The 254717-nt window shown below is 40.3% G+C and overlaps 18 protein-coding genes, 1 long non-coding RNA gene and 2 pseudogenes across 41 annotated transcripts; 10 read left to right on the top strand and 11 right to left on the bottom strand.

Moving 5' to 3' along the window:
• Positions 1-2714: 2714 nt before the first annotated feature.
• dcaf1 (ddb1 and cul4 associated factor 1) lies at positions 2715-29195 on the bottom strand. Its single transcript, XM_085259258.1, has 25 exons — positions 28915-29195; positions 22500-22620; positions 21510-21586; positions 21347-21420; positions 21135-21248; positions 19783-19920; positions 19016-19612; positions 18395-18496; positions 18146-18304; positions 17707-17886; positions 17343-17552; positions 17061-17230; positions 16820-16944; positions 16227-16462; positions 12455-13539; positions 12152-12350; positions 10956-11038; positions 10443-10527; positions 10127-10360; positions 9589-9682; positions 8987-9091; positions 8734-8807; positions 8547-8642; positions 8143-8440; positions 2715-5563 (listed from the first exon to the last, which is right to left on the bottom strand). The coding sequence occupies exons 2-25, from the start codon at positions 22610-22612 to the stop codon at positions 5508-5510; spliced, it is 4704 nt and encodes a 1567-aa protein (XP_085115384.1). The 5' UTR covers positions 22613-22620; positions 28915-29195; the 3' UTR covers positions 2715-5507.
• A 137-nt stretch (positions 29196-29332) lies between these two features.
• ssuh2rs1 (ssu-2 homolog, related sequence 1) lies at positions 29333-35070 on the bottom strand. Of its 2 annotated transcripts, XM_085259259.1 has the most exons (13): positions 34569-35070; positions 34378-34442; positions 33732-33833; positions 32970-33045; positions 32662-32791; positions 32459-32519; positions 32131-32252; positions 31974-32036; positions 31802-31884; positions 31602-31694; positions 31372-31477; positions 30024-30131; positions 29333-29904 (listed from the first exon to the last, which is right to left on the bottom strand). In XM_085259259.1, the coding sequence occupies exons 1-13, from the start codon at positions 34589-34591 to the stop codon at positions 29764-29766; spliced, it is 1173 nt and encodes a 390-aa protein (XP_085115385.1). In that variant the 5' UTR covers positions 34592-35070; the 3' UTR covers positions 29333-29763. The 2 variants fall into 2 exon arrangements, with proteins under 2 accessions (XP_085115385.1, XP_085115386.1); XM_085259260.1 differs by lacking the exons at positions 34378-34442; positions 34569-35070 and adding an exon at positions 34095-34318.
• Positions 35071-35074: 4 nt separating this feature from the next.
• On the top strand, positions 35075-38288 carry rpl32 (ribosomal protein L32). The gene is made up of 4 exons (XM_085259261.1): positions 35075-35218; positions 35803-35903; positions 36012-36193; positions 38123-38288. Exons 2-4 carry the CDS (start codon positions 35808-35810, stop codon positions 38250-38252), a joined length of 408 nt encoding a protein of 135 aa, XP_085115387.1. The 5' UTR covers positions 35075-35218; positions 35803-35807; the 3' UTR covers positions 38253-38288.
• A 1271-nt stretch (positions 38289-39559) lies between these two features.
• LOC146550913 (glutamate receptor-interacting protein 2-like) lies at positions 39560-72746 on the top strand. 6 transcript variants are annotated; one of them, XM_085259392.1, is made up of 24 exons: positions 39560-40006; positions 45188-45268; positions 45932-46067; positions 47799-47944; positions 48803-48886; positions 48995-49070; positions 49755-49900; positions 52437-52584; positions 52681-52850; positions 55904-56032; positions 56235-56396; positions 56941-57127; positions 62941-63086; positions 63174-63254; positions 63611-63674; positions 64096-64241; positions 65160-65304; positions 65608-65747; positions 66076-66258; positions 66346-66505; positions 67473-67587; positions 67902-68126; positions 69597-69743; positions 70798-72746. In XM_085259392.1, exons 1-24 carry the CDS (start codon positions 39829-39831, stop codon positions 70993-70995), a joined length of 3393 nt encoding a protein of 1130 aa, XP_085115518.1. In that variant the 5' UTR covers positions 39560-39828; the 3' UTR covers positions 70996-72746. The 6 variants fall into 6 exon arrangements, 5 of the variants coding, with proteins under 5 accessions (XP_085115518.1, XP_085115519.1, XP_085115517.1 ...); XM_085259393.1 differs by having other exon boundaries at positions 45929-46067; positions 56271-56396; XM_085259391.1 differs by having other exon boundaries at positions 45929-46067.
• Positions 72747-75202: 2456 nt separating this feature from the next.
• Positions 75203-93422, bottom strand: slc6a6b (solute carrier family 6 member 6b). Of its 2 annotated transcripts, none has more exons than XM_085259397.1 (14): positions 93303-93422; positions 88242-88471; positions 88014-88148; positions 85713-85947; positions 83518-83650; positions 82700-82834; positions 81934-82037; positions 81680-81804; positions 80217-80329; positions 79048-79185; positions 78529-78631; positions 77598-77698; positions 77253-77423; positions 75203-76955 (listed from the first exon to the last, which is right to left on the bottom strand). In XM_085259397.1, exons 2-14 carry the CDS (start codon positions 88468-88470, stop codon positions 76800-76802), a joined length of 1878 nt encoding a protein of 625 aa, XP_085115523.1. In that variant the 5' UTR covers position 88471; positions 93303-93422; the 3' UTR covers positions 75203-76799. The 2 variants fall into 2 exon arrangements, with proteins under 2 accessions (XP_085115523.1, XP_085115522.1); XM_085259396.1 differs by lacking the exon at positions 93303-93422 and adding an exon at positions 90161-90312.
• A 14076-nt stretch (positions 93423-107498) lies between these two features.
• On the bottom strand, positions 107499-115839 carry abtb1 (ankyrin repeat and BTB (POZ) domain containing 1). Its single transcript, XM_085260185.1, has 12 exons — positions 115592-115839; positions 114223-114285; positions 114076-114131; positions 113793-113937; positions 113527-113686; positions 113384-113429; positions 112715-112831; positions 110886-110998; positions 110716-110814; positions 110434-110601; positions 108902-109102; positions 107499-108517 (listed from the first exon to the last, which is right to left on the bottom strand). The coding sequence occupies exons 1-12, from the start codon at positions 115645-115647 to the stop codon at positions 108311-108313; spliced, it is 1431 nt and encodes a 476-aa protein (XP_085116311.1). The 5' UTR covers positions 115648-115839; the 3' UTR covers positions 107499-108310.
• Positions 115840-118743: 2904 nt separating this feature from the next.
• LOC146550910 (deoxyribonuclease-1-like) lies at positions 118744-122122 on the bottom strand (annotated as a pseudogene).
• Positions 122123-122269: 147 nt separating this feature from the next.
• On the top strand, positions 122270-126969 carry LOC146550909 (keratin, type II cytoskeletal 8-like). Of its 2 annotated transcripts, none has more exons than XM_085258664.1 (10): positions 122270-122568; positions 122783-122994; positions 123159-123219; positions 123317-123412; positions 123527-123691; positions 123885-124010; positions 124640-124860; positions 125692-125738; positions 125850-125918; positions 126016-126969. In XM_085258664.1, the coding sequence occupies exons 1-10, from the start codon at positions 122323-122325 to the stop codon at positions 126105-126107; spliced, it is 1335 nt and encodes a 444-aa protein (XP_085114790.1). In that variant the 5' UTR covers positions 122270-122322; the 3' UTR covers positions 126108-126969. The 2 variants fall into 2 exon arrangements, with proteins under 2 accessions (XP_085114790.1, XP_085114789.1); XM_085258663.1 differs by having other exon boundaries at positions 125847-125918.
• A 754-nt stretch (positions 126970-127723) lies between these two features.
• LOC146550908 (NACHT, LRR and PYD domains-containing protein 12) lies at positions 127724-131623 on the top strand. Its single transcript, XM_085258681.1, has 9 exons — positions 127724-127944; positions 128055-129648; positions 129740-129901; positions 129978-130151; positions 130251-130424; positions 130542-130715; positions 130821-130994; positions 131075-131242; positions 131342-131623. Exons 2-9 carry the CDS (start codon positions 128066-128068, stop codon positions 131409-131411), a joined length of 2679 nt encoding a protein of 892 aa, XP_085114807.1. The 5' UTR covers positions 127724-127944; positions 128055-128065; the 3' UTR covers positions 131412-131623.
• Positions 131624-131746: 123 nt separating this feature from the next.
• Positions 131747-139305, bottom strand: LOC146550907 (ceramide synthase 5-like). Of its 2 annotated transcripts, XM_085258687.1 has the most exons (11): positions 139176-139305; positions 138756-138912; positions 136836-136938; positions 136502-136632; positions 135968-136025; positions 135788-135838; positions 135555-135647; positions 133426-133554; positions 133009-133115; positions 132723-132879; positions 131747-132363 (listed from the first exon to the last, which is right to left on the bottom strand). In XM_085258687.1, exons 2-11 carry the CDS (start codon positions 138812-138814, stop codon positions 132226-132228), a joined length of 1026 nt encoding a protein of 341 aa, XP_085114813.1. In that variant the 5' UTR covers positions 138815-138912; positions 139176-139305; the 3' UTR covers positions 131747-132225. The 2 variants fall into 2 exon arrangements, with proteins under 2 accessions (XP_085114813.1, XP_085114812.1); XM_085258686.1 differs by lacking the exon at positions 139176-139305 and having other exon boundaries at positions 138756-139148.
• slmapb (sarcolemma associated protein b) lies at positions 139265-149592 on the top strand. 4 transcript variants are annotated; one of them, XM_085258682.1, is made up of 11 exons: positions 139266-139417; positions 141528-141703; positions 142013-142072; positions 143910-144038; positions 144163-144237; positions 144335-144637; positions 144958-145228; positions 145395-145566; positions 147450-147584; positions 148421-148508; positions 148908-149592. In XM_085258682.1, exons 3-10 carry the CDS (start codon positions 142021-142023, stop codon positions 148502-148504), a joined length of 1221 nt encoding a protein of 406 aa, XP_085114808.1. In that variant the 5' UTR covers positions 139266-139417; positions 141528-141703; positions 142013-142020; the 3' UTR covers positions 148505-148508; positions 148908-149592. The 4 variants fall into 4 exon arrangements, with proteins under 4 accessions (XP_085114811.1, XP_085114808.1, XP_085114810.1 ...); XM_085258685.1 differs by lacking the exon at positions 142013-142072 and having other exon boundaries at positions 139265-139417; XM_085258684.1 differs by lacking the exon at positions 148421-148508.
• Positions 149593-153480: 3888 nt separating this feature from the next.
• abhd6b (abhydrolase domain containing 6, acylglycerol lipase b) lies at positions 153481-159780 on the top strand. The gene is made up of 9 exons (XM_085259276.1): positions 153481-154197; positions 154412-154543; positions 156008-156164; positions 156496-156609; positions 156707-156839; positions 158300-158457; positions 158642-158696; positions 158776-158876; positions 159414-159780. The coding sequence occupies exons 2-9, from the start codon at positions 154419-154421 to the stop codon at positions 159591-159593; spliced, it is 1023 nt and encodes a 340-aa protein (XP_085115402.1). The 5' UTR covers positions 153481-154197; positions 154412-154418; the 3' UTR covers positions 159594-159780.
• Positions 159781-159868: 88 nt separating this feature from the next.
• kctd6b (potassium channel tetramerization domain containing 6b) lies at positions 159869-167926 on the top strand. The gene is made up of 3 exons (XM_085260388.1): positions 159869-160026; positions 163648-163749; positions 166265-167926. The coding sequence occupies exons 2-3, from the start codon at positions 163723-163725 to the stop codon at positions 166949-166951; spliced, it is 714 nt and encodes a 237-aa protein (XP_085116514.1). The 5' UTR covers positions 159869-160026; positions 163648-163722; the 3' UTR covers positions 166952-167926.
• Positions 167927-170101: 2175 nt separating this feature from the next.
• Positions 170102-173739, top strand: uqcc5 (ubiquinol-cytochrome c reductase complex assembly factor 5). The gene is made up of 2 exons (XM_085258899.1): positions 170102-170400; positions 173145-173739. Exons 1-2 carry the CDS (start codon positions 170247-170249, stop codon positions 173234-173236), a joined length of 246 nt encoding a protein of 81 aa, XP_085115025.1. The 5' UTR covers positions 170102-170246; the 3' UTR covers positions 173237-173739.
• Positions 173145-175874, bottom strand: ognb (osteoglycin, paralog b). The gene is made up of 6 exons (XM_085258894.1): positions 175724-175874; positions 175553-175631; positions 175015-175179; positions 174728-174930; positions 174552-174644; positions 173145-174431 (listed from the first exon to the last, which is right to left on the bottom strand). Exons 1-6 carry the CDS (start codon positions 175820-175822, stop codon positions 174261-174263), a joined length of 810 nt encoding a protein of 269 aa, XP_085115020.1. The 5' UTR covers positions 175823-175874; the 3' UTR covers positions 173145-174260.
• A 3053-nt stretch (positions 175875-178927) lies between these two features.
• On the top strand, positions 178928-183537 carry LOC146550901 (14-3-3 protein beta/alpha-like). 4 transcript variants are annotated; one of them, XM_085258897.1, is made up of 7 exons: positions 178928-179078; positions 179999-180058; positions 180150-180451; positions 180546-180669; positions 181152-181315; positions 181475-181570; positions 181659-183537. In XM_085258897.1, the coding sequence occupies exons 3-7, from the start codon at positions 180158-180160 to the stop codon at positions 181713-181715; spliced, it is 735 nt and encodes a 244-aa protein (XP_085115023.1). In that variant the 5' UTR covers positions 178928-179078; positions 179999-180058; positions 180150-180157; the 3' UTR covers positions 181716-183537. The 4 variants fall into 4 exon arrangements, with proteins under 4 accessions (XP_085115023.1, XP_085115024.1, XP_085115022.1 ...); XM_085258898.1 differs by having other exon boundaries at positions 179994-180058; positions 180155-180451; XM_085258896.1 differs by having other exon boundaries at positions 179994-180058.
• A 135-nt stretch (positions 183538-183672) lies between these two features.
• LOC146550899 (embryonic polyadenylate-binding protein-like) lies at positions 183673-198437 on the top strand. Of its 6 annotated transcripts, none has more exons than XM_085258886.1 (17): positions 183673-183908; positions 184687-184891; positions 185845-186038; positions 186346-186461; positions 187669-187755; positions 187998-188137; positions 188232-188326; positions 189750-189887; positions 190860-190955; positions 192535-192795; positions 193003-193090; positions 193481-193600; positions 193685-193821; positions 194243-194351; positions 194460-194590; positions 196604-196679; positions 198263-198437. In XM_085258886.1, the coding sequence occupies exons 2-16, from the start codon at positions 184699-184701 to the stop codon at positions 196664-196666; spliced, it is 1968 nt and encodes a 655-aa protein (XP_085115012.1). In that variant the 5' UTR covers positions 183673-183908; positions 184687-184698; the 3' UTR covers positions 196667-196679; positions 198263-198437. The 6 variants fall into 6 exon arrangements, 4 of the variants coding, with proteins under 4 accessions (XP_085115012.1, XP_085115011.1, XP_085115014.1 ...); XM_085258885.1 differs by having other exon boundaries at positions 187669-187767; XR_014890127.1 differs by lacking the exon at positions 198263-198437 and having other exon boundaries at positions 187669-187767; positions 194243-194362.
• Positions 185470-193713, bottom strand: LOC146550900 (uncharacterized). Its single transcript, XR_014890129.1, has 3 exons — positions 193294-193713; positions 190049-190106; positions 185470-186120 (listed from the first exon to the last, which is right to left on the bottom strand). It is a non-coding gene; the product is annotated as an uncharacterized LOC146550900 (long non-coding RNA).
• Positions 198438-201268: 2831 nt separating the features above from the next.
• Positions 201269-209017, bottom strand: LOC146550898 (RNA-binding protein 39-like). Of its 3 annotated transcripts, XM_085258893.1 has the most exons (17): positions 208798-209017; positions 208212-208269; positions 207870-208039; positions 207088-207137; positions 206591-206642; positions 206296-206487; positions 206047-206100; positions 205301-205418; positions 205062-205214; positions 204578-204715; positions 204424-204489; positions 204139-204343; positions 203115-203201; positions 202931-203027; positions 202154-202259; positions 201965-202043; positions 201269-201809 (listed from the first exon to the last, which is right to left on the bottom strand). In XM_085258893.1, exons 2-17 carry the CDS (start codon positions 208260-208262, stop codon positions 201709-201711), a joined length of 1719 nt encoding a protein of 572 aa, XP_085115019.1. In that variant the 5' UTR covers positions 208263-208269; positions 208798-209017; the 3' UTR covers positions 201269-201708. The 3 variants fall into 3 exon arrangements, with proteins under 3 accessions (XP_085115019.1, XP_085115016.1, XP_085115018.1); XM_085258890.1 differs by lacking the exons at positions 207088-207137; positions 207870-208039 and having other exon boundaries at positions 206591-206640; positions 208798-209016; XM_085258892.1 differs by lacking the exons at positions 207088-207137; positions 207870-208039 and having other exon boundaries at positions 206591-206640; positions 208938-209015.
• A 394-nt stretch (positions 209018-209411) lies between these two features.
• Positions 209412-211446, bottom strand: LOC146550897 (ammonium transporter Rh type B pseudogene; annotated as a pseudogene).
• A 736-nt stretch (positions 211447-212182) lies between these two features.
• Positions 212183-252962, bottom strand: slc12a5b (solute carrier family 12 member 5b). Its single transcript, XM_085258548.1, has 26 exons — positions 252630-252962; positions 230630-230733; positions 230370-230510; positions 229156-229302; positions 227535-227589; positions 227318-227448; positions 225330-225577; positions 225028-225239; positions 224757-224924; positions 224048-224146; positions 223873-223930; positions 223205-223379; positions 222686-222804; positions 222489-222587; positions 221716-221835; positions 221477-221581; positions 221236-221404; positions 220939-221134; positions 220605-220774; positions 220338-220469; positions 220081-220188; positions 219718-219834; positions 219325-219518; positions 217764-217778; positions 217540-217673; positions 212183-216088 (listed from the first exon to the last, which is right to left on the bottom strand). The coding sequence occupies exons 1-26, from the start codon at positions 252682-252684 to the stop codon at positions 215997-215999; spliced, it is 3363 nt and encodes a 1120-aa protein (XP_085114674.1). The 5' UTR covers positions 252685-252962; the 3' UTR covers positions 212183-215996.
• Between the last annotated feature and the right edge of the window lie 1755 nt (positions 252963-254717).

Here is a 254717-nt window from a genome sequence, read left to right as displayed (position 1 = left end):
ATAAATTCCCAGGACTGAATATTAGCAGTTTAAGTGTTCAGTTACATTTTCATTTTCACACCTGGATGTTCAAATTATGTTTCAAAGCTTCCAGGCTGCTGGGAAAAAACTAGTGATCCAGTTCAATTCAGTTCAGTTTTATTTATATAGCACCAAATCACAACAATGGTCGCCTCAAAGTAAAGACCCTACAATAATACAGAGAAAAAGACAACAATCAAATGTTCCAAGTGCAAGCATGTGCTTTGGTGACAGTGGGAATGAAAAACTCCCTTTTAACAGGAAGAAGCCTCTGGCAGAACAAGACTTACAGAGGACCAGCCATCTGTAGTCATTAACGATATATTTGCCCATTAATATCCTCAAGGCTTAAAAAACCCTCACATTTAAATAAGTCAAAGCATGTACGTGTGCAAATAATATAAAATACCCAGGCCACACAGTAATTTTCCTTCAGGTTGCCAAAACCATAGCTCTTTAACAAATGAATGTGATCAACACTCAGCCGTGTAGATTTAAACAGCTTTTAGAGCAAACAGCTCAACTGTAAGCCCATTAATTTGGATTTTAGGGACATGTATATGATGCAGTGAATTTAGCTGAAACACTGGGTGTCACAGTATGACTCACTGCTTTTAAAATGCTGTGTGGGGTAATGAGTAACTCTATGAACATCAGTTTTCTGTGAAACTTCAAGGCCGTGGAGTTTGTTCATGAGGTATAAAAATCCCTGCAACCTAATGCCAGTAAATGCATTCATCCTAGAACTCCATCAATGCTTTTTCTCAAAATATTTGCTTTTCATCCACCGAGCAGACCGACATTGATTGAAATGTTCTCATATATGCAGGAAAATAATACACAACCAGAGAACTGATGTTTGAAATCAGATGAATGTGCAGCGGCGACTCATAAAATTTGTCGTACAGTATCTCAGCCACTGCTCAAATCACATGTGGTCATTTCAGTGCATTAAGCTGTCTTGTCCTATAGACAAGGCAGTCATGACTAGAAAAATAGAGTGATTTGGTGAATATTGAGCGTCCAGTGAGTTTGATGTAGTGTGGGAGGGAGGGCAGCATTCAGCAGGGTAATTTCTCTCCATCATAGCGATGCTGTGACTGACTCCCATCTGTCTATTACTTCAAGTGGAACACTGTGGGCGGTGTTCCAATCACATACATAAAGCTGCAGGAGTGTGGGGCATTTTGTAAGCCAAATATGCATCCCAGCTAATAAACATTTAAGGAAATAAACTCAGCAAAAAACATGTTCAACGGACACTAATTCATGCAAATGGTTAAAAAAAAAAGGACGTTTTATGTAATGCTAGATCTGAGAAATGGCTTAAACACCGTGTTTTACTCTTTCATTTAGGCATTAATATGAAGCTCCTTCAGATGCAGCAGCACTGCGAGGACGAGCCACGGGTCCACTGCAAACGTGGACTGACTGATACGGTGAGAGCTGCTATCTGTTTCAGCACTCCCAAAACCAGCAGACAATAAGAGGCAGCAGAGGAGGTAATAAGAAGCATGTGCTACCATCTCATCCATCATCTGCTTTCACAGCAACACACACATGCACGCACATTTGTATGTCTTTACACTCCTCACAATCATGCACTTTATGCTCCCCGGTACAGCTAATCTGCCTTGGAAGCACATGGAAACGCATGTGCCTGTGCAGGCGCACACACATTTTAGGATACTTATTTGATCCATTGTAATGTGTTTCTGGTGACTATTTTAATGTGTTCTATTATTAGCTGTGGGGGAGGCCACAGGAAAACGTTTAGTGGCAAATTTCTGAATGCACACCAGTGAAGAGCTCTGAGGAAAGTCACCTAATCGAGAAACACTACGAGGGATATCACATAAATAAAGATGTGATTATTCATATGGATCTAATGTACAGCATAGCCATAAATGGATCTGGTGTAGTTTTTTTCCCATCCCACATTAAAACCCAAATCACAATAACTTTGAAGTGGATCTGCAATGGCTTTCCTTATTTCGTGTCATGTACAGTATATACTGCATCACAGCCGGTGTGAGAAGGAATGAGAGGGATAAAGACAAGTCAGGAAAAACAAATGTACTAAGAAAAAAGATCAGTAAATTAAATAAGCAAGTTAGTGTAACATATGTATAAATGAGAGGCAGTGAAAAGAAAAAAGAGCCCTAAGATCGTGGTGCAGCTGAGCTGGTCAGAGTCAGAGTGTGACTGCGGGGAGGAGGGAACTTCTACAGCCAAACTCACTGGGCCCAGGTGTAGCTCATAAGGCTAATTACCCTCCCATTAGCTCCTGCAAGACAAAGCACAGCACAATACAGAACAGACAGACTCAGTACTGTGATCACCTAGGGGTCGTCCAACTGTTCTAAAAGTTGATGCTCATATTAAACTTGGCCAAAGTTTTTAATATTGAGGTCAGCATATGTGAAAATAAACTCACGCTTCAGACTGCCTTAAACGCTGAGTTTTTCGGTTTCTTTTCTACTCTTGGTCTATATGAAGTCAGAGTGGCTGTTCCTAACATGGTAACCTGAGGCGCAAATATTTGGTGGTGAGCACAGTAGGCTGAACCGCTTATTCTTCAAACCTTTTGTTTGTGAAGAGCAACCAATTAGAAAGGAGCTGGCTTTAAAGAAGTGGAGATAAACTTCTCTAGTAAAGTATAGAGCTGGAAATGGAAATCGGTATAATAGATATGTCCAGTTTAACTTTAATGTGGAAGTATTTAATCATTAAATTGTTCTTGTAATCTTTATATGATCTTCTCATTGAGAGCAAGACCTATTCTGCAAAAGAACAGAGTTCAACAGAGGAACCTGAAATAAAATGGCAACATTAGGTCAGTCATAGATGTAAACAAGCCCAAAAACAATTCAGGTGGTCATATTCTTCATGTACTTCTTTCATTTGCTAACCTTAGGGGTCTCCACTAGTGATGTGCGATACCACTGATTTCCTTTCCGATCCAGTAATACTCAGGATATTCATGTATCGCAAACCACGTCTCGGCTGTTTGTGGATGTAAAACACGTCCGCACATAACTCCATTTACGATCAGCCATTGTTGTGAGTGTGCACGCCAAGGGGCTGCGACACATTTATACAGCCATATTTCGCACATGACTATGAAAGGTGGAAGAGGAAGTAGTTCCTTCCAATTGTAGACAATCTGAAGGATATAGGTTATTTCCACTGTGTTCCTGTTAATGATAAACTACAAATTTACCCTAAATTACTAAAATATCGATATTTTAATGCGAGAATCGATTCTAGAACATAAATGACTGGTATCGGAGAAATCGATATTTCAGTATCGATCCGCACATCACTAGTCTCCACGGCAATCTCACTCCATCTTTAGCATCCCCTTCCATCACACCAACCCTATAGAAAGAATTACACTGATCTAATGTCGAAATTCATTCTGTTTACACAATGCAAAGTAATTGTCAGAGTATTTACTCATGTGGTATTAAGAAGTAACAATTCTACAATAGTAGTAGCATGTAGTGCCTTTGTTGCTATTAGGCACAGCACAGGATATATCCATAATATAGTACACATGATTAATGGCACAGTGGTTTTCTCATCTTGAAACACCTTTTTTAAATCTTGAAATTGCAAGCCAGTTGCTTCACAGTAAAAGTATAAAAAGTAAAAACTCTCTTCTTAAAAGATTTGCTCAAAGTTTTCCTTTGTTGGCTCCTTGTTTGAAGAACAATTAAATTTCTACCTTACTGTAAAAGTTCACAGTGTTTAAGATGCCTTTGCTATGCCGGACAGCCATTATCCAAGACGGGGATGTCAAAGTCATTTTACATCGTGGGCCACATACAGCCCACTTCAATCTTATGTGGCCCAGATCAGTGAATTTTTCTCAGTGTGCAGAAATGTAACTACACACTTAATCAATGAGATACTTTAATATAAAAAAAAAAAAGCACAATTTCAATAACAAATCTGTTTTTCTACATGATAAAGAAATGCTGTAAATTAGAGAAATCTATTAGCACGACTCATTGGGCTTAAACTGTAAGAAGTCAATTTGTAAAATGACAGGACTATCATTTAATTACATTGGTTTAGTATGAATGGCCATTGGGCAGCAAAAGCTATAACACTGAAAATACAATTAAAAGTCCGGAATTTATGTCCTCCTTTCCAAAGTCGTCCAACGAGCCAATTGGGGTCTTCGGCGGGCCAATTCTGTCCCCAGGCTTTATGTTTGATGCCTCTGATCTAAGAAAAATCTTTATTTTATTAAAGATATAATTTTTTTCCCCTCATTTCTTTCTTTATTTCTAGTAAAATACTTTAGATACATACAAGTTGTACATAAACTGTCAAGAAACTCAACGTACAAGTTTCCTTTTGGAAACGAAAACAGGTAAAAATTAATAATTACAAGGCAAAAAACAAAAATCATGAAATGTCTGCACTGCACTGAAAGTGTGCATGTGCTTGGCATCAGTTTTCACAAGGCTGACAGTCATAGATCCTGTCTTTCTCTCAGAGAAAACACAAATTTGAAATATTTTTTGCTGAATGTTCCAGGAATTAGCCAGATGTCCATCCTTTAATGAGCCAAAGTCACTGCAATAAATGCAATTTACTGATAATGAATGATTGGACCTGTGATGTTACCACCAGCATGAAACAAAACAAAACCCTGTAATCTTAAGAAGCACCCACTGAATCCAAATCCTTGTGTTGACCCGGTGAAGGGGTGTAATGGTGGAAAGCTGTAGAGGCCTCTTTAATGTCTGTCATGCTGACAGCAAGCAGGTGTACAGTGTCCACACTAGTTAGAGCACCAAGCTGATTTAATTTTCTCTATTTACATATTGAAATCAAGAGGCAACATTCACTAATAGCACTGCTGTGTGTAGTTTGTATGGTGAAAGTAAATCCTGAAGCGGTACTTGAATGCTTTCTGAACCAGTGGCAACATGTTTGTGCATCAGAATAGCTGCCAAATTCAATACTCCAGTACTTTTGGTGATTACTCTAGGCAGCGTGGCTAAGTACAAGCTTGAGAGAGCGTTGTATCCTTAGCTACACAAATGCAGACCCAGAGCCTTGCAAAGTAAGCTGCATCTCCTACAAAGACTAATCTGTGACCAAACAGGCTTAGAAAATCAGTCAATATCAAATGAAGAGGCTCATTTAAAGAACCATTGTGATAAAATATAAAACTTTTCTTTTAACCTATTTTCACACCAGCCATTTTTTTTTAATTTTACAAGCCTTTTTTAAATAAAACTATATCATATACAATCATTTATGCCCAACGTTAAGCCAAGTTGTGCGCATGGATTTTCCCGCTCGATCTCTGTGAGCTCGTTCCTCCTCAGTCTCATCAAAGTGTGCAGACACCTGCCATTTCAAACAGGCCGGGCTCCAAGTTTGACCCACGTTATGCACCAATCGTCCACGGGGCAGAAGTGGACGGGTCATCGGCTTCCTTTATTCCCGATGCAGATGGCTTCTCATTCGTTCAGGGACAAGATGATGTCATCCTCAAGGTCAGAGTTGTCAGAGCTGTCTGTTTGTGTGATAGACAAATACAGATTTAGAAATGGGGAAAGTGAGATTTTGTGCTGAATAGGTCATTGGGTGAAGGATGAAACTGCTAAAACGGCAAAAACAAAGCAGCTTTGGAATAATGTTAAGGAGCTTTAAGTCCACTCTGATTTTTCTTCTGTGCGTCTCAACGTCTGGAATAAACCAAGACAGCATTTTTTTTTTTTTTTTTTTTTAAATTCCACTGGGGGGGGGGGGGGGGGGGAAGGGATGACCAGACAGGCATGAAAACAGAAATTTGACCAAACAGTTGTGCTGCATCATTTACATGACATCAGAGCTGTATTTATTAAAAGATGCTTCTAGGTTACATTCCAATAATTCTCATCTATCTAATAGAGGTGGGAATCACCATACATCCCACGATACGATATTATTGCAATTTTTTTATCTAATATCAAAGTCTCACACTCAGTCTCTCATTTCAGTCAGTTTTATTGTTGACAAACTGAACGGTTTGTATTACAGTCTAGTCCAGCTTAACTGAATGCAAACATCTGGTACAATTATAGCTATTCTGAACTATGAAATTTATGAAAACTATGCAGCCCCTTCAGCAACAGAAGAATTTGAAAGTAAATTAAAACAAAATATAATTTTACATTAAATAAAAAAGTTTTAAACTTAATTAAAATAAAACATGTCTTAAATTAAAATAAGTAAACAGTCATGTTTATTGCTGCCAAAAAAAGTTAAACCCATTTGGACAGTGAAGGAATGTCAGGATTCTTGCTCAGAAAAAGGATCAACATGCTCTCAAGTCAGAGCATGTTCCAGTCCACAAAAACTTTTTTTGTAACAAAGTATCGATTTCTGCTGTCCCTGTATCGATACATTATTAGCAAACAAAATATCACGATACTACACAGTATTGATTTTTTCCCCCACCCCTACTATCTAACCCAGTTGTTTATACAAAGGCACACATTTAGTTTGTTAATGTTATAATTACAAAAATGTGCATGTGAAACTAATCAATATAATGCTGATCATGTGATTGTACTCACAGGCAGGTGTGCTGATTAATGGACAAGCATAATTTATGTGCTTTCTCATATTACACTTTCTAGTGTTTAATACACTTAAAGGCCAATTTGTTACATACACCTACTCAACTGCAAATTAAATGTCTAAATCAAATGGCAGCAATAGAGTTCATTTAGACACATTGTCAAGATAACTTGACAATGTGCCAAAGTTGCCAAATTTCAAACTGAGCATCAGAATGAGGCAAAAAGGTGATTTTAATGGACTTTGAATGTAGCATAGTTGTGGCATGAGTGACTTATTGTAAATATATTTCAGAAATTGTATTTTACTGGCATTTTCCTCACAAAGAGGAAAAATATTCAGCTGCAGTTAACCCTAAAAATCTGGGTGAAAATGCCATGTTGGTGCCAAAGGTCAGAGGACTACTGTGTGCTCAGATAGTAGAGTCAGAATGTGAGCTAAACAACATGAAAACATGGATAATATCCATCCTGACTTCAGTGGTGTAACTGTATGGAGGATATTTTCTTGGGCCCTTTAGTACAGAGTCTTAAACTTCACAGCCTACCTCAGTATTTTTCCTCACGAGCACCAAATGACAAAACAGTTGACTCAAGGTGCTTTATAGTGTTAAGTAAAGGCCCAACAATAACACAGAAATCGTCAACAATCAGACAACACTATATGAGCAAGCACTTGGGGACCATGGGAAGGTAAAATTCCTTTTTAAAATCAGGAAGAAACCTCCAGCTCAAGGAAGGGCAGCCATCTGCTGCCTCTATCTTGGTCCTCTATCTTGGGGACAGTGTACCCATCTTATGATGCCTGCTTCCAGCATGATAACACGCCATGTCTCAAAACTAAAATCATCTTAACTCGATTCTTGAACATGACAATGAATGCATTGTACTCAAATAGCCTCTGCATCCACAAGGTCTCACGCCAAATTAGTGCCTCCCTGATACAGTTTGCAGTCGACAAATGCAACTGCATGATGATGTGTCCACACGGACCAGAATGTTTCCAGTCCATTCCTGAAATTATGTCATGAAGAACTAAGGCAGTACGAGCAAAGTGTACCTAATAAAGTGTCCATGTTCTGTCTATGACTGTCACCTTCACTCTTCAGGAGGAAAAAAACAAACAACACCCCTGCTGACCAACAGCTCAGAAAATAGGCTGTACAAACTACCACTCCCCCAATATAACCCAGTCTTTGATAGGTGGCCAAGTTTCAGAACATAGTGGCAGCAGGTAGTTTGGCACACCAACAGATGTCCCTCCTGTTTATAGACTTAATCAATTTAAAATACACTGTAGTTAAAAGAAAAAGAAAAATGTACTGGCATCACAAATATTTTCTCCATTCATGTTGACTGGAGCAACTGAAATGTTACTATTCAAATGAAAAAACAAAACAAAAAAAACTTCATGCTGCTATAGCTGGACGTGTTTTTTCCTGTTTCTATAAGCAGACAGGTTTGGAGTCAATGAAATGAAGAAAATTGCTATAGCCTGAAGAATAAGGTAAACTGTAGACCCTCTGCTCACCATTATCGCCATCCAGATCGACATCATCATTATCAGAGTCATCCTCGTCATTATCGTCGTCATCCTCATCATCATCGTCATCATCGTCGTCATCATCTGCAGCATCAACATCCTCTTCGAGGAGACGCGCTACTTCTTCATCGGAAGGAGAGAATTCATCGTTACCGTCATCTTCCTCTTCGTCATCTTCATCCTCTCCGCCGTTTTCATTCTCCAGCTCGGCGATGAGGGGATCCGTGTCAACATCGTCGTCCGAATCCTCATCGTCGTCATCATCTTCCTCTTGATCGTCATCCTCCTGCAACACAAACAGAGAAGGTCAGTTGTTAGAAATTTTAGTGTTGCGTAAAGGAACCAAAGAGGTTGCATCCAAAGCAAAACAAACAACAAAAAATAAATAGTACCTGATCCTCCTCGTCTTCCTCCTCTTCCTCTGCCAGTCTCTGCCGACCAACTTCATACAGTCTGCACACTGTGTCAGTGTTGACTGAGTCTTGGTTCTATGGGAGGGGAGGGACAAAACAGCATTTTCATGTATTTTTGGAAAAATGGTCGCAATCTTTATTAAAAATGTAATGAAAAGGAATTTACCTCAATCACGGCTAGGTAGCAGTCTTTTGTATCTGTGCAAAGGTCAAATATATTCCTCTTTACATCAATAGTGGCTGAGAAGAGGGGGGGAAACATGTTTAACGAAAGTATTACAGTGGGTTTAAAAATATATACGTTCATCAATACAGAATATAAAATATAGAATATAAAAAGTGACAGTGATTATTATTAAATGAATAAAACTATAAGGATGAATTTGAAATTTGAGCTAGTTAAATGTAGGAACCCTCACCAATGGGTTTATAGTCTGTGGCATTGAAAGTCCTGAATGATGAACCAAATGGACTTTTCATCTGCATTTCCATCATGTCGTCTTCATCATCAGCTTGCAGCATTGCTACAAAAAACAAAAGCCACAGGGAGAGATGGAGAGTAAATAAAAGGAACCCAGCAAGCTGGTTAGCTTTGGTTCTGGCTCCTCAGTGGTTGAAACGCTCGCTGTACAGACAAAGCCAGTACTGCACGCCCATGGCTCTTCCTGTGAGGTGGCATGAACCAGCTGGTTCTTTCTGTTGCCAGTCCAACACTGAGCTTTCAGTCCATATGGCTCTGACTGACTTTGTGGTATCAAGTAGTTTGCGCGTGAGCATGCACGCGCACACACACACACACACACACACACACACACACACACACACACACACTCTCACTCACTCTACCGCTGCAGGCTCTATTCACACCTTTCACCAAATACACACGTGCTCACTTTACCTCACACTTACCAACCTTCTACCTAAACACACCTTTCACACACTTGTACTGACTGTTAAGTGAGTTGCAGGCTTGATGCCAAATGTGCTACATTACCCATCACGCAGTGAATTCTGCATTTACCTCCATAGATGACAGTGCCGCTGTTGTTGAAGACTATTCTGCACTGGTCCAGAGCAGGAACCGTGTGGAGGAGGTGGAAAGTGCGCAGATCCCACTAAAAGTCTCAGTTAAAGACCACGATACACTCAATTGTATAGAAACAAGAACAATAAATAACCATTCCCAAGACAACCCTAACCCTAATGGAATAAATATTTTATGCTCAGCAGTGAAACGATTCCCAATAGCAGTCACAGTAATTATATTTACAGTGAAAGTCCACTGCTGACAACTATTCCTTGACCTGTAATTATGCATTCACTTTATCTCTCCATTGAAATAGTTCATTAAGAAAGGGTAGCATTTTTGGTTTTCCATCAAACTCATCAAAACAAGAATTTTACCAAATAAATATTTAAATATCCTCATCCTTAAAAACATTCCCCTCACTGTTGGAGAACAACAGTGAGAGGTATAAAATGGTCTAAAGATCAAAATGACAAATTTACTGTAAAAGTTTTAAAACTGCAGTTGTACCAACCCAACAATGAAAGGATACAATTTCTGTGTTGATGATGACTTCAAGGCCGTTTGGATGAAACACTCCACTGATGTTCATGTTGAACTTGTCAAACTTGTGGATGGCCTGAGCCGTGCGCACATCCCACAGCACACCGTCATTCAGCACCAGGTCGTCCGTTGGGTTGAAGGTGGCGCAGTTTCTCTTGTAGTTGTTAGCCAGGTCTGGGTTGTTTAGAGTTAGAGTAACCTGACCAGTCTGGATATCATATATCTGGTGAAGAGAAGTAATGAGAATGAACATTTACCCTCTTGCTGGATGCTTTGTTTTTATGCATTATGGAAAACATACGTACACGTGCTACGTGCTCTTTTGTCCCGATGACATGATCTTGTGAAAGCTTGCTGAACTCCACATAATGGTCGCCCAGAAACGAATGCCTAAAGAAATAGAGAGCATGATTAACATTTAAGCAAAAAACAAAGTCAGCAGAGCACTTTAGTCTCATACTGTTGAGAATCTCGGGGTTAATATTGCATTGGTTAAACTATTCGGATGAATAAAGCCACATGCTTGTTTTCCAGAAAGACTACAGCCCAGAGGCCATTATTGTGCATAGTTAAATCACACTCCCTTTGGCGGCTCCTTTGACAGATTAAAGCTGCTATACCACTGGGCAAAGATCACCACATACATAGAGGCAGTAAGATCTCGACAGACTTAATCAGAAGTCACGTGGCAGCAGTTTCTAATAATTTCATACTCCAAATATTTCAATTATGCATTTTACTTAATGGAATGTGTTTTATGTGCACTTCAAAGTAGCTGGGTAAATATGACTTCAGAGTTTTGTGAATGCATTGCTTACTTCATGATGAACACCGATTTCATGCCCCACAGTGCAGACAGCGGGTAACTCCAAGAGGCCGACGTTAAGAGCAGAGAACCATCCTAAAAAGACACGACGAGATCCTCTTTCAGACACGTTTTCAAACAATACAGTTCTAGAAAAAGCAATTTTCAACAGCCTTGATGTAAAAAAATTATAACTGCATCCCATTCTCCTTTCTAAAATTTTTTTTTTTTTTTTTTTTTTTTAAATACATAATACTTGAAAATGCAAATGCGTTTACTTTCAACACTTAAACACTTGACAGGATGTCTTCTTTAAACATTTAGTCTCACTGTATGAGTGGTAGAGGTTTTGAAGATTTGTCATCACTCTTGTTTAAGGCATCTACACGCTGAGATTTTGTAAGTTTACTGCAAGGCACACTGTCTGACACAGATCTAATCAACCTTGGGTACAACACGAGTATGATGCATGTGGATTGTAAGATGCTGACGCATGGCTGCAATCCCTCAGCAGTTTCTTTCTTTGCTCTGTCCTCCGTGTTGCAGTCACAATAACAGCTGGAGGACACATCATACAAACAAGCCTCCTGCTGACTTTTTTTTTAAAGAAACCTAAACATTGTGTTTTGCACGAACATCTTTATTTTTTTTTTTTAACCTAATTTTGATTCTGAGAAAAATACGATCCACATATGAGGACATTCCCTTTAAATTTTGATAGAACAGTGGCAGTATAACGTAAGTCAGGGGTGGGCAACTGCAGGCCTCGAGGGCCGGTGTCCTGCAGGTTTTAGATCTCACCCTGGGTCAACACACCTGAATTAAATTATTAGTTCATTACCAGGCTTCTGGAAAACTACAAGACATGTTGAGGAGGTAATTTAGCCATTTGAATCAGCTGTGTTGGATCAAGGACACATCTAAAACCTGCAGGACACCGGCCCTCGAGGCCTAGAGTTGCCCACCCCTGTCGTAAGTGGATATCAGGCGCTTGTAGAGCAAAATTTACTATTTTAGTCTAGAAAACCCAAAATGTGATGTCCACATATGTGGACGCCAGGTCCTAGTAGGTTAAACATAATAACATGACACATGTTTCAAGCCCATAATAAATAGCACGCAATTTAATCATAATATGATGATCAGTGTGGATTTTAAATTGTATATATATATTTTTTAATTTATTTACTTGTGGTTCTCTCTACTAACCCGTGATGGCTCCAGGTGAGTGATAGCTGAACTGTGACAGCTGTAGCTGGCTTCCTCCTGGCCTGTAAACACATTGTAGAGTTTGAGCTGCCCCGTACACGTTCCGAGCATCAGGAAACGCTCACGGGCTGAAAAGGCACAACACATGAATCCACTTTCATCCTCGTCTGCCTCCCTGAACACAGAGATGGGACGGAACCTGGACAAAGAAAATATGAGGAATTACATCAGTGGTTGTGAGGGGGCTGACCGATTAACTCGCACTTGAGCCTCAGAAACAGAAAATGAAACAAAGATATTTACCTGCTAAAAATAAGATGCCTGTCAAAGCATCCTCCATCTACACCTCCATATTTTGGATATACGACTCTCCGCGTGTGTCGGGATGTGAAGTTGGTGGGTGCTTGGCGTCTCTGTTTGGGCTCAGGGCACTGATGGGGGGTGAAGAGGGAAAACGGTGGACAGGTTGCGACAGGGTTTTTACAGCGTGCATGCTGTTCCCTCAGGTACTCTGTAATAATGCTGTCTAATGCAGGAGGAGACGGCAGATGCCTGTCAAACTGTTTCTTCATAGCTGGGCTCTGGCTGAAGGCCCCATGGTCAGACTTCTGCCGCAGCACCCGAGGTCTTTTACAACTTACTGTACTGCACCCTGTTTGCCGCTCACGTGAGAAAACAATTCGCCCAATCAGTGGTGAGCCACTGTTACAGTGAGGGACAGATGTTGATGGGAAAGCAGAAGAAGCAGCAGCAGGCATTCCACTGGGCTGTGAAGTTGATGGACGTGTCTGAGGGTGGCTGGATCCTGGAGTGGATGAATGAGAGGGGTTGCTTCCAAGTCTTGATCCAACACCGTTGGCCAGCCGAGGTGTGCGAGGCAGAGTAGCAACAGGAGAGGCAGGAGGGGGAGGGGCAACAGGTGGGTAGGTAGAAGAAGAATGCGAAGAGTGAGACAAACATGCCATCGGGAGATCTGCCTCCTTGGTGAGTGTGGTGGCAGTATCATGCAGGCCTTTGGCCACAAGATGGTTCCTAATAAGCAGCAACAGCTCTTTTTCAGGGAAGGTGATCCTGGACTGAGCAACCACACTGGCCCTTTGCAACCATGCCAGAGACACATCTGTACCAATCAGCAACGGTTTCCCAGAGATTCTTTCGATCAGCTCTGCAGCAAACTTGCAGAACTTGACATGTTCGCTGCGTTTGTCCTGGAGCACAGGCTCCTTCATGAGCTGCTGGATGTGTCCGCTGCTGAACAACGGCAGCTTGCTGATGATTTGTCTGACAGAGCTGGAGCGAGACAGACCCACCAGAGCTTTACAGGCCAGAGCTCGGATCTGATCTGCATCTGTAATGGGCATCTTCACTGTCAGCAGGGATAGCAGAACCTAGAGGACAAACACAAAGTGTAAGTTATAAACAAGGGCTGAGGGCATAAGCGAAAGTGTCTTGATCAGGAAAGCTCCGAACTGAGGAGAATAAAACAATGGTGTCTAAGCAGAGGGCATAAGCAGCAGCAGACTAAAACTGTAAATGTTAATGTAGGTTATTCAGTGCTTTAGCTGATCTCGTTATCATAGTGCTTTAATTGTCATATTTTATGCTTCCTTACATCCTTCCCCAAACTGGAAATCATTCCTCATTTTCTTTTAAGGATTGTTCAATACCTTAAATGCACAAAGAGAGAAGAAGCTTCTGAAGAGGTTTAAAGGGAATCACATTTACAACTTTATATCTCTTCCTTACATTATACCCTCACTGTAGCGCAGCCATAGACCAGGAGAAGAAACATAATGGAAATCCTACTAAAAAGAGAAAACTACCGTCCCACTATTCTTTGCTGAGGAACACCTCATCCAGCTGGCTTTGCTGAACTTGAATTCTGTCTGTGAAGTCAAGGTGACTTTGACAAAATATGTTTGTACAAAAAAGATGTGCTGCTAGCCGCTAGTGCTTCCCCTCAGCCTCCTAACAGATGCATTTATGGTTTAAATGTGAAAATTGAACATCGCCTCATTTTTGGGTTATCGTGCTGGCAGCCTATCCATGGGTGTAACCCGGATTGATCTATGCTATCTTGCCCTATGGTAGCTGGTAGGGCTGGGCCATATTATACCGTTCACGGTAATACCGGTATAATGTTAGGCAACGATAGGAAAATGAAATATCGCGATAGAATGGGAGTAAAACGCGCATGCGCGGTGCCTTTGTTTTCATACGCACATGGCCGATTGTTGAGTGAAACAGATGAACCAGAATTGGTTTGTAAAAACGGTGCAACTTCCGTGATGTGGAACTGGTTTGGTGTTTGTCTGTCAGATACACAACAAAGCACATTTTTTGCAGAACATGCAAGCAGCCGTTGTTATTGTCATATTTGTCGGACTAAGATGCTCTTAAATCTGGGAGTAATCTGGGTCCTAAACTCCGTATGCTTCAGGTCAAACAACACTGCAGCATCACTTAGAGTTAAAAACTGTCTAAATTCTTTCATCTTTAATAAAACGATCAGCATTGCTGCTTTACCAGGTGTAACTATAAAGTTTAACTTCCAGGCATCCATGAAAACAAAAGTTATTACATTTAACGGAGTTAGAAGTTAGCAGGAAGCTAGCGGAAGTTAGCTCGCTAGTTTCGCTAGTTACCTAAGCATGATATTGCATGTTCTGACTGAGAGATTTCTGAAAAAAATCAAACGTACAGCTCTGCTATCACTTCCAACATAAATGAAGACAGGAAACTAAACAGCAGTGATGTTTGTAGGGTTACTGAAGTTGGGCTAGCTGGTATATAATGATGTGCTACGTGATCGCTAGCGACACAGCTATGTTAGCATAACATAAACAGTGAAGCTGGAGGACGAACACTAACACTTTTCCACTTATAAAAGTTAACGTGAAGGTTCTTCATGGTTAGAGACAAATGCAATCGCATGGCAGGATGTTGTAAACGGACCAAACTTCAGTCAGGAGAACAACTGAGATAATCCATCCACAATATGAGGTTAGTCATTAATATACTGCAACAACATGGGAACAGAGCAGCTGCCAGAGAATTCAACATTAATGAATCAATGGTACAGAAGTGGAGGAAGCAAGAAGAATGAGTTTAATAAAGTTTGATTTATCTGACTGCTTTGTTTCGCTTAATGTGCCTTATAATCCTGTGCACCTTATGGTCCGAAAAATGCATACTGCACACTGCAGTTTAATGTTGCAAAGCACCTCTTTTTAACTTCAGTGGATATTATACATGGTTATGCTCAGGATATGTCAGCCCATTTCTACTGGAAATGACTTTTGGTTAAACTTTCAGCAAGGAATTTGCATTTGCACTGTTACATTTTATAAAGCTTTAATGTACATAAAAACCAGCTTCTTGTTTAAGTGAAAATAAATGGAAGGTTGTCTTTTTGCACTAGTAATGTTGTGGAGTTGTATTTTGTCTCGCATCAATTATATCGTCAGTTATATCGTTATCGCAAATTTTCAAATATATATCGTGATAAATATTTTTGGCCATATCGCCCTGCTCTAGTAGCTGGGATAGGCTCCAGCTCCCCCGCGACACTGAATTGGATAAGTGGAAGAAAACAGATGCAGGTTGTGATTTTATACACCATCATTTACATGAGACGATGCCAAATCCTGGACAACCTCAATAGATTTAGCTGCAAACTTAAGCTAAGTTTACAAGAAAACACCACATCTTTCTTGCAGTCTTTGAATTCAAATGTTACAATATTTAGGTAGTTCTGTCTGTAATGTTTCAGCTGCACTGGTACAGGTTTCAGAAGATCCTTAGTGTGTAAGTCAGTGGAGTACATCAGTATATAAATGTGGGTGGTTGTGGGTTTAAGAAGTTCACCCTTTAAGTGTTACCCATTATAAAAGCTATCAAATAAATCAGTTTCATTTGCCACTCCAGCTCCTGTCAGTATATAAGATATACTTTGATCTGCCAGAAGGCCATTTTTGTTAGTGCTTTAAAAAAAAAAAAAGAAAAAAAAAAGCCAATATTATCTTTCTAACATTAAAACCACCCATTTTTTTTGTGTGCTGTGTGTTAATTCTACCTTGATGCCATTGTTCGACTGCACTACATTCCACATCTTAGTGAGCACACTTTCGTTTGCTTTGGTCTGCTGTGGAAGGCGACGACGGGGAGTTCCTGCAATGAACTTGCCAATGCTGGACATGCGTTTATCTGGAGCGCAAACGCAGTTGATGACAACCTGCAGTGCTGACTTCTGAATTTCTGCATCATTCACAAATACCTCTCCTTCCGCGACTGCCAGAACTATGCTCATCCCTGAGAGAACAAAACAAAACAAAAAGATGAAATTAAAAACCTTGTAAAGGAATACCTGGAGTTACGCCATATCTCAAAAGGACTGGGCAAAGGTTCCACAAAATAAACAAATAAAAACAGAGCTGCTCCATGTTATTGCATTCAGTGGGTAGTGATAATAAATTTGATTTTATTGTACAAGAAATTCTCTAATGGCTCTGTGAACAGATGGCCATATAAAAAGCTGTTTGAATGTGTCACCATTTAGTGAATACCACTGATATACAAGTAAAATGAGACTTTTTAATATTAAAAGATAATAATGTAATTGTATTTGATCTTTGATAGATGAATGTCAACTAAAATGGAACAACTTACCAACAGTGGAAACTGTGGATCCTCCCTCATCAAGCACAGCAACAGCCTCGGATAACAGCAGCTGAGTCTTGGGAACAACGGTGAGGATACTCAGGATGTCAAGGGCATAGCGCACAGTGTCACTCCTACAAAGAAAGAACAATAACCATCACTTTGAGTGCACTGATAAAACCTACTGTCTAGAATATGTATGAAAAAATATGTATGAAAGGCATTTTAACAATGACTGCTATGTCAATACCTGCCATAGTAGGTCCTCCAGTCACAGGCAATGGATATAAGCTGCAGGAGGAGCTGAACACATGACAGCTTGTGAAAGACCTCTGCTGGTTCCCAATAGAGTCGCGGTGGACCGTGCTCGATCAGAAACTCCATCATTTCCACAACCTGCTCACGGCTATAGCTGACAGCCTGAAGAATGAGACACCATCACTACAGATTACTTCATCAAAACACATATGCATTACTAAATACAACATAAAATACTTCAAAATGTTTAACAGATAAAAAGTCTTCTGCTTACCTTGTAGTACGGTTGTGAGTGAATGGGGGCACCGCCCTCTGTGCGCTGAAGGGATTGCTTCACCTGCTCCACCTTGATTGCCAAATGGGCCTCAAAGTACCTGCGCAGCGCCATGCAGGTGTGCTTGGCTGTCTGCCTGCTGGAGAAAATCTCATCATCACTCAGCAGCGCCCCCTGATCTTCGGGATTCAGGATCTCCAGTGTGCTAATCTGAAAGCAGTCAGTTCATAGCATAGGAAAGTACACAATTAGGATCTTCTACATTTGAAGAAAGGCAGTCAATGCTGTACCCACATTATGTTATTTTCTATAAATAACATATTTACTTTTACACATTAAAGCGAGGACTGCTGGTTTGTCTCACCAGATTGACGAGACGTCGGAGGCCGTCCTGCCTGTCGAAAAGCTCCAAGACTGCACGGAAGGAAAAGGAGATGGAGAAGAACATGGTGGCGTGGCAACAGCCGGATGCATGTGAACATTCCAGCAGCCACAGCGTGTAGCCAACTACATCTGACAGGATGGAGTGAGGCAACATGCACACCTTGAGAAGAGATAAAGACATGAACATAAACATGAACTGCTACTAGTATTAAACCTAAGTGTAGCTTCTAATCAAAAAATTATATTTGACTGACGGCACAGAATTATGTCATCTTCTACAGATCACTAACATAGTATCATTATGTTAGTCATCTCATTTCAAATTTTTAACAAGTGACTTCATCTTAGTCCACAAAATAAACCTAAAGCAAAATAAGGATACAATAGCCATTGCTGTATATTACTGTGACTCTCCGTACCCTTTCCATGGCATCCTGGTTATAGGCAAGGTAGTAGAGGCACAGTGACACTCCAGTAGCTGCCATTGAAGGCCTGGGGATTTCCAGCAACTTCTGAACTCCTCCATGAGCAACAAACTCCGCAGCAAACTTCTTGTGCAACAGCAGCGAAGCCAGATACTGTGAGGATGAGAAGAAAACAGGAGACTTTTGAGCACCTTGTTGCGCTTCAGGCACCGTGAAAGGTCGACTACATGAAACTTTGCTTACCTTGAGAGCCTCGAAGGTGAGCTGCACATCATTGGTCTGTTTTAAATCCATGTAATGCATCAGCAACTCCCGAGCTCCCTTCTGCATGAACACTGCCAGCAGCTGCAGGTAGGAGAGAGTGGGACAGAATGTACTTTAAAAATTTGTCAATGCCTGGTCTGCCTGCTAGGTTGTTTTTTTTTTTTTAATTCTTAGATGAACCTGAAATGTATAAGGTCACACCTAAAAAAAACAACTAAAAAACAACAACACATTTTTAACATAATCAGAAGAGAAGTTAAAAAAATAATAATTATGAAAGACTGACATCTGCTGGTAAACATGTGCCAACACACAAACGCAGTCAAACACATGAACTACAAATGATTAAAACTCATATTACAAGGGCTGCATTAAAACAATATTATTTAAAACTTGTATAATCCTCAACAGTCTACAAAGAACACTAGTCTAAAATGCCCGATGTTCACTATCATATTACTCCTTAAATTAAAAAAATTAATTGAATTTGGACATTGAAGTCGTTTAAACTAACAGATTATAAAAATATCAATCCATATCAATTATTCAGCTGATCTTTGCAAGTTTAAGCACTCTATAGGCTGATAAAAGTGGACCAACCTCCTGATATTCCCCCAGAGGTGTGAGATACTGCAGGATTAACCTCTGCTCAATCTCTGGGGTCAAAGGGTACAGATGATAGTTGTTACCAATCACCCAGGGGCTCATCTCAGTCCAGCTGCTGTTGGAAAGCTCACTGAAGTTCCTCTCTGGCTCTGGCAAAGAGAAATTTAGCTTCTGTTTTGAGGTCCTGCCACTTTCCCTCTCAGCTCTTCTTTTTAGGTAACTGCTGCCATCAGACATTCCTTGATTTGCCAAAGATCCCGGAGCAGACATGGGTTTCATCATGGTTTTCACAGCCGAGTTGGCACGGCTGCTGGTCTTGTGAGGGGAGTTAAGACGGAACGAAAGCTCGTTTTCAGGCTCCATAGTTGAGAAGGAAATTTCACCATCTTCCGGCTGTCCCGTCCCCTCCTTTTCGGCTCCATTTTTCCCAGGTGTGAATGGCTTCTCTTCAAAGCCTCCGTCAACCGTCTCCTCATCCAGAGGTAACAAAGGCTCGCTCAGTGTCTTCCTGGGGCTGGGCCGCTTGATATCCCTTTTGTTCTCAGCATCTTTATTCTGAAGCTCACGCAACCGATGCAGCATCAAAGGCACCTGTCAAAAGTAAAGAAGAAAAAGCAAGCTGCTTTACACCACCTACTGGTTCTAATCAAACTGCTGGAAAACATTTTTAAATCACCTGTTGTATTTACTTGTCTCATCATTGCATGCCATTACCCTGTTAATGCAACCTGATACATAAGAGAGTAGAAACCTCCACTGACCAAAACAGAGTTCTCCTCTCTGTAGTTTGCTGCAATGTCTTGATTCTCCATGGCACCTGCCAGCAAGCCTGTGGCATAGATTCTGAGGGGCTGCTCGGCCTCCTGAGCCCACTTAAAGAGTCTTTCAACTATGCCCTCCTAAGAAGAGCAAACACAGGAGTGATGAAGCACATGCAGACACAGAGTACCAAATTTCATCAAAAGGTGGCTCTTATTTTTCTTTGCTCAAATAAGAATGCATGACTTTCAAAAAAAAAAAATTCACATGATTTGTACAGATGTAATTTAACTTTTTAACCTGACCAAGGATCCGCACACCAAGGACGTCACTAGTTTTGTACTTTTTTTTTCTTCCCCCCCCCCATAGTGAATGTGGATTCCCTTTTTAAAATAAAGCTTTAAGGTCTTGTGTTTTGAGAAGCAGTATGACATTTATCTTCATGGGTCAAATAATACAGCGCTGCAGTTAAATTTTAACTTGTAGACTGGACTGTGACACAACAAACAAAACTGACTTCTTTAGACAGTGTTTTTAAAAGTGATGGAGTGCTCTGTCAGTCAGTATCACCGCCTCAAAGAAATGAATCTTACTTTGTGACCAAACAGACCAGAAGTAAAAACTACCTGATGTTTGAAACTCAAAAACATCAAAGCATAGTGAAAGAGACATCGCCATTTGGGCCTTCTTTGATTTTTCAGGTTCTGGTTGCAAATTTGCATTGTGAAATGTTTACAGGGAAGTGGAAGGGCAGCAGTCCGTTATCTGATGCTTACAAGATGATCTATGATGCAACAAGTCATAGATCGAAAGCAGCCAAGCAAATAAACAGAGCAGTTCAAAAGAAGAAAGAGCTTTTGGTTTGTTTTGGAATGGCTTAAATAAGCACGCTGAGAGGAAGTGATATTGCCTGATGAGCGCTGTTCAGTCAACGACAGTTGTTTGTGTGTGTGGTGGTACAAGTCCCACAAGCAGCTACAGGAAACATCTGAGGGTGGCTGTTACTGCTGAAGGAGGTTTAAAGAGATCTTAATTTCAGTTGCAGCCTGTACTGTTATTTATTGCTCAATTTGTTTAATATACTACAGTCACGGTGTTTCTTAAATTGGGACTTGATGAATTTAATCAAATAAACACAATAAAATCAAAAGGAAACCACATCTTTTTGTTGGAGTCAATTTACATACCTTTAAACGCTGAAAACACCTGATTAAGACACACATCTTCAAAACTCCAAAAATGTGTTACAGGCTATAACAATAGTTGAAATATTGTGTCTTCCATTTTCTTCCAACCAGAAAACTTGAAGACTAAATCTCACAGTTATCTCATAATGAAGTCAGGAGTAACATACTTTTTCTTGAAACACCACAGCTGTCTCCAATCCAGGCATGATGTTTTGCAGCAGGCGACAAGCTGCGGCATTAAGGGAAAATTCTCTGCTGGTCATCACGTAGCTGTTCACAAGCTACAAAGGGAAATAAAGATTAATTATCTTCTGAGTGAGCTGCTAAAAATGCCCATTATTTTAAAGGTAACGTTCTCAAATCCATCCAATAATCTTACTGCGTTCATAAAGTCATCATTCTTGAACAGGATCTTGAGGAGGTGCCCTAACATGCATTCTGGATCAGCTCTCCCTAATGGCAAAAAGGAAAATGTGAAAACATAAATTACACTTAAAATCAGCAGTAGACTTGCAATTCTATGGTCGCCGTGTTTGTCATACCAGGATGTCGATCATCAAAAGGGTCAGGATCTGCTTTGTGGTACTCCTCTGTCTCCTTCTCAACAAGCTCTGAGATTCTGAAAATTACAGCGCATGAGCACGTTTAACTCTTTTTAACTAACCCTCAAATCATCCTAATTACACTGCATAAAACAGTCCTTTGTGAGGCCAGCTGCTCTTTCTTTGCCATTTCTATCCGTTACAATGGTTGAGATTTCTATTAAACATGGCCAAAGTTTTAAATAAGAGGTCACCATGTAAGTATTCCCTGTGAGTTCTTTCTGCTCTGGGATTTGTATGATGTCAGTGCAATTGACAATATGATGACCTCATGCACACTGCTCTGGGTGTGTGCAATCCTTACTTCTGAAGAAATAAGCTGGCCTAAAGGGAGGATGCTCTTAAACAGTGAGGGTGGCACAAAGTACCAGTATACAATAAATAAGTATTATTTTGTGTCAATCATTCAAAACTAATTCAGTACAACTACACTTGAACTTTGTTGTTTTTTTTAAGAAAATTACAACTTCATGTGAAAAAAGGAGCTTGAATCAAAAATCTAGATACCAAAAACCAAAAAAGTCTAACCATTTAGCCAAAAGCAACAAATAAACAGTTAAAAAGGATAACATTAAGAATAAAGTGAAAGTATAAGGTTTGTTGAACTAGTAAAAAGCTAGCTCAAAGTAAAAATAAATGACTGCAGCTACATGTGGGATAAACAACAGAAGTCTGAGAATGAAGACTAAATTGAGTAAGTATCAGGAGGTAATGGGAAATTACACACAGTCAGTTCTGCCTCTGCATGCTAGTACAAATGTACACAATTTGCCACACTGACTCTTCAATACCACAATGAGGACTTAAAACCTTATCTGAAGTATTTTGAATTAGAATTTAATTTGAGACATCACAGGTGGTTTCAACAAAGGCCTCTGGGATCATTACAAAGGCTGGGTGCCACCAACATAAACAATATGCAAAGCTTACTTGGTGAGGATGTTGACCAGGTCCTGCGTGTTGCCCTGTTGCTCTCTCTCCCATTGTTCAAGTAGAGAAGTCAGCTCTGCCTTGGAGTCCACACTGGCAGATGCCGATGCCATAGCACAGCCTGTTAGCACAGCACAAAAATGCACTTAACATCATGTCTGGATTAGCCTCTTAAGAAGCCACGTGTCATGCTACTTATGTCAGTTTTAACATTTTTCCGACAGCCCAGAAAAAACACAATTTTAGACTTAAAAAGATACGGAAAGAACCTTCTTTTAATCACCTTGTTATTTTTAAAATTCAAAGCTTCCTCAAATTTTGTGGTACCAGCTTCTCAAATCTGAATATTTGATAGTTTTAACAATTTTCTGTCACAAGAAATAGAAAATGTCTTGTTTTGTTTCACCAGCAGTCAAAAGCAAACAAGTGATAAATACACTTCATTTTGCTCACCAGAAGAAAGAAAAAATAAAGGGCATATATTTCTCCATTTCACAAACTTCATATACACAAAAAACTATTGAATGTACCTAGAATGACAATTGTTGGTGAGAGCCTTGCAGTTTTTCTGAAAACATAATATGACATTGGCTGGAGGTTTTACAAGTCAGTTTTTGCACCAACCAGTTATGACAACTTTTCAACAAAATATAAGTTCAAGGCATAAATTTAAAGCTGGACGTCTCTCTCTCGCTCTCTCTCTCTTTTTTTTTTAAACAATTCTAATAAGATTGAAAATCAATATTTTTATGACTCTTTATTCTTCTGCACAGTCTGAACTCTCTTATGCAAGCTTTCCTGTAATTTCTTTAATTGCAAGTCTTCAGGAATATTCTCCAGGCTTCTTTAAAGACATTCAAAGCTCATCTTTGGACGCTGGATGTCTTTTGTTTGCTTCTCTATCAAGACTGATCAGGAAGGCTACATACTGCTTCAGTGATATTGAGGTCCAGGCTCTGTGTAAGCCAACCGATGACTGATAGGGAGAAAGAACAAAACAAAACAACAACAGAAAAACCAACACACACAGGAACACTATCCAGGTATGCTTTTACTGCATTGTTATGCTGAAAAATGAAGCCACTGCCTCACAGGTGCTTTCCAGATTGCATTGCATAGTGGATCATAATCTGAGTAGTTTTTCTGATTTCATAATACAATTAATTTTGATCTCCAACACCACTGACTGAAATGCAGTCTCAAACCATGACAGAGCCTCCACCGTGTTTTACAGATGACTGTAGACACTCACTGTTGTACCCCTCTCCTGACCTCCTCTATAAATACTGATGATGATTTGAACCTTAAATTTCAAATTTAGGGTGCTTCCCACCTGCAGTGTTTAGTCAATTTAGATCTCACACTGGTTTGTTTGTGCAGTAATTGCACATGGGTGCAGGCCGAAACAAAACCACCTACTCCAAAAGGTCTCAGTGCGGTTCCAGATGAACTCTAGAGTGGTTTGTTTAAAGTGTGAACCTGATCCGATCCTAACTACCAGGTGTATGTTGTAAGTAGAGCTGGGCGATAGAACGATAACGATATGTATCGCGATATAACTTTTTCTCGATAGAAAAATTAAACTAGACCTCGCCGCTCTTGTCCTCTTAAAAAGAAAAAGAAAAAAAGAACAGCCAATCCAAATTACGTAGCGCAGAGCCAAACCAATCACCGCCGCAGCGTTACGTCACGTGACTTGTTACGTACAGCACAAGTGCCAAGCCGCACATGTGTATTTGTTTGGGAAGCAGCCAGCCACCCTACCGCCTGGGTAATTAAGGAAAAGAGTCCAAGTCGAGTCCAAGTCACATGACTTGGACTCGAGTCAGACTCGAGTCATTAATTTTATGACTTTAGACTTGACTTGAAAAAATGTTCTAAGACTTGTGACTTGACTTGGACTTGAACCGGTTTACTTGAAAAGACTTGATATTTTACCCCAAATATAAAATTTAACATGCATATTATATAGAGATTGAAAATGTGACGTCATTCACGGGTAGAACCGCAAAGGATTCTGGGAACTCGTGGCAAGCGGTACTAGCGCACGCAGGCTTTCAATTGAAATCACAGCGATAAAAAGAAACACAAAAATGTCAAGAAGCTGTTGTATTATTAACTGCAATAGCCGGTCGCATGACAGCCACGGGAAGCCGACGGGTAAAGAGATCGGTTGTTATCGGATTACGTCGTTGAAGAGAAATTGTTCGAGCCATGTTTCCGAAGTAACAAAGACGCGATGGATGGCCTGGATTGCAGCCATTCAAAGATCAAATATAACGTCCTAGAACACTCCAGCTCACAGGTTAGTCTGCTCCAAGCATTTACACGAAGGTCAGTCTGCTGTTGTAGTTAATGCGTCATTTTTCTTAACATAATTGGTGATATAGGTTACAAGTAAGTCTGGCGCTGAACAGAAATTGTCGCGCTATGCTCCTTTATTTATTGTGCATAAATAGTGAATTGTCCTGACACAATATTGCGTTTCGCTTCTGTTATTATGGTACATTGACAAAAACATATACTTTTATTCACAGGATAAAACAGGTTTTTTGTATCACTAATTGTCCAGTACGATTACAGCATACAATATTATTGTCACTGCTACATTTCTGTGATGCTACCAGAAATTATTTCCACTACTAATTAATTACCGTTGAGCTCAAAGGTCCTATTAATAAACGGTTAATGAATGTGTATTTATGATGACGATTTGTGAGACTGGTAAACTTATGATACGTACGATGGTCTTTACTTTCTACACGGTGCATTTCAAGGTCCTGCACCCATCCGTCGGTAAACTGTACCTGGGCTTGTTGCAGTGACCTGAAGTTACTAAACTTCATGAGTGTATGCACTCACTCCAAGAAGCGTATGATTATAAATATGCATATAAATATGCTAAGATGAGATAGCTGACTTCATCTAACTAGCAAATGTTGTCCAGGCTACGTTGGTGATACAGTTTTTTTTTTAATGTGTATGATATTTTTGTCATGCGGTTTTAAAGCCGGTCCTACAACCGCATCCAAGAATAACATGCAGCTTATCTCAGAACTGTCGGTGAAAATTATTCTTGGAGCTAAGTTTAATTGAGCTGCATTTTAAAGAGGTGCAATTTCACAATTTGTGTATATTTTCTAAGTTCACTATTTTGTCATGTGTTGAGAAAAACACAGATTTTAAAATTACATGGTCTAATATTTACATTTAGCATAACTGCAACATTATTTTTTCGTTTGTTTTTTTTAAAGACTCGAAAGGACTTGAAATTCAAAGTTTCAGACTTGTGACTTGACTCGGACTTTTACACCAGTGACTTGAGACTCGACTCTGACTTGCCTGACATTACTTGAGACTTGACTTGAGACTTGAGGATAAAGACTTGAGACTTGCAAAACAATGACTTGGTCCCACCTCTGGAAAAGAGTGAGCCGACTAGAGAAATCAACCGAGCGTGACCGAAGGTTACCGAAGAGAAAACAGATGATGGTTCCAATGCCGGAGAGATTGTCGAACGGAAGAGCCATAGAAGTTCCGTAGTGTGAAGGTATTTCGGCTATTTCGGCTATTTCAAGTCTGACAAAAAACAGAGTAGCGTGCGCTGTAAATTGTGCCGAAAGCAAGTCTGGAAATACAATAAACTGGTGCATGCGCTACGTCCACACGTACCGGTATTTTTGAAAACGCAGATTTTTCTATGCGTTTGTACCTTTCGTCCACACGTAAACGGCGTTTTTGGTCACTGAAAACGAAGATTTTTAAAAACTCCGTTTTTGCATTTATGTGTGGACTAGAAAAACGGAGAAAACGCAGCGTCAAAGGTGTGCGCATTTTTTGACGTCACACTGTGCGCCACGTTATTGTTTCGGTGAAATGAATTTCTACAATACTGTTACTGTTAATTCTACTCTGCAGTGTTTAAATGCTTACATACACACACAGTTACTGTCCCTCCACACATACGACTCGGTTCTGCTTCTATGCCCCAGCTTTGTTTACTTTTTCCCACCGAGGCTTCTAGACTTCTGATTGGCCAACATTTCTGCACGGTTAGGAATCTAGCTCCACCTGCTGCTTTGGCATGTTCATAGCAGCGTTTTCCTTCATTTCCCCCTTTATGTGTGGACAGGATTATTTTTTAAAACGAAAACGGAAAATCTCAGTTTTCAAAAATACCCGTGTACGTGTGGACGTAGCCTCAGTCTCTGACTGGAAGCGCTAATTCGTCATTTGGCTTTTGTCAGACTAAAGTAACTGTTAAAACTGTTTGAAAAGCTAAGCTATACAAGGAGAGATTGAGAATTTCCTTTTAGTTCTCAGTTTATTTGATATTGACAAACGTTAGTCAATTTTGTCTGTTCTTCTGTAAAACAAACTAAGATTTATTTTTAGAATTAATATTTTGTTTCTAAGTGGAATTGACAATTTAGTCTGTTTTGTTTGTTCTATTTTGAAACTTAAACGCTTTAGCGGCTGCCTTTTCTGTAGTTTGCAATATTTGCCTTTATTTATCTAAAAAAGTCTCATGTTCCTTAAGTACATCTACCCTGTTGAACTTATTATGGGAAATAAATATTTAAATAAAAACAAGCTGCTGATTATTTCACATTTTACTTGTGAGCAACGGCACATTTAAATCTTACAAATATAGTTATTTGGCTTATATCGTGATAGATATCGTTATCGCCTGAAATGAAAAAAACATATCGTGATATGAAAAAATCTTATATCGCCCAGCTCTAGTTGTAAGTCTGCGTTACAGAACTTCTCGTAGTTATGTATACTTTGTTTTCTGAATGCAGCAAGATACTACAGCTGTGCAATGCTCTGTGGGGGTTAGCAACTAGCCATGAAATGAACGCAAATTCTCCATGTTCTCCAATAGCCCAGAATACAACACCTTCTTCCTGCTTTACTTTTGTTGCCCCTCCCCAGACACATCTGGCCAATGAGCAGCCTGAAAATTCGCATGTGGATTGTTGTGATGCATTTTGGTTTGCTTGCTGTGTGAACCCCCCCCCCAAAAAAAAAAAAAAAAAAAAAAATCAGATAACCAAATCACAGGGAAAGCTACAACTTATCAAGACCAGAAAAAGCAACCTATGGTTGTGAAAATGCCCTTCGATTCATAAGACCTGTTGCCACTGATTTTCAGTCCAGTTCTTGTGTATTTTCGCATATCTCAGCCATGTCTTCCCATTTTCCTTAAGCAGAGCTTCTTGAGAGCCACCTTTCTACTCAGACCATTTCTGAAGTATCAGCGAACAGCAGATGCATCGAGCCATCCAGTTTATCCAAGTCTTTGCTTAATCCCCCCCACATTTCTTCAAGGAATGACTTTCAGATATTGTTCGTTTGATGCAAATACTTTTAAACCTCCCACTTCTTTTCTCCTCCAATTGTACTTTTTTGTTGTTGTAATTTTTCTCTCTTAAGGATACGAGATACCAGTTTTCCACTAACAGTCATTTCCTTTTTGGTACAAAAATACTATTTTATGCCTGCCACACTTATCTTTGGTGATCAAAAATTTGACCAAAGACAATGCAACAAATGACAACAGGTTTCCAGTAATAAAGTGGCTAAAGACACAAATTAAAATTGGTTCTTTGTTTAGTAGGGTTTTTTGTTTTGCTTAAATGACTTATAGGTCAGAAGTAGTACAACAAAATTGCAATTTAAGGGATTACGTAGGCAAAATAACATGGTACAAACTTGCGTTGGGGGACCTTAGAGTTTTGGTGCAATTAGGCATTTACCTCATCTGCCCAGTTAATAATTTAGGATCACTGAAAGAATTTATTTATTTGTGCACTTTTTACAGCTTAGCCCACACTCGTGTGCTGCCACTATCCGTAGCTAATAATCGTTTAAAAATAAAAACAACACCACGGCATTATTAAAGGGGAGCATACGAGAACTTCGGTTGGCTTAGTCTGAAGGTTGTTTGGCTCCAGTCGGGAGAACAAAGCACGCTGACTCGCTCCGTTGCTTTTTCACAGCTGAGCGTGCAGCTGCAGCAGTCCTCCAGGGACTGCCGCAACTGTCAAATTTCTGTTTAAGTCAGTGTTTGCTAAAAATATTTTCTGTTCTTTTTGAAACACATTTAAACTCAAATGCTTTCCTTGTTTTCCTACACGCACTTCACCTTAACTGAAACAGACAGCAGCAAACTCACATCTACTGCCTGTTGCGATGTTTGGCTAGCTGTTAAACAAGGAAGCTAATGTACTTAGCACACTAAAGTAGCCACTCTTCTCTTCCAGTACTACAGCTTGCAGTAAGGACGAACTGTCCAGAAATGCAAAACCTGTCATTTTAGATTACGACAACACCTTCCTGCACATGTAACACAGCACTAAGGAAGAAGCTAGACGTGAACCTGGATAGTTAGCTAGCATGCTAACTTTACCTTGTTGTTCCGCTCAGTTCTTGCTCGTTTTTCTCAATTTCACAACGACTCGCATCCACTTGTATTAGTCCAGACTTAAATAGCCGATAACTGCTTATCAATGCATCGATCACTGACTCACAGCCTCAGCTTAATTTGCTTTATTGCAGCCTTGTGTTGGCGGTTTATTATCATTATGGCGAACACGTTCTGCGCGTCATTTTACCAGCGACCGGCGACTAGTAATGACGAAATCAACCACGCAGCAAAACATTACGAAATATTTTTAATCAGAGCTTCATTTTTCAAAACAAATATTACACAATCATACATATTAAAAAAAAAAAAAAAAAACCCATACTTCGGCAACCTGAAATTGATTGTGTTAAAAATATATATTTCTAAATTAACAATGACCCTGCTTTAAGAAATACAAATACACGGTATCATAAATTTGATTTTATTGATAATGGGGGGGAAAAAAATCACTACTATCATGTTGCAAAGAAAATGCAAAAGGATTCAGTTAATATAAACAGTCATATAACATATCATTAGAGTTTACACTGTGAATACATTAAAATTGCATGTAAAACAAAAACATAACAATCGCTATCCCTTACCTTTGACATTACATGCAACACGAAAAATAGACAAGCCTTTTCAGTTCCACTAATATGTGAGATGATACATTCAATGCCTCCTTTAACTCCCTCATTACATCAAACTTTGATAATGTCATCTTTGCCCATATGTCACACAGCTCCCTTTTAAATCACCAAAATAGAACCATAAGTATGTAAATATGATCTCCTTTTTAGTGGTTTAATTAGTAAGAGTAAAAGGCTCTGATATGCCCAGCTATTGTGTTTACATTACAGTGCAGCAACAGGTGGCAGGGTAGTCATCTGCGTCAACTTTGAATTCGTTTCCATAAACAAAGTAGATGTTTGATTTTCCTTTCCAGGTGTATGTGACCTTGGTGATGGGGATCAGCTCTATGATTTGACGCTGCAGACAGAGAAAGAAAATATGAGTAGGGTGCATGCTGCTAAATTATTCTTTAACTAACCAAGTCATTAGATAATAGATAAACAAATGTTTTTTAATATAATATTGACAAAAAATACCTGCTGTAGAATGCGTGATGTCTGCATGTACTTTCCCTGGTGCTCACTGACAAGGCGCTGAGAAGCACTCACCACCGAAGTGTCAGGGAATCCTGAAAGTGGGTATACCTACAAAGGGTGTTCACAGTGAATTTAAGTTAAGCACCGAGTTAATGTGACTATTTAAACTGCACTGACCTATTGTTAAATAGCTCCAGCAGATTAAAAAAAAAAAAAAAAAAACCCCCAAACAAACAGAGTTTAATTTTTACATTACGAGAAATGCAAAGGTATACAGTTATAAGCTCTGATAAGTTGATATGAAAACTGCATAGTTAAAGCAGCAGATAAGCAACTAGTCCTACACAATGGTCTCACAGGATGCGTTTGATGTCATTGTGGTCTCCAATGTTTTCCTAGTTGTAACAACCTAATGTACAGTAAATGGTGTTAGATACAACATGGGCTAAAATAATGATATTGTTTTAACATATCATCTCTTCTTGCAACATTAGTGAGAATAATAATGTGATTAAAGATGCTCCAAATATTCAGTCATGTAAAATGTCAGGACAGGACTGCATAGAGACATGTGAATGTTTTCACATGGCTCTATGCAGTCCTGGGAAAAACTAAGTACAGCCCATGATTCAGTATGTTGCAGAGCAACTCTTAGCAGCAATAACTTGAAGTAGTCGTTTTCTGCTATCAGTCTCTCACTTTGTTGCTTTATAATGTTGCTTCAGTTTATTGAATTTTTTTGGTCATTTGTTTATGCACAGCTCTTTTAAAGTCCTGCCACAGCATATTAGTCAGGTTGAGGTCTGGATATTGACTTTAGCTGTCAGATTGCCTCACATGTGACTGTACTATACAGACGCATCAATGACTGCAAGGTGCCCGGGTCCTATTCCTGTAGAAGAAGCCTAAATTATCAACACTCCACCACAGTGCTTAACAGTTGGTATGAAGTGTTTAAGCTGATATGTTGTGTTTGGTTTTCTCAAAAACTGTGTTGTGCATTACAGTCAAACATCTCTCTTTAGTGTCATCTGCCCAAAGCACATTGTTTCAAAAGTTTTGTGGTTTGCTCATATGCAACTCTGCAAACCTAAGCCGTGCTGCTGCTCTTTTTAGAGAAAAGAGGCTTCCTCCTGGCATCTCTTCCAAACAAGCCATACTTATTCGGTCTTATTCAAATTGTTCTGTCACAAACTTTAAAATAAAATTATAATCAACAGAAAATTTTCTGGGTATTTTTTTTCCTTCTTTAGTTACAAATATATAATGATCTATTTTCAATTATTTTCTTGCGGCGTACCAGGTATCACACCAAATATGGATAGTAATATCATCATAGACAGAATACCATGTATTGGGTGTCTCTGAAGAGCTCCTTGCCAGACACCTTGCTAAGGTTTTCCACCCGAAGTCCACTCAACTGTTCCACAACATAGGCATCAGAGTTGTTAGTCCTGGAAGCAAGAGGAAATTCAGTCTTCTATTATAGCAGCTTTACACCGTATATGACTGAGATTCATCTTATTAAGAGACTATTGCGCTGGCTAAGCTAGTTAAGTAATTTTTATCAATGTGCACCATTTCACAGTGAGCTTGATGTAAACCAGGAGCTGTTGTTTTCCATTGCATATGTCACACTGCCTCGATCCTTGCCCATGACAGGAACTGCAACTGTAAAAGAACAACTATCATTTTGCTTCACAAAAAAGCAAAAATTTGATTCATAATACATGACCCTGTTTGACCCTAAAAATAAGAAATCTGTGGTTTATGCTTACTTTTCTCTTCCTCTGCCACTGCAGTGGGTGCACCTATCATTTCCGTGACGATAACAAGATCCATTACACACCCAGCAAACTTTCTGTCAGGAGAAAAAAAGAAAAAGAAAAGGCTTTTAGGAATTTTATCATTTATCCTTTTTTCTCCTGAGGGCCGTGCAAAAATACTTACGTTACCAGCTCCGGCACAGTCTTTGCATGGTTTTCGGCCAATTCCCAAACAATTATGGCAGGGCTGTGAATGCAATGTTTATCGTGAGATAAAAATAAACAAAACATTTTTTTAAAAAGTAAAAGTAGTTATTTTTAACGTGTTTTCCACAGCTTACCTTCACAGATGATGTGTAGGGAACTTTAATAAATTGTTTGTCATCCAAAAAAAATTGGGGGGTTTTAGCAGGAATATCCCAAGGCCCTGGAGGTTGTTGGGCATAGGCATCCACCGTCTGACCTGGTACAAATAAAATGCATCCTAAATAGCTAGCTGACAGCTGAAAGCTAATGGAATTTTGCTCATTGTAACATGCTGATAAGCAGATCTACATCTTTGACTATTGGACTGTTTGTCTGACATGAAATTCATAATGTTACTTCAGACTTAAGAGTAATTCTATTTTTTAACATTAAAAAAGGACACTTATTTAAACAGCATTGTACCTGTGTATGGTTCGTGACTCCACTCTGTAGATCTGGATTCAGTGAAAGTGTCCAGGCGGTACTAAAAAACATAAATGTTTGTATTGGTTATTGTTAATGATTATTCATGCTCTGTAATGTTAAAAAAAAAAGAAAAAAAAAAAAGAGTTATTTTTGATTGTCATTGTGGCAGGTTTTTCCAAATACAGCCTACTTCATCTTACCCTATATGTATTGAATGCCTCCATGTTAGTGATCACTCCATCCTTTGCTGGTGCAGAACTGTAGCAGCATTTACTCTTTACAAACAGGAGTAAGGCGTCCCGGGCTGTGTTTTCAGATATAGAGGGAATGCTGCCAGTAATAAGGGAAGGTGATATGATATGTCACATTGTCTACCCTTTTAATATGAAGTTTCAGTTGTCTGGGTGCTGAGGCACTGAGATTTTTTTTGCTTCCTAAAATCCGATCATCGAAAATGTTTTGCAATATCATGAGCTAGTATGGTGAAAGAAAGTGGTTTGAGTCTTACTTCCACTGGGGTTGATCCAGTGCAGGCTCAGGCTGCGCTGCTGGGAATGTGGGCATGGGAGGCGGCAGAAATCCACCTTAAAATCAAAACGTTTTTAGATTCATACAATAAAAAAAGACAACAAAAAGACAAGCCTAACGCTAGACCTCAAAGTCTGGCCAGTTGAGTTTTTCTCTGAGTCTGGAACTACAATTAATCATATCTGAAAAACCTGCTGACAACGTCCAGTTTTATTTATAAATATTGATCTGGTATCTTTTATACTGACATTTTCTTGTACTTTGCAAAGATTTACAAAGCTGAGGGCAACTTTTCAACACCGCAGAAAACTCCGACACCCCCAAGAAGTTACAATCTCAAAATATGCATTTGATTGTATTAACACCTCATATTTTCAGTATACCCAAAGTAGAGCATATAGTGTGTATTTGGGAACCTTGCAAAACTAGGTAAATAATGTAAATATTTGTAAAATCTGTAATTATTGATGCATGTTACCTCATCATCATAATTCTTTTGTTATATGATTGTACGCTGTAACATGATGTAAAGTAAATATTAATTTGAGTACTGCATTCATTGTCTTCTTCCCTTTCAGCCATGGAAAATTGTGTTTTAAGTATAAATATAGCATAGCATACAAGGTGTAACATTTTCAGATTTTTTTTTTTTTTTTTTTGTAATGTGTTTTTATTGAACCATTTGAGCCTCCGCATAGGACATTCATAGTGGCGCAAACAAACTATGTCCGGCATACGATACCTCCCCCAGCGACTGTTCCTTCATATCCAGGCATGTTGTCAAACATGCTGGCTGGAGGAGCGGTGGGGCCAATGGACTCAGCAACGGGTGGGGCAAACATTGCTGAAACAAACCAGAAGAACCAGTTCACTCATAGCCACAGACAGACTTTGAAATTGTATAAAATTTCAATCCTGTATTGACATTTTCACGAATCACAGTCAGACCAAAAAGAAAACCGGGAAAAGAAAGCTGGAAAATAAATACATACATAAATAAACTCCATCACTCAGTCTACTCTGAAATCTCCGGGCATTGTCCAAATTACACGTCACTGCTTCACAACATCCTATAAAGCTGTTAGGGTGCAATTATGTGACTTACGTTTGTCCAACTCCATGTTCGTATCCATACTGAGTTGTTTTTCCCGCACCAACTACTTCAGACAGGGGTTGATCTCACTTCCTTAAAACTTCCTTAAATCTCGCTAGACATTACACCCCCAGCAGTCTTATGTTACACTACATACGACTTCTCCAGCGACAGACACCTAACCTGTACGCCGCGATGACGTCACTCCCACAGCCGGAAGATGATAACTATTACTTTTATCACAACAATCTGTATCAATGAGTAAGAAAATAACAAGGAGGGTAAAAGATCTTACCAGGCGTCCCCGCAGCTGCTGGTATATAACCGGGATTATTTATTCCATAATCTCTGCCTGGCTGACTGCAAGTAAGGGGAAACGAAAGTTAAGATAATCAGAGTGGGGGGGCAAAAAAATTAATAAATACAATAAAATGCGAGCTGGGTTAAAGTTTAAAGCAAAGAAATACAGAATAACGCGATCATTACCTCAGAAAAGGCTGTCGCTCCATTCCAAAGCGTTTCACAGCAGCTACGAGAGAAAAGTTACACCGTGCAAAGTCTTCAGATGTGATCTAGAACCATGCACTGTCACTTCATCACAAGACATCAATCATGTGACATAAGACTGATCATTCGCCTTTTATTGCCCCACTCCTGCGTTACGTTCCCAGTTTTTCACAGCTGCCAGCTCTGGTTGCAGCAGTCAAACAGGATTTTTTAAAAAAAAAAGATTTCTGGTTTTCTCAAAACAGGAACTGCCGTGTTTTATTGATAGTTTAGAGAAGTACAGAAAAACCCACCCCAGCACATACACACTCCCCCCAAAAGAGAAAGTATCCGCTCAGGAAGTACGCACCAAGTTTTGGGAGCGTGTTACAAATAATGGTGTATTTACAGCTAAAAGCCTCAGAGCACCATCGGAAGGTATCAAAACACTTTACGAATAATAACAACGACCAGAGTCCAAATATGTAGCTAAAACAGTTTTGACAAAGACAATCCGGTTGAGTCAAAAAGCATGTTGCAGTTTTTTTTTTAGATAGACTACAGCACCCATAATCCTTTGCAATGCTCACGGAAGTCCTTTTTCTTTCCTTCCGCCATCCCCGAAGTCCCTTTTGGATTTACATCGGCGGGTGAGTTGGTACAATCTGAAACAATCCGCTAGATTTTGGGCATTATTCGCCCATCCTGACATGGTTCACGAATCATTGACATTTATTATATATGTACAGGCTACGAGTTATAGTTTTGTCTTGCGAAATGTGCTTAAATTGAGCAAAGTGCTGGTGCTAAAGAGACTTACCGGCTGGCAGCGCCATCGACGTGAAATGGAGTTGTAGTCTTCAGCAAAGGCCTGCTGTACTAAATTTCTCATAGAAATATATTCTGCTCATAAATCTAATACGTGACAGAAAACAAAAGTAGTTGTACGTAATTGTATTTATGTTTAACCTTAAACTCATGTGAAATCCTTACAGTAGAGTAGCATGGCTTGGCTAGCTAGCTAAACATTGAGCCTACCGGAGACGCTAGCTAACGATGGTCTGCACGTTTGCTTTGAGACTCACTTCTCGGAGTAGATGTAGATGTTTTGAGACATAAAGGCTATGCTTGTCTTTTGTTTCAGCTTGTAATTGACAGAATATAGTGCAGCAACGGTGAGGCTTGGCATGTTGAGTTTGTGCTAAACTTGTCTTTTCATGTGGTTTGTCCTCAGTCACCATGGCAGCCCTCAGGCCCCTCACTAAACCCAAGATTGTCAAAAAGAGAACCAAGAAGTTCATCCGCCATCAGTCTGACCGATATGTCAAGATCGCGGTAAGTGTCATGTCATAGATGCCCATCAGTTTTGGACTGTTTACCTGCGGGGACTAACTCATGTCAGTGAGTTATATTACCTACACGTTTATTCACATATCCCTACAGAAAAACTGGCGCAAGCCCAGAGGTATTGACAACAGGGTCCGCAGGAGGTTCAAGGGCCAGATGCTGATGCCCAACATCGGTTATGGTAGCAACAAGAAGACCAAGTTCATGCTGCCAACTGGTTTCAAGAAGTTCCTGGTGCACAATGTCAAGGAGCTTGAAGTCCTTTTGATGAGCAACAAGTAAGTTATGAATGCATATGCATGTAGATTACTGCTGCCGTAGATGTAGAGGACATGGTGCACCAAATGGCTTGTATTGGAATAATGTCATACATAGGTTTTTTCCCCAATGTCTGTGCAAAAGTTTATTATAATTAAAAGTATGCAAACACTATATTAAATTAGACAGCTACAGGGAGACATTAGAGTAATTGTTTTTGTGTAGTTAAAGTATGTTGAAGGATTTTACGGAGTCTTCCTTGTTCAGGTAAAGCCTCTAAGACTGTGACTGTGCATATATGCATGTTGAGATCATGTACCAGTACAGTAAAGAAATAGGTTTAATATAGCAGAAGCCTGTGCATTTTGGTGGTATTTGTCCATAAACACAAGGTGCTGCTTGAGTCAGCGAAACCCCAATAAGTAAAACTTATCATGTTATAGTGCTGATGACTTTTCTGAGATATGTGTGCAAAAGACGATGAGCATTTCATATATTTAAAGTTTGCAGTTGCACTGACTGGTTCAACAGTGAGTGATGTTTCCATTCTCAGTCATCTTGGCATTTTTCTGGTGAAAGTTGCTGCTGGTTTAGTATTACCTCCTAAAGATGTTTTGCTTTTGACAATTTTTGGCCTTCTACCTAAGAAAAATAACAGGGGACTGTAATTTTTAAGCCCCATCTTTACCCTTAGCCTATCTGATCAGTCGCCACTCAAAGACTTTTAAAATGACATTTTTGCCTCCAGTATGTTGAAGTAGCTGCATACTTTTGTCCCATGTCTCAAACCTCAACAAGTGAGACCAAACGCTGGAAGGATTGAGCCACTATATGAGCCCCAAATTTGTTTTTTGTTGTTGTTGTTTTTTGTTTGTTTGTTTGCAGAAGCGAATGGATGTTTGTTTGTTTTGTTTTTTTAGGATATTTAATTTTGTAACTGTAGGCCATGGCCAGAAAAGACACCACTCATCCCCTGATAATATTTTTTAAAGGTGGTTTTAGTTCATGAGACTAATATAATAACCTAACAGTCTGATAACCAGAAATACAGATGTCATTTAAAAAAAAAAAAGAAAGATCTTGTATGAGGAAGTTGACTGTCAATGTACCTCCACAATAACTGAATTCCCAACATCCTATTAATAGATGTTTTGTTGTCAAAGTTTATTTGGTCACTGTTTCAAAGTAGAGCGGAGGGTTCAGTGTTTAGAGGAAAGAAGTTTGTAACACTTAAACACCTACATTGAAATGCTAGGAGTTCTCCCATGGTCAGACACAGCGGGAATTTCACTTCTTATTGTACGTGTACACAGTTTCTGGTTATCAAAAAGATTTTAAACCTATAATAAAGCCACTTAGCTTGTTTTCAGAGACTTGATCTTTTTTGAGATTACTCAGTGTTTCGGCAGTTAGTTTGATTCAGAAGGCATATAATTGATCCCATAGGACAGGTCGTGTTGAGAACCCTAATAGTGCTCAGACTGTTTGCTACGGGAGGATGTGGACCCCAGTTTCTCAGCTGTATTGGACAGACAAACTTTAGGCATATGGTTTGTGGTTCAAGGGAGCAGTTTGATTCTTCTCATTCACGTCTTCTTTTTAAAAATAACTTATTTTTTGAAGCAGGTGTAAGCATAAGTCCACAGAGATGATAGTCTGGTCAGTAAAGATGAGGGTCAGATCAGCTGCATAGTTTTCACGTAATTTGTGGCACAACTTTCAGAGGATTGTCTTTGCCAGAACATGGACTGAATCCTGATGTTTGACATTTTGACATCTTGCTAATGTCCATAAAGTTGTGATTGAATTTGTGCTTATTGAAATTGTGACAGACTAAACTCTTTATAATTATTTTATTTGGGATAAATACAAAAATGTCACATGTCAGTTGCTTATATTTCCTTGAAGACACCTTTTCACTAACCGAATGTGATTCTGTGCCTCTGTAGGACTCACTGTGCCGAGATTGCCCACAATGTCTCCTCCAAGAACAGGAAGCTGATTGTGGAGAGGGCAGCTCAGCTGGCAATTAAGGTCACGAACCCCAACGCCAGGCTCAGGAGTGAGGAGAACGAATAAACTGGTTATTCACAATAAAGACTTAAAAATGGAAAATGGCTTCTGGATCTTTTTTTTTTCCACTTATGAACTTAATTGGCTGTTTTTAAAAAGACTCGTGTGAATATATGAAACCGATTTATTACTCTTATTACATTGTGAAATAACCCAAACTGCAGTTACCTGTGGTACCATGTTTGTTTTAAGACCACCTCCTCTTAAAGACATCCTGAATTTATAAACTCGTAAACCATTAAAAATCATAAATATTATGTTTTTGACACAGGGAGATTAGACAGGTGATTCTTGTGTTAAGGTGTCCAAAGATTTAGATGATCTGAATATATGTACAAGTAATCTTATGACCGCAAAGAGCAGACTTTTTCAGACTAATTCAGGCATTTTTTTTATGCTGAGCATAATGTAAATGAGAACGGATGCCCTTTACATGGTCAACTCTTGCTGTTCAACCTTCTGTTTGTGAGGGATAACCAATCAAATGAGATTCCAGCTGAAGGGAAAGAAGCCAATATGGATTTTTCAGACAGTGGATGAACTCAAGTCCAGTGTAACACAAATAAGGAGTACTTAAAAACCTTCTCTAATACAGATGTAAAAGTGAACCTAATGGTTTGTTTAATAAGGTTTGTTTTTTTACAATTTGATATTATTTAGAACTTGAACAAAAGTCATGTCAGTGTAGTTTAAATGGTACCCTAAACATTTTGTATTGCTATTTAGTTTTATCGTGAGGTGTACTCATAGGCTTTTGGGGATTTCTGTTGCTATATATAAGTAAAAGAAGCACACATAATTTGTTAAACCTGCTACAGCAAGTTCATAACAAGCCTTTCTGTAAAGATTCATATGTGTTGCCTAATCCAAAATTAAGCTTGATGACATTATCTCTGACTAAAAGCTCTCTCAGCCATAAAGGACATTTTTCAAGCCTTCTGTATAGAAAGGAAGCCAACAGTTACCACCTGACTTGTATTGGCTGACTGGTTTTGGACCAGTTAACTTGGAGCTTAGAGTCAGTTTGGCAACGTGGATGAATATGTTCTGATAAAGCCTCGGCTGACACACTCATGTAATTACTTAAGTTGTGTCAATAGAGCAACGACAATGTAATCAAAAGGCATTGCTTGAATTGGCCTGCTCAGATTGTGTACTGCTTGATGATGTTGAGAGCCGGATCCCTGCAGAGAAAGTTTCCATTGCGTTCTGGCAGACAAGCTGTGCCCCACAGCCCTGAGCCCTCTGCCATCTGTTCCCGTAAAACTGACATTGCCAGAGAAGCAAAAACACAACATTTATTTGGCCAGTCAGCTTGTGGCTGTTAGGATGTGGAAGTAAGTTACCAATTATGGTTGGAAAAAACAAGCAGAATCTTGGATCTGAAGCTTTCCTCGTTCCGAAACCAGCACCTGTTTGTGGAGTGTCCTGGAAGACTCACCTTAGAGGACTGGATGTTCTCCAGAGAGAAAGAGAGGAGAACATGAGAACAGCAGGGCAGGCAGACACTGCAACGTCTGAGAGATGGTGAGAGTGTCAGGAAGAGGACAGAACCTATTTTTTCCCTTTCACTGCTCAGAAAATGAACATGTCAGCAAGGGTCACGTTTGGAAAAGGGCGCCTCACTTCCAAACAGCTCTTCTTCGCCTTCCCTCAGACAGATTCCCTGAGGAAAGGCAGCCGGTCTGCAGGAGGAAAGAGAAGGATGTTCTCCTTTTCTCTCAGATGTCGACTGGGTGTCATCAGAGGAAGGACAAAAGGTAAAATCTGACATTTAATATTTAACAAGATACCCAAGACTTCTATGGAGTATCCAGAATTTATCTTGTAATCCCAACAAAATACTTACGCAAGTTTACCTCTGTATATAACCTTCAACACTCTTTAATTCATGTACATTATGCTGCAGGCCTGTCAAACATAAATGTGTGAGCATGCTTGAGACCTGTGAAACTGAACATTCGCTTGAAGAAAATCTTGGATGATGATTCTTAGAGGTGAACAGGAACGCAGGCGTGTGATGTGTGGGACACGCGTTTCCTCTGGCTCCTTTTCTTCACACTGATATGTGCTGGCTGACAAGTGATTTAGTCATTTCGCTCCTCACACTTTCACTTGCAGCTGAAGCTGATAACCATAAGATGGCAGTGTGGTCAGTTTGATCGATGTTGAGGTTAAGCTCCACGGCCTCCTGTCTGGAATATGGTCATGTGAAGTAAATGTAGGCACTTTCGTGAGGGTTTCTCTACGTAAATGGAGATGGATCAGCATCGAACAGCGAAACCAGTCACACACCAATGTCTGTTGAGATCACGAAATATTTTGCACCAGTTTCTTTTCTTTTTTTCAAATATTGAATATCACACATCTTTGTTTTTATGCCAAGGTCACAACAAAAAAAAAAAAAAAAAGGGCACTCTTATACTAATCAATACCTTGTCAGTAATGCTACAGCAATTATGTTGATTTATCGTCTAGAGCAAATGTAAAAGAGTCCATTTTTATAACATTGCCAGTCGGTTCCCAGAGGTTTTTATCAGTCCAACAGACTGCTCCATCTCCCAATTCTCTTTATTCTGGTGGAAATTAATTAGTCTCGCTCTGAAAGACTACACTCGCTCACACTGTAAATGGGGTATTAAGGACAAAAGTCTCAGAGGAAATCATCTACACCAAAGAGTATTGTGTCCACTGGAACAGCTGACTAATTAGGCTCCACGCAACAGCGGATAGAAACATGGAAATGTTTGTTTGTAATCACTTTACACATGTGGGCAAAAGGCCGCTTTGGAACAAAGGGTCTAATGTTTTTTATGAGCTTCTGAATTTTATGTATTTTGGTTTTATCCCTTTTTTTTAATCTGCCTCTAAAGTGATGACAAAAACGATCTGCACTGAACCAAAAACAGAGGCTGATGAGGTTTCCAGGAGCTGCCAGTGATGCTGAAGGAGGGGTTTGTTTTGATAGTGGTTGCAGCGCAGGTCAGGAAGTGGCAGGCGCCGAGGTTTTTGTGCGTGACAAATGCCCAGACAGGTGCAGTGATGGGCCCTTCGTGTTTGGGTGGAGGGCCCCTGAAGGATTAGCAAAGGGTCCTTTAACCCCTCAGAGGGTGAAACATGAGATGTCAGGCCTCAGAGGAAACAGATTTCACAGTTTCATTAAGCTGCTCAGATTTAACGTGTTCCTATTTTACTGCCGTTTGAATATATTTCACTTATTATCACGATTGCAGTTTGAATGTCGACTGTGCTGCATAATATTTAGAAGCAGCAACAACTGCAAGATGTACAGGCAGCTGTTCTTCACAGGAATTTAACATATGCTTCCTCCAATATGCTGCGTGTGCACGTGTGCGTGCATGAGAGAAAAAGAGAGAAGATAAGAGCACTGTGTAGGCACAAGCTCTGTAAAACGGTTTTGTCTCCATGTGAGAAAAACGTGACACTGTCTGACAATGAATGTGCAGGTGGTGTTAATTGTTCCGAGAGTTGAGTGTGTGGGGTGTGCGCAGTTTTGTCGTGTCTAATCTGAACGTGTGTACTCTATGTGTGTGCTGAGAATGTGTTTGACTTGGTGGGAAGTGGATAAAGAGTCTGTCTATGTGTGTGTGGGGGTTGGCAAAGGGGAGGGAGTGACTATCGTGTGTGCCTGCTTCACTGAACCCCTCTGGCAGAGAGGGAGACAGAGAGAGGGGAGAGCAAACGCTGTAGCTCTGTATGAGAGGGCTGTGTGTGAGCTCATGTGAGTGTATGAAGAGGGCATGATAAATCCTCTGGAAAAAAGACGAGCGATTAGTAAGAATAGCGCAAAAAAACGGGACAACAGCGAAATGGCAAGAAAAGGACACGAACCATTTCTCTCCCTGCTTTGGATTTTATAGAAGGAGCACAGCTTGGCAGATAGTAGTTTTAGATGTATGTGAGCATTGAGAATAATCATTTAGGAAGGTAGTGAGGATCAAAATTTGCCCTTTGGAGCTCCAGACCTTCCTGGATAGTGTCAAAATTTAAGGACATGCTGGAGTTGATGCACAGGAATGAAGGAAGAAAGATGTTTTTTCTAAGCAGCTGAGATCTGGTCTCTTGGGTCGCCTACTTTCACCACAGCTCTCTGCCCACTACTAAAGATCAGCAAGGTTACTTCCAGAGGGTGGCTCCGCTGATTTAACTCCAGCCATGCTCTGTGGTCTGAGGAGAGACACCAAGAACAGCATTGGTAAGAGGAACATATTCTGACATTCATAGTCAAAGGGTACAGATTTTGTGTGGCCTTAGAAGATTTAAGACAGTCACTTCTGAGAGGTGCCTACGTCCCTGCGGTCTTAAATCTGTTCAGCTTTAATGCAAATGAATTTGATGGTGGAATCATTACAGTGCGTGCAATGCAGCAGTAATAGATTGCGAGAGATTTAAATGTCAGTGGACTCAGCCACCAGCTCTGCATATCATCCTGTCATGTGTAATTAGGGCAGATATAGCAGCATAAACTGGGTCTGGAAGGGCCCAGTTTATAAATAAAGTTTCACCTCTGAAAATAGCAATATGATTTCATTGTCAGTCAGTACCGCCCACATATTTAACCTACATTCTAGGATAGTAAAAAGTGCCCTTAATTGATTCGGAAGTTAATCAACTCCCTAAATATTTATGCAGGAAGAATCTTATTTGTAGTCACCAGGTCTTTCAGATGGAGGAGTAGTCATACCCGTAAAAAAAGAGTTTCCTCTAAAGAAACAGAACTGAGAGGATTCATAGTTGTAATCAACACCATCCCAATCTTAATTTTGGCTCTTGATTTGGGTGCTGGTTTTTCAAAGCTGAAGCAGGATGCCTGGAGGATGGCTTGATGGTACAGTAGCATTCAGTCACGTGCGGTGTGTTGGGTCTGTGTAACCCAGAGCCAGTGTTGCCTTTTGACAGCAATGACAGCTGTTGGACCGTCAGGGCCCCCAGGAGTCCATGTGGTTACGAGGCTTTTGCCTTGCCTGACATGTTTGCGATGTGTCACTCACTTTGTGTGCTTTGTGCCTCAAAGCTACTGGACACAGGACTTGTGCAGGGACGTGAGGTAAATTAATGACAATGTTATGCTTGTGCATATTCTCCAAATCGCCATAACGTGCAAGACGGAGATTTGTCTAGTTAAGCTTTGACTCATGCGGATGTGTCCACGCGAAGGCTGGATTTTCTTCTCGTATCCCGTGGCTGCCTGAAGGTTTCAGGTCAGTAAAGGTATGACAAAGGATCTATGCCTCTCAGCTGTCCGAAGGCTTCAGCTTCAGTTGGACAGATGTGGTGACTCGGTGTGGACAGAGATAAAGCGGTTGGTTTGATGCCCTTCAAGCACTTCAGTCTTTGCAAATCAGTGCAGATAACAAAAAAGACATGTCAGACTAAATGAAATGACATTCTTCATGTCAAACCAATATATTGTCAGTAGATCATTGTCAAACTGATATAATCTGAAGCCTGAAAGCTTACTTACTTCTTTCATTTCTGACCTAGAGCAAATGAGAGGAGATCATACATGAATATTTGATTCTCATAGGCATTCTCATATATGGACATACAGTACATATATGTAGTTCAACTTGATTTATTTTTTGTCTATTATTATCCTCTGTCTCACTTGCATTTTGTACATTGTCACGTTTCAGTGAGCCCTGAAGTTGGCTACAACTTGAAATCTGCTTTTCTTGTGACTGTTTACATCTGGCACCATTAAAAAGCATGCATAATGAGTGTCGTTTGCAGTGTGTTTATGGATTTCGCGAAAACCACGGCTTCATTACATTTAATACTGAGGAAAATGTACATTTATGATGATTCCCCAGCAGAGTACCACGGTTTGCCTTCTCAATGATGTGTAGACAGATTTATGGATGTTTGTTCAGATGAATATTGTAATTATTGTGACACTCTCACACAGTGTAAATCACCCTAAATCTAAAAACATGTATGGCACCTCAGTTCCCTTCAAGAGTTCTGGGGCTGCGCGTTGCCAAAACTATGTACCAATCAAAAATACTTAACTTCACCGTCCAGCGGTTTGAAAAGCTTGTGCAGTTAATGTGTTAGGACTGATTCTTACCAGTGTCTCCACTCTGCAGTACTAACGCAGTCATCATTCCAGACTCTTGCTTGTGAGTACTTCAGTTTGATGCACGTCATATGAAAAGCAGCAACATGCTCTCCTCCACTCATCTCATCCAAGTGTGGACCTGGCACAGCTATTTTTCAAGTTTGTAATGTGATGTTCAATCGCTGTGCTGGACAGCTGAAAAAGCTAATCCGCAATGAACAGGATTAGCGAAATGCCAAGTCAGTTTCCTCATCACTACGACTGCTGACATGGATGCATGGCTGCTTTCAGGTTCAGATGGCTGGGCAGTTGCTCCACTAATCTGAGGACGGTCCAGTGCTGAGTCCCACTGTGGGTTAAGAATAAAAACTACCTTGCTCTGCAGAGCACATTCCCTAGCTTTATCTGACAGCTGCTATAAATGACATGAAATGATGATTTCCTCTCTATGCATGAACAGACCATTAACTGCATGCTGTTCTTTCAGGAAGGCTCCCATGCTGTAGTAGCTGCTTGTTGCAAATGTATCCTTGTGTTAAATTAAAGGTCTTTAAAGGTCCTTGCTGGAGACAGGGGCTAGCTATTTTAATTCCTTGACCCTTTAATATGATTGTTAGGGAAACAAAGTGGTGTGACCTTTCAAGGTCCTGAGTTTGAGGTGACCATTCTAGCTCAGATAGTCCTGACAGAAGTATTTTTGGCTGTAGTGTTTCCCTGCAAAAGCTCCTCAATGACAGAGGGTGAAGTTCAAACCCCTTACTGTGGGCTGCTGTCACGATGTGCATTGGGGCAGTCGTTTTCATTTAGTCTTCTGCTGCAGCATTTCCCTACATATCCTATCACCACACTGTCTCTTCAGATGAAGGACCATACTCAAAGGGAAGCAAAGAGTCCGGGGCAACTGACCAATCACATTCGTCTCGGAGGCGCAGCCTTTCAGGTACAATACACTCAAACCTGATGTTACATCATTTACTTTGTTTGTTGTCTGATTCATGCTACTATGCTCAATTCACCTGAGTCCCCAAGAAGAGGAAGCATCCCTCCATGTTTGATTGAGACGCTTGTCTGTAGAGCCGTTTACGTCCTGCGGTTTGCTTGAAGTTGCACTGTTTTGAATGCTTGGATAAGGTAAAATATTTGCTTGTGTTGCAAACCTGTCATTGGTAGTAAAACCACACATTGCAGACTGATTTAAAAGCACAGCACAATGTGGAGCGCAAGACAGAATGAGTTCTCCGTTGACACATAAGCACATATCCATCAATTGTTGACAGGCCAGATAATTTCCAGCTTGTTCTTTATTATGAATTCGATGCATTTCTTTTCTCAATCCTTATGTAGAGTCGTTTGAATAAAACCAGTTTTATTCTCCACATCCTCCTTCTGAACTCTTCACAAAGATTAACTGAGACAGAGAGATCTGAAGGAACAAGGAGAAGACAGGAGGCTGAGAAAATAAAGTAGGAGGTCTTATGTCAGAGAGCATTTCTGTGAAAGATTCAGGGAAAGAGTCTTTCGTTGCCCCTCAGACAGGGTGATTCTGTCAAGCAGAAGCTAATGCTGACTGCAGATCTGTGCCTGCGTCTGTATCTGTCAGCAGAAGAGTATCGAGGAGTGACCACCGTGGATCTGATGAAAAGGGAAGGCAGCAGCCTTGGCCTCACCATCTCCGGAGGGTCTGATAAGGATGGCAAGCCCAGAGTGTCAAACCTACGGCCAGGTGGGCTAGCTGCCAGGTGAGATCTCTGCTCCGTGATGCATTTAAAACCTGGCAACCACACCAAGCTGCCCGGACTTATTATTCTGCCCCCTGACAACGTGCGCATGTTGCAAAGCTGCACCGTCTCACTAACTGCAGGGCTGTAGGCAATGTGTTAGATCAGCTTGACCCAGAGTGACACCCCAACAGGATCAATGGAGCTATGTCCAAGAGCAGATTTAAATTTTATCTCTATTTCTGATCAGTTCATGCTTGATTTGCTGTACTGTGGTGATAACTCAATATAAATGTTTTGTGAGCGTGCTTTTTGTGCTCAAAGATTGTTTAATTAAGATAAAGCTAATTTTCCCCAACATCAGCCATGTGATAAGAAAATTCATTGGTATACTCACATTTCATGATGATTAAGCAGCATGTGACCACAGTGAAACACACACACACAGAGATTTGTGAGAATGACACAGCCCCTCTGAAAATGTCTTGGCCAAATATGCCATCACTCGTCAAATCCAAGGAGGTTTTAAACGCAGACACAGTGCTAATTCTTCCGAGCAGCTTGTTTTCCATCAGCCGAGTTCATGCTTGTGTGGAAGTGCTAGTTAATTTACTTGGTGGAGAGACACACAGGCAGACAGGAGAGCGACAGGCAAAGACATAGTGTGACGAGACTGGACCAGGCGACAGGCCGTTCAGCTCTGCCGGTTGAGACATCTCTCTTACTGCTGTCAGTGCTGATTGTCAGTAGCCTAAAGGTGAGAAGGGCAAGCAGGGCAGAACATCTATTTAATTAATTAGCTCTCTGATGAGCCTCGTGTTGACTCAGAATGTCACATGTCAGACACCATGTACAATCATCTCTGTCAGTGTGTGAAGACGTGAGGCTTTCAGCCAACCTGCTCCAGCATCCACTCTCCTTTTTGCACAGGTGGCTCACTATGTTAGTCGGCTTACTGCTGATGCACGTCGGATCCAATTATCATAACCGTTTCAACAAAAACAGAAAACCAACTATGATTATTTCTGTGAAGTTTATTTCTCACTTTTATTTGTTTGTTTTTCACAAAGGGATGATGCACTGAAAGCCACTCAGAATGGTAAATGGCCTGTATTTATATAGCGCTTTACTAGTCCCTAAGGACCCCAAAGCGCTTTACATATCCAGTCATCCACCCATTCACACACACATTCACACACTGGTGATGGCAAGCTACATTGTAGCCACAGGCGCCCTGGGGCGCACTGACAGAGGCGAGGCTGCCGGACACTGGCGCCACCGGGCCCTCTGACCACCACCAGTAGGCAACGGGTGAAGTGTCTTGCCCAAGGACACAACGACCGAGACTGTCCAAGCCGGGGCTTGAACCGGCAACCTTCCAATTACAAGGCGAACTCCCAACTCTTGAGCCACAATCGCCCCAAGAACCTTATTTCACCTCGCTGATTACAAATCGCTCAGGGTGAGGGCTGTAGTGAGTTATAAATCCAAAGCAATGAGCTCCCCCCAATATTCTGATAATTCTCATTTTGAAGCTTTCACAGCTTTCTCTTACATTAAACATATTTGTACCTTTCACCTCACGTATTAAGTAACACAGTAATGCAGCCAAAAGCTGATATTGCACATTAGTGGTGCAAATTTTTAAACTTTGGTAACAAACGTGGATTGACTCAGAACAGCTGCCTGCTTTGTCCACTTAGTAACTGAATGCCGATCCTAATCGTATGTCTTGTCTATGACTTTCCACAGGAGTGACCAGCTGAATGTAGGAGACTACATCAAGTCAGTGAATGGCATCAATCTGTCAAAGCTTCGTCACGATGAGATTATCAGCCTGCTGAAGAACATTGGGGAGCGAGTTGTGCTGGAAGTGGAGTATGAACTGCCTCCATTTGGTAGGTGGTGTGTCTGATTCACAGTTTTAGCAGATGGAAAGAGTTGTGTGAGATGACAGTATGAAAATGCTTATCATTAATGCAAATTATTTTTATTTTCAAATATTTGGTCTGCAGCCAAAAATCTAAAATGCAAGAACAGGAGAAAAATGTAGTTGCCTTTCAAAAGCATTCTTTATCCTGCTTATTATGAGTAAAACAGAGTATTTAGGTCAACACACAAAAACACGAAGAAGGTTTAAATTCAAAGGCTAGTTTGACAAGTTTTTAAATTCCTGAAAGGAAGGAAATGAATGATAATTGGCAAAAGTAAAGGAGAAAGATCTCTGGACATCCAAATGATGCAGGTCATGATGAGGACACTGCACTGCCAGAGGGCTCAGCCCTCACTTCCACACTCATCTGCACTGTGGCCTTTCTACATGTTTGGATCCAGACATCCTGACATCTTTTTAAAAGCAACCCACCAAATCAGCGCTTACTGAGAAAAAGTATTTCTGAACAGATGTTTAATGCTGATGCACGCGTGAAGCACAGCTGCTCTTAATGAATATTTCTGCTATATTAAAAGAACAGCCGTAACCTAAAACCTATCTGCCAAATCAGGCTCGGTTTGAACTTTCAGGATGAAAATCATCAAATCAATGCTTACTATGTTTCTACGGGAAGCTGACCTGGTCCTCAGGCAGTGCTCTGTTTGCAAACCAGAAGGTCAAACACATAAAGTTATTCACCTATTACCAAGTAATCAACTTTCTAAATTCAACATTTCAGGTTATACTGGAATCAAACTTTTGACAAACCTTTTGTACTGCTAGTATTTATTTAATCATTTTGTCAATTCTGCTTTACTCTTAGTCCAGAACCCCTCAGGAGTCATAACCAAAAGCATCGAGGTGTGTTTACACAAGGAGGGCAACAGTTTTGGTTTTGTCATGAGAGGTGGGTGCCTAGAATGTTTTTCTCTGTTTTTCCAGTCCTTTAATACATATAGTTTTCCATTGATCTGTGTGCTCTGATTTTCTTTTCTTCCTTTCTGATTTGGGTCAGGAGGCTTCCATGAAGACTGGCGCAGATCTCGTCCTCTGGTGGTGACCAGCGTCAGGCCTGGAGGTCCGGCTGATAGGTAAGGATAAGGACACAGATATGGACAAAGATAGATGTCTACTGGAAACAGTGTTTATATCTTTAGGCTATATGCATTACAAGTGTAGCCATTCATGTTTCTTGCCTGCATTTTATGTCTTGAGAATGCATGAGTGAGCTTTTCACATTACTCTACGAATGCATGAATGCATATATCTGTACTGTGTATGTGTCTTTCCTAATAGATGTGTTTTAATAATTTACTATTAAAACATTTGCTGTTCAGGTAGAATTTGATTTTTAGGCCTTAGAATAATGCACCTAAAATAATGTTGAAACGATTTTGTATGTGTGCGGCAGACTTTTTTGTTTCTTCCTCATTACCATATATTCAAGCCACTCTGTGAAACTGTGGCTTTGACACATACAGAGTATGTTATCTTCAAAGCAGAAAGGCCAGCGCTCATCCTGAGGCTAATGTAACATTGCACTTTTTTCCCACATGAAAACTGCGAGCACTAAACACTGGAGTGAACATAATTCACCGTCAAAGACTTAACGGTTGTTTATCTCATTTATCCTTCATCTCACCTGGGAGGAAACATTCATGTGGAACTGCTTAATCATCTACTGTGACTGGTGCACGATTGCTTGTAAAAGCATCTTATGCTGGTTGTTTATGTTTTGTTTTTTGTTCTTTGTTTATCCATCTGTGCTTCTCCAGAGAGGGCACTATTAAGGCTGGAGACCGTGTATTGAGCATAGATGGGATGCCTCTGAGCCGGGAGAGGCACGCTGACGCTTTGACCATGTTAATGCAGAGCGGCCAGGAAGCTCTGTTCCTGATTGAGTATGACGTCTCTGTCATGGGTGAGCACACACAAACACACACACAAACAGACACACACACACACAGGGAATATGTGGAGGCATATAGGGCAGCATTGCTCTGAGGGTAAATCATGTGGCCGTTTGGCTGTGTGGATCTGAGTGACTGTGTTGGAGACGGCCCGAGAGCACACTGGGAAAGGGGACACGATTGTTTCATGAAAATGTGTTTGTCTGTTCCCGAACAATGACTGCTAAAAAAAAAAAAATTTAAAACATGTTGCTTTTTTGTACCATTTTCTTTCTAAATAAAAGTTGGAGCAAAAGGGAGATATTATATTGCATGTCCCCTAATCCTTGGTGATGCTATTTAAGGAGAAAAGATGGGAAGTTTTCAAAGCAGTGTATTGATTATATTGATTGTACTGATAGTATCAGTCTGTCCCAGTTATGTCCCTCTGCTATCCAACAACCCCAGTACCCTTAATAATCTGTTCACCTGCCCAAATGATATCAAATGCTGATATCAAAGCACACACTAAAAGCTGTTATAGCACAATGTTTCCCCCATAAAATAATCATTATTAGTTATTACTTTTTGTCTTTTGTGTGTTTTAAACAAGGTTAATAAGCACTTCTGTGATTTAGTGTTTCTATTGAGTTGGAGTGTTCATAATGACAGCTTACATAAATAAGTTGAAGCAGCAGATATCAGGATATCCTGACAAAAAATCCTGGATTCTACATTTCCCACAATGCACGTCTTTCACTCTTGGTCACATGCCACAGTTAGTAATGGGTTTTAGTTGAGTCACCTTTATTACACCAGGATTATTTTTCTCAGACTTGCAAAAATGGAGCTTGTTCAAAGCCTGCGTACAGCCTGTGGTCGTGTTCATACGCTGACTTTAGTGTGTTCCCTCATGATATTGTGTCTTTAAGTGAGTTATGGTTGGACTATAATGCAATAAATGGTACATACCACCATTATTTTTAGAAGTTTGGAATTGCAGTTTTATTTTGTTAAGCTCAGTTTAAAACAATAATGGAGTTAAAAAGGAAAACAAACAACAAAAAAACACCAAACATAAGTCAGCCTGAGGACACAAAAAGAATCCAGCACAACTGATATTCTACCAAACATCCTCTTTGTTGGGTAAAAAGTAGAAAGCTATATCTCTAAGTTCAGTAACACACTGCATGACTACAAACCTAATTATAACCTCAATGTGATCATAGTGACTAATTCTCAAGATTGCACACTCTGAACTGCTCTATGCAAAACAGGGCAGGTCACCAAGGACAGCTGACACATATTCACACATATCCTGTGTGTGGAATCTAAGGATTCAGACCTGCTGGCTCCAGATTCGACCAGCCACAGGATTCACAATTACAAGAAAAATACATTTAGGAAACGAATAAAACACTAAGATCTAGAATACACTGGTTGTGCTTTTTAAAATTCATTAAAGTTCCTTATTTGAAACATTGCTTAACTTTAATTATGAGCAATAAGTGTCACAACATTTGTCCTGCAAAGAAGATGTCACTCAAGATATTTAACTTCTCTGTGTGGTTATCATCAAGACATGTGGAATAGAACTTGCCAAACAATATTAATGTCTAAATGCTTTGTTAACTAACAATAATGTCAATGTAAATTTTATTAATATTATTACAAGTGACCTCAGTGTGCTTCCCATATAAGGTAAAAACATTAAAAAATATATGGATCTCTACAATGTCTTAAGGTAAAAAGAACACAATTAAACTTTACAAGGAAAAACAGAACAAAACGCACAAACAGACACATGGTTATTAACTGTAAGCCTGTGACAACACAAAGATTTTGAGTCTGTTTTTGGATGTAGACACAGTTGTAATTGACCTCAGGTCAGTGGGCAACATGTTCCAGGAACTGGACCACAGCGACTGAAAGCACCCTCAGCACACTTAGATCTAATTCTGGGAACAGTTAAGAGATCTGCACCTGATGACCTGAGAGCTCTAGTTGGGTTATTTACACTGAGCAAGTCAGAGAGGTAGTAAAAGGCCAAAGCATTGGGAGCTTTTATGAACTAACAGAAGGACTTTAAAGGGAAGAATGTGTTAAACTGGCATCCGAGGAAGTGACTTCAATACTGGAGTTATATGTTCAAATGCTGCATTTTGGACAAGCAGAAGTTGCCACACTGATGATTTGGATAATCCGGCAAATACAGCACTGCAGTAGTCTAACCTGCTTGATATGGATGCATCCACCAATTTCTCAGAGTCCTGGTGACCTTATTAATATGATTATAAAAACTGAGGGAAAAAATATATTATTTCCAGCTTTTATCCTGTTTATAAACCTCTGCTTTTTAGAGGACAGCCAAAATCCTAGTGACTGAATGACAACAACAAAGAAAATAATGTGTGTATTTATAAAATGAACAAGTATGCCACAGCGACTAACATCTGTAAGACTAAAAAACTAAGCACAGTGAGTTCATCCATTACTGAGTCAGGTTCTTTAGATGCATTCATTAACTTGGTTGATATTTCTCATATCTGTCTATATGAATGGTTTCAGAGGCAGTGCAGCAAGCCTCAGGCCCTCTGCTGGTGGAGATAGTGAAAGGCCCCTCTGCCAGCCTGGGGATCAGCCTCGCCACGGCAGTCTACAGGAACAAACAAGTTATTATTATCGACAAGATAAAAGCAGCCAGTGTGGTGGAAAGGTGAAACTCACTTTTTAAACAAATAATAGTACTGAACAGACAGCTTCCTGATAGAAAACTTCCTCACACCATCCGCCTCTGTCTCACTTCTTTCAGGTGTGGAGCGCTGCATGTAAGTGACATCCTCCTGTCCATAGACGGGACCAGCACAGAGCACTGCTCTCTGATGGAAGCAGCACAGCTACTCGCCAGCACTTCTGACATTGTCAAACTGGAGATTCTTCCAGCAAGCCAGAGCAGACTTCCCATCAGGCCGTATGACACAGGTACATCCTGCAGGTGGCACGAAAAAAGCAGAGGAAGGCTCTTAAAGGTTATGGAGGAAAAGAGGACAGTAGTGACAGAGGAAGCTGTCTCAGATTAAAACAGGAGACAGGTTTTCTATGTCAGGACTGCAACAGGTGATGGACAGTGTTTCTTTTTAACGTATAAGTGCATTAGTTGCTTAGATCTATATCAAACAAGGCCAAAAACTTAGAAGATATTGAATTTTACAAAGAGGAAAATATTGAATCTCGACATCTAAAACAATAAAATCAGAATAAGCTTTTAAAGAAATTTCCAGCTGGCACACTTTAAGTTTCTGTGATCAAAAGAATTTATCACATGATTACTGTGGCTAAAGTCAGGCATGGTTTGCTCTTAGACTTCTAATGACTTTGATTAGAGCCCAGTCAATGAAACCCAGACAGGGAGATAAAGGTCAGCTTTAAGGTAATGTATGAAAATGAAACTTTCTAGGCCGGCAGACACAACTATTAAGTACCAGGAAGACAGGCAACTGATAAAGAAGAGGCAAGAACTTGTTTGGCAAAAGATCGAAAATAATCTTAGCGGCTGGTAAAAAAATCTGTGGTAAAAAGTGGACATGTAGCAACTGTGATGTTTCTAAATACAGTTTGAAGCCTTGAGTTTGGCATTTTGGCCATTGATAAAGTTGTTTTTTAATTTTTTGTTTTTACCTTGACTCTTTGGAAGTGAGCTAAAGATAAAACTAGATAAATGTGTTATATACCAGGTTGTAAATTTTTGCTGTATTTCTGCTGTAAAGCTGGGCTTTTTAAACATAAGAGTCTAAGGTAAGCAACAACAAAAAAGGAGCCAGACCAATGCCAAAACTACTCAAACAGCCACCGAGGCCTGGCTTAAAAAGCAGGCCATTCTCCGTAAGACTTAGTGGATGTGGATGAGTAGTGCATCAGTGCAATGCAATAAAAATGTTCAGTGCACATCAGTGCAAATGATTCACACAGAGAAATCTCAAATAAGCGACCTGTCCCTTAATCACCACAGCACTGTGTGGAAATCCAGTGGATCCAGGATGCAGTCCTCACCATTTGTATTCTGCGTATTCCCGACAGCTCTAAAGAGCCTCACTGCTTCCCTGCTTACTTCCTCCATCCACTCTGAATTAGTCCGTGTGTTTGTGTGTGCATACGGCCACAATCCCTCTGGCTTTGGGTACACACTCTGCCTCTTTGCATACCAACAAGCCTCACACAAATATACACACACACACACACACCCTTTCTCTGTCAGAGATCATGTTGCCACGTTCTGCAGGCTTATTTCTGGGTCAGCAGCTGCAGGGACTCCTTAACATGTAGCCATTGGAAGAATCACAAAGCAACAAAAGGGAAATGAGCCACAGTTATTTCACTTCTTTCTCTTCTTTTGCTTGGTCTGGTCTGCAGTGCTTTTCTTATATATATATTTTTTGGTTTCTTCTAATATGTTTTGAAAATATTTAATCGTCTAAACAGAGGAAAGAATTTGGATATTTTACTTTAAAGATACCTATGTCACACTGAAATGATTGAATTGATGAAAATGATTATATATTCTGCTTTATTCTACATATGAGATTATGTATGTATTCCATATCGTAATAAAGTGCAGAGTAAATGTAGCTTATCTTGCCACCACTAATGTTTATCACTACGGCGCAAATACATGTGACATGGATGAATACTGTCAAGGCTGAAATCCTTGAACTGTAATCAATACAGCATCTCAACTCAAATCACAGCAGGCTATCGCTTCCCTATAAATTTACGGACACATCTTATTAAATTTCAGTTCACTCATTTATCTGGTTTTGAAGGAGGCGTTGTGGTGTTACGATAGCACGCAGCTTTTTCACAGCTTCTTCCCCCTCCAGGATAAGACGTGATTATAAGATGCAATTTGTCTAATCTGCTCTGGGGATTTAAGAAGACTGATACGGCCACTAAGAAATTAGGCGTTAATGTTTCTTTCCACCAGTGTGGAATGAAAGCACCATCTCTTGGAGAGATTCCCCTAGGTGAGCTTAATATAAGCCAGCCGAGCCAGAGCTTTTCAGCTCTTTTGATTGAGTCAGATAGAAAGTAGTTTCCTGAAAAGGGCCAGAGGTTTTCCTTCATGTATTGTTCAACCAAATTCTCAGAGTATGGCAACATCTGAAGCGCAACTGTACTCATCCATGTTTCTAGCAAATCCTCATCTATGAGAGCAAGTCGTCAGAGATTAGACGCCTCCAGACGAAGCAGCAAAGATTACTGTCACGTGTAGCATTTTTTTGACACATTTAGCTGAGTTAATCTGTTTAAATAAAGTTAATTATTGAGGTGTGTGTCACACAGCAGGTCATCTGCTTCCCTTTGAATGCCTCATGAACACAGCTTGATTGACTACTCGGTGTTACATAGGCTCTGGCATCAGGGATAAGATGACTTTCAGCGTAAACAACAAGCTTAATTTCTTAACAGAAACACCCAAAAAAAGAGAAAAGAATTACAGCAGACCATATAGACTGACAATCAGATGCAGAGACAGGCACTCTACATTTACACCAATCAAGCTTTCAGCTGCACTCAATCAAGGTCAAGCCACATGCTTCCACAGCTAGCGTCACTTCCTTGCCATGTCCAGCAGTAGTCCGATTTCTCTTTTTGCACCTTTGGACTTTTTTGAAAATGAATGTAGAAGAATGATCTTCAACTTGAAATCATCCCTTTGGAAGCTTGCTACTAAGAGTAAGGATTTCATTTTAGATTGTAGATTGCTTCTCATAGAGCGGTGTGTTTCGAACTGATTTTCAGATGCTCAACAAAATACATTAAACCACAGGATTTAATCTAGCGTGCCATGACGAACACATTAAATATCAATTACTCTGCTCTGAATGATCCTTCCAGGCTCTGTGTGGTATGGTATAAATTTAGACATGGGAATGAAAGTGTGATTTCATGGGCAGAATTTTTAAAAATGTGGAAAACGGAGACGCGCCGCTGCTTCATTCATTCTGTCGGTGTGTTTTTCTCCTTGCTGCTTGCAGTAAAAGTGCAGAAAAGCAACCATCATCACTGGGACCAAAGCGGCAACTACTACCATCCCCCACATGCCAGCCACAGCAAGACATGGAGCAGCCCAAGCCACCCACACAACCAGCAGGACCACTGCAAATGTAAGTTATCACTTGTGACAGCACTGCTGCTGGCAAGACACCACAGCAGGAGCCCTTTCTTCAGCATGATTGTTAAATCTTTTTTCCAAGAGGTTTACCCCAACACTGGTTTCTTTCTTTTGTTGCATGTTCCAATGGTGCTGCTGTGGATGATGAATTTAGAGCTTACTGTACCAGCCTTTTGATACGTGTTTCCTTTCAGCTCTGGTGAGTGGTGGCTTCTCCCCTTCCTCCACAGCCACCTCAGGCTTCAGCAGCCAGGGTAGCAACACGCTACCCTGCCCCATCCTTCCCATCACTCCCACCAGCCCTCGGAGCTCCACCGGCAAGAGGAGGAACAGAAAGAAGGACCACAAGAGCTCATGTATAGCAAACCACCTTCTTTTTCCTCTTTCCCCTCCAAATTAAAGGCTTGGTTCAGTTCAAGTATTTTCTTATTTAAAACTGTTTTAATCAGGTTGTGCAGCTTTTTTTGGTTCCAGAAGCGCAAGATATACACCTTACCAATGAATTGGGTACAACTAAGCTAGTAATTTGTTGCAGGACTCTTAGATTACAGGGAGGGGGTTGTTGATTCAGCTCTATGGTCATTTGGGGGCAGCTGCTTGCTGTAAAGTGTCAAAATTAGTGTTTTGTTATTTGAGTGAACTGAGCTTTTAATATGCAAGCCACCTTTTTACTGTTTCACCCTGTTTGTGTGTGTGTGTGAACAGATTTGACTGATTGCTGACGTAAGCATGACTGACATAAACTCTGATTAAGTGACTCATTCCCTTCCCATTCCCATGTCATCTCTGTGGGCGCACGTCTTTTCCCCTTAACCTCCTCCCTGTCTCCCACAATCCCTTTCTTGCACTATTTGTCTGCCTCTGATGTGTCCCCTCCTTCCCTCCCTCCTCCTCCCACAGTATCTTTGGCATCGAGCTCTGTCGGCCCGGGGGGACAGGTTTTTCATGTGGAAACGAGCGAGGTCATCCTGAGGGGGGATCCACTCACAGGTTTTGGGATCCAGCTGCAGGGAGGTGTCTTTGCCACAGAAACCCTATCCGCTCCCCCGGTCATCCGCTTTATTGAGCCCGACAGCCCAGCTGAGAGGTAACGCAATGAGACGCCTAACAAGTAAACACACATCATGTAGGCAGTCACCTTGAACTAGAGTGCCTTATTGTTAATTATTCACAATGACCTGCCATTTGTGGGGGGAAGAAAGCCTGATATCTAAATGACAAAGAAATCACCCCTAAATTCTCCTATTCAATTTCTATACAGGATGCGTTGAGATTTTATATACTTCCCATCACTGACAGGATCAACAACAACTATGTGAATAGTTGGCAAACACCAAAAGCTGAGGCACAGGTTTCCATGGTCAATCGGCTCCTGTACTTTTGCCCATATAGTGTAATTTACAAGACAGATATTTGAGTTTTGAGCATCTTCTTGGCAAGGTTTGAAGTTACCAACAAGGTCATGTTGGAAGTATTACATGTCAGATTAAGTTTGCACATTTTTGGTTGGTTTGTTGGTTTTTTGTGTGAGATGTTTTGGAGATATTGCTGCATGCATTTCGCCCTTCCCTTGAATATAAAGGTAGTAACTGATCATTCCTGTGGTACTCTATCAGCAGCAATGTCTATTTCCAGAAGTCAAACCCACTCAAGTGAAAAATCCCATAAATCTCCACTTAAAAAAAGAGGCGTGTGGCCGGCCAAGATTACAGCGCTGCTGAGGGTTCAACCATTAATATTTACATTACATTACAGCTGTGTTCTGTATTGACCAAGACTCTGTGTTGCAGTCTAATTAACACGCAGCTCAGATGTGGCCAACTTGTAGTAGGCCTATCTATTGTTGTTGTGGTGCAAGATTAATGATGGTGTCTGCTGGCGGTGCAGGGCTGCCTCCCCTGGGTGTTGTAACATGATTAGTCCAGCAGCAGTTGGACAGGAGTGACTCAAGTACAGCATCTGACTGTGATGCTGTTGTCTCAACCTCCCCACAAGGTTAATGAGCAGCGGTGGTTAGTGAATTAATATTAGCTGACAGGGCCTCTGCGTTTGAACTCACAATTTAAATGTGTTATATTTTTTTACATTTTTTTTTCTCCTTCATACATTTTTGCGTGCGGAGGTAGTTTTAAAGTTCACAAAAGGGCAGTTTTGTGAATGTGTTCATGTCGAGCCTCGGGCCTGCATTTCATGTTATGGATGGCATTTTAAACATTCACACTATTTGACATGTGGTGTTAAAGTACATGACACAGTGTGGCTCATCAGAGTTTCAAACGTGCCTTGCTTATGTTAAATGGATGCTTCCGATTGCTTTAGATTTTGGTGTGTGTGGTGACGTGTTTGGGATTCATTGTTACCTCCACTCAGTGGAGACAACATGGTAAAAATTAGGGGTGCAACAATACTCGTATCGATATTGAACCGTTCGATACAGTGCTTTCGGTTCGGTACGCATATGTATCGAACAATACAAAATTTGTAATTTTATCAACTTTCCTTCTGACGATGCTGTCTGTATTGAGCGCTCAGTGAATCTGCGTTCGACTACTCCGCCTAGGCTGCACTGTCGAGCGCAGATCCACTGAGAGCTCAACACAGACAGCATCTCAGAAGGAAGAGTGCAGGGCAAGCTAGCAAGACAGAAGTTAAGCTCTCCTTGCAACATGGCAAATTGAACCTCCCCCACCCTCATTCAGATCTGGCGTTTGGAATTATTTTGGTTTTCATGTGACGTATGACCCTGAAGGTAAGCGCGTCATGGACTAAAGTAAAACAGTATGTTGGATGTGCCATGCAATGCTCAATTACATGGGTGGGAACTAGTGTGTTAGCGCAGTTAGCTCGTTAACGTGTTGGCCGTCTAGCCCCACGCACAGGGCGATCAGGGGTAGCTGTTAACGGAGATTTGCAGTGTTGTGGCGTTAACGTCATTTCAACGAGATTAACGCTGACAGCACTAGTGGGAACACAACGAATATGACTGCACATTTACCGCGACATCATCCTAGTGCAAAGACAAGTGGAAGCAGACAAAAACAACAAGCATGTATGCTACAAACTTTACCCGAGTCATTTAGACAGCCGTTAGCACATGATTCTCCTTATGGGGACCTGATATGTTTAATATTGTGGCGAGCTCAGACAAGGTGGAGACGGAGGTGTCGTTTGGTCTTGCTTCCCGTGAGCTAGCCAGGGAGCACAGCCGTTTATTGACATCTGCAGAAGAACACTGCCGCTAGCTAACTACTCAGCACAGCAACCGCATAGCAACAACAACAACACACAGGGCGCCCTCTGACCCCGGAAGGACACACCGTCGCAGCGAGAGGGCGTCACCCGTCACTATGGCAACATAAACAAAAGATAACTGTACAAACAGAACCCCGAACAGCCCTGACCCGCTAAGGGGTCAGTCGTCCCCGACGACCCCATTACCCCACACAAAGTCCTGCAAATGTCCAGGTGCCTTCTTTTGGCGCACCGGCCGGTCACGACCGGCGGGGGAAAAGTCACTCGGGTCAGAACATGGGGTGCCACCATCATCCCACTTCTGACACCAATGTGGCGAGCTCAGACAAGGAGGAGACGGAGGTGTCGTTTGGTCTTGCTTCCCGTGAGCTAGCCAGGGAGCACAGCCGTTTATTGACATCTGCAGAAGAACACTGCCGCTAGCTAACTACTCAGCACAGCAACCGCATAGCAACAACAACAACACACAGGGCGCCCTCTGACCCCGGAAGGACACACCGTCGCAGCGAGAGGGCGTCACCCGTCACTATGGCAACATAAACAAAACATAACTGTACAAACAGAACCCCGAACAGCCCTGACCCGCTACAATATGCTGCTGGGAATATAGCCCAGAAGAAGCGTATAGTATAGCTTTTATTTGGGAAAGAGCCATTTCTCTGTAATAAACTCTCTTTTTCAAAGATGAGTGATTCCTCAATCAGATACAGGGCTCAAAATCGCTAGCCCGACGTCCTGGGGCTAGCGATTTTTTTCAGTCGGGCTACCAAAATCTATCTCTGCCCTGCCCGTCGGGCTTTTGTAGGAAGGAAAAATATATGTCAATGCTTTTGCATTCTTTCGGAAATGTAGCTGGGTAATTATGTCATTGGCATCGGTGAGCCACTGTCAATATGTGACATATTGAAATCGCGTTTGAATTTGCGCTTGTTTTTTTGCTTTCACTTTGCAATCCCACGAACTGTGTGTAGAGAGCGACAGCACTGATCTGTAAGTGATGATAATTTGTGCACCAATTTCTCTGACATCGTCTTATTAATTGTTAGCTTACTATGCAAACATGACAAGTGAAATCTCCCGCAGCAAGCTTAAACATGTGAGAGGTTGATCGCACAGAGAATCGCTGACAGTTATGTGTGGGTGTGTGTGTAAAAGCAGCAGGATATATATTTTAGTTCTGCTGAGCCAAATAAGACAGGTCAGGGTGAAGAAGTGACAGCCGAAGAAAAGCTTACCACAAAACGGAGAAGTTATGACAAATCAGACTATAAGGCAAAAAGAGAGTGCAACTTTATGGTTTCATGGACAAAAGAATTTCTGTGGCTGCAATATGACGAGCTATATGACTGCGGCTGCACATAAGTGGTCCGCAGGTGCGCATTCGCTGTCAAAAAAAACCCAATAAAAAACGCGCACAAGATATGAAGTTGCAACGCGTGTTTGCATACATAAGATTTTCTGGAGGAGGACAGACATTTGTTTAGAACTCTTAAAGATGTCGAAGAAGCTCCTTTAAGCAATTACTTTGGTGTTCCTCCACCTCTAAACAAATGTCAGAAGGAGTCCGAACCACAAAAGCAGCACGTATTCTCGGAAAAGTGGTTGCAGGAGGTGAGCTGGCTTCAAACAAATGATGAACGCACAGAGATGTGGTGCGGAATGTGCCGTGAAAATCCCACTCTAGTGGACAAAAACAGTGCTTTTTATATGGACGCAAACGCGCGTTGCGACCTCTTATCTGGTGCGCGTCTTTTATTTTGACAGCGAATGCGCACATGCGGACCACTTATGTGCACCCGTATAAATAACATGATGTTCTGCCAGGTGTATTGTTGGTTTTCTCTCGATTTCTGAGTCGACAAGCGCCTTTGTTACTGGGACCAGTCATTTTAAGAAAGGCCCCATTAGAACCCATGAGAAATGCAAGAAATACATTATTGCTCAGTCTGCAATATCTTTCCCAGAACAAACACAGATTGCAAATAACATACTAAAAATAAACCTGAAAAATCTGTTTAGAACAGCGTACTATGTTGCAAAGAGTGAACTACCACTGGCAACATTTAGCCGTCTTTGCAAACTTCAAAAAGCAAATGGCCTAGATCTTGGTTCCACTTGTCTCTTACCCGTGACTTCAGTGGAAATTTCAAATTCAGGATCTGACACAGACTGATTCATGTCCTACACAGTTCTTACAAGTTCATAGAAATTTCTGTTCAATTAGAACCAAGTATTTGAGTTGATGATTGTAATTTTTATACAATGTTGTAATTTGTTTTTCAACAATTTTTGATTAATGTTTTATTTCCTTTACAATATTATACATTAAAGTATAATATTGTAAAGGAAACAAAACATCAATCAAAAAATTGCTCTTTTTTTTATTCTGGCTGCTTAAATTTATTTTGGGCTACCAAAAACTGAAGAGTCCCTGCCCGAAGGGCTACCAGGGATTTTGAAATTTTGAGAGCCCTGAGATATATTTATTTTTTTAATTACTTTTGTTTCAGCAACATTAAATTTAAAAACTGTACTTTTGCCTTAAAATATATATTTATAATTTTAATAAATGACAAATTAAAAAGGCATGAACATTTTTTTTGTATCGAAAAAATATCGAACCGTGACACCAAAGTATTGAACCGAACCGTGAATTTTGTGTATCGTTGCACCCCTAGTAAAAATGATACCCGATGAATATAAACTTGAATCAATATCTGTAATAATTTTATAAGACAATAAAACAAAGATTTTAACTTTTATTTATATTTTTTAAGCTGCTTTTTGAAAGAGACTACCAAGTCTACTGATTTCACTCTCAGAGATCCTGCGTCTGGAGGCAAAAACTCTTCTTTACGTCTCAACCATATATGCTGCACAGCCAGCATGCTGTGATCACATGACCTCAGGCACCTCCTGGGGATGTATGATTGGTGCTTCTCCATGCAGAGCTCTAAAAGTAAAAACCAGAATATTAAAGTGAACACTGACGTTAAGGGGGATCCGCTGGACCTCAATTAGGAGACTTGGTTATAAACCTGCTGAAATGACACATTTTAAGACAAACAATGATTTGATGAGTGTGACACGATGAAGCTCAACATGGCAACAGATTTGAAGTTATTTAAAATCAGGAGCAAACCTGAAACTGAATGTGAGCATCCAGAGTGAAAGCTAAGTCAAAGGTTACCCAAAGGTTAGGTTTCACATAGGTTTGGCAGATATGGCAACAGGACCTAGATTGCCCGTGACCTTTGGGACAAATCTGACAGGGCCAGAAACAGACTTGTTTTTCCCTTCACTGAGGTGAAGAAAATTGTCAGCCATGTCTAAGCAACATCTGTAGATTTGTCCTGTTTAAAATAACGTTAGCTCCTGTTTCCCCCTGGAAATAAAAAAGAACATTTAAGATTGTCATAAAGGGAGGATTTATTTCAGGACGGTTGTATTAGTTTGAACTAAAAAGCTGATATTTTGTCATTTGTTCTCAGGTTTCTCTGGTTTTAAAAACAAAACTATCACACTCTTGAGAACACGACAACCTTTTCTTTTTCTTCATTAAAAAAAAAACACATTTTCAAACAGTTATGGGCAGAAAGTGAAATTAAAATCTGTTCTTTTCATATTTGTGTGTTTTGCTGCGTGAAGGTGTGGGCTGCTGCAGGTTGGCGACAGATTGTTGTTCATTAATGGGATCCCAACTGAAGATGGCACTTTGGAGGAAGCTCATCAGCTGCTCAGAGACTCTGCTCTGGCTAACAAGGTCACACTGGAGATTGAGTTCGATGTTGCAGGTATTGCACAGGAACAGTAACTTCATATTGTGAAATCGTATAAGCTTTTCCATTTTCCCTTTTAACATTGTTCTAAATCTCAATCAGAGTCGGTGGTTCCCAGCAGCGGCACTTTCCATGTTAAACTCCCCAAACGGCGAGGGATGGAGCTGGGCATCACCATCAGTGGTGGGTTTGTTGAATGCGAGACACCCAGAAGGGGGCAGTGTTGCTCAAAATGTTTGCATATTGAAACTCTCCCGTGAATCAATGTTCTGTGATCCATAAAAAGGAGAGAGGGGAAAAAAGGCATGAAGCTCATACCTCATTACCTCTGAATAATACTGGCCTGTACCAACAGTCATCATTACCCTGTCTACTCTAACCATCTTTAAACAAAAAAAGACACAAGCAGGAAGCCGACATTGACAGGGCAACAAAACGAAAAGGAAACTAAGAGACTAAAGTGCTTAGTTAGTTAAACTGGTTTAATCGTCATATCTTGCTGCCTGAAATGTCAAAAAAATGTATTCTGTTTTTAACAGCGAGTAAAAAACCTGGCAAGCCCCTCATCATCTCTGACATCAGAAAAGGAAGCATTGCGCACAGGTATGTACTGTCATCATGTTGAGCTCATAATGTTGAATGATTTATTAGTCCAGCTTTTTCAGGGCTGGGTCATACTGATATTATTATTTTTTTTTAATAGAAGTCAAACTTCTAAGACTTCTCAACACTTCAGGGTGATCTAGGTTTTCTGGGGCTAGGTGGGATTATTAATTACAAAATTACATTTTGTCTATCCACTATATAACAAAAGCCTAATTGGATTGAGGTTTAAAAACTGGATCAGTAGGCCACAGCAATTTCATTTCAGAAGGGCTCAGTGTTGAGTAGGCTGAGGGTGAGGTTACGGTCACCCCCAAGGATCCCACTGAGACATGAAGCTAATAGGATTCTGACAGTGAGTCGGGAGGAGTGGCCGGTCCCAGTTTAACAGTTGTGATCTTCTTGCTCTTGGGTCCTGCAGAACAGGCACTCTGGAGCCCGGAGACCGGCTGCTGGCCATCGACTCGGTGCGTCTGGAAAACTGCACAATGGAAGACGCGATGCATGTCTTGGAACAAGCAGAAGATATGGTCAAACTCCGAATCCAGAAAGATGAGGACAACATTGGTACACAAACCATTTAAAATACATTGCACTGTCGGAGATTAAACCAGATTATCCCATTAGTTGTTTGGTTTGATAGGGGTCCTGGTTTGATGTCAGATATTTGTCAGTTGGTCGCCCTCTAAACCTCTCGGGTGGTTTCATTTAATAATAATAAAAATAAAAAAAAATTACAAGTGCTCCAGTTTATAAGAAAGTGAACCTGAAGAATAAAGGTCTCGACCCACTGTGTGAACCAGCGCATGACCACAGAGACTAACTGTTACCCTTATCTAGATCAGGAAACTCTTTGGTGCATGCAGGCAACCTCTCAAAGATTTGTGGTCACTTTGAAATGTCATTGCTTTGAAATGAAAAGCAGTTTGTTTCTGTTATCTGTGACAATAATATTGACCACACAGGAAATGACAATGAGTCTTGTCAGCAGTGAAGAGGTGACTCGGTGACGATTATGGCCTTCAAGGCAAGCAAAAAGGATAAAAAGGCAATTTGTCATTCTCCGCCAGTTATCTTAATCTTTTTACTTTATTGGCCAGTGTCAACATTTCTCTCAAACTCATGTTCCACATTTTCATGGATCATTAGTTGTTGCTCATGAAATACTTGATCGGTTTTATGCTAGATTTACAAAAGCAAACAAACATAAAAATGTGGTTTCATTTCATAAACAACAGCTGAGTGACCTCAAACTCTTCTGTGGTGCATTTCTGGAAAAAAGAAGCTCGTGTCTCACATACCCAGAGCCCGTGCTGGCTGACTGGTTCTTACACTGGAAAAGTTCCAGTTCTAATATTGTACGGTTTAATTTTTAATGTGAATACTTCCTATTATCAGTCGTTCTTTTGATAATTTGTTTTAAACAATTTATTGTAAGTCTTCATATCTTGAGTGTACATTATCCTCTGTCCTTGCATGCTGTAGATGAGTTGGAAATGTCAGGCTCCATAATCTACACAGTGGAGTTGAAGAGATATAACGGACCACTGGGCATCACTATTTCTGGCACAGAGGAGCCCTTTGATCCCATCGTCATTTCTGGCCTCACTAAGAAAGGCCTGGCTGAGAGGTGAGTGAAGGGCAGGGCGTGACATGTGGAGCTGCAGGGGGGGTTCAAGGTAGTAGTACAAGAAAATGGTGCTGCATTGACCTTAAGCCAGGTCATCTCTTGAGTTGCCTCTTTCTTCTTTTTTTTTCTTTCCTAATAAATGAGACAGTAAACAATGGCTGGCTAGTTTTTTTTTTCTCCTGTAACAAGACGCCTCTTTGTTTCTGTCTGGGTCAGCATGCTGGCAGCCTGACAGCTCTCCTGACCATCTCTGTTGGTACTGTCTGGTAGATCTCTGCTTCATCTGCTCTTCTAAATCTGCAGGACTGGAGCCATCCATATAGGGGACCGAGTCCTAGCCATCAATGGTGTCAGCCTGAAAGGAAAGCCACTGAGTGAGGCCATTCATCTCCTGCAGATGGCCGGGGAGTCAGTCACCCTCAAGATCAAGAAACAAGCTGATCGTATATATTTTTTTCGTTTGTTTTTCATTGTTAGGGGAAGAGAATGAACCAAATTTTACTTTAATTGTTTTATGGATCTGAGACATTATTCCTAAGTAGATCCTTTATTTTTAAAAAAAAATATTCTGGGGCTTTTAAAGTCCCTCTTTGCGTGAAGCAAATTCTTTTCAAATCTTTACAAAACACCTTGTTGTCAAAGGAATTAAGAGATGAGGGACACAAAAGGCAGAAAATAAATGCTTCTGCTGTGGAAGTGTTGCAGTGTTTTACTCAGGTGGTGTGAAAAAGTGCACATCTTGTTTCATGCCAGCTCACTGTCCATTCCCAGAGTCTGACGGCCGGCGGCCTTTAGAAAGAGAAGCTGCGTTTTTGAGCGACACAGAGGATGATCTGACAGACTCCCAGAAGACCAGTAAACACTCAGAGCTCTACTCTGCCACTATACCCAGTATAGACTCTGCCATGAGCTCCTGGGATAGCTCGGGGTTTGATGCAGGCTACAGTAGCCAAGGTGAAATCTAATGTTCACGAGCAGTCTTCAGATAAACCACATTCTCCTGCACATCTAATGAGATTTTTCTTTCTTCTCTTCATTTAGGGACATATCTTCACAAAGGATCCGATATACTGCTCAACCCAAATGAGTGGAGGCGCACAAAGCACAGGAGCCAAACCACTTCCAGTTCTGCAGGCCTAGTCCACCACACCTCATTGTATGATGGGAGATTCACAGAGGATGAGTGGGACAAGATACCTGGGTAAGTACAGAGGCCCTGAGGTCCATCCCAGACATTTAGTTTGGTGAATGTCTGAGGGTGGGTGATGCTGGTGCAGTTGAACAGGGACAGCATTAAACACAGTATTGGCAAATAAAATTTAAAAATCAGTATTTTTAACTGGATGAATCTGTCAGGACTGGCTTTGTGTGTGTGCAATGTGTCAGGTTGCAGCTCAAATATCCTTATTCAGTAACATGACAACACCCAAACCCACCTCATCTGTCAAACATGTGCAGTTGTTTTTGCTCTTGTGCACCTTGGTGGCTTCTTGTTTCCGACATCTTTGTCAGTTTAGCTTTAAGTGGTTTTCTTAATTCAATAATATGTTGTATAAGCAAACTCTCCTGTGATGTTTCCTTTCCCTGATCGTTAAGGTCACTCACAAAAGTGCATTCTGGATTATTTTGTCATTTTGTGTTGTATGCCTTCATGTTTTTGTGCTTTTTCCAAACTGTCCTTTTCTCTTCTTTCTCAGGTATTCTCTCTCTCATCTGCTTTACTAACTGCCCACAAGCTCTTTGGTGTTTCACATGTGTACATCTTTTTCTGTCACCCCTGTCCGTATACAAAAAAAACAGTTTCCTCAGAAAAACATCCAAAGAGCCCAAGGATCAGCCTTATCTGTCTCGTCACACTTCTTCTTTTTTTTTCTTTTTCCCCCTGAACTTTTATGTCATGTGCTTTAGATTTCCTGCTTTTTTGGGGGGTGACGTCACTTTGTGAATTTGAAGTCTTTATCTTATTCTAATGGACTCCTGCGGCTTTTGAGCTGTTACAAGAGAAAGATTTTACATTAAACCCTCACTGTGGTCCTGAGAGATTCTCAGAAGGACTCTTCAGCTTTGCAGCCCCAAAAAAAACTGCATTTCCCATGCTGCCTTTGTATGCAGCGCCAACATCCAGACTGCAGGACTGCTCTCATGCTTTGGTTCCTGCATTGTCATAGATTTGTCAGCCCCCCTCGTTGCCATGGCACCCTGAACCAGGAAGACAGCTTCTGGTCCCAGGCTCTGCAGGACCTCGAGACCTGCGGCCAGTCAGAGATTCTCAGGGAGCTGGAGGTAGGCCCGCCTGTTATCTCCATCCCCCTTCTGTTTCAGTTTCCTCTCTAGCTTTGTCCTACTTGTGTACTCTCAGACTTGCATTGGCCTAAATGAACATGCCAGATGAAGCATTACGATAACCATCATCGCTATAATCTGTTATTAAATCTGACAAGGCAAGCTGGGCACCTGCTGCCATGCTGACTGCAGAAGGCTTTTGCACAATGCCTTGGCCTCTAATCTATGTGTGTGAATCTAAATAAGTCTTTGTTCCTTTTAAATCATTTATTTTTTAAAACAAATGTTCTAATAATCCCTCTCTTGTCTTTCAGGCATCCATGACGGGTAGCGCTCTTAGTCTGTACCTAGATGAGACCAAAACAAATGAAGACTCAGTGTTTCCCTCTGAAATAAGTCCAATCAAGAGGGAAGGAAGCCATGGAGAAACTATAAACAAAAGCAAACTGAACATGTCAACTGGAGCCGGAGATGTTTCATCCAGGGTCAAAGGCGACAACTCTGAAAATTTGCTCCCTACAGCTCTGGCACTGCACAAGGTGACAAAAAGGGTCATGAAATAATTATTTAATTTGAAGAAAAAAAAGTTATTCTTAACGCTGTACAGTAATTACAGGCTGCGCGTGTGTGTGTGCGCCTCGTGTCGTTGTCGTCGTTGTTTTCGTCCCAGCCTTTCTTGCCCCATAGAAAGTTTTGACACTTGTTGTTGCCATCATATTAAAAATTTGCTGTTTTTTGTGAAATTGTAAAATGTTTAAACATTAGAAATGTTTTGTATCCTCTACTGTGAATAAAATACAGGCTTGTGAGATTTGCAAATCATTGCATTCTGCTTTTATTTGCATTTCACACAGCATCCCAAAATTTGTGGAGTTTGGGTTGTATGTGAGAGATCAGCTACTCTAACTTTGGATATCTCCTCACACGTTCTGGTACATGAGACAATTTTTCACGAAAACCAAAGTTTAAATACAGTATCTCAAAGACTTTGCATTTACAAAATTAATACCTACATTGGTATCTTGCGTGTTATCCGATTTGCAGGTTTTAAACTTGAGCTGTAGTAATAGGCCTGCCAGTGCACGCACACTTGATGAACATGGAACAGCATGTTCTGTAAAAATCGGTGTGTAATGCGTGTTTATCTCTTCTACGTGACTTACCTCGTCAGGACTGGCACATGAGACAAATTCATGTGATGCTTTATCTGTGAAACTTGTGACTACACGCCCACTGAGAAGTCTGTTTGGCGTCATATGTGCATCGCACCATGACTGGGAGTAATAGAGGGCATCAGTCCTGCAGTGTGGAAATTAACAATATTTTTAGTTGACACAACCTATATGCTATCATGGAAAAATCACCAAGTACAAGCTTAAACCTGCTTTATTTGGTTATGGTTAAAGCTGCCGACCTTGTTTTAGGGAACATGGAAATTGAGAAACAAAGAGCCATGTGGCTGTGGGCATTGTAATTGTTTAGTCTTTACACAGGGAGTGGACACAATAAAAGACACAATGTACAGTCCAGAGCCAGGTCAGCTGTTTAAACTAGTTTCCATTCTTAAGTTATTGTCGGGTGTCCGGTTGCTTAGTTTAGCATTATGTACAAACAGAAAATGATCTCATCTAACTCTTTGAAAGGCAGTGCTTAATGCCAAGTACCAAAATATCTTGCAAAACGTTTTCCAGAGAAGTGATCACCAAGAAACAATAGCTTTTCCGTGTCTCATTCAGACACTCTACTTTGACGTTTCCCTTTTCAAGAAAATGTTTAATGTCAAAGTCGCCTTATGACTCAACCGTCAATGTCAGACCTGAGTTGTTTGGTTGGGGGTGGGGGGGTTGTTACCTCTGCTTCACCTAAAGGCATACAAATATTTCTGTAGTGTTTTATTTTTCTTCACAAAAATCTATAGCTGGAGTACATCTTTCAAAGCCAATGAGGAAAAAGGTTCCAAATGCTGAAGAATGTTTTATCTATGACTGCAATTTGCCCTCTGTTTATAGGTGACTATAAGAAAGGATCGCGAAAGCCGTGACTTTGGTTTCAGTGTGTCAGACGGGCTGCTGGAAAAGGGTGTCTACGTGAATATGATCCGGCCTGATGGCCCAGCTGACCAAGCAGGGTTGAAACCTTTTGACCGCATTCTTCAGGTACTGTTTGCCTTTACAAAAAGGAAAGGGGGGGAAAAAAAGTTTCACATGCTGGAAAATGCATTTGTTTTTTTGGGTTTTTTGCAGCAAGTTGGGTGAGAACACTGAGACGTTTCATTTACACTCACCAGCTGCGTTGTTAGATACACCTTGATTATTCAGTCCTGCACCCCACTCTGCAACTTCTCTCTTCCAGTGATGCCCCCAAAACCCTCCATAGTGACCATGTCTGCTTCCAGACCATCAAAAAATAAACCAAAAATCTGCAAATAATGTTTTAAGCATAAAAATTCACAAACGACAAATTCGCAGCAAGGTGAATATGCTTAAGTGAATCACTATCGAATCAAAGCACAGCCCACAGAGGAGTGGCAGCAATTTTTCATTCCAGCTTATTGACTAGCCAAAGACACACAGTCATAATTCATCGGAAAGCAACACTCTTGGGATTAGAAACATGACGTGGCATTACCTTGACCTCCAGTAAGACTGTGAGGAATCCTGAAGTTGTTTTTGATGAGGATATGCTGTTCAAGGCTAATATTTTAAAAAAGGAAAAAAAAAAAACAGGAAAAAAAAGCTTGTCTTCATATTAAATTCAGAATTAAACTTATAATCTTTCTCCACGTGCAAGGTCACAAATACTCCCATTTTATCCTAAAGATCTCCTAGTGTTATGTCACAGCAAAACAGTGCTTATAGTTGCTGGGGTATTTAAAAGTAGAATGGGAGGCAGAGCCTTCAGCTTTCAGGCCTCTCTTCTGTGGAACCAGCTTCCAGTTTGGAGTTTGGGAGACAGGGAAACCACTTTACTTTAAGCATTAGGGGTGGATGAGGTCACCCTGAAACCTCCCTCAGTTACACTGCAAAAGACTTAGGCTCCTAAGGGATCCCACTGAGTGTTTCCTCTTTACTCTGTTGCTACTGTTTATACACCACTTTGCATTTCATCATTAGTTGTTTTTATGAAATAATAGCTCTCGTCCACCAAATGACTCTTTCAGGGAAAAGAAGTGTGTACTGAATAGTAAAAGAACTGGTTGTCATTTCCCAGGTGAACCGTGTAAGGACCAGGGACTTGGACTGTTGTCTAACTGTGCCCTTAATTATGGAGGCCGGAGACAGCCTGGAATTGGTCATTAGCAGGAATCCACTGGCAGCAGCAGACGCAGAGCTGCCAAACGACTGTGACGACCCCTCAAACTCACTGTTCTGCTTCCCCAACCACGGGAACAACATAGTTGCCCTCTGACCACAAAGAGAGATTCTAACTCTGCAGTATAGGGGACCTCTCTTGAACACACACACATCACGTGGTTAAGCCCGTCACATTGTACCTCTCAGACACACCTTCACACTCATTTTCAGCACTCAGCGCACATCCACAGACTCAACCACTTTCTTCCCCTGAAAGCATCGCTCTCTGTCTCACAAAGTCACAAGTGCATGTGTTCACAATTGCCAGTTTTAGTCACTGTGTTCACATGATGCAGTTCAGGGGAGGCTCTGGCTTAAGGGCAGACTCCCCCACCCATTCCACCTCCACAGGCAAAGCCACATGCAGGCTTATATAACAGGGGAGTCATAGTGTCTGACGGAGCCAGGATGTCAAATACACAAGCCTCGGTTCTAGAGAGGCTCGAATGCTCATTGCATTCACTGCACAAGTTACCGTTTTCTTTAATAGGTTTTCTCATTCAAGGACCAAAAACCTAGCTCTGTTTTTCATTTACACATTTGCAAATAGAAGCCCCAAATGCAGTATTTCATGTGCATGTAAAACGGTCATACAGAGACACAAAGGTGCGAGTAGGCTCGAGATTCAAGGAATGTTGCACCTATTTGAGTTATTTCACCCATGACTTGGCTCACTGCCCTCGTTTCCAGTCTCTACTCCACACTGCCTGCCCTAGAGATGGGACAGTGCCTCCAAATAGACAAATGCTGTCTGATACTTGTGAGTATCATTAGCCACATTTTAAATTCCCTTATGTTAATGTCACAAATTCATAGAAAGGCACTTAATTCTTAGTTTTTAGTAATTTCATTGCTTCCGAATCACCCTAGATATCATGCTTTATTTATTTATTTTTCTGTTGACAGATTTTCAGTTTCACAACATTTGCATTTTTCTTTTTTTATTTGTGGCACCACATTTGCACCATTCCACTTTTAAGAGTTCCTATGTTCACATTTTTCACATTACTGTATGACTTTGCATGTGGCATTGCACCAGAATGACTTGGGCACTGATGCTTCCTCAAGTGAATTACACCTTTTCCAAAAAGGAGGATGAAAAGTGTTTCATTCATCTCACTCAGCTGGCTATCAGGTTATTTTTCTCTGAAGTTCCTACCAATATGTGTAAGCATGTTAAGCATGCATATGACTTGTTCGGTGAGTAAGTCACTCCATAATACGTATTGGAGTGTTATCAGTTTCCTTCAGCAGGATCATGAGCGCTTATCAACATGACACTGTTTTTATAAAAGCCTCTGAAGGAAATGTGACCTGCTGATTAAGCAGACTGCCTGGAAACAAGCATTTGTTTCACTGGGTGTGTTTGGCTCATGTGAACGTGTTTTGAGTTGGTCTGTAGGTTTCTCATAACGGGAAATTGCATCAGAGTCATCTGTGAGGCTGTAACCTCTTAATTTAAATTAAATGTCATATTTTTACAGTGGCCTGTTTTTAAGGTTTTACAGTAATTTATGCGTTGCCCCTTTTATTATAGCGTAAAATGTCATGTATGCAGTGCTTTATTTTTATTGACATGCACATCGCATGGTGTCTTGATGTAAGCTGTGATGCTGAATGTGATTTTTTTTTTTTATTATTATTATTATTTTTTTTTTTTTATAAAACATCTACATCCTCCCCAAATATGTCAGGTATCATTTCACAAGAACTTGAAAAATGTATTGGATATTTTATTTTTGTTTAATTTATTAAGTAAGAAATGTATTTCTTTTTATGACAATAAAGTTATGAGATTACAGTTGACTGATTTCTGGTTTGTGGTCGTTAATTTGATTGTCCCCGTGTGTTTGCATTAAAGCAATGAGTTACCATGACCTGGTTAACACTTGTACTTCAAGATGATTCAGGTTAATTCCTTGACACAGTGGGGACAACAATAAAATGACTGAGAAAATCCAAGTCTCTCCTGATGTTGCTCTTACTGCTAAATTACAAATATTGGAATGCTAACCATGAGTTCAGATGTTGAACATGGAAAACTTATGTTAGTATTTAATTTATGTAGACGATGCAGTTTCTCAATCCAGAAGCTAACATAGTGTCTGAAACTTGCATTCTTTTTAATGGCTACTAGGGGCTAATAGCAAAAAGAGTTCTCATCCTATTGAGGGTTTGCAGACATGTGACCACTATGTAATGTTAACTTACTGATGTGTATTACTGAGTATTGTTATGGTTACAATTTTCAGTTTTTCTGTGAAAACTGAAAATTGTAAAGCAAACCACAAATGGAGCCGGTTTGCCTGAAAAGTTTGCACTGTGCCTCCGTGATTCAGCCAACATGTTTCAAAAGGCGAAGTTCCATTTGCAGTTACGACCCCTAGGCTAGTTAGCAAGTATTTGCAGGTAAACATTAAAACCTTTGCCACAGTTGCCAATTGGTTAGCAACTGGAGGATTTTTGGTGAAGTACCTTCTTTTCAACCAATTTCATCCAACAAGAGCCACCAACTTCCAGGAACCACTACCAGCCAGTCAGGGAATACACGTTTCCCGAGCATCCAGTGGTTGCATCACTTCCAAGATGGTGGACAATTCTTGAGCAATACGAAAGACGTCAAATCAGAGACCTCAAGAGAAGTCCTATAGAAATCCAATGTTTGATTATATCACTTTTTTTTTTTTTTCTTTTTTAAATCTCAAACGTACTCTGTTTAAGAAGAGAGGATTATCTGGAGTATACAAACCACCTGTGATTGACAAGTATCACATGTCGGTTGCACATTCATCTATTTTCTCCTGCTTATCCAATCAAGGTCACAGTAGGACTGGAGTCTATCCCATTTCCCAAGGCAAATGTCCAGGATACACCCTGGACAGTTCGCCAGCCCATTGCAGGGCTATCCTGTGACGGTCACGGCTACACCAATTGTTGAATTGGCAATTAATCTAACAAGCATATCTTAGGACTGTGGGAGGAAGCCGTGGAACACGAAGGGAACCGTGCAGGCTTCACACTGCTAGCCGGGTTCAAACCCAGGACCCCCCTTGCTGTGAGGCAATAGTGTTAAGCACTGGGCCAAACCTGAAAATGTAAAATGAATTCTAGTCATTTCCATTTATGGAGAATTTGACTATGAGCCAATAAACGTGCAAATACTCAGCAACCGCTGGAGTAAGAATCTTTTTGACTTTTTGCAATTAAGTGAGCAAAATTAATACTTTTATTAAGGATATTTTTTACAGTTCATATAAATATGTTACTAAGATTAAGTGCTAAAAAAAAATATGCAGCAAATAAAAAAGATTTGTTTTTACTGTTCTGTTGAAATTTAAAAGAAGAGTGAACAGAAAAAGAGGGAAAGAAAAGAAGAAGATGAAATCAATATACAGGGAGGCCTGGGCCTGGGCCTGGGCCCCTACAGTAGTCTTTTGGCATATGGGTTGCCTCTTCAACTCAATGATTTATACTGGCGCCCTCATGCTATGCCTTTTTCTAAGCGAGTAAACATCCTATTGCTTAAGGTGATTAAATTCAATGTGAAAAATGAGCCTTGCACTTCACTCTTGACTTAAATCGATCTGCAAACCTGATTTCACAAAGGGCTCTCCCAGTTCCCTGGAATCCTTTTACACCCCTGCTTCCTCCTGCACTCAGACACTTCTTTAGAGAATCAGTGCTCCAAGGGTTTGAATGATGACACACCAGAGACCTGCCCAAATAAGTCAGCCCTGCATTTGTGTGTGCGATGTCAGAGCTGTTCCCACCTGCTACTACCAGTGAACAGTAGATTAATGGAGGGACAGACATCCTGAAAAAACTTTAGAACAGAGGTCAATGAGCCATCGCAGGGAGAGGGGAGTCAGGGTGACATTGGTGGCCTTCACCAGAGGGCGTCTAAATAAATATAGATGGCTATTTTAGGAATGGAATCACTATGCATTATGATTTGGGCAAGGAGCAAACCTCGGAACAGAAAATGGTTAAAGTGGGAGGCAGTCCCATGAGCTTATTTTCTGCACACAGGTCAAAAACATTGGTGCAACAACCCAAATTGTCCCCGTTCTGAAAGTTAAGAGCTACAAATGATACGTAGCTCAGTGTCACTCCTGGATTGGATAAGTGGAAGAAAATGAATGGTTGGGCGAACACCTAATAAAGTGTATATAAAGCATAAACTGTGAGATCTAATGATAGAAGTAAGTAGGCATAAACACAAAGAAACTCTCATAGCTTCAGAAATATCAAATACACACAAATCCAAAGAAAAATATGTTTATTTAATCTATATAGAAATGATGCAATGTGCATCTCAAAGGGAAAAACTGTGAGACAAAAATACTTTGGTACATTTAAATTTCCACATTGCAATTTTTTAAAAGGAGAAAGCAGCAGGGTACGGTGGTGTGGCGGCTCCTACACATGCTTCAGGAAAACAATCCTCAAGAAGTTGTACTGAACTATTGCAAGTTGTTTCTTTGTTATGCATTACGTATGATTAGACTACGCCACCGCTTCACTGAATATTGCACCCTGAATGTGCAAATCCGGGCTCACGATAACTGACATGTAGCGAAACACATTGGTGAGCTTTGATTAAAATAATGAATCAGTGATGGTGTTCAGATGATGTGCAGTATAAAATTGATACAAAAAGGCATATGTGATTTACAAACAATTAAAATTCTACAAATAGTCTCTCAAATACAATTGAATTAAAAGCCAGACTCCAGTGGTCGTTCTGCAGAGCGCACCTGCTACTGAAAGCACAACGGAGAGAGCTGTCAGGCGGTTTAGTAAAAACTAACGCTTCTGAGAGATGTTCCCACAGATCCCACTAACAATGAGAAATCTGAATATCTGATGGCAAGTTTCTACTTTCTATTCTGTCATCTGTCAAGAGACAACTACATACCTCATATCAAAGTTTACAATTTCAAAAAGTTAGAAGCTAAAAATATTTCTCCTGAAACATGTTGCAAATGTAGCTGCGATACTCTGCAACAATAAAAACACACTACAATAAAGGTGAAACAACATATAAAGTGCAAAGAGAGGTTTCAATAAATGCACTGGTACTGACTATAGTAGTCACACAGGCAGTGTACAAATACTCTAAAAATGCCACTTCCCTTGTTTCCCCCCCCTTTTTTTTAAATTTCCTACCTGTCGTTTTCTCTTATTTTATCTCAACTGCTTTCAGGATGGATCGTCTTAAAAAGGCATTTCTCACAGTATTTGGCCAAGACCAACTTGTAACTTAAAAGTTGTCAAGCAAGAGATTACTCTATACACTGCATATTGCTGCTTAAAATGTCATGGATATGTTCTCTGAGAGATGTAGGTGAGTGGCTTCCGCCGCAAGCGGAGGTACATTCATTTCATTGTGGCATAAAATGACATAAAAATTAGAAGTCAGTACAACAAGACCGTCACAATCACGTGAAACCTTCCACCTTTTTTTGCAGTTAATTACTCATTTAGTTTATTTAACAACATGAAAAGTGAGAATTTACTCTTTTCTTCTATAGCACTGGCAAAAAAAAAGCAAATTCCTCATCTTTCCGGAATCAACAGAAAGGTAGTAAACATTTAAAATGTTTTATCTCGAAATACTGCCCAAACTGAGATCAGTGCCAACTACAGCAACAACAACTGTAACAACAACAATATCAATATTGTAAAAAATGAAAAAAAAAATCACAAGAAAAATAAAATACAATAATAAAACCCTCTTCATAGAAATCAAACCAGACTATCTCTAACGTGAATATACCGGACAACGTAAACCTACTAAAGTTAGCAAATATGATACCACAGAAAGCACATCAATCGTATTCCTCTCACAGAGAGCGCTCACATCATTGTTTCTACAATGGTGTGGGTGGGCTTGATTAAGCCATTGTTCCCATTTGGGTCCAGGGGCTGTGTCAGCTCACTGCCCTTCAAGTTGTATTCTTTCGGGCGGGAGCTCACGCCTGACTTCGCTGGGGCTGCCACTGCTTTGATCCTCTAAAGGGAAGAAGATGAGACATTATGATCGTCAGAAACTGGGGTGGTTTAGGGCTTGAAATGACAGTTATCAAGAAAATAAACAAGGGCGGTTGATTAAGGGCAGTTTATGTGATTATTAATTATTGTGTACTTTCTTTTTAAGTAAAATGCTGAAACAAATGAACCAAAAATACATGCAAATTGCTGACTGGACTTTTCTGCTTTTGCAAAGAGCCGGGAAGTCTGTTTCCTCTTGACTTTGGATTGATTTCCCACATTTAAATCTCTTCAGGAAAGCTCCCGTTAAAAGCTCACCTCAATCAGAGGTCCCTCAGACTGCAAGATCTTGATGACCATCACCATTGGGATGCAGATCATGGAGGACAGAGCCAAAATCCAGCCCAGACCGATGGCCCAGTCAGGGTACTCATACACCTTGTTATAGGTCAATGGCTTGTACTTCACCAGTGAGAAGACAAAACAGCCCTACAGGGAGCAAACACACACACACACACACACACACACACACACACACACACACACACACACGCACACGCACACTGCATTTAGCACAAGCTGCGCCCCTTACATGTGACCTTCAGCAATCAACATTTGTCACGCCAGTTCCTCCAACACAGTGAAGTGCCACTGATCTCTCACCATGCAGAGGACAGGAGTGATTATGGACCAGCTCCATTTCATCCACGGGTTTGGTCTGTAGCCAATCATATCTTCAACTGCATCGTAGAAGTTATCGACTCCTGTTCAACACAAAACAGAATAAACAATAAGCCGAGTCTATTTGTTTCTGCAAAGTTTGCTAAAATGGTGAATAGTGCACATTAGATACCAGCGACTCTATAATCTACACGTGTTGTTGTTTCCAATGATAGAATGACCTTGGACTGCATTGGAGTTTCACTGGGTCATGGCTATCTAGTATCAATAATCTTAGCTCTGTCTTTTACATCTTAAAAGACCATTAATGGTCTTTACTGGCTGGCTATAGATTGCTGTGTGTTTAGTGCAACTGTGCTGTAGTCCACTGGTTTGTGCAAGACATTAGCTGTTGATGTGAATATTAATTCTGTTTATTCTGTTTTTACTCTTTTCCTCTTTTTTGCTGATGAATAGACAAATAACTACTATAACAGCATCAGTTCAGCACAAAAGCCCCCAGCTTCACAAATTAAATGTTGTCCGGGAACTACTTTTCTGGACCACAGAGCCTCCACCAATAAAAGGGGTGCCATTAAAGCACATGGGCATTAGCAGGGAAGGTGCAGCTTTACTTCCATTCCATTTAAGGTTTTTCTCTTCTGGCTAAATGTCGCTTTGTTAATATTGGTAGGGTACAATCTGGTGGGAGGCAACTCTCAGTGGCCAATGACAATCTAGCAGGGGACTAACTCCATCCTCACCTCCCCTCAACCTCAAAGCAAGCCCACAGTTAAAGTTATTTACTCCTGACGTCTGAAAACCTCACAAGGCCACCTTTGTTTTACACCCCAGAGATCATTAAGACCTCTTTTACGAAACTTTTTGATGGACACAACAGAAATCTATCACATCTAGAGTCACTTCCACTTACCATAAACCCAGGCTACAGCAATGCATTCAAAGAACGCAACCCACAAAAGGCACACACCACTGGCTGCATAGTAGTCAAAGAGCTGGAACACATACATGCCACCCTGGAAAAAGAGGAGACGGAAAGCTGCATTAATTATCTGTGTGTACATGTGTGTGTGTGGTGAAAAAACGGACCCCACAGAGATAGAAGGGGGTATTAAATAAGGGTGGGCGAGGGTGCTGAAAGCAGGACACAAGAATCCTGGCACCCTACCCGTAGAGTTCAACAGGTGCTAAGACGTCATTGAAGCACGGTTAAATGCTGAATGGAAAACAGCATTCCAAATTGTTCCATTCTGACATACCGGATGTGTGTGTGGTAGTGTGCTAGGAAGCCATATTTGGCTATGACAATACAGCAGCAGAGAGGCATGTAGAAAATGTGCGGGGTTATCGCTGTTGTTCATCTGTTCCTTTTCCTTATCTTAACAGGACAGCCATCAGAAGTATGTGCGCTAGTGACTGCTGATGGACTTACTTTTGTCACCATGGCGAGTCCCAGGAGATAGCTCATGAAACACATCACAGCTATGAAGATCTCTCGCCGATAACCTTTCCTCAGGACGGCTGGATACAGATCCACAATAGAGGTGATCTGACCTTCCACTTCAACAAACTGTGGGGACAAAAGCAAAAAAAGTTCTCAGAGAATTTAAAAAAGAAAAAAACATTTAAAAATGTGCATATCTTTCTGCGTGTGCGCAGCTCTTGTTTTGCCTCCACAAACGAGTGATTAGAGAATGAGGGCCGTCTTTGTTGGGCAGTAATGAGAATTTAAACAAGGCTCCTCTCTGCAACACTGGCTTGTTGCTACCAAGACACAAGAGCAACAAAACAGTGAATCACTGTCTCTGTCTGCTTGTCTGTGTAACACTCTCGCTCCCCTGTGTCTCCTCATTGCCTCATAAGCAACAATATGTTTCAAGAAAACTATAAATTTCCTCACAGAGAACACGCTCCTTTGTTGCACAATAACAAAGAAAAAAACCCTTACACAACTGTGGCATGTATGTGTGAGCGAGGTTAACAATATATAGCATTCAGGAGTACAAATGTGCATATAATTTACGGCCAAATAAATGCACCCACACACACTGGCATTAGTTCTCTCATGGAAATAGCAGCACTTGCATGAGCTTTTACATGTACTCAAATTTAGAGTGCTGGCCTGATCTTGCAGCTGACTGAGATGAGGAGCTTGCCATGTGCAGGAGTAGAATTACACTTGAAGGCAGGAAATGTGATATAGCTGGAGAATCCCTTGGGAGTACACTTGTGTTTTGTCTACTTAGATTATCTTGTCTTAATCAGAGCTCTGCCTCGTATGAAAGCTAGGCTGCTTGCGTACAAACTATTATCCTTACTTTTATTAACTAAATGTTTGGACATCCACCAACTTCCACAAAGGAACTGTGATCCTTAAGGAATCAAATGTGGTAGTAAAATGCCTTTGTTTAAACCGGTTTCTTGTCTGTCAGTCATCTGATAACTTAGAGAGGTTAGAAACAGAAAGGAGAGACACTAAATGTGTTTTACGTATTCGGTCAATGATCTCACAGACTCTTGGAGGTGTCCGTCTCAAATTAACGGGCACAAGACCAAACAACTGTTCTGAGGATAGCTTTACACTACAGCAAAAACACTGACCTGGCTGTCAAGGCCCAGAAGCAGCAGCATGATGAAGAAGAGAATGGCCCACAGGGTTGGCAGTGGCATCATGGATACAGCTTTAGGGTAGGCAATGAAGGCCAAGCCGGGACCTGGAAGGAGAACAGAGAGGGGATGGGGAGAAGGGAGAGAGGACAGAATTAACATTTCTATCTAATTTTGGCTTGGCCGATACAGTGTGAGGGAATGGTAAAATAAAGTAGCAAAGAGCAAAGGAAATACTGCGTTATGGCCAACAAGACATGGAATAGCTCTAACTGTGTGAAATGGTTCCTTTTTTTTTGCTGGCCATATATTAAAACCATCTTTAGATTGGTTTTTAATCTAATTTATCCTCTGTAGCACAAGCAACAAAAATCAACAAAAATACATACTTATGTATACAATGTAAGTATACATACTTCACACGTAACATATTACATAACTGCCGACTGTTACTCAGTGTATATTGCCTTTCTTACTGTACAAATCACAGCTGCCTGACAGAATATTTACAGCTCATTCATTCTGAACATGAGTTTATCAGGATGCATTTCGATAAGCACTCAGTATCTGTGACATGCTGGTTTATTATCACTGCATCAAGGTGTGCAGTGATAATAAACTTAATTTAAACAAAGCAGACATGGATTTTAGCAAAGCAATGAACCAGTTCAGTGAGATATTATAAGAGCATCAGAAAGAGACTCCATCAATTGAACAGCTGAGAAAAATGTAGGTCAAAATATTTGAAAAAACATATACATATAGATATATAGATATATTTTGGTTTCCATATATGATGGAAGCAGCATAGAATTAGTGTTCATTTGATTACTTTATTATATTCCAGATAGCAAAACTTCTAACTTAAACTGAGCAGAGAAAGCATGCTTAAAGAAGACACCTCCCCTTCAAAGTCAACATAAGAAATAGAGGAAGACAGATCCAGAACCAGTGGCGTCCATCTCAGGAGATCCACAGCTTGTTAGCAGAACTGGGCTTACAACATACAGTTACATACATACAGTAAAGGGCCAGTCTTCTTAGCAATGGTCCAAAAGATAAAGTTACTGAATGGCATGAGGAGGATGACTGTGGGACAGACTGGTGCCACTGAACAGCTGTAGTAATGATGACAGCACAGTGCAGGAGCTCTTTAACGCCGCAGTTCATTGTGTAGCTAAAACACACAGCATCTCACCAATGCCATGAAATCTGTCCTTAGAAAACGTGGATCACACTTTGTAGAAATAAACCTGTTTCTTTGAGGCTTTTGTTCAAGGAGTGCGCAGTTGCCGATACCTCTACGTTGCTAGATTTCGAGACTTACATAAGCTACTTCTTTTAAATTGAATTGAATTTTCAATTTTTCCAATTGTCTTTTTTTTTTCTTTTCTTTTCTTTTTTTTCCGGGCAGCAGCACCCACCATCACTGCTGCCATCACCTTGGACCCTCGTACCTGACTCTGCCACATCGGCAATGTCCACCCCTTGTTCTTGTGCCATGAAGCCCAGGACGGAAAATATTGCGAAGCCAGACACAAAACTGGTACCGCTGTTGAGGCCTCCCAGCAGCAAACAGTCCCTATGTCACACATATGTCATGGAGGTTGTTAATGAACACAGGTGGAACCGAAGTTCCCATTTTCTTTTCACGCAACCGAGTTGCTGTCACTACTAGACTCCCACTCGCCCTAGTGGAAACACAGCTCACCTGTAGCAGTTGTATTTGTACTTGTTGTAGCTCCCCAGTGACGTCATGGCGCCCAGGCAAATGGCATAGGAGAAGAAAATCTGGGTTCCTGCATCAATCCACACCTGAGAAGTAGGATGTGATTGCTGATTTTTCAAGATTTCAAAAGATTGCCTTAACTCTACAATCACTGATACATGCTTAGGGGTAGTAAAAATAAGGTTAAGTACTCCATCATCATCATCCTATCATCTTGTTCTATTATATCCAAAACACAGAAAGCTGTGACCAGTAAAATTCAAACAATGAACTGAAAATTGCTCGAAAGCTAAAAATCGTGACCATGTTGTTTGACTTGGAGAAGGAGCATGTGCATGATGTGAAGGTGCAGTAAAGCCATAAACAGCAGCAGTGGAATATCTTAGTTTAGCAAAAAGTCTGGGAACAAAAGGAAACAGACGGCCTCTGACTCTTTCCAAAGGTAATAAAATCCACCAGCAAAATCCAGAGATCACTTCGTCTTTTTAAAAATATATGGTCAGAGTCATGCCTGTAATGTAAGCATATTCACTTGCTATTGCAACTGTATCCTATTAAACTGCTTCATTGCTGCCTTGTTTAATCTTTTGGTTTAATGGACTAAAGTTATATTCTCTTGATTTGTGAGCTATGCAGGTGCTGTTTGGGATCTTTATGTGTGAACGGCTTCCTTTATATAATTTTATATGGCCCAGAGACTATTGTAGGAAGCTTTAACAGATCAAATAAAAAAGGTTTTCATTCTTACCTCTGGATCTTGTAGGCGGGTTACGTTAGGGTAAAGGTAAAATTTGATCCCTTCTCTGGCTCCAGGAAGCGTCACCCCACGCACCAGCAGTACAATCAGCATGACAAATGGGAAAGTTGCTGTTATATACACCACCTAGACCGGACAAAGGATTTATTAGCTAAAAACAATGAACAACATTTACATGGTTATGACTCATCACTGTTGAGATATAGTGCGATAAACGCTTCTTCATTTTTTAAGTTTCATTTCCACTCATATTTGTCCAGCTCCAGCTCAAAGGAAACATTGTTCTTATTGGGTGATAACAATTTCCCCCAACGAATAGCTGAGTGGAGGGCCTAGATACACTTCTTCTATAAGAAAAGTCATGCATGACACAGTATAACGTGGCATTCGTGCAATCTGCATACAATAAATCCTGAATTGTTAGCTGATTAAAGGTTAAATCATTTTAAGACAAGTTTGTCACAAAAATAGGGAAATACGCACACCTCCAGTTCCTAATAGAGTTATCCATTTTCAAAGACTTTCAAAGCCTTTTGCCTCTAACCCATTTTCGGGTCTGCTAACAGAAACAAAGACAGGACTAAGGAGCGCCAGTCAAGTGTTTACAGCAGACAGTGTGTCTAGCCAAGGACTGACTTCCAGGACAACGTGGAGGTCTGTGTCTCTTAATCATCTTTATTAACCTTGTTTCCAAGCATGTGGGCTTTCTCTGAGCAGCAGTGTTTTGTCACTGACTTGTTAGGGAAAAACTAAAAAACTGCATCCAAGCAACCCAAAAAGTACAGGGTGTGTTGATGAGTCACACTCACTTTCCCTGTGGACTTGACTCCCTTCCAGATGCAGAAAAAGCAGATGACCCACACTGCCAGGAGACACAGTGCTAAGTCCCACTTCAGGGGCCCTATGTCTTCAATTCCAGTGGAGATGCTTAGGACGTTGCGTCTGCAGAGAAAACGTATGTAAGTGCCTAACTAACAATTCACAAATTGCGATTAGATCCAAACACATTACAAAGCAAATGTGCATGGAAAAAAACCCAAACTTTTCTTCAATTTAATTTCACAGTTACGGTCTAACTTTGAGGATGAACTAGCATAATGCAGTGCAAACCAAGTTTATATTAAACTAGTGGAGAACTAGTGCTTTCTAAAAGTAAACACTCCCCTTGCAAGAATGTTGCTGTTCAAACACATTTACACAAGCAAGATAAAGAAGCACTGTTACTTTGGTATACTGAAGAGCAGAGGTGTGGACTCGAGTCACATGACTTGGACTCGAGTCAGACTCGAGTCATTAATTTTATGACTTTAGACTTGACTTGAAAAAATGTTCTAAGACTTGTGACTTGACTTGGACTTTTACACCAATGACTTGGGACTTGAATTGGACTTGAACCGGTTTACTTGAAAAGACTTGATATTTTACCCCAAATATAAAATTTAACATGCATATTATATAGAGATTGAAAATGTGACGTCATTCACGGGTAGAACCGCAAAGGATTCTGGGAACTCGTGGCAAGCGGTACTAGCGCACGCAGGCTTTCAATTGAAATCAGTCACACAGCGATAAAAAGAAACACAAAAATGTCAAGAAGCTGTTGTATTATTAACTGCAATAGCCGGTCGCATGACAGCCACGGGAAGCCGACGAGTAAAGAGATCGGTTGTTATCGGATTATGTCGTTGAAGAGAAATTGTTCGAGCCATGTTTCCAAAGTAACAAAGACGCGACGGATGGTCTGGATTGCAGCCATTCAAAGATCAAATATAACGTCCCAGAACACTCCAGCTCACAGGTTAGTCTGCTCCAAGCATTTACACAAAGGTCAGTGTCTTTTAGTACTTAATACGTCATTTTCATAACATAATTGGTGATATAGGTTACAAGCAAGTCTGGCGCTGAACAGAAATTGTCGCGCTATGCTCCTTTATTTATTGTGCATAAATAGTGAATTGTCCTGACACAATATTGCGTTTCGCTTCTGTTATTATGGTACACTGACAAAAACACATACTTTTATTCACAGGATAAAACAGGTTTTTTGTATCACTAATTGCCCAGTACGATTACAGCATACAGTATTATTGTCACTGCTACATTTCTGTGATGCTACCAGAAATTATTTCCACTACTAATTAATTACCGTTGAGCTCAAAGGTCCTATTAATAAACGGTTAACGAATGTGTATTTATGACGACGATTTGTGAGACTGGTAAACTTATGATACGTACGATGGTCTTTCGTTCTACACGGTGCATTTCAAGGTCCTGCACCCATCCATCGGTAAACTGTACCTGGGCTTGTTGCAGTGACCTGAAGTTACTAAACTTCATGAGTGTGTGCACTCACTCCAAGAACCGTATAATTATAAATATGCATATAAATATGCTAAGATGAGATAGCTGACTTCATCTAACTAGCAAATGTTTTCCAGGCTACGTTGGTGATACAGTTTTTTTTAATATGTATGATATTTTTGTCATGCGATTTTAAAGCCGGTCCTACAACCGCATCCAAGAATAACATGCAGCTTATCTCAGAACTGTCGGTGAAAATTATTCTTGGAGCTAGGTTTAATTGAGCTGCATTTTAAAGAGGTGCAATTTCACAATTTGTGTATATTTTCTACGTTCACTATTTTGTCATGTGTTGAGAAAAACACAGATTTTAAAATTACATGGTCTAATATTTACATTTAGCATAACTGCAACATTATTTTTTCGTTTTTTTTTTTTAAAGACTCGAAAGGACTTGAAATTCAAAGTTTCAGACTTGTGACTTGACTCGGACTTTTACACCAGTGACTTGAGACTCGACTCTGACTTGCCTGACATTACTTGAGACTTGACTTGAGACTTGAGGATAAAGACTTGAGACTTACTTGAGACTTGCAAAACAATGACTTGGTCCCACCTCTGCTGAAGAGTGGATATGTGGGTGTGTGTGTGTGTGTGTGTGTGTGTGTGTGTGTGTGTGTGTGTGTGTGTGTGTGCCACTCACTCCCAGAACTCGGTGACGGGGGAGGTAAAGTTGGTAGCATTGGCTGCCAGCCAAAGGGTCTTGTTCTTGCGCACTGTGTCCTCTACACAGTGCTCTGTGTTCCAAGGCTGCTTGCATTTTGCCCAGGGGAGCTCGGGCTGAAAGCACTGAAACAGGTAGTAGAGTCCCCAGGCCAAGATCACAATGTAGTAGATGTTTAGTAGAGACACGATCACGATAGAGGCATAGCCAATACCTGGAGACACAATAAGAGGGCGGGCAGATTTGAATTTTAAGGTAAAACTTTCTTTTAACATTCGAATCAGGCTTTGTGTCGGCTTCGTTTAAAGCTGCAGTAACAGATTTGTGACCACTTGGGGGCAGAAAAATTGCTGTGAACACAACATTGACAAAACACGTGATTCAGTTCTCCTTTTTTGTTCAGCTGCTCACCTACCCTATCGGTTTTTTGTTTTTATTACTGCCTATTGTGAGAGCTCAGTCAGAGTGAACCAAAACAGGAAATTAAAACAATGCAAAGTATACAAAACGGCACACATAATTTACTGCAGAGATGGGTTAAAATTCCATGCGTGTTCATCAAAACAAGCTGATGGGAAATTAGTCATGTGAGCCTCTGTTTATTTCAAAATAATGATAATTGCCACTTTAAAAGAACATGAAAATATTGTGAAGTTACAGCAGCGACACGGAGTGTGGTCAAAGGTGAACAAGAAGACTTTATTCGAACTCGAACACAGAGGAACACAGCCCAGGCTTCACTTGACTATCTACTGTTATAATGTCCTTAGTGTTTTTAAGTTATTTTTAGATGACTTTGCTGGGAACCTGGACACAAACACCCCGGTACTCTTCCATTGCTTTGGAGTATTTTTAAACTTATCATCTCTTTCACTCCCACCTCCCCCTTCCTACATTCCAAATGCAAACTGATAGACGACGCACGCGGTCCACATGAGTAAAGTCGCATATTCCCTGTGCGATAAAAACACATTAAGGTATGCTGAACAGCACAGAGAGCTGTGATTGGTCAATTCCACAGCAAACTGGGGACTTTCTCTATAACAGCAGGTGGGCAGACATCAGCTTCGGCATTCTTTGGATAACAGGGACCGTTGACAGCTGCTGGAGATCCGGGAGCCATGCAGTTTCCTCTTGCGTGATGTCCCACGTGTGAACATGAGTAAGAGTGTCAAAGCAGCTGCCACGGGTGTGGTGCGTCAGTGCTTGTCTACAGCTGTCATTCAAATGTAAAGGGATGCATATAAGCGGTCCGGCAAGAGCTCAAGTAAAGAAATCAGGTGACAAAAGAGCAACTGAGGCAGTGCTGTCCCGCAGTACTCACAGTTTTGATTATATCTCATAATCCAAAACAAAACAAGCAGGCACGCTGCAGCTCCATGGCAACAAAATGATCAGAGTCTCATGCAGCAGGTTTGCACGAGACTCTGATCATTGCTAGGCAACTTTTCCCCCCTCACAGTCTGTTTCTATGGCAACCAAGAACTCATCAGTCGATTTCAGCAGGCGCATTTTGGGGGAGAGACGCGACACTTATTAAGAACAGACATCTATGAGAGAAAACTTGCTGTCCTCTCCCACCCAGCAAAGAACCATTTATGTGCTAGATACTAAACAAATAAGCTATTCGTGTTGTTGTGCTGAAGCACGCACAAAGCGGAAGTTCACAGCAGTTCCAGCTGTTTGGTGGCTGGCACATGTGCTCCTGCTTGTAGGAAAAATTTAGGTAAGTGTGTGTGTTGTTCTTTTTTTCTTTGCTTTCTGTATGAATAATATAAGCTTGCATTATGTTCAAGAGTTAGAATAAGCTGGGGACATGTGATCTTGTCTGCATGAGGACTGAGCATTGTGCATGTGTAGTAGAGCTATAACTGGGTTTTTAATGTTTTCTTTTTTAAAAAGAGGGGGAAATAAACCTAATATATAAACATGGGTATCCTCCAGCCGAAGCTCCAAACCTCGATATTCAGGAATTTTAATTCTTAGCTTCTGCATTTCTGCATTCTTTGTGATGTAACCTTCACAACACAAAGCAGACTAATGGGGTAAGACTGGTCTAATTGTACTGGCAGAGAGAAGAGGACAACTCGGCAGAACACGCTGTCCAAAAGATGAATACTGGACTGACACAGGAGGAAAATGAGGGCAGAAACCTCGCTCAGACAAATGAGGCTTTTACTCAGTGTTAAATATTAAACGAACAAGGTGGGGAACATTTGTGCAGAGGTTTTATCCTTCTTTCTGTGGGTGAGAAGTTTGTGTTTGTGTGTTTGAACTGACCAGTGAAGATGGGGCAGAGCTTAGCCCAGCAGGTGATCCCTCCCTCAGAGGTGTACTGGCCCAGTGCGACTTCCAGGAAAAACACCGGCAGACCACCCCCGAAAAGGAAGATGAAGTAAGGGATAAGAAATGCACCTGAGGGAATTCAAGCACGATTGAGTTCAGATATTTTGTGACCTTAATCTTGATCTTTTTTTTTATTCTATCTGTTGTGCATCTATTACGTACCGCCACCATTTTTATAACAAAGGTAAGGGAAGCGCCAGACGTTTCCTAATCCGACAAAGCCTCCGGCCACGGACAGGACAAAGTCGAGCTTACTGGCCCACTTCTCCCTCTGAGGAGCTTTGCCTTCTGCCTCATCCTCAGGTCTCGTACCTGGGCTCTTCCCTGGTGAAGGTTTCAGAGTGTCCTTGTGAAAGTCCTTCAGACATTGAAGCTTCTCTTTTTGTGCCATGCTGCAGGCAAAGAAAAAAAAAGACACAGTGATACAAACAAAAGGAGAGAGGTGAGCGGGAGACGCATTAGGGAGATAATGCTATCTCCTGACTGTGTTTCGGGTTGCTTTGCGAGCGCATAATATACACGACAATGCTGCTAATCTTGCTAATCTGAGCAACTCATGCCTGGAGGTCATTCAGACTATAGAAATGGTTGGTGAGCAGATTTGCCTTTGACAAGAGAGCAGATCCAGTATGGAATACGTTTTAGGCAAGAAGAGTCAAAATGCAAATTCTACAATTTTACCAAGAGACATCAAAACATCAGCGCTACAGATTGCAACAGAATACACTGGTGCAATCACACAGTGAAGAAACCCACTGTCCTTCTTACTCTGTCGCAATAACCCACAGATGAAGAAAATCATTTGGTTTTAAACACATGCTGTAAACCACAGTTAAATTACACTGTTGTAATTCAGATGAGTGTTTTTTTACAATGCAATGAAAGACTTTATGAACCCGAGTTAACCTGAAGGATCTCTGTTTTTTTTTTTTACCACATCAGTAGCGACTCAGTTCAACAGGATCCAAATTTAGAGAGGACGATATCCTTGTACATTTCCCGTAGTGCTGGCTACTCTCAAGAAGCTACAACAGCCTAAGTTAACTCGAGTGTTTACAGTGTAAACCATCTTTCCACGAAAGAAAGGATTTGTTAATACGGGTCGAGGTATCCTATTGCGCTGCATGAGCCAAAAAGAAAAAAGCAACCCTAATAGGGTAGGAATAACTGTGTAACGCATGGCAAAGCTGAATATAATTTAAGTTCCCGGCCAGCGGGTGTTTTAGAAAGAACAAAGGAGCCATAATGACAAAGCCATAATTAATTAATAAGATATGAGATTGAATCTGATGCTACTGAGAATGAGTTGGCACAGAAAAATCAGATACTTCCTCTTAACAAAGATCAGGTGATGAAAAGCATGTGCAGAAACTAACTAATCTAAGTTCAGTTCCTCTTGACACCTAGTCAAGAGAACTTTTTTATAGAGACAGTTAAAAAAAAAGAGGCAATTGAATTTACAATCACACTTTCATCTCTCAGGAAATGGACTTTAACCAACAACAACATTGGGGAAAAGATTCTCTGAGAGCTCTCACATGTCTCCTCACTAAATTGGTGCACACTGTGAGCCATCTTATTCTGAGTTTTCTCTCTTCCTGTTATGCATGACAAGTTCACTTGAATTGCTTGCCATTCTCAGGCTTGCTTACATAACTGGATCAGTTCTGTTTCTCATCCTGTTTCTCTCTCGCTCTCTCTTTATCCCTTTTACTCCCCTCCTTTTACTCTCGTCCACTCAGCGTAAGCTTTCACTTGCCTGCCTCGTGTTAGGAAGCTATAGATTTAAGCGAACAGTCCTTTGGGCTGGCCCCAGATATAGCTCACAAAAAAATCCCTAAGCCTTTAAGAACGAAAATAGTGGACTTGTTGAGAATCCTCAGTGATGAATGTAAAATTACTGCCTTTCTTCTTCATGTCAATTTGCATCACAAAAACAACAACAACAACAACAACAACAACAAAGCCTATTCACAGTTCTTTCACACTGTATTTAATCTGACAAAGCTGTGACTTCACACACACAAGCTGTACCCGGTAAAATCAAATCTCCCCTCAGAAAAACAATACAAAAAACTTACATTTCCTTCATGGCTGCGACTATGTATAGTGTTCCTCTCTCTCAGCTGTCACCATTCCTCTGTACTGAATGTCTTTATGCTGCCAGGGTCAGAAGAAGTGAAGCTGACAGCAGAGCCCGCCCCTTGGCTAAAGACAATTAAACCCAAAGTAGAGATTGGACACAGCTTTCCTCTGACAGACAACTCAGGTACCAACGTGGGAGACTGTAAATTTCCACTTACAAGTCTCTGCCCACAAACATACAAACTGCCAAGTGGTGGGGGGTGAGTGTGTGTCACACAAGCAATGCATACACATACTATTTATTCATGTTGTAGACACAGAGGACATTTCAGAGGAAGCGACTGAGAGTCCTTGACTGGTTTATGATCTGCTACAAAGTGACCAACTGAATGAAGCATTGAGAGGTTGTTTGTTTATTTGTTTGTTTGTTTGTTTTAGACACTTAAACAGAACTGAAAAATGAATTTCACTTCCACAACCGCACTTCCTTTTAAGAGAGATCCTCATGTGAAAACTAATTTAATTTAAGACCATGTCGAGATGTCCTCTGTCCTTTCATGACACGTGGCGTTTAATCTGGGAAATGTAAACAAGTACAGTATCAACTAATAACAATGCCAAATAAGGTAATGTGTCTCCTCTGCTTGTTAATGGTCTATTGGGATGCAGTTCATTGCTTCAGTGGCTCACAATGGCTGGCATGGAAAAGTCTGTTTAAACTCCACTGGAGGATTTACACAGTTAAATGAGGGACATGAACCGGCTGGTGACAAGCTGCTGGTTAAATACATCTTTGGCACCTCTTGGATTCATTATCCATACAGTATGTTCCTCAGTGTCATGCTCTATATACTATTTGGGTTATGCCAAGTTAGGTCACACAATTTGGCTAATAATTAGCCATGGATTCTTCATAACGCATCCTGCCATTCCCACCAGCAGTTACATCATCAATAATCACTTTGACCTGATTTTAATGACAACCATACACGCCCATGTCATAACACTACCTCCACCATGTTTGACAGATGATGTGGCATACTTCTTATCATGAGCTCTTTCTCTCCGTCTCCATACTTTTCTCTTCCCATCATTCTGGTTAATACTTCAAGTTAATACTTGTAAATTCAACACTCTGAATCAGCTTCAGATATGTCTGCTTCATCTGAAATAAAAAGGAAACACGCCTCACCTGGAAATTTAACTGCTTGTCAGTCAACTGTCCAATTAGCTTTAGCCTCTGAAAATGGGACTAAGCAATGAAAAATGGGTGTAATTCCTAAAATGTTAATGCATTTTAACTCCTAAATTAAACATCCAAGCCTGTATTTCAATCACATATTGACTGCTCGTCTTAAAATCCTCTCAGGCCATACTCTAAAAATGGTGTCTCTGTCTAACAAATTATGAACTTAACTATAACAATGTCAAACTGGATGGGTAATGCAAATCGTGAATATACTTTGTTCTTTCACCTACTACTTCTTTTTTCCCTTTAAGAATTGCGTTTTTGTTTTTCTTACAGGCTTTCACATCTTGTCTTCTGCAATTTGGCTAAAGTGTCGGGTTTAAAACTGATGCTCACTTTGAGATGATCAGGTCTGTGTGCAGTCTGAACAACACATGTAAATTCACTTATATAGTACATGTTATTAAGCTTTAATTCAATGTTCTTTGCATAAATAAACAACCGAATATGCATGCTGTTGGACTGTGGGAAGGAATATGGAGGAACTGGAGGGAAGCTATGCAGGTGCAGGGACAAAATGCAAATGCTACACATAAAGGATCCAACTGGTGAGAAGCTTCAAAGCCAGACCTTTTTGAAACGGGAGTTCTAACAACCACACCACTGCACCATCAGCAATAAAGGAATAAAAATGTAAAACATATCACATATATGACACAAGTGGACTTGATGTTCATTAGATTGACCACACAGCAGCCTTTTATTAAAAAAAAAAGTAAGTAAAGAAACAGAAGCTGTTGTGATGGGTATCTAATCAGAAGGCAGTTTAGAAAGGAGGATCACAGTAACTGAAGGTCCCCTTGCCAAAGTTGGATGGGGTACAGTTTAAAGACCTTTCATTTTGAAGGGGATTCTGTGTTGTATCAGCAGTCAGCTAATATATTAAAATGTTTGTGTTTTGTGTTGTTGTATTTGAAATGAAGAATTGCAGTAATCCAGGAAAACACTAACCATCAAAGAAAATCAAACAGCATCGCCTCCTAATTTAGCGAAGAATCCCAATTTATTTTCAGGTTTACAAGGAGTTTCACAGTAATATATGAAACTACTACACATGTCACAAGTTCACAAACAAAAACACTTTTTTAAGTCAGCCTTCAAGAAACCTTGTGAGCACCTCACACCCTCCGAAGGGCCAATTCGGGGACTTTATTTTCAGCACCAATGCCAAAAGAGGTACAGCGACCCCTGAGGTTTCATCTGCTGAGAGGGCGGACTGGTGTTACTAAAGGACACACGCCAATCAATCATACACTGGCTGAGGCGGAGACAGAAGAAGTAGGTTAAGTATGTGTCACTAATATATAAGCTAGTAAACGTCTTAGTTCATCACACCTACTTCAGCATTCACTCAGCTAATGATTTGTGGCTGAGGAAAGCGAAGGTGCACCTTCACATTTTCCTCATCCTCATCACATATCACTGTGAACGCACCGCCCCTGAACGCACCACAGCAGCTCAGCAAATACGACCAAACTGAAACTGGAAACGCTGTCTTATCAGACACGATGAACAGGCAAAAGAGGATTCAAAGACCAGAACTTCGCTCCTTTCCCTCCCTTTTTTTCAGTATATGACCAAAACATGCCCTAATTTAGTCACGTCGTTTGTATGGCAGGGCTGAAACAGTGTTGCTTCTCTGTAACGGATAAGCGCACAGCATCATGTGAAAGAAAAAGAGGAAATGTTTTCAGCTTTTTATGAGCGAATAAAAAGGATCAGCAAGCTTACTTTCCGCATCAGAACACTAAATATTAAACAAACAACAACTTACATTTGGATTAATTAGGGTTTCTCCTATCACACATTTTCTCCTATTAAAACATAGTCTATTAACCTCATGCACTCAATGATATATTAAGAATATATAGGATTACCCGTCCTCTTACTTTTACTAAGCAGCCTGTTGTTCCTTGTTTGGTAGCCTGTGTTTAACGACGAGTCATACAATGTAATCTACTTTTTTTCTCCCCCCAAGATCGCTGATTCAATGAGCGTGTGTGCGTTTAATATCAGTTTGAGTGGAAAATCACTAGCTTCTCCATGCAACTCTTAAAGTGGCAGTCTCCCTGCATCCGCCCTTTTACCTGATTCTCTTGACAGCTTCTGACTGACAGACCGATAACGACCGGCAAACGTTATAAACCATCATGCGGCATTGATCAGGGATTTGCAAAAGTGCAGACGATGAACATTTATAGGGCTAAATTTAATTTAACGTGACAGTGAAAAGCACCATAGGAAATAAACCAGAATTACGCAAGTGAATTCGGTATGACTTAATGGCTTTATTGGTGGTTTATAAATGATTGACTATGTGCAGTATCGATCAATTATTATCCAATACTGACATACAAGTGGAAAATTACAGCGGGAAGCTATCTATCATTTCTAGTAATGTTGATGTTATGGCAATCAATTAATAAACTGTTGCTTTCTGATAAGGTGGTTCACCTCTCATTAAAACCTAGAGTGGTTCCCAGGGGATGAATATCCTACTATCTCGTTGTCTAGCACCACCATAAGGCTCATATTTTCTAGTCAAATGGTGTAAAATTAGATTTGATTTTTCACAGGATGAAGACATTTTGAACAGGTGATATAAGCAAAAGCACAGGAGTAGCCTAATGTCATTAACAATGACTGTGCTCCTTGTAGGTATATAAGTAAACCGTGGCATTGTGCCATGAGACCAATCGAAGGACCCTTAACCAACCACACCTGATGGAAAGAAGCCATTTTTACCCATTTTGAATGTCTGGCCTATGTATATGGGTGTGATTGCAACTGCGACGGGGAGGGGGAGGTCGCCGAGATGTCCCAGCTGCGTCCTCGCCGACCGACCAACCGCTGCTACCGGTGCGATGAGCCTGGCCACGTGGCGCGTGACTGCCCAGCACCAGCCCCGAAGACCAGAACTACGCAGCCTCAGGGAAACGAGGAGGAAGCGGTGTAGCAAGGGGACCACCGCTCCAGCTTCCTGCCCCCCTCCAAGGACGATGCACAGTGGTGGGCCGAGTTGGGCACCTCAAGGGACTCTACCTGAGCTGCTGTGTTGAGGACCAGCCATGCCAGGCCCTGGTGGACACAGGGTCTACCATTTCCCTGATACGACCTGGCGTGCTCCCTGGAACATCCGGGCCACTGGTGAAGGGTTGGTTGCCCACAGACACCCAGCTGATGACAGTGACGGGGGAGAAAACTGTTATGCGGGGGAAGAAACCGTTGCGGATCCAAGTGAAGGATCTAGAGCTGGTGCACGACTTCTGGCTCGCCGACATTCAAGACCAGTGCATCATTGGCCTGGATCTGCTGAGCCGCTGGGGGGCCTGCGTCGACACCGCGAAGCTGGCTATCACTCTTGGCGCAGAGACTTTTGCTCTCCAGCGCAGCCAAAAGCAGGGAACGGGGACCAGACGAGACAGGTGTCGGGCAGCTGCCGCTCAGCAGATTTCGGATGCCGGTGGCTCCGGGTCATCTCCACTCGCCTCAGCCTCAGCCTCAGCCTCTCAGCCTGACAAACCCTCCTTCGACTGAGACCATCGAGGCTGTTGATGACCTTTGGCAGCGCAGCAGCGTAGGCCTCAACGTCGACCAGCGCCAGCGGTTGAGGTGCCTCCTGGACGAGAATGTGGACATTGACATTGAGAATGCCGCCAGTGACAAAGACTGTAGGCAGACGAGTCTGGTCCAGCACACCATCGACACCGGCTCTGCTCGGCCCATCCGTCTGCGCCCACACCGGCTGCCCCTCTCGAAACGGCAGGTAGCGGAAGAGAAGATCTGTGAGATGGCTGCGGCTGGGGTGATCGAGCCGTCCAATAGCCCATGGGCGGCACCCGTGGTTCTGGTGGGGAAGAAGGATGGCAGCCCGAGGTTCTGCGTGGTCTTTCGCCGTCTCAATGCAGTCACCAAGAAGGACTCGTACCCGCTGCCGCGGATTGACGAGGCCCTAGATTACGTTACTGGCTCCAGTTGGTTCAGCTCCCTCGACCTACGCAGCGGTTACTGGCAGGTGGAGTTAGCCCCCGACGCAAGGTCTAAGACTGCATTCACCATTGGACAGGGGCTGTGGCAGTTCAGGGTCATGCCATTTGGGCTCTGCAATGCGCCAGCGATGTTTGAGAGGCTGATGGAGAGGGTGCTTGTGGATATCCCTCATAGCCGCTGCGTTGTGTACCTGGATGACCTGTTGGTGCACGGTGGCGACTTCGACAGTGCACTGTCTCACCCGCGAAATGCCGGCTGTTGGCGAGAGAGACCACGTTCTTGGGCCATGTGATCAGCGCTCGAGGTGTCGCCACTGACCCTGCAAAAGTGGCTGCGGTCCGGGACTGGCTGACTCCCTCGAACGTCCAAGAACTGCGGAGCTTCCTGGGCCTAGCATCCTACTACCGTCGGTTCATCAAAGGGTTCGCGACAATGGCCAGCCCCCTCCAACGCCTGACTGACAAGGGACAGCTGTTTGGCTGGGGGGATGCCTGTGCAGCGGCTTTTGCACAGCTGAAGGAGGCCCTCACCAGAGCCCCAGTCCTGGCCTTCCCCGACACCCGGCAACCTTTCATTGTGGACACTGATGCTAGCAGGCTCCTCCTGTCGCAGGCCTGCGACAGGAGAAGCGGGCCCAGGAGGTGCTGGGGGTGGCTACTGCTCAGGCCACAGCCGGCGGAGGGGGGTGGCTCCCATTGACAACGCAGCAGCTGAAGCGGGAGCAGGAGGCCGACGTGACGTGAGCTGGTCCACGGCTCGGTGGAGGCAGGACACTATGGGAACGCCAAAACTCTCCGCCGCCTCAGGGGACGGTTCTACTGGCCTGGCTGTCGACGGGATGTGGAACTTCATGTGCACTGCTGTGACACCTGTACGGTACAGAAGGGCCCAACTCAACGCTCCACTGCCCCCCTTCAGCAGCACCTGGTGGGGGCCCCAATGGAAAGAGTGGGAGTGGACGTCCTAGGGCCTTTCCCCGTCACAGAGTCAGGGAACCAGTATGTGTTGGTGGCTATGGACTATTTCACGAAGTGGCCAGAGGCCTACGCGGTGCCGGACCAGAGAGCAACGACGACGGCCGAGAACCTGGTGGAGGAGATGTTCACCCGTTTTGGGGTCCCGGCTGAGCTCCACAGTGACCAGGGGCGTAACTTCAAATCGAAGGTCTTTGGGGAGATCTGCCGGCGACTGGGGGTGGGAAAGACGAGAACCACACCGCACCACCCACAAAGCGATGGCTTGGTTGAGCGCTTCAACCGCACGCTGGCCACCCAGCTCGCCATTCTCACCAGCCGCCACCAGCGGGATTGGGACCGACATCTGCCCCTGGTCCTTTGGTCGTATCGGACTGCGGTGCAGGAGTCCAGCCAGTGCACACCTGCCGCTCTGATGTTTGGACGGGAGCTCCGGACGCCTGTGGATCTGGTGTTCGGGTCCCCCCCTGAGCTGGAGATTGATGGTGGGCCAGAGATGGACTACTACAGGAGGCTGAGGAAGCGGCTGCAGGTGGTTCATGACTACACCCGCCAGGCCCAGGCCAGCGCCGGAGTACGACAGAAAAGAGCCTACGACACCAAGTGCCGAGGGGGGGTTTTCATGCCTGGCGACAAGGTTTGGGTGTACTTCCCAGTTCGCAAGAGAGGAGTGTCCCCCAAACTCTGCAGTCACTGGCAAGGGCTGGCGGAGGTCATGGAGCGGCTAACAGACGTGGTGTACCGTATCCGCATGCCGGGCCCGGAGCACATGGTGGTGTTGCACCGGGACAGGCTCTCACCGTATCGACCGCTTGCTCCGGCAGATGCCGGGGCAGGGGACATCGGGGTTCTGTTTGTACAGTTATGTTTTGTGTATGTTGCCATGGTGACGGGTGACGCCCTCTCGCTGCGACGGTGTGTCCTTCCGGGGTCAGAGGGCGCCCTGTGTGTTGTTGTTGTTGTTGTTGTTGCCGCGCTGAGCAGTTAGCTAGCGGCAGTGTGTTCTTCTGCAAATGTTAATAAACGACTGTGCTCCCTGGCTAGCTCATGGGAAGCAAGACCAAACGATACCTCTGTCTCCTCCTTGTCTGAGCTCGCCAAAGTATGCTAACAAGCTAAGCTAATATGAGTAACACTGTAAGTACACCTGACTAGGGATGGGTACCGGTGTCCGGTGCCATGATGGCACCGGTTCTGACATAAACGGTAGTAACCAGACCGAAAAGCAGCGCACATTTCGGTGCTTTTTTTTTCCTGACCTGTGATACACTTCTAGCCAATCATTTTACGTTTCCAAGGATAGTAGGCGGGTCCAGGTACCTACGTTCTTTTAGAGCAGAGCTACAGATCAAAAATGCCCAAGGCGAAGCAGTCAAAAGTCTGGCTGTACTTCACAGCAAAATATGCAAACTCAGCAGCCTGCAACAAGTGCTTTAAGCTGATACTGTGATACTGTCAAAGGAGGTAACACCTCGAATCCGATGAAACACCTGGCGACGCATAGCGGTCTTTTTTTAAAAGCCGAGAAACGCGCCGTATTTGATAGCTTGCTGCGAGACCTCACACCGAGCTCATCCACTGTGGGTGTGGTGGCTGTTATCGGACCCGGATTTAGCAACATCCCCCAAAAACCCGAAGAGGAGAGTCCTGGCCCCTAGCCCTGCCAGTGTAGCAGAAATGATGACGGATGATGATGGCAGCAGCAGCCGTTCTTCTCTGCGTGAGTAGCTTAATGTCGTTCGTGTGTAATTTACGTTGAGTAGGCTAACCACGTTATTACTGTCATGGTCCTGGGCCATGTGGGCCCAGTATTCTTAGTTTTCATGTATTTTTGTATTTTGTTCTTTATTTAGGCCATGCTTCCTGGGTTGATCTGTTACGTTGTTCCTTATGTGTTTTCCCTTCGTGACTCTCACCCCCTGTGTGCCCCTCTGTGTATTTATGAGCCCTCGTCTCTCTTTGTGTTTTACTCTATGTTTTCCCCAGCCCGTTATGTCTGCGTTCTCCCCGTGTTCTCTCCCCTCCTGTTTGAACCTCTGTGTACTTCCTGTTTTACTTTGCCCATCTCCCATCAGTGTTACGTTCACTCCTGCCGTGTCTTGTTATGATTATCAGTGTCACCTGTGTTCCCCGTGTGCATCCACTTCCCCTGATCATCCCTCATGTTGTGTGTGTTCCTCCCTGTGTTTCTAGGCGAGCTTTGTATTTAGTTTTCCCAGTTTAGTTTCGTATTTCCTACGTTCTGCCTCTCCAGCATTAAAGCTGTAATTTTTGAGTTCATCCCCGTGTCTGTGAGTTTTGCATTTTGGGTCCTCCTCCTGCCTGCCACACAGCGATCCATGACAATTACATTAATGCATGTAAGGTGAACTAGCAAACATCATCATAGCTACATGCAGCTGTCTTCTTGTTTGATGGCAGATACTCCCTTCACCCTGGACAAAAAGGCTAAAATGACCAAAGAAAAAGAGGGAAGCAGCTAAACATGAGAGGTTTTTGGACAAAGTTTGTGTTCTTTCCATTGTTTAAGCACTGCTTCCAGCCAAGAGTGATACCATATATGCCCCATAGCTGCAGAAAAGGCTAACATTGTTGTCTTTTTACAAAAAACCAGCTGAACATGAGAGGTTTTTGGACCAATTTTGTGTTCTCCATTCTTTAAGCACCGGTTTGAGCACCGTTTGAGCACCGGCACAGTTTCAAAAGTACCGATTTGGCACCGGTATTGGATAAAACCTAAACGATACCCATCCCTACACCTGACACTTTATCAGTATTTTCAGCTAGCATCAAAGTCTCAAAGATCGCTGCTAGGATGGCTGTCTGAAGTTGTCCCAGATGTCACGGCCACAAACTACAGACCAATCCATTGAGCCAGCCATTTTCCTCCATCTATTGACCGATAACTTCTTCTTCTTTCAGCAGCTCCCTTTAGAGGTCGCCATAATCATCTCCTTACTGCGGTCAGGGGCCTGGTCTGTGACCCAGCATTTTAAGTTAATATTGTATTTTTGTTTTTCTTATGTTAGATTGCATTCATCTTAAGTTGTGTTATTTAGTTAGGGTTTAGCTGAGTGATTTATTCTAGTATATGTTTCATCCATGTCTCCATGTTTATGAGTCTTTTCCTGTCTTCTGTGTAAGTCTGTCTTCTCCTCTATGTTTAGCATTTAGTTATGCCTGTGCTTTCGCTCCCTTATCTGTTCCCATGCGTCTCTGCTTGTGTTCTGTCTCCCCAGTCTGCTGTGTGTGCATGTCTGCATGTTCTATTGTCAAGCTTATGTTGTAATGTCTGCGTTCCATTATGTTTCCTGTTTTATTTTGAAAGTCTTGTTTCCATGTTAGGTGTGTTTAGTTTGGCTTCCCCTGTGGCATCCCGTTCATTTGTGTCAGCTGTGTTTCCCCAGGTTTTTCCACTTCCCTCATTACCCTTCTGTGTATTTAAGTCCACCGTCTTCCTCTGTTCAGCATCAAGTTATAGCTGGTCATAGTGTTTTTCCTCACTACTGCTCAGGTTCATGTTCAGTTTTCATGTTGTCTTGCATAATTGTTTGCATAGTTAGTTTAGTTCTATCCTAGTTTAGGTTTTAGTTTAGTTTTGCCCTTGTTTTTCTGTTTTTGCTATTCAGCCAAATAAGCGGCTCACTTTTTGTTAAACTTCAGTTTTTCTCTCCCGTGTCTGCATTTGGGTTCGCTCCACTAACACACCAGCCATCCCGGCCGTAACAGGTGCATCCCTATCTGTCACGCTAACTCTCTGCACATCCTCCTTCACTACATCCATGAATCTTCACTGAGATTTCCTCTTTTCTTCTTGTCTGATGCCTCAATCTTCAACATCCTTTGTCTAATTTAGCCACTATCCAGTGCATACCTCCACTTCTCTGGGCTTTGAAACATGATTGATGAAATATTTCAGGCCTGATCCCTGAAGTGAAGCAGCTAAGGTTAGGTCAATTCTTTGGCATGTAGCTCACTGCACTGTAGTTTTGTCTTAATCTGGAGCATCAAACAGATGGCACGGCCACGTGTTTGTATGTCATGCATTGACGGTAGGGACACATGCACTGTCTCTCTGAGACGGTGCCCACTGAACAGAACCACAGTGTGTATGCTGGAAGGTTATCTGTGAATCTATGGCATCAGTGTCAAAACACATTTTTAACGGAGCACATGGATTAGATGAAGTTTATATACAGGGTTTGAAAAACAGGAAGTGAAAGTTGACTCATGGTTTCATTTACCAAAATATGATTAGTTTTTAACCTGGAATGAACCCAAGAAATTCATTGTGCAATTTAATAATAATAATAAAAATGCTCTCAAATCAAATCAGATGAAAAACAGATTATTCGGTTCCCTATTTTTACCCTGTGCATGCATTTCCTTGCATGTTTCATTATTTGCCTTGGAAGCAACATCTCGTGACTCTCTTGTGGCCTAAAGCAAAGCGTCCTTTAAAGCCTTCCTGTGCCTCTGGGTTTCAGTGAAGGTTTCACTCTGCAGAGAACAAAAGCTCTGTCAGTGGGACAGACTGACTTCTGATGCCTGAGGATAGAATAGCAAGGAAACCGGAAAGGGACCGGGGTGAAAAACACACAAGTTTGGCTGCTCACTGTTTGTAACAAAAACCAACCCTGAATCTAAATTAGCCAAACACACACAGAGGAGGGGGGAGCTTTATCTAACTTAAGAATGGGAGGCATGCCTACAGAGTAAACATCCCAGACATGGAATGACAAAAAAATATATTTTAAAGTTGAAATAAGTTATAAGAAAAAAAACTTGCAACCCTAGTGAATCAGTGAGATTTATTCTTTTAATGTTTGTATTTTAATGTCAGTGTTTCTCTTTGAGCTGAAAGGAGCTAAATTTCTGCTTAGTCTTCCGTTTTGAAACCTAAAAGCTGATCATTTATACGGATTATTATAAATGATTATATATTTGATTTGAATGTCTTTCAACTTTTAGCTACCATGCTAGTTTAAAAACTTAGTGTTTGTAGCTCATTTGCTTTTACTTGTCAGTGTGCATTGCCTTAAACTTGGAGGTCCTTAGAAATCATTTAGCCATTATGTGCTTTTTATACTTGTGTCTCAGAGCCAAGAGCTGAACAGACCTAAAAACAATTAAACTATAAAGACTGGTTGCAGGCAGTTCCTCCTCTTGATAGCAGTCATAATGTGGAATGATGTCCCTGGGCTTGTTGTCACTCTTAGCAGTCACGAGGAAAATGCTTGAAAACTAAAAATAAATGTTGGGATCCAGGCTCACACCAGTGTATGCAGCACAGACAGATGAGTGACTTTAACTCTGAATAAATTAATAGATGTGAAAATTCTGGTTTATCAATAATAATCTGATGCTGAATAAGTAACAAAGGCACACAAACCTGAAACCTAAATTTAAGAGATTGGGGTTTGATGGTTGTTCTTTTTTTAATATTAGAAGCAAAAAAAGAGGAAATGCAAACTATAAGAGAAAAAAGGATGTTGCACATTCTCTGTTTTACTGTTTTCATCTGCATGAAAAAAAAGGTTTTTGAGTTGCATCAGCGCTTCATATACATCTGTGGAAACTCTTTGTTTTAACCAAACAAAGCAGAACTAGCATGAACCTCTCCTCTTCGCAGGTTACACTTCATAACTCGACGCGTTTGTCAGGTTCGAAGCGTATATTCGCAGATATTCCACCTGTGTGTTTACATTTGAAGAGTTCAGGGCCAAAGGTTGTTGTCCTCAACGGATTTAGCCCGTCTTTCGTTAGAGGTCTGTCTAAGGGCAAAACAGTCACATGGTGACAGTGTAATCCCGTCTCACATGCAGAGACTGTATCACTCTGCAGAGATGGCTGTGTTAGCTGCTGGCAACCTTGTGACTCACCTCAGGATGAACATGATGTTGTACTGTACACAAACAAGTAAATGTAGAAATAATGGAGCATAAAGTGAACACATATCTGACCAATAGCACATCGGACAGACCCGACCGCGAAGAACGACCTTTACTGCAGTTTAGATTTGTTTCTGTGATTAGCAGATTGCCGGATATATTTACTCAGCGTTCTCAGAGAGCTCCCTGTCTTCGACAAAGCTGACTAATACGACCACTGCTCGCTGTCTGTCCCCAAACTGCTAATGCTTAAAGGGAGCGTGTAAGGCTTAATCCCATATTACCGTGGCTATGTTAAGTGTAAGCATCTGACTGTAACACTTCTAAGCAGAGCCTCCACGCAGGGCACGGAGATAAACAGAATTCCTATTTGATAAGCTCAAGCTGCAATCGGTCTTTATGAAAGTTTATAAGAGTTCTTATTGCCTGGTGTTTGAATTTGACACAACAGTGGAAATGTGGGGGAAATGAGTGTCTGCTGAAACCCTCTCATATCAAGGCAATCCAATAAAGAGATCTTCCAGGCGGGAACCTGTCGTTCAGTTAAGTGTGTTTAGGCCTGATGATGCCATTTCTTACACAATGGCTGGCTGGGACTACACTACGCCGGCGAAAGTCCCAAGTCTTTCTAACAATATGTAAGCACAGGCTTTTTCTGTTGCCAAACAAGGACTGTAACTACAGTGCAAGGAAGAAAATTGTGCAAATTTTATATTGTGTGCGTCAGAAGCACCTGCATCTTTTTAAATGCTTATTTCTCCAGAAAATTATAAAAGTGGGATGTAAGCTACAGCAAAGACATGAAAGAGACAAAGCCTTTCAGGTCAGTCACTGGATAAGTATGGGCTTACCACTCTCCCCCTCTCTGTCTCTCACTAAGGTGGTAATCTCCAACTAATAGCAAATTAGGATATTGGCAGTGACAGCAGCTGTGAGTTATGTCTGACACCTGCAAGGACATGTCAATACTCAGAGACAAGGTCACAAATGTGCAGGTCTGTCAGTCACAGAACATGGTTACAGATGATACCTTTAACATCATGGTTAAACTTGATGTTATAATGATGGAATCATGTAAAATATCACAGAAATACAAGACGTGGTAAAGATAGAGGTATAAAAGATCCTTTACTGGAACAAAAAACAAACAAACAGCTTTTCTCTTGTATTCTCCCTTACTGTTATTCTTTTATTATTTCATTGTGCCTTTCTTTTTTCTTGTTTAAATGACTGACAAAACCATACAAAATGATCTCTGCAAACGCTACATCTATTTTGAGGCAAATATATTTTATTTAATTTAATACTTTATGATTGTTCTCCACCACAGCTGAACGATGTGACAGCTGCTGTCGATATTCAGCAGCTTGTGATTTTATTTGTTGTCCATCCCTTCATGACAATCATGTACACATTTTCCGGTGGCTACTTTCAACAGGATAGTGCATGATGTCAGAAAGCTCAAATCATCCCAATCTGGTTTCTTGAAGATCACAGTGAGGAACAGGTGATAAAGTATATATCATGGATGTGCAACCAACAAATCTGCACCAACTGTGTGGTGCTGTCATGTAAATATGGACGAGAATCTCTGAGGAACGTTTCCAGCACCTTGCAGAATCTAAGCCTTAAAAGACAATTCTGAAAACAAAAGGCAGTCCAACATCAAAACTAGAAAGCCATATCTAATAAAGTAGCTGGTGGGTATAAATCCCCACTATATTGTATATATTTGTTCAGATCAATTATGCTTTTGCAAACTTTGAATAAAGGACTTATTATAGCTGTTTTTTTGTTAAACTTAAGTGAAATATATTTCTGCAAAGTAACTACATATCAAATACATATGACAGAGTAATACATATTATATTTACCACTGAAAAGTAATAAAATAGAGAATAATAAAGTAATAAAGTAAAGAAGGAGTGGCCTACTTTACACACACACATCTTATTTGCTCATCTTATCGGCCATCTTATCGGCCACCTGCAACCTCTTCCATCTGCTCCACTATATAAATTAATCCAAACATGTTAGCTACATGTGCAGCAGGAGAACACCGAGAGGAGCTTGTTGGAAAGGCGGGCAGACAGATGGTGTGAATGACACAACTCTGCATGTTCTGTACACGTCATCCATGTAGCACCTGAAGTGGCATTTTATAATGAAACAGCGAAACCAAGTTGGGAGATAATGCCAAAATAAAATGTGGCGGTCTCTTGAGATTTTTGGTGCATGGTTAAGCTGATGTGCTTTAAACCATAACTATACTCTGCCTGGTTCTCACCAACTTGTCATTGATTGATTAACACCCGCCTCTAGCCAATACCTTGTACTGATGTTGTGCAAAGGCCAGAAAGTGCAGCCATTTCTCCCTTTGCCTCGTTGATTTCTGCCTTTCCAGATGGCTCCAGTTGTCACACTGAAGTCTCGATGAGTCACAAGGTGGCATGACTACAGAGCTGAGAGATTTCATCCCCTCATCCTCCCTTCAAGGTTTTTTTTAAAGGTTTGTACTGGACACATGACAGATATATGAGTCATAACTTGGATATGGAAAAAAAAACAATAAAAACAATAACTGTTTTGGTACAGGTCAGTGTGCTCCGTAAAGGAGGAGTAGCCATTTGATGTGCTAGCATTCCAGTGCGGTGAAGTGGATTTGAAATGGAAATTATTATTAAAATTGCAGTTAGAAGTGTTTGATGCATGCCATATCAAAACATGTTACAGAGAAACTTCCTAATGTCACATTGACATTTGATTTTTTATTTATTTTTTTTACCTCTGGTGCTGCTAATGAGCTGCATAGAGGTGCATATTGTGCACCACCATTAGACTCCTGAATCAGAAAACCCGATTCATGCTAGGTGTGAATGAGATCCACTGATAGTAAAGTCCATTTGCAAACTACTCCAAATGATACTGTGACAAAGGGCAAAGGGAGAATCTGATAAATTGCTCAACAGGCTACAAAGAATGTTTTTGCTGCTGCGCTTACCACAACATTTGGGTGCGGCTCAAGTTAGCTGAAAAAAGCTAAGGGTTGTGTAATCCCTGAGAAACCCTAATCAGCACCAAGTCAGAGAGCTGTGAGTTATCCATCTGTTACTGGCCGTAAAGGTGACTTCCTCAACCAAAGTAATGCCCGATTTCAAAACTTCAAAGGTAACCTCCATGGTTAAACTACAGTAACAATCAGGGGATTGCCAAAGTCATTAGGATTCATTCTCCATACATAGGGCTCTGCGGGCTTGTCCGCTGGCTAATTTTTTAATGAAATGAGTGAAAAGTAAGTGAAAACTTTCCACTACTGGTTTCTCTGAAAGAAAAGTTCTTCAATCTCACCGCATCAAAGAACAATTCACTGAATAGCCGTTTAATTATTTTGATAAAAACCAAAATGTTGAAGATTTTTATTTACACCTGGGTCAGCAGATACCCAGCACCTTAACCCACTTATCCCTCCAGTCAAAAGTCAGATTTAGCTAGTACCAGGAAGTCTCAATCAGAGTTCACGGTTTTCAGGCACTGGCTTGTTGAGGTTTGCTGACTGTGGAGATAAATGAACATGTGAACGTGTGAAGTTCCAGTGCTGAACAGTGAGGATAGTTCTTTGAACATATATATATTCTTGTTGGGCCCTGAGTACACATCCATTGTTTGACATTGTAGGATTGTACTGAATGTATTTTTCCATTCAAGACTAAGAACAAGTTGCTTAGGAACAACACGTAAACCTTTACAAAGGGCGCTGCTGGCTTAATATCTGCTTGTATTGTGTATTCTAGTCTTTTTCAGCAAACTAAGCCTTTAAGATACTGGCTGGAAGCCAAGGGCTTTGTTTTCTAAAGGATGCCCCTTAGCCTTTGGTGTGAACGGCACTTTAATGTGTCCTAACACGTCTTCAGTAAGTTGACGCAGAGTTTTGTCTTCAGTTCTTGGAAAAGAAGCTTAATGCCCCCACCGGGATGTGAATTGTAAACTATAGAACAAGTACAGTAACTGACGTACACACATATCTAAATCACAGCTAGCACAGTCATGTCTAAGTTGTTTACAGCCCTTCTTGGCACTGTTGAGAACTCGTGATAATGAAGCCATTTGGAAAAACAGTAAAACAGTGCCATTAAGAAAAGGTTCCCATGAGTTTGAAGACCCCGATGAAGGAATTATTTGTTTCCCACAAATAAAAGGGTCGGTGAAACATCAATTCTGTGGTGAAACTCACAGCAACGGACCCAGTTTAGTGGTAATCTTGAGAAATGGCGCCATCACCAGGTGCCTTAGGTGTCTTAAATTGCTCCTCTAATCAAACAAATGTACAATGACATTTTTTGTTAATGAACGAATGAAACAAGTGGAAAGGAAAGAGTGTGTTTCCCTCTTTTATTTAAGGCTGGATCTAAAACCCAGCAAACCTCTTCTTAGCAGTAATACTATCTATCCCATGTTATTATAGAGTAAAAAAATGTTTTGTCTTATTTTTTTTCTAAGGAAAAGAAGAATACATCAGGTCACATTCACCCCAACAGCTCTGTGAGGCTGTCCTGCAAAGCAATGCTGAAATAGACTCGACTGTAACTTGCTTGGCCAAATAAGTCACCACCCAGATTTAACTAAGCAAATCTAAATCATGACAGCAGCACAGTGGTGTTGTGGTTGCCTCATAGCAAGAAGATCCTAGGTTCAAATTTCTGTCTGTAGTTTGCATGTCCTCGCCCTGTCCGCATTGGTTCTCTCAGTGAGCTGCAGCATCCTCCCAGAGTCCAAAGGCATCCATGGTGATAGGTTAACTGGTCATTCTAAACTGAATGTGAGTGTGAATGGTTAGCCCTGCTGTAAGCTGGTGGCCTGCTATAGCTGTGCCCCGCCTTCCATCCTTTCACAGCTGGGATAGGCTCCAGCTCTCCACCACGACCCCGTACTGGATAAATGGAAGAAAACGGATGGGTGGGAATATTATTGATGACACTTGAATGTTCTCTGTATTAGCTTAAAACTGTGTGATTTATTCGGTGCTGAGTGGAGCTGGCAGGAATGGCACTAGATAAAATTTAGAAGCAGATGAAAGGTCAGAGAACTCAAATTTAGTGGTTGCTGCTCACCTACTAAACAACAAATTTAATTTGAAATCCATCCTGTTGGTTATTGATAATCTCCAGACCACAAAAAAGGGAAAAAAATCACAATGTGTTGAAGAAACTGAAGAAAACACTACTCTTGCGTGCAATATTGTTTTATTGGTAAAATTCAGAGCAGTTATTTTCTGGTACACACACTAGGCAACAGATTTCTCATTTTAGGTTAAAATAAAGTGCATTACTGTGTTAGAAGGGGTAAGTATTCATGCTGGAGAAATGTCACTGTTCAAACAGCGAGGCAAACTACAGCAGCGTAATACAACTAAATATGTTAATATTTAGGTGCGTCTGCACATTAAATATGGCATAAAGCAATATTTTACGTTACACCAAACAAAGGGATCAGAAGAAGATTCAATTATCTTCTGGATAAAGCGAACATAAACTTTTTTTTGCCAATATTTCTCGAGTGTGAAAGTATCAATTTAACCAGCTGCCTTTTTTAAAACGTAAAAATTATATTTAATGAAGTTCAGTAAACTTGTTTATCATTTTTTTAAACATTCAAATTCTTGCACACGACTTCCATCTAAATTAAACACACATGTTCGCAGTGCAAAGACATTTTGTAGTCTGTTGTAAATATATTACACATGATCTCTTCAGAACCCATTTTGCAAAATATGTTTTGTCACAGTTGGTATGTCTCTCAAAGAAACGTTAAACAGCCACAACGAACAGCTCTCTGTACATCTGCACCAAACATAACCAGCTCTTTTCAAATATATATTCTATGCAATATGCTGAAAATAAAATAAAAACTGCAAACATACAAATGCATGTGTTTTTTTTCACTTTTGTTTTACTAGACGTGCTTGTTACCTCCTTGCAAAGTATCCACCATTAAAAAAAAAGCCCTCAACTTTCACTGAAGCTGCATCACAAACCTGCAGACCTCTCAGCAGTCAATATTAATCCTCGCCAGCAGCTCCTCCAAGGCTTCCAGTTTCTGGTTAGCCTCCTCGATTGCACTGTACGTCTGCACGTTGCTGGCGATGTGGTAGCGGATGTCGTCCACCAAGGGGACCGAGTCCGTCTCTTGGCGCTTCTCTAAAGACGCGGCGTCCTCCTTGACCATCTCGGCAAACTCTGCTTGCTCCACCAGCTGTGATGGGACGAATGCAAGAGGTAGACAGTTGTGAATTCTTCCTAATGGAGAACTCGGGGGATGCTGACACACTTTTAAGGAAAAATAAGCTCTGTAGTTCTGAAACAGCAACAAAAATATTATAAAATGGTCTCAGAGATCAAAACATCATTAATGATTGGCATTTGGGCATTTTCGACTGGTTGTTAACACAAACATCTAATTAGCCAATCAAACTCCAACAACTCAATGCATTTAGGTACCTATAATCTGGGAAATAATTATTTGATCCCCAGCTGAATTTGTGAGTTTGACTAGAATATAATATGAGCATGAACAATAGCACAGATACAATGAAGAACTACGACCCACTGACAATGGGACACCATCACTGCCACGCACCCGCTCGATGATCTTGGCCATGAACTCTGTGCACTGATCTTCTAGCCGAGAGAGACGGAAGAGCTTGGCCGTCTTCCACATGTGCAGAACGTTTTCCTCGCATATCGTCTTAGCCAGCGTCTTTCCACACAGGCGCTTAAGCCCCGGCAGCAGATACATGTCAGCCACACACAGCACATCAAACACGTTTTCCGTCATTAGCTGGACATGCAGAGAAACCAGCAGGGAGAATATTATTATCACGAGAATTCAAAACAGCAATCCTCCCTCTGGATGCCTTGTACATATAAATCAATATCTTTAGTGACACTTATTTAAGTGTCAAAACTTACGATTAAGGTACAGGGAAGGTTGTCAAACGAGTTAAGAAATTTCAAGATGACAGTGTGAGATCACTGGTGAGCATTTTTTCAGAATTTGTCTGCTTCTGAGACAAAATGTGCCGTCACTTGTGGATTTTAATGCTCTAATTCCAAATATGACAATTAAAATAGCTAATTAGTGCCCAGTTCCGTGTCTCCTATTTTAATCATAAATTCTAAGCTTATAGCAGCTTTATGTAATAATAAAAAAACTGGCCCAGATGTGTGGAAATGAGCTGTTGTGACACAGAGAAAGTCTAACTAATCAACCCAGATCTCTTTTGCCTAGGATATTACAACATGTAAATATATCTGCTTTATTACTTGGCTGCATGTCTGTTTATGGATGCCTCCACAAAAAAACCACAGTGAATTATTTAACAACGGAGGGCACCAGCAGAGGAAATGCAAATGCTGTATGCATTTCACTGATACAAGTTCTGTGAATTACGTGTCTTTCAACAGCATACTGGAAGAAAATGTGAAAAATGCTACTAATAGGACTTTTTTACATTAGAGATCTTCTTTTAGCTGCTCCCTCTAGGGGTCACCACAGCAGATGATCTGCCTCTATTTCACACCAACCTTCATCTACCTCCTCCACGGTCTTCATCTTTGTCTCCTGATTGGCAGCTCTATTGTCAACATCCTTTTTTGCCCACGAGGCAATTATGATTTTATGAATTGTAGTTCACATCAGGCCAAATTAATCAAAAATTTAATTTAAGAAGATGAAAGTAAAAATTAGGACCTACCCCTATTTTAACCAAAATTGTACTCATTTCTGGTTTCAATAAAGATTTTTTTTAGTTTTGGAGTCAAAAACTAGAGCCAACCAACAGTTTTACGCATCACATTCAGTTTCACCGACCCAAAAATCTGTCTAGTTTGACAATATTTATTTCATAAGCACTTTCGCCGTAAGCCTCTGTATCCACTATGGCTCTGATGTTGCCATATCAATACAGGAAAGCTTCTCTTACAATATGATGAGAAATCCTCACCAGGATCACAATTGTTCAGGTATTTAACAATTAAGCTTTGCTACACAGGTTTGTCTGTGTTTATAATCGATGTTTGTTTTCAAAGATCCTTTTTTTCCTAAATAAAAAAGTGCGGAATGATTTATTAGGGATGCAAACATCACAGAAAGAAAAAATGTGCACAAACCTCAGTGTCATCTGTGTAGATGTAATACATGATGTGGATAAAGATTTCATGTGAGATGTTGTGTAAAGTAATCACTGGGGTGCTGGGCTGAGACTGGAGCTGCTCTCCCTCACTGAAGTGGTCCTCCAGGAGGGCTTTAAAATAATCACTACGTCCACAGAAAAATGCCTGGAGAGAGACGCACAACTGCACTTCAGTCATTCACATTCATGTTTATGCTGCGGTGGTGTGGGAGTCTGCACTGTAACTGAGAAGACACTGTGAGGATTTTCTCATCCGTACCTTATGGCACAAGAAATCGTAACCATCGACTCTGAAGCAGATGTCGGGATAAGTAGGGAAGCGGTCGACTCTGTTAAAGGGAAGCTCACCAAATCCAACCTAAAGAGAATCAACAGGAATGAATGCGGTGTTCAGCTAAAATACTTATTTTACTGCCATGATGTCCTCACCCTTAATTCAGTGGGCAGGGCACAGTCTGCTAACTGAGCCATCTCATCCTGAAGTTGACAGCTGTGAGGCTCGAGGGTGAGAACTTTGACACAGATTCCCGGTTTATTGGACACTTTGATATGAGGACAGAAAGAAAACAAGACAAGATGGAAAACTCATCATTAGTGGGCGAAAAAAACAACAGCTCTAGGCTACGTCCACACTAGCCCGGATAGATTTGAAAATGGCGCTTTCGTCTGAAAACGCTCCGCATCCACACTATCATTATCAGTCGTTTTCACAGAGTTGCGCGTCCACATTGAAACGGCTGGAAACGCTTGCGTTCCAGTCCTGCGCATGCGTGAAACGCAAGAAGATTCGACCCTGCCTCATTTCTGTCTGCCGTTTATTTACTTTCCAGCTCTTTGAAACGTCCCAGCTAAATGTTGAGGAAAAGCACAGAGTTTTTTAAATGGACTAACGATGAGGTGGAGTTGTTGCTGCGAATAACACAAAGGTACAAATTTGCAAAAGCGAGTGAAGTAAAGAATCTGAAGAAAAGCTATCTGGAGCATGTACAAACTGATGTTAATGGTAAATGGCCTGTATTTGTATAGCACTTTCAGTCATCACATTCAGTCATCCACCCATTCACACACACATTCACACACTGGTGATGGCAAGCTACATTGTAGCCACAGCCGCCCTGGGGCGCACTGACAGAGGCGAGGCTGCCGGACACTGGCGCCACCGGGCCCTCTGACCACCACCAGTAGGCAACGGGTGAAGTGTCTTGCCCAAGGACACAACGACCGAGACTGTCCGAGCCGGGGCTCGAACCGGCAACCTTCCGATTACAAGACGAACTGCCAACTCTTGAGCCACGATCGCCCATAATCTTTAATAGGGCTGTCAAAATTGAGAGCAAACAAAACAACTGCTGTATAATACAATCTGCTATCTTAGTTTAATAGGTCACATGATTGCATCACATGACTAAAATGTGTCATCGTTTTCGAAAAGGCTTCGGGTTCGCTGTCCACAGTGCGATGCAAAAACGGCGTTTTCAAATGTATCCGCTTTGGAGAGCGTTTTCAAAATGCTGCGTTTTCCTTGACCGAAAACGCCGTCTCAATGTGGACAAAAGGCCCGAATGGAGAGAAAAAGATGCGTTTTCAAATGAAAACGTATTAGTGTGGACATGGTCCTAGATAAAAACATATGGGATTAAAAGGTGGTCTGGTATTTTGAGGCTAAGTGGAAAAACTGCATTACATCAGGAATATGCAATCTTGAGCCACTCCTTTTTTATATATTTTTCTAACGAAAGCAGAAATAGGTCCAGAGATTTATTGAAGCATGTGCAAACATGCAATGGAAATACAGTATTTAAGGCGAACAGAGCTGGAACGAGCTTAAAAGTCAACATTTAGTATGACTACCTTCAACAGCATGAAGTCTCTTAGGCAGCTTTCTTGTAATCTCTTTGTCTTCAGGAATAGTTCTCCAGGCTTCTTGAAAGACAAAGCTGTTCTTTGGATGCTTCTGCCTTTTGTTCAGTTCTCTGTCAAGATGATCCCACACTGCTTTAATAATGTTCTGGTCCGGGCTCTGGGAGAGCTCCACTGTGTTTTATCATCCAGGTATGCTTTTACTACGCTGGCAGAGTTTTTTGGGCTCATTGTCATGATCCCAAAAAAACTGAGAAAGACTTTAAGAAAGCCTGAAGAACTATTGCTTAAAACCTCTTTAAAAATTACAATAAAAGAGAAATGAGAGGTATCTTAAGACTGGCTTAAAGTTGTACGTGCATTACTCAAGTAAATATAAATCAAGAGTTCTGCCTTACCAAATTCATACACTTGTTTGCATTTATTCTCCAGCTCTTCTATGAGATCTGCCATTTTGCACTGTTTAGCCAGTCGTCTACTGTCCTCCACAAGACTTATATCAATATCCATCCGTCCTGAAACAGAGATAAAGAAACAACATTTTCTTACTAAGATTTTTGCATGTTATAAAAATATTACATTAAATACAATCCAACTATCATCCAAGCATGCTTTCTACAACATTTCATTAAAGAGTAGCGTGTGCAATTTCTTCTTAAAGATCAAATTATTTTACCATTATTTATTTATATCCCAAAAGCAGATTCGATAACTCACCACTTCATGCATAATGCACCTTCTATGTGTATGGACGTGTGCAGGTATATGTATACAGATGTATGTACATGTGTGTGTGCGTGTACATGTCTATAATTATAGATATCTGTTACTTACATAGGAATAGTAGTGGTAGAATAGTTAAATTTATGTCCTGCATATTTCCACAACCATAGCCATAATCACATACTGTGTATGCTACCGTTGTATATAGTGTATTATCGTACTTATTTTATATTCGTTTGTATTTTATTTGTATCTTTTGCATTTTCCTTCTTTCCTTCCTGCCCAACAACACCGGTTTCTCCTGTACGATACATGGAAGATCAGCTGGTATATTTTTCACCCACCTGTGTAGAAATATTGTAGAATTGCTCCAAAGGCAGCAGGATTGATCTGAAATCAAAACAGCCTTTATCCATACAGTATAACTAAAAATTGTGAATTACACATGGTGATATAACAGGACACTAATGAAAACATATAGACTTACCAAAGGGTGCTTGAGGTTGATCAAGTTCTTCCCTTTCCATTTGGTCTCAAACATTTCCGTGAAGTACTCTGAGCGAGCACTGAGAACACATCGGTGTGCTAGAAACGTTTGTCCGTGAACCAGGAATTTGACGTCACTATACTGACCCTGCTCTAGCAACCTAAAGAAAAAACCCAGAAATGTCTGGATTAGACAAACGTACTATAACATCCTGTTATTGCTCTTATTTTCTTGTTTCTTTTCAACATAAAAATCATGACCCTTACATGTGCAGAAAGTAGTTGAAATCATCCCGCTGCATGGCGCGGATGCTTACACACTTGTAGTCTTTGAGCAGGCGTCGAACAGAGTCGCTCAGGGAGCCATACATGCATCTCTCGCCATCAAACGTGTTGGCTTCACACTTGGCACCTAAAAAAAAACAAATGAATAAATGAAATCAAAAATTTCAAAGCCTAGAATGATACAACAGAATATGTCAGAGCAGTTCTAAAGCACAGCACATCAGTTTAATACTGTGTTATTTGATTATAACTGATTGTAACTTACCACTAGCCAACAGGTACTGGACCAGCTCCTCGTGACCACAGAGACAAGCATAATACCTGAAGCACACAAGTGTTTATATTAAAAGCAGTTATGATTATGATGCGGCGTTGATGGGAGAATTACATCAGCTGCCTATACTGTACTTACAATGGAGTGCTGTCCCATTTATCTTTTACATTGAGGTCAACATCTCTTTGTTCAACAAGGTATCTAGGCAAAGAGCAGAGAGGTTACAGTGATGCGCTTCGATAAACACAGACACGACTCACCATACAAAACGCCAAGATTTAAATAAAAATAAACAGATACATACGTCACACAGGATGAGGAGGGTATATACAAATGATTTTATTTTATAGAATTATTGAATTCTGTTTGATTAATTAATCCCCTTATTCATTCTAATCAATTTGAAAAAGCAGCTTCTCAGCATGAGATTGAACCGCTTTCATGACTATGACATCATTCTTTTACAAAATCATTTGCATTCATTTATTACAGTACTAATAAGTAAAACTTGGAGGCATGCAGTTCTGATGGCTTGGATAATTAGGCTGGCTCATATTTGACTCTGGCATACTTTGGTATACAGAGTATTTTATGTTCGACTTGATGATTGCATTGTTGCAAGAAGCCCAGGTCCTGTGGCTGCAAAACAAATCCAAATCATCACCCCTTTATCCCAGTGCTTGACAACTAGTATGAGGTGTTTGTTGTTTTTGATTTTCTGCTGTACATTATGGTCTAAATATGGTCATCTGTCTAAAGTACATGGCTCTAGAAGTCTTATTGATTGTGCAATGTTTGTTTCTGTAAGCACTACACAGTCTGAACCTATGATAAATTTGCTGGACATTCTGTTAACACACGTGAATGCTCCAGACCAGCAAACTGCTAAAACCTCTAAAATCTTCATAGAGCTCCTCACACTTGCTGGTGATCAAATTATTAAGTGCACTCAATTACTAGTGCCAGCCTGGTTGCTATTTGGCCTCTTAATTCCTATGGAAACACAGGACTGCAATGAATCCCATGAAAACTTTCTAGTACACATGACTGTACAGACACGCCCCCTTTATTGGACTCTGCAACAATTGGTTTATGTATACATTGTAACCACTGATGATTCCTTCGATCAGCTAAGCATAGTTTTGCTGTCCTGTCAAGCTCTTTCCTCGTAATTCTCGGGGTAACTCTGTCCTATAGCAGGAGACTAGATATCCGGTTGAGCATCCGACACTGATACCTAGTGCGATCATTACGTCTGGACACCGAGGAGCTGACCTACACAATTAGCTACAGTTACAAACTGGCTCATCGTGGCTCCTGTTAGCAACACTGCCTTCTGTGGTTAACTCGCGTTTATTTGCATAAAACCGAAGTTAAACTGCAAGACTGCATTGTAGAAAAAGCTAGCCCAATCTATGCTAGAACTCTCACCGGCAAACACAGTAAAGTAAAATAAGTTATCATCGAGCACACAAGCCATAATAAGCTCAGCAGAGCTGATGGTTACCTGACTCTACAAATGTCGCCCTTTCTGCAACTACTAAACAAATCGTACACATCCATAATCGCCGCGGTGTTTTCGGTCCTCTGTAATGCATTGAGACGGCCTGTCTACCGGACAGGTGAGTGATGGTTTGCTGTAGCTTCAGAGTTTTGCTCGGTGAACGCTGAGAAAGTTGTCACCGTTGTTTTTTGTTGACAAGCTGTGCGAGGTCCTCGGTGTTTTGGTCGAAGAGGTCCAGCAGTCACGTGACATCAGCGTACACTTCACAAACGTAAGGGAATAACTGCAAAAACGGCAGCTATATGCTATTCTTTATCCGCACTACTAAATCCTTTTTTTTTACTTGTGAGCCACATGAATAGAAATCTTTTAAAAGTTTTACAATGAGCTGATAATTCTAACCGCAGAGGCATAACTTGAACAAGTAGCAACCCGTGCTCAATATATAAAAGCTGAATTTCCGAGCTTACGCCGTTAACTTGAACGGTACACGTCATGCCGTCACGTCGTTCGTTTATGTGTGATTTGAACAAGTGGTAAAAATGCAATTAAATAGCGCCTTTCGCTCTTGTTAAAGTACATTCTTTTCATCGGATTAAGCAGCTGTCAGAAGATGTTTCATTCCGCTATTTGACCAAAGAACTACGAGACAAACCTTGCCCTATTTTCTTGCTCTTAACTAGGCCAAGCCAAGGCATACAAGGCCAGAGTGCTGTGTCATGCAGTTCAGTAACAGACAGAGGCAATACTTGCATTACACCCATATTTACTTATTTTGTATTGTACTGTATGTCACAATATTTATTCAGAATCCTAAAAAGAAAAAAAAAGCTTAACTTGGTTAAGCTTGGTTATTTGGGAGGAGAAAAAACACAATAAACACACTTTAACAGAAAAGTGTGTGTGTGTGTGTGTGGTAGATTGATGGTTCTGAGTTACTTTCTCACTTCCTGTTTTCACTCTTAATAAAAGTAAGATGCAAATTACTGTAAAGTTGTTTACTTTTAACAACATTGGACAAATGCGCTTTGCAAAGCCTGATAAGAAAGCTGGCTAACTGTGCAAGTGAACAGACTCAACCCTATCTTTAAGACAGGAGAATCTGAAGGATTATAATCAAATATCCTGAAGATAAATATGAAAACTGCATTCAAAATTACTCTCTATGCAAATTGAATGGAAAGTCAGCAAATACAATCAGGTTATCTGTTTTAAGATTGTGTGCTGAGGCTTATCAAACAATAAAACTGTAAAATTGTTCATAGTCAGAAAAAAAATATCTAAGAATAAAGTTGCCTCTTTTCTTTCTAATCATCAGGGAAACACGAAGACATTACACGCTACTGCAAAACTTTAACGCTCCTACTGTTCACACACAGATTTCTGAGGGATTTTCCAGGAATGGCAATGCTTTTTCAGAGAATCGATTTCCGATCAGAAATCGCTGATTTCCTACTCGCTGATCTCTAATCTGGAACATAATCTGCTCTGGAGCAGGTTATGTTACTATGGCAATTTACAGAGATAACAAGTGAACCGCCTTCACACTAACCCACACAAACCCAGGGTTAACCCTGAGGTTACCTGGAAAAGACTAAATCCAGTTCTGTAATACAGTGTGTGGTCCGTGTAACCAGTTTGTTTTTGATCACAGATCAAAAGGTTGTTGAGATATTAACTCAACTCCAATTTTAATTTGCTGTGACAAAACTTAGAAACACTAAGACCCAGTTTATAGATCATGTGCACCAGTTTTGGTAAAGATTGTTGCTCAGACAGTTCAAATTAATTTCAAACATCACAGTTGGTCCAGCTATAGACCAGTCTGTAAATACAAGTTAAGCTTTATTAGGTAAAATAAACAAAAAACAAAAGCTCTATGACTCATAGCTGAACTCGGGCTTTGGACCAAAAGATTCTAAGTGTTAGTAAAATCAGTTCATTATTGCTGTTATTTATATACAATAAGAAAAGTGAAAATGTCCCAAAGCCCCATCCTTTTAAACTTGGATGTAAGATTTCATGACCTTTTATCACCCCAAATGTATAGAGTAGTTACAAAATCTTTAAAGCAGATGTATGTGAGAAACCACTGAATTCATGACACACTCGGTTCAAAAATGAAAACTGAATTCAAAAATGACACTCCCAAATTCCTTCATAGAGGCTACACTGCACTAAAACATCAAAAGAAGAATAACATCTAATCACAACAAATGAGAGGCGTAATTTTAAATTCCAACTGCAATTTGCAAATTACCTTTGGCCTGTATTGCACTGAGAATGTTTCGTCACACAGATATGACTGATTCTGATACATGCAACAATGCAAATATTGGGTCAGGCGAGTATATGTCACTATTCTTTATTATATCCACTCTTTTTCACAATGCTAAATGACATTTAAGGGTCAAAAACACCAAGAGAGCCAGTGATTCAGTTGTTTTCATTCTTCCTGCAAACATACCTTCTCTATTGAATAGAAGTGTTGACGGGAGGCAGGCAGGTGCACACGCCATGCCTTTTACGCAGCCATGCCTTTGTGATTCATGCAAAACGCAGTTTGCATGAAGGGAGTACGTTGGTAGTTTGCTCCAAAATCCCGGATTGCTTTTCAGTGTACTGGTAAAACTTTGAATTATTTTACACACCCTAAGTAGCGAACAGTCCAAAACACTTCCTGTTCTTTCATTAAGGAGCACTGTTTTAAGAGACTTCACAGTTTTTCTCATGTTTTATCAGCGTGCTGACCTCAGCAGTTTGGTGTATCAGCTTGTCAGCTTGCTTGTCACGTGCTTCATGATGTTGTGATGTGGACATTTCTGTGCTCTTTGTGCAGAGGAGGTTTTTTTGTTTTCTGTTCTCATGCTGTCCCCCCATAGGAGCCCAGCATGAGTAGAGGTCTCTTTTTTCCCCCTCCTCGTCTTGCCCATTGTAGTGTACATTTCAGTGTTTTTCCATAATACTACCGGTCTCTGACCTGTCTCCCCATGTGATGTCTGTGTTGTGTATGTAAGGTCAGGGAGGGTCCCATTTTGCTGCAGGGGAACTTGCATGTGACAAATAAAGGCTTTCTTGACTCGACTTGACTCTTGAAATACAAGTTAAAATGCATTTGGAAATCACTGCTTTCTTCCTTTATGTGAATTTTCCATCTAGTTTTCTGAGCTGGGTTGTATCCCAGCTTTTTCCACATCTATCAGGAACAAGATAAAGTATATTAGTGTTTTGCTCTTTACCTGTCACAGCTCTCCTGAATCCTTGCTGGGTGTCAACAACTGCACATCTGTTGTTGCTCTTTTTCACCCAAAAGGGAATAGCAATTCCACCTCAATGGGGTAGTGATCGCTCACCCTAAGGGCCTGTGGGAGGATTTGTGTATAAAATGAAAAATAGAAAAGCAAAATAGCCATTCAAGTGCATATCAAGAAGAGGGATAGATCAGATAGCTCACCATTTCTTCTGTCATTTGAAACTCTTTGTGAAAGTTAAATGGTTTAGCTGAGTTTGGCACAATGGCTGCCAGCATATCTTCTCCATACACAACTATCCTGTGGAAGATGTGCATTCATTCAATTCATGAATTCACATAACAACATATGCAGTTGTGGTTAGACATTTACATACAGTCATCATGGGTATAAATGTTATGATAATTCTGGGCTTTCAATAATTTCTTTGAACTGTTCATTTTCCAGGGTGCAATGATTGTGCAGCTTAAATCTTGGAGAAACTACCAGTTGTAGTTGATTGTGACCACTAAAGAAATAAATTCAAACGTATGCATCCAATTCTTCTTTCTTTTTTTTAAATCATTAAAGATGTATGCTGTATAATTATTCCATCCTGGAAAAAAACACTTCAAATAAATCAATAAAAGCCAAACATTACATTGACATTCATGCCCTCAACGAGGGCAAATAAACTTCTGACCACAATTGTATATCTTGCCACAAATCTTTCTAACAAACCTGTCATAAGCATGATGATCACTTGTTTTTGCCCTGGTGTCCACGTTATCACCAATCAGCCAGTAAGAGTTCTTGTCACTGCGAATGTGGATCTCCTCCCTTTCCTTGGATGAGAGATACCAGCCATCTGCCCTGAAGTCTCCCAGGATCATTACATTCTAAAGGAAATTAAGAAAACAAAAAACAAAAACGCAGCTTTTCAGGCTAATACAACTTTAAATATCCCTAAAGAAAATATGAGGACACTGAGTGATAATTTACAGGTTGTGCAATAGATGAGATTCCTCTGACCTGATATCTCTGTCTCTATATATCTTTATCTATGTGTATCACAACTCAAAAAATGCATCGGGATCGGAACTATATCCCTCAGCACTGCAACAGAAACAGTTGACTTGACTCCAATAACATCCTCTGTAGTTACATACTGTAAGTTAAACATATTTCCCTGCTCACACAAGACACTAAACTTGATAAACCTGCTGCAGTCTGCTGTAATTAGCATGTCACGCTGCATCAGACTCATTCAACAAACAGATCCACGGTTAAAAATGACTCGTACATACTGCTGATGTCCCAGCAACTGACTAACATGTACACACACAGACCTAACTCCTTGTTCTGACTGAACCAGGTACCATAAGCTTCAGTAGGGGCAAAGATTGACCTGTGTTATGAGTTTTAAAGTAGAGAATATAGGGCTCTCTTTTAAATGCATCCACATCATCGACCTGGTCATCCTTATACTGATAGCAATCGATAAGGTCGACCACATCGTCCCTTCCAGCAGGACAAAAAAATTATTCTATAGAGCTGTTCAGCTTTACAGTATGTGGGATTATTTGAGCTTGCCTGTACAGAAACAGGAACTGTTCCTTGTATCTGCTCCTTCCCAGACGGGTACTGAGCTGCTGAGCATAGTGATGGGTGATGCTGACCCTGAGATGTGGACAACAGTAAAAGTAAGCATACTTATAGGAAGAGACAGTTTTACTTTAGTCAGAAAATCTTTTTTTTTTTTTAAGTAAATTCACCCGTTCAGCTCTTCCACTAACACTCTAACAGAATCTCCAGTCACATTCACCACCTCCAGAATAACTATGATGTCATATCAAGACACAATCTACAACAAATAAGCTTTGTTAATAAAAGAAGTGCAAACAGTGTTATTGTTTTGTTTTTGTTTGTTTGTTGTTGTTTTGGGGTTGTTTTGAATCAATGATAATGAAAGCAGAAGAAATGAGAAGCGATTTTCTTTTTTACTAACCCTGATAATGCACCTGGCTACTTCCCAGTTTTCATTTTCACACTTGATAATGACTGTTTCCCAACACTCATGAGTGAGTGACATTGACAACAAATTTCCAAAGAAGAAATGCATTACACATGTTTTGTGATGTGTTGACTCTGTACACGGCGTCCTCATTTAAAGAGTTCATATCAGCCATTTCATTCTTTGGTTTGCCTCGCTAACGCCAAGGAGAAATGTTTTACCTTAACCAGGCTTGTCAGGACCGCTGGATCTGAGACCTTAGTCTCAGATCCAGCATTGATCTGAGACTAATGAATGAATTGAATGAAGCAATCTTCATTTCTGTCAAAGGAAGACCCGAAGGAAATATTCAGTGTCATGCAAAAAGCATTTTAAGTATACGCATGACGCTCACTCTGTTCTCTTGACTTTATTCAGCTCTGATGAAATGTTGAGCGGGTGGCACAGATTCAGTGTCATACAAACAAACCCTTATAAATCTGGTTATGTGAGAACATTTTTCCTTTGTACAGTAGTTGTTTGCTTAAAGGAAAGCGATGATTGGATAATTGGACGCGCAGGGAGAGAGGGAGGGTTTGAAAAACAAACAAGAGAACAGACAGGTTTCCTTTTTTTTAGTACAACTGGTTTCTATTAACATTAGTGAAAACACATTTAATTTAAGTGTGGTAAATTTTTAAATCAAACTATTTTCCTCTTTTGTTCCATAGGATAATAATGTGTACTTTATTGATCCCAGTGGGGAAATTACATTTGACCCATTCACTCAGTGAAGCAGCGGGCAGCCACACCGGGGAGCAGTGTGTAGGGACGGTACCTTGCTCAGGGGTACCTCAGGGTAGCCATTCGGTGAATTCGAACCCCCGACCCTGCCCCATGGTTGATAATTTGTAATCATAACTGTCATAACTGTGTCAAATTTATCACAGCACAGAGGCAGCAGCAGTGGAGATCAATCAAAGATAGAAATAAAGAAATACTTTAGTCCATAATAACCAAGTAAGGAGCTTCCTGTTAATGAGTGGAGTGTGTGAGGTTATGAGGGCGTAGTTAGTTGGTAAGGCCTACTGAAAGAATTTTCTGCATATACTGACTTAAATTTACATTAAAAACTTGTGGCTCTGCAGTTCATTATGTTAAATAAAATCTTTCTTTATTCATAACAGGGAATGTTTTATTTTTCTTGATGACTTCTTGATTTACTGAGTTTTCAGACTGTGTGAGTGCAGACTTTTAGTTTGTTACGGAACTCACCTGAAGCTGTGGAGCAGGAATAGTTTCCTGTTGCATCTTTAAAGTGAGGGGTAGGTGGGAGAGCACGAGGTATGTGTCAAACTGGTTTACCCACATTCAATCACTTCACTATCACAACACGCCCAGTTCTGCCTTATAAAGCAGCCAAAAAGATAAAACGTGCACAACAGAGCTATACCACCACTTCTACCAGCTGAGCTCCCCATCCTTTCCAGCAGTGCAAACTCAACAGCACCATGAGTCTGAGGAGCAAGCGGAAGAGCCTGCTGAACTCACCTTCAGGGCGATTCAGCAGTAGTTCCATGGGATCCAACTCCATCCGCCAAATCAGCACCGCTACCGATATCAAACCAGTAACAATCGACAGGAGCCTGCTTGCCCCACTAAACTTAGAAGTTGATCCCACCGTCCAAACTATACGCACCATGGAGAAAAATCAGCTGAAGACTCTTAACAACAAGTTTGCATCCTACATCGAAAAGGTAAGAGGAAATTTTACTGTCACATTTAAAATCTTTTTATTATAAACCATTAAAGTGTCCTTGGGTGACTTGAAAGGCACTCATAAATAAAATGTATTATTATTATTATTATTATTATTATTATTCCAAGTTAACTCGGTGGCATTTGAAGCTTCTTTTAAAACCTAAAGTGGGACTGTGTTGGAATTTGTTCGTATCCCTTCTCGTGTGTCAGGTCAGACAGCTGGAGCAGCAGAACAAAGTGCTGGAAACCAAGTGGAAGCTCCTGAATCAGCAAAGCGCCCCCTCCTCTGATGATGCGGAGTCCATTATTAAGACGTTCATTTCCAACCTGGAAAAACAGCTGGAGCTTTGCAGACACGATAAAGTGAGGCTTGAAAATGAGTGCACAGCCATGGTCGAGACTGTGGAAGACTACAAGACTAAGTAAGGTATCCTGGTGGAAGAAATCAAACCACTGCAGGAGCTCAGCTTTGATATATGATAATAAAGTGGACAGTGATAAGAACTCTGTGTGTGTGTGTGTGTGTGGGGGGGGGGGGGGGGGGGGTGTCTGTCTGTGTGTAATTTGATATTTGTGGGTGTTTCAGGTATGAGGAAGAGATCAACTGCAGGGCCACTTCAGAGAATGATTTTGTACTGCTCAAAAAGGTGCAGTATGCAATGACACTAATACTTTTATTTGTGAGTAATAAAAAAAAAAATAGCAGTGAAAAGAAAAGTTGTTTATTTATTCTGTTGCTTCCAGGATGTGGATGAAGAAATTATGAGAAAGGTGGATTTGGAAAGCCAGTTGACAGCTATTCAGGATGAAATCTTGTTCCTCAAAGAAGTGTATCAGATGGTAAACAAGCTTACATTAAAAACCTTTTCAGAATTTAAATCAGTGAATTAAATTAGGTGTCATATTCTGGATTTTTTCCTCTTAACTTTCGCTGTATGTGTTGTTTTAAATAAGGAGCTGTATGACATGCAGCAGCGTGTGAAGGACACCTCTGTGGTGGTGCAGATGGACAACTCCCGCAACCTGAACATGGACCACATTATAGCTGATGTTAAGGCTCAGTATGAAGAAATTGCTGCTTACAGCCGTGAAGAAGTTGAAAAGTGGTACAAGAGCAAGGTGAAGGTCTAAGATGAATTCTTGCTCATTACTGTTGATGTAATAAACCAACTAGGAAAATGGGCATAGAGACATGAAAAGGGCTCAGAAGTTACCGCTCATAAATCTACTACAACGTCAAAACGGCATTTGTTAACCCAATAATTACTGTGTTTATATCCTTGTCTCGCTGTTTGATATTTTTCCACACCAGTTTGATCAGATGAAAGTGCAGGTCCAGCAACATAACAGCGAGCTGCAAAACACTAAGGCCGAAATAGCTGAGCTTAAGCGAATGATTCTTCGTCGGCAGACTGAGATTGATGTTATGAAGGAACAGGTGAGTGAAGGGCTTTAAGACTACCTCATAGTCTGTTTGATCTTAAACTGGATTTTAACAAGTATCAAGAGGAACAACAGGTTTAGCTCCTGTTCTCATAAAAAGAAAGGAAACTGAAAACAAATCAAAGGAAACATTTTTTCATCTTGAACTGACAGCTAATTGCATACATTTAGTTATTGTTAGCTGCTCTGAAAAAGCAGTTTGGTTTTCCTGTTACCATAACCCACACAAAAACCCCCAATTTTTACAAAATCGGGGCGACCGTGGCTCAGGGGGTTGGGAAGCGCATCTGTAACCAGAAGGTTACCGGTTCGATCCCCGGGCTCTCTGTCCTGGTCGTTGTGTCCTTGGGCAAGACACTTTACCCTCCCACCTACTGGTGTTGGCCAGAGGGGCCGATGGCGCGATATGGCAGCCTCGCTTCTGTCAGTCTGCCCCAGGGCAGCTGTGGCTACAACTGTAGCTGCCTCCACCAGTGTGTGAATGTGAGAGTGATTGAATAGTGGCATTGTAAAGTGCTTTGGGTGCCTTGAAAAGCGCTATATAAATCCAATCCATTATTATTATTAAAATCATCAGGAATCACTGTGAAGCTCAGATTTAAATAAAGCTTTTCTCTTTGTCAGTATTCCCACAATGAGGTAAGCATATCTGATATGGAAGAGCGAGGGGAAGAGGCTGTAATAGATGCAAAAAGCCGCATTAAGGACCTTGAGGCGGCTCTGAGGAAGGACAAGCATAACATGGCCAAGCAGCTCAGAGACTACCAAGACCTCATGAATGTCAAGCTGACCCTGGATATCGAGATCTCCACCTACAGGAAACTCCTGGAGGGAGAGGAAGAAAGGTAAGCCAGCAGAACTTAGGAGGTTGCTGGCAACAATGTGTTAAGGAAGAAAATGGATGGATGGATGGATGAATGGATGGATGGATGGATGGATGGATGACCATTGATGTAAGGTTTCAGCTTGGAAACTGTCTACAGTGATTCAGAAAATGATTAAAACATATTAATCATTACTGATATTTTTGGTTGTATGAGCTACTGTACGTGCATACCATCTGTCATCCGACAGTTTAGATGGAAATTGGGTGTGGTATAGAAAAACAAAAAAACACCACCTTGAGCAAAAGCCTCAGTCAGAAACAAGAAGTTATTTGTTTGGTTTGGTTGTTTTTAATAGTTTCACAACCACATATTTGTCTCACTATTCAAATAGTTCACCTCGGTGTGTTGCATTAAACAATAAAGAACTGAGCCCAGGGGTGGAATGCAAACACCCACAGGTATTTGACAACTGGTGGTAACTGCAGTCGTAGAGCAGAGCGGCCTTTCAGGTGCAAGTTTGAAAGACAAATCTACATCCAATCTGCAAAGCCCAATCCACATCCAGAACCAGAACCAGACTTTGACAAGTAACACATAGATGAGATTTATGGTTTATTGGAAGTCTGTCTTCCAGTTTTATGGCAGGAAAAAAACAAAATGGTAAAACAATTACTTTGGGTAATTTGGTTTATCACTTGTCTTTCTTTGCTGGATCTTAAACATGAGACAGGTTTATTGCACAGCTCCCTCTAGAGCCACAAAGGGCTTTGCAACCTTCACTTGAACAACCGTGTGAATAACTTTACCAGTACATGCCCTATAATGTATTTCCTGCTTTCACCCTGACAGACTTGGTAAAGACTCTGTTATCAGCATCCAAACAGTGCCCAACAAAAGTAAGTACAGTACTGTATTTTACAAATAAAGATGAGATCATCTTAATGGCCTTCATCTCGGGGATCAGAGTGACACCCTCTTCTCTCTTTTTTCTGTCTTCTTTTCAGCAGCTGTTGCCAGTAACGACTGTGTTGATGGCACTGAAAGAGTGTTCAGTGTCCAAACAGTGCCCAACCGAAGTAAGTACAGCACTGTATTTTACAAATAAAGATGAGATCATAACAATAGCCTTCATCTCAGAGATCTAAGCGACGCCCTTTTCCGACTTCTCCACAGCTGTGCCCGTTACCATGCAGAGACAAAGGTCAGGTCCTGTTCTCATCAAGACAGTGGAGACCATGGACACGACATACACCGAAGGCAAATAAAACGCAGCAGTGCTCTGAACTGACCGATTGCTACTTAAAACTACCCTTAAATTAATCTGTTTTCAAACTGTTGTAACCTCACTGTATCAAAAGGCCATGTGTATCTGTGTCTCTGTTTTTCGTTTCCTTGTGATTCTGTCACATTAAATTACAAATTGTACTCAGCAACTGTAAGACGTTTGTTAGTTTGCTCTATAGATGTTCCTAATAACTATTAAAAACTATTCTTTTTATTGTTAGATCTTGCTGCACAGCTGTTGTTCTGATGTGTCTCTTATAAAGCATAAGGAGAAAATAGCTTCAAAGCTTTTACATTTTTTTTAATATGCACTAGACGGACCCAAAGATATTGGGTCACAACTTTAAATCTCTAAACTGAGGTGTTTTCAGTGTCATTGCCACAGGTATAGTCCAAGTCGTTTTAAGGAGCTCACTTCAGCTGTGTTACTGTAACAGGATGACACTGTTGCAACAGGTCGGTTTGTTAAAGTTTGTACCTATTACGCAATCAACTGAAAGAGCTTATTGCAAAGGGGAAGTCTAATTTCAACACAGTTTTTTTTTTAACTACAGCTCAGTGCAGCTGGTGCATTTCACATAAGTCTCAGACCGCTTTGAGTGGACTCGAGTGCCACAAGCTGGATGGACTGTGTTTGAGTAGCCAGCTAAAAATACAGTGCAGGGAAAAAAGAATTTGGGCCCTTTAGTTTTGTTTGGGGTTTTTTGTTTTTTGTTGCACTTTTATGCTTCACATCATGTATTAAGAGAGAAAGCTATCCAAACCTACCTGCCTCTAAAAATGAAGCAAACTTGAACTTCAGGACCTTGATGGCTAATTGGAAATTTGAATTCTGCTCTCTATCAGAAAATCCTGGAGTTGACTGTCCACCCATCAGTTAATGCACTGAAGCTCAAGCACACACACCCATACACACCAGTGTAATTCTAACACCCATAATACTATATTGTATATTTATATATTTTTTTCCAAACATATGTAGGTTTTGTTTTGATATGTGAATTTGAAAAGCATGCTAACAAAAATAAAGAGGGGAAAACCTTTGTTTTTTAAAAGTAAACATACATTAGCTATTAAGCAGCACAAAATACATACGGTAAACTAAAAAACACAAGTAGGTAAATGTTTTGAAGAGTTGGTCAAGCTCTGCCATCTGTAAGACACAGATGCATTTTGAAATCCCACGGCGCTTTTCCTACTTTCAGCTAACCGCTATTTAACTGCGATCATGGCAGCCCTCCTGTTATTTTGCGTTATTTTTTATACTGGGTATTACGGTAAGAGAACCCGAGATATGATTTCAAAATAAAAGCAATCTTCCGGTGAATGTGATTCCAAAGAAAGTAATAAAAGTTCTTAACTTGACACTGATTTACACCGTGAGGGTGTACGGTTCATAAAGAGAAATTAGTATTTGGAAACATCGAGTTTACTTGTTACGGCTTTACAAGTCTTTAGAAATCTTCATTTTTAAATGTTTGTATAATTAAGAATTAATATAGTAGTAAATTTGTTATATTTAAAAATTTATTTATTTAAAATTATTGTTAAAATGTATTTATTTTGAAATCGCGTCTCAGTTTCTCTTACCGTAATGTCTCGTATATACAACCCAAAACAACGTAAGAGGACTGGCTTGAGGGATTAGTTAGGGTGTGACTTCTTCTTTCCTTTTTTTTTTCTACCAGTATACCACAGAAGAGCCACTGCGCTCGTGTGTTTTGGTTTGTTTTCCAAAAGCACCGTATCCAAGGCAACTATTTCTAGTTGTGTTTATTGTACTTTTCTGTAAACACGTGAGCTGAGTTGTCACAGCTGGTAAGTAGTTTAACACACTGGAAATTATTAGTGGACACGGATGATATGTTGCCTGTTCTTGCACGCTTTAACCAAATTGTTTAATTCTGTCTTCTGGTTTATACATACAGAGATTAACGCAATGGACAAAGACTCCGTGCTAATTCATATCCTGAAGTCAAAGGGCACTCCTACGCTCCTTGGTGGAGACCTGCCTTTCAGAGTCATAAACGACAATAAGTACATATCCCCACTCTCTGCAGAAGGCGAAGTGAGAGAGGAAAACTTGCCCACCGTGGATCAAGCCATCCACACAGCCCTGAGTGGTGAGAACAAAACTGTTATCCTGATAGGCTCAGAAGGATCAGGTAAAACCACTACTGTGGAGAAGCTCGTTGTGGACTGGGCAAAGGGTGTACATCTACAGAACTTTGAATATGTCTTCCATTTCCGTTTCAAGGACTTAAATGCTTGTGAAGATGCACTCTCTTTAGAAACCTTAATCCAACGCTGTCACCACTATTTCCCTCCTCAGTCCATGCATCTGGTTCTGCAGAAGCCCGAGGATGTGCTGGTTGTTTTTGATGGTCTGAATGAGTGTAAGTACAGCCTGGACCCCTCTGTGCTCACCCTCTGCTCTCACCCGACCCAGGCAGTTTCAGTGGACTGTTTAGTGGCCAGTCTGCTTCACAGATCTCTGCTGAAAGGAGCTGCAGTTGTGTTGGCCACCAGGCCAACGGCGAATCTGAAGTTTCTTAGCGGTTCTCAGGTGAAAGTGTTAGGGTTTCTGAAGCCCCAAAGAAAAGCTTTCGGAAACTGCTTCTTTACAGATGCTGCTGCTGCCAACAAAGCACTTATGCACATGGAGAGGTCTCTGGGCTTTTATGATTTCTGTACATCTCCAAGATTTTGTTGGACAGTTTGCTCTGTTTACAAGCCTCTTATTGATTCTGGAGGAAAACTTCCCGAGACTTTATCTCAGCTGTTTGTAGATATCCTGGTTGGCTTGATCCAGACGCTCTCGCTGAGTCAAGCAGAGGGCACAGAGCTGGTGTTGGCCCTCGGCAGGATGGCTTCTCATTGCTCTGTTGAGCAGCATTTGAGCTGCACCAAAGCGCAAATGTATTCCTTTGGCTTTCAACAGTTTCTCACCTCAGTTGATACTTTCCTGCGAATAGATGGTGAAATGGAGTCTGATACATGTGTGCTCTCGTTCCACTCGCAGCTGATCCAGGAGTTCATCCTGGCATTGTCTTTCTTTTTGGGCAAGATGACGTATACGAGTGCTGAGAAGATGCTGAAGAAGCACGAAGATGGTACAAAGTTTCTAGATGTTTTCCTTTCAGGGCTTTCTGAACCAACTCAGCGCAGACCACTGGAGAACTTCCTGGGAGAGTTCAACCCTGATCGGGTCAAAGATTTCAAGCAGTGGTTTAAAAGCAGCTCAGAGGAATCACTGCAGGGATATAATGCAGACGAGCACTATAGATGCTTCCGCCTGCTTCATCAAGCTCAAAATGAGAGCTTGGTTAAGGAGATCATCAACTCCTCAGCACGAATAGGCCTCAGCTATGGCAGCCTGACCCTTCAAGACTGTGTACCTTGGAGTTATGTGGTTACATGCCTTGGTGGGACGAAGTCGTTGAATCTGTACAATACAAAGAATCTAACAGAAGAGATGGCAGAAGTCCTGGCTCCAGCTATGAGTCTATCACTCAAGATAGTGTAAGACAGGTTTAGATAAAATTGACATCATTTGATTCATATGTTCAAAGTGCATTGATTGTTGCTTTAAACTGTGCTGTCCACCCGCCAGCTTGCAAAGAAGCTTTTTGAGTACTGGGGCTGTTCCTCATCTCGCTTCAGCTCTCAACAGAGGAATTACCACGGAGCTGGATCTCTCTTACTCCCGCCTTGGTGACGAAAAGTTCAAAATCCTCTGCACTGGACTCAGAGACTGCAAGATACAAGAATTATGGTAAGAATTGCCCTTTTTTTTTAAGCAATCTTTGTTTTTAAAATTGGAAGAATGATTTACCTGCTTTGGGTTTTAGTCTTCAAAGTTGCAATCTGACAGAGGAAAGCTGTGAAGACCTGGTTTCTGTGCTGACCTCAGGCACCTCTCAGCTATGCTTGTTAGTAATGTCATTCAATAAGATTGAGGACCAGGGATTTGCAAAACTGTGCGACGCACTGCATAGCCCTCACTGCAAACTTCAAGAACTCAAGTATGTACTTCAATAGTGTAGTTTTCATTAAAACTTTTGTATCCTGTCTGCTTTTATTTAAATCACTGACATACACACATAATTATTGTTTATTGAAAGGCTTGACAGATGTGATCTGACTGAAGCGTCCATGAAGGTTTTTTCTGCAGCTTTGCGTTCTGGACAATCAGAGCTGAAAAAAGTGATACTGGCACGAAACACGATGGATGACAGCGGAGTGGAGGCTTTGTGCGTATCCCTGCAACATCCACTCTGTAAACTACAGAGCCTCAAGTAAGACTGTTTAAATAAAACTGCATCTGTAGATTTAAAAAAAAAAAAAAAAGTAAAATATAAGAACACAAAAATCACACCACTACATATTTTTCTGCCTTTTAACTTTTCTTTTAGTCTCTATACGTGCCAGCTGACAGGCGCATGCTGCTCTCATCTGAAGGAGGCCTTAATGTCGGAGTACTGTACTCTATCAGAGCTGGAGCTGTCAGTGAATGAGTTAGGCCAGGAGGGGGCGCTGTTGCTCTGCCAAGCCCTGAGACGGCCTGGTTGCCCTTTAGAAAAACTTGGGTAGACTCATTTGTATTAACTTTTTAGTGACAGAGCAACACCTTTCTCAAATATTTAGTGAATTTCAGATAACAGCATTATTGTGTGCTTTGCCCCACCCTACAGTTTGACACGATGTGAGTTAACTCGACCAGTCTTTGAGGAACTGGGCTCAGTGCTGAAAAGTGGGACTTCTCAACTGAAGTCCCTGAGCGTGGGTTTAAATAAAGTAGGAGACCAAGGGGTTAAACATCTCTGGGATGCTGTTGCACACCCAAGCTGCCTGTTGGAAGAGCTGGAGTGAGTTGAAAAAAATGATGTGATCATAATCACCACATTATAGTCCACTACATTTAAATGTTGGTCTGTTTGTTTTGTAGTGTTGAAATGACCCAGCTGACCAATGCCTGCGTTGAAGACTTGTGCACTGCAATAAGAGCCAGTAAGACACTGAAGAAGCTGGAAATGAGAAACAACTCACTGACCGATGCTTCCATCCCAGCACTTGTCCAAGTCATGCAGGACAGCCACGGGATGCAGGAGATGAAGTAAGCGCGATTCACTTTAGTTAATAACGCTTAAGCCAGAGTGTGTACACGAAAGAAAATTAAGTGTCTAACCACTGCTGTTGTTTCTAACTCTTTCAGCCTGAAGTACAATGATTTCAGCGAAGACCTTTTTGAGATGTTGGAGAAGTGCACGAAAATAATATACTGAAGAAGCTTGACTCAGATTGCTTAAAAATTACTTTAAGTTTTGTTTTCTAAGTATTATTGTTGATTATTATAAATGTTACTCATGGAGATTTTTGCTTGCTACAGCAGTGAGGACAGGAAGGTTGTAACGCGTACGCATGTTTATACGATGAATCCCAACAGTTCCAAAATGTTCCTACCATTTACTCTTCCAATAAAATATATTTAAATTATTATGGTTATGCTTTCATCATATGAAATAAGGCAATGTGTGAAGACAGTTTTCACAGTCAAGACAGTAGTTTTCGTTCTACACTCATTACAGTATAAAGAATGAAAGAAAATCACCACTGGATTTGATGCAAATGTTTTATTACGAAATCTTTGGTTTTTTTGAATCAGGACATCTTTGGCATTTGGAATTGTATTCTAAAGCCTAACTCAGTAAGGCAAATAACGTGATTTCTTCTTTCATTAGTCAAACATTTTACCAAGTTTCAAAATAGAAATTATTGACATGTACATATGCAGCAGTAGCCGTGTGAGCAGTCATCCATTTGGTGCTGTTTAGTGTAACTTTAAGAACACACACACACACACACACAAACACACGTTGCTGTCCACTCCTGTAAGCAACAGCAGATGTAAACTTCACACTATAAAAGTCTGTATGCCAAAACTGGAGTTCCTCTGTTCAGGTCCTCCCTCTGTTTGAAAAACACATTTTTCTGAGTGGGCAACAGTTCTTCTCAGAAGGTCACAGTGACACGGTGGGTTTCACAGGCACGCTGGTGAATGAAGGCCACACTTGAAATAAAATATCCCCTCTTTGGTACTCAGTGGTCATGAGCTTCTCCATTAAGGTTACTGGTGCGACTGTTTCCCTTGAGGGTTTGGTTCCGGCTTGGGTCTGTACTGCTACAAATCTCCTCTTCTGAGCTGCTCTCTACGTCACTGCGATCGTCTTTCGCCACCTGTAAAAGAAGTATTAGTTTAACTACTAGTTATGAATCATGGCTTAAAAACTGAACCTTATGCTAGCTCCAATGTGAGACTATAAGTACCCTAATGAATTTGAGCTGATGTTAAGCGAGTAATGTTTACCATGGTCACATCATTGCTAATGTTATCTGATTAGCATGATAGAAAAACTGAGATACTGAGGGATCTTGGTGCTAGATTAAATGTGGCTGTATTACAAACAATAGCACAGTTTAGCCTTAGTATCATATACTGAAATTGACAAAATGTGACAGGATACAAGAGGGGAGGGAAACCCAGCTGCCTTGGTTAAATGTGAAAATCAATTTCCACAACCGATCCCAAAACTAACCTTTCCCCTGAAAATGGCTTTGATGGCAATGCCCATGATGAGGTAGAACCAGATAATGTGAAGGCACTGCAGGACCAGCAGCAACCCATTCAACAGCCACCAGGCCCGATAAGGCCCGGCAATCTCCCAGCTCTCAACCAGAACACTGTGAATAATCCTACAACAAAAACATGCAGATTTTTAGCAGATGTATCTGTATATAACAGTTAAGAAAATAGTAATAAACAGGTGAGAAGATAAGAGTTTTACAATAAATATAAGGAAGAAAGCTCTTGTTTTTCCTCACCAGAAGGGAAAGATGACAAGTCGACAGATGAAAAAGCTTATGCTGAAGAAGACAAAGAGGCCATCACATAGCCTCTGGTACTTGGCATAGTTTGCCATCTTGGCTGCCTTAGGAATAAATAATACATTAGGGATTAATAACAATAACAATAACAATAATAATAATAACAACAATAAGAATGATAAGAATAAAACCCACTGTTGTAATATACACCAGTGTCACACTGTTACTGTAATGTCAATGCGTTGTTTCTCTGTAAAACTGGTAGTACAAGTATCTCACATCACAGCTTCTGTGTTCCTAGCTGTGTTTACATACATGTTGGATACCTACACGGGCAGCCTTGCTGAGTTAAGCCAAGAGCCCTCTTTACCAGGATCATGTCTAACATCTAAAAATCTAAAAGATTTACTTTACCTCGAGGAAGATGTCAGATGCATCATGCACACACATGACCATACTGCCAGCTCTTATCATGTTGTTACCATAGGAGAAAGTGATGAGAAGTATGGTAGCCAGATGGTGGACAAGCATAATCACGAAATCCTGCCATCAGAAAAACAAATGTAGGTAACAAAAGAAAGGTAATGAGGTAGAGAAGACGTTCATGTTACTGGCACATTAAATAATAGCATATTAACTTGATATTATGGACGCAAGAATGCAGTTTATCATACAAAGTGAAAATACTGGAATGGCAGCGTAGGGCGTAGAGTTACATGTATTTGAACAGTCATGTGTATTTGAACCTGAAGTTTTGATGAAACTGATGGTTCAAAAAGCCAACATTTGGCCCACTTTTAAACAGTGCAGAGAATCAGAAGTGAAACATGAGTTCACACGATGGTGTAAAAGCAAATCACTATGTGAATCTGAGGATGAATTAGCTTGTAATTCAAGTTGTTTAGCTTTTCTGTTGAGTTCTCACTCTGCTCATGTAGGCATTACTATTGTCCATTTTTAGTGTTATGTGCACACATCTGTAGCTAATGAGAATATATGCAGAGTCTATAAAGTTCAGTTTGTCATTTTTAGTTTGTTTTTACATAACGATAGATGTTAAACTTCCACCTACTCCCTATCAGGCTTAAAACATTTGTTTAGACTGTCACAAATTTGTGTTTGTCTGATACCAACCTCACTGATGTAGCTCATTTTTGTACTTTATTTTGAACAAAAACAAATTAAATAAACCATTCATCTATTTAACACACTCCAGCTATTCATACAACCAAGCATGTCTTTGGACAGTGGAAGGAAATCGTGTACGTACAGTATTGTAAATCCATGCATGTGTTCTCTGTGCCTGCAAACTCCACACATAAAGGCCCTAACTGGCTAGCAAGGTCCAAGCCCAGAACCATATTGCTTTGAGGCACCATGCCTAATCCAATTATTTCTTCTTCTTCTGTCAGTCACTACAGTGGATCATCTCTCATCCTTTCCCATCTTGCCCTTTCCTTTGTACCGCCTGTCACACCAACCCTCTCCTTCTCTACATTCATAAGCCTTCTCTGTGATCGCTCCCTATTTCTATTCCCTGGCAGCTCCATTTTTAATATCCTTTGTCTAATATAACTGTTATCCCTAACCTGCAACTGCAACCAATTTCAAAATTTAGCAATGCCACACAACTACATTTACCACTTTAAATCCATAAAGTGGGAACACATGTTCCAGATTTGTTGATTAGAACCTGCTTAGGTGGTAACAGGAGGAATCTCTTATTTAAACCTCTTATTTAAACCTTTGACATCTAGAATCTTGTGTTCTTTAATTATTCACTTTTAGTGTGCGGTCTTACCATGCCATGATCTAAAAAGCGTTCTTAAAAAGTTTTCACTACAAAGGCTGGATTCCTTCAAGTCTGACAAAGGAAGAGCTCCAAATCATTTGGCATAAAGCAATCACCTGTAAGGAAAATCCTTTACAAGTGGCACAGAATAAAAACAGCTTTTAGCATATGAAGCTCATCCCAAATCTAAAGCGTGGCACTGGAAGTATTATAGTACTACAGCTTTGCAGTTATTAATTGCTCTTTAAATTCTGCATCATATTGTGCTTAAAGAAAATGGAAATGCCCACGAGCTGAGGTGGACCTGGAAGGTGCCCTTTTAAAGGGCAAAAGGATCCTCAGCACACAAATGCATCAAATGGGTAGTTTACAAAGAAGAAATAGAGGGTTATGGAACGGCCCACAGTCAGGAAGAAAAATGAAGCTCCCTGAAATGTTGCAGGCAAATTTGAAATAGGCTGTAATTTTCTTTGTGGTTGTGTTCAAGCGTTTACATCTGTAGACACAGTTTAAAACAAGATCAAATGGTGGCCTGCCCAAACACATGAAAAACAAGCCAATTTCCATGTGATCTACTTATTTTTGAATGTATACTTTATTGCCCTTTTAGCCAGAGCACATAATCAAGATACAATCCTACACGCTTCCTTTAAGAAGAAAAAAAAAAAAAGGATTTGGCTTTGATACAAAAGGCAATGTGCATTTATTGAGGCAATTAATAGTTAGTTAGGCCGGTTGTTGTTGGACTCACCTTTCTTTTAATGTCTATGAACTGGGAAAACATCAGAGACCAATAAAAAGCCAGCTCTACAAGATAGTAGCTGTGCTGTTCAGGACTCAGTGGCTTTGGGAGAGAGTGAAAGAAACACACCTTTGATAAATATGTAGCAATACCAACTGACCTGTTAACATTATGGTGGTAAACAGAGTCTCCTTATAATAAAAGTAATCAAATATAATGCGTAAGCAGAAAAAAATATTAACCTGAAAAGGGTAGTTCTGCCAACACTCTCTGGTATCCCACATCCACGATGTCTGAAGGAAACAGATTACAAAAACATGCATTATACTGTTGCAGGTTCACCTATTACGAGCCAACGATAAGAAACGCTTCCGTGAACCGTAATAGTATTGCAGAGGGAAAAAAGTACATTTTAAACTTACCGACCACAGATGGTTGATGCCATAAATAAAAATCGCCAGGTAAAAAGTGAAACGCCACCTGAAAGGAAAGAGAAGAATAGAAAGACGAATTTAGCATACACCGGAGGCACTTACATACATAAGCACACTCCCAGTGATCATTTTAACATTTACTAAGTAGCACTTAGACTGGCATCTGTAAGGTTTCAAAACCAAAATACTTGGCCTATTTACATTTTTACTTGATGAGTGTATCAAAAGTGATCACCAAGATGGTTAAAATACATTTTTAAGAGATATTTTCACTAAATATTATGGCAACCCATCTAGAAAATTCTTGTGAACAACTACTGTCTGCAAAGTATTAAGCTAAGTCCTCAAGCAGATGCTGACAGGCACATTGGATTAATTCTCTGGGGACCGTGGATGCCTGCGCAGCATTTCAAAACAATTTATATGACAGGAGCTTATATGCACGTGCATGGGCTAGCGCTGTTAAATCCCCTCAATTGTTTGTACATTACAAAGCAGAAACCCCTGTAGAAACCTACGTACATGCTCTCACAGAACTTTTTCTGTGTGCTGGGCCTGTCCTGGTTCCGACGGACGCGAAACCATCTCTGTATTTTCCGTACATCCCAGTCCAGCTGCTTGGAGAGTCCTTCCAGTTGCCTTTCATCTGGACTCTAAAGAGGACAAACATAAAATAACTCTCCACTCCTTGTAAAACCACAAAACCAATAGGTATGCCTGTCACATGACAATAGGTATTGACTGAATATATCATTATGACTGTGGCGGTGTGTTCCAGTGCAATAACATCATGTTGCTGCTGCAGTGTGTACAGGGACGTGTAATAGACTACAGAACAAACACGGGCTTTATGTACCGCTTTGGACTGATACAGCCTCTCCAGGATAGCATTGGGCTGAGCTTGCCGAGGCACTCCCGCCTGAATCTGAAGTATGTGGGCACAGGGCTTGGCCACTAGCCTGTATACACACAGACAGAGGGGCAAAAAGAAGAGGGTGGGGAAGCAGAAGTGTATGGTATTAGAAGAGAAATTCACACAGGGAGAGACTTAGAGAGAGTTGTTTAGTGTCTCCAAGAAAAGCAAAACAAAACAGAGGGTTATCCAACATTTGCTAGGAGATTCCACCATTTACATGAGCTGTGGAGCTTTCACAGTTTGCCCACAGAGTTACGCCTTGCATACATTTGTTTAAGACGAAGGAAGCATAACAGAAGCTATAGGGGGAGACACAAGGAAATGCTGAAATGAAGGGATCCTGAGGAATGTTGCACCTAGCCTAAACAAAGTTCGTCATGTGAGAGTATGGGACGCAGAGTATGGGAATGATACTCTGCCTACCAAAATGCTAATTTGTGTCACGGGATCATCTGGTTGACTCGACCGGTGTTTATTAAATTCATCACACATCAGCCTAAAAACACCCAACATATCTAGAACAGTTTTCACAACACGGAAAAAAGAAGAAAAAAAAACTCTGAATGAATAGCAGGACAGAGTAGACAGGGCTGTCCCTGAATGCTCAATTTCAGACAGTTTCCATGAACCAAAACTAAGCTGAAAAACATGACTTTTAGTGCAGTCGTGAGGTTTGGACAGAGGAAAACCTTGTTTAAAAATCACATAACGTGCAATGCCATTCCCTTAAATGTAATTCTCTCATTCCAGAGTATGCCAGAGGAGTCATTTTAATATACCTCCTACGTAAAGACGTCCTTACCTGCACAGATTCTTTAATTAACCAGATTCTCTCATCGGAAATGTTACTTGAAAGATTGTAGTTAGCCAGAAAATCAGGTTTTTTTTGCTCAGTTTGAAAATCCCGTTTGTCAAGGAGGGTGACTCATGTAAGGCTTCTCTAACTGGCTCAAATGTAATTGGGGCCATAAACTGCAGCTTCCAGGACTGAACAGTGACGCCAGTGCATGAGTGCTTTGAAAAACGGGCAAAGTTCATCGGAGTGCACCGCACAAAAACTCTAAAACTAAAGTGTCAAAAAATGCTTCACGAAGCAACAAGTAGCATCAGTGTGTGTACCTTCATCTTTTATATACAGTCTATGAATGAGATTGAAGGTATAATTAATATTAAGGTACCATACCAGCTCCAGCTCTTCAGCTTTGTTATGCAAAAGCAATAAACCAGATCTAGATTAGGAACCAGTATGAGGAGTGATTTGGTTGGAAAGGCGTATCTGTTTTGACTGCCTGGATCAGGACTGGAAGTAGTGACTCAGAATCACAGAGCTACTGAAGAGAACCACTGTTTATTGGCATAATATTGGTACAGAATAGTGTCCATCGCTAGACATTTTATTCAAACAGGAAAACAGGAAGTGAAAGAGCTAGTGAGCAAATCAGAAAGAATGTATGATCTGCATCCCCCTCCCTCCAAAAAAACAAAAAAAAAAAAAAAAACTTGTTTCTGTTTCTCATCAGCAGTGTCATCACCTCACAACAAAGCAAACAGAGTAAAATATAAAACTGCCACAGAAGCCAATAAAAATTCTTGCATTCTTACGTATTCTTGTTAAAAAAAAAGAGATCTATAATTATCTGTCACAAGAAAAGCCACGTGACAGGATTTTTGTTAACATAGTAGGTCCACAGAGAGTTGCTAGTCTCCAGAGAGAGTGACTCATATATTAAAGTTCATGTAGCAACATTTGTATGGTGCCGTTTGGTGTAATCTTTTCTTTGTAAGTAAAAGTTCTCGAAGCCCAATCATACCGGTGCAGAACAAACTAGCGCTACACAGACACACAAAAATCTATTTTACCTTTCAAACAGCAGTCTCAGAAAGTAAACTACGGCAGCCAGAGGGAAGGCATACAGCATGTTCCAGAGTCTGGGGTACTCCACGCCAGGTGGTGGATGCTCCAAGTCCGCCCAAGTGACATTTTCAGGAAGCCAAAACCTTTCACTCCAAATCCAGGCTGAGATAAAGGAAGTCATCGGGGAGAAGCAAAACACAGCAGATCAGCAGCAGCAAATGAGGTAACTGAGAGAAAAAACTGCCGTACATGTAGTAGTAGCTCAGGCTAGCTAAAGAAAAACTTAGCAGTCATTCCTCCCTCCTTCTTCCTCTCCCTGCTGTTGTAATAGCAGAACTAAGTTATCTAAGCATCTCTTCTGGTTCACTCCTATGACTAAACTCCACAGACACGTAACAACTATGACTCTCCGAGGTAACACCCACCTCAATTATTATTCACAAAAGTGCTTCCACTGGTTCCGTGCTGCTCGCCGTAACGTCGTGCCTATTGTAGGAGGAGTCAAAGGCAGCTGACGCTAACACGGAGTCGGTTACGCCTCCAATTAGCGGCAAACGTTATTCATTAGCTAATGCTAGGTTAACCATTAAAACTAACTTACTTAGTAGGTTAAAACTAACTTACTAACAGTGGTTAAACGTTCTTACATGGTGGAGTGATTATGTTGGTAAGTTGTAGCAGTTAAAAGGGTTTTTAGCCACATTTAATGCCTCAATTTTAAGTAAACGGGGATAAATGATAGCCGTTTGTAATGCTATCTAAATAACCTAGCTAGAGAGAGAGATGTGCATGCATACACACACACATATATATATATATATATATATATATGTGTATATATATATATATATATATATATGTGTGTATGTGTGTGTGTGTTTATGTATATATATATGTGTGTGTTTATGTATATATATATGTGTGTGTGTGTATTTATGTATATATATATGTGTGTGTGTGTATTTATGTATATATATGTGTGTGTGTGTATTTATGTATATATATATGTATGTATGTGTATATATGTATATATATATGTGTGTGTGTGTGTATTTATGTATATATATATGTATGTATGTGTATATTTATGTATATATATATGTATGTATGTGTATATATGTATGTATCTATGTATGTATGTATGTATGTATATATATATAAAGGTAAGGTAAGGTAAGGTAACTTACACCGCAAGTCTGAACTTAATGTTTGACTTTTTTTTTTTTTTTTCTAAATGACATCAGAAACAGCAGTATGCGACATTACGTGATGGCAGAGCTTCAGTTCATCCTTTGTCATTTTTTTTTTTTTAATAAATAGGACAGGGGGAATGAATGAGAGAAAGAGGGGGAGAGAAAGAAAGAAAACCAAAGGGGAGAAGAGACGGTGAGAAGGGGGGGGAAGAGAGAGAGAAAAAAAAAAAAGAACTCCTGGGTCACCTGTATGGAGAAAAAAACAAACAAACAAAAAAAAACAAACAGAGGAGACAGCAAACAACAAAGAGCAACATAATAATAGAGAAAACAAAGCACCATCACAATAAACTAGCTAGTCATAGATATCAATATTTACTAAATAATAAACGATATTGTGCAGCACGCAAGATAGACAGCGCACAGTGTGCTTTGAGGCAGCAGCCAAGAAAGCTTTAGTCCGCGTCTGTGAATACCCATGTGTGCATACCTGTGTGGATCAGCATGCTTGCATTCCAAAGGTTTCTCCATGTAATGATCTGCTAGTTTGACTTAATGTTTGACATGCTGGTTGAAGTTGAGACATTGATCTAAGATGATGACAACATTTCTAGCAAATTCTTTTGGGTCATTTGTTAGTTTCTCAAGATGGGAAGTGACGCTGTTAGAAAGATGATGAGGACCAAAATGAGACCTACAACTGTTAGTTATCAGCATGGCCAAGGGATAACAAATCTACCCTAGTCAAAAACATATTTCGCCTTTTCCTGCATAAATGGATTAAGTTGGTGTTGAATTTGCTAACTAATTCTCAGTAAAACATTAAGCTTGCATTGATCTTGGAAACCTGTTGCATTATGTTGTTACTGGAACAAGGCTTGTACAGCCTCAAAGAAGAAGATGAGCTGATGTGTGAAAGATTAGTCAAATAAGGTCTTCGTACCCTGTCTGTGTTACTTTATGTTTAAATGGAAACAAACACCCTTCACCCTTTTATACCTCCCACTGTAACCCCTCCTATTTCTGTCTTGGGATTGTTTTGATTGTTTTTACCTCTCTCACCATAATTTTAAAGCCTACTGAAGAGGCTAACACACAGTCCAATAAAGTAAGAAATCACTATAAGATACATAAATTATCCCTAAAGATTATACATGTAAAATTACACCTTTAGAGTCCGGTGTATATCTAACCCTAAAAGCCAGTAATTGGTATAAAGTGAAAACCCAGTGAAATACAGGACAAAACAAGAGAGGAAGTGAATGCAAGAAACACACTCCTACGCTGGCAGTCCCTATTCACTGCCATCCTGTAGGTTTTTACATCAGTACCAACCAGCCAGAGAGCAGCTCAGCCCCCTGAACAAAACCTCTCTGTGTCAGTATGCAGCTGCAGCTTCCGAGATGCCCTACTTGGATACATGACCCAGTGTGGAGGGGCTGAGGACCTGAGCCACAAAAGAGGGGGGGATCAAATTTTTAAGGACGCCCATCTGACGCGTCTCTAGTGTAGCATTAGGATCATATTTAAGCTACTTTACTGTTTACTTTACCCTGTTTAATTTTTCCCCCTCACTGGCTTCAGCCCACCAATAGCAGGAAGGTCTGGTACAAAGTGTCTGTCATCACTGTCCACCCCCCTCAAGTTTGGACTGGTCCGTTTCGCATCTGAACAAACCTCATAGTTGGAGAAGAGTTCTTCATGTCAGGGACTGCTGTAGCCTCAGCACACTGATTACCGCAGCTCCTGGATAATCTAAGGTAATATTTTCCTGTTAAGTTTTATTCTTAACCCCTTCATTAATTATTTTACTGTAACATACTCCTAAAATCCTTCTTCCCTAGCAGCTCTCTGCACCTGTCTCTTCCAGTAGTATTTGTGTGTTCAAACATTTTTGTGTTTAAAATTAAAAACATCTCAAATCTAACAGTGAGAAAAAGAACAAAAGATTTTGTCAGGTCTGTTTGGGGTCTTTTTAAGCAATATTAATTTCATTTAAAGCTTTCTTTCTTTATCTGTGCATGTGATATGTCTTGTTTTTTTTTTGTTTTTTTGTTATGTTGTTATAGATAAGAAAATGGATGAGAAAGAGCTGAGTGATCCCTTGAATAACGTATCTGTGATTAAAGGTAAATATAGACACCACTGATTTGAAGTGAATGACTTTGCATTGTTTTGCTCCTCTAATGGCTCCTACCTGACACAGCACATCTCGCTAACTGAGTGTGGAAAGGGGGGTGGAAAACCCTGAGTCACACTTAAAATGAGTGTCTGGCCCTGTAAGGACAGCTGGATGGCTTTTAGAGCTTACAGTGCTGTAGATGGCCTTGTTTTAGAGGCTAGTGTCTCCTGTGTCAACAGCTTATTAGAAGATGGAGTCTCTTTGCACAGAGGGCATGTCAGCTGACTGATGTGTGTTAGCTATGACATTTAGGGTGACTAATAAGAATAGAATGCAAAGGACAGCGCAATGATGGCGCAATATAGCGAATATGAAAATCGACGGGGACATTCATAGGAAAAAGTGCAAGTACGTTGGTGACTGAATAAATTTTGCATGATGAATGAATTTGTAATGCTTCACTGCACAATATATAGGGAGCACAAAGCAAACAGTGTCCTCACAACAATAGTGTACCTCAGTAATTCAGAGAGATGAAGATATTTGAGATTCAGCTGCATAAAGAATATTTGTTAGCTGTAAAATGATCTCCCTTTATGATCAGCAGTTTAAAAGGAATACTGTAGACTTTCCGTGCGAGTGGTGCTAACCCCCTGATTCAGTTAAAGAATGCTGTCACATTCAATGAGAAGGAAACAGACAGCAGGCGAAGATGGGCCACGATGGGTCTAGCCTTCAGCACCGGAGCTAAAAAAAGACTTTCTCCTCAATTTTTTTCTTTCCTGTCGTCACTTGAGGCAGTGTGATGCTCAATATTCCCAACTAGTCTGCAAGGTATTTTTACACACAGACTAATTCCATTACTATGCTGTCAGGTGTCATTCTGTGACACTAAGACATTTTTGCCGTAATAACTAATCTCGCTAAAGATAACATGTTGCACCCTCATTTGAAATACCCTTTATTCCCTGTGCTGTCTTTGTAGGGCATTCATCTTTCACAGAAAGTGAATACAGATTGCATACTCACAGGGTGCCCACTCACTCGCATATGAAGGAACACACAATCACACTGTCCCCTCATGCTTTGTCTGGCACACAGCGGGGTGGTCATGTGCTCGAGTCAGAGGGTGTCACCAGCTCTCAGCCTTTGTTTCACACCGCTTCATTTTAGGGACACTTATCAATACCGCCTGCTAACATTTTTACAATCATGTGGATTTTCGTGTGATTATGTAGCCATGTTTGATGGATGTAGACACAGTTTTCACAATAAATATTGGATTTCAGGGCAGTTCAGGTTCTGGTGCGTCTCCATTTATGGTGCACATGCTTGACCTGTCCCCTGCCAAATGTTCGTTCTGGGATGAGGTCATCTCTTTTCCTAGCTGTGGTAGATTAGGGGCTCAAGATATTCACTAGGCATTTGCAAAGCACAAGTATTTGTGGAGCCTGTTTCCACCTCCAGGAAACACAACAGACCCTTGACAACGCTGGCAAGCCTATTACCTTTGTGCATTGTTTAGGTACTATTAATGAGTGATGTAGAATCGCTACAGACTCATATGTGACTGGGGTAATGGATAATTTGGAATGAAAAAAGTGTAGATAAGACACTTGTTTCTATTTCTGGGTTAGCAATTATTTTATGTAATAGGCCCATTTTGAATATCTTGGGAAATCATCTAGTATGTCAGTCCTGGTTAAATATTTGGGACTGCAGTAAAAGTAAAACTGTCAAACATTTCATTATTTTTGTAGTTTTATGGCAAATGTATGGAGCCTGTCCATGTTAAGATCATGATTCTTCTAACTGGGATCCTCATTTTTTTTCTTCTTCATTAGATGATCTGACCAAGGCAAAGATGGGCTCCTCTGGTGACTCTGAAAAAATCATTCAGCGCTTGACTGATGAACTTCGAGAGGCCAAGGACCTAGCTAACACAGAGAAACATAAATGCATGGAGCTACAAGGTGACACGCCACATCTCCAATGTTAAATAGGACCATCCACTCCATTTTCTATTGCATTCACACATGTGTGCATGCACCCAACACCAAATAAATGACATGACTTGTACAATTAAATGCTGTGTAGGTATCCTGGAGGAAGAGACAAAGGAGAAGAAAAAACAAGCTGATGATTCTGCCAAACAGATAAAACTTCTTGAAGGTACATCTATTTGTGGATTAGAAGCATATGCATAATATTAATCTTTTTTTTAAATTGACACTGTCTCTAATTCAAACACTGACTCCGGTTTGGACAGGTCAGCTGCGGCAGCTCCATGATGAGATGGCTGTTCTCAGAGAGCAGATAGACGTCTCCTCCAGCTCACACGATGAGCTACAAAGCGCACGTGATGAAGTGAAGTCGCTGAAACGTGCCCTGGAGGCAGCAGCTGCCGAGCGGGACCGTGACGTTGCTGCCGTCCAGTCTAACCTGGCGACTGTCTCCAATGATCTGGACAAATGGCGTCAAACGGCCAACAAGTACGAGCGTGAGATTGACAACCTGCAGCGTGACCTTCAGCAGCAGAGCAAGCAGTGGCAGAAAACTGCAGAAATACAAGGTACTACACGGTGCCCCTGGTAGTTATAAACGCATGAAATGGAGCATTTGCACTGAAAATAATTCTTACATGGAAATGAACTGTGTATTAATAAATCAAATAATATTACCATTCCTTGTCCAAGACATGAGGCCTACTCGCTCTCTATGTATTTTGTTTCTAACAAGCAGACTTCTCTTCATACTTGTACACTGGTGAATCAAAGTATAATTAAAAACATGTTTTTTGGTAGTTTTTGCTTTATCTGTAGGCAAATCAAGGACATACAATCTGTTAAAAAACAGCATTGTTACATAAACCTTGCTCGTTTCTTTTTACAGCCAGTGAACTTCAGTCCATGCAGGTGGAGTGTAATGGCCTTCACAAAGAATGTTCTGTTCTTCGATCTGAGAAACAGGATATCGTAAATAAGCACCAGAAGGAAAAAAGCAGTCTGCAGAGTGAATGTGCTTCCCTCAGGGCTGAGAATGAGGAACTCCTGAAGACTCACCAGAAAGACAAAAGCAACCTGCAGAGTGAATGTGCAGCACTGCGCACTGAGAAGGAGGCAGCCCTGCAGAAACAGCAGCAGCTGGAGAAGGACCTTGCCAGGTCGGTGCACTGATCTACATTACTGGGAGCTCTTACCCCCACCTTCGTGCTCCCTCTGTCTCATCTGTTTTAATCAGCACCCACGTGTTTTGATTTACACGATACTACATAATTTTTTTCTCTCATCTTTTACATATTGAACTCAGTTTTGTTTTGCTTCTGGTAGTTTGCGTGCCCAGAACACTGAGCTGAAAAATAGCCTTGGATCCCTTGAACAGACCTGGCAGGAGATGGAAAAGAGCCAGGTAGCCCTGCAGCTCCAGCACCAGCAGGATAGCACCACACTGCAAACCCAACTGGATGAGGCAGACAGCCGCAGCAAGGCTCTGCAAAGAGAGGTACGCCCCTCAAAAGTTGAGACATCAACCTTAGGTGTCCAGTATCTTAGTGGGTGTCATGCAGATGAATACTTCTATCTCAAATGTGAAAAGTGAACCCTCTCTGACCTGGATGGCTTTTAATACAGTCCTGCAACTGACAGGCCTTATAAGCACACACATGTTTTACTCATTAATGCTGTCCAAATTTGATTTGGACTTCAGTCCTGTTAGTTTTCACTTGAATTTTTGCATTTTAGTTTTTCTAGCTAAATGGTAGTGGTTCTGAATGTATATCTGTGGCAGAACTGATCCAGTTTAGAGGCTATTGGAAGACTGTAGCTGCTGCCAGTGTGCTGCTGACCGTGCTGCTTTAGAGGGCCAATGCTGACAAGCTGTTGCAGTATTTATGAAATTACTTTGGGACACTGTGGGAAAGGGGAGGTTTTGAAAGAAAGTCAAATTACACTCTTATTACAATAAATGGCAAGTTACCACAAAGCCTAGGAGAATTAGAAATACAAGGACAACGTATTATCAGGATAGTGGAATATAACTTTAGCAATATTACTTATTACATTTTAGATTTACATTTAACTTTTTTAGGCAATGTAAAGTCATAATTTCTGGAAAATTCCCAGTTCTCCCATTTTTTCAGTGATTTAAGTTTAAATATGAACACATCCTGGCTATGATAACACATTAGTCAAAACTTTTTATGTTGTTGCTTCGGTTTCATGGTCAAACTGCCATTTGACTAAAAATCAAGACTCAAGAACATGTACTTGTAATTGGTGCTCTGATATGATGCGCTTCTCAGTTTTGTGTGATTTAAAGTGAGCAAATTAAAATCACTTGATTTGTTTTTGGCATTATTAGCAGTTGCAATATCCAACAGAGTTACAAGAATCTGGTTTTTACTCAAATTATTAATGCAGGACAGTAAAATCAATGTGGAACTCAAATAACTTTGAGCAAACTAAGACTGAAGTGTCTTGAAGAAACCTTTTAATGCTTTCATTTTATTTAATCTCATGTAACATAATTTAAAGAAATTTGCTGTTAACAACCAATTTACAAAAGAAGTACTGCAAATTGTTGCCATTCAGGACATTTACAGCTGTATGAGACGGGCAGCTGTTCTCAAAGTCGTCTACTCAAGGTACTTTATTGTATTTCTTCTCATCATCTAAGATTGCGCAGAAATACCTCATGATGGGATGATGAGGACAACTGCACTATTTTAGAAAACTCACATTCTCCCATGACTAAAAGTGTCTCTGAGTGATCATTGCTGAGAATTTAGAGCTTTCTATTTTGAGACGATGTTGGCGTCATCTAGGTCAGAACAAAGTCACATCCACCACAGTTGAATGGTGAAGCCATCACGGAGCCTTAATGACTTTCTCTGAAGCCTTTAAGACACTTGTGTCAATAAATCTATGACTCTTACTGACATTATAAAGAAAGTCCATGCTTCTTCCCAAAAAAACAACAACAACGAAAAAAGATCCCACCCAGATAGTTCACAGGTTGCTGCGTGCTGTCCAGGGGCAATACCTACTCTAGGTTTGTATGGGGATCACTGGCTGCTGTCAGTTAATGAGGAGTGGCAGTGCTAAGTAGTAGAAAGCATAGTTGGGTCATCTTTGACACAATGAATGAATGAGGGGGGGAAGGAGGGAATAATGTTGTCCCTTATATAAGGACTGCACCTCACCCTAATTAGCTCATGTATAGAAAATTCAGCAGTTAAGTACTGCAGGAAAGACTGGTTTATCTTGTAAATGGCAACAGAAACTGTTCCTCAAAAGCATTACACAATACCGTCAAACTAAAAACTTTAAATTAATCTAAACTGATGAGTGTATATTTGAATTAAATGTTTAATTTGCTTCGTGCAGTACGAGGAGGCTAGGACGGAGCTGTCAGACCTCAAGGAAAAATACGAGAAGGTTGAGCAGGAAAAACAATTGGTTACAGATGAACTCGAGGCATGCAGAGCCAACATGGAGGAACTGCAAGGAAAAGGGACAAAGGTGAGTACTCATCTATCAAACGCACAGCAAAAACAGGAAGGCATTTTACCCTAATATATGAATGGCATCGTGTATAATGATATATAACAGGTTTAAAAAATAATATATTGAGTGTGGAAACAATCATCTGCACTTTTATTTTCAGGGGCAATAACTTCTTTAGCAGTTTCTGTTTTGGGGGGGGCATGGGCTTCATTTCCAATGTTCCCCTTTTGTTCAGCATCTGTTTGCGCAGCATCTCCAGATATAAAAGATGAATCTTATTGTAAGATTCACAAATATTATCTCTTTTTTTATTTTAGCACATATGCTCCCCTCTAGTCATCCAGTGTCTATTAGTGTTGCTTTTATGGGCCATTCACACATATGGATTCAAAAAGCTGTGCCAGACGGCTGCTATTTGGTAGCTAAGCTGAGGTGAGAGCACCATGCAACTGTATCACTTCCATTTCAGATAATGGACTTAAATGCCAGGCATACCTGACAGCTTAAATCTTCAGCAAATACAAAAAGGTGGGAAAAAAACTCAGCAAACTATGCTGTACAACAGGAGATAAACATGACCGTGTATAGTAACACTGATATGTAGGATGTCAACTCTGTACTAAACACAACACACACCGGACACACAACTACGGATTTATGAGGCCATAAAGGTCCAGCTCCTTTGTATCTGTATGTGTGAACTAACAATGACACACTGACAGCCGTGTGTGACTGAGATTTGTATAAATACTAGTTACAGGCTTAGAGAACTGACTGAGGGATCTAATAATAAACCAACCAAAGTATGTCCCATTGCAGTTGATTACTATAATATCCCTTCCCTTCTGTAGACATCCCTATTGCTGCCTGTTCAAGCCATAGTCATCGGCCTTATCCTGGCTTTGCTGTATTGGTGCTTCGGCGCATTGTGGTAGCAAGGTACACATTACTCCTGTCAAGTTGGCCTACATCTTTTCATCCTCATCAGTGTCTCTTAGACCATTGCATGATTTAATCAGGTTTTCCTCATTCCCGAGAATGCCTTCCTCAGGGGAAAATCCCCCAGGAAAAAAAAAAAATTCTTCAGAAATCTAACCTCTCTAATCATACAGCTTCAACATCTGACATCTGTTTGTCCTGCCTGGATGGCTAATGCTTAACAACTGTTTCTCACAGTTGGTGTTTGATAATGCTTATCTTTATCTGCAAGCGCTGTTTGTATTTGTGCACTGCCTTGATCTCAGTGGCTCCCTCTGTCAAAGCTTTGGTGATCCAAAATGGGTGCATGTTTATTCGCTGTTGCTCAACTTTCTATTTCTGTGTTGCCACTTATTCCAGAAACTGTGGATGATCTGGGGGCCTGTGGTTGCTGTGGCTCTGACAGCTGTGACTGCTGCCGTGCTCTTCAGGACCTGAGGGCGACTCATTCATGCATACACACGCACCCACCCACCCACCCACGCACACACACAAGGGAATCCATATTTGTCTTCAGGTGTCAGAACTTGCCCTCCTTATCATATCTGCACTATTAACTCGGAGGGCTCATATTTAACTGTTTAATTTTTAAGATGCTCTATTTTAGATGGCAGAGAAGTTAATAAAAGAATGTGATTTTTGTGTGCAAAGTAAGTTTGTACGTCCGTTATTTACAGGAAGTCTAGTCAAGTTTACAGTTTTGATTGGGAATATGGATGAATGTAAAAAATAAATAAATATGCCACAAACTCAACTAATTATTAGTATTTATGATAATGTTTTAGGTGGATCACTTGAGCTCTAAATGTAGCACTTCTATGTAATTGTCATAATAATGGAGATTGTCACAATAACACCCCCTAATGGAGTGTGTAATGAAAGCCATAGATGGGTAACTGCATTAGTAATGGGAACTGCAAAGAGTTGGTGTAACTGTTATCTATGTGAAAATAGATAGCGTTTCAGACAGAATTGAGCTGAGCAGGAGTTTATCTTGTTTGTTTTTTCTCAACAGAGAACCATTAAAGAAAATTGCAGAAACATACATTTAGATCCATTTTCTTCATTTATGTGGCCGTTGTCTAGACTGCAGTTGTACTTATCTGTACTTATCTGTATTTAGTTTCTGCTTTGCTTTTTTCTGTTTTTGTTTGTTTGTTTTGTTTAACTTTTCATTTCAGTTTTATGATCATGAATGCTAAATTAACTTAAGGGGCAGGGTTGCTGAAATTATTGCATGCATGGGGAAACCTAAAATGTATAATTAAACACATAGAGTCATTTCATTAGGCACACCTGTTCACCTGCTCGCTAACACAGTTATATCATTAGCCAATCATGTGGCAGCAGCTCAGTGTGTTTAGGCAAGTAGGCATAGTTAAGATTACACGCTCAATTTCAAACCAAGCATATGAATGGCACAAAATGAGCTGCAGAGAAAATGCCTTGTTGAAGTCAGAGGGTAAGAGGGCAACCAGCTGTTACATCTAAGGTATGCAGAAGAACATCTTTGAATACACAACATGGTAAAAAAAAAAAAAAAAAAAAAAGGTAAATGGCCTGTATTTGTACAGCGCTTTACACATCCAGTCATCCACCCATTCACACACTGGTGATGGCAAGCTACATTGTAGCCACCCTGGGGCGCACTGACAGAGGCGAAGCTGCTGGACACTGGTGCCACTGGGCCCTCTGACCACCACAAGTAGGCAACAGGTGAAGTGTCTTGCCCAAGGACACAACGACCGACACTGTCCAAGCCAGGGCTCGAACCAGCAACCTTCCGATTACAAGGCGAACTCCCAACTCTTGAGCCACAATTGCCCATATCAAACTTTGAAAAAGAGGAAATGCTACTGTTAAGAAACAGTAAATTTGAGGTCATCCTGATCATTCCTGCAGTTGCACTAATGGGTGTGTGTTTGTTATTACAAATTGGAGTCTGTTGTATATTTATGATTTAAACCGCTCCAGCACCGTTAACATCTAAAGCATCCTCTAATCTCTCAATTCACATGGGTCCATCAAAACTGAACAGAAGAAAATTGGAAGAAGTCTATTCAGACATGAGGTCAGAATTGACATAACTAACGTGAATGGATGGATGGACAGAGATGAAAGCATCAATCCACCGTGTCTTGTACAAGTAGTTGAGATTGGTGGTAGTGGTGTAATAGCTCATTATTTAAACTACAAACTACCTGAATATTGTTGTTGGCCACCACTTGATTACCACACTGTACCCATCTTCTGATGGTTGCCTGTAGCAAGGTAACATGCCATGTCACAAAGCTCAGATCATGTCAAACTTGTTTCTTGAACATTGCGATGAGTTCACTGTACTCAATTTTGTACTCAAATATGGACCATAATCTCTGACAAATATTTACAGAACCTTGTTGAATCTATGCAACAGGGAATTCATTCTGAAGACAGTAGAGGGTGGCTTCTGTTTCTCCTAAATAACCATTATCTTCATCCATCCGTTCATTCATCCATTGTCTTCATGTAGACAAATTGCCGGAGGTCATATCTTTTCTGTAGCATTTTAGAATATTGATATCGCTCCTGTCATCCAGGAAGGGTTAAGTTTGGTCTCATATCTGCTGTTTTTCCCTCCCTTTTCTATCACACTATGTGTTGCAGTTGACATTTAAAGAAAATGGTTAATGCTGAGAGTAATGTTTTGTTAGGTAAAAGGTGTGTATCACCTGAAAAGCATGTGCTGTTGTAAAGTCAACATGTAGACAGGCATCAGCCTGCAATTTACCTTCTATTTGCATAGAGGCGTAGAGTGGCAGACGAGACTGATCAGCTTGAACGTCATCCTGTTTTTCAACAAGCAAAGCAAAAGCTGGTATCAATGTGGGAATTAAGACAAAAATCCTTGTACATAGGTCATCTCATTTATAACTAGTCCTGCATTGTATAGGCTGTCATGATCATAGGATTAAATGGATTAGACAATCCTGGAAAACAGGACAAACTATGCCTGATTCTCCCAGAGCTAATAGATTTCACTTTTTTCACTTCTTTTTTTGAAAAACATTTTTGTTTTTGTTTGTTTTTTTCTTTTAAATTAGAGTTTCAGCTTATTCGCCACTTTTTGGCAAAATATACCTGGTGATGTCAACAGGATTATCTCTGCTTCAACTGAACACTACATAGCTGCAACACAGGTTGTGTCATAAACTGTATTTAAAGGGTTAATCCTTTACGGCGAAGGGCATTTCCAAACATATAGTCAGTTTGCTCTGATATGAATCAGATGCAGAGTGGGGGAACTTGTTGTATTTCTCATCAGTTTCATTTCCTTTGAAAGAGGGAGGGGGAAATGTAAGCCAAAGTACATGTAAGAAAACCGCGGGAGAACCTTCACTCTGCTCTTTAGTTAGATGTGTCTATCGTAGAAATGATAAACACAGAAGGCTCAAATGAAGGTGTGATGCTAGTCCAGGTGAGACCATTGATTCTGTTGAGTTTAATTCCTCCACATCCTAGAATGCAAAGTTGGAGCACATCAGGGTTAAACAAGGTTGCCACCACAAACAAACTGTTCCAGAAATTGTGACCAGATGGACCCTCAGCATCAGAGTACAGACCTTGCAGTCTCTGCTGCTTTGATTTTGACTTTTTCTTTTTTTTCCCCCTCCAACTTTATTGAATTGTATCATGGAAGCGTGACACAAAACCATACAAGCAGAAAATGTACGCAAAAGATACTCTTCTAAAATAGTCAGACAACCCCATTAGTTATTTTCTTCCAATGAATAATTTTACGATTTCTAGTAGTTGTTTATTTTCCATGAAGAAATGTTACTGATCACTTCTGAACTGAGGCTCAAATGAAGGGATTCTTGGTCTTTTAAGCTCCTTCACTAATCGATCCATGCCTGTGTGGTTGTCTTTCTGCTGGGAGACAAACACTCACTGCAGCAACTCCCTTAAAGCAACCCAAACACTCACAGTTACTCTTTAAGGATGAGGCCGAGTGTTTCTCAACACGATCCTATTGGCAAATTTAAAATTTCACAATGAGGTCGTTGTTCCCAGCAAAACAGCTGACCTGTGTGAATGTGTCATCGTGACACGTTTTTGTGTCGCTACATTGCTTTTCTTTTTTTTTGTTCTGCCAGCTTTGCTCCACCAAGTATTCCTCTCAGGACATAATACGACGGCTAACGTGATGTAGTCAAAGCGAGCAGACTGGGAGCATCCCCTCCATCCTATATACACTCAAATATGAGAATCATTCCCATGCAAGGCGAGCCCCTCTGCAGCATTGCCGTGTCCATTTGTTCTGCTCTACTTTGCATGTAGGTCATCTGTAGTGGACCAGAGATGCAGCAGAGTGGCATCTGTGAACTTCAGCCTTTTTACTCTGTAATCCTTGTTTTGTATTGGGTTCAGTTTAAATTTTGACATCGTTTGTGAATAACCACAATGATTAAACCAGTTTACTAAAATCACAGTATAATGAACAGCTCGGGCGTTTTTAGCAGATCTCAGAAGCTGAACGTCACTTTCCCAACAGCAGTTATCAGCTGTTTATTTAACAGTTGTCAGTACTGTGTGCTTTACAGACCTTTAGACTCTGATTGGACTGATGCACACAAGGTGATAAACAGAAAAACACTGCTGATTAATTCTAAATCAGAATCACACCCAGTGTTACTTTGCAAAGTTTAGTTGAGCAGATTTAATCTAGTTGAAAATAACTGGAAAATGTAGTTTTAATTTTTAGGGTTATGATTTATTTTTCTGCTTCATGTTTTTATCTGTATATATTTTTGACACATCTCTATGCATTGGATAAATATAGAAAAATAAATATAGAAATGTACACAGCACTGGGGGAAGTCTGATGAGTCAGCATCAATGCAGTAGGGCAGCATGTCTGCAAAGATGTGATATTCTGTCGCTCACATCTGCAAATGAAATCTGTATCCAATTCCCTAAAAGCCTCAATCCCCACTGAACTGGAAGTGACGACATCTTAAAGTTAGGTCCTCACGACACCCTGTGCAAAGGACCCTTGAAACTTTACCACACACTGCAGGAAACAGTCTGCCTCTATAATGACACCCAGTGGTTAGTTTTAGCCTTAAGCTTCAGCTTGTAATTTGATGTGGCTGTTTGGACTGGCCTTCCTCAGCCTCCACTCTCAGACTAACCGTGTCAGTAAAAAATAGTGAGCGCCACTGCATCTGACCAAACGAGGCACCTTTTATGAAAGTGCACATTTATTTCTGGGATTCGTCCCAGATGGAAGTAAGACAGGTCTGTCATACACACTAAAAAAATTTTTTTTCAGTATTTAAAGTCTGATTCAGAACCCCAATTTATCTTGTCTGCACAAAGCTTGGCCTGTGTTCACTTTAAATGATCGACCCAATGATGGAGTGGCCTATTTTACCCCGACGATGAGAATCAATGAGTTTATTCAGAGCAGGCATAATCTGAAACGAATAACTGCCCTCTGCAACAGGCGCTTTTCATTTTAGAAATATTAGTTAACCACTGATACTTTCTGCACATAAAAATAGCAGAAATAAATGCTGTAGAGTGTGCATGCTGTGCACCTATTTAACAAAATCACTTTTGATGCTCCCGCCTGAGATAGAAGAAAGGAGGGGAAATCATCTCAAAGGTAAGTTTTTACAGTTTTTTTTAGCATGTGTGTTTTGTTATAGAAGCGCGCTTTAGTTATTTTACAGCTTGTATCATGTTATTTTGTGCACATGCACATCCTAAAGACATCCCTTTATTTATAGTCTTAACTAAATATGGAAATTATGTGGAATTTATTTAACAGATTTCTCCCCAGAAGGACAATGCGTGAGTTTGTGTTCATTTATTTTCAGTTGAGCCATGGCAGCTGATCTGGATGTGGTGAACCTGTGTATTATTGCTGGAGGAACACTGGCTATTCCCATCCTGGCCTTTCTGGCTTCCTTTCTTCTCTGGCCCTCTGCATTAATTAAAGTGTATTACTGGTAATGTAGATGACTTTCTTGTGCTGTGCTTCAATTTATATTTTATACTATTCTATGATATATTTTTATGTGTCAGTCAGAATGTTTGGTTTGGAATGCTAACTTAATCCAGGATGAGGTTTAATCACATTATTGATGTTTCTATCTGATTGAATCTATGATTTACACTCAACAGCCACTGTTGAGTACAGTAGGTACAGTAGGTACACCTTGCTAGTACTGGGCTGGACCCCCTTTTTGCCTTTAGAACTGCCTTGATTCTTTGTGGCATAGATTTAACATGATGCTGGAAACATCCTTGAAAGATTTTGGTCCATATTGACATGATGGCATCACATAGTTACAGCAGATTTGCTGGCTTCCATTACCCCACTCACTGGGGCTCTATTGGACTGGGATGTGGGGACTGAGTCATTTGAGTATAGTGAACTCATTGTAATTGGAGCCTGATTCTAGCTTAGTGACATGGTGCATTATATTGAAGCTATAAGAAGATGAGTACACTGTGGCCATAAAGGGATAGTCATGGCAACAATACTCAAATAGGTAGCAATATTTAGAACAATGCTCAACTGGTACCCAGTGTGCCAAGAAAATATTCCCCACACCACTGCACAACTAGCAGCCTGAACTATTAGTACAAGGCAGGATGGATCCATGCTTTCATCTTGTTTATGCCAAATTCTGACCATACACTCTGAATGTCACATCAGAAATGGAGACTCATCAAAGTGGGCAATTTTCTATTGTCCAGTTTTGGTGAGCTTGTGTGATTTTTCTGTCCTTAGCTGACAGAAATGGCACTCAATGGGATCTTCTGCTGTTGTAGCCCATTTGCTTCAAGGTTTGGCCTGCTGAATGTTCAAAGATACTCTGGTTGAAACAAGTGGTTATTTTAGGGTTGTTGTTTGTTTTTTTTTGCCTTCCTATTAGTTCAAAGCTGTCTGGCCATTCTCCTCTGACATCAACAGGAAATTTCCACCCAGACAAATGCTGCTCATTGGATAGTTTCTCTTACTGACCATTCTCTCAAAGTCACTTAATCACCGTTCTGCTCCATTCTGATGTACGGTTTGAGCTTTCGCATCTCACCCTGTGATGGCTGATTAGATATTTGTGTTAATAAGCAGTTATACAAGTGTGCCTAACAAAGTGGTGTATGTACATATTGTATAGTGTACCTGGATTTTCTTTGCCCTTTCTTGTCATGCGCTTTGTGGTTTCTAATTTGGAAAGGTGCTCTAAAGATTATATTCATTTATCAATGACATTGTTGAAAACTGTGGCATTGGTTACCTAGCATACTTTGTTTAATGATATTTCTTGTGTCTTAGTTGCTGTGACTATCCAAGAAAAAGAATCTGCCTCATCATTAATCCTTTAAAGCATTTCAGCGAAGAAAGCCCAGATTTGAATTTGCATGTAAGTCTTTGTAGCTCAGATATGGTACCTGCTTGTTTTCAGGTACTGGAGGAGGACTCTGGGCCTGCAGGTGGGCTATGCGGATTGTGGTGGTTATCGCTTTTGTTACTCCTACAGAGGAAAGCCTGGAATGAGACCTTCGATCTTAATGCTGCATGGCTTCTCTGCTCACAAAGACACATGGCTCACTGTTGTCAAGGTTTGGCTGACACTAGACATCACATTTTACTTCCCAATAGCTCATGGGGCTAACACTCAGCTTAAAACTAGCTAACACTCAAACTTTTTGTCAAAGAAAGGCTGAATGTATGCTTTTAGTCAGACATCTATCCAGTGGAGTTATGCTCCATCAGTCACACGATCCAAGAGAAAGACTGGAATTTATTTCAATTTAAACATTAATTAGAAATGATTTCATAAATACATATTGTGCTGTTTATGAAATTCTTCTTAAAACACCCTTTCTTGGCTTGAATGCATTTCTCATATTAATGACATTAAGCGTTCTTTTTTGTCTTCTGCTGCTCCAGTATCTGCCAAAACATCTGCACATTATGTGTGTGGACATGCCTGGCCATGAGGGGACAACACGCACCAACATAGATGATTATTCCATTCAGGGGCAGGTCAAAAGAATCCATCAGGTACACCCAATAGATAGTTTTTAAAATATGTTGGTGTGTTTGTCAGGTGCCTAAATCATTCCAGTAAAACTCTGTTTTTGTCTTTTGTTCTTCTCAGTTTGTGGAAACCATCCGCTTAAACAGGAAACAGTTCCATCTGGTTGGAACCGGCATGGGGGGAAATGTAGCCGGGGTTTACGCAGCCTGCTATCCCTCAGAAATCTGTAGCATGACTCTCATCTGTCCAGATGGTCAGTCAGTGTGTTTGTGTGTCTGTGTATGCGTGAGCCCAATCGTACTATGCTGTGATGAAATCTGTCTGCTGTCAAGGTCACTTTGTGGGGTTCAGTTCTAATATGGTGAGAAAAAGGGAGTACGTTTTAGAGGGAAGACTTGTTTCGGCAATCAGTGCTTAGAGTTGTGGTAATTCTTTAGGAAATGAAAGTCAGTACACTGTCCTCTGAAGTCATGGAAACACACTTTTGTGTGTTCCTGTGTAAACCATCATCAATGAGCCCTTTGTGCTTTGTCCAAAGAGAGGCTGGATGCAGGAAAGAGTGAATATTTTAACTTTAAACAGGCACTCACATTTCTTAATAGACAGATAGAAAGAAATGAAGGAACTTACCAAAAAAACAGAAAAAGAAGTTAGATGTAGGAAGAGCTCCAACTAAGGACTTCACCTCTGTGATCAAATGGAAATAGAGTAGGGTCCTAAGATGTATAAGATGTAGAAACAGAAAATCCAAAGTTTTTAGAATCAGTTGGTTAACAAAATACAGTTAGTTTTATTCATTTTCTTGTTCAAAATAGAGGTAGTGTAATACCATACTATATTTTAAAAGTTTGACAAAATGGCTAATAAAATTAACATAATTCAACATCATAAAGACACATCCTGACATGCCAGATATATGTGGATTTAACTTAATGCTGTTTTCACAATTACTCAACACAAGTGAGTATGAACTTTAATGTAAGTTTATTTATTAAACACATTTCACTGTTAGCCGAATATGAACAATGCAATGTATGAAAATGTATGAAAAACCAAGATATTGACAACGTCAGTGTATTTACATGAGGGAGACTATTTAAAATGTACAAAGTGTTTCTTTTATGGTGGTTTTCCGTTTATCCTAAGGAGGAACGTGTGTGTGTGTGTGTGTGTGTGTGTGTGTGTGTGTGTGTGTGGGAAGGTGGGGGGGGGGGGGGGGGGGGGTGGATATGGGTCAGGCTAACCAGTAGTGCCACTGAGAAATGCTGTTCAACTGGTTGGCCAAGTGAGCACTCATTCTGCAGCATATGGGCTCTGAAAGTGTGAAGGTTGCTTAGTTTGTTACTTTTTTTTTCATGACAAAAAAATATGTTCAGCTAGACATAATATTTAATTACTAATATAAACCCTACATTCCACCTAAGACTGGATCTGTAATTGGACCCATTATGCAATTAATTTTCCCAGGGCGCAACATTAAATGATTGGGACTGGGTTTATTTTATGCCAAGACACGATAAAGACACTGTTTAGCAAAATATAAATCACATTATTGAACAGAGTAAAGGATAAGGTGCAGGAAAGCCACAATTTATTGTCCCCATATGAGGACGGGGGCTCTCTGGAGATTAAATAGTGCCTTTTTAATAGCAAACCGATTAATACAGAGCATGAAATTAACTTTGTGTCCAAAATCATCATTTTATTCTGCAGGAATAAGACATCCATGTGAGACCAAGTTTGACAATCATGTGCAGGACCTGGAACACAGCAATTACACCCTGAACATCCCGCTGATCCCCACTACACCCGAGGAGATGGAGGATATGTTCAAACTGTGCTCCCATGTTCGCTTTAAAATTCCTCAGCAGGTCAGGCCTTAATTTCAAGTATACATTTTTTTTGTTTTGTTTTATGCGCTAATAATTTGCAATCATGATGTAGACTATAAAAATAACAAATACAGAGTAGTAATCGTCTTACTGAATTGCTTTGTTATTCGAAGCTTGGCTTATTTTGTGAACTTTTTGTTAAAGCTACTTTTTCGCTGATTAGATCCTTCAAGGCCTGGTAGATGTCCGAGAGCCTCACAACACATTTTACCAAGAGGGTCAGTTCACTTTGTATTGAAATATTTCAGTATTTTCCAGTTTAGTGGAAAAATTCCAGTAAATTCTCTTTTTCTTTAGTTTTTATGGAGATTGTAGGTGAGAAATCAAGATACGCCTTACAGGACCACTTGCATCTAATAACCACACCTTTACAAGTGATATGGGGCAAACAAGACCAGGTAAACTAACACAATGACTCCAAGTACATAAATGATTACACAGCAGGTTTTGCGTCTAAACTAATCTGAAGATTCATATTCCAGGTGCACACGTGCTGTACACTGAAAGTGGTGGCTCAGGCTTTCTATTAAAGAGAAACTTTATAGAGCAGGGGTGTCAAACATAAAGCTCGGGTACCAGATTTGGGCTGAGAAAGACTTCAGTCTGGCCCACTGGACGGCTTTGGGAAATATGAAGGTCGTAAATTGAATTGCATTTTTATACGTTTTACAGCTTTGGCTACTGATAAAGACTTCCCCCATGGCCATTTATACTTCACCAAAGTAAATAGGTAACAAATTTAAAAAAATGAAATAACAGAGAAGTTCCTTTTTCCCACTATTTTTCCTCTTCGATTAAATTCATAGATAAACTTCTTTACACTGACAAAAAGAAGAGTTTCACTGGTCCACACCACTTAAGATCAAAGTGAGCAGTGCAAAGTTAGTTTGGCATCCCTGTCATAGACATACTGGTAATCATCTGCATTTGCTCAGGTGGTGGATGTCTCTGGAGCGGCAGTGATTGCAGAGACCTTGTCTGAATGCAGAGTGGATCTGCTGGAGAACTGCGGACACTCTGTGGTGATGGAGAGGCCTTCTCGGACAGCCAGACTCATTCTGGAGTTCATCATCTTGCAGCAAAATGCCAGAAGTGGCACAAAGAAAGCCACCTGACCTAAAGACTTTTCATCGTTTCATGTTATTCTAATGCTCCAAGTGCTCCTGCTTTTGTATAGAAGATGCAGACACCTCACAAAAATGTACAATTAAGATAGTAAGAAATTATTGAAGGCTTCCTGCATTTCTTCAGTGTGAATGAATCACATTTCTGTTATAACACAAGCTGCATGACGATAATAAAACGACCATGCGTTTATGTGTGAGCGTGATTCACTGAGAGGCGCCTGCAGCTGCACCAGGACCTCCCTCCTTCTCTTCCTTGATCCTCCTTGTGTGCGCAGTCTTGGTTTAGCCCGGAGCCGAGCACAGTTACCCAGTGCGACCAGCGGTAAACATCAGTGACTCTCAAGCTGCACCGTTAGACACCAACCACAGGCTTCTGTCGCTGAATAAAAACAAACACACAAGTACGCACGAAAGAGAGCAGGTAAGGCATGGTTTTAGCTCATGTGTCACTCACTGCTCGGTCCTACTAAGACCCTGGCGTTAACCTTAGCAGTAGGAGCAGCTAATGGGATGCTAGCTGCGTTAGCTTGCTAACCAGAAGCTAGCAATTAGCTAGATTAGCGGGTTGTATGTTAACTTGTATGCTTTCATTGTGTTTCACGCCACACAGCTCTGTGTATCCGAGCTGGGTTTGTGATGTAGTAACGGTACTGAACTTAAAAATGCACTTCGGGGCTTGCTGTAGCAGCTTGTTAGCCAGTTGGCAGCAAATACTGCAAAGGCACTGTCGACTGGATATTTTAAAGAAACATTGGTTAGCTGGCTTCACTAGCATGCAGTGAACCAATACACCTTAGTTAAATGTTGTAAGTAAAACAGGTCTGTGTGGGCAGTTTTATATAGGGTGCTTATCTGCGCCAGGTTTAAGTTTCAAGTTGAGTGCTTTTGTGGTTTCTGCTATTTAGTCCCGACTTTCATGCTTTGAAAGTGAAATGTTAAGTTTATATTTAAACAGGGAAGCAGCAATTGATAGAACCATGCCTTGTATTTGCTGCTCTGCAACCAGCCACATTATAGTAGCATAACAAATGAGATGGAGAGTACTAAGGGTTGCTTAAAGGAAATTAAGAATGAGGACTGTACCGCGTACGTTATTTGCCTATAGATGAAAGCTCAGATCATAAAACCAAATTCTGCGAGTATAATTTACATCAGTTACTCTCTTACTTAGAACATTGGCTTACTTATACTTGCTTTATTACTTTAAGTATACAGAAATATGCAGATACTCTAAGTGTCTCCTTGTGGTACACAAGTTGGGAAAGTGGATAGTAGTGCTTTATTATTTAAATTGGCAGTTTCCTTTAAATTAACACGCACACATACATACATACATACTAGGGGTGCAACGATATTCGTATCGATATCGAACCGTTCGATACAGTGCTTTCGGTTCGGTACGCATATGTATCGAACAATACAAAATTTGTAATTTATTTTATCAACTTTCCTTCTGACGATGCTGTCTGTGTTGAGCGCTCAGTGAATCTGCGTTCGACTACTCCGCCTAGGGTCGACAGTGCAGCCTAGGCGGAGTAGTCGAACGCAGATTCACTGAGCGCTCAACACAGACAGCATCGTCAGAAGGAAGAGCGCAGGGCAAGCTAGCGAGACAGAAGTTAAGCTCCCCTTACAACATGGACCTCCCCCATGGACCACCCTCATTCAGATCTGGCCTTTGGAATTATTTTGGTTTTCATGTGACGTATGACCCTGAAGGTAAGCGAGTCATGGACTAAAGTAAAACAGTATGTTGGATGTGCCATGCAATGCTCAATTACATGGGTGGGAACTAGTGTGTTAGCGCAGTTAGCTCGTTAACGTGTTGGCCGTCTAGCCCCATGCACGGGGCGATCGGCGGTAGCTCGTTAACGGAGATTTGCCGTGCTGTGGCGTTAAGGTCATTTCAACGAGATTAACCTGAAAGCACTAGTGGGAACACAACGAATATGACTGCACATTTACGCCGACATCATCCTAGTGCAAAGACAAGTGGAAGCAGAAAAAAAACAAGCAAGCATGCTACTAACTTTAGCCGAGTCATTTAGACAGCTGTTTAATATGCTGCTGAGAATATAGCCCAGAAGAAGCGGATAGTATAGCTTTTATTTTGGAAAGAGACATTTCTCTGTAATAAACTCTCTTTTCCAAAGATGAGTGATTCCTCAATCAGATACAGGGCTTGCAATATCGCTAGCCCGACGTCCTGGGGCTAGCGATTTTTTTCAGTCGGGGTACCAAAATCTATCTCTGCCCTGCCCGTCGGGCTTTTGTAGGAAGGAAAAATATATGTCAATGCTTTTGCATTCTTTCGGAAATGTAGCTGGGTAATTATGTCATTGGCATCGATGAGCCACTGTCAATATGTGACATATTGAAATTGCGTTTGAATTTGCGCTTGTTTTTTTGCTTTCACTTTGCAATCGTGCGAACTGTGTATAGAGAGCGACAGCACTGATCTGTGAGTGATGATAATTTGTGCACCAATTCCTCTGACATTGTCTTATTAATCGTTAGCTTACAACGCAAACATGACAAGTGAAATCTCCCGCAGCTTAAACATGTGAGAGGTTGATCGCGCAGAGAATCGCTGAGCTTATGTGAGTGCGTGTGTAAAAGCAGCAGGATATATATTTGACTACGATGACCTGGATGACTGAGAACCTTCACAGACAGATATATATTTTAGTTCTGCTGAGCCAAATAAGACAGGTCAGGGTGAAGAAGTGACAGCCAAAGAAAAGCTTACCACAAAACGGAGAAGTTATGACAAATCAGACTATAAGGCAAAAAGAAAGTGCAGCTTTATGGTTTCATGGACAAAAGAATTTCTGTGGCTGCAATATGATGAGCTAAATAACCAGGGCTGCACATAAGTGGTCCGCAGGTGCGTATTCGCTGTCAAAATAAAAAACACGCACAAGGGTTAGGGTTAAATTTAAAAACTGTACTTTTGAGTTAAAATATATATTTATAATTTTAATAAATGACAAATTAAAAAGGCATGAACATTTTTTTTGTATCGAAAAAATATCGAACCGTGACACCAAAGTATCGAACCGAACCGTGAATTTTGTGTATCGTTGCACCCCTAATACATACATACATACATACATATACACACACATATACACACACATACATATATATGTGTGTGTGTGTGTGTGTGCGTGTTTGTGTGTGTTTATAAGCACTTCCTTTTTTGGCTCCTCCCTTGGAGGTTGCCACAGCAGGTCATCTTCCTCCATATCACCCTGCTGCACCCTAACATCCTCCTCTGTCGCAGCAGTGCAAATTGTTTTACTACACTCAGTGAATATCAATGAAATACTGTATAGTGACATCTGGTAACATTGTTATTGTCATTTGTATTTCTTTAATCCCCAGTTGATCTTGTTACTTTAATGATGGTTTAAGGACATTACTGTTTTTATAGCGTATTCTTATATTCCCTTTTCTGTTATTCTTGACCCTGATTGGGTACAGCTGGAGAACTATGTAAAAAAGAATAATGTCAGAATTTCCAAAAGAACAGCCAGATTAGTAAGGTTTATGACAACTATCATGAGTAAGTGTGGAGGCTAAAACAAAAGCCTGTCATCTCGTGTTTATGCAGAGTGGCTTTTGAGATTATTTTCTTTAAATTAAATAAAATCCATACTTAGAAATTCAGACTTGTGCTGAGCACACAAAGCACTTCAATGCCATGTTGGCTTTGGGATTAAGGTTCAGAGCTTCAGCTCCACCTGTTCCTGAATGCAAATTTAATAAAATCTTATCACAAGAGTCCCAGCATCTACTAACATCCCAGGCTGCTGACTTCACAGTAAGAGGGTAAAGTCACATTGAAAATAACACCACTCAAATCTTTTGCACAGTCTGTTTATTTACGCTTACCCTTACTCAAATAATTCAAGGCATGCACACAGATGCTTAAGTCTGTACTGAAAAACCTCATTTAACCTAGAACAAGACTGTGTCCGTCTTGTTCTGCATATGAAGTCTTGTTACAGCTGATGTTAATATCACTGTTTTCTCACAGGTGAAATCAAAGTGAGCTGATCCTCATTCGTTCCCTCTCTATTTTGGTTCTGGCCAAGCTGCTATTCTTCTACAAATGGATAATGGAGACTGGGGCCATAGGGTAAGAGACACCTAAGAAACCTGACATGTGTCTGACAATGGATCACATAATCACATAAACTTGCTCTGTTGCCACTTTAGCTGAAACTAGTTTAGTCTAATAAAGCAAATCCTGCATTAACCCTTTAAAGCCAGTCGGAGCAGGCACGCTCTGTTTTGCGTAACTATTTTTAAATCCCGGTAGCACTGCAACCATGTAAGCTAGCGCAATAATTTTTTTTGCATATGAAACCGGAGGCGTTGTACTTACATCTTATGCCATCAGCTTGTCCTAAGTCAAAGTTTCCTTCCACATATAGTGTAACAGGTATTACAATTAAACAACATGAGATATGCATTAAATTATTGTCTCGACGACTTTGGACCAGTATCAGAAAGTTCTAGGTAAGACTATGGAGCCTTGAAAGGATCAGCAGAGAAGGAACCACACAATGATAGATAAGATGTGATTTGAATAGAAACTGTATTGAAAGTTGTAAAGTTTACAAACCCTGCCTGTCTAAAGCCGGCTTCCTACAGTGCACAAACGCACATTAAAGGGCCCAAAAATAAAATCAAAACAACATCCTCTTTAAGGAAATTCTCCAAAGAGTTTCAATTAAAGAGCTTCCGCTCCCGTTGCTCAGTCCACTTCTCTTTAGAAAGAGAAATTAGAGTTCCTTGTGTGTGTGTTTCTGTCCATTGGTTCTAACACTACCCGGGTAGATTTTTAAAGTGTTAGTCTTATCTGTATCAAGGAAGGTAGTAATAGTCCTGAGGTTCGCTGAAGATGGATCCCACGGCTGGCCACACCGCACTCGGGTCCGTCGACAGTCACTCTCTTGGGATTGGCTCGCCACTGAACCCACAGGGTTCAGATCTCAAATGATCCAGTCCTGGTCAAAAACCAATCTATGCACACAGTGCAGAGTGCATACATTACTATTTTATCTATGCCTTTTCCATCACTCATCTTTCAGTCAAGTATTGCTCAAGTATAACAAATTATTTTAGTTATACAATGTCTCAACCATCATAAAATAACTTGAGTTACATCACACAAGGTCTTAGTGCAACAGAAAATATACCTTATATTTACCCTTTTGGGAATAAATAAACTTATAAGATTCACTCTCCCATATTTATCCTTTTAACAGCTTGCTTTTAACTGTTCTTCTTTTTAAGATATTTCAACTTGAATTATTTCTCAGAAAAATATATCAACTTCTTTAAACATTAACACATTCAACAGAGTAATGAGATCCCTCACATTTTATAATCACATTTTATGAACTTTTTGCATCTTCATCAAATGAATTAACTTCTAAGTCAACAAAACTGAAAGGGTGCATTTAAGCACTACATGACAATATTACTGCTTCTCCAACGTTTTGGAAAGCTAACAAACTCAGATGAATCACAGTAATGTTAGAACACAGAGATCGCTAAGCAGTAGCTTAATACTAGCGGTTAGCTGGGCACATTCTAATGTATACTTTAGCACTTAAAATTAAACATCTGCACATCAGTGATCTTACAGTACTTTAAACATAAATATCACAACTCCGACTGGTTTTGTTTTTTAAAGCAGAAAATATATTAACAGCAGTCAACTACATGTCTTTATGGTGCTAACATTCATGTAGCATCCCTTACCGGAGCTCGTGGTGAGATAGCTCGTCCAGCTGACGCAGCTTCCCACGGCCGTATTTCACAGATCTCAGATCCAGGATCTTTCAGCTAATTTGGCGGTTGCCTCGTGAGTAGCGGTTGCCTCGTGAGTAACGGCTTCCACAACAGGAAATGTTGACTAACAGAAAGTCATCTCAAGGCATACTCGCCTCCTAGCGGCGGGGAGGGAAAATTACACCTCCAACCTTATGCAGCAGCACAACCCACAAATCTGATGTGGGTTACAATAGCTTTGCAAAAACTGCATTAAAAAGCACTTGCAGCAACAAAAACATAATATTCCAGAAACACGCTTTGCCAATCCGATCAGCTATTTGTAACACTTCCTATGTCCATCAGCGTGAACTATCCATGTCCTCCATGTCCTGCCCGAAACCGGAAGTGATGTCATTTTGCGGAAATGTAGTTTTTTACCATCAGGGCCTTATGAGCCTATACTGGTGTTTTTAAAAGTTATGTTTGACTTTATGACTTTGTGTCGTTTCTGGGATGCTTAGGACTCATATTGCACTGCTGGAAATAGTTTATTTTGATGCATATGCTGTTTTTTTTTGCAAATTTGCATTATAATATTTATTTTCGTTTTTCCTGCAGTATATAAAAATTGGTGTATTTCAAAAATAAAACTATGAAGATACTTAAAATAAATTTCGTGTGGTGGGAAACTATTTTGTGCAACTTTGATGTTTAAAAGGTTTTTGATTTATTTTTTTTTTGGGGAGGGGGCTCTAGATTCAGTGACTTGTATTGTGTCCACTCATGTTTTACCATATTTTTTTCATTGTAATTTTTTTTTTTATATAGTTCCAATAGCATGAGCTTGACAGGTTTTTCTTTTCTTTTAGATGACTACTCCTGTTACCTTGAACGTGGGAGGCCACCTATACACCACCAGTTTATCCACGCTGCAGCGCTATCCGGACTCCATGCTGGGAGCCATGTTCCGAGGAGATTTCCCTACAACCCGCGATTCCCAAGGGAATTACTTCATCGACCGGGATGGAACACTTTTCCGGTACATCCTGAACTTCCTGCGGACATCTGAGCTTACCCTTCCTTTGGACTTCACAGAGACGGACCTCCTGAGGAAAGAGGCGGACTTCTACCAGATCGAACCTTTGATCCAGTGCCTCAACGATCCAAAGCCGCTGTACCCTCCTGACATCTTTGAGCAGGTCGTGGAGCTTTCCAGCACTCGGAAACTGTCAAAGTACTCAAACCCTGTTGCTGTTATCATCACGCAGCTAACCATAACTACTAAGGTTCATGCCCTGCTAGAAGGTATTTCTAACAACTTCACCAAGTGGAACAAACACATGATGGACACCAGAGACTGCCAAGTGTCATTCACCTTTGGACCATGTGACTATCACCAAGAGGTGTCCCTAAGGGTTCACCTGATGGACTACATAATGAAACAGGGCTTCACCATTCGGAACACACGCGTGCATCACATGAGTGAGCGTGCCAATGAGAACACGGTGGAGCATCACTGGACTTTCTGCAGACCCGCTCATAAAGTTGAAGACTGAGTTTACGTAGCACAATTGTTATAGGTGACACTACTGCTGGATTTGTCTTTTATATTACGCAAATCATGATTTTAAAAAAGGAAAATCCAGAAAGCAAAAATCAAAGAAGATGTGAATTTGGATTTATTCACCTGTTCGGGGCTACAACTTTTCCTGTGCTATCCCTACACATGTTTATTAGAGTGCAAGGCCTACCATAGAAACATGGGATTTTATACATATAGGGACATTGAATCGTCCCTATACTAAAATAGTGTGGGTAAATTATTATTATAGGAATAACGGTGGCTTTAAAAAGAAAAAAGTCTTTAGAAATGAGGTCATAAAGAAGGTATGATTTGAGTCTGCCTATGCCGAGTACCTTAATAGTAAAAAAAAAAAAAAATGCATTCATACGAAGTTAAGCCACAATTTGTAGAAAAAAATAGAACTGTAGAAGTTAATTTAAAATTATTATTGACTCCAGACACATCACTAAATGTTTTTGTAAGATGTCAGGAGTATACTTTTTATAATACTAATAATATGAATAATAACTTATTTAGCTCAGTAGCTTCTTGGTCAGTTTCTAGTAGATTTTGAAATTAGTCTCTTAGGTCTAGCCCCTTGTATGGTACTATTTCTGAAGCCCCCAGTAGTTGTTGCATGTGTCTGACTGTTTTGTGTATGTATATTGTACATATGTCCTGTGCGCGGTTTAAAATACACCATACTGTTACTGTTCATATCACCAGTAATGTTTCCAGCCATTGCAGCCAAAATAAACCCATCTGTGTATTTCATTTCATTAAATTTGCATAGTTTCTCATTTTAACTCTGATGTTTAGATCTGATGTAATTTGTCAGTTCTAACATCAAGGCTCCGTGCAGTCGTGTACAAAGTCACTATAGCTGTTATTTGGAGGAAATACAGTAGAACATCTATGAAACACAATGATTCATCTGAATAATAAAGCGTGTATATGTTTAACATTAGGTGCAATAGTTTTGCAAAAATATTTTTTAAAACTGATTTTCTTCACAAAACAAGCCATCTTGATTTAATTGTATATTCTTTTTATGTACATTGTAAAACCAAATACTCAAAGTACTTAAATTAAGTAATGTAACTCTTTCACAAGAACCTGCTACTTAGTAAAATTAAATTATATTATTTTAATTTATTTTAATTTAATTGGCAGACCTCTTTGGAAGGGTTTGATTTCTGGGGTTGATTTGACCCCAAACATAAATGACATTAGTCTTTAGTGTGATATAACAGCTGGATTGGTTTAGATTCTGAGAAAGACAATGGAGTAAAAGTAAAATGTCTGTCTTTCATCAGTTGCTCTTCCTGCACTAACATTATGCAAGGTTTAACAAATAAATTTTTATTTTTGGTTATATGTATTTTTTTTTTAAATGCACTCAGTGATCCACCTTCAAAGGGGTTCAAACAGAGCATGCCCAACACATTCTACGCCAGACTTGACAGCAGTCTTATTGGACCGATGATTTTTTTCCCCAAATACTATACAGGTAAGTTTTGGCGGAAATTTTTAAAATTCACAAATGAAAGAGCTTTATCATGAACATCAAACTGAGATTTTGAATTCTAGCATTAGCCCACGTTGTCGTAAGTTTTTGCTTTCCACTTTCTTTTCTCCTGCCTTAGAACTCAATCTTCAAGATCCACTATCCCACCTCTGCACATATCCAAACCATCCCTCTCTATTTGTCACTTGGGTTGATTTGCTAAGTATTTTTTAATTTAATTATTAAACATTTTACTTTTATTTTAGTTAAATGTAATCAAAATATTGGAGGTGTGATAAGCTTCAACTTTTAAGTTCTACTAACTTCTTTTGGTTTGCAGTGTACAATTTCCTTAAAAACATGAAAAACTAGGTCTTTCTCACCAGTCTGATGTACATTTTCAGGTCCAAAATATAAGGAGATATAATCATAAAATTAAGTTTTGTGTTTATTTTATTTTTTGCCTACACCAGGTGGCATTTTGTTGTTGCTGTTGTTGTTGTTTTTACTTCTCTCCACTGGCTCCCTGTGGTTTTGACCAAAAACTAGATTACTATGAATATACAATGAGAACTTCATTAACCTGGAGGGAAGTTCTTGTGCCTTTTGCATCCTCAATGCAATAGGGATAGAAACAGGAAGAGAAACAGAAACAATGTGTGCAGACTTGCAGTAAAAAAACAAGATACAGTTGAGAACTATCAGTATGTGCATTAGTGCAAACAGGCAGAAAAGGACAGAGTGTTAATGAGTGATAAGAGAATAAATAACAAGTGATACTTTCATAGTAGTAATAATAATCATCATCCCATCTGGTAAAGCACAGATGGGATGATGTAAGTGTATGGTATGATAGAGTGTCAATGAACATTTGTAGAAAAGAACAGTTTTTTAAATAATATTTTTAATTTATCATTGCGTGAATTGTAAAAATGTGTAGCCTATACACAGATTTTTTAAAAAGAGGTTTTAATATTTTATTAACTAAACGTGTGTCATAGCCTGCACCTCTTAAATTATATTTTGCCTACACCGTCCTCAGTCCCCTTAGCTATAGATTTCAAATCCAAAAAAGTGAAAGACGTGAATGAAAATAGAGACTGTAGCAGTGCCTGGATAGTGATGGATATGTTTTGGGGGCTTTTTGCCATTAACAGACAGCTGAATATTTGAATTTAGGCATTAATTCTCAATGTTTGTGAGACCAAAAGCTTTAGTACAAAAAGGCGATGTAATTTTGTACAGGTGTAACTGCATCTTTTCTTTGTTACAAATACAAGACTGATTCATTTCCTGCCTTGTATTTATTCAGATTCAACATCAAACTTAAAAAAATAGTCCATTTTCATTCTCAGGTATGAATCGGAGGTCGTTTTCAAAAGTTTCAGAGAATGCGTAAAAAGCAATGGAAACAATAATATATAGTTAGATATTACACCCATTGTGTATTTTTCTGTCATGTTATGCATAAAGGAGCAGAATATCACCACTTGACATACACCGATACCACCCGGATGTTACGACTCTTCTTGGGTGCGTTGGTTTTCCTTCAAATCCTCGAGCTGCTCTCAGTTAGTCTGTAGATCCTTGAGTGTTCCGCCCGTTTTGTATAAGCCAGTGTACAAAATTAACGCACCCAACTTAGCACGTCCGTTGCTCTCATAACATTTGCTAAGGACGTGCTGCTCGTATTTACCCACGCTGTTTCTTAACAGTTCACCTTCAGAGTTTCTCTGGGGCGCCGTGGAAGTGTTTGTTAGGACACAGTTTGTGTGTCAGGATGTTTCACAGGAGTAAAAACATTAAAGACTTACTGAACATTGTCCCGGGGAAACGTCGCCTCGGTGCGTACAGGTTCCTTCCAATCTTTTTCTGTATCGGGGGAATCATGGAGTGGATCATGATCAACGTGAGGATAGGACAAGAGACTTTCTGTAAGTGTAAGCCATGGGTTCACTCAGCTAGTCTAACCGACACGTTGAGTATCTATTTAATAGATAAGTTAGCTAGTTTTAATAAGTTAGGCTAGCTGTGTTAGCTGACCTAGCAAATGTTAAAGGACAAATAAAAGGCGCCAGTGTGCTCTTCTTTTGGTTATATGCTAGCTACCGGTTTGGGAAATTACTCCAATGCTTGTGGTCAGTGCTTTCATACACGTGTTTACCTCGAGTTTACAGTGATCTTGACACACTTGAGAGTGCCTACAGTCAGTAGTTACTAGATAGTTGTAGGTACCTACGGTGTGTACCAACACTTTTGTCGACCCTTCCAAACGGGTCTAAAAGCAGTCTAATCAGAGAAGAGTTCCCATGTAATCCCATCAGAATCAGATGATTTTTTATCAATGTTATTATATGTTAACAGTATGAAAACTGTGAGTTACAGGTCCTTCCAATGGGAGGCATTTTTGAGCTTTCATGAATTCAGAAGGAGGAGAAGAGGCCAACATTACATTTTCAGAGCTGAAAAACAAACACACGTTTTATTATGGAATAATTATCCCAAATTACTGGAGATAACTATGTCGTAGAACAAATGGCACCAATTTAATGCGTGTGACACAGAATACGCTAAAGATCAAGTGTTTTTAAGCAAACTTTAAAAGGGTTTGGTCACCCTGTTGGATAGATGGCTATTCAAACCAAATTAGGCCATTTGCGGGGCCTATCTTCTACTGGGATTCCTACTGGGCCAAATCCATCCAGGTTGCCAGTCTTTTGCAGGGCTTACACACACAGAGACAGAGCGGCTCACATTAACACCACCACCAGTTAACCTAATGTGAATGTCTTTGGACTGTGGGAGGAGGTCAGAGTTGCCAGAGGAAACACACAGGCACCACACTACAGACTCCACACTGAAAGGCCCCAGTTGGCCGGTTGATTGGAACCTTTATGTTTACAGTCATATAATCAAGAAATCCTCATGTTTTGGAGGCTTGAGCTGACCTCCTAAAGAAATTAAGCAATTGTGAAAATATTCATTTTCTTTTAAGGGCAATGTGGTTAGCTCTGTTGTCGCAGCAAGGAGGTACTGTGCTTGAATCTAACCTGGGGCCTTGTTCTGTGCAGTTTCTGTGTCTGCATTGTTTTCCCTGTGTGTACCTCAGTTTCCTCCCGCAGTCCAAAGACATGTGTGTTAGGTTAAATGGTGATTCTACATTAGCTGTAGGTGTTAACAATTGTCTGTCTGTATGTGTTAGATCTGCAACAGATTGGCGACCTGTCCAGGGTGTACTCCGCCTCGTGCCTTATGACAACTGGGACAGGCTCCAGTAATTATTGTAACCATAAGATATTAATGTAGAAACAGTGTTGTAATGTTATATCTGGGAGCTTTTTTAAACCACTATCTGCTATAAAGCAGTAGTATATAAACAACTTATTTTTAAAAAAAATAAATAACTTTGTTTGTGAAATATTAATCTTTAAATAACTAGTAACCATCCATTAAATGCATGTAATACTCTGTGTGTCCCTTTGAAATGTGGTAATGTTGTAGGTGGTCCAGTTAAGTACTTGAGTACAGTGGTTAACTAACAAATGCACTTGAAAGAACTATGGTGTCAGAATCACTGGAAAAACAAGTTTCCACCTAATTATACGAACACCCACTCAAGTTGGAAAAACAGGTTAAAGACTAAAGAAATGCTGATGCACATGTTGCTGTGTTATTGATATATATACACAAAACATGGAAGTTGTCAGTAAATGTCCGGGTGAGTGCAAAAATGTTATAATCTAATGGTGCAAACTGGTTTTTTTTTCTTTTCCTGCTAACATTTAATTTATAATATGTCCAGGTAGAGTTACGTAGGTTAGTTAGTTATGGGGGGAACTATTTTCTAGCTGAAGAAAATGGACCATCCAGTGAATGCATGAAAGCAGGGAACATTTGTCACAATGCTAGAGATAGAGTGAGCGGGGTCACTCAAAGACTGAAAAGAAAAAGGACTCCAGTGTGTTTTTACTCTCACTAAACCCATTTCTCATTATTCCAGATGTGCTGTCAGAACTAAAAAGGGCTCAAATCCTCTTGTGTTTAAAAAAAAAAAAAAATCCACCCTGCACATATTATCCTGTGATATTGAGAGGCCATTTGGGGACAAAAGAAGTGTTTTTCTCTACTGAGGAGAAAAAACTATTCCCTGTGCTGTTTGTCAGCTTGGCAGTCATTTTGTTATAGATATTAGATATTGCCCAGATTGCTTAGAAATTCTGCTGGATAATAAAAACAGACATTTTCACTTGCAGTAGCAGAGGGAAAAAGGAAACACCAACTTTTTCCACCTGCCTCTGCAAGTGAAAATGTCTGTTTTTATTATCCAGCAGTGGAAAAAAAAAAGGGTGTTTTTTCCTTTTTTTTTTGAGGGGGGGGGATTTTTTTTAATATCCGGAACCCTGGAACTGCCCCACCTGAGTGGTATGCACTCATTACTAATGTTATGCGGTTACATGTGTCTTTCTTTCCTTCTTCAGCAAGCCAAAATATCTGCTGTGCATGCTCACTTTGACACTGACAGTTTAGTAGCATAAACCAGTGTGTTTCTTACCGTGACACATAAACTGATAGTTGGCACATTTTCAGTTAGACATCAGTGTCAAGTATCCAGAATGCTTTCTCTGTGCAGTTTTTACTGGAGACACATTTCAGTCTTTTGAATCTGTTTTCTTTCCAGATGATGTCTACAGAAGAAAACAGTCAGAACGAGAGTACCAGCAAAAGATAGCAGATGGATTGATAGTTCTCAATCAGTCTCCAGCCAAGTGAAAGATGATGATTGGATTAAATAAGGACTTGACACGTCATCTAAAGACAGTGTGGGACACCCATGCAATTATGAATGCTGCTAAAGAAACGAGTGAAAAGCTGATGGTGCAATGACTTCCAACATGCAGGTTTTATTATTTGTATAGTGTTCATTTGCAGCACTGCAGTATAAAGCAACAGGGTAGAAGAATCCGTTTCAGAAAGATGAAAATAATAACGACAAAGGCATTATTTGTTTGTGGAAACCATATTGAGATCTCATCGTTGTAATGCCTCATATTTTAAAAAAAAAACAAACATTGCATAGCACCAGCTAGAGAAACCATCTTCGCCATGTACCAACTAAAAAAACGACTAAAGGTGTTTTTATTTTGGATATTGCTTTTAAACAAAAAACACACTGTTTCATTTGTTGATCAAATCTTTTTGTTATAAAAGATTTCTAATTGTGTAAGTTTTCAACTGTGCGATATATGTATCACTATAAAAATGTCGCTTAAGAACTTTATTTTTCATTATTTATATTTTTTTCTGTGCACTAACTGTGCATCTTAATCCCACTCTCCTTCACTTTACCAAGAACTCACTAGAGCCCGACCGATATATCGGCCAGCTGATATTATCAGCCGATATTGGCTATCTGCCAATACGTGCATAGCGACACATTTCATTAACAAGTAAAGAAGAGGCATTATGTTGTTGCATAGCTTGGCCATCAGAGGACACACCCCAACTTTCCTGTTGGCAGCATATGTTCGAAATGTGATGAACACAACAGCCAGCTGATTTGAGCAGAGTCGGGCAGAATGTAAATCCACAACTTTGTCACATTAGTAAGGACTCATGAATAACTAGAAATAAGAAATGCCAGGGAAATCTTTGTTTTGTCTGCCCAAAAGGAAAAAAAATATCGGCAGATATATCAGATTTTTAAATATCCAATTATTGGTATCAGTTTTAAAAATCCTATATTGGTCGGGCTCTAGAACTGACTCACAAAGTCTGCCTCAGTTTCTTTTGTGTTTCACTTGTACCAGCCAATAGGGAGAGACTGCAGACAGATGAAGCTGTTAGGGTGCTCCGACAGCTTCAGGGGGTTCCCATCCAGTCTCACCTCGTACATGTTGGTCCGAATGTAGTGGCTTGTGTTTCCTTTGCAGAACGTCTCATCTGTTATTGTTGAGATGTTGTTGTTCTGCAGGAGATCAATTCAAGAACACAACCTTGGCTACAACTTCCAGACAGAAAACAAATTTCATTTCTTCTGCAGTTTTTTTTTGTTTGTTTTTTCAAAATAAATAACAGATGAACTTACATGCAGATGAACAACGTAAAGAGACTCTGGAAGATGGGGGACGGCTGTCAGTTCATTGTCTCCGAGATAAAGGTATGCCAGTCTCGTGAGTTTCTGCAACAACACAAGGCCACTATTTAACATGCGATGATGATTTCTGCAGGGGTTTAACATTAGGCATTTACTTGCCAACTTACTTTAAAAGCATTTGCCTTTACACCCTGGTTTTTAAGCCTGTTGAAATTGGCATTAAAAGTTACTAGCTTGGATGGCAGCATGGGAAGTTTGGTCAGTCTGTTTTCTGCGAGTTTGAGCTCCTCAAGATTGGGAAGTTTTGAGAAAGATCCGTCTTCTATCTCAGAGATGAGATTCCCAGACAAGTCAATTCTTCTTAAAGTAGCTGAAAAATGCAAATAATGGAAGTAAAAACTTAAGAGGAGAAGAATACTTCAAAGGATTTTTAAAATTATTAGTATTGTTTTACCTGTGTCTGCAAAGTCTTCCCTGTGTATTTTTGTGATTTTGTTGAAGCGAGCATAGAGATACGCCGTTTCTTTTGGCAGGGTTGGCACGGCTGACATGTCAGGGGACACGTCCTCGCAGTAAACTGATCCACTCAGACAAACGCACAGTAGACATGTTGGCAAAACTGAAATGATCACACATCTTTTCATCATATGGCATCATTTATATACACTTCTCAAAACAACCCCCCCCCCCCCCCCAAAAAAAAAAAAACAACAACCCCAAAACAAAAGAAAACAAAGATCCAGCAAAACAAAAATAAATGTGGTGTACACACAGGTCCTTTAATTAGCTGCAACTAAACTAGAAACAGTTGTGTATGCACTTGAAAATGCACTGCACCTAGTTTAGCCGAGGACACTTGATCAGTCCCATTATTACGTAACATGAGCTTTAGCTCCATTCACAAAAATGTGGAAGAATGCCTTTGCAAGTGTTGCATAATCAGCTTTGAAAGAGTTGTGGAAAACTTTTTTTTTTTTTTTAATAAACCTTACCTTCTGCTTTTGGAAGTACTCCACCATCAGTATCTGTGTCTTGCAGGACGCCATAGTCCGACGCACGTACCGTAGCTTTCTGCAAAAAGAAGAAATCATCTCAGTTAGCTCTCACTTTTGTGCATATCGTCCTTGAAGATAGTTTTGAACCTCCCCCCAAAGCTTTCTTACTGCAGGTGTTCTTGCTTCCATGTATTCACCCTTTGCTGCAGAAGACACTATCCATGGGAGCATTACATATGTGAAAATTAAAATCCTTAATGGTATCATTGTGCCTCAGTGGCTGGAGAGAGGAGGACAGAGCTGTCTGCTAGGCTGAGATCTGGGGTACATCTGAGAAGGAAAATTTTCCATCCACTTTTATTAAGCTGCCAGCATACTGCTGAGTAAGAAAAGGAAACTAGTTTTAACTCAATACACGCTGTATTTGTGTCACATCGACTGGTCCGGGTCACTCTTTAAGATTGTGTCGCCTTATTTCTGTCCAACAGATGAGCATTTAAAGCTCGATGGGGATGTAAGTGATGAAAACTTTGGATCATAAGAAAACCATTGAGTAAACCCAATGCATGAAACAGTTAAATTCTGTGGGTGTCACTGCTGTTACTGGGGGAACAGCTTGGTACTGGATGAAGGTATTACATTTGAAAAACTGATTGATTTACCAGCAGTGAAGCAGAGAGAGCAAACTGTTGAGTATCTTTTTACTTGGATTGTTTTCCATCCATTTGGACTGCTTCTTTATCAGAAGTGACTCTCTTTCTGAATAACTGCTGTGGTTGAGGTTATTGTCCTGTGCCTGTCCACTAAAACATGTCCCGATCAGTTCTATTGATTGTTTGATCACAACAGCTTGCCTTAACTACAGCCTCGACCTTTCACATAGTTTGATAGTTACTGTTCCATCATTTACTAACTTAACTTCCAATAGATCAGACTCTCCAAATTATTCTAAGCATACATCAGATCAGTCCGTTGCAGAAGCTGCTCCTAAAACCATGAACAGCCAGGTTCTTCAAATCAGAACCTAATCTCCCCCCCCAAAAAACATTACTTCTTTGTTTTTTAAATAAATCTAAGTTTAAATCTAAGTTCATAATGATTAGAAAAAATGGGATTAATTAATTCCTTTTTTTTCATTGAGCAAAGATTTGTAAATTTTAATTTGACACGTAAAATGAGATTGCTGTAGACACACACACACATGCACACAAGTACGCAATGGAGTCAAAGGAGCTTGCAAAGAAAAGCGTCTGGACTTCTTTAAGTTGCTTGAAGACGTTTCACCTCTCATCCGAGAAGCTTCTTCAGTTCTAAGGTCAAATGGTGCAGAGTGCCAGATATAAACCTAGTGGGAGTATCCCCCCACAGAGGGACAAAAGAACCCCCTGATGATCCTCTAATCGCCTGAGCCAAGGTGTGAAACTGGGTGTGGGTCCCAATCAGCCAGAGTTTCGGGTGAGTTCATTGTGAAACCTGGCCCCACCTTATCATGCGAATTCCTGAGATCAGATGGCCCAGGATGTGAGTGGGCGTTAAGGCGTCTGGGAAGGGATCTCAAAACTGGATTATAGATGGCAGGAGAGTTGGTGTCGTAAACCCCCGCCTCTGTTCAAAGATGGTCGCTCACAGTGGACATAGATGGCTTCTTTCACTCCTCTTTCAAACCATCTGTCCTCTCTGTCCAAAATGTGGACATTGGCATCCTCGAAAGAGTGTCCTTTATCCTTAAGATGCAGATGGACTGCTGAGTCTTGTCCTGTGGAGGTGGCTCTTCTGTGTTGTGCCATGCACTTGTGAAGTGGCTGTTTGGTCTCTCCAATGTAGAGGTCTGGGCATCTGGAGAGACCAAACAGCCACTTCACAAGCGCATGGCACAACACAGAAGAGCCACCTCCACAGGACAAGACTCAGCAGTCCATCTGCATCTTAAGGATAAAGGACACTCTTTCGAGGATGCCAATGTTCACATTTTGGACAGAGAGGACAGATGGTTTGAAAGAGGAGTGAAAGAAGCCATCTATGTCCACTGTGAGCGACCATCTTTGAACAGAGGCGGTGGTTTACGACACCAACCCTCTGCCATCTATAATCCAGTTTTGAGATCCCTTCCCAGACGCCTTAACGCCCACTCACATCCTGGGCCATCTGATCTCAGGAATTCGCATGATAAGGTGGGGCCAGGTTTCACAATGAACTCACCCGAAACTCTGGCTGATTGGGACCCACACCCAGTTTCACACCTTGGCTCAGGCGATTAGAGGATCATCAGGGGGTCCTTTTGTCCCTCTGTGGGGGGATACTCCCACTAGGTTTATATCTGGGACTCTGCACCATTTGACCTTAGAACTGAAGAAGCTTCTCGGATGAGAGGTGAAACGTCTTCAAGTAACTTAAAGAAGTCCAGACGCTTTTCTTTGCAAGCTCCTTTGACTACGATGACCTGGATGACTGAGAACCTTCACAGACATACGCAATGGAGTGACAGGCCTTAGTACAGTAGTTGTAGAACATCAGTTATTAGGAAAAAAATAGGTTACAGATGTAATTATCTGCATAATGATTTAATAGAAAAAGTATTATTAAACTTGCAATTTTAAGTGCACTTATGCAACACAGCCTGACCTCAGTTTCTACTGGAGTTGGGACAAAAATGATCTTATATGACTTAAGAAGGGTGGAGATGTGCACACAGAGCCATTGAAGGTGGAGTGTGAGCAAATAGAGGAAACAGGAGTGCAACTAAGAATAATAAATACTATTTTGCTGTGAAAATAACAAGACTGGTTATACTGTTGTGTTGACATTTACTTTATTAACACAAACAATTGCTTTAAAAATATGTAGAAGATGAATAATTTTTTACATATATAGAAAATTTACATTTATATTTATATCTGCTGCTATTAACCTCAGTCGTCAGTTTGGTTATCAGGTTCAAGCAAGCGCCTGCACTCATTAAAATCTTGACTTGCTCAAGTGCCCTTGAGAAAAACGCTGACCTTGACCTTTGATCATCAATATGGAAAGTATTATTTTGTTTCTTTGTTTTAATTTAAACCCACATGACCCTCCAATTATCTGATCATACATGTCTATAGTCTTGTAACCCATTTAAATGGTAAAGAGGGCTCCTCTCGTGCGGATAATGTTTATTTTGGCTGAGTACTAAATCACAAAATCATCCAGTTGGCGACTTTCACATATACATTTAGCTTGTATACATATATAAGCTGAATGCATATATATGTCAATACTGTAGCAATGTAATGCAAGAGTATCAAACAGTTGAATTAATTCTGAATAAAGAAATACGCTTGGATCCATTGATTGCCTTTACCGTGTGAGCAGAGGCTGCATTACGTAAGGCAGATGTGCGGTGAGAAAAGAGGAAACAGAAGTGCCCGTGTAGCGGAAGTGGTACTGCCCTGAACGATACGCTAAGTGAGACGGAGGACGGAGGCTGAATCGTCCACAGAGCGAGCGAGAAGAAGAAAAAACAGTAGGATTAAAAGTCACCGCAATCGTAAGTGCAATAACCTCGAATGTATGAATATCGCATGCTAACACTAGGTTTTCATTGGTAGCTCGTTGTTCGAAAGCCTGTTCTATCGTGTTCGTTCGAATCCCACTGAGAAGCGAAACATAACGGCTAGCTCGGTTGGTGAAAGGCTAAGCTAGCGTTAGCTGCTAGCTTGCTAGCGGACGGTGAGATTCCGTGACACTTTGTTCTGACAGGCTCGGCAGCCAGGGCGGGCCCTGCTACAGCTACTTAAAACGAAATCAAAGCGAAAGTAATACGGTGCAGTTCAGTATTCCCCTTCGTAATAACTACTTAAAATAACAAATATTAACTGCCATCACCCAAACCGCGTATTTTTACATAAAAATTCGCGGTTGCTTTCGCTGGCCTAGCCGTGACTGTTAGCGGCGATGCTAGCGAACTGTTAGCTACTACATTCGTTTTTTCCTACTTTGGTTATCGCGCATACGATAGTTTAGCGGCTATAAATATGAACGAAAAATATGAAGTCTTCTAATATACACTGTCGTATTTGTTAAGCCAGTTTAGCCGCGATTTAGAAAATCTACTATCCTCGCTAGCCTTGCTAGCAACATTGTGGGAGGGCATTAAACATGACCCGGGAAGGCTTCCGCTGGTACAGCAAGTGTCGGTCGAAAGAACGTCAAGCGAGCCAAAAAGGCAGCAGAGCAAATAATTATACACGGTTTGACATATTTAGATATGCGAAGAGTTCTGATTCAACTCGTGAATATGAAATTGGGTTGGGACGGTAAGGGCGAAGCAGGGTTAGCTAATAACTTGGCTAGCGGCTAACCATAGCAAGAGATGAGTGTGGTTGACCCACTTGCCAAAGAGCCCAGTTCACAAAGCATACCCTGTGAATTGTCATTGAATTAAGTGTTTTCATCTGTTAAGACCAGGTGTGCCACGGCAAGGTGAAGCAAGTTCGTGTGAACTAAGATAACGCACACACCACACAGGTGTGAATGGCTAATGTGCCTGAAACATTCTTTCTTGTGTTTTGGTGAATTGCAACTGTAGCTGTTTCTAATATTGTCTTGTTTTCCCCAGTCTAGAAAATGGATAAGAGCGACCTGGTACAGAAGGCCAAGCTTGCTGAGCAGGCTGAGCGCTATGATGACATGGCTTCAGCCATGAAGGCAGTGACAGAGCAAGACTCTGAGCTGTCAAATGAGGAGCGCAACCTTCTCTCTGTTGCCTACAAGAATGTTGTAGGAGCGCGCCGCTCATCCTGGCGCGTTATCTCCAGCATTGAGCAGAAGACTGAGGGCAATGACAAAAAACAGGAGATGGCACGTGAATACCGGGAGAAGATAGAAGCTGAGCTGCAAGAAATCTGCAACGATGTGCTTGTAAGGATTTCTCATTATTCAGTCCCAATTTAGATTCTAGTGAAAGTGGTACGTGTTATTGTGAATCTGAACAAACCTTTACTGCTGTTTTCAGGAGCTACTGGACAAATTTCTCATTGCCAAAGCATCTAATCCTGAAAGCAAGGTGTTCTATCTGAAAATGAAAGGCGACTATTATAGATACCTGTCTGAGGTTGCGTCTGGGGATAATAAGAAGAGTAAGTGAAAACACAGTTTACATCATAACTTTGTTTTACTGCAGTGTCCTTTTAAAGAGTGGTGAAAGAAACTTTAAGTTAATCAATAATGTGTAATCTGAAATCCCTAAATGTGTTGATTTAAAAGAGCAGAATCATGATGCTTTTTATCTGATTTTTTTTTTTTTTAAATTATTGTTCTGTCAACAGCTTTGTTTTCAGCAACAGCTGATTGCACTTTTTAGCAATAAAAAAACCCTCCAAATAAGAAACCTATGTAGTTGAACCTGACATACTTGAAGACAAGCTGAAAAGGCCAGAAAATTTTGTGGCCGGTCTACAGTAAATGCAGAGATGGCACCATGTGGAATAAGAAAATTTTGCCATATTAATGAATGTTACAATACAGTTTGAGATTATTCATAGTCTAATTTTTCTGCTTTTAAGTTGCTGAAAATTGGTTCATTATAGTTTTATTTATTTTTTTCCTTATGCTTTCACAGCTACAGTGGATAATTCCCAGAAGGCGTACCAGGAAGCTTTTGACATTAGCAAGAGTGAGATGCAGCCAACACACCCCATTAGGCTTGGCCTGGCCCTCAACTTCTCAGTCTTCTATTATGAAATCCTAAACAACCCGGACAAGGCCTGTACCCTGGCTAAAACAGTATGTACTCTGGCTTACATGCATAGCTTTAAAATGTCTTGGAGCTTTTTAACAAATGAATTGGGGGGGATGGGGAGAAAAAAACCTAAAATATATATTTTTTGGTGCATATTTAATTTATTACTTATGGTGTAAATCACAACAAATGACTCTTTTCAGGCATTTGATGAAGCCATTGCTGAACTTGACACTTTGAACGAGGATTCCTACAAAGACAGTACCCTGATAATGCAACTACTAAGGGACAACCTGACTGTGAGTTTTAAGTTACACTGTTTGGTTTCAGATTGATGCGGGCATATCTGTCACAAGGCACTCTAACATTTGTCCTCTGTGTTTCCAGCTGTGGACATCAGAAAACACGGCAGATGAGGGAGAGACCGAAGGAGGGGAAAACTAATGGAATTGCACTGTTAATCCACCTACACTCTTTATCTTAAACACAGACAGCTTATATACATCCCCCTCCACTCCATCAGCCCCTCCCACTTCTGTATGACAAGCAGCCTGAATTGCTTCCGACCAACTAGTTTACCCCTCTCAGTTCACTGTGAGGTGACAGGGTAATTTTTTCAGTTGTTAGCAGATTCAGTCACTCTGTGGAAAATGTGTTGATTAGCAAGTTCACATTGCTGTTTTTTTTTTTTTTTTTTTGTTTTGTTTTGTTTTGTTTTTTTTTTGGTTCTTTGTCAGCTTTGTGCAAGTCTGCGTGTGGCAAGCGTGAGTGGATGTGAGAGGTTGTGCGTATGGTCTGTGGTGGGGAGGGGGGGTATTGTGAAATCTAATCGTCCTTCCAAAGTCCTTGGTCCCCTGCTAGTTGTGCATTTTTCATCCCCCCACCCATTATTTTTTTTTCTTTTTGTTACGTTTATTATTTGTGATTCCTTGTGATATTTACAGGTTTTATTGTATGGTAATTAAACTGGCAGTTGATTTCCACCAAACACTGTGATGGTAGGCATTCCATTTGCTTCACAAGCCCCCCTCCCAAAAAACGTTTTTTTGTTCAAATTCTCAGACATACAATCCTGTATTCAACTAACTGCAATTCTGCTGTGGGCTCATACAGAAAGGAGGCAGGCTGTATTGTGACACTGACATTTTGGTGTAATGCTCCTTGATCATGTTCACAAAATTCAGTTTAAGCTCTGAGGGACCCCTTAAATTTGTCATGTTCAATTTAAGACATTCCACATTATTAGGCTTTTTGGAAAGGCAGTGCTTTTTTTTTCATTTTGAACTAGGTATGGGTTGTCATTGTAGTTTTACTCACTGTTCAGGTGCTGCTTGACCTCAGTACAATGGAAATTGTATGTGCGTAAATGTGGTTCCATGTATTTTGCAAGATTGACTATCATCTGTATGTAAAACCTACAGTAACCTTTTATTGATGTTAATTGAAAATGTCTTACCACACTGTATCAACCCTGCTTGCAAAATATTCCTCTTAAAGCGGTTGTTTTCTCCAAAAAATGTTTTTGTGCCTGGCTTTCTCTTGCAGCTTTTTTTTTTCTTTTTCTTTTTTCTCCCCCATTTAGACAGCAGCATCTGCTTGTTGATGAAATCTCACAGAGAAAGAGTTAAACCATTTATTAAAAGGAAATAGTTAAATATTTATTAGTCTTCGCCCAGGTTCATCAATCTGCTGTTTAAAGGTAGCTGATGTTAACGGATTATCTAAAATCAGGTCTCCTTAAAAGTGTTTAGAAGGCCATTTCATGACTTTTGAAAAGAAACTCAGTGTCACAATACCATGTTATCACCACTACATTCCACACTCTTGTAGTTGAAGACACCATTCCACATTATAGCTGACAGTCTGTTTACTCTGGCAGTGCTCCAATGAATTGATATAATTTGTTGGGGGAAAAAAAAATTCATGTCAGTTTATTATTATGCTTGATGAAAATGCAGTTAGTGAATGTGGAACGAAGCCTGTCTGTATATCAGGTATCTACTTGCTTTGTTTTTACTGACAAGTCTTAATGGCTAAAATTTGCTTCTGTAACAGTCTTATTACCCAGTGCACACACGTGGTTGTGAAAATTTAGATTAGCTATTAAAAAAAACGAGAAAAGCAGTGACGAAATGGAGATAAACAATGGTTGGTGTAATTCTAGCTTTGTGTTTATGTATCTTAAAACCATTCTAGTTTCACTCTACATGTAAGAAATAGGAACGTGTCAAAACCATCCAGTGAAATAAAGTTTCGTTTAAGATAACAGGCAAATTACGTCTTCATTTTTGTTCACCAGGTATATTTAAAAATTAAAACGTAAAACAAAAGCCTAAAAAAAACTCAGAAATTGAGCAAAAAGGTACGTGAGGGTTATAATTGCCCTCTTGTCCACAAGCAAAGGGCAAGCTAAATTAGATTAGCGCTTGATATGCTAATGAGAACTACTTTGCATCGCGGAGAGTGACGTGTATTTAATGTTTGTACCCCTCACAGCTTAATTGAAACTATTGCGCGGAGAGGAGGTGCAGGTGTTCAACGGCGCTAATTAAATCAAAACAAGCTCCCGCCCATGTGGAAAGTGTACCGACGAGCTGCTTAACGGGAATTCTCCAGTACGACGCAGTAGCTTGAAATGTAAGTTTATTTAGTCGAAGTCACACGGTTCCTCATCTTAGCTAACTTTGATGAATAGTTCAGAAACAAAGGACACAGGCGTCAGCTAATTTTACCGCTTAGCTTTGAATCATGTGCTACGTGTTAAAGTTTCATCACTTAAATGTTTACCATGTTAGGCATTTTTAGATTCCAAATTGTCCACATTCCACAGCTTTCTGTCTTGAAGTTGTCTTTGTATTAACTTTCGGATACACTTCAATATTTTTATGTTGGAGTACTTTATCCACTCAGACACGGAGTTAACAATTTACGTGCTTAATGCAAACCTAATTCAGTCAGGCCTGGAGCAGGGCCTGCAGATTCTTTCGTGTTTTGATTCACGTGTTGACATTTTGGAAGCTGTGTAGTTTGTGACACTGTTAAACTGCATCATGCAGATCTGTTTTTGTTATTCCTCCCACCCCTGTTTGAAATAAATGGTTTGAACACACGTAGATGACATTGAAAACACATTAAAATTAATTTCTTTGACACTAAATCTCATGGAAATTAGATAAAACACAGTTAAAGGTATTGATTTAATAACATAACACATTTAACATAATTTCTTCTACTTTTGAGTACTAAATAAAAACTTCTCAAACGTGATGTATTAACAAAGAAAACATTTCTGCCAATGCAGATCAGTACAATGAAGTGCATCTAATTTTAGCAGCACATTAGAAATGACTATAACAAGAAAAGAAACAAAACAAAAACAAGTCTAAATCACTCATAACTGTTTTTCTCCAAGCAGCTATTACCCAAAATGAACAGCAGTGGACCAGCATATCCTCTTGCTTCTCTGTATGTTGGAGACCTGCACCCTGATGTCACAGAGGCAATGCTTTACCAGAAGTTTTCTCCCGCTGGGCCAATCATGTCGATCCGTGTGTGCCGGGACATCATCACCCGCAGATCTCTGGGATATGCCTATGTAAACTTCCAGCAACCTGCTGATGGTACAGTACCAGTGTGGTTGATTTGTGACCTTTTGCTGCTCAGTGAATGCTATAAAATGTTAAGACTTGTTTCAGTCTAATGAGAGCAAACTTTTGAGGTGATTCTAAAGATCACTGTCTTCAGAGCTGAATTTAAAAGTAGGAAGGACACTACACCTTAAAAACGATCAGCAAATTCATGATAGTTGGGGTATTTGTGATGAGAGGTTAGTCTATAAAATGGCAGGAAAATCAAAGAAATGTCAAAAATTTCATAACTTTTCCTGAAAGAAGTCAGGAAAAATATCATGATTGAATAAACTAAATTAAGTAAACTAAATTATTAACCACATTTTAAACCTAAAGTACTGCAGAGTGGAATGAATTTACCACTTAAATTAGAGCATAAGCTTAATTCTCCATAGTGACACATGCAATGGAAACATAGTGAATATATGCTCCACTTTATTAGGTACATACTCCACTCCTTGTGGCAGGATGGATTTTAATGTTGTTTATTCCGAATTCTGACATTACAATCTGTCGTAGCGGAAGTCAAGGCTCATCAGAGCACGCAGTCTTCTGTTGTCCAGTGTTGGTGAGCCTGTGTGATTTGTAGCCTCAGTTTTCTGCTCTTAGTTGACAGGAGAGGCCCCTAGTTAACATGGTGTTTTCGCCCAGCTGTTGCTAACTGGATGGTTAGAGATGACTGTGTGGGGAAATTCCAGCAGATCACCAGTTACTTAAATCACATTTGTTTCACATTCTGATGCTCAGTTTGAACTTCGGCAGGACATCTTGCCCAAGTCTACATGCCTCCCTGCACTGAGTTTCTGCCATGTGATTGGCTAATTGAATGTTTACCTCAAGGAGCAGTTGAACAGGTGTACCTAACAAGACAGGGGACTGTATACAATATATATTATTATACATTTTTGTAAGTAATTTCTTTTCATTTTTCTGCTTTGTTTTAGCGGAGTGTGCCCTGGATACGATGAACTACGATGTCATCAAAGGTCGGCCAATCAGAATAATGTGGTCTCAACGCGACCCAGGACTCAGGAAATCTGGTGTGGGTAACATCTTTATCAAGAACATGGATGAGTCTATTGACAACAAAGCACTGTATGACACCTTCTCAGCCTTTGGAAATATTTTGTCCTGTAAGGTAAGTGACCTGGGCCGTCTCTCAGAGCTGAAGCAGCTGAAGTTGATGGTTACTGTGACTGACTAGAGTCTTCCTCCAAACACTGAGAGGGTAGAAATGGTAGATTTCAGAATCATGGACTTGTGTAATTTCAAAGTGCAGCACATATCACTTAAGTTATTAAAACCCATTTCCAAATTTTACTCCTCACATTCAGTTTGGTTAAAAGCAATTGTTTACATTGTGTTTGTAACATAGTACAGATGAATTTAGCGGGCACTTTTCAAAAGCTTTGTAATTTGCACCGATTATAATGTTTGTCTTGTAGGTTGTTTGTGATGAAAAAGGATCCAAAGGCTATGGATTTGTTCATTTTGAGACTCAAGAAGCTGCAAACCGGGCCATTGAAACAATGAATGGGATGCTACTGAATGATAGGAAAGTGTGAGTGAACTAAATACTCAATTGTTTACCACTGTTGTTTCCAGTCAGTGGTTAAATGTAGCCTACAAAAATAAGCTCAGGCAAAGATTAGAGCAGAATATGTACAAGGATCAGCCACAACATTAAACCACTGATACATCAAATTGTCTGCGGTTATGTGCTCCCTTTTTTATTTTCCTTTTTTTTTTCTTCATTTTGAGCTCATTTCAGTTTAAGGCTGAAATGAGCTGTTTTACATTATACATGATATAATGTGATCTGACATTTACACGCGCCAATGGATTTAATCAGAACTGTGTGACATCTGTAAAAACAATGACTAATTCACACATTTACAATCCTCTGTGGCTATCCTTTGTGGCTTTTCCGTGACTTTCGGTTCAGCAAAAAAGATTAACATGTACAAAACCAGTGCCTGATGGCCAAACGGCTCTCTGGAGACGAGTTTTACAATTCCAGAGTACATTGAATTTCCTTCATAAAACAGGCCCCAGTAGTTGCTGTAATTATGTGTTGCTCCTAACGTTTTTAAATGTGGGTGTTCACATTACTTGGTGGGGAAAAAGCAAGTCATTTTCAGTAGACGAAGCGATGTGACATTTCACATTGACACCAGACACTTGTTTCTGTGTGCTATGCTACAGATCAAACTTTAACTGTCATCAACTCTTTGTGTTTTTGTGTAGCCTGCAATGGTTGGTGAATTTATTTATTTATTTATTTATTTATTTTTGGAGGAGGTGTTCTTACCTTTAAACCACTACTGCAATATATAAAAACATTTTTCAGATGATTTAAGCCTGTTTATTTGGATCGAGGTCTTTTTATATGGAGCATTCCTATTCATTCTGATCTAAGGCTCCATGTAAACTGCCAAAAACCTGAAGTGGCACTCAGTGGCCCGGAGGACACACCGGCGTTCCTCAAACTTCCTATGTCTCAGTTCAATTGAGCACTCACAATCTGTGGCAAACATGGCTCCTTCCATGGAAGACACACTCAGGGATAGGTCTCATGATTATGTCCCAATGGGCCAGTTGTTTTGGCAGCATAAAGGTGACATACACAATATTAATCAGATGGTTTTAATGTTGTGGGTGATTTTTAAATATATTTTAACTATTTAAATTGTTAAATACTACTGAAGACTCCACATGTTTTGCAGATGATTTTTCCATGTGTTGTTGTTTTGTTTTTGTTTGCTCAGTCAAAAGGCGGGTAAACGGTTGGGATATGGCATTGTCAGCTCAAAGGCCCGTTTCCTGGGAGAAAAGTGTCAGTTGTATCTCCTTAGGTCAGTGAATAGGTAGGATATCTGTCTAGGTTTGTCTTTATCTGTATTATAAAATTATTTTAGGGCTAAGCAGGTAACAGTATTCATCACAAACGAACAAAGCTGTTTGTTTGCGATGTTCTTGATCTGTCCTAATCATTTGTCTTGTAGCCAAAGATAATTTAACACACTGTAATTAATTTCCTTTTATTTGTTCCTCGAAATGCTGTCTCTCTGGTTAACATTTTAAATGACATCTACAGATTTGTTGGCCACTTTAAGTCACGCAAGGAAAGAGAGGTGGAGTTTGGCAGTAAGGCTATGAAGTTCACCAATGTCTACATCAAGAATTTTGGTGAAGACTTCACTGATGAGAAACTAAAGGAAGTTTTCTCTGCATTTGGTAAGATAAAAATATTGTGAGCTTTTATTTTATTTTTTGTTCCTTTAGTTTATTTTTGATCACTTTGCATCTCGTGGTCTGGTTTTGGTCTCAGGGAGAACTCTCAGTGTACGGGTCATGAAGGATGAGAAGGGTCGTTCAAGAGGATTTGGATTTGTAAACTATGCTCATCATGAAGATGCCCAGAAGGTAGTGTAGACCAAGTTTCTGTGTGCACACAGATCTTACTTCTCCCAACAAAAGATCACATGGATCATAATGCAGTCACTGTACACCTTGAATGAATCCTGTTCAGGAGTGTTTGAGTTAAGTAGGTAGAAAAGGATGGCCTTTTTTTGAATTGGAAAATATAATGTTGGTAAAAAAAAAAAAGAAAAGTGTAACCTTAAATTCTTTGAGTATCATAGTTTTTGAATTTCTCTTGAAAAGGTACATTGCTTCTGAAATGTATTCACAGCATTTCACTTGATCCACATTTTTGTCATTTTATAGCCTTATTCCCTGTTTTGCAAAAAGTTTAGTTCTTTCAAATTTATTAAAAACAAGAAAAAAATATAAAAAGTACATAAATATTAAAAGCCTTTGCTCATTACTTTGTTGAAGCACCTTAGGTAGAAATTGCAGCCTCAGGTTTTTCTGAGTATGCTGCAGTCTTGGCACACCTATTTTTGGACAATAAGAACTTTTCAGTGGACGACTGTGGTAACCGGAAGGTTGCCGGTTCGATCCCCCAGCTCTGTCTGTCCTGGTCGTTGTGTCCTTGGGCAAGACACTTTACCCTACCGCCTACTGGTGTTGGCCAGAGGGGCCGATGGCGCGATATGGCAGCCTCGCTTCTGTCAGTCTGCCCCAGGGCAGCTGTGACTACAACTGTGGTTTGCCTGCACCAGTGTGTGAATGTGAGCGTGAATGAATAGTGTAATTGTAAAGCGCTTTGGGTGCCTAGAAAAGCGCTATATAAATGCAATCCATTTTGGGGTAGTTTCTCCCATTTTTCTTTGCAGAACCATTCAAGCTCCATCATGTTCAATGGAGAGCATCAGTGCACAGTCATTTTCAGAACTCTTCAGAGATGTCAAGTCAAGGACAGTCGCTAAGTAATACTGAAGCCACAGTTACGTTGACTGTAGGCTTAGGGTTGTGGTGCTATTAGAGGATGAACCTTTACCCCAGTCCAAGGTCCAGAGTGCTGTGAAGCAGGTGGTCATCAGAGATCTGGCATCTAGTCTTCTTGTTCCTGTTGTTGAAAACCATCCCCATAGCAGGTGAAGGGCGGTACTTGGTTTTCTCCAGACATGATGCTCGGCATTCAGGCCTGTCTTGGAGGTCTACAGAAAATTCCTTGGACTTCACGGCTTGGCTTGTGGTCTGACACGTGCCTTTCCAAATCATGTCCAGTCAACTGAATTTACTAGGGGTGGACTTAAGTCAAGGTGTAGAAAGATCTGACGGGCGATCATGCCAGGAATTTCACGAAATTTCATGAAAAATGAATCAGTTTTGAAATAGCAAAATATTGAACAAGTGAAGCACTTTGAATACTTTCCAGTTGCGCTTATACTGTACGTAACACTGTATGTTTATGATCCCTATGCTATTTATTTTTTCCCAGGCTGTTAATGAAATGAATGGAAAGGAGATCAATGGGAAAATCCTCTATGTAGGGCGGGCTCAGAAGCGTCTTGAGCGCCAGGGAGAGCTCAAACGCAAGTTTGACCAAATAAAACAGGACCGCATCCAGCGCTATCAGGTGCTGCTGTTGTGCATGAAACTATAATATGAATACTACTTAATGGTTCTTACTGTTGATCATTTTGAATTAATTATTAGGTGATTATAGTGCAATGTTTTTTTAATATTTTAAAGTCTTAGTGGTGCTTGTAATCCATTCATTCATTTTCTCTTGCTTACCTGGGTCTGGGTCATCAGGAGTCAGCTGTGGAGCAGACTCTGTCTCCTCCTTGCATTCCTAAATAGTACATTATCTGATATTAATTTACAGTCTTGATGTTGTCATAGTAAAGTCAAACATTTTCTTGAAAATCATTCCAAATGAAAGTGGAAAAGTTGTCATTTATCCAAACAGTATATGTGGGTGTTCAGCATGAGGCTCAAGTTATGTTGTTTTTTCCACCATTGTTTTTCAGTATTGAGTATTGGGTGTTTTATTATTTTGCTGACATTGCCAAATGGTTAGAATCAGAAATGCTCTTTTGTTAGATTGATTTATGTGTGTCATGAACCGGATAGGAGGCAGACCTGTCCATTGGGCCATCCCAACTAGAAAACACAGGCATTGTTTTATAAATAATCAAGTTTGTAATAGCAACAAAATGGAATCTAAAGCAATCTAACCATTTTGGTAGTGCTTTCTCTTAAAGTCAGATGGGAATGTTTAATCTAGATATGAAGGAGTGCTTAACTACATAACTGAATAACTGCAAGCATGATGAAATAGCTTAGCAGCATTTAGCCCACAAAGAAAGAATTTCAGAGCTGATTGGATTTCATGGGTGAGAAGGAAATTCCTTTGAAATGTTTTTAGCCAGATAGGCTTTAACTTGTGACGTTGATCCATTGAGTGTATGGGCATTTTACTGTTGATGGAAAGGCTGAACAAAACATTACTCAAAACTAAAATGGTATTTTGATCATCTTTTAGGTTTGTGTTTTTACATTGTTGAGCTTGAGAAGACAGGAACGTAACTCTTTGTAATTCCAGGGGGTGAATCTGTATGTGAAGAACTTGGACGACAGCATCGACGATGAGAGACTTCGGAAGGAGTTTGCTCCTTATGGCACCATCACCAGTGCAAAGGTGAGGTAACAGGATAATGTCCCACTAAAGTAATGAAGTTCTTTGTACACAAATCCATGAATGCCCAAACCTTTTTTCCTTCTGGAAGGTTCCTGTTAAAATCTAATAGCTTTTATGGCGAGGGAATGATTTTTGAACTGGGTGGTGTGTTCACAGTAGCTGCGATGCTCTTCTGTGTTAGCAACACAGGTGGGCGTGTTACTGTAATCAGATTACTTTTTCAGGTAACGAGTAAAGTAAGGGATTACTATTGCAAAAAAGGTAATTAGATTACTGGTACTTTCCCATAAGCACGCTGCGTTACTAAAACAGATTTTTTTGTGAGAGTGTCTCATGACAATGACGTAAGCGAGTGCGACATTCATGGCAACAGCTGTGTGCAGATCAACAATGGATCATATATGGAGTGCGGGAGAGAGTATGAGCGTGCAGCGTTTAAAGCGCGGAAGTACTGACCTTACTTTGAGTTTGATTCCGTAAAAAGTGACAAAAACATTAGTGTTCGCTGTTCACTGCGTGGGAAGAAAACTTCTTTTTACAGCGAAAAAACCGTTAACTTCCAAACAAGCACAGAGTGTGCTACCAGTGAATGGGAAATTCACACAGAAACTCGCGGATTCTTCCACTGGCCACCGCGGCACAACTGCACCAGGGCAAACATCCGCCTGCTATACAGGTGAAAATAGAGCAGCAGGATTGATTTTATTTATTTTCTGCTGTGTTTCACTTGCATTTATTTGAAATAGTGAGTGTAAACACAAAAAATATTTTATTTTATGTGCTGGAATGTGCAGAAAATAGGTTTAAATCTTAAACAAATTTCTTCCAGTCAGAGAATGTGGCATATAATTTAATGTTTGCTTGATGCATAAAGTTAAAAGATTAAAACTAATAAAACAAGTTTTAAAAAGACTTTTCCATTTGATTACATTTTATGATGGATTTTGCAGAAAAAGTAGAATTGGGCTGAAAGATCTATCGCTTTATTGCCTATTCAGGTTGTAAATCGTGTTTTTAAAAAGTAACTAAGTAATTTTGAAAATAAGTAATCAGTAAAGTAACAGGATTACTTTTTTGGGGAAGTAATTAGTTACTAATTACTTTTTTCAAGTAACTTGACCAACACTGGTTAGCAGTAAGAAAATTTTGTGCCAAAATAATGTTTGTAAAATTATTATTTTCCACAAAGGTGCTTTACAACATTTCAATAATGGATTTATGCAGATTGCTGACATGAATTCATTTCTGATCATCTCGTGAAAGCACTGTGGCTCAGGAGGTAAAGCGGGTTATTCATTAACTTGAGAATTGGTGGTTCAATCCCTAAGTTTTTATAGTGATATCAAGTTGTTGACATGTAGATATTCCTAAAGACATATGTGAAAAGGGTGTTCCTGAATGTGAACTGTAAATTGTCTTGTTGAGGAGGGGGGGTTGTTGTCCCCTCCCCATACAGGATGTATTGAGTGCCATTAAAGATTCTTTATATAATGTCTCTGGTTTTACCTTTTGTTTTCTTTTGTGCTTTAGTGTTAGGAACCTTAAAGATTTCTGACTGTGAACGTTTTGTTTCCTGTAGGTGATGACAGATGGCTCCCAAAGCAAAGGCTTTGGTTTTGTCTGTTTCTCTTCCCCTGAGGAGGCAACAAAAGCAGTGACTGAAATGAATGGGAGAATTGTTGCAACCAAGCCACTGTATGTGGCTCTGGCTCAGCGGAGAGAGGAGCGTAAAGCAATTCTAACAAATAAGTACATGCAAAGACTTGCTACCTTGAGAACCATGGCCAGCCCGCTAATCGACTCATACCATCAGTCTGGATATTATGTCACATTACCACAGGTAGGGCTCTTTAAACGGTGACATTGGGAACAAAATAGGCCATTTTATTAATGCAGCAAAATGTGTCATCAAAATGTTAGGGGAAAAAAAAGAACTGATAAAGTCTGGGCTTTATCAGTTGTTTAAGTCTGGGCAAATTTGCATCAGCTCCCAACGTTCTGACATTTTGAAGTTGCACCAGTGCTAATATTTGCATTATATCTGCAGCCTCCCACGCGCTCCTTTTACAACCACACTGCTGTCAGCAATGTGAGACCAGTCCCTCGCTGGACAGGACAGCCACCAAGACCACAGGGTGAGGGAATATCTGTTACACTTGTGTAGCGGTTTAAAAAAAAAAAAAAAAAAAAAAAAAAAAAAATATATACACACACACACACACACACACACACAAATGTATTGATCTGTAAAAGTTGTAGCGAAGAGTAATTCCTCTAGGATTAATTTTTCAGCTTGACAATGATCCCAGAACACACTGGCAGTGCAGTAAAAGCATACCTGGATAGAAAAACACATGGTGGAACAATACCAGTCAGATTGGCATCCGCAGAGCCCGGACCTCAACATTATTGAAGCAGTGTGGGATCATCTTGACAGGAAACAGAACAAAGACCAAAAGGCAGCTAATGGTGACTCAAGAGTTTTGCACAGTACTGTATGATATAATTGTTCTCTACATGCTTAGGCCCCTACACCACTCAGCTGGTTTCTGGCTCTGTCCCCCGACGTGGATCGAGCCCCATCGCTACAGTCAGACAGGCTTCCACCCAGGCGCCACGCATCGTAACCTCAACACAAAAGACAAGTGAGCTCCTGATCTATGGCAGCAGACAAGCAGTCTCCTTTTGAAATGTCCCATTCACGTGGATGGTGCTGACTGTGTCTTTAGATGACATTGGAACCCAGACTGTAGGAGGGCGCACTGACATTGCCAATGTGGCCAGAAGCAGCCAGTACAAGTATGCGTTAGCAGTGAGGAACCCTCAGCAGGTTGTTACTGTGCCTGCACCCATGCCTAGACTACAGGTAGTGTTTGCACTGTGATCATTTCTATTTTTAATACTTGGCGAAGATCAAGAAAAATGTGTGAAACCCAGACAGTAAGTTGGAGCACTGAGGGTGCACAATGACTTGCAGTGTAGTTAGTTACTTAGGTTGAGGTTAAATGACAACCTTATTTTAGATTGTTGCTGAATATAGGCTTAGCTTCACTTAACAAATGGGCATTAATAGTCATTGGAAAATGTAAAACGCAGCTAAGGAAAACAACCCTTCTTCTACTTCATTTTGACATGAATTAACCAGTGATATACAAGCTGAAAATGAGAGAAATCTGTGGGATTGTTTTGTTCTGTGAGTGGGTGTGGGTATCTGTGTGGGTGGTGTTTACAGCTATAATATGTTTAAGACAAAAAAATTTAGGCGATTAGCATCTGGATGTCTTCAGGTTGTTGCTGCGCCGGTGATGGAGCCACCAGTACACATTCAAGGCCCAGAGCTGCTTACCGCCTCAGTGCTGGCTGCAGCCCCACCAATGGATCAGAAACAGCTCCTTGGTCTGTCATCAGTCAGTTCTGCCTGTTTTTTTTTTTTTTCCTGCTATGCAGATTGAAACAGCTTGTGTATATTTGTCTTCATTCCATTGTCTCTGCTGTGACACACAGGGGAGCGACTGTACCCACTGATTCACACTCTGCATCCAAACCTGGCTGGTAAAATCACTGGGATGTTGCTGGAGATCGACAACTCTGAGCTGCTGCATATGCTGGAGTCGCCCGAGTCCCTGCACGCTAAGGTACATTAATGTTCATGTTTTTCTGTGAGCTGGTCTGCACTCTAGACTGTATATAAAGATGGATGATAAGCCACAACTTCCTTCCCCTGTACAACAGTGAAACCAAAATAGCTCGAAAATAGGTGGTGCTGGTTTGTTCTAGTGACAGCATTTGCACATTGGTGGCGGCAGGATGTCGGAGTCATATCTGTAAACCTTCGGTTTAACGTCTAAACCTCAAGTGGGAGAAGCATTTCTTCCTTTTCTTCTTTTTGACACCCCATGCTGAAATTTTTTTTTAAATACTTTTGAATTCTGTTTGCCCATCGCTGTCATTATTCCCTTTGAAGTAGTTTGAGCAAAAGGGAAGTCAAGGTCCACCTGTTTACCTCCACATCTTCATCCTTCCTCATGTTATAGGAAAAAGATTTATTTTAGTTAATGTGCCACACGTGGTCCAGTTTGATCTCAGAATATTCTCTGGCCACTTTATTAGGTACAATTTAGTTGTTAAACAAATATCTAATCAGTCGATTGCAGTCAGTCAGCCTGATGCATATAGGTATCAGAATTTGGTATCAACAATTTGACCATTGTGCCTTATATCAGCAGTTCAGGCTCCTGGTGCTGGTGTAATGGTGTGTGGGACATATCCTTGACAAACCAACTGAGTATTGGTTAAAAAAATGCCTACCTAAGTGACCATAGTGTACATATCTTCTGATGGCTGGTTCCAGCAGATTAATGTGTCATGTCACAAAGCTCAGATTATCTCATATTGGTTTCTTGAACCTGTCAATGAGGCTACTGCTGTCCAGCAATTATTTTACTAGGGGTGGGGGGGGATGACCCAATCTGGTCTTTAAGTGATGACATGATGAATCCTGCTTCCGGACCCAAACTACCCTGCATTTAACATGTTTTAATGCTTTGTATCTTGTTCTATTTAATCTCAAAACCCCCCAAAAACAGTAAGTGATCACTGTCTGTCTCTCTGTTTTTAATACCGCTATTCATTTTAAAGCTCAGTTTTTAAAAGCTTACAATGTAACTACAGCTCAGCCCATGCAGCAGTATATTAATGACTAACGTCGTATTGTGGATGGATTATCTCAGTTGTTCTCCTGGCTGAAGTTTGGTCCATTTACAGCATCCTGCCATGTGATTGCATTTGTCCCGAACCATCGGGAACCCTCACGTTAACTTTTACAGAGTAGAAAAAAGTTAGCGTTCATCCTCCAGCTTCAGTGTTTATAATATGCTAACATAGCTGTGTCGCTAGCGATCATGTAGCACATCATTATATACCAGCTAGCCAATTTTCAGTAACCCTACAAACGTCACTGCTGTTTACTTTCCTGTCTTCATTTATGTCGGAAATGATAGCAGAGCTGTACGTTTTAATTAGTCTCAGAAGTCTCTCAGTCAGAACATGGTATATTATATTCAGACGGAAACTAGCAAGCTAACTCCCTGCTAACTTCTAACTCTGTTAAATTTAATAAATTCTGTTTTCATGGATGCCTGGATGTTAAACGTAATTGTTACATCTGGTAGAGCAGCAACACTGATCATTTTATTACATACGAAAGAATTTAGACAGTTTTTTAACTCTTAGTGATGCCACAGTGATCATTTGACTTTGGGACCTGCAGCGGAGTTTGGGCCCAGACACGACTCATGACGTCATACTTAAAGACTGGATAGCTTTCTCAGTCATCTGGAATGTCACTACATTCCCAGTTGGGTAAATTAGATAGGTCTGAGTCTGATTTGTAATTTTCTCCACTTTTTGGATTTTTATGTATTTATTGGAGAGAAGGTCGGTGCTTGGTAAGCCTTAGTTACGGTAAATTGATTTTTATCGCATAAAGAAGACTGCCAAGCAAGATATTTTTGCATTTCCAGTCTTTGTCCTAGTATAACACTTCTCTGGCTGTTGCCTGCCATTTATGAAAGAGGTCTGTTGTTTCAGTTTGTTTTTTTGTTTTTTTTCTCCCCTTTTTTTAAAAATCTTTCCACTGTTTGGGTCAGGTGGATGAGGCGATTGCAGTCTTGCAGGCTCACCAGGCGAAGGAACATTCTCCTAAGCAGTGAAGAGTCCTTAAAGGTCAGCAACGACGTCTTTTGTTTCTCTGCACCATTATATTTATAATAGGGCTGCCACAAACGATTATTTTGATAGTCGAATAGTCACCGATTATTTTTACGATTAGCCGACTAATCAGATCATGCATCCATTGGATGTAAAACGTACAGCTTATTGCACCAGCATGCATCTGCTCTTATATAACTATCATTAGCTTACAGCCTTAAGTGTTTAAGGTATGTGCTAACTAAAAATAAAGACAAGATGAAAGTTTATTAAATTTTAATGAAATTTGCAGATTGTTTCGGTGAAGTTTAATAATCTCAGCCGTCTGCTCCTTGCTATCTAAAATATAACAGGACACTGGAGTATATTCTTGAGCATCTCACACTTCTGATAATCAGTTGTCTGCTTGAGGTTTATTCAGCTGTGTAAAAACTGTAACTTTAATCTCAGCCAAACCGATTTACTCAGGAACAAATAAAATACTGAAAAAATCCAAACAATAACATTTTTAAGTTATCCAAGTGACTTGTATATCATTGTTAACCTGAGTAGCGAAAGACGGCGGTGGGTTTGAAAACGATTTGCTGGGAGACCGGTGTTCTCACCGGCTCTAGTGAGCCTTGAACCCCGGCTAGCTATCGAACTGGTGGGTAACAGACGTCTCCAAAAACGTCGGAGCGCTTTTGAAAATATGTGGTGTCTTGATAAACTGAGCAGATATTTGAAGTTTACACAGCTACATTCTCGCCTGAAAATATGTTAAACGTTTATTTTGTGACCCAGAAAGAATAATAAGAGTAATATTAAAACTAACTAGCTTCTGCCATTGTTGGAAACTGAGCAGGGCCACGCTATGAATTCTGGGATAGGTTGGGTCACGAAGTATATACCCGACCCATCCTTCAAATCTGGGGAAATGAATGGCGCTTTTGTCGGAGTCTTCAAATTTGGACAGTCTTCATCGTGTCGCTGTAACGTAATCGGCTTACAAATGTGGGTGCAGAAGGATGCAGTTCCTGAATTTGGACACAGCTACTATACCAGACACTGCTTCTTCACCGGACACTGCTTCTTCTTCTGGGTTTAACGGCAGCTGGCATCTTTGTACATGCAGTGCTGCCATCTTCTGTTTCAGTCCGTTATTACACTCTTAAATCCTACTACTTCTGCATCTTTTGGGATCTTACAAAGCTTTAAATGACACGTCGACTATTAAATTAGTCGCCGATGATTTTGATAGTCGACGTAATCGTGACTAGTTGACTAATCATGGCAGCCGTAATTTACAACATACAGCGTTCAGGTTTACACTAGCAAGTATTTCTCTTCAGTGACAGTATAAATCTATCAGTTGATGCTGCTTTTCAGAAATGAACCTGCCATAAATTGTAGGTGTTGTTTGATGATACAAACCTATGCTAAATTCCTTGATCCCAAGTGATACGAACGCCTTCTTCAGTTTACGGAATTTCTCAAGTAAAGTTTGTGAAAGAAATGTCAGAGGCTGGCTGTGTTTTAGTGAGAATGAACTGGAGGATAAATTGTCTTGCTCACATTTTTTTTTTTTTTTTTTTTTTTTTTTTTTTTTTTTTTTTCAGATATCAACAATTCTCTGGAGGAGGGGAAATTATAAAATGAGCACACTTTGGGGGGAAAAGGGAAAGAAAAAGTTCTATGAAGATTAAACCAATGATGTAAAGAGACAGAAGATGAAGCTGTTTTGTTGTTGCAATACTTTTGTTAGATGATAAAGTTTCCAATATATGCATTAAATCTGTGTTGTGTCATTTGTCCTTTTAAAAAAGAGTGTATTATTATTATTATTATTATTACAATGGGATTTAAGTGTACTGAGCACCTTTGCCCTGCCTTTAACACAGTCCTGCACACTCCACAAGCGGCCTGCTCTGTAGAAGTAGCAGAGCAGCTTACAAGATAACATTTCTTAAGAATTAAGCTGCATCCACAGAAGAAGTGACGACCAGAGAACCCAGGAAGTCAATAACATTCCGCGACTTGATGGACTTATGGATGGAAAAAAAAAAGCTCTTGTGATGTGAAGTGGACAGGTCCTGAGACTACTGGGGAGAGTGCAGAATACCACCAAATGACATATAACCTGTTGGTAAATACAGTGGTGTGCGAAATTCTTGACTCACTACTCATTTCTACATATTTTGATAGGAAAATGGGAAGTATGACTTCCTGTGTGGGTGCTGCATCATAAATCTCATCTGTTGCTAGAAAGAGGAAGCTTTCCTGTTGTAGCATACCCAAAGAAGCATTGGATTCTTTAAAGTACCATTGAAAGCAAAAGGTGTGGTATGTGTCACAAGGTTGGCAAACATACACAGCAATAGTGAAATAAGCAAATGGCAAAACTACGGTGAGGCTAAATAAAAATAAGTATTTATGTATCATTAAATATGATCTTGATCTTGGGCAAGGTGTGCCAAATATATGGCTGGGGAATACATAAATTTCAGTCCTAAATGTTTGCATCACATTTTGTCTTTTTTAGTAGTAAATTGGTGGTGTAAGTAAGTTTATTTATTTTTTTACTTCTGGGACCAGGTCTGAGTAACGGGCTTTTTCTGTAATTTTGTGTAAATTGAACTTATTTACACTACAATAAAAAGTGCCTTGAAGGCAATATTTTGTGGTCCATCCCACTTACGGTTTGACTGGCCATGTATGGCCCAGAGTAATGTTGCGGCTCATCATCATCATCGTTTATTTGTATAGCACTTTACGAACACACCAGGCAGACCAAAGTGCTGAACAACACAGATCAAAACAACAACCAAATTAAAAATACCATAAAATCATTACATACAATAAAATAAATAAGGTGTCAGTTTCCTACAGAGTTAAAAGCCAGGGAATAAAAATAGGTTTTGAATCTGGACTTAAAGTTGGTTGTTGAGCCAACGGCTCAACCAGCCAACGGCTCAACCAACCAACGGCCGCGGCAGGCTAAACATGAGGACACAGATGACGAACATGGACAAAATATGTCAAAGTCCAACGTGTTTACGTGTTTTGCTAGGTGCAAAGTTTTCATTTTGGGATTCTACTCGCGTTGCTTTACATAATTTAGAGTTCAGAATTACTATTGTATATTTCACTGGAGGCCTTCTACTAAGCCGCATTTGTCCTATCCAGGTAACGTTGACGTTAACCCGGAGTTTAACGTACTGGGATGTTTTCTTACCGGGTTACAGCGCCATGGTGACGGCCTACTGACCAATCAAGGCTCCGGAAAATAGCGTCACCATTTCTGGAAGATTCTGGAAGGGCCTCTACAGGGAGAGTAGGAGGGACTAAAGGTTTACAGTTACGTCAAGTGTCTTTGCGTTTCCTTGATAATCAGTAGTAAGTACTGAATCGTAGACGCAACTGTGTTGTTTTATTCGTTTTTCTTTTATCGGCAAACAAGTACTGTGTAGTTGCTGACAAATTTGTACATAGACTAACCTTTACTCTTGAACACCTGAACAGCACAGACTCTCCGGTGTAAAAAAAAACAAAAAAACTGGAACTGTCGGGAGTAGGTTGTGTTCAGAGGTTCGGTTTAAAATCAGCTGTTTCCGCATTTTCACAGATTATTATATGTGCCTAACTAAAACCACTGAATGAAGCTCAAACTATACAGGAACTGTCACGGGAATGCGCGTGTATTCATTTGTTAATTTTGAAAATGTATAAAAATTTTCTATGGTTGATTCTCTTTACATTATTGGAATTGTAGGTTAGCTGTTAAATCAATTTTACTTTAATCTTCAGAGAATTGATCTGAAGGTCGTCTACTTTATTAGGTTGTGGGACAGTAAGATTTCATGTTTAAATAGATCCAGTTTAAAGTTAGAGAGCTCAAACTTGAAACTGCTGTGTGATGAATCACTGGATCAATAAGTTTCTGCAATTCAGTTTTATTTATTTAGTGCCAATTCATGACACTAATCACCTCAAGGCACTTTATAATTGAAAAAATACCCTGCACTTATGTGGAGAAAACCCGAACAATCAAACAACCCCCTATGAGAAGGAACTTGGCCACAGTGGGAAGAAAAAAAACCTCCCTCTTAACAGGAAGAAACCCCAGGGCAGCTACCTGTCATTGGAGGGGGTGAAGGAAGACGGGACAATTTGTCTTATTTGCAACAGTGTTGCATTTTTCTGTTCTTTATAGATTTTCAGTCATCATTTTACCATTATCTGATAATGTCTCTCAGAGTAGGTGGCAGTCATATGGATCATTTTCTGTGGAAGATTCATCATATGACCTGTGAAACACTCCATTTAGATTTGATAGTGCTAATATCACACTGGTTATCAACTTGCTAAATTAACCCAAATTCACATGACCAGTTTTCTGATTGCCCATCCAAGAGGGAATTCCCTAGGTATGTTTAATTTTGTTTAGGTGGTAGAGTGCCTTGTCTAAAGACGTATCCCTCATCCATGTGTGGGTTTTTGGGACATGTATATAGCAGGGAATGAGTAAAAACATTGGTCCAATACTGTAATTAGGACTTTAATCACAGAGGCATTAACCTGGCATTGAAAACTCCCCAAAATGGTAACAAAAAGAAAATGAACCATCAAATTTGCCAAGTTTATTGGGAGCCTTCATACAAAAATGAAATTATGGCTGTATAAAGTTACAAAGGATTATTGTCGATGTACTTTTGGCATTTAAGGCCCATCATCCCAACACTTTTTTTTTTCTAACTCTGCACTTTTATTTGAAATCTAAAAGTTCTGAATTTAAACAAGCAGATATGACAGTAATATTTAAAAACATGTAGACCAATAGATATCTGCAGATTACTTCTCAGTGGTAGTTTACAACACAAGCCCACAAAAAATTTGAAAAGCAACTAAACAAAAAGAAAAAGAAAAAAAATTCCCCCAAAATGGTGAACGTGAACTTGAGGCCACTTTTATTACACACAGCCAACTAATTTCAATGCAAATGTTTCAATGACATTTTCATGAATGCAAACAAATGTATTTACAGACTTCAGAAGCTTGTCTCTGACTATCGGCGTGACGGCATTAGAAGCTGCTTTGCTGTTACTGAATCAGGGAAAAGGTTGTGGTAGGTTGGTAAAGGAACATAGGCAGCTGTTATCATTTTACCTGTGAAAGAAAGACAAATGTAAACATTAGAACCTACAGTTTGATCGAGAATATTTAAAAAGAAAAAAAGAAAATAAATTTTACTTGAATTAGAACTAAGATATTTGCAGCTTAAAAACTAGTTAATAGCTGCCATCTTCAGCAGTGCTGCATACCTGCAAACCAGCGTCCATGAAGTGCATTTACAGTTGCCATGGCTGCTGGTATCGAGGGACACTTCACATACACATTACCCTATGTGAGCAAGAGAGATATCAACTTTACTGCTTGTGCATTTCAAAAAAAAAATGTTGCAAAACAAGCTCAGTGATGTTAAAACTATCTCGTTTTAATCTTCGACTTACTTGAGGAGAGTTCTTGTCGACATAAATGTGAACGATTCCACCGTGTTTGTTGCATTCCTCAATCACATCATCTTGGATTTCAGCTGCCCAGCTGGGATCATTTTCCCTGCAAAAATAATCAGCAATATTAGAAATCCAGTAAAATGTTCCGCTTGACTCAAAAAGCTTGATTTTTAACTTAATGAGTTTCACAAATTTAAAACCAGCTGAATGCACATCTTTTGTTTTCAGGTTGAAACAAAATTCAGAATTAGCCTGAAAAATAACGCACAGTTGGATTTTTCCCCATTACTTTTCTGTTAAGTCATTTCAAAAGAGATTTCTTCACTGACAGGAGGAACTGAGACCACACAGACTTGTCAAGCTCGCACACTGCAGAGCTCAAGCATGTGACCAGTTTATTATTTCGTTGTTGGCTTGTTTTCGGTTCAGCACTTGCCTTGTGTATATTTTCTGTCTCAAACTTTTGAACAGAAATCGATCTACGGATAAGAGAGAGGTATTTTGAATACACGAAAGTGTTTAGAGTAGAGAAAAATTATGAATTAAAGGATTGATGACTTAAGAATCACTGGACACTGATGTTAAAAACTCAGACCTCTACTAAATTGGTTCCAACACAAATGAATTACATTAAATGCCTCATTTAAAACAGTCAGATTCTTCTTTGATAGTGAAAACTTGAACAAGCCATCTGACAATATGCTTTGCTCTCAGTCCAGGGATGCAAAGGCTTAAGACAAACTTAAAGTGAACTTATTTGAAGGATGTCCTTACGCTTGTGGGTTGAACAGGTTGGACAGCTGAAGGCAGTGTGTGGCCAGTGGCTGAGATGGGAGGTTCAAAGCTTGGCTTGGAGCTGGGGTTGGAACAGCTGGAAGAAAGAAAAAAAAAAGTTGTCACTAAACCTGTGGCAAGAAAACATATCAAATACTAAATATCTTCCATCATCTAGGCTCACCTGCTGGAGCGCCAATGCCCCCAAAGGGTATGGAGCCAGTCATCTGTAGAGCCTGCTGAGCAGCAGGTGGGATCTTCAGACCAGTCCCTGTTGAGAGAAAGAAATTGTTTTGCATAGGGTTAATTTTAGACACTTAAAGGCAGCAGAAGCATGACATGTAGTGTGGCCTGATGAGGACAGAGAAACAATCACTTTCATTCACATGGTCATTTCCCTCTACCAAAGACATGTAGTTGGTGGGGGAAAAACAAACAAAAACAGGTTTCACAGCCATGTGGTGACTCAAGTTGTGTCCTTCTTTCCAGGCTTAAAGCTTGAGTTACACATCTGTAGGAAATCTACATCCTAACTGATATTGTAACTGGAAACTCCTTTTATCCCTGCACCATGCCATTCAAATCATCGTGGTATGGGCAGACCTAACAGGTAGTTACATTTCTTGGAGGTGCATGTCAGGTTACATAGAACGTTGCAGTGAAAATTGGTTCCAGTTATGGTGCGAGTTATGGCACACCATAATTCACGTGTTAAAATAAATAAATAAATAAATCGGACTTCTCAGTGTTAACGTTTCTGGAAAGCAAACAATGTGGAATCATGGCAGGACATTAAAATATATTTAATAATGTTTAAATAATTGTAGTTATACAGTACTTTAACATTGGGGTAGTAGAGAAAAAAGGCAAAGAAGATGAGGAGGCTAAAGCTCCCGCCTAAAATGGTCTACTAGTGCCCCCTGCTTTCTGTCCATATGCTAATACAGTAAGTAGGATTAATGTTATTTTGGAGATTTACATTTATAAAAATTGTGTTTGAAAAACCAAATTTAGGTCAGTGTAAAGTAAAAATACTTAACCACTCATTCTGGCTTATTCCAGTATAATAAATGACCCTGACACTGTTACATATTACATGTATGCCTGTGGTCTGACTCATTACTTTGCTAATAAGCTGTTCCTTCCTCTTTTATTACGACCAGAAATTTTTCCAGGTATGGATATGCCTGCCAAGTGCCATTACAAACCTTCTGCTAGTCGAGCCATCAGCTGTAGACGCCCCGTAGTCCCTAGGTCAATACCAGTCCTCTCTAGTTCGTCATTATCCAGGAACGAGCTGGCTGTTGAAGAGTCTGAGCGCTCTGTAACATGCCCCACCTTCATTGGCCGTCCGGCTAGCTCAAAGCCGTTCAGCTGCTCCAATGCCTTTTTTGCACATTCCGCATCTGCAAACTTCAGAAAGTTAAAAGGTTACAAAGTGAACCCAGCAGCAAACAAAAAGCTACCAAAGACATACAAAAGGCTTTGTTTACCGATATGAAGCCATATCCTTTGGATCGGCCAGTCTCGCTGTCCATCATAAGCTGGATTCCTTCAATCTATGAAGAAGAAACACACGTACAGATGATTATACTACATTCACTTAAATAGATTAAAACAAATTAATATTTGCAGAGTTCTCCTGACCTTTCCAAAGGGCTCAAAAATCCCTCGAAGCATTTCTTCAGTAATGTTGAAGTGCAGTGAGCCCACATACAGGCGCATCGGACCTGAACTGCCCTTCTGCAGATTATTGGCAGCAGCTGCTGCTCTATTTTTCTCTGCCTGTAATTAGAAATAGAGATGACATGATTGAAGAATTTTAGTGTAATTACATTAAGTAATGTCAAAATGATAATGGACCTTAGTGCAGAATCAGCATTTGCTTTAATGCAATCTGAATTACTTAAGTTCTGTTAATATTTTAAGTTATTTTCCACTTTCTGGTCTGTTTTTTTTTTTTTTTTTTTTTTAATCGATAGAAATGGGGTTTTTTTTCTTCTTTTTCCCCCTCAAAGTTCTTGGTATGGAGTTCGCAACACGGCAGCTGACTATTAATATGTCTGGTCAAAGTGAGTAGAACTAATCGACTTGTTCTATATTCAAGTCCACAAAAAGAAACGACACTAACCTGAGATGCCTGGACGATGATGGGCACTCCTAAAAGCCTCTGGCCAGTCAATCCAATTGCCAGAGGTACAGAGGAGGACTCCACAAACTCTATGTATGCAATCCCCTTCGATCTCCTGGAGTTTCTGTCAGAGATTATTCTCACATCTCTAACCTATAGCGAGAGAACAGTCACATTTTCAGAGCCAAATTCCTGGATGGCATTCATTTGGAATTTACACAAACTGAAAGTCAACTGACTTTTCCAACGGCTGAGAAGAAATCCTCCAGGTCCCGAGCTCTGATTCTTGCAGCAAGCTGCATACAGAAAACAGTGCGGGCATCTCTCTCCTCTGGTGTTAGATTGTCAATTGGTGCCCTTAGGAGGAAAAGGACAAAAACCAAATGTGCATGTTAATCACAAACCAATAACAAATGCTTAAAAATATTTTAAAACTTTAAAGCTGTGATAGTATAGAAACCTAAAACTAAAACCATAACTTGAAGATTTGGAGAACACATGTTTTTTTTGTTCTGGTACCCCTCGAGATGACAGACTGTAAAGATGACCACTTCTGGCCACTAATATTGCTGCTGCTGCTGATGTGGGAAACTGATGCTGAACTGGGAGGACTTTTAACTCAAACACTCAGGGACAGGTAAGGTTTAACTTGAGCGGTATGGCAGCTTTGCTTGCTAGGCCTGTCAAGGTAGGCAACTGAAGAGCCGACAGACAATACTTATACCAATGTAAGTCACTGAAGGACCTCATAAGAGTGTTCTTTTTGGTGTTTTTAACAGTCCGTCTTTGACTATTCAAAGCCTGTCGTTAAGGAAGATGCATTTGCAGCACTGTGCTACCTGCTCCTTTGCTTGTATGCTATGCATGTCTTTCTAGCTGAGTGTAACAGTATTTAGAATTTTCAAATGTTTGGTGAGTCAAGGCCTACGAAAAATCAGGACATGTGTGCATACATAAAACCACTCACGTGACTGTTTTATCTTACCTAATGGGGCTCTTTTCTTTTTTGAAGGGGCTCCGACTTCTGGAACGTTTGCGACTAAAAAACAAATAAGAATTATTTTACATTTGGGGGGGGGGATCATGTTCTTTTCACATAAACAAGCAACCAACTTAAGATTACAAAAATAAATTAAGTACAACAACATTAAAAAGACCTAAAATCATACAATTTCAGTACCCAATAAAGTTAATGTAATATTTTTCTGACTAGCAAGCGTAAAAGGTCACATACATCGGACTCCTGCGTGCTCTGTACCGCCCAGCTCGATCTTTGCTTCGGGAGCGGCTGCGATGGCGCTCTCTGCTGCGGCTTCTTTTTCTTTCCCGGCTCTTGCTCCTCTTCTTAGTCTTCTTTCTGTCTTTGCTTTTGCTTCTGCTCCTCTTCTTTTTGGAGCCCGGGCTTCGGCTCCGACTCCTCCTTTTCCTGTAAAGTGTTACAACAGTTCTGTTGTTGTACACACACTTTAAAGCAGAACTTTGTCTGATTAAGCACTATTTAGGTAACATGATGGATAACCAAAACTTACTTCTTGCTCTGGTCATCGTGTCCATTTGCATGAGAGGACTTGTTCTCATCCTAAGCAAGGTCGATAGAAGAACATCATGAGGACGTAGATGAAACATTTCATGTCGTCAAGGTAAAGGGGATGGGGTGGGACAAGAGAAAATGCAGAATATATTCAATTAATAAAAATACAAACTTCCTACAGTCATGTCTGGACAGTGTCCTTCCACCACCCCAATAGCTTCCCATCCCACTCCATCCTTTGTTCCCCCCCCCCCCCCCTCCCCTCTTTTACTAAGCTGCTCAATAGTTAATGCAACAAAGCAAAGATAAGGGAGAGTTTCCAACATATTAGCTCAGTTCAGGAAGCTGACAATAGTCAGGTCATCTCCACCAATACCCTTCTAATAGGTCGTACCAATGCCACTATTTGTGCCTAAACATGTGACCACGCATGGCCCATGGCCACTAAAAGAGATCCTGTGTGGTTGGTGTCAGTCCAGAGATCTTCACCCATTTTCGTTCTTGGACTGTAAGAGCTCGATGCCACCTCTGTCACACATCTTGCCCTGAAGCAAACAGGGATTCACACTTCTTAGTAATATTGACGCCCAAGCAAATAAATAAATAAAGATTAATTCATCCACGTGTTACACTACCATCATCTTCAGTTTACAGTAATACTTACAACCTTTTGACTTAAGGAATTATTAACTACTGAAAGTAAATCATCTTATACAATAAAAGGCAGATGTAGCTATTTTACAGTTATTCTAGAAATATATCAATATCTGTGGTGTTCTGTAGCATGCAAAAATCAAGATGCTGATTCACATTACAGTTGGCTAAGGCAAAGAGGCAGTATTCATATTTACCAGCGAGAGAAAAATAACTTGTCACCGATAATTCTGCTGTAGAACTATGACAAAAATGCAATCGCTGGATTTTCAAGAATTTTGCTGCATTATAACTTCAGGAATTACGCCACTCACAGATTGACACAGACACAACTACATACAAATACAACTGCCTGAGGAAATTATACTTTAGCACAACTTTATATACTGATTCTTGCTAAAGACTAGACTTGTTAATGCTATATAACAGAAAAATAATGTTGAAATCACACACACACACACGGAGGAGATTTTTAACAATACAAAACAGTTTTCCATTTAAAAAGGCTCTTATTGAAAAAACCCTGCACATTCATAAACAGCGACAACATACAGATTGTAAATCTGAATACTGCCTCCTTTGCTGGACAAGTAAAGATGGGCTTATCAACCATTGGCATTCACCTTGTAGCAACCGAATAGGGATTGGATGTTCTGGGTTGAATCTCTTTTAGTCCTAAAGTGAACCACAGTACATCAGTATATGCGCAATAACTACCTTCCTTTTTTTCACAGTTCACAGTGGAATCAAAGATGAATTCATGGGAGTAGAGGTGAGATATCATTAGGGAAGTCTATAAAGAGAGATAGATGTGGATTTATTTATAATTCTGTATTGCGTCTTAAATACTCATTCACACCACACAACATTCAAGTTAACTTTGTCACAGTAGCAAATATAAAAGGTCTAAAAATAAAAAGGCCGAACAGCAACACAGGCCTCACTTCTCCGACTTTTAAACCCACCTTTCTGTATGGAGCCTCCAGCATGGCCTCAACGTCAAAGTCATCAGCCATATTGATCCTGCAATAAGAAAGAAAAAGGAAGAAAAACATTTCAGTGATCCGTTTGCGCACGAGAAACTGTAATACCCAGAGTAAACGCTACAAATACACACAGCGTGGTAACGATGAGTCCTAGATTTTCTTATTAGTATCACATGCTCAACATACAATCCGTTACATGATCGATTGATACGGACAACATAAGAAAAACATATTTAATTGTACCCGAAGAACAACAAAGCTTTCTAAAATCTCAACGTTGCGCACGCGTCTACCCGAAACGTAGCTAATGCTAACTAGCCACCACGGCCGTGCTTTCAAAGGCCCGCACTGAATCTATGCTGACCATTTTGATAATATGAATAATAGCAGGCTTGTAGATATGCAAACCTATAATCAACCAACCACCATTTTGACGTATTTTACACGATTCCAGATAATATTTATGGTGGAAACCAAAAAGAAACGCTTAGGTTCGAATACGGCTAAAAAGCTAACCGCGCTTCCGCGGTAGCGAGCGAGCTTCATTAGCAAACATTGACGTTACCGTGTGAAACTGAAGGAAATGTTGTGCCAAAGTGAAAATATCGCGGAAAACGTTCTGGTGTAGAGAATCCTCTTCGACGCCTTTCTCTTTGTAGATTACACAAAGCCAAGATGAAGTCACAATTTCGGAAGTTATATAACCTCGTTTAAGGAAGTCCCCGTTGCAGGTCGTGGCCTGGTACCTCGCCGATCTCCTTCCTTCTTCTTCGTGTTCTTCCTCTGCTATGGGCATTTACTGCAGCGGTAACGTTTGGTGCTGCGTTGCTGCCACCTACTGGAACCGAGAGGCCCTGTTTGAATAGTACTGTATATATAATATTTTCTACCAATTCTGTTGCTTATGTTCAGTTCTCTAAACTGAACATGTCAAAAGTCCGTCCCGGTGACCAATCACGGCCCTTGGTCAGCTCTTATACAGCCTCTCGCTCCTTTGTTAAAATGTATTCTTTATGGCCTGTCATCACAAACAGAATTAATAAAGTGTTATTTTAATTTGTACCTAATAGTGGCAGCACCATGCAGTGCAGCCAATGAATGTATAAAGTTTTATACGCTCAGACAATACACAGAATAGTGAGTCTCTTTTAAATTTAGCCTGAGATACTGAAATTAAGCAGCTTCACTGAAGTTTTAGTTATTCCAGACAGCTTGATCTTCTTATTTTCTCTCCATATGTGAATGAAAAGTAGATTTATTTTGTCAAGGCTTAAACACACATGATCACAGTAATGAGAACTCTTCTGTTATTGAAAAAAGCACAATATTTATGTTTCAAAAAGGCAAGAAGAAATGTTGGCCCCCAGGTGAGTTTCTGTTAATAAATATAGACACTGCTGCTCTAAGCTGTTTGTCTTGTTCCCCCGTAGACCATTAATTAGTAATATTACAAAGGTTACAAAGGTTTGTAGAAAAAACAACAATGTCTAATTTGCTCTTTAACACACAGTTTCTCAAATGTTTACATACATGGAAACGAATAACATAATGACCATCAATATAAGGCTGTGCTGGACCGTATCATCACTGTGATCACTAGTGAAATATCATTTACAATGAAATTAATATAAAAAAAAGAATAAAAAATTACTATAACACATATTTCCATCATTGCAATAATTTTCTTTACTCTCAAACAATAACATAGCCTCATTTATATATATTTCCTGTATCATGCCAGTTAAATGCACTGACAGTCCTTGGCTGCTGAGCATCACACAGTAGAGTCTTCTACACTATTTGTGTTGCTGTGTTTAAGTCTGACTGGTGAATCATAGTCAGGAGGAACTTCAAAAAATGGCTTGTCATCAAAACAGAAATCGTCAGACGGAGATGCAAAATATGGCAGCCTCAAGAGAAAGCCTGTGAGTATGCCTCCCAGCGCTGACAGTCCTATGGTGGAGAATATAGCTGCAACCTGGAAGAGAGCCTGTTTTTGGGCAGTCCTCCCCAAACCTGCCTTTAAACCGGGAATCACCATCCGTAGCTCTTGTAGCTTGGGGTCCCCTTCCACTGGTGCTCTGTGGGCAAAGATCTCATAGAAACTAGGGCCGTAAACCTCCTCACTAGCTGTCAGTATGGCACATATCCCTGCAGTGCAGGATATAAGTCCGGTTAGTCCATGCAAGTTGTGAATGCCACACTGATCTTGGATCCTCAAACGTCGCGCCAAGATGGGGCTCAAATACTTGTAGCCCAACATGCATGCAATACACCCTATTACACCCAGAGCGTATGCAGCTACAGGTGATATCATCATATCCACAGATGCCCCAACTGTCACACCTCCAGCCAGGGTCACGTTCTGAATATCAGCCATGGTAAGCTTGCCATTTTTATTCAGCATAGCAGAGAGTGCAAAGGCTGTAAGTGTAGAGGCACTTAGTCCAATGAAAGTGTGGAGGATAGCCCTGTGCTGATCGTCTCCTTTCAGGACTAAAGCTGAGTTAAAGGAGGGCCAGAACACCCAGAGGAACAAGGTCCCCATTAGACACAGGATGTCAGAATGGTAACTTGTGTTCTCCTTTGCGTGGCCTTCATTTAGACTAGGCCTGTACAGCACAAAAGTGACACCCAAGCCAAAATAGCAGGCAAAGAGATGGATGAGAATGGAGCCTCCTGCATCATTGATCTTCAGATACTTAAGCACAACCCATTCTGTGACGGCAAACACAGGAACCTCCAGCAGAGCCATTACCAGTATCTGCAAAGGACTGGTCTTCCCCAGCACTGCCCCATACGATATCAGCACCACAGCACAGGCAAACTCTGCATTTATGAGATTGATCACTCCGAGGTGGATCTTACCATCATGGCTAAACTGGAAGTAGCCCTGCACCAGAATGGCCCACTGGATGGCAAAAGTAGCTGTGAGGAAGTTGAAAACCATCCCCCCAAAACCATAGAATCGGAAAAATGCCAGCAGGCACCCGAAACCCACGAATATCATGAAGTGTATGTCTATAAAGAAAGGGTAGTTCCTGTACACTGCATTGTGCATAGGGTTGGTCTGATTAGTCTGAAATTTGGCATCAGCCTCTTCATCATATGTAACAAATGCTGAATACAAGGCAACAATAATCACCTCTGCGATGAACACAAACACAGGTAACCGCACTCGAAGACTGGTCGATTGTTTCTTCATGCTGACAGCTCTTTAGAGCGAGTGACAGTCATTTGTTTTGCACCCTGGTTTAACTCTGTTTAGATAAGGAAGGTCAAAGGCACTGGTAAACCCACTGAAACACATCAATATTCTCCTCCCCGGGAAATGCCACTATGTGGACTTTGCTCATGTTATTAAGACATGCAAAGTCAGCATTCTCTTTTCTTCTGTGTGTTGAAAACCCTCTGTTTTCCCACAGCTTTCATGTACCCTGTAACAGATGAAAAAAAAAAATCTATTTGAAAGTCCCATTTCTGAAAAAAAGTGAGTCTCGGTGTTACGGGTGTAACACACAGAATGTTTAACTTCTAGTCACACTCTGTAAATTAAATATTCTTTTAAGTAATTAAATTTTCATGCCCTCCAGGATTAAAGGATAATTCTGCTTGCATGATCCAGCTGATGGACAACAGCTGGTGCACGGCCAAAATGTTCCAGATGTGACTCATGTTCTGCAATTTTTTGTTCCAGGAGTCTGAGTGCATCCACATAAATTTATAGATATACATTAAATCTTGCCTTTGATATGTGCCCTCCTCATTATTAATTAAAAAGACCGAAAATAAACATTTTCAAACAATGAAAACTAAACTGAAAATGAACCGAAACTGAACTGAATTAAAAACAAAAAAGTCAAAATGCAATTGGATTAAAAACTATGTAGAAAATCCCAAATTATAAGAACTCTGGCCAAAAGGAGATGCACTAGAAAAGATGACAAATATTTCAACTGTTTTACTAAAATTACTTTAATCTTGTGCCAACATTTGATTTTGTTTTTACATACAAAATTTTTTCTTTAAACCACGATATGATTGTGCACATGGTAGATAAAACGAAGTGTCTTAAACCTATAAATCTATAAAACCTGTACTGAGACACATGACAGTTGTTATCCCTACAACTAAAATCACAGATGTGTATTACAAATGTCCCGTCATGTCGCTGTGTCACACTTCAACATGCTCTACACACAAACACAGGTGTCAAACACACACACAGCTACACACTCTCTCTATCCATGAAACTTCTAAAAATGTAACTCTAAATTCCTGCATACTGTAGTCACCCACAATGCCCTGCAACCGTAATATGTCTCAAAAATAATTTCCGTTTTTGTTGTTTTTGCTAGTTATTATATAGTTTTGCACTCACGCTTTTCAGTTTTGGAAACATTGAGGGCTGTACTACAGAGCCCCTGAAGCTGAAACCTTTCTTTTTTTAAATCTTGTGTACACTAGACTAAGATGCACACAGCCACCATATAATGGAGAGAAACTAATCAAGTTTAAGTTTCACCTCAAAATATCTTCAATGAATATACTGCTGCTTTTGCACAGAGAGAGGACAGAGAGAATCAAGTTAAGTTTCAAAGATTCTCAGAAATGTAATTATTAAATGCTAAGTTATTTAGGGAGTTAAACATTATAGGTGTCAGGAAAGTTAAGCATTAATCATCCCTTGAAATTTGGATAGTTAGATATTTACTCCAAAATATCTGATGTTCAGTCTTAGTCAGCAGGAATAGAGTGCAATTTTATCCATGGTGGAAATGGAAATATGCACCCTTAGATTTTTAGCACTGCATCTTGACACAGTCAACAACAACAACAACCAATAATCAAATCACAAGCTGATTTTCATCTTAAAGGCTGATAAAAGGGCGGACTGTCTGGATCCTGTTCACTTCCAAGTTTTCGTTGAGCCAAAAAGCACTGCTATAACACAGTGAAAACAACCACTAGCTAAATCAAAGATAAATGAAAAAGTTATCATGGAGAAAATGCAGCTATTGAAGTTTAGGCTTAACCTCAGACTGGCTACAATGTATTGCTGCTCTTACACACAGAGAGGATTGTCATCAGCAAGAATCACTGGCTGTGCAGCATGCAGTCCTCAGCAAGAATTTCCTATTATGGTATTCCTCAGGGAAACTAAACTGAATTAGATGAGTGGTCTTCATTATGTGCTGGCTCTGGGCATGTTAAGTTGTAACTGATCAGTTGCACTAAAGTAAAACTGGGACATCACCCATTTGGTTGCTTGATGCCCAGTGATTGCATTGAATTTTTACTTTCAGCGACTGATTGCAAATAGTTGCAGTGACCAAGTGGCTGCGTATAGGTTGAACTTGCAAAACCCTCAACTTCTGGGTGGTCACTGTCACTTTTGATTACAAGATTGCACAGGCCTGTCTCTAAGCAATCACTTTCAAACTTTAATTGACTTTATTAGTGTCATACTGCATCAATATTAACCAAACAGAAAGTAATTACGAGGTTTTATGGATGTGCTACAGAATCAATAACATATTTACAATAAATCAGAGGAGAACTAAAACAACTTTTTGAAACCCTTAGGCTAATTTTCTTTATGTCTTTGTGTATAAATTTCTGTACAAAACCATTAGGTCAAGAGGAAAAACTCAACTAATATCAAATTCTCTGTGTACTGTATAGCCTACATACATACTTGGAGAAAAGAACTATCATTGCTGAAAACACTGTTTCAATACTGACATTATAAACTATGCACATTCTGGGGAAATGGCCCTATCTTACTAAAGTTTTACAAAATTGTTTGAGTTTAACAAGTCAAAAGCTCTACCAAAAACTTCATGTCTATGCCATTAAATAATTAAAATGACTAAAGCATACTCAAAGAGATTTAAATATATTTTATATACATGGCCACACACAAAATGCCCATCTTCTGATAGTCAGGATATTTAATGCCTAAGTCATACTAAAAGTTTAACATGTACCTTCTCCAATTCTTCAATATATCTTCTATTTGTCACTCTAGATTTTCTGCCTTTTTAATATAACAGCTATTTCCTTCACATTTTCATTTGGCCTGCATAAGCACAATAGCAAATTTAATTGATAAACATATGTTTAACATTTTGGGAGCTGCTCTTATTTTTTGTCTCTTGCTGAGATCTATACAAGAAGATCAATGCTGTTCTCCTGTCTGTCAGGTAATTATTAAAGCCAACAGAGAGTTAGTCTGCTGGCTTGGTTGTCTGGTAAATACTAGCAAACAGCCTTCTGTGAATGTAACAATTCTTTGTGGCATAAATGTAGCATGGCACCGGGAACGTTCCTCAAAGATTTTGAATGTTCTGCTCCAGCAAATCCCAAATGTGTTCTGAGATTTGGTGATGGTGAGGAGATTCTGAATGCAGTGAGCTCACTGTCATATTCAAGAATCCAGTTTAAGATGATCTAAACTTCCCGTTGGAAGCAGCCACCAGAGGATGGGTACCCTGTGATCATAATGGGATGGACATGGTCAGCAACAATACTCAGGTAGGCTGTGGGGTTCAATGATATTAAGGGCCCTAAATGTATAACAGCACCACCAGCTGCCTGAACCATTAAGACAAGGCAGGATGAAACCATTCCTTCTTGTTGTTTATCAGAATCAGAATCAGAATCAGAATACTTTATTGATCCCTGGGGGAAATTATTTTTTGTTACAGTGCTCCATTTTAAACCAACATTAAGACAAGACAGACAATACACTAACTAAGAATAGTACAATATATACATATATATACATACATACATACATAAGTCACTCATAAATAAATAGTTGGAAAAGAAATATGCCAAATTTTGACTCTACCACTTGAACGTTGAAACAGAAATTGAGATTCATCAGAACATGATTTTTTTTCAAGTATTGTCCAATTTTTGTGACCCTGTATAAATTGTTGCCTCAGTGTCCTATTCTTAGCTGCCAGGAGTGGTCTGCTACTGCCTTCAAGGTTTGATGTGGTGTGCATTTAGAGATGCTCTTTTTAAATATATGTCTTCTCTAAAATCTTTACATTTTCTTTAAAAATCTTTTTTCCCTCAAACACACAATGAAAAAAAACCTGAAATAAAAATGTATAAAATGTTGATTTATTTAATAATCTATTTTAGTGCTTCTAATGTCACAAAACAAAGGATAACACAGATAACACACTATTTTAGGAGTCCATACCTGTCACAAATCAATTTGATCCCACTGTTTTTTTTAAATATTTATAACCACACTAGGAACAAAAACAGAAAAAAAACAGAAAAAACACAACTTGTCATGTGAATAAATATATAAATAACATCAATACTACATGACAGAAAATAAATAGAAGTGGTAAAGCAATGACATAAAGCCAAATGGAAAGCACTTAGACTACAAAGCTGATTTTAATATTTGGCAAACTTCTACTTTATCAGGAAAACTTACAGTTGTCTCTTGTGTTTGTAATTAAAATCTCTAAAACTGTTGAACTGTTCTTGACCTGATGAGTCGAGAACAATGACCTGGGTGATAACAACTATGTACTCAAGTTAATCACTGGAGTGCACGATTCTGTGTACTATGTACTCTACAGGTTACCTGGAACCTCATTCAGCTGAGTCTACATAGTATTTCACCTGAAAACTCTGAGTACAACGTGTGGTGGCAGGTGACAGAATGGATGTGTGAGAAGGGAGGAGAGGGCAGAGTCCATGTATGTGCTGTTGTGAGCTCACGAAGGCAGTTCAAGAGTAGATGGTGATGACTTCGCGTCCACCTCCACGCACCAGGAGGACCCGATTGAGACCTTCAGTGAGCACCTCAAGAAACTCCATGTCTGGGAAACAATCGCAGTCAAGGAGTTTTTTTCTTTCCATATTCTTCTGGTCATTCGCTAACTTTATGTGACGCAAAGGTCCATTTTCATCTTAGTGAAGTGAAAGGACTACCGTACATATTTAAGGAACGTGCAGCAGCTTACATCATGCTCAGACTACATGGACTCAGACTACAATTTTCACCAATGCTGTGCAAAAACAAAATTCTTCAAGTTAACTTGATGTTTTACCCCACTTACCCTTTTACTACCCTTTTACTTCATGCTAACAGAAAAATGCTTTCTTTCCATTTTATAATTATGACAGCCTGTACAATAACTACCAGAACTTTTTCTGTAATTTTTACAGTAATATATTTATTTCTACTAGTTTGAGTCCAAAGATTCATGCTTTCGTTCGTTCTTTCGTTCATTTATTACAACATAATTTGTTTATCATGCAGATGCCTTGTCAAAGGGTCACATAGATGGGAGAAAGATGATGATTCGATGATGCGAGCAGCATGACTCCTATTTCAAGTGAGAAATAATTAAAATAAGCAGTATGTCCTCATTCCCAGGGTACCATATACTGAATTTTTGTTGCTTGAGTGTCAGAGATGCCTAAGTGTCCTTTGATACTGGGACCTCAACAGACACACAGTATAGACCCTTTATCAGTACCAATCAGCATCACTGACTGGACAGACTGAGCTCCTAAGCGTCAATTCTTATAGTGCAGGGCAAAATCTTTCCTTTAATCCAAACCACGATCTTTAAAAAAATCTTGACAAGTAGTTTTAATACCAAACATTAACCAAACACTGACTGAAAGCAAACCTAAACAAAGAGCAAAACACTAAGACAAAAGCTGTGGTCTCCTGAGGGGTGCACTATGAAATGAGATTAATGGATTAGCGAGGTAATCCTAGAGCTTTCAGTGTAACAAATATGGTTCTCTTTGTACGCAGATCACAGGAAACAGAGGGCTGAAATAGGCAGAAAAGACTTTATTCAGAATACTGGAAGGGGACCTAGTTTTCCTGGGATAAACTGCCATGCAGCAAATCCCTTACTTCCAGAGTTGTAGCTTACCCGTTACTTCTTTTCCATAATGGACTTCAGACATTGTCATTTTGCCCTTACCTAGGATCATTGAAAGCTGGTATGTCCTGCTCTGAGCTTTGGCCTTCCTGATCTATAGTCTGCACCTCCTCCACCTTATCTCCTGACAGCACCAAATATTACTCTCCTTCTACAGTTCTAAGTAACGATGTTTGTGCCTCTTTCAACCCTCTGCTTAAAGAAAAGTCAACGAGTGAGCCTGAAGCAGAAAGCCCGGCCCATTATAATTTCCTTTTACTATAAAGCACTTTCTTTGAAACTGCAAGATGAATAATTTATCCTTAAGTAAAATGATGATGTGAACTGAACTAAGACATATGACGAACAGTATGTGAGATGTAGGATACAGTTTTCTTCGCCCACACGGTTCTTTGGTGGTCCCGGCATGTTGAGCAGGACAAGTTTTGCCTCCTTGGACTTCTTCGTGATGACCTCATTGAGCCTCATTGCTGTATGCATACGCCTCACGTCCGTCTGGTTCCTGAGGCAGGAAACATTGGGTCACAGCAGGTTTCATTTTTAAATCGATCGCTCAGCTCAACTCACGGTGTCTAAAAATGAAAATACTTACAAGTTCTCCCATTCCCTGGAGCATGTGTAGAAGGAAACAATATATGGTCACACAGAAGGCTACATTTATTGGTGGTTAAATCTTTTATATTGACTGAGCATCTTTAGAAGTGAACAGAAGACTGTAGTAGTTTTTAATGTCCTAATATGGATATACACTGTGATTTTGAGCATGTAACACCTATAAACACCTGTTGCAACTTTTAATATCAAGGTGACTGGATGGGATATCACATCATTTATAAATACAGACAGATTGTCAGTCTGAGTCTGTGAGATGAGCAGATGAGTGCCACTCATCTACAATATGTCCCTTTGCAATAAGGGACTCGACACAACTAGTTGCATTATGGTTATACTCTTATATGGTAACTAAATGGTAAATGGCCTGTATTTATATAGCGCTTTACTAGTCCCTAAGGACCCCAAAGCGCTTTACATATCCAGTCATCCACCCATTCACACACTGGTGATGGCAAGCTACATTGTAGCCACAGCCACCCTGGGGCGCATAAATGCAAAGTTTCTGCGTGCATGTCACTGCAGATTATAGCCACTATTTGTGGATACATTTATGTAGGCTTCCAACACAACATGCTTTCTGGACTCTGATGTAAGTAATGTGAATTTCTGTGTATGTAGCCAACATCACAGTTCATTGTTGTATTACCATAAAACATATTGCATGTATTTCCAAATTTGAACCCTGTCAACTGCAAACTGATAGCAGGCTGACTCATTCTTATTGCCGTTTTATCAGTGAGGCCCTGAAGTTACGAGTGATTGCCACATCTGGTGCTCTTCTTCAAAGCAACTGTTTCAAAGGCAACAAGATAGCAATTTCATTGTACCCTCTCACAGTAAGATTACCCCTATTTTCCCTAGTGTGACTGAGCATTGCTGAAGGAATATGCCTCACAATATAAAGCACCTTAGGCTAACGGTGATGTTGTCAACTGACACTGTATAAATTAAATTTAACTGAACTACAAATACACAAAACATGACAGTAATTTGGTGTGCAATTATGAATTAGATGAAATGAAAGAAATGCTCTCACACCACGATTGACGATCATGTGACAGAAGACGAATAAACTGCAGAACTAATTCTTTTTCATGTCACTGTTAAGTTCAAAGTTTTGTTTGCCACAGTGTTGCTTTAAGTCCTGTGACATGGGTCGATACGCACAAATATTTACAAATGACTGTGTGGGTCATTTGGATTAGCTACAACATTACAGTCACTGGTAACGTGACTCATACTGGCGTTAACTCTTCCAAACTCGATCCTATTAAACATTCAGAGGATGTGCCAGAACAAGCCTGTTGCACAGAAACACCACACCACAACCAACAAGACCCAGAGGGCCCAACATCCTGCTGCCAGACATCCCAGAGGCCACACATCCATGCCCTGATGGATCACAGCTGTTTTTCTCAGCATGTTTGCACAAGTTTAGACGGCCACTTTTAAAACTCTGGCTGATCTTACTATCCTGGGTGCGATGCCCGTTTCCTGTGCAGGATTGCTGAGCTAAAATAAGCTGACAGATCACTCACGGCTTCATGTTGAAGAAGTCTTTGCCCGCTTCCGAGGTCGCTGTTAGGAGGCTCTTCTCCTTTTCCGCACCCTTGTTGTCGGGCCAGACGACAGCACGACCTGCAGGTGCAGCAGGGGACGTGGGGCTGGTTGGTGTGGAGACATTCTTGCTGTGGCTCAGTTGTACCTGTTTTGGGTTGGAGACGGCCCCAGGCTGACAGACAAACACCATCACATGAGCGGGTGATACAGAGAAAAGAGACGCTTGTCAGAAAAGGTGGATTTTTGATCAGTGAACTGTAAGGAATAATTGAGCAGCAACTAGAAAAACTAAAACCTGGCATAAAATGCAACAGGTGTTTGAAGGAAGTGAGGACAGAAGTACTGTACATTACACACTGGATCAGCTTTACCTCCTCTTCTAGTTTTTCTGCTGCACCAGCTCCCTCCTCAGCGCTTCGCTGTGACCGCAAGGCAGATGGATTTTTACGCCGTATGGACCCACGGGATGAATCTGTAATGCTCTGGATCTGTGAGAAAAACAAACAAACAAAAAACATCATCTGATTCCTATATTCCCACTGGAGTTCATTTTTTTCTATCTGCAAATCAGTCTAAACATGTACAGACACAGATACCTCATCATGAAGCAGTTCCTTTCCCCAGAGCGGATATTTAATGCCCATAGTGATAATGAAACAGTGCTTTGGCTGTCAACGTAGCTAAAATTAAATTTGTTTTTCCGGTTACAGATAGTATGAAGGTTCCTGGCTTACCTCTCTCTCCATTTCATTCTTGGTCAGATGCATTTGTTTGAGGATCTGTGATCGCTGCTCCATTATCAGTGTCTTCTCATAGGTATAGGCTGAGATGTCACCGTCATGCTGTAAAGGAAAAACACACGTCACATGAAATCCATGTGTTACTTTGGAATAACGGCAAAAAAAGGGATCCTTCGAGAAACTGTTCTTTTAGGCCGCTCCTGGCAGGATTTGTTTGTGAGCACAGAATATGTGCCAGACAAATCTCTCACCATCTCAACCACTTCCACTACGGCGTCAATGCGCAGGTGATAGAGGAAGGTGATGAGGTCTTTCTTCATCTGGATGCTGTTGTCATCCATCTGAGCTACAGTGAAAATACGCATCTTGCACTTCCTCCACACCTATAGCAAGAAAAAAAACGACAACGACGTAACCAATGTGCCTCGAAGACAGTGTTTTTTTTTCCAAACACACTACTATCACACTTAACTTGTGCTCATTTAAGTGAAAAGAATCCACAGTTTCTTGTTCCTCACCTTATGCTGGCGCAAGAGGAAAGGCAGAAGCATTAGCATGCCTCCATCGTGGACAACCCACCACACGTCAATGTGGCCTTCAGTGAAACGCTCTCCATTGGATGGATAGCTGGAAATATTCTTAGGAACCAACAAGGCTATACTGGCTATAGTTGTCTCTCTAACCACCTCTACAGAGGAACAGGAGAAAAGTAACCCGATGGGGGGCAGAGCAAAGGATTACCTATCTTTTTTACCAAACTTTTTCAATGCCCCTGATTTGGTATTTGGTATAATATTTGATGCTGATGTTTATTAACAACTAAGAGAGCTTCTATTTCACTTGATAACTTACCAATGAAGTTCCTAAATTCCTGGTGGCACTCAGGCTGTTTCCAGTTACGGGGCCAGCTGACCATCACCGTGTTGTGCTTCAGACCTCCAAGTCCTCCAACCTGAATCAAGTGGGATGTTCCATCTCTGAGGTTGGAGGAGATGACGACCTGAGTGAAGCCCTTTACTTTCTCTGTCTCCATCAACTTACGCAACGACTGCAGGGACACAGATAGAGGGCAGGCGCAGCTGTTAGAGAAAGTGGCGATTCTTCTGTGCATGTGTCAGAAGTTTAAGTGTGTGTTAAAGAGTAACAGACCTCATCTGCCTTATGAGCTTCAGTGTAATTGTCAAGGAAGGTTCCTTGAACACAGGTGCCAACAATAGTCAGACCCTTCCCAGCTTTTAGCTGATTGGTCAGAGATAGAAGACGAGGCTGCTCGATGTTTTGCTCAGCGTCCATGCTCACTAGGACCAGGATCTGAGGCCTAATAACAAACAAAATCAGTCAGTGATAATCACAGGCAAAAGCCAACCAGCTCTATTAAAGATGAGCTGACCTCCAGTTCTTTGTGTGTGGTGGTCCCTCCTCCAGCCTCATCAGAGCAAAGCGAGCAGCGCTGAGCGAGATCCCACGTATCCCATCACCCCACTCCTTCTCAGCTCTGTCTCAAAGCACATTAAATTATTAGCTCTGGTCATACCTACAGCATCCAGATACATAAAAAATAGACTACTCTGTGACTTTTATCAAAGAATCCTTTCTCAAATGATCATTGAACAAATTATTATTTCTTACCCACAGAACTCAATGTATTTGTAGATGCAGGTGGCGATGCCCATAGCCACAATTGCATAATACCAGGAACACATGAACATGAGTGATAAGCACAAGCTCATACCCAGGAAAGACAGAGCCCTGCAGGGGACATGACGTCATGTTTAGTCAAACCCAGAGTTCTGCCAGCTTCACACAACTGGCTGATTAATGGAAACAAGAAATTTTTAAGCTCATCGTGGAAGACAAACACACAAACTTCAGGTCTTTTTATGGAGATTCTCACAGGGGTGGTTTCTTTACATCAAATCCAGAATCTGTCTTTAAGCAGAGCTTAAATCCTCGCACCATATGTGATGAATATCTATGATATCTTTGGGATAGTTAAAGAATTTTATGCATGTTTGAATCACATCTACTGCAAGTATAAACACATTATGTGATACACATCTCTGTCAGTGTTTTCAGTGTTAAAATGATCAACAGGCAATATCAATATGCAAAGAAAAGCAGCAATGTGTCAGCAACAGCACCGAGGAAAAAGACTGCAAACTTAAATATGACTGCAAATGATCCAGTATTTAAAATACATTTTAAAAAAGGATGTGCAAAGCTTTAAATAATAATATATTTTGATATAAATACATAAATTTATATTTGCTACACACAATGAACACCAACATGCATTTTGGTGTGGAAACTCAAAGTACATGTCAAAGTAAATGTAAATTTCAGATTATAAAACACATGCAAGAGTTTTTAGAAAGCTTTCATACTCTGACCCACAAACTCACCAGTGGTAGAACTTAAATCTGGGTCTCCAGTTTGGGGTCCTCAGCAACGTCTGCAGGGCGCAGGCGAGATTGACGAACATGTAGCACATCAAGAAGAACCTAAAGAAACAGATGAAGGGAAAGAGAGAAAACAGTAAGAACAGAAACCACAAAAAAGAATCTTTGCTTTAGTTGTTGTGTTTATCGGTGAGCAATACATGGAGAGGATTGGTGCGACTGAATCCAGAGAGGCTATGATGATGCCAATCTCACAGATGCTAGCTGTCAGTAGAAGTGCCCACGTGGGTTCCCCGTTGGCTTTACCGTGCCCAAAGATCTGCAACAACACAAGTGACATACAAATAAATAATGTCATATTTACCAATTATTAATAATTGTGTCTTCAGTTTTAGTTTGAGTTTAGTTTCTTTTAGATTAAGTCTTAGTTTTAGTTGTTATAAATTATTGTTGTATGGAGGATATGTTTCGGTTTCAATAAATATGTCTAGTTGTCAGTTTTCACAAGTTCACAAAATAGTGTCAGTTAGTTTTATTTTTTTTAATTTTAGTTAACTAAAATGTTTTTCACATCTAGTTTCAGTTTTTTGTTTAGTTTTAGTCAACTATAACAGCCTAAAGTGGGGACAAGAATATCTTCAAGTCCCCACAACATTTCTGGCTCAGTTGGAAGCTCTGAGAGGTCTGTATTTAAGACAGAGATAGATTTCTGTACTCACTCTAAGGAAGGGGATGATGCCATCCCTTGAGATGGCCTGGAGGAGACGGGGAGCTCCTGTCAGACTCTGAAGTCCCGCTCCGCAGGTGGAGAAGAAGGAGCCAAATACAATAACCCACGGGGACGGCCATGCCAGCGTACCTATTACAAGGTTGCCACTGACCCCTTCGCCAAACCTGCAGGAACATGAAGACAGAGCTCCTGCGTTAACACAGTGAATGCAAATGTTCGACCAACCTGTGCTCAGTCAGGTACAAACAGTGAACAGCTGAGTTCTGCTAACAGATGACTGAGAGCATCGTTTTAGACTCAGCTGTGATTCAGTGTTTCTGATTTTTACTGAAAATAACTCCTCAGATAAACACAACTGCAAGCAGTCTGAAGCTGTGCTAAATGTTTAATTTTGTAAAGTGTAATGTACTCACTTATTGCTGCACATAGTGAAATGCACTATTATTAAACTGAAGCTACACATTTGTTAAAATTGTTAGCAACCTGTGCAGGTCTGTATTCCCTACATTCTTCCTTTCTGACTTTTTATTGGGCCTGTCAAACATTTTGCTGTCACACATGTGCCCAGTTTACAATAATATTAAGGCACAAACCTCAAACTACAAACATTTTCGGAGTATAACGGTCCAAAATTTAATTTAATAGAAGTAGAATTACTTGTCTCTTAGGACGACTCCTTCTATACAAGCACCAAACAGCACCACACAGGACATGTCTGGGTAAAAAAAGCTGATAAGGACCACACGACCGAAAAGGTAGAAAAGGTAACAATAACTTGTGAAAAGTTATATTAATGTTTATTTTTAACCGGCCTTGGTTCACTGAAGGATACACACAGTTGACGTGGTGCTAATGGCTGCGATGGTGCCGATAGGGATTGACTTCTGAGCGTCACGCAGATCTCCGGAGCGGTTGGAGCCAGCCATGATACCTTTGAGCAGAAGGTTAAATAATCGGGAGAGTTGTGACTTGATAATATTATAATAATCAGACTCAGGTTTTCAGAGGATATAAAGGGTAATTACTAACTTCCACCTTTATGGAATACTAAGCACTTTACTGACTTCAGTCATGTTAAAGGTGCTGTTTTCTTTGGCCACTGGAGGGCAGCAAAAACAAACTGTGAACTCGAGACTGACAGGTCACCAAAAAACAACAACAAACTGGCACGGAGAACTTGTAAGCAAATATTTTCCCATTTATACATCCGGCGAGCATAAAAAAAAACCCCATTAACATTTATTTGCAACCATCATCTCTCACACCTGAAAACAAAGTAAACTGTCTAAGTAGAAACTGCTGTCTGCTAAGCAGGAAAGTGGTTAAAGTGGTTAGACAAAGCCAAAACAATTTCTAACATTTCCGAGCAGGCATTAAGAGAACTGCAGGGTCTGGTGCATATTACATGCAGTTATTTGACCCGAGTTAGAGGAGTTTTCCAGACACCTATGATAAAAAAAAAAACACACACAAACAAACAAAACAACAAACAAAAAAACAAAGCATAATGGACCTCTTTAGTGTGCCTTCCTGGGACTAACCTGTGACAGATGGGAAATAAATTCCCACCAGCAGAGTGAAGAAGCTGGTGATATCTGCAAGAACGTAGCGGTTTGAGCTCGTTGTGGGACTGTCTGGATCCACGTCGGATACAAGTCCACGCTTTTCCAGAATCATCCCTTTCTCCAGATAGTTACCAAACAGGTTCTCTGAGAGAAAGAGAGACCAAGTTTAGGAATTTAATCTTTAATACATACTGAACTGTGGTTGGCCAAGAACCCAACAGAAGGTGGTTTACACTGAAAAATGTACCTGCCAGGATGCCACTAGTGACCCCTGGAATACCTTGTATCTCTGTAACATTGTTATTGTTGAAGTATTCGTCACAAGTGGCATTGAGGTACTCCGAATCACAAAAGCTCCTCCACAGTTTGGTGGTGACAGTCTCGTTGTCTATCTCAATGACCTTTGCGCAGACATCATATCCTTTAGAAAGAAGAGTTCGATTTCCCAGCAGACAGACGCTGCAAAGACAACCAGCCCAGGGCATACCTGTCACGTAGGATAATTCGACATCATTATGGATTTGTACCAGTGAATAAAGAGTCACTTACGGAAACACAGGGGGGTCAATGGCAGTCTTGATGACTCCAGCATAGACAGACAGAATAGAAAGTATGACACAGGCCAGGAAGACCAGTGCCAACTTATTGACATATTTGACCCCCACAAACACCACCAGTGCCATCAAGCTCAGCACAATAGTGCCGTACACTCGCATGTTGTTGAGCAATGCTGCTTCTGCCTCGGGGCCCTCCAGGCCCTCAATCTTAAAGATGGCTGCCTGGGGAACAATATAAATCTGAAAGAGACAAATTAGTGGAGGAAGACAGGGTTAGAGTGGGTGAGAAGAATAAGACAAAGTTTGCAGAAGTATTGTAGAGAATCTACATATAAATATGTTTATGCAAATTATTTTTTTGTTAATAAAAAAACAACGTCATGCGATATATAAAAACACATTTTATTATTTATCCTTTTAGTTCTAAAAAAGCAAAACATTATCATTATAATGTTATAAATACTTGATTACGTACACCTGGTGACTGTGTATTAACACGAATATGTTATCAGCCAATCACATGACAGTAGCTCAGTGCATTGAGACATGTAGGTATGGCCAAGATGGGCTGCTGAAGCTCAAACTAAGCATCGGAATGGGGACATATGGTGATTTAAGTGACTTTTGAACTGCTTCACAACAGGTGTCTCTTCTCCTCCTGTCGGCTAAGAACAGGAAACTGAAAACTTGGACAATACTGGAAAAACACTACTTGGTCTGATGAGTCTTGATTTATTCTGCAACATTGAGATCTTAGGGTCAGAATTGGGCAACATGAAAGCAACATGCAAACATCAATCCAACCTGCCCTGTATTAAAGTTCAGGCTGCTGCTGCCGCTGCTGGCGGTGCTGTAATAGTGCAAGTATTTTTTGACACACTTTAGTAAATGAATGGACCGTGTCACATCATAAATGATGATAGTGTTTCCATTTTCTGATTGCTGTGTCCAGCAGGATCTCAGAAGACTTAAATCTCAAACTGTTTGGACTCTTTGCGATGTGGTGGAACGGATTTGGATCCTGGATGTGCAGCTAAGAAATCAGCAGCAACTGTGCGATGCTGTGATATCAATATGGACCAAAATCTCAAAGAAATGTTCACAGCATCTTGTTAAATCCTTGCCATGAGGCTAGTCGGTGTTTATAGGTTTATGTTTTTTTTCCTGAGAAACCACATCATCTGTCAGTTTGGCAAAACGTCAGTCAGCTACTATGCAGAAACAGGAAAATGTCACCAAATCTCCTCAATTGCATTATTTTTTCAATAATGCAATTTACCTCGCCAAAGCACATTTGTATCATTTTCATAATAATGGAAATAAAGAAAAGAAAACACACTAAAGCAATGAGAATAAAATAAATTAACACATTAAAAAAAAGTTCACTGGGTTAAAAATTACTGTACTATGTGAATGTGAGTTATTTAGTTTAAAGTGGGAGAGTAACCTTGCTTTCCCCCCCCTGTCCCCTTCTTGCCTGCTATCCTTTCATTATCATTTATTGGAACATGCTGTACGCTAATGATTCCTGTTTTACAGCCAATGTTTGAAGACAATTTAGCCGGAAGATCACAGGTGTAAACAACCAAATAACAACATGTGGGGTACAGATAGAGTTCAGTGGGTTGAGCGGGCAGCTCATATGCTGAAACGCTTCTGCAGGGGCCCAGATTTCCCACTGAACAATTTCCTGGATGTCATTTCCTCTGTTCTCTTTCCTGCTTTACCTGTCTGCTCTCATGTCCTGTCATAAAAATAATAAAGGCCAAAATACATCTATAAAAAATAATAATGGATCTCTTTCACTTAACTAACACATTAACTACAAGACCGAACCAGTAACAGGACCCCAAAACTAACATAACTGGAATTCAGCCTTTATTATCTCCAGATGTGCTTTTCCTGTTATTATATTGAAGGCATATAAGAAAAACATGAAAAGCAATATAAACCTGTCATTTAAAAATTCAATCGACTTACCAGCAGAATTTCAATACAGCCGAGAATGTACATAGCACCTGCAAAAGTGGTGCCCAAGTAGAAGCAGATTCCGACAGCACCGCCAAACTCGGGCCCCAGAGAGCGAGAGATCATGTAATACGAACCTCCAGCTGTGAGTCGCAAACACACACAGGGCTCAGCGCACCGCTCTGTTGCACACAAACATACTAATGCATGCCCTCTGATATCCACTCACCTGGTACGACTCCATTTGTCGCAATGGCACTCATGGAGATGGCTGTGAGCATGGTCTGAAAACAGCAGCAGACAACAGGGGGGGATTACAGGATTCTGAAAGGCAGCAGGTGGGCAAGTCAAATTAAGGAAGGCTGACAGGGAGGCACTGATGAAATGAGGGGATGGTAGAGAAAACATCCAGCAGCACAAAAGTCTGACTCATCTGGTCATGTCGAACCATTCCTCACAGGAATGACTGGTTAGGCACATGCTGTCACTTCAGCTACAGTCTGTTACAGCAGAGCACGGTAGTTAGATACACTTTTACGGTACTTGTCTGTAGTTTAACTCTTTAATATTTGAGTTTAACAGCATACTACTACAGCAACTAGTAGTCCGAGGTTATACTTATAAAGCCCAGACATGATCTATTAGTGATGTCAGTGTGGGTGAAATCCAGTGAAATCCAGACATGTCCTTTTAACGCCCCTGAAACTTCCAACAAAGTGCTGGCAAAAATCAGACAAGCTATCTATTTAGGTTTGTTAAACCTTATTTTTAGACACAAACTAATTATAGTAAGATTCCAACGGTCAGTGTCTTCCCTTACTTAAAAGACTTGTTTCCCTTTTTCTTTCTCTAATTTTTTGAAAAACATTTCATGTAATACATTTTAAGCCCCTTTGTTGATTAAGCCCACATACAGGGAGAAATATGGTGCTGAAAGCCTGTTAGTGGGTTTACTGGCAGAATGCCGTTTATCAGGATTTACTATGTCACCTTCAGCAGCTGCACAATGGAAATCACATTCACACAGCCTGTTGTACACTGATCAGAAACAATATTAAAGCCACCTGCCTAATATTTTGCTAGCTCCCCCCTGGACATAGACATGGCATCTGCTTGGTCTGCACAAGTAGCAGAATCTCCGCCTGAAAGACCAGAATCTGCAGTTCCAGTATTGGCCACTTGAGGCTGGGTCCCAGTCAGTTCTCACAGACTTACATATTAAAAAATGTTTAAAACTTTGTTTTAAACATTTAAACATTGTTTTGGGCCTCCAAACATTGTTTCCCTCCTTATAATGACTGAATTATTATATAAAATATCTGACTAGTGTGATTTTTCAGTTGTAGCCATCAACTTTTGTGGTGTTAGTGCCTTCTAGAGCTTTTTGAGTGGAACTATTTTACGGCTAATATTGCTTTCTCTTTGGTACAGACACTGCACTAAACTTTTGGTGAGTTGAATTCTGCTATTTGTAGTTTGTTACTGTTACTAATTAGCTTGGCTCCAAACAAACAGTATGATAACAACCGGCGGTGGCTGCATTCATCTTTTCTATACCATCTATAGGTCTGCCACAATGTTTAGGTAGGTTGCATGTGACAAATATCCACATGAATAGTTCCCAACAGTTGGATTCACAGTAAGGAGGTATTCGGTATTTTCCTGTCATTGATGTTAGAGTTGTGATATCTCAGTGATCAGTTGTAAATGTTTGCAAAACCACTCTTTTTCCAGATTGATAGGCTGAGTGCCTTTAGTTGACTGATTAATCTTGAACGCTGAACAGCCAGCAGTCAGATCGGCGAGGCTCAGGGCGCCCCCACAGTAGGAAATCCTGCAGTTTTACTCACTGTAGAACAACACATGAAGACGATTATAAACGAGCCAAAGACGCCTCCAATCCCAACCATCCATGTCATCCGCAGGAAGAGGATTACCCCAAAAATATTCTGGATACACGGCAAGTACACTCCCATTAGAGTGCCCAGCTGAGGTGCCTGGAAAATACACAAAACAAAATAACAAATTAAAAACTTTATGATACAAAGTGCACTAACTCCTTTTTTTCTGGCTAATAAGTCAGTTATTACTTTGTTGTTCAGTCATTCTGTTATTGCATTTATTGTAAGAAAAACAGATTTTGAAAAAAGTAACACTCCATAATTCATCCCACACCTGTAATTATATCTACCTACAAATATTTGAACTTACACCACAATAGAGGGCAACAAGTCAGGTTTAAACAGGAAACAAATAATTATAATGTAAGTAAATTTAAGTATTGCATAAGTGATTTTAAGAAAAACAAACAATGTTTCCCTGACTTATATTGTAAGTGTACGTTTTGGCCCATATGATCTTAGGAAGAGAAGACACTCCTTTCCTGTATACTTCTTTTGAAAGTTAGGTTTAAACGGTGATTGTGAAATAAATAAATATGAACGTAGACTTCGCTACATCATTGTAATGTCACATAGACCTGCAAAGTTTAATGGCATTTATTTTTCCTTATAAGGAGAACAGTCCTTATCAAATTTATGCAAGTACAATAAAAGGACAATCGACTAACAACTGCAGCATAATGAATATTAGATAAAGATGTAAAAAGGCAAGGTTAATCGACTCCGTAATATGGTTCTAAAAAGTGCAGCATTTTTAAAAGATGAGGAAATACTGTTTGTGTCTTTGCAAAATTGCTATGAAATTACACACTAACTAAACATTCTCTAAACATTTTTATTTTTAAATTTTTTATGTTTTTACATTTTTAAATTTGGACAACCTGAAAAAACAGGTGTGGTCATAATAAAAATATCCTTTATTATGTCCTATATTATAGGATTTGGATTTTTTAATATAAAATTATTAGATACATTTGATTTGACATATATTAATTATTTTCAAATTACATGTAGGGAGTTTGACATTATAGGTATAAATAGTAAAGAATTCCCTGTTTTATGATATTTTCTAATCATATTATATGATAGTATTTTGACACTTTTACACCTGTTTTTGTTGTTTTGAGTGAGGTTAAATGGGTCACATATATAACATACTGTACCTTGACAGGTTTTTTAGATGGACGTGACCCCTCCTCATTATTCTCAGCCTCTTCGTGCTCTTTGCTGCCCGTTGGCAGGTTGGAGTAGTTAGCCAGAGTGCTGAGCAGAGAGGAAACCATGGGACTGGTATCCATCTCTTCCTGCAGTGCAGTACAAATATAGGCAAAGTTCAACTTAAAAGCATATACAGTCACATTTCCTTAATAATAACAATTAAGGACAGCAACCTATATTACAGGGCAGTGAAGAGTGTGCCCACCTCAAACAGAGCCATGTTATTGCCATCATACTGCTGGCTCTTATCCATGTTAGTGGCTGCACTGCTGTTGATGAAAGGACTGCTCTCTTTAGGGTTCCCATCTCCTGAAACACAGAAAAACCAACTGGCACAGTCAAAGTCGAATCTTAAGTCATGTTAATAGCACCACTGTGGGTTTTGACGTGGTGATGTTTTGAACTGAGGCCTCGGGTTAAAGCGTCAGATCCTCATTTATAAAAAAGCTTAGTTACTCTCAAGAGCATTCCCTGATGGTGTGCTTTGCTTAATTCATAAAAGATGCTACACGTAAAAATCCTTGATTAGTCAAACTGTATGTTGTAACTTATACACCTGTGACCAATAAATGTCAGATTAGTTTAAGCTGACACCACCTGCTTTGTGTTTTCTCCTTATTAATGGCAGCACAAACGTGACCACCTGCATTGATGCTAATTAGCTAAGACAGAAGGGCACAGGAAAGATAAAGAGAAAGGCTGACAACTTCATGAGAGATGGGAGTGATTTTTTTAAACAGGACCAAAGAGGCTTGAGACAGTGAAGAGAAAAAGAAAGCTAAACGACTGATAGGAAATGTGCAATCACAGCAAAATATCCAAATCTCAGCCAAATCTCCAAAAAATACAGATGCGATGCCAAGATTCACAGCAGCAGATTAAATCCCAGTTTGGCAAGGACTTATTTATTCATTTGTTTTCAATGTTTTAATGTGCAGCCAATGTTCTGCCAAACCACTAGGCAGAGTTGTACATGCAAGCCACATCGCCAAAACAAGTTTTGGTCTTAAATGTTTTATTTGAATTTCCCACACTGCCTTTGAGTTGTCACTTTCAGAGCTGTAAAACAAACACTGTGAGGCTCAGAAATATATTCAAGAATAAATTAAAAGATTCATTATTTAGGTTTTATATCTGGATTTATTTAGTTTAATCAACTGAATCACATTACTATAATTTTTGTTTTTACTTCGGTGCAGAATGTGAGCTTTATGTGGACCAACCTAAGTGTTGTAGAACATGCATTTTATATTTAATAATAATAATAATAATAATAAAATTTGTGATTCTTATCTAGAGTGGATCTCAGGAAAACTGAGTGTTACCAATGAAGTAGACTTTAGCTAGGAATAGTAATGGATCAAAAGAGCAAAAGCAAACAAAGTCCATCTCTGAAATCTCACTTTGTATCAAACCAGTTTTCCATGTCTTCCCATAATATAAGAACAGACATGGTTACTTTTTTAATAATTTTAAATAATTCCTTCAATCCTTTCTTTAATTCAGAACACATTGAATCTGGGAAGTACTTTAATTGAATCATCAAATTATAATAATGATCATGCAAAGTTCCCTTCAGGCTTGGGTGCATATGTACCCCAAACAGCAATATAATTTATAAATAGAAGGAAAATGACTTACAACATGTATAGGTTTTTCTTAATGTTATAAAAATAATTTTAAAACTCAATTTTAAATTCCCAAGCTTGAAAATTTGCAAGCAAACTGTACCAACATACCACTTCCTGAAAAGAAATTACTAAATTCTTTAAATGCGAATAAAAGAAGAAGAGATAATAAAAAAGGATGACAATGCGGTACACCTGCTCAACTGCTTGTTAATGCAAATATTTAATCAACACATCTGATGGCAGCAACTCGGTTCACTTAGGCATGCAGATGCAGCCAAGATGACCTACTGAAGTTTAAACTGGGCATCAGAAGGGTGAAGAGTGATTTTAGTGGGCTTGAGCTGTTTTGAGCTGATAGGAAGGCAACGAATAACTTTAATAACACTAACAACATCTAAGCATGAAACAGATCAAAACTTAGGCTACATTGTGTATTGTTTCACAAATTTGGAAAACAGAAGAACGGAAAAACATTATCTGGCCAAGTGAGTCTTGATATCTGCTCCAATACTTGAAATGACAGGACCAGGAAAGAATGCTGGTAGCACAGTTACAACAACCTACCTGAGTATTGTTGCTGACCGTGCCCATTTCTTTATGACCACAGTCTTCTGATGACTCTTTTCAACAGGATACATCATGTCACAAAGCTCAAATCATCTCAAATACGACAGTGACTTCACTGGACTCAAACAGCCCCAGTCACCAAATCTTAATCTAACAGAGCACCTTTTGGATGTGGTGAAGGAGGAGATTTGCATGATGGATGTGCAGCTGAGAAATCTGCACATCACTGATGCTAGTTAGCTAAGAGATTTTAGTCTATGTTTTAATATGGATCAAAATCTTAGAGGCATGTTTCCAGCTTCCAGAATTAAATCAGTTCTTGAGGCAAAAGGAGTTCCAACCGGTGTGTTTACAGCGTTTACATAATGAAGTGGCTGGCACACACACACACACACACACACACACACACACACACACACACACACACACACACACACACACACACACACACACACACACACACACACCCCTCTAATATCTGCTTTTGTCCACTGAGCTCTTTGTTGGAGTCCTTGGCCTGTTTGTTTTCCACTGAGTCACAGATTTTGATGATTTGTGTCTGATCCTTGGAGTTGTTATGCTGCCGGTCATGCAGCTTCAAGGCCAGTTAATATTGTGTCATTTTGTAGCAGCGGAGATTGGCTGAGCCTGCTTTTGCCCCACGAGTCCCAGGAGAGACATTCTTCGAGTGATAGCAGAGGAACACTGACAAGTCACTTCATTACACAAGTAACACGCTAAAAAGTCATATCATTATGGGTCTTTTTTGTTATTTCTAACTCCAGCGGTTATGTTAGCATTCTGAAACAATATTAATAATGAGATGAAAAACACATCTTCCGTTCAACATGTGCACGTTGTATTTTCCACAGAAGGTTAGAAGAACACATCAACTAAAATGCCAGCAGCATGAGTGCCCTGTTAATCCCACGAGACCTCTCTACAGATGGACAGGGTTAGAGTGTACACTGATATCACAAGTCAGTACGATACATGTTTGTGCAAGTAGAAATGTAATGCATGAATGCATTCCAGCTGATATTATTAATTTTTTTATTCACAGCAGGTTAGATTTAGAAATGAATCACAATTTGGGGCAACTGTTTCCCATGACAGAAAATCCTTATTGGAACTTGCATTTAGTCATTTTTATAAAGTTGGATATAATTAGAAAAAAACCTTCCAATGCAGTGGAGACTTCATCTTATGGAGTATGATGAATGGGCAGGAAAACATTTGCATATTTGGATTCAAAAACTGCTTTGTCTATGAATGGTGCTGAGTAAGTGGTGTGCAGTATTTTTGTCTGTTGCTGTTTTTAACAGCCTTTTCATTGGAAAGAGCTTCCTGTGCCTGGAAGTAACCAGCGCTGAGCTCTGAGAATGAACCACAGAATTAAAATTGGAGGCTGTAAAAACCAAATCAAAGAGGCTATAAATTTTGGTAACACTAAGAGGAACTTCAGTGTTGGCTGTTAATTCCTTTGTGTCTGCCTATATTTGTGATTAATTTAACAATGAGTAATAGTCATCAAAAACACTATGAAAAAAACAAACTAAAAGCCCTTAAGCACGGGACTTTTAATAGTTGTTATTTCATTACCATATAATCATGGCTATAAGCCTCTGAAGGTACAGTCAGATCTTTTACAAAACCTCCCCTTGATAGTCACAAAGAAGGACATAAGTGACCTTTGGAACAAACTTAAATTTACGCTTAAATTTTGGTTTTTTGCACACGCTTTTCGCTACTCCAGAATCCCACACCTCCTGCATAACAAGTCATATGTTTCACATAATGCCTGTTGATGGCATTTTAAGGCCTGTTTCAGTCATGGAGAACCACTTGATGTGAAAGCATGCAACTGCACAGTTAAATAAGCAATACAATCAAGTCGACTCTTCCGATTCCCCAAGCTGCAACAGTATGATACACCAATCGTTAAAGCAAAGTGAAGAGTCAAATGCCAGCACATAATGCACATAATCCCTTGCACAGTGGGCCACTGTCCTAAAGACGTGTTACCTGTCACACTGGATTAGAAAACATTTTGGTTGTAAGTTGTTAAATTTTTATATGTCTTTTTCTGTGCCTAAACACAACATGTTCAAGTCCATTCTTCCTTCTGGACGTCTTTAATGTGGACTACTCCAGTAAAAAAACCCCACTGTGGTTAAACACGGAGAACTATCCCAGACTGTGCAGATGTCTAATTAAGATGACTTTGTTACCAGGTGTTGTGACGTTAAGCTTCATGCTGCAATTCTGTTTATTTCCACTTATGGTTGTGGTTTATGTTTATGTTTATGTTAAATCCAATGACCTGAGTATTCTGTAATCCACCAGGATTTTTAAATCTGCATTTAAAGCTTGTTTCTGCTCTTGGCTTAGAAAAAAAAATCTATTTAATAATGTTTTACTTAAGGCCTTTGTGTGTGTTAGAATGTGTGGGTGACGTGTTTTGCATAAATCTTTTTATACTTTTCTATTTCCTGCTGCTTTGTGTGCCATTCTGCTCTTTGCCTCATCTGGTAAACCTTAAAGAACTAAAAGTGTGTCACATTTGAGTCACGGTCTTTGGTCTTTGTTCTGTATCATGTCCTTAAATGAACAGCTCTAAAATATTTCCAAGCTACATGTCAGAAACAGCAAGGGCACAAGGGATGGATGCCCTGACCATGGGATGAATATCCTTTACTGCATTTTTGGGCTATTAAATTTGCTTGTTTTCTTTTCATTTTGATACTCTGCTTTTTGTCTTTGCTTTTCTTTTCCAAAACTATTTTCATATATATACAGCTTAACTTCTTCCACCGTTGTAGTGCGTGACAAATCCGAAAGTCAACTAAAATACATTTGCAAGCCGCAGAAATTAAACTTTTGATATTACTGTCCTCAGATTAGTCACATTTCCCTCCAAATCCTTCCCCTGTCGTCGACCAACTGTGTCATGCATGGCTGCTAAAAAACTGATCTATAGCATGTTTTTCTGTCACAAAGTTTCTTTATTTTTGCACATGCTGCAGCTTTTTCTTTTAAGTTCTGCAAGCACTGTTATTTTACGAGAGCTGTTGAAATGCTCACAGAATAGAACATATCACAAAGGTTAAGCAGAGGACAGGTTTCTGTAGCTTTTCAAACATCTTGATTGCTTTTCTTATGGAGCACTATTGGCTGTTTTGATGATCCCTTAATTTTCTTTCTGATACCATTCTGATGAAATTTTTAGCTACTTTGGTTAATTTAAATATTTGGAAACTAAGTCCAGGTGTGCTTGCCTTTTGTGCAATTTAGAAAATGTCAGCATGCTATCATGCTACACTAAGATGCTAACTTCAGCTCTTTAGCAAGCTAACTAGCTGCAATGGTGATTTAGCGCTGAACAGCTCTGAGTACTCACTCAGAGCTGTTCAGATGGTTCAGATTTGTTAAGCAACAGAAAGTTGTTTAATACTTCAAGGTATGCCTCTTATGCCCGAGGGTGCACATACTAGGGGATTACTATCTGTCTGCTCAGTAATCCTGCAAAGGTAGGACACTGTTCTTTACCTCTTTTGAAAAATCCTCCTACCCAAAGGACAAAGCTCCACTTTCCATATGAGGACTCAGTTGTGTAAAACGCAGAAGCAGAACTCAGACGTAATTTCACTAAATGTTTCAGACATACATTCACTGTCATTTGGTCAATGACATGTAATGCTAATACTTCAGTAATTGCAAACACTCCCTAATGGGTGATAGATACAATCAGTTGCAATGTTTATTCTGATGATAGACCAGTACTTGGTGTCTCAGTGATGGTGTGGGCTCTGTAGAAAAGCAGCTAACCCTAGCTTTTAACAAATGGTGGTAACTGACACAAATTTCTGACTCGGTAGTAGAGTTGTTGAAATTAATTTTCTTTTGATGGATTAGCTGCTTCCTAATCCATTAACAGCCATGTTTAACACCTGAGATGTTCTTGGAATTGCCGAAATAGGAGGAGAGCTCAGGGCCTCTTATGTTATGACTGGCTTAGGAACTTCCAAATGGATAGAAAGATTAAGCCTCTACTACATTGGATGTTGACCTATAGTGTAACAGGCGTTCTTCACTGAGAGATGATCACATTATTTCATTTTCATCACAGGGCCCCTTTCATCAAATATCCCTTGGAATATATCATTCATTTTCAGATTTTACTCGTGGTTCACAAAGCCTTTAATGGTACTGCAACTGCTTGCACAAAGTGTGAGCCTCACTAATCCTAAATGTCAGTGCACATCAGTTTTATTGGTGGACAATTGAGTGGCTGTAGCTCAGGAGGAGAGCAGGTCCTCTGCTAAGTGGAAGGTTGATGGTTCCATCCTTGGTTGTTCCAGTCTGCATGCCAATTGTCATTGAGCAAGGTACTAATACCAAGTATTGCTCTTCAGTTCATCCACTGGAATGTGAATGTTGGCTAGAAATCCCATAAGCATAAAAAAAGCATATTGTATAGGGTGCTCAGGTAGAGCAGGAGCAGGCTGTTAGGTACCCGGAGGTGCGTGGACAGCGGTTAGGTCAAAACCGCCAGTCCGTTTACAATCATTCAGTCTGGTAGAAATTAGTTTCAGTTCTTTAATGTTTCATTGCACGTTGTATTTCAGTGATACACGGCACAGGACAAATTTGCAGATTGCAGTTCACGTAGTCGTGATTCAGAAGAATCAGTTGTTTTCAGAAGCGACCTCAGTCAGTCAGTCTGACAACTGAGTAATCCTTTTGGTCTCGCTCTGTCTGAAGATTTTTGTTTGAGCTTGAAAATGGTTACAAGTTAAAGCTTGACACTAGGGCAGGGCAATATGGCCAAAAATATTTATCACGATATATATTTGAAAATTTGCGATAACGATATAACTGCCGATATAATTAATGCGAGACAAAATACTTTACAACTCCACAAGTTTATTAGTGCAAAAAAAACCCATCAATGTATTTTCAGTTAAACAAGCAGCTGTTTTTTATGTGCATTAATATATAAAAATTTAACAGTGCAAATGCAAATTCCTGGCTGACAGTTCAACCAAAAGGCATTTCCAGTTGAAATTGGCCGACATATCCTCAGCATAACCATGTAAAATATCCACAAAACTTAAAAAGAGGTTATACACACACAATATGGTAATATTATATTGAACCACAGTACGTATTACGGTCGCCGTAATGCTCCGACAATTCATCAAGTGTTGTGGCTTGGTAGCTTACCGAAGTTGTACTAAAACTTATTTGACAGATTTTTGAGCACCGTGTATCATGTAAAATCAGTTCGGTAATAACGACGGCCCGCTTGCACGCTCTTGTTGTGCCTTGGTGTGTATCTGACGGGCGAAAGCCAAACCAGTTCCACACCACTTTAGTTGCGCCATTTTGTACAAACCAATTCTGGTTCATCTGTTTCATTCAACGATCCGCTTTCGTCCTTGTCACTACCCGATCCGTACCGGAAACCCAATCGGTACCCCGCATGCGCGAAAGGTGTCTACTTCCGGTCGAAGCATTTTACGATAGTTACAGGTCAGAGTATCTGTTAAGATGTTAAGAATAACAAGTATCTCTTAAAATGTTTCCGATAATGAAACATTTAATATAATGTAGACAAAAACAAAAAAATAAAAAGATAGTGACAGATCGGAACTCCCGATCCTTACTGCGCATGTGCAAAGTCGGGCTGTACAAATCGGGTCTACCCGATCCGTACCGCGCATGTGCAGGGTACGGACTGCGCTGGACTGCGCTGTGCACATTGAAGAGAACGGCAAACTCAACATCGAAGTTTACCGGAAGCCCACACACACGGACCAGTACCTCCTCTTTGACTCCCATCACCCTTTGGAACACAAACTTGGAGTAATCAGGACCCTACACCACCGGGCAGAACATGTTCCCTCTAAGCCTGAAGGGAAAAAGAAGGAACACACACATGTAAAGGAAGCACTCAAAACGTGCGGCTATCCTAAATGGGCGTTCTTAAAGTCAGCAAAGAGGCGCAGAAAAGAAGATCAGACACCAGCGAGGGAGGACAGACGCAACAACATTGTCATCCCCTATGTAGCCGGCGTATCAGAGAAACTCAGGAGAGTTTTCTCCAAGCATGACATCCCAGTGTATTTCAGACCCAGCAACATGCTCAGACACAAACTGGTTCACCCGAAAGACAAAACACCAAAACACAAACTTAACAATGTGGTGTATGCTGTACAGTGCAGCGAGGAATGCTCAGACCTCTACATTGGAGAGACCAAACAGCCACTTCACAAGCGCATGGCACAACACAGAAGAGCCACCTCCACAGGACAAGACTCAGCAGTCCATCTGCATCTTAAGGATAAAGGACACTCTTTCGAGGATGCCAATGTTCACATTTTGGACAGAGAGGACAGATGGTTTGAAAGAGGAGTGAAAGAAGCCATCTATGTCCACTGTGAGCGACCATCTTTGAAAAGAGGCGGGGGTTTACGACACCAACTCTCTGCCATCTATAATCCAGTTTTGAGATCCCTTCCCAGACGCCTTAACGCCCACTCACATCCTGGGCCAGCTGACCTCAGGAATTCGCATGATAAGGTGGGGCCAGGTTTCACAATGAACTCACCCGAAACTCTGGCTGATTGGGACCCACACCCAGTTTCCCACCTTGGCTCAGGCGATTAGAGGATCGTCAGGGGGTCCTTTTGTCCCTCTGTGGGGGGTCGCTCCCACTGGGTTTATGTCTGGGACTCTCCACCATTTGACCTTAGAACTGAAGAAGCTTCTCGGATGAGAGGTGAAACGTCTTCAAGCAACTTAAAGAAGTCCAGACGCTTTTCTTTGCAAGCTCCTTTGACTGCAGGGGTTTTCTTCTTCTTCTGTTCGTTTAATGGCAGTTTACTCCCCAGTGTAAGAGGATACTGCCACCTGGTGACTGAACGAATGAACCCTATTGTAAACTGAATTAGCGTCATTACAAACGTGTATTGAATTTGATTTAGTGATAGTCGAGTGTGTTTATGCTTGTCTGTGTGGAGAGGATTGTTGGAATAGTTATGATGATGTCCGCTATCACTGTCAATTGCCAGTAAACACTTCATCTGGCTGCTGAATCTTCACGTGACATATTACAAAGTCTGTATTATTAACTCTGTCATTAGGCACCATTCTTCTTATTTTATGGCGCTGTTGATCAATCGGGGGACGCTCTCTGTTGAGGAGAACAGCAAAAATTTGTTGCGGATACGGATTATCCATTGTTTAAATGTCCCGGTAGTCGAAAAGGAGGCAGAGCTGTTGAGAAATGCTAAGAGCTAACTGGGCGCTAACCGTGTCAATATATAATATATAATATATATAATATATATATAATATATTGAATGTCGCAATGTTGGCAAAGAGAGGAAGTGACGTAAGATTTGCGCATGCGGGGTACCGATCGGGTTTCTGGTACGGATCGGGTAGCGACAGTCCTTCTAATTCTCCGTCGTCGCCATGCTTTTTCTGCCATGTGCGTATGAAAACAAAGGCACTGCGCATGCACGTTTTACCCATATTCTATCACGATATTTCAGTCTCATACAGAGATGACAGTCAAGACAACTCTTTATGGAAGTATGGGAATGTTCACAATAATCTTGATATTAAACAGTGATTTAGGAGTCGTGCACTCTGAGATCTCAGATGTTGACTATTCTAAAACTTTAAATTATGCAAAAGAAATGGGTGCAGCTGGCAAATGTCTATAGTTTATGAATGCAAATTAACAAGTAGAATGAGCTTGTGCTTTGCCACACTGAGGGAAAGTATCCTTTCAGAGCACAGAGGGTCACAGAGAGTCGTTATTACGTTAACTGGAGAGGTATGGTATCGGTGCGTTGGTGGTTCTTTGTGTCTGGGGGTGGGCGTCCGGGTACACACCGGCTCACTCCTTGGCGGCCGCTTATCGGGGCCTGGAGCCTGGGGCTCGCTCGGGCCACTTCGGAGGTGGGGTGCCCCCGGCCTCTCGGCCTGGGGCTCGGTCACTCAGGCACGGCTGGCTGCCGGCGGAGCTCACGGGCGCGTCACTGCAACTCCCCTTGGCTTCTGCTCAGTGGCTGCTGAGTGAGCCCTCATCTGGGACTCTCCTCAGCTCTTACTGGGACAGTGGCGCGGCTGCCCCTCTGTTGGTCTTCCTTGGTCTCTTGTGTTCTGGGGGCCTCTGGATGTCTGGAGTTTTGATCTCCTCCATACCTGCTTCATGCCCTGGGGACGGGGCTGTGGCTCCCCACACTCCCTAGCAGATCGTTACATGGAGAAACCTTTGGAATGCGAGCATGCTGATCCACACAGGTATGCACACAGGTGTACACACGGGTATTCACAGACGCGGACTACAGCTTTCTTGGCTGCTGCCTCAAAGCACATTGTGCGCTGTCTATCTTGCGTGCTGCACAATATCGTTTATTATTTAGTATCTACTGATATCTACTGCTAGCTAGTTTATTGTGATGGTGCTGTTTTTTTTATTATGTTGCTCTTTGTTGTTTGCTTTCTCTTCTGTTTTTTTTCTCCATACAGGTGACCCAGGTGTTTTGTTTGTTTGTTTGTTTGTTTTTCTTTCTTCCCCCCCCTTCTCACTGTCTCTTCTCCCCTTTGGTTTTCTTTCTCTCCCTCTCTTTCTTTCATTCTTTCTCCCTGTCCTATCCCCCAGTCATGTCTGTCCCGTTTGTAGCAACTGAAAATAAAATAAATTCATAATTATAATAAAGGTCAATCAAATGGACCAATATGGCAAGGCCATGATGATCCACTTGGTAAAATAAATCCGCTTGGCATCTTTCTTGGCCTTAAGACAACAATTCTGATGGCTAAAGATCCAAATGGGACACAAAAAAAAACAAAACAAAAAAAAACAAAACTGGAGAGGTATGAAAGATTTCCTCTGTCCTTATTACAGGGTTGAAGAATCCCGCTAATGACATTCTGGTTGACTAGAAGGTTGTGAAAGAGGTAAGAGGTGTTGCCCAGGATGTCAAGTGATTTGTTCAACATCTTTTGCTCAGTAACTAACTGTAGGGGCTTCAGGTTAGTCCCTAGCAGCGAGCCAGCCTTCAAAATCAGTGTGTTAAGCTTCCATAGCTACAAAGAAACTTGCACCAGCAGTCTAACAACAGGTGTGAACATTTTACTGTATACATTAAATGATCTAAGCTTCATCGGGAAGTAAAATATGCTCTGTCTTTTCCTGTAGAGAGGCTCAGTGTTACACTTGTGGTGAACAGCCAGGTATCTGGTGCTCTGCCCACTGGTTCCCTGTACTTTATCTTCTTCTCACCACTGAAAAAACCAAAAAACTGTAGCATCACCTGAGAATTTAAATCAAAGTTATACTGGATGTCGCCACTGTACAGGGTAAAGAGAAAGAAATAATTACACAGCCTCCTGAGGGGCCCTGATCACTGCCGACACGCTTCCATTCTGTCCTCCATTCAGATGTTAATGCAACCAATCTATAATCATTGAGGGCAAATGGAGTCAGAATGTTTTCTATAATCCTTCTGCCTACACTTGACACACATATGATTAACCGATGAGAAATAATCTGATCAGAAAGATGACGTTGTTGGAGACGAAGATGCTTATATTTACAGAGCAGCAAGCAGAGCTGTGATGAAATTTGACCACAGTGTGCAGATGAAAGGCAGTGGGTGGTGCAGATTTGTACCCTTGATGTGACATGGTTATTAAAAAATGAACAGTTTATACCGGCTTTTAAAAGCTTAATAGGACACAGGCTCAAGGGGATTATCCAGCAGCTGCTGAAGGCCAAAGAGAAAAGCAGAAATTAACTTCTGCATGTGAGAGAACTGCACCAATCAGCTGCACAGCAGCCTCACAATTACATGAGACACACACACATTCCTCCATCGTTTTCACCTCGCATGCTATAACCAAGGACTTAAAGCTAATTCCATGAAGTTATTTGTGTCATTTAACTCTGTTTCCTCACCGAGAGCCTCTGTCACTGTGTTGCACATAGAATTAAATTAAATTATTTCTATTAAAAATTGATAATAGTTAAAGGTTAACCTTCCACTGTACTTTTATTTTAAACATCAGTGAACTTTTCCCTTCTTCTCCTGTCTTCTCTTGGGTGGGCACCGAATGCCATTTCATATGTACTAAGTGAGACAAGATCATTCGCCGTCTTGCCTCAGTGCTTTTAATTTGTAGTACATTGTCTGGCACACACACATATAATATAACATTCCGCTTTATTTATTTTATTATTTCTTTATTAAAGACTGCTGCCAATTTACTCCAATGGAAGTCAGTGAAATAAGATATTACAGGGACTATCAGGAGGATCTTCAGAGTGTGATTTAAACATGTGAAATGATAAGGTACATGAATTTGGCTTCTCAAAAGCAGCCAGGCATCAAAATGAATGCTTAATTTCCAATACAAGGCAAGTATGGCTCCAGTGTAGTCTGTGGGGCAGACAGCATTGGTTTCATTTCACCTCTTGACTTATATTTTGCCTGGTACAGGTTCTCATGCTTCACTGCATGTAATAACTGTGCATTTACACTTCGTTTGATAAAATATTGGCAAAACTGATAACTTTGCCTCACATCTAGAAGGTTTGAGTGCACTGGCTGGCTGGAGCCTTTCTGTGCAGCGATTGAATGCTCTCCCCATGGCTGTGTGGGATCCCTCATGGTACACTGGCTTTCTCCCACAGTTCAAAGACATGCATGTTAGGTTAACTGGCAATTCTAAAATTCCTGTAGGCGTGAATGTGACGCCTCGGTGAAAGCGAAAGTGTCGGCTCTGCAGATTGGAGACCTATCCAGGGTTTACACCACCTCTCACCACATGATCGTTGGGATAGGTTCCAGCAAATGGATGAGGCAAAACGATGGATGGATAAATGGATGGATGAATCACAAAAAGCTTGTTAAGCAGCATAGACACCAAAATAATCATCTGAGCCTATTGTAAGCTTGTATATGCAGTGAGTACTTGAACTCATAAAACCCCTCATGTGTTTACATTAAGCTCAATTGTTTGCTTGGCTTTAAATTCAGAAGCAAGAGTCCCAAGATACATATATGTAAATACACAAACTTCTATCAACTTGTCAACAGATCTTAACACTTTGACAGAAATAAGGGAGGTATAAACAGAACACTCACACCAGCTTGAGAATTTCCAGATGTAAAACTTTTTTGTGTTGAACAAACCAATCTCGTTGCATTTGAAATCCATTTACACATCTCCTCCTCCAACACATACAAATATAACTCTGCAGCTAATGAGACCACCATGTTCATGTGGTTGTTGACACTTATGTAAGCCACCAGAGATTCGAATATGGTGAGAACGTGCACAGGAATACAGACACTACATGCTAAAGTGTTGTATTATATATGTTGTATAAATCTATCTAGCCAGCCATATACTCGTTGGATCACGATTACTGTGTTTATTAAAGCAAGTTTGCCATTTGGGGAAATGCAATTATTTGCTTTCTTGGTGATATTTTAACTTAACGTAGCACAAAGAGGGAAAAGAGGGAAACGGCATCAATGCTCTGTACAACAGGGAACAAATTCAGACACCAGCACTGTTAACCTGACTTGCCATCTTTGCAAACAATTTAAGTGTAATATCACAACCGTGTGCAGGGAGCTTGTTATCTTGTTGCCTTGTAAACAATTACTTTGAAGATGGGGCCCAGATCTGTGACTTTGTTGCATCAAGACAGCAATCGAACTGGAGTAGGACGGAGTCAGTCTGCTATCAGTCTGCTATCAGTTTGCAGTTAAATGGGGTCAAGCTGGCAATTACATACAATCTGTTTGTGATAATATGGCCATTATCTGTGATAAATCAGCAAAAACTGCAAATCTGTCGCTCTCTGCTGCAAATCTTTTGCCATCTGTAAACAAAGAGATTCAAATTTGAGACAGAATTTCAGAACCAAATAGTAACATTGTCCCTGCAAGACAGCAATTTAACTGCAAAAAGTTATAGGTGCTCTGCAGTTTGGCTTTTATATAAGGATATAGCAAATCAGCTGGAAAGCAGAAGGGTTGGAGATGCCACGCAGACGAGTTGCATTAATCGCTCTATACTGATGCAGAGTGATCTTGTTGGGAATCTGTTTGCATTTCTTTGGCAGTCTGTCTGAAAGTGATTGCAGTCAGGCTCCCATTATTTTTAAACAGGTTACATCCCACCAGACGACCTGCGCAATTGCCTTGTCATCAAAAGTGGTAACCACTGATTTTTTTTCCCAGTCACAAGGAGGTTGGTGTCCCAGTTTTACTTTCTGTCACTGTGCCATTAGTCAACTACCTCCTATAGCTGTCTATTAACTGGTTGTTTATTTACACTTAGATGTGATAGTGGTATTAATCGCCCCTCGTATTTCTTGAGAGAAACTGTAAAAAAAAGTGCATTTTGCAAAAGACGGAACTTTTAAGTTTGAGTAAAATTTTCCGATAGTTCTCAAGAAAACAGTTTGGTTTGGTTTTAGGAAGCTAGAACTGCTTCATTAATTCTGGCCATTAAGTCTGGTCATTTTATCCTTTGTGGTAAGTGACTGTGTCCCACCAGTGTGGTATTATTGGGCTGAGCCATGTTGCTGAACAGTCTTAAACCAGTTGAGACATTTAAATAAACAGTTACAGCTTTCATTCTTATAAGAACTGGTTTCTATTTCTTTATCCCAGTTCAGGTCTTTCTACCCTTAGGTTGCTTTGTCAGGGCAGGCAGTAATGACAACTGTAGCAGAAATAAAATTAACTTTGCTATTGTTTCACATTAATTTTTTGTCTATTAGAAAGGTAGAACGATGCATGTTTATATAAAGTACTGTCAAAATGTACCCTCTGATTCTCGCTCTGTCTGAGGTTTCCACCTAAGCTGGGTGCCTCATTTGTTACATATCACTCCTCTTCGCAGATCAACACACAGAAGCTGAAAGCGTGACAATGAGAACGCTGAGAAACAAAGGGTGAAAAAAATGATGTAAAGGTAGGTGGGAAAACACACATATGACCTCAGTGGAACAGGCTCTAAAGAAAAGTTTTGCTTAACTGTGCCCTCAGCTTACTAGTTTCAGAAAAAGAAAATCAAAAGCTGAACCAGAAAAGGATGACTCATCTGAACACTCAGCTAGTTTATTCTTCTCGGCAAGGGAACATCAAATGATTCATCCACAACACTTCAGTTTGTATGAAGGTCAATGAGGATGATTTTATCATATTACATGGAGGATGTCTTATTTGTTTCCCTCCCGTTTCTTTATGTCTGTTCACAGACATAAAACAGGTGTTGATAAATGAGGAGATCTAATGTGTGAGTCAGAGTGCACTTCTGCATAATTTTTTTTTATAACAAATGGAGTTGATAAGTGACAAGAACGAATAATAAAGATGAATAATTCAATCAGATTAAAGAAGAACAGGAAAGTGTTAATGAGGATAATAATCTTACAGCTGCAAGTAGCATCTCAGCCATTAGACTTTGTTCTGGACAAAGTCAAACAAAAAAGAATAGAGTTTAATTTTTATCACACTTGCACTAATATGCAAGTTGTCCAGGTGATGTACAAACGACACTCACTGTGACCTGTAGGCTGACAGAGAAATGCCACAGTGATGCACGAACACCAGTGTTACCCCCATATTCAAAATACACAGAAGGTGCAGTTGGTTTCTTTCAGAGATGCAAGGACAACAAACTCTTTTTTTTATGCATACAAGATAGTGAAAGCTCTTTGCCACTGGAAAGAAATACAGGTAATAAACGTAAAATGAGCTGCTGTCCACCCAGCTTTACTTGACATATTGTACCTTACCAAACAAAAGCAGGTGCAACAGGTATATATAACAAAACAAAGTTATAAGTTCATCAGATAACAGAACAATGATCGCTTCTCTCTTTTACTCATCTCCAAAATTTTCCTAGTAACCACTTCGACTGCTCACTTGTATCAGGGACAAAAGCTCTTGATAGCTTTAGCTTCGTCCACTTTTCCTGTGTTAGCTTCTTTAAAATGTCCATGTTCAGCTCAACGACGGGTTTTAAGTGTTTGATTAGTCTTGCTGGACCACCTGCGGTTTACTTGACAAACTTTGTGTCTTCACTCACAGTGAAAAACGCTGATCATCCGCTGATTCAGATCCCGTGATGGTCAACCGGTGCACCTCTAGTTTGTAGCAATTCTAAGACACATTTTTCACTGGTATCTCATCACATATGCCATACTTTGTTAAGGCCCCCTTGTTGTTACATTTTAAAGTATCGTGTAAGTATCTTATTTGTAAGGCACCCCACCCAACAGCAGATTATTGAATATATAAAATGTAATTAACTTCTAGCAGTTTTTTTTTGTCTCAAAACCATTACAATAATATATTGTGATAGAGAGTTTGTGTAAAGGATGTTCTCAGATTCCTCCACAGACAGGGTGATGTGACTGGACTGCTGAGAGCGAGCTGTGAGAAGGAACATGATGGAGAAGAAAGGATTAGACCACTCTGTATTTCATAATCTCCAATCTAAGATGACTTGGTGGGAAAGTTGTTGTAGCTCAGTGGGAGGATTAGAAAAGAGATGTGTCACTATTGCCTCTTCGCTTTCTCCATTTCGGGCACTCTGTTTCTGGATCTCCTACTGTTGACCTCTGAGGTCGTTGTCTCAGTAAGCTTCAGTGAGTCAGTGGTTGTTGAAAGTAGGTGTCACTGAGCAGAAGGGCCTAACAATAGTGAAAATATTCTTACGACAACAGAGAACTTTGTCTTTCCAAATGCTTAAAACTAAATGAATCTATCCAGCCACGGGACACTTAAGTGGGGATGTTTCTAGGAAATCAAAATACATAATAAAAAAATTATATTATTGGAAAATCTTAAATAATAATAATAATAATATGTCTGTGAAGGTTCTCTAATAGTAATAATAACAATGTAGAAGACATTGAGAGAGATTTTCAGGCTTAATTGCAGCCTTATATCTTATTGCTGATTTATTCTGCAAAAAAACACAATTTTGTTGCATAATAGTTTTGCATAGTTGAAAAAAATTACTTATGCATGTTTTATAGTCAAAATGTAAAGTACCTAGGGCAAACATTTTCATTATGTGTCACTTTTCATAATCATGCATGTTGTATCATTGCCATAATAATATAATTCATAATAATAATGTAACTTATCTGCGAAATTATCACTAATTGTTTAGTTCCTTTTGTGTTCCCCTCTTGTCCTTCGGTCCTTCCGTTGTGTTAGTTACTACCTCACCAGATCTTGTTGTCATGTCCTGACTGTGTCTTGCCCTGTGGTCGGGTAGACCTCTAGAACTGATTTTTGGACTTTTCTGTGCTCCTTTGTTTCTTCTTCTCAGTCACAGAACAGAGCAGGACAGCATGTCAGAAAATCCCCGAGGTAGCCTTTCTACCTGTTGCTCACTGTTCAGTTGTTTCATTTGTAACCACCTTGTTATTACAGCCGCTTTAATCTGCAAAGTTTGACAAGGCAAACCAAATGGCGAGATTATTTTCTGTTTATTAAAATGTAAATCAGCTGAGGATGCAGCTGTGAAATTTCAGGGAAGCAGCGACATTAAAATCCTTCATATGGCATTAAGAGGTCAGGTTTATATAATGCAGCACTATGAGATAATACCATGTATACGATTTCATAGCTGCTTGTGTCCACTATAAAGGAGGGGAGAAACAGTGCAAATGTGCCAGGTGACCAGATTGAGTCCATCAGTGCACTGTAGTGCAGATATGTAGCTAAGATTCACTCTAATGGAGCAGATCAAAATTACTTATGCCCATCTAAACATAAAAAATCGCTAGTTAACAAAGACTACCACTTACAGACATGACTGATTTGCATTAATCTTAGTGCAGGAGAACAAATATAACACATATCAAAGGAACACAATAACAATTTGGTGCTTGTCTGCCTTCTGAAAGATGCCCACTTACATGCTGATACACAGTTTCAAACAATAAGTCAGAGATGGCTTGGCAGCCCTGTGCCCCTGCTGAGCTCGCCAGACTCCTAGACCACTGAGAGTACAGGGGAAATTCAAAAAAGGCTCAGCCTAATGAAAATATAATCTGATGCAATGTAAGCTGCAGCGAACACAGAGCCGATAGTGCCCGGGGTTAACTGTCAGTGGATGAAATCAGACTGATGTTTCACTCTGGTATAAAACTGTTTCAGCAAGTGCTCAAACTATGCTGCTGTGAACTCTCTCAAACAAACCCACTCATGCAGAGCCAGTTTATAATATCTTGCTCTGACTGTAAATTGGCATATTTAGCAAAAATGCGAGCGCACACCTTTAAGTACAATCAACCGATTTGTGTCTTGTGTGGTTTGTTGTGTCAGCTGGTAATCAGTCACCTGAGAGAGTGACAGTGGGAGCAGCTCAGAGAAGCAATTTAGTCAGAACGACCGCGTTGGAAGTGATAAATGCCAGTAACATGCAGTGATTGATATAAGGGCCACCAGCTGGCTGCGAGACCCTTGTTTCAACCCTGGGGGTGTTGGCACTTCATCTAAGTGTTGCAGAAAAGAAGAAGATTTCTAAGATAAGTAAAGTGGGGAAAAAAATCAACAATTTCAACAACATTTAGATGCATTTTTGGCATTCTTACACATAACAAGTCCGACTGACTTTGATGCTGCCCTGATTATTTATTTCAGATGTTTTTTTTTGTTTGTTTTTTACAGATACAGCAGTTAGGGCCTTCAAATAATGAATTTTGATGTCATTCTGATGTCATAGAAGTCACCATGAGCTGATATGAACCAACAGTTCTGGTGACAGAGGCAGAGATGATTAGCAGTCTTGCTTTTATGGAAAACTTTAAAATCAATTAAACGGCTTTCAGTTAGCTAAAAACAAAAAGACAGACAAAAAGCATTCAGCTGCAATAACACACACTAAAAAGTGCCAAATAAACACTCACATCTATTCCTCAGAAGCTGAACTAAACAGTATGTCTGTGGTTGCTGGTTTTGGTGTGTTCCATCCAAAGATACAATATGGTGGCTTTACGTAGCTTTGCTTTATTTTTTAAAAGGTTTACAATCTATATTAGTTTTCGTCTATGAGTTTCATGGTAAGATGCTAACCTCTGACCTTCATTTATCTCCTGTGCCATCTGCTACAGATGATGCAAACAGCACTTTGGTGGCTGTAGCTATAAACCCTGCTGGTGCAGTAAGATTTGACTGGTTTGATAACAATTGCAGTACACACAGAATTTAACGATATGTAAGCGACACGATGATAATATAGTCGTTCTGTCATGTTACGGTTAATGTTGAGAGACAGTTGATGTCTGTTTATATTTGCTTAGACCTTCTGTGAGTTTTGCCTCGTTACGTAAGTGAATATTTTCAGTCTACTTTTATTTATTATCAGCTATAATTTAAGGAGTACATACATGTTAAAGCATCAGTGACAATAAACCTGTCATAACTATAATTCTGAATGGAGCCATATTGAGTTCCTTTAATTGAGATAATTTCATTACATTTACTTTGGAACACATTTACAGGCATTTATTTACATGAAAATTTGAGTTATGAATGTAATTTACATTTGTTACAGACAGAGCTAAAAGAGGGTTCATCAGTAATGAGCTCAAAATCTACAAATATTTCTGCACAATATAAGAAAATTAAGTATTTTTAAACCTGCAGCAGGAGCGATTCATCTAAAAATAGCTTCCTCATCTCACCTCAGCCCCCCTGGTGATCTTATTGATTAGAACGCATTAATTCTGATTGCCAGTGGTCAGTATGAGGGCTCCAGGGAGCTCATCAATCCATCCACTTGTTCTCACTTTAAACTCGCCACAACTATAATGAGATGGTATTTATTTACTTCCAGGTGATGTCCTGGCTTGGACAGTCGTTATTGTATATAGTGTGGCTCCATAAAAGTCCAGTGTGCACCCTGAATGCCACCTCATTATTTACCCCTGTGGTGCGATGGTGTCGCTCACATCATGACCTTTAAAAAGCAAAAGGTCACCGTCCCTCTAGTGCACAGGGAGTTAAAATTCTAGCAAAGGCAGGATCTGCTTTGCTTATTTGTATATATATATATATATATATATATGGATTCATGAGTCTTACAATAAGTTGAGAAAAACAAGCAATTCACAGCTCTGGGGAATATACCTTCACCTTCTACTGTCAAACTGCGTTTTTATATAAGTGGATATGGCATGAATGGGTGGAATGCTGATATAAGCCTTTGCTTTTAAACAGTGAATGATGAATGAATACAGATTAAAACAGATGAAAGTAACTTTGGACAGTGTACACAGATCTTTGAAGACTAAAGCCATTTTTTGTGTGAAGCAGTTTTCGATGTAAAGGGTTTTTTTTTTAGTTATTTTTCCAATGAAGAATATGACAGCTATGATATATATTTTTTAATTTGAAAACAAAAAATCATTTCCCCCCACTTGTTGTTGTGTTCACCTCTAATTATGTGGAAAAAATTAAGATTAATCTCAAATCTCATCATAAATATCTTCCCAGGTATCGAAAAACACACATAATAGTATTTGTATAAAACATGTAGCCAGTGAATATGGCTTAGAGATTATCTTGATGCTCAGCTCTTAGAAAATGGAGAAACAAACTGAGTTTACACTCAGTCATAGTGTATAGAGAATAGAAATAAACTGTTCTTGTAATCCAATTTTCTCCCCTAATCTTTTGAAGCAACAGGCCTTGAGTGGAGTGCCAAATCAGCCCAGATGTATAAATCAGAATGAAATCCTCATGTGGGTTATTTTCTTCCTATTACACATCAGGGTTGTTGTCTATAATCGTTTAACAAAACCCATTATGTGACTTTTAAAAGAACAAGTATATTTAAGACAAAGACTCTGAATAGGGCCATACCAAATTAAATTAACAGAATTCATCAAAATAAGGAGCCACAGTGATATTGCTCTGTATAAATGACAGGTGTCATATTTAAAGGAAATAATCAAAACACACTAAGATAATTTAGGTCTAAATGACTGAAACTCAAATGGCGCAGATACAGTCTTAACATATTGTCAAATATTTAAAAAACCCTCACATAATTAAAAAGATAATTTAATACATAATTGGTGGATGGCTCCCTGATGACGGTGCACACGTGAACACAAACACAGTGGGAGAAAATTGTTACAACCAAGGCTGCAACTTAAAATTATTGCCATGAATAATTAATGTCCAAAAATGGGGAAAAATACCAACTGTGACCAGTGGTCAGCATTCTTGTAGTGTTTGTACCGGTAACATATTTTTTAAAAAAAAGGAAATGAATCATTTCAGCAAATAGAAAATGTTAAAATAAAAACCCAGTCTGCATTTAAACACTCAGAGACATACACTTGCAAGCTTATGAAAGGCTGACATTGCCCCCTGGGTAAGATGTTCCTGATGGGAAAAGAAAGGCTGTTTTTTCTGGCTGCACTCAAGTCTTCTGGGACCATTTATTTTTTGTAGAACCTTTTGTATATATCTACAGTTGCAGGATGAATTGGACCACATTTGAGTCACATATATCACTGAGCTTCTGACTAAACCAGCCTTTTTATTTTTTTCGAAAAGCAGCAGCCAATCAGCTAAAAAGAAGCAAATTTCTGAACTATTTAAGCAGATGAAGGTTTACATATGAAATTCAGGAGGTGAAACGCATCAGAGCAAAGTGAAGGTGTAGCAGACTGATCTCAGACACCTCCACTTGGACTTAATTTAGTCCTATTCAGATTACAGTTACTATCTGAAAGGTCTCATGCAAATACAACAAATGACTCCGATTTATGCGTTTCTGCATTGACATCATTTTGTTTCTCTAACTTTCATTAACTGACATGTGCGCGTTCCCTTCCAGCACCCACGCTGAGACTGATGCATCGAGGTCCACGCACTCACACACACATACACACTCCCTTCTCATCACTCGGCAGCAGGTTTCGTCACTCACCCTGGCTGTTGGGTCCCCCCTCTCCCTCCTCGCAGTCCGTCATATTGTTTAGCATCCTCTGTCCTCTTCAGGCTGAGCGCACTGAGCGGCACCGCTCTTGAGCTTGTTGCTGAGTAAAAAGCTCTGGGTGGGCAGCAGCCAAAGACAAGTTGCGCTTTACTCGTGCGTCTCGCAGCTCCTGTCCTCCTGCCTCTGGCTGCACAAGAGAAAGGAAAGCTGTGTATGTGTATTCTTTTAACTTGCGTGACTTCCTCTGTCTCTCTTTGGGAAGAGGATAGAGAGACTGAGAGCGGCCGCAGGGTAGAGCTGATGATAGTGCTCGGTGTCACTCACATGCATGCTCTCTCTGTCTCTGCACACCACTCACCCCCCCCCCCCCCAAGTCAGTTTAAGCCTGATGAATACATTCATCATGTATTCAGAAGGTATTATCCTTCTCTCCCTCCCTCCCTTTTCTCTCCCTCACCCACAGTCATCATCATCCATCTCATCACGAGAGAGACGGACGGAGAGGGATTGAGAGACAGAGAGGATGCACATCAGATGACAAAGTATTGCCTCCTGAGATTAAGCATTGCTTTTGATGTTCTTTTTAGACAGAAGTCAAGATTGCATTACTGTCTGTTTGTTGCTCTTTTGTTACAGTTCCCCTTGCAACGTTTTGAAATATTTACCTATGTGGTCGTAGCCCATTATTTGTATGGGAGCTACAGGCTGCACTTGCATATCTCTAAACTTAAATCTGTTTCCACACAGGCTGAACTATCCTAGGGTGCCAAAAGACTTTTTGTCTCCTAGAAAACTGTGGAAGATATACTATTGCAAAAGTTTTTCTATATATTTTGTTCTGCTGAAAATGGTCTAAGGAAATGTATGGGTAGTAATAAAAACACCCTTTTTTAAGAGGTTTATCTACTTATGTTTTAACCTCTAATAGACCATTTATGTCAATTATATTTAAATGTATTCCAACTTTACCAAGTCTGGGCCCTTCTGGTTAGGAATCACATTTCAGTTTGCTATTATCATGCTGTGGTCACTCCATGTTTCAGCGAAATGACAATTTTTTGAGGAATGCAAAATAACACGGCCGCAGACAGAAATATTTAAGAATAGAACGGCTTGGTTGTGGCAGAGGAGGAAAAAAGGATGACAGCTAATCAAGAAAATATACAAATGATAAAGTGAGTGATGTAAAGAATCACAGTGAAAATGAAGCAATTAAGGAAGACACTAACAAAAAAATGCATGATGTTGATGGTCAAAACTAAAAAAGAAAATCCAAATCTGTGGCTTCATTGATGATATATTCTAATCTGAACTGTGTATAATATCCTGTACTGAAATTTAGAGAGCATCACTAATCCACACCACCTGCCTGGCATGGCGAAAAACACAACTGGCATTTAATGGATGAAATGAAGAGAGAAAGGCTTTTTTTTTTTTTAAAGTACTCTTGACATTATGTCACTGTGAACTGTGTGTTCAACTCTGGTAAGATGATCTCTGAGGTTTGGCAGATGTTCAGAGAGACTTGATCCTGACAACAGTATCCAGAAAACAGCTACACATTACATCATGTTCACTCTGGCTCATCTGATATTTAAATGAAAAAAAAAAAAAAAAATCAAACTCCACCATGACTAAAAGATGAGAAAAAGAAAATTTGAATGTTGGAAAAATCAAGTGGTGGAGTGAATAATAATGTTGCAAGCATGAGAGAGAGCATGCTTAAAACACATGGGGTTATATTAGATTATAAACACAGAAATGATAAAAGATGGATGAAACTTTCATGTCTAAAAAATGAAACCAACATGAAAGTGCGTTGGACTTGCAGCCATCAGCAGTTGAAACTGCTGATTGCAATAAATGATCATATAGAAGTCTATGGAAAAAAAGCCCTCTGCTCTGTAAACACTTAGGCCTCAGCCACACAGGTCTTCTGGTCGCTAAGGAAAGACGTGGATCCCAGTCGGTGACTCGTTGCTGAAGGTTGCTGACTGTTGCCAGATGAAATCCTTTGCAAAACCATCTTTATGATCTCTTTTTGCTACTAACAGATTGTCGCAGGCACATTTTCAGAGA

Source organism: Mchenga conophoros, linkage group LG20 (genome assembly GCF_057382185.1).
Source record: "Mchenga conophoros isolate Kocher_MC1m ecotype Shallow Benthic linkage group LG20, M_conophoros_male_GT1.1, whole genome shotgun sequence".
In the NCBI taxonomy this organism is placed as follows: Eukaryota; Metazoa; Chordata; class Actinopteri; order Cichliformes; family Cichlidae; genus Mchenga; species Mchenga conophoros.
This window is presented reverse-complemented; position numbering and strand designations above follow the sequence as displayed.

What these genes read in the sequence shown, in the direction of transcription:
- dcaf1 (XM_085259258.1), bottom strand. Translation starts at nt 22,612, where the DNA reads ATGGCATCGGCATCTGCCAGTGTGGACTCCAAGGCAGAGCTGACTTCT. An exon ending in ACTCACAACCGTACTACAAG is followed by an intron (nt 17,231 to 17,342) that starts GTAAGCAGAAGA and finishes CTCATTCTTCAG; the next exon opens with GCTGTCAGCTATAGCCGTGA. An exon ending in CTCACCTGGAGCCATCACGG is followed by an intron (nt 11,039 to 12,151) that starts GTTAGTAGAGAG and finishes GTGTCTTTTTAG; the next exon opens with GATGGTTCTCTGCTCTTAAC.
- ssuh2rs1 (XM_085259259.1), bottom strand. Translation starts at nt 34,591, where the DNA reads ATGGAGCGACAGCCTTTTCTGAG. An exon ending in CTGGATCAACCCCAGTGGAA is followed by an intron (nt 32,792 to 32,969) that starts GTAAGACTCAAA and finishes TATTACTGGCAG; the next exon opens with CATTCCCTCTATATCTGAAA. An exon ending in ACTGTGCCGGAGCTGGTAAC is followed by an intron (nt 31,885 to 31,973) that starts GTAAGTATTTTT and finishes TTCTCCTGACAG; the next exon opens with AAAGTTTGCTGGGTGTGTAA.
- rpl32 (XM_085259261.1), top strand. Translation starts at nt 35,808, where the DNA reads ATGGCAGCCCTCAGGCCCCTCACTAAACCCAAGATTGTCAAAAAGAGA. An exon ending in ACCGATATGTCAAGATCGCG is followed by an intron (nt 35,904 to 36,011) that starts GTAAGTGTCATG and finishes ATATCCCTACAG; the next exon opens with AAAAACTGGCGCAAGCCCAG. An exon ending in GTCCTTTTGATGAGCAACAA is followed by an intron (nt 36,194 to 38,122) that starts GTAAGTTATGAA and finishes GTGCCTCTGTAG; the next exon opens with GACTCACTGTGCCGAGATTG.
- LOC146550913 (XM_085259391.1), top strand. Translation starts at nt 39,829, where the DNA reads ATGAACATGTCAGCAAGGGTCACGTTTGGAAAAGGGCGCCTCACTTCC. An exon ending in GAAGGACCACAAGAGCTCAT is followed by an intron (nt 56,397 to 56,940) that starts GTATAGCAAACC and finishes CTCCTCCCACAG; the next exon opens with TATCTTTGGCATCGAGCTCT. An exon ending in GAAAGATGAGGACAACATTG is followed by an intron (nt 64,242 to 65,159) that starts GTACACAAACCA and finishes TGCATGCTGTAG; the next exon opens with ATGAGTTGGAAATGTCAGGC.
- slc6a6b (XM_085259396.1), bottom strand. An exon ending in GACTCGCCATGGTGACAAAA is followed by an intron (nt 78,632 to 79,047) that starts GTAAGTCCATCA and finishes CTCTTTTTCCAG; the next exon opens with GGTGGCATGTATGTGTTCCA. An exon ending in CTGAGGGACCTCTGATTGAG is followed by an intron (nt 76,956 to 77,252) that starts GTGAGCTTTTAA and finishes TCTTCCCTTTAG; the next exon opens with AGGATCAAAGCAGTGGCAGC.
- abtb1 (XM_085260185.1), bottom strand. Translation starts at nt 115,647, where the DNA reads ATGGATGTGTACGATTTGTTTAGTAGTTGCAGAAAGGGCGACATTTGT. An exon ending in TTCAACTACTTTCTGCACAT is followed by an intron (nt 113,687 to 113,792) that starts GTAAGGGTCATG and finishes TTTTTTCTTTAG; the next exon opens with GTTGCTAGAGCAGGGTCAGT. An exon ending in CAAACAAGTGTATGAATTTG is followed by an intron (nt 110,999 to 112,714) that starts GTAAGGCAGAAC and finishes CTCATATCAAAG; the next exon opens with TGTCCAATAAACCGGGAATC.
- LOC146550909 (XM_085258663.1), top strand. Translation starts at nt 122,323, where the DNA reads ATGAGTCTGAGGAGCAAGCGGAAGAGCCTGCTGAACTCACCTTCAGGG. An exon ending in TCAAAGAAGTGTATCAGATG is followed by an intron (nt 123,413 to 123,526) that starts GTAAACAAGCTT and finishes GTTTTAAATAAG; the next exon opens with GAGCTGTATGACATGCAGCA. An exon ending in CCAAACAGTGCCCAACCGAA is followed by an intron (nt 125,919 to 126,015) that starts GTAAGTACAGCA and finishes ACTTCTCCACAG; the next exon opens with CTGTGCCCGTTACCATGCAG.
- LOC146550908 (XM_085258681.1), top strand. Translation starts at nt 128,066, where the DNA reads ATGGACAAAGACTCCGTGCTAATTCATATCCTGAAGTCAAAGGGCACT. An exon ending in AGTCTATCACTCAAGATAGT is followed by an intron (nt 129,649 to 129,739) that starts GTAAGACAGGTT and finishes TCCACCCGCCAG; the next exon opens with CTTGCAAAGAAGCTTTTTGA. An exon ending in TGCAAACTTCAAGAACTCAA is followed by an intron (nt 130,152 to 130,250) that starts GTATGTACTTCA and finishes GTTTATTGAAAG; the next exon opens with GCTTGACAGATGTGATCTGA.
- LOC146550907 (XM_085258686.1), bottom strand. Translation starts at nt 138,931, where the DNA reads ATGACTTCCTTTATCTCAGCCTGGATTTGGAGTGAAAGGTTTTGGCTT. An exon ending in CTTGTCATCTTTCCCTTCTG is followed by an intron (nt 132,880 to 133,008) that starts GTGAGGAAAAAC and finishes TTTTTGTTGTAG; the next exon opens with GATTATTCACAGTGTTCTGG. An exon ending in AAGCCATTTTCAGGGGAAAG is followed by an intron (nt 132,364 to 132,722) that starts GTTAGTTTTGGG and finishes CTTCTTTTACAG; the next exon opens with GTGGCGAAAGACGATCGCAG.
- slmapb (XM_085258682.1), top strand. Translation starts at nt 142,021, where the DNA reads ATGGATGAGAAAGAGCTGAGTGATCCCTTGAATAACGTATCTGTGATT. An exon ending in ACAGATAAAACTTCTTGAAG is followed by an intron (nt 144,238 to 144,334) that starts GTACATCTATTT and finishes CGGTTTGGACAG; the next exon opens with GTCAGCTGCGGCAGCTCCAT. An exon ending in GCAAGGCTCTGCAAAGAGAG is followed by an intron (nt 145,567 to 147,449) that starts GTACGCCCCTCA and finishes TGCTTCGTGCAG; the next exon opens with TACGAGGAGGCTAGGACGGA.
- abhd6b (XM_085259276.1), top strand. Translation starts at nt 154,419, where the DNA reads ATGGCAGCTGATCTGGATGTGGTGAACCTGTGTATTATTGCTGGAGGA. An exon ending in TTAATTAAAGTGTATTACTG is followed by an intron (nt 154,544 to 156,007) that starts GTAATGTAGATG and finishes GCTTGTTTTCAG; the next exon opens with GTACTGGAGGAGGACTCTGG. An exon ending in TATGGGGCAAACAAGACCAG is followed by an intron (nt 158,877 to 159,413) that starts GTAAACTAACAC and finishes GCATTTGCTCAG; the next exon opens with GTGGTGGATGTCTCTGGAGC.
- kctd6b (XM_085260388.1), top strand. Translation starts at nt 163,723, where the DNA reads ATGGATAATGGAGACTGGGGCCATAGG. An exon ending in ATGGAGACTGGGGCCATAGG is followed by an intron (nt 163,750 to 166,264) that starts GTAAGAGACACC and finishes CTTTTCTTTTAG; the next exon opens with ATGACTACTCCTGTTACCTT.
- uqcc5 (XM_085258899.1), top strand. Translation starts at nt 170,247, where the DNA reads ATGTTTCACAGGAGTAAAAACATTAAAGACTTACTGAACATTGTCCCG. An exon ending in GATAGGACAAGAGACTTTCT is followed by an intron (nt 170,401 to 173,144) that starts GTAAGTGTAAGC and finishes TTTTCTTTCCAG; the next exon opens with ATGATGTCTACAGAAGAAAA.
- ognb (XM_085258894.1), bottom strand. Translation starts at nt 175,822, where the DNA reads ATGATACCATTAAGGATTTTAATTTTCACATATGTAATGCTCCCATGG. An exon ending in TGGAAGCAAGAACACCTGCA is followed by an intron (nt 175,632 to 175,723) that starts GTAAGAAAGCTT and finishes TTCTTTTTGCAG; the next exon opens with AAAGCTACGGTACGTGCGTC. An exon ending in TAAAGGCAAATGCTTTTAAA is followed by an intron (nt 174,645 to 174,727) that starts GTAAGTTGGCAA and finishes GTGTTGTTGCAG; the next exon opens with AAACTCACGAGACTGGCATA.
- LOC146550901 (XM_085258897.1), top strand. Translation starts at nt 180,158, where the DNA reads ATGGATAAGAGCGACCTGGTACAGAAGGCCAAGCTTGCTGAGCAGGCT. An exon ending in AAATCTGCAACGATGTGCTT is followed by an intron (nt 180,452 to 180,545) that starts GTAAGGATTTCT and finishes TGCTGTTTTCAG; the next exon opens with GAGCTACTGGACAAATTTCT. An exon ending in GTCTGGGGATAATAAGAAGA is followed by an intron (nt 180,670 to 181,151) that starts GTAAGTGAAAAC and finishes ATGCTTTCACAG; the next exon opens with CTACAGTGGATAATTCCCAG.
- LOC146550899 (XM_085258885.1), top strand. Translation starts at nt 184,699, where the DNA reads ATGAACAGCAGTGGACCAGCATATCCTCTTGCTTCTCTGTATGTTGGA. An exon ending in ACAGCCACCAAGACCACAGG is followed by an intron (nt 193,091 to 193,480) that starts GTGAGGGAATAT and finishes CTACATGCTTAG; the next exon opens with GCCCCTACACCACTCAGCTG. An exon ending in GGATCAGAAACAGCTCCTTG is followed by an intron (nt 194,352 to 194,459) that starts GTCTGTCATCAG and finishes TGTGACACACAG; the next exon opens with GGGAGCGACTGTACCCACTG.
- LOC146550898 (XM_085258893.1), bottom strand. Translation starts at nt 208,262, where the DNA reads ATGGCTGATGACTTTGACGTTGAGGCCATGCTGGAGGCTCCATACAGA. An exon ending in TCGACAAGAACTCTCCTCAA is followed by an intron (nt 202,044 to 202,153) that starts GTAAGTCGAAGA and finishes TTGCTCACATAG; the next exon opens with GGTAATGTGTATGTGAAGTG. An exon ending in TCATGGACGCTGGTTTGCAG is followed by an intron (nt 201,810 to 201,964) that starts GTATGCAGCACT and finishes TTTCTTTCACAG; the next exon opens with GTAAAATGATAACAGCTGCC.
- slc12a5b (XM_085258548.1), bottom strand. Translation starts at nt 252,684, where the DNA reads ATGCTAAACAATATGACGGACTGCGAGGAGGGAGAGGGGGGACCCAAC. An exon ending in ATTGACCCCCCTGTGTTTCC is followed by an intron (nt 225,240 to 225,329) that starts GTAAGTGACTCT and finishes TTGTCTTTGCAG; the next exon opens with CGTCTGTCTGCTGGGAAATC. An exon ending in GGAGTCGTCCTAAGAGACAA is followed by an intron (nt 223,380 to 223,872) that starts GTAATTCTACTT and finishes ATGTTCCTGCAG; the next exon opens with GTTTGGCGAAGGGGTCAGTG.